This window comes from Pithys albifrons, chromosome 20, assembly GCF_047495875.1.
Source record: "Pithys albifrons albifrons isolate INPA30051 chromosome 20, PitAlb_v1, whole genome shotgun sequence".
NCBI lineage: Eukaryota > Metazoa > Chordata > Aves > Passeriformes > Thamnophilidae > Pithys > Pithys albifrons.
Window position 1 is genome coordinate 10,324,262 of NC_092477.1, and position 285,482 is coordinate 10,609,743.

At 47.0% G+C, this 285,482-nt stretch overlaps 2 protein-coding genes across 4 annotated transcripts; both read left to right on the forward strand.

Annotated features, from left to right (window-relative positions):
- Positions 1-22,562: 22,562 nt before the first annotated feature.
- COL5A1 (collagen type V alpha 1 chain) lies at positions 22,563-168,463 on the forward strand. Of its 2 annotated transcripts, none has more exons than XM_071574160.1 (66): positions 22,563-22,893; positions 56,289-56,456; positions 61,970-62,183; positions 62,769-62,931; positions 86,853-86,984; positions 88,698-88,844; positions 88,971-89,219; positions 93,640-93,792; positions 94,090-94,146; positions 98,074-98,115; positions 98,356-98,418; positions 105,071-105,145; positions 106,794-106,886; positions 109,570-109,626; positions 109,756-109,809; positions 110,366-110,419; positions 111,236-111,289; positions 112,898-112,951; positions 113,849-113,902; positions 115,305-115,349; positions 118,118-118,171; positions 119,716-119,760; positions 120,444-120,497; positions 121,120-121,164; positions 122,270-122,323; positions 124,623-124,667; positions 126,168-126,221; positions 127,437-127,481; positions 128,604-128,657; positions 130,237-130,344; positions 130,977-131,030; positions 132,222-132,275; positions 137,044-137,088; positions 137,388-137,441; positions 138,368-138,412; positions 139,039-139,092; positions 139,662-139,715; positions 142,762-142,815; positions 144,239-144,346; positions 144,511-144,600; positions 144,693-144,746; positions 145,385-145,492; positions 147,152-147,259; positions 147,602-147,655; positions 148,356-148,409; positions 148,617-148,724; positions 148,819-148,872; positions 148,955-149,062; positions 149,199-149,252; positions 149,576-149,683; positions 150,723-150,776; positions 151,131-151,184; positions 151,754-151,807; positions 152,239-152,292; positions 153,031-153,138; positions 153,559-153,612; positions 153,710-153,763; positions 153,881-153,988; positions 154,467-154,520; positions 155,202-155,237; positions 156,015-156,068; positions 156,440-156,698; positions 157,118-157,230; positions 159,211-159,279; positions 163,018-163,251; positions 165,562-168,463. In XM_071574160.1, the coding sequence occupies exons 1-66, from the start codon at positions 22,794-22,796 to the stop codon at positions 165,706-165,708; spliced, it is 5,514 nt and encodes a 1,837-aa protein (XP_071430261.1). In that variant the 5' UTR covers positions 22,563-22,793; the 3' UTR covers positions 165,709-168,463. The 2 variants fall into 2 exon arrangements, with proteins under 2 accessions (XP_071430261.1, XP_071430262.1); XM_071574161.1 differs by lacking the exon at positions 159,211-159,279 and adding an exon at positions 159,334-159,402.
- Positions 168,464-214,490: 46,027 nt separating this feature from the next.
- On the forward strand, positions 214,491-247,351 carry OLFM1 (olfactomedin 1). Of its 2 annotated transcripts, none has more exons than XM_071574111.1 (6): positions 214,491-215,065; positions 227,777-227,926; positions 233,217-233,372; positions 235,761-235,980; positions 242,376-242,482; positions 245,575-247,351. In XM_071574111.1, the coding sequence occupies exons 1-6, from the start codon at positions 215,000-215,002 to the stop codon at positions 246,247-246,249; spliced, it is 1,374 nt and encodes a 457-aa protein (XP_071430212.1). In that variant the 5' UTR covers positions 214,491-214,999; the 3' UTR covers positions 246,250-247,351. The 2 variants fall into 2 exon arrangements, with proteins under 2 accessions (XP_071430212.1, XP_071430211.1); XM_071574110.1 differs by lacking the exon at positions 214,491-215,065 and adding an exon at positions 224,602-225,782.
- Positions 247,352-285,482: the final 38,131 nt, after the last annotated feature.

The following is a 285,482-nucleotide window of genomic DNA, read 5'->3' on the forward strand; positions in this document are numbered from 1 at the left end:
ACACAGGGTTTGTGCCTGGGGTACAGATTTCTCCTGTTTCTTATCCTGTTTTGTCACTGAATCATTTCTGAACATCATCAAACACTCATGGATGGCAGACTGGCACCCAAGGACCTGGCACTTGGGTAGTTGCCCTAAATAATTTATTTTTTAGTGCACAAAATGTCAAGAGATGCTCTCTGGACACTGTACCTTGGACAAATGTTCAAATGCAATCCAAATTGCTAAAGGAGACCAGCATCCTTCCTCGTGTGCCAGCATCTCACTGGGACTACTTGGCCCAGGGAAACAGTCAGTGATCCCACTTTGGACTCCCACAGTCCCCAGTCCTGCATCAGAAATTCCTGCTCTGAGTGACCCTGGAAGAGGTTCAGCTGCATCCCAAGTTTTCACGCAGATCCACTGCAAACCACGTGCAGGGAATTTTTTTCCAATCACACCATTTCCGATGGGGCTTTCACCAGCTCAGGCTGCCTCTCTATTTACATCTCTCCAGGCTCAAAAGCAAACACACTTCCCACAGCAACCCAAACCAGGGAAGCTCGTGCTGCTTTGTCATATCTAATTTCAGGCAGCTCCTTTCCTTAAGCTGGTTACGAACAAGTGAAGATAATGCAGCACAGAACTCGTTTCCAGAGTGATTCTCCTGTGCTGAGCCCTGATCTAGTGCTGTCTGAGGCACTTTGCTGGCAGACAGCACAGAGCTGAAGCCACCAAACAGGATGGGATTTGCATTTGTCCCACTCAACCTGAGAGCTGTCACAGGGAAGGAGCAGCTCTCGAGCTGGCACTCGATATGTGCCGAGGAGTCCCACGTCAGCACTGCTGTCATCTCCCAAGCTGTGTGTTACACAGAGATTGCTGCCAAGTTGCTCCACAAGCCAGTAGGTATCCCTGGAGTCAAAACCCAAGCCTGGTCCCAAAGCTGTTGTCTGAACTTCACTTGGGTTTGGTTTCCTTGAGAAGGGACACTCCTCTCCCTCTGTCAGCTTGCAAAACTGCAGCTTGGTTCAGGACTTGGTTCACACTGAGGACCTGATCTGGAGGCCAGCAAGGCCAGAGGACCATTTCCCATTGGCACCAGTGTTTTCTGGATCAGGCCCTGAGGATGCTGCTCAGGAAATGCTCACTCCTGTCTCTGGAGCCCACGGCAGGAGTGTCAGTGCCTGGAGCCTCCCAGCCCTCAGCTCAGCCTTGCTTTGAAGTCAAGATGTGCTTGGACCTTCTGCTGGGGAAGTTTTCCCAAGGTTTTACAGGAAACACAGCTGAAAATGGAAAGTTCACATGGAATTGTCATATAATAACCATGAAGGGCTCAATTTCTAAATGCACTGTCTGCTGGAATAGTTCTGCCTCCTCTGTTTACCAGCCAGCAATTATCTTCACTTGAATTACTTCCTATTTAGCTGCTCCCAAATTGAAATGAACAGGAATGGTATTTCCTTGCTAAAGTACAAAATGGGAATCTTGTCTTCACTGAGGACAAGCCAGATGAGCACCAGCTCTGGCTGCATCCTCCACTTCCAGCAGTGACATGACCCGGGCACAGGATTCAGAAGAGGGGAGGTTTTTAGGGAGTGTCTTTTGGCCACCAGAGATGCAAAAATCCTGCTGAGCTAAACAAGCTGAGCTGCTCTAGTGAGGGCAGTTCTTCATCTGCAGGTGATCCATCTGTTCATCTCTTTTTGCTGAGGGATATTTGAAGATTCCTTGTGGAACCCACTGTCAGGGAGAGCTGCCAGACCAAAATTAGATGGGAGTTACACAAAGGAGATAAGCAGTGATAGAAAAAAGCCACTGGCTCGTTTGCAGCCAAACAGCCCAGGCATGGAGCAACTAAGGAGTTTCACAGAGGTCATGCGAAGAACATGTGGCAGAGCTGAGATGAAATCCAGACCTTTAACCACAAGGCTTCTCTCTCATGTGTGCTGCTACAGCACAGATCAGAATTGACCCTGAGCTTTGTCCCATTTCCAAATAAAAGTATAAAGTCTGATGAACAACTTTCACACCCCAGAACTGGAGAGGACACGTGTGTGCCCATGGGACAGTGGACAGCAGGGCTGCACCTTCACACTGGTCTCCTCTTCTGGGCTGACATCTGATATCCTGATGTACGACCTGGAGGGCTGAGCTCCAACAGAAAAGAGCCAGACATCTCTCCAATGGGATCCTCTGGGGTAGATGGGAGCTGGAGGGATGTGGAAGGGTGATCATGCAGAGCCAGAGGTGCAGCCTGAGGTGCCAGGGAGGCCCTGAACCCTTCTCTGAGGACATGCTCCACCTTCACATCTCACCTACGTCAGAATTACCTCATTTTCATAACTCCAGGAATTTCCAGCTGGTGCAGCCAAGCCCTTAGCTGCTAAATTAAAATTTCTACCTCTCCCCAGAGAGTTATTTTCCCTCCATTCTTTTTTATTAATAAATTAATAATAAAGTATTGTGCTGGAGAGACACGGTGGATTCGGCTCCAGGCGTGGCAGAGCAAAACAAGTATAAACATCAGTTGTTTATGAATACATCTGTCTACAGGGTTTGGGTACCACAAATCAAATCCTTCCTTCAGCGCTTGCCAGAGCAGCTGGAAGGTGTGATGGATGTTTTTACAGGAAAGAATCCTCCTTCTCTCTGCCCAAACCCTGGCACAGCTCATCCAGCCCAGCTCTGCTCCATGGGCAGGCCGGGCCATGGCACCCTCTCCCTGTGCATGCTGGTGGGTGCTCCCTTCATCTCCCAAAACTGGGATTTCTTTGGAAAACACTTAAAACCTGATGGACCCACAGCAGCAAAGCTCTGGGGCTCCTCACCACTCATCAGTGAGGCTTGTTTTGTGACACAGACCTGCTTTGTCCCTCTGCACTGCCCTAAGTCAAATGTCCAGAAGTAAATCCAGTCCATCCCCTCCTTGACTGGCAAACCTGTAAGGAGCAAAGGAAGGCTTGGACTCAGCTGTTTTCCTAAGGATGTAAGTCCACATAAACCATTTTGGAAACTAAGATCTCATCCCATTTCTCTCCGAGGGGAGACATAGAGTTGCTTCTTACACCTTTATTTTTGTAGTCACTGATGATCAAATTCAAGAACTGTTCCTGCAAGATTGCTTCAGGTTTTGACTTAAACAATTGTATTTGCTGCTAAATCAAAGTATTTTCTCTCTTATCTCATTTCTAGCCCTGGAGGGAGCAGCTGAACTGTGGTGGTGGAGGCAGGGAATTTTAGATGCAGTCACTGACCAGGACCTGGGCTTTGATTAGGCACCGATCAAAACCTGACAAGTACAAATGGGTTGGAGATTAAGAGAATGCCTGAACAAATGGAGCTCAAACTGGAGGCAGCCCAGAACTGGGATTTTTCCAGCTGGTTCCCATGTCTGTTTTCCCTGCTCCCACACACAGCTGGTGCTGCATGAAGGTCCTGCTTCCCACATGGAGGGGTGGGGAGTACCTGCCCCAAACAAACCCAGTGCTGAGGTGTCTTTAGGTACAGGATTATGTATCAAGAGGGCAAAATCAGGGACAGCAGGTGGGCTCTGTGCCGAGACTCATCTTTTCGTGACACTCTACAACAGGATATTGCTGTTGGTTTCCTAATCTTAAGCTAGGAAAACCAGCTGGGATTCAGAAAAACTTCTGCCTCCCATAAATAATCCCGGGCTCAATGGGCAGCTGTGTGCCAAGAGATGTGACTGCAGGAGAGCAAGGTGGGCTTGGGATGGTTAATAAATCCCTGTGTTTACTCTGTCCATGAGTTAAACACCACAGCACACAGGGGTGGCCCAAAACAGCAGATCCACACAGATGTTATCACCCTACACGTGGGCAGAGGTCCATTAGGGCAGGACATACATGAACCCATCTCTGGTTCCAGCTGTGATCTGAGCCCTGATGCCAAGGGACGTCACACAGTTGTAAACATAACCAGAAAACTGCCCAGTCTGCAATCTGCTGTTTCATTACAGCCTCTGTATATTTTTATCCATTAACCTGGGACCTGGTTTTGTAATCTCTGCACAAATCTCCAGCTGAACGTTGATTTATGGGGGTGCCTTTTCCCCTCAGCCTTTCAGGGCTTTACGAGAACCACGAGCCGAGTAGTCAGAGGGATTTTTTGGCACTGTGATGTGCAGCCATCTTTGGGCTGCAGTGTGGAAGGGTTTGATGATGCACAGTGAAATGGCTGAGCACTGAACATGGAAATGGGAAGGGAAAAGAACAGGAACAGGCCCTTCTTGAACCTGTGAAGCTGTGACATGGCAGCAGCCACGGAGCTGATGTTCCCTGAAATGTCACTCAGTGATGAATGATACATGTGATGTTAGGGAGGAAAAGTTGCCATCAGTTGGTTGGAAATAAAACACCATCCTGTGTTCATTCCCAGCGCGGTGGGAATTCGTGTCGGCAGAAGGCTCAGCCCTGATGTGGAAATTGGCTGGGAAAGCTGTGGCTGACACCTCCAACTCTCCCTCACAACACTGCAGGGCACTGCTGGGAGCAGAACTTTGATTTCCCAGCAAAAGAACTGCAGCAGAGCATCTGTTTGCCCACTCCGGGATAGATCCCATGGCGTGTTATCCTGACCTACTGGCAGAGGTCAGGGCTCAGCATGGGCTGCTCCTGCCTCTGGCAGGGGAGAAGGGCAGTAGGACAGGAGGGAAAGTTTTACAGGAAACACCCTGGAATAGCCAAGCTTAGGGGAAAAAAGCAGCAGGTGGATGTAGTTACACGATTGTCCTCAGCTGAGGCAGCAGCTGAGCTCAATTCTGTGTGGTTGGGCAGGGCAGGAGGGGGTTTTATTAGGAGTCCATCAGAAATGCTGTGTCTTCTGCTTCCTGAGGAGGTGCTGGGGCAGGCTGGGCTGAGCTGGAGGACAGACAGATGGCCACACCAGGTAACAGGTTTCTCTGGGTGCTGCCAAAGGGCATCAGATGTTTTTTTTTTTTAATGCCTGCTGCTCTTGAGAAGCATTTTGGCATGCTGGTTCCCCAGCAAGAGCTGAAGGTGGGGAATACTCCTCTGGAAAGTGTTTCCCTCTGTCTAGTGGTGTTTGGGAATCACTGGGACCAGCTCCTTATTCAGAGGATGCAGTATCTGAGGAGGGCCCTGCACCTGTGAATGAAAGAAAGAGGAGTATTTCTTTTTTCCTTTTAGTGGTTTTATTTCTTGTGCGTTAGTCCAAAAAAAAAAGGCCTGTATGCTTTTGTTGTGGGCCAGGTTGAATATTGTGTTAATGATGGGGTAAAATTCTTGAGTGGTCCTGTGGAAACTGCTGGTTGAATGTCAGAGGCTGAATCAGAGCAAGTCTGCTACTGGCTGGTCCAGAAATCACAGGCATGCAGCTTGTCAGACACAGCTCCCCTTATTCAGTCAGGCTCATCCACTCCCTGTGATATTCCTTTTTCTCTGTGCTTCATGGATTGTCTATATCCTCGTGGCTCCTGAGCTCCCACTTTCCTACTGAGCAGCTTCACAGTCAATCTTCATTAACCACCACCAACCCTGCAGAGCTTCTTACCCTGATTTCATGCTGAAATAATTCTTTAATCTTTTCCGGAGTTATATAAGCTCTCTCTAAGTTGTTTGGCATCTCCTTACTACAATTTCAGAAAGGAGGGAGGGATATGAACACAGAAAAAGATTATGTAGAAACTAGACTTTAATCTCTGTGCTGCCAGATCTCTTCTAAATGTACATTTGCTGTGCAGAAGAGCAGACTGGTGGAGTCATTTCAGAGCCAATATGGGGATGGTGCTGCATGTTATTCATTGTGCTGCTGAATTCAGTGGTGCAAAGAGGTCTCAAAGCTCCCACAAATAATTTCCTGCCTGGGACAAACCCTGTGCCATCACCCTGCTGTAAGGCAGGAGGCACATGGACCTCCTAATTTAAAAAAATAAAAGAAAAGGGAATAAACAGAGTTCTCAAAACCCATTCTTAATCTCCATTCCAGCTTGCAAAAGTGTCACCTTCTCATGTCTAGCCAAGAGAGACAAGGATGTCCTGGAGCTCTTTTCTCCCAGTGTCAGCTCTTTCCACCATGTGTGAGGGGCTTTTGGGATGTGTGTCCTCCCTCCTCAGCCAGAGGTACAAGTGGAAGCAGCAACAACAGTCACTCTCAGCCCCTGCCAGCTAAATGGAAGAATTAATCCATCTGTCTTGCTCTGCTTGTTTAATGTTCCTCTTTTGCAGAGAAGTGAGACACTTACTTACACTTTCCAATGTGTTGGGACAGTCTTTTGGCCTCAAAATGCTCCAGAATAATGAAAAGGTCTATTTACAGTAGCAAAAGCTCAGTCTGTTACCTCCTGGGATTAATTTACTACACTGGGATTTCTGGGAAGACTGTTTTCTGTCTCAAAATAAGTGTCTTGGCAGCCCCTTACTAATGCCAGGTATTAACTTTTTGCAAACTTACCATGTGATTTATTTTGTAAAGATTTGTGGGACTTTTTTTTCCTGTTTGAGGGGAAAGGGGAAAGCCTTTGTTCTGTGGAGATGGCAGGAGTGGCAGAGCTGCTCTTGGACTGTGGATGCATCTGGAGAGGTTGAGTTTTGTAGCCAGGGCTGTGAGAGTGTTTGCAGATGGGTCAGGCTGTGGCAGAGCTGTCCAATCCCTCCTTGCCCAAGGTATTCCCAGCCTAATGGGGAAGATTTTGACCCAGTTGCTTGCAGGAGGCAATGGCAGCTCCAGCCCTGGGCTTGAGCCAGCAGAGCCACAGCAATCCCCTCACTTGGCTTGTCTTGCTGTTGGCCAAAATTTCTGGGAGCTCCTGAGCCACTCTCCTTGGTTTGAATCACCATTTGGATTTACAGCTTTGGGAGCTGGTTTGCAGGATGCCCCTTGGAGCTGGCACCACTACAGTTTCTAGGGCTGGTTCCTCCTTCCACGTGTTCTGGTGTTCATGGCCCTGCACATCTGGGAAGGGGCCAGGGCAGCTGGTTTAGGAGCAGCAGTGCCCTGAGAGGTGCCCTTGTGCTGTGGGGGTGTTGGAAGTATCCTGGGAGGTCCTGGAGCACCTCTGGCTTGAAGTGGTTGGATACTTTGTGATACCAGATGTAATAGATAATGTAGGAATCAATACATATGCCTGTGCCCAGCACTCCTGCTATGGAGACAGGCTGGGACTGTTCAGCCTGGAGAAGAGAAGGATCCAGGGAGACTTTACAGCATTGTCCAGTGCCCAAAGGGATTCCAGAAGAGCTGGAGAGGGACTTTTGACAAGGGCCTGGAGTGACAGGACAAGAGGGAATGGCTTCATGCTGCCAGAGGGCAGAGTTAGATGGGATATTAAGAAAAAAGTTATTTCCTGTGAGGGTGCTGAGGCCCTGACACAGATTGCCCAGAGAAGCTGTGACTGTCCCATCCCTGAAGTGTTCCAGGCCAGGTTGGATGGGGTTTGGAGAAACCTGGGCTAGTGGAAGGTGTCCCTGTACATGGCAGGGTGTGAACAAGATGGGCTTTAAGGTCCCTTCCAACCCAAGCCAGTCTGTGATTCTCTAAGGGGTGGCTTTGCAGTGTTGTCCCTTTGTTTTGGTGGATAAGTGAGGAGAACAACACTGAGAGCACCAGGCACATCCTGTTATCCTGGGCTGGCTAAATCTGTTCCTTTTGGAAGCTGTTCTGTTTATTACAGTTATTGTTTTGCTTTGCTGTTATTTTGCTTTGGAGGAGAACTTGGGGAGGTTCTGGCTCTCAGTGCATGTAAATGCTCCTGTTGCATTGAACCATGATCTCTGCTGCCCTGATCTGTGTGATATGTTTGTTTATTCTGCAAGCTGGTGCCTGGAGCTGTGCTATAAGGGAGGGCTCTTCCCTGGCACAGGTGAAGAAAAGCTACCCTTGCTCATCCCCCACGATGCCATGGCCTTGGAAAGCTGTGCCAGAGCCCAAGCAGGGCAACTTTTCCTACTGTAGGTGCAATTTCGCTCATGGATTTACATTCTCTGAGTTGAGTTTGGTCTCAGAGCTCCTGCTGCAGCTTTGATTCATGAAACTCCAAGCTCGTGTTGCTGGAGGCAGTTAAGAAAACAAAAGCACAGAAGAAATGGAAAAGCCAGCTGTGTGGTGTAGTAGGAACGCTGGGAGTTTGCTATTCCAGGTCACAACTGGGATCTTGCTTCTGTCTCTTGATGCCAGTTGTGGTACATCAGTCCTTGGGCTACCCAAAGGGGTTACAGGATTCTTCCTTGCAGCCTATAGATCCTAGAGGGAGACAGCTGATTTTCCATCACTAGAAACCCTCTGCATCCCAGAGGGTCCCTGAATGCAATGATTCCTAAGGCTGACCAGCTCATAAATTTCACATTTCATTAAATTGATTGCTCTTGCTTAAAAACAACATCCGAGCTGTTCCCTGTGTCCATCTTGGGTCTGACAAAGGGAAAAAGCAAGGTTTGTCCAACAGCCTTGAGGGCTGTAACTTTTTCCATAGGATAACTTGAGGGGCTGGTAGACTCATTATGGTGTCTTGGAGCTGCAGGATGTGTTTGGCAAGAAGAAATCCCTTTTTCTCCTCTTGAGTCTGAAGCAAGCAGTGGTATGTAAGAGAAATGCAAATAGCTGGATAATTTGAGAAGTCAGGGAAGATGATGGCCTGTGTCCCACAGAGTGGGACTGAGCCCTGGCCCTGGTTCTTCACGTGATGTCCTGTCAACTGTAGCTGCTCTGTTGTCAAGACTCTGGACAGAAATATTTACATTGCTCACCCACATGTGCACATTCACTACATTCACTGTTCACTAAAAGTGATAATAAACTCAAATTTCCAAAGTTTTATGCAGGATTTTAACAGGCTCTAGAGGAAAGCTTTTTATTTTTGTTATGGCACTTTGCCTCTTCTTTCCACCTTTCCCTGAAGTGTAGCAGAAGTCTTGTCTGTCACTGAATTTGAAGATTTTTCCACACTAGTTCCAAGTTCTGCAGGTGAATGCACTGAGCTGGAAAGAGGGAATGGCAGTGCCATGAGGCAAAGCCATGACGTGGTGACAAGCTTTATTTATTTCAGGCTCTGTGACAGGAGTAGTTGGCGTGTTTGTACAACTGTCACAGATGTGTTTATGAACTGGGGGCTCCTCCAGAGCACATGTTGGACATAATTCCCTCAAAGGCCCCCAGAAGCTGTTGCAGTCTCTGTGACAGCTGGACTTGGGAAGGGGGGAACTTCTGGAGCAGTGCCTCTTGCTTTGGGGAAGAAACTAATGGTGAGCACCCCAGAAGGGACAGCATGTCTAGGAAGGGCCATTTGACAGTCTCTGAGCTGTGTTTTGGCAGAGACTCTCCCAGGATTATCAAAAGCCATAGTAAGTTGGAGTTTGCAGCCTCTCCTGTTTCTAACAAAGGCCACAGATTATCTCCTCTTCATATTACTGAGCTTTAAAAGGGATGGGAGTGATGCTACAGAGCTGCTCTTTTCCTCATCCCCAGGGCTATTGATGCCAAGACAGCATTCAGGGAAACAACAGAGCTCCTGTTTAAACTAATAATATTAACTCCATATCGTGGCAGAGCCTGTGAGGGGATGAATAACCCTGTACAGTTAATTGTCTTTTGGCTTGAGTGCAGTGATGAAAACATGCTGTCTATATTGTATGACCTTTACTGTGCAGGAGAAATGACACTCATGGTCGGTCCTGGGGTGGTGCAGGGATGGCTGGAGCCTGGGAAGGGAAGGGGAGACCTCCTTGCTGGGAGGAGAGCTGCAGGAGAGGGTTGTGAAGGCCAGGAGGGCTCAGGAAGTCTTGTTTGCACTCCTTGATTCTAACTGGGCTGTCTGTGAGGTGGTAAATCAGTGAGAGATAAGGGAGGCTCTTCTGAGCTGCTGATGTGCTCTGCATATCAATACTTCCAAATCCATGCAGTATTCCTGGAAGCAACGTTTTCAGGGTGCTGGATTCACCCCTCAGAGAGCTGCCCTCTTTAGCACCTTCTCTCATTGCACATCACTTTCTCAGAGCTGCTGTAACAAATCCTGGAAAATAATCTGCCCCGGGCCTTTGTGCAAATGGCCCAAACTTGCTCTTGATTCTTGATCCTTGATGCCAGTGCTGAAAATGCTGAGTGTGCATAACTCTTGGCAAAGCTTAGTTTTGTGCATGGGAGGATCTGCAGGTGAAATAACTTCAGTTACACCGAACTGACGTTTTTAACAGCAAATGTTGATCTCAATCCTGCTATTAAATACTTTGTGCTGTCACAAGCTGAACATCTGTAGTGATCTGAGATGCTCAGTGACCCTGAAGGCCATGCTGTATTGCAAGGTATTATTCCTTCTTTATTCATGGGACTTCAGTAAATGGAAATGATAAGGAAGACATGGATATGGCTTATCAGGCTGCACTGATCAGATGCTGCAGCACTCGGAGAAGTTGCAGCTGGCAGCAGATAAAACAACCACCAGGTACATTTCTGTTGTGTCCCATGGGGTAATGTGTGTGGTAGAATGAATCACAGGAAGGAATGAGCAAAGTGAGTCACTGCTGGGGTTGGGGGCTTGCTCTGGGATTCCAGAGGGTCCCTTTGGGAGACTGGCATCTCTTTCAGTGACAGTATTTGAACTGTAGCAAGGAGAGTGCAGAGCAGCAACTGGGCTTGTCTGGCTTTATTTACACCAAGGAGGTTTGTGGGGGATAATGATTTTTCAGGGGTCTGTAGACTGATATCTTCATAAATGTGTTTCCAACCTGTGTGAGGAATTTGCTCAATCGATGCTTAAACTACTGACTAGAGGTATTTAGTTATTCATTTGGGGATGCAAAAATGCAGGTGCTGAAGAGGTCAGCATACAGCTTTATTGGGAAAGGATGGAACCAGCATATCTGTCATGTTCCCAGCACTAAGACACAGTTCAGCTTCTACAGAATACACCAAACTTTCTAAACTTTATATGATGTGACTGTGCAACTTCCAGTACAACACTCCAGAATTAACACTGAATTAAAACACAGCCCTTCATACCTGAAAAAAAGGCATTTCTGAGTTTTTCCCTTCATCCTGCCTTGGAGTAGATCAAGTGAAAACTCACAGGTGAAAGATTAACAGGATATTTTTCAGAGCTGCCTGAGACTGATTTTTGACATGTTTGTTTCCTTTGGGGCTGGCAAGCTCTGCTTCTGTGGGACTAAACTTCGTGGAAACTTATCATTTATCTTCCCAAACTGGGAAGGAGCCCAGGTGTAAATCTGTGCTCTGAATCAGGTACACATCTCAAAATATCCAAAACTTGGTGGTTTTTTTTCCAAAACCAGCACAGGGACTGCTGTTTAACTTCAGTGACTGATTCACCAAGAGTCAGTAGAGGAGCTGGGAATTATTTCAGGTTTCTTCCCTGTGCCAGTGACTCAGTCAAAAGGCTCTTTGCTTTGGCTTTTAAGGCCAGCTCCCAATTCAGGCAGCAGCTTTGCACATCCTGCTGCTGGGAGTTCTCAGCCTGGTCCCTGCTGCTGTCTCTTGGTATCTCACAGGCTAGACGGCTTCCTGCAGTGCTAGGACAAATTAGCAGAGGAGGTGGGAGGGGACTGGTTGCTTAGAGTGCCTGTCTTTACTCCAAAGGCCTTTGCAATGGGCTTTGGTGGGACAGGTGCTGTTCCTGCTTCCTCTCCTTGTCTCCTGCAAACCCCATTTCCTCCACTCACACATCTGCTTTCCACATTTGCTGCCTCCTGCTCCAGCAAAGGGTCCGTTAGAGCTGCTGGGTGAGATCCCAGCTCCCCTTCAGCCATGGGGGCCCACCCAGCTGAGATCCTGCAGTGCTGGGAATGGGGAATGCATTGCCCACTGTTAACAGCCCCAAAGGTGCAGGGAGGGATGGGGGTGCCAGCAGGCAGGAATGCAGGTCTGGCTGCCCATGAATGACTGTCCTAATTCAGATCCCAGGCCCAGCACCTGGGCTTTCTTTGCAATAGGAAAAACCCTCAATGAAGTTGGAGAAGTTCATGGACAACAGGATTGCTGGAGCTGAATGAGTTCTATGGACATACTTGAGTGTGACTAAGCAGAGATCAGACATGGGGGCTTTAAGAGGATAGATTTTTTGAAATTATTTTTTGAGAGTTTATATTGGACACATTCTGCTTTCTAATCACATTTTTCCCTAAGATGTCCCTGGTGTATCAGATTTAGATGGTCCTGGAGAGCTCAGAGGGAAGGAAGCAGCTTGCAAATTCCCTATGGAGCTATTCTGTGGACATTGCAATATCCAGTGGTGTATAACAAATATCAGCTTAGAAAAGCAGGGAGTGTTTTGGGTGCTCAACCAAGCAGCAAAACTCCTGCAAGTCTCTTGTTGTTCATCAGAGGCAGGAGAAACTGTGGTGAGGAAAAGTGAAGTTAATTGAAAGTTGAGGGACCTTTGCAGTTGAATGGAACTTGGAAAGTGGCTTTTTAATAATTTTTCTTCAGGAACTGAGCATCTTTTCCAGGTGGAGAGAGCCTGTTTACATGTAACAGTGAGGCATTTGGAGTGAAAGCTGTTTTACTTCAGGGATGCAGTAGGGGTGTAATGAATGCAAGGATGGGCATGGCCCAGAGGGCTCTCTTAGTTATGAGTGTTGGAAGCACTGAGGGGGAAAAAGGAGAGTGGTATCTGAGACTCTGCATCCTGAGAATCCCAGATGGCACTGCTTGCCAAAAGCTGGTATCACCTGCAGTAACTCTTTGTGAGACCTTTTGTTCCAAGCAACTGGACTTTTGCAAGGCTGCCCCGAAATCAACAGGGCACAGGAGGATCTTAAAGACAAATTAGCTTTTGTATTTTTGGGCTTTACAACATTGTAGAACCTAAAACTTGAATGTTTCCTCCAAAAATCTTTACATGTCAAAGGAAATGGTCTTCTACTGAGTCTCTGCTCTCTTTTGAGGGAAAAGGCAATCCCAGAGGTGTAAGAAATACAAGAAAAAATCAAAAGGAACAAATGCTTTAATGACATAGTGCCATTGATAACTTGCCAGTCCAAACTTGGCTGGCATGTTGATGTTGTATCCACAGGGTAAGCCAATGGTGTCACCCTCTTCCCAGATCCCCAACAACCTCCTCAATGTGTAGGCAGCAGCTGCTGGTCCTCATGGAACAAACATGTCCCCTTCCAACAGGAGAGACAACACAAGGTCCTTTGATTCCTCCTAATTGCATTTCAGTGTCTGTGGCTGAATTGTAGAGTTTCTGCAGAAGTTCAGCAATTTTGGTTGCTGGCTTCCTCTCCTTGCTGACCTACAAATACCAGTTTTCAGGGGAAGATTTATGAGCAGCATGAAATTACCATCTTGTAAAAGCACAAATCACAGCTATAAATAGGGGGCTGGAATATGCACAGGAACCCCACGGGAATAGCTTTGTCTGTGCAGGACAGCCCTGCTAACCCAGGTTGAGGAGGAACCCAGGGCTTTGACTTCTCAAACTGGCAGGATGCCAGCCAACCTTCCCCTAATCCATATCCTCTCCAGGATGGGAATAACATCTGGCCAGACTGACAGTAGTCAGGCTTGAGAGTAACTGAGAGCTCTGAAAGCTGAACCTTCTCAAGCCTTGTATGCATTTATCTTCCTTTCCAGAACATTAGCAGGCAGAGTTTGTTTTCAGTGAGTTATTTAGCAGAAAGAGGGATTAGACCTTGGGCTAGCATTGATTAACCCCTGCATGTTGAGTTGTTTAACAGCATAATGGATTAGTCATGTTTGCTGGTGACCTTTGTCAATTGAATCCTTCATCTGAAGCCTCGTCTGTCTTTTTAAATACACAGATCCTTAAAAGTGGAATATATGCTACAATATCCCTCAAGTGAATAGCTGAGCACAAAACTGGGGCAAATAGTCCCCAAATTTCTGATTTTAGGTTTGACATTGCCTGGGTTGAATCATGGGAGCCCCACTTACACGACTGCCCATAGACTTGATCAGTAAGTGCTCAAGTTCTGCATGAGCTGGGAATAAATTGTTGTCTGAATGGAAAAGCACTTCTGGAAAGGGATTGATTTTTCTGTGGGTCTTAGAGAAGATTGTAAAATGAGGGTCCAGTTGGCAACAGGATTTAATGTCACCCTGGAAAATAAATCAGTCCTGTTTGGTGACAGAGTAGTTGACTTTTTGATTTAAAGGAAGGGGTGGGAGCAGAGGTGTGAGCAGAAATGTGTGAAGCCTCATTGCCTTTGGTGGAGCTGTGAGCATTTAATTCAGTTGGGCATCTTAGCTGGATAAAATATAGTAAAACATACATAAAATATACATACAATGCAGCTGAAGCCAGGGACTGAAGGGGAGAGAAACTGCTCAATGGGACCAAACATGACACCAAGAAAAGCATCTTAAACAGCAAGAAGACATCAATGGCAATTTAAGGGCTGCCAGGATTGGATAAAAGGCCCTCACATAGATGAGATTTGGACCCAGCAAATGTCTGAGCTGAGGGTGTCTCCTCAGACCTTCCACTCTCTCAGCAGTGCCATGAGGAAGCTGTTTTACTTGACTCCTTAAAGAAAATACCTTCCTGCTGCAGCCAGGAGTTCTTTCTGGGCTCCTTTTGCTGCAGTACAAGTCAGGTCAAGAAGTTTGTTTGGTTTACTAAAAAAGATACTCTAGTTCAAACAAAACTTAATTCATTGAAGCTCCTTGGCCTCTGTGAAACATGAACCCCTCTGGCCTCATGATTTATGAATACAAAGCCATGGGGAAGTCTTGGCAGAGGAAACCAAGCTGTATGACAGGTAAATAAAAAGCATTGAGGCAGGAAAAGGGGAAAAGGCACCCAAAAATGGGGAACCACACAGTTGGGAGGTGGAATGAGCTGCCAAGGGCTCTGCTGGCCCAGAGGGACTTTGCTGCTGTGGAGGGGAAGGTGCTGAGGATACTCTGGGGTTTGTGCCCTTCAGCAGAAGGTTTGAGACTGGTCTGCTGTTTCCTGGGCTTTTGATTTGTCTGCATTAATATGAATAGACTTGAAAGGAGAATAAATCCATAGCAGCATTTTGAGGCTGTATTTTGTGGTGTTCAGAAGGGGAAGGGACTGAGCCAGGTCAGAGCTGCTCAGGACTCAGCAGAAGGTTGTTTCCTTTGACTTGTAAAGATTTTTGGGAGGAAACTTCCCATCAGGATGGGTCCTGGGGAAGGGGCAGGACCCAGCTGAGTCTCCCAGCTCTCCTGTGGGAGCTGCACTGCCAAATTCCTATTGCTGTGATCACCAGCAATAAAAAACCCACACATCTGGTCCTCATCAGGACCACAGGAATCCCTATGCCAGCTTGGTAATGATGCAGATATCTTTCTTAATGTTTAGGAGTTGTCTGCAGGCATGAGATGTCTGGGGAATTCTCTGTACATCTGCAACCCCCTGAACAAGGCCAGTGCTGCTCCCCATGGCTAATTAAAGCACAAGGAGGGATGAAGCTGTGGCTGGGAGTGCACTGGGACACTCAGTTTGGTGATGCAGCAAATCCTTTTAACCCAAACCCCCAAAGTTATGCAGGGTGAGTGTAAGTGCTCCTAAAGATCTCCTCACCCTCTGGGGAGGGAGCTGCAGGTAAAAAGGAAAAGCAAACCAATGCTGTGTCTATCTGTCCCCTGATAATTAGCTCCTAGTGCTTCAGGAAAGAACAATTAGAGCTGGTTTTTTTACTGGATCAGATCCTCAAAGGGTTGTGAAATGCTGGTGGATATTTTGCATTGTTGGTCTGGAGGATATAGTATGTGGCCAAACCTCTGGACCTGTCAGTCTCTGAGAAATGTAATAAAAATAATTTAAAAAGCCCCAAATAAGTAAAAATGAGGTTTAGGATGCCATGCTGGTCTGGTACTGAACTGGTAACAAAATTACTATTTAAAAAATAATTGAGCAAGAGCTGATCAACCCAACTCTAATTTCAGATGACTGTAAAACCTGGGAACAATCTCAGCAGACTGTAGGTGCTTCAGAGAGACACCAGCACTGGGGGTAAAGTCCTCCAGCAGTATTTGAGTATTATAGAAATATAGTGGATATGTGGGTGCTGCATCCTGGAATCCTCCAACAGTATTTGAGTATTATAGAAATATAGTGGATATGTGGGTGCTGCATCCTGGAATCCTCCAACAGTATTTGAGTATTACAGATATATAGTGGATATGTGGGTGCTGCATCCTGGATTCCCAGCTGAAATAATGGACATGTGGGTGCTGCATCCTGGAAACCCAGTGGGAATAAGAGACTCAGGGACTGGAGGATGAGCCCAGGGTTAGCAGTTGGGTGAGTGACTTGAGGGCATATTTTGGTGCTGAATGTGGATGGATGAGCTTTGTGTCTCTGGGTGAAGATGGTACTGATGTGATACCTTGTTCTGGCTGAGGTTTGCACCTTTGGCCATGAATTTTAGACTTCCTGGAGCTCCCCAGGCTGGAAAATTCTTCTGTGTGGAGGGAAGGGGGTAAGTTACTGTGGGGAACTTGTGGCAAAGTGATGTGTTTGAAGGTGACTTACTGGAAAGACTGAACTGAGAAGTGAAAATAAGTCATGTTAGAGCCCACTCAGTAGCTGGATTGGATTCCTCGAGTGATTCATCCACAAAAATGACTGCTTTGCCTGACATTATTTCCATGTCTATTTAGACAGTAGCTTAGGCTCATAGGACTGTGTCCTGTTGTGTGGGTTGCTTTTTGGTAGCTGGGTGGTGCACAGAGTCCCTGCATTCTCATAATTTCTAAACCACTACTTGAACAAGGAGGGGAAAAGACAACAAAATGAAAGGGTTTGTCACTCCAGAAGCCCTGGGTGGAATGAACCTGTAATCTTGGGAAATCAAAGGGGAATCTACAGAATGTGCCTTTTTTTGGCATGGCCAATGCCACATAATTAAAAATGGAAAGAGCTGCCTGGAAATTGTGTTACGTGGTTAATTGACAGAAAAGAAATCTCAGAGGAGGGAAAAAGTGGAAGAGAATTGCTTGGTAAAATAAAATCTTTATCATTTGAGTTGCTCTAATTCTCTTTTAGAGGAGGGACCAGACTGAGAGGGTGATGAAATGAGGCAACCAAAATGTACTGGGATGCTTTCATCAGTTACTGGACCTGAGTAGAATAATCCATAAATGAGGCTAATTTGGGATATGCTTGAACATGAACATTTTCCTTAGTTTTTATTTTGTTAGTGATGTATTTGAAGAAGCTGCTTGTGCTGTCTTTGGCATCCTTGGCCAGATTTAAAACCAGAGTGGCCTTGGCCTTCTTAGTCTCATTTCTCCTTACTCTGATAACATCTCTTAGCAATGACAATGAACACCCCAGGGGTGTAGATGAAACCACTGATCAGGCACCCAGGCTGAGCCCCTGAGCCAAATGCTGCTGGATGATCTGGGGCCTGGACATAAACTCTGTGGCTTGGGCTCACCTTTAATCTTATGATGGACAAACTGGAACTAGTAAATGAAGTCTGTGGTATCAATCCAAACCTTCCCTGGGGTCAGGGAGAGTTTAGGAACTTCATTTCTTGACTCTTGTAGAGATCATAGGGGTAAGTCACAGGTCCCTGTTACTGAGCAGCCTCTTGGTTTAACATAACACTTTGTGTAGCCCCAGGGATTATCTCCTGAAGTCTAGACAGATTATACAGGGTTTAGGCTGAGCCATTGACCACAGATCATAGGGCCTGGGGAAATAAAACACAGGGATGTGAAGGGGGAATGGCAGCTCCTGCCAGTCCTCCAGCCTGGCATGGGCATGGAGAGCAATGGGATGAAAGGGGAAAAAGGTCAGCTGAGTTCATCCTTCTCAACAAGCACCATAGAGCAATTTATCCCTCTGCATTTAATGGATTGGGATGGTTCAAACACATACAAGGCTTGGACTCATTAACATGGAACTGAAGAGAAGGCAACAACACTGGAAAAAGAGGAGGAGTGGAAAGTCTGTTCTCTTTATAATGCTATTTCCTCTATTAAACAGAGACCTCTCTGACTGTGAAACATTTAAACATAGAAAAAAACAAGCCCCACCTTGTGTTGGCTGCTCTTTCCACTGATGGGGCTTGTCCTGGTGCCACCTCATGGCAAAAATCAGATTTGAATTTCCACTGGGATCTGGGAGAATTGGCTGTTTTGTAAAGAAATTGGCCTGCAAAGCCAAAACAGGTGCTTATCCCCAGGAGGGGTGGGATTTTTATTTCTGTGTTTTGTGATTTGGCTTTCTGGAAGAAAAAAATATTAACCCTGAAAGAGTTCTATGTTTTCTCCTGTTTGGGAGGTACCTGTTGGCTCCATGAATCACATCACCAGCCAGCCTGGATTCTAATTAGAGCATCATTGAGCTGTTCTTCATGGTATCACCTGAGAGCTCTCAGGATTCCACTATCAGTGCTGATGTTCTACCTGTCGTGTTCTTTAAATGCAGATTTGTGATGGCCTTTGTTCAAAACTGTTTTCAGAAAGGTTTTAGGGCACTGGGGAAGTTGCTGCTGCTCTGCAGCTCTTCACAGGATGGGAGTGGATATGAACAGTCCTGGATAGTGCAGTAAACACTTTGCTTAAATTAAAGACCACACAGAGCACTGAGTTTGGGACAGTGTTCAGCTCTGGGATACCAGATGTGAAACTTCCTCTGTGGATAAATGAGTAGCTTTATTTTTCAAGCTTCCCAATCCAAAATGTCTCAGTAGCATTAAATTCTCAATTTTTTTTTGAGCTGGGTTTGGGGAGCAATCATTTCCAGAGCAGCAGGTGGGAGAGCCTAAGTCAGGACAATTGATAAAAATTGAATTAAGGGTAGGGATGCCACTGTGTTTATCCATTTGCAAAGAGCAAAGGCAAACACTAAGGCTGTGGAGGAAATTTCCTTGGGTTTTGTGCATGCTCTTAATAAATAGTATTTGAAATCCTTCCTGAAAGCTGTTGCCTGTCCTAATTATTCATACAGCAGCTCATGCAACTCTCATACCTAATTTTCAATGTGTTCCCATCGGTTGGCCATGGCATGTAACTGGTCATCAATAACCCTGAGGGCCATTCTGATCCTCTCAATACCTTCAAACTACAGAACAATGTGGCCTTCTGGGGTTTTTGGCTGAATGTTAGTGATGATTTCATAGAATATAAATTATTTTTGAAAAAAAAAAATTACCTTTATTTCTTACGTTTTTTTCTTGTCTTGGAAAGCTCTCAAATGTCCTCCATCCCATAAACAACATCCAGCTGGGCTCAAGATGCATTTAGCCATGAAAATACTTCTATAAACTGCTGTTCCTTAAAGATGTTTGGCCACCTGCCACTGCTGCAGTGTGTTCCTGGTCAGATGTTACCCTGAGTGGCTGCTGGAGGGATTTGGAGTTGGAGTCAACCAACCCCAGCCCATGCAAACCTTCTTGGAGGTCACAGCACCAGAAGGTCTGGCCCACTCCAGCCCAGAGGTTGGCTCTTTACACTTGGCACGTGGCTGTTGGAATTTTCCAGTTGCCACTACAAGTTTATTTCTTTATTTCTCTGTTATTGTTGAGGAGGGGCAAACAGGTCTGTGCAAGCTTTGAAATCACCTGGAAAGCAACTGGAAATTCAGACTTACTGCTCAGGAAAAGCTCCCTGGATAAGGTTCTTGACTGGTTGAGTTGGTTTGCATCAGATGTGGGTCCAGGTTTGGGTAGTCTGGCTTGATTCTGGAGTAGAGAGCCCTTGGAAAATGGGTGGTGTGTGAGGGTACTGCTCTGAGCTGCTTTTATTTCCTGGTCTGCAGTGTTTTGGTGCTTTAGGTATCTCCCTCTCTACAGCTATTTCCCTTCCTATAGCTGTGCCTCTGGAAAGACAGGGAATGTCAACTCCTGGGTTAGTGTTCAGGTGATAGTGGGATTTTCATTTGCTGCTGGAGAGGACAAAATAGGGTCTCATTCCATTTGTATGGTCAGAAATTCCAGTCTGGGAGAAGCAGACCCAAGATCCTGGGGCTGAAATGGTTCCCCACATCTGGCAGTGCCTCTCAAGGGTGATTAAACAGAGAAATACTGTGGATCAAGTGATTCCTTTGGTATTATACTAACAAGGAATTACTGGGAATCATAAAAACATAGAATGATTTGGGTTGGAAGGGACCTTAAAAATCACTTAGTACTGATCCTTCTGCTATGGGCAGGGACAAGGGGAGGGTATTTGCCACCCACAGGGTCTGATGGTGCTTTAAGCTGTCCTGGTTTCATGTCCATGTGCTTGGGATACTTCATGGGCTGTACATGCAAGGGAGAGAAAGGATCTCTGTCATGCTGTGTTTGGGAACTGTGGAATAGCTTTTCTGCTCCACACCAGAGGCAGTTGGGAGTCTGTGGGAAGGACCAGCTGTGAGGAGAGGGCTATTTTAAAGCAGGAGGGAGGAGCAGTGATGCTGGGTGTTGTCACTGCTGGGCTGCACCCAGTGGGTGCTCAGCAGAGGTGCTTGCAGGGGTGCACAGGTGTGGGACTGGGAGAGTTTGCCCCCAGGCTCCTCCTGGATATCGAGCACCAGGTAATTTGTCTCAGCAGCCTCCAGTCATCTGGTTACTCATGAAAGGCAAGACCTGGAAGGGGTTTTCATGTGAAGGTTTGCCCAGGAGTGCCACTGGCACCGTACCCAGGCTACACGTGGCTGCAGGCAGCACATGTTGTGTTCCTCCTCCCAGCTCAGGGGCTTGCAGCCAATCTGCCTTTCACTTCTGCCTGGTGAAAGGCTCTTTCAGCAGAGAATCTCTTCCTGTGTGTGGCTCATGCTCAAGCCTTTCCAGTTTCACAGGGAGGCTGGTAGGAGGGGGCAGGTATCTCAACAGGTTCAGAGGTAAAGGGAGGGATTTCCTGCAGCTCTTCTCCATTGAACCATTAGGAACCTTCTTTACTTGGCTACATGCTGAGTGGACTGGGAGCAATCCCTTTTCCTTGACTTGATATGAGGGATTTGGCCCCCTGTGCTTGTAGGTTTTGATGTGTTTGATATCAATTATCCATCCAAGTAACTCTCCTTCCATCAGGTCAAAGATTTATGCTGAGTGAATGTCTAAAGCTCAACATAAACCCCTCTGGTGCTGAGTTCTTCCATCAAACAGGATGAGTGATCCCTAACTCCTTATTGCCCTCCTTGTGTGTCACAGAATGCCTGCTGAAATTCTTCCTGAGTGACCAAACCCATAGGAAGCTGGAGGTCCAGGGTGGGCAGAGTTTGGGAATTCAAGTCATGACAATATTTTTTTTGCCTGTGGATGATGGAGACATTAAGGATGATGCTGTGCAAGGAGTAGGGAGGGCTGGGATGCTTTGGTGAGGCTCAGGGTGTGAATCTATAGGTGAAATCACTGCTGCCTGAAAGATCAGTGCAACTCAACTCAAGGAACTGGGACTGTCAGCTGGGGGTGTGCCAGCAATGCTGTTCATTGGTCTTTATTGGCACTGAAAAAGCAACTATTGCTACCAGCAAAGTGTCTCTGAAGCATTTTAGTTAAGGGAGGGGACTGGATTTTGTTTTTCTTTCTTCTCTGGTCTCCCAATTACCTGATTTTGGTTTTGAGGGGTCTACAACACTGGGGGCCACCAATGTGATATCCATCCTCTTCTCCTGGGACCTGAGGGAAGGGACTGGTGGAGGGGAGTCATATCAGCTTTTTTTCAACAGAATCATAGAAAGGCTTGGGTTGAAAGGGACCTTAAAGATCATCCAGGTTTGACCCTCAGTACTGCTGTAATTTTGCTGCCATACAGTGCCAGAACAAGTGCAACCATTCAAAGCTGGTGTTCACCAATATGATGTATCAGTTGTCACTGGTGTGTGATGGGGCTGGGTGCTGAGTGACACAGAGGAGCAGAGCAGGGCTGGGGCTGGACTCAGGACCAGCCAGGTGTGCAGAGGGTGCTCAGCTCTCCATTCCTTCCCAGCCCCCTTTTTTGCCTGCCAGGGGTGTGTTTTGCCACCCCAGCACCCAAGAGATGCACTTTGCCTTTCCACTCTTTCCTGCTTGCACTTTTTGCATGTACTTTTTTTGCCAAATCCTTGCATTTTCCATGCTTCCACAAGGCTCTAGGCCTCATCTCATAGAACTGTAGAATGTCCTGAGTTGGAAGGGACCCACAAGGATCATCAAGTCTAACCCTTGGTCCTGCACAGATGCCCCAACATCCCTACCCTGTCCCTTAGAGTGTTGTCCAAAGGCTTTTTGAGGAGGAGGTTTGGGGCAGTGGTCAGCCTGTTCAGTGTCCAACCACCCTCTGGGGGAAGAAACTTTTAGTGATAACCAACTTAAACTTCCCCTGACACAACTTCAGGTCATTCCCTCGGGTCTCATCACTGGTCCCAGAGAAGAGATCGTTGCTACTCCTTCGCTTCTGTCTCCTTTTCCCTCGGGATCGGGAAGAGCTGGGAGGGGGGGAAAGAGAAGAAAAACTCTCTGCTCCTATTCCAGCGGGGGGGGAAAGGGAGGAAAAGGCTTTTTGGGGGGCCGGGACATCCCTTGCCCGGCGCGTTCGAAGTTGCCGCGGGGCCGGGGCGGGCGGGGGGGCCGGGCCGGTTCGGGGGGGGGCTGCTCCGCCCGGCCCTGATTTGCTGCGCGGCTCCGAGATTGACAATTGGGTTTAAAAGAAGGGAAGGAAAAAAAAAGAGGGGTGGGGGGAAGAGAAGGAAAAGTTTTTCCGCTGCAGGAGCAGGCAGGGCCGGAGAGAGCGCGGCGGAGCCCCCGCAGCCCTCCGCCCGCCCCATGGCTTTATAAAGCGGCTGCTCCCCGGGGGGGGCTGGCGGGGGGGTCTGAGCGCCTGTTCTTCTCTTGTGTGTATATATATTTTATTTTTTTCCCACCCTTTTTTCCCCCCCGAATTGTCCCGAGCTGGTGCCCCGTTTTTTGTGGACCATGGATACGCACACGCGGTGGAAAAGGCGCAGTTGGATACGGAGCTGGTCGGTGCCCGCTGCCCTGGTGCTGCTGGGTGCCCTGTCCCTCGGCCGGGCAGGTAAGGGGGGTCCCCGAGCCCCCCAACCCCGGGAGGAGGGTCCTGCGGGTTCGGGGAGTGGGTTCGGGGGCTTTTGTGCCTTGTCTTTCCTTGCTCAATGCATTCCGGCAAAAAAGAAAGAAGGGGGGGAGGAAGAAAAAAACCCGACAAAACCCACTCAACCTCCTTTAGCTGCCCGAGTCTCTGAATGCCATTTGTCAAGGGGCCCGTAAAAGGGGAAAAAACTTAAAACAATACTTTATTCGCCTTTCTTGGAGCAGAGCTGCCTGTTGCCGGGCTGCTTTTTCTGGAGGAAAAGTCAGGACGAGTTTCAGGAGGCTCTGGTTCTTTATATATCTGCGTGGATATATATGTGAATATATATTTAGTCAACTGAAAGCTCCGGGCTTGCGTAGTTCCTCCTCCTTGAGGAGAAGAAAGTTTTTGTCCCGCAGGAATCTGCTCTCCCTCTGCACATCAAAGCGCCAGAGTTCGGGACACAAAAGCTTTGGAGCCGCTCGGGACCCCAAAGCTTCTGCCCCCTGACCAGCCCCAATCCGCAGGGTTTTCCCCTAAAACTGGGACTGTTGAGCGTGGTGGGAGGAATCTCTGAAGTTCCAGATGTGCAACAGCACAGAAAACCCCTGGAATGTCATTTCTTTTCATAGTCGTGCAGAAGAGGGACTAAACACTTCTGTTCCCCTTTGGGGCTGTGGAACGTGTTTCCAGAGCTCTGCTTCCCAAATGTCTGCCTTCCCCGGGTGGGCTGGGAAACGCCAGAGAAGGGCAGATGGAGACTTGTGGGGCTGCTGGAGAAGTTTTCTGTGTGTTTGCAGAGCGTTCTCCGAGTTTGTAGCAGACACTTGGAGGCATCGGTGCTCTGAGGTCTGTTTGTGTTGGATTCCAAGGCAGTGACTGCGGAGGGGTTTGTTGGCAAAGTTGATTTTTGAAATTTGAAAAGTTAAACTGGAGAAACTGAGAAGTGCCCCGAAGAGCTGAGCTGTCTGGGATTCAGCTTTGGTGCCTGAGTTTTGTGTGCTCTGGGTGTTTTTCCTGGGAAGCCCTGGCAGAGGCATTTGCAGGGTTGAGAGTTACCAGGACAAATACCTGTGGGATTCTGTACTCAGCAGTGGGATCCTGTGTAGAAAGCAGAGTGATTGTGAATTATTGTCATTTCTGGGTTCTTAAAATGACATTAAGGAAAAGGTTGGGCGTAGGAGGAATTCTTTCATTAATAGTTTGCTTGGGAAGGCTGAGCAAGATGGAAAAGCAGTTGCTGGTCAATTAATAAAGTCTCTAGAACGTCCCTGGAGGGAAAGTTAAGGGCAGTGGGAGCTGCCACAGTTTGTACTGCAGGAGTGTTGGGCTCTTAGGGCAGTTTTCAGAGCAGCAGAGCACTGAGGTACCACCAGCTCCTCTGGAGCTCCCTGTTTTCCAGCCAGCTCGTCAGGTCCCTCAGTTATTTTGTATCAGTTGCAAATGTAATTATTTGCAGTTCCGTCAATTTCAAAGAAAAAAATAACAAACTTTTCCATTCCCTGTTGTCTGTGCTGCTGCTGTAACTGTTGCAGAGCATCTTTAGGTGGTTCCCTGTTTGTGTATATCCTCCAATCAGCTCTGACATAAACCCGAACTCCTTTTTAAAGTTACCTGGTAACTTTTCAAACCTCTGGGTGCAGCTGCTGGAGCAGAGGAATGGCTGGAAGCTTTTGTGGGGCCACTGTGCAGAGTAATGACTCTTGTGGTGAAAGGCTTTGAGTTTTCCTAATGAGCTGCCTAATAGGACATCAAATAATTTGGATGAGGGAGGAGTCAGCCTGGGACTGCTGATGGCACTGACTAAAGCTCTTTATGGCTTTTTAAAAGTTTTTTCAAGTTCTCTTTGGTTTATTTTGGCTCAGTTTGGTTCCATTTCTTTATAGTTGGTTTCTCAGTATGGAGGGTGGATCTTCTCTGTCATCTTCAGGAGCAGATCCACTGGTGTGGCCCTGAAGGAAAGAGGAGGGGGAGACACCTTGCAGAGAGGATTTCCAGAAAAATAGAGAAATAGCAATGTCAAAGGCAACGTGATCTGAACTGCCTCCAAACACAGCCCTTCCAGCTCAGATTTTCCCATATTTTACCAGATGATGTCACACTAAAGTCTAACCCACAGACAAAGTTGGAATCTGTCTCTGCCTTTACAAATCCCTATAAAATCAAATCAGGTTTCTGGGTGAAAATTTTTGGATGCAGCAGTTTCCTTTAGTGGCAAAGTGTAATAAGATTGCATGGTGTGCCCTTTAAAATAAAAATGCTGGAAATGATGAAGTGTCCTGTTACAATCTGTTGCTTCTTCCCTTGGCTCTTTCACAGTCACCTAAATGAGCTAAAAAATAATCTTTATCCAACTAGTTAGAAGTTGGTTTTTTTAATACTTTGCCAATCAAAAGTGTTGATATTGTTTTACGAGAAGAAATATGACTTTATAAGTCTGGAATTGATGGCAGATCTGATTTCCACTGTAAAACCTGGATTATGCTGTCAATGTATTGCCAGATTGGAATGAGAATTTGTAACTTAAAAGCACCCAGCTGTGGGACATGCCCTGGCCAGGGGCTGCAGCAGAGGCATTTGGCTGAGGTAATGTGTTATTTTTCCAAGGGAGCTGGGTCAGGATGGAGACTCTTTGCTGACCATTCCCTTCGAGCTGGTGTTTAAAGGCTGCTCCTGGACTGGCCTCCTGCAGGGCTGAGCTGGGCTGGAGGTGGGAGCTGGTTTAACACTTGATTTAGGGGTTGGAGGAATCCTGTTTCATCTCTTGTCTTCAGGGGTAGCTCTAAGGCAAAACCTGCTGAGGAGTTGCTGGTTTTTGCTGTACAAAGAGGGACAGCAGTGGGGACTCACCTGCTGGCATTGCTGGCTCTGACCTCTCTTGTTGAACCCTCAATTATAAAACCTCTTTTTAATGTCAAGTTAATTAGACAAAGCTGTCTTGGTGTTATTCCTGCTGCTTACAGGCACTGCCTGCCCTAAGACTAATCAGGAGGGCCTGGAAAAGGGGATGTTCATCCTTATTTTAAATGGACCCTGTCCCTGCCCCTTATGATTTGGAATTGGAGATGGACTTTTCAGGTTCATTCCTTTTTGAAATAGAGAGCAAATCTAACTAGCAGGCTTCAGTCTCCTGGTGACCTGCAGTCAGATTGGAGCATTGCAGGGGTTGTACTGATATCAGAATTCCTATGAGAACTGAGGGGGTGACTCTCAGTATTGTCTCCTGCCCTGATCTCCCAGCTCTGTGTGATGCAGGTGTGGAGGTGGGAGCCTGTTTTACCTGGGCATACCCTCCTGGGAGTGCCTGGGAAGATAATTGGGGTTCCTTTTCTCTGTATTTGGCTGCAGCAGCTGCACTGACTGTGCTATTCAGCACATTAAGGTTGGAAAAGACCTCCAAGACCAAGTTGAACCTTTGACCAAACACCACCTTGTCAACTAAACCATAGCAGATCACAGCTTCAATTCTGAAGTAGCTTTTCTTTTTCTCTCTTTTTTTCCCCTTTATTTCCCTACTGTCCCAGAGGCCCAGACCCTGAATGACACATAAATGTCCCCATTGCCCTTGGCAATAAACGCCTGGTTGCTTTTCTCCTAACACTGAAGATGTGGTCTGGTCCTGATGCTGTCTGTCCATCTGAGTCAACATTCCCTGTCTGTCCTGCAGCCTGGCTCCAGGCTCAGAGTCTGTGCTCTCACACCTGCTTTGAGTTACAGATAGAACCTTTAAGATGAGCCAAAGGTGGCAGCAGATGCTGAGCAGCAGAAGGCACTGCTGTGGAATATGCCACTAATGCTGAGGCATCAGTGGGAAGTGCCATTTATAGATGTGTTTTAGGTAGTCTGAGTTTTGTCTGTGCTTCAGACATAAATCTGTGGGAGGACTTTCGAGGAAACTTTACTCTCAGAGGTGTTTTTGTTGGTTTTTTTTTATTTTTATTGTAGAGGTAAAGCAATTTTGCCATTAATTCTTTCAATACTTTGTCTTATGTCCTGATTCTTTGACCTGCTCTCTGCTCTCCCTCTTGATCTGGATGCTCAGGATGCCCTTCCCAAAGTGGTGGTGGATTGGTGCCAATCCCTGTGTAAACGTGGAAGTCTACACTTGGAAAAACTGCAGGGAGCAACAAGCTGTGAATGTTTTTGCAGGAGCAGGTTGAGGATCAGGGTCTTTCTGGCCCAACCAACCTCCAAGGTGGGGGGGTGAAGGGAAAGGAGACAGGTGAGGTGGGCCCAGGGGTCCTGTGATGCAATAACAGGACTCCAATAAGGTGTCACCATGGTGATTCCTGTCTTTACTGTTTGCTTGTGTGGTTGCCTGAGGATATCTGGGGAATGATGGGACCTGGGAAAACTGGAGAGATGAGACACAAGAATTTTTGGATGAGGGCAAATGCTGCAGGTGCAGAGATGGGTCTGGGACCTTCTGCAAACAATCATAGCATGATTTGGGTTCAAAGGGACTTTAAAAATCGTCTTGTTTCACCCCCTGCCATGGGCAGGGAGAACTTCCACTATCCCAGGTTGCTCCAAGCCCCATCCAGCCTGGCCTTGGACACTTCCAGGGATGGGGCAGCCACAGCTTCTCTGGGCAACCAGTGCCAGGGCCCCACCACTCTCCCAGGGAAGACTTTCTTCACATTATCCAATCTAAGCATACTCCCTTTCAGTTTGAAGACATCCCCCCTTGTCTCAAGTCCCTCACCTGTTTTCTTGTAGCCATTTCAGATACTGGAAAGGGCTTTCAGTTCTTCCCAGACAATTTAGGAAGAGCAGTTCCATTTGGAGCTCATGCTCTGATGTTGTGTGTGTTGCCTTTGAAGTGTAACAACCCCAAGAGAGGGGAAATCCCTGCTGTGTTACAAGTATGAATTTGGCACTTCATCACCTATGTACATGCTCACCCACAGATCTCCTTGCCTGGTTTGTTTAGCAGCAGTTTTATCTTCAGGATGCAGCTATTGTTTCATAAAATGGATTATTTTATAGAGAAAGCTTTTCAATATTATTTGGGTTCTGTTGGAAACGTGGTTATAACCTTGTAATACTTCAGTTTTGGTGAATGGGAATTGCTGTTTAACATGAGAGAAGAGTTGTCTGGGAAATAAACCAGGAATGAACCACAAAACACACCTCAAAACACTTCCTCCTTTTGGATGTGGAGGAAGAATTCTTCCACTCTTCTGTGCTTTTATCCAGTGTGGACTTCTTATTTAGGGACACCCTGACTCTGCTGTGGGTCTCTGACATTGCTGATGTTAAGGATATTTTGGGAATGCTGAGGCCTTGAACAGCCATCTGCTGGAAATGAGTCAAATCTGATCTGCAGGATTCATCCTACAGAAAAGTCAGAATCAGTCATGTGCACACATGGGCTTCTGGAGCTCAGTTTGATCATCTCCCCTAGTCTTCCTGCACTGTCTGTGCAGGTCCTTGACTTTTGGCCTCTTTTTGGTGTGGGGTCTGACCTTTTATCATGGATTTATGGCAACTCTTTGATCCAAGCAGTGAGACCTGGGTCTGGCATCATGTGGGAGATGCTGTCCCCACAAAGGACCAGCTGGGGAACCCCAAGGGATCTCCTGTGCTTTATTCCAAGCTCTTCTTCTGATGAGATTTGAAGTCTCCTTGGTGCTTTATATTCTTCTGGATCAGGACTCCTCAGTGCCACTTGTTGCTCTTGTTATTTTTATTTGGGTTTCTCTCTGGCCCTGACCCCTTTGGAGTGCAGATCTTGAACTGAGATGTCAGAAGGTGTTGGTAGGTTTTTATTCCCTGCTAGGGCATGGTGGCTTTCTGGGGAGGCTTTAAGTGCTTTCCTGGAAGGAAAACACTTCAGGTGGTCACTGTTTTATTCTTTCTGGAGTGGGCAGAGCCTCCCATTTGTCTCAGGAGCCAGTTTGGTTGCTGGAATATGGCTGTCCCACTTTGAGCACCAGCAGAGCCCAGTGGAGTCCTGAGTTTGCAGCTTCATGGTTTGGCTGTGGGTGCAAATGTTTGACCAAGGCAGCAGAATTCAAATTTCAGACCCTTAATATATTTTGTTCTTCATCCTTGTGTTGCCTTTACCTACTTTTGCCTTCAGCTCTTGTTTTTTCCAGGCAGTGCATTCCCTCTCCTTTGCCCTCCTGGCTTGTCTGGGAGAAATTCCTACAACTCTCTTCAGTTCCAGCCTGGCCTTGCTGTGTATATTTTAAATATTTCACTCTTCCTACCTAGACCAGAGCTGATGTGATAGGTACTGAGTTTGCAAGCTGGAAGTTTTCCTTAAAAATATAAAAAAAACACCTTTGTGTGAAACAAATCAAACCCCAGTATGGGAAGAATGAGCAAAACCAGAAAAAAAGGTTAAGACATGAAAGAATGGAAACATTTTGTTGAAATCTAATGTTATATGGAAAAAACTTTGGTTGGCAACGTGGTATAATTAGCCACTGGGTTACTGTTGGCAAGTCTCAAGGCTCTTGACATGCAGCCTAGCACTGAAGGAACCATCCAAATGATGTCGTGGTTTCTCTGTGGACGTGTCTGGAAAATCTGTAGAACTAAAATAAATAAATGGAGGAGTTACACAAAAGGCATTTCTGAGCTTGGTTGCTCCAAGTCTGGGCTCTTTCTCTCTCCAGAAGCCAAGAGGGTTCTCAGCATCATCTGGAAGCTTTCACAGTGATATGTCATTTTTTTAGAAGTAGGAAAATGGTATTAATGTATTTATAACGTTGGAGTTTTTCTTCAAGTTGGTGTAATAAGCCTGAGAGAAAAAGGATTGGGGATTGAATGAGCGGAACAAGCTCCATCAGTGCTCATTTCCAACCTCTGCATGGGGTTTTCTCCCAGCCCTTGGGCAAGTCTCTGTGTTTCCCATGCCCTGGGGCCTGCTCGTGTCTCCCTGTGTGGAACCTGACACTGAGGTGCTGCTTTAGCACAATTTTACTGCTGATGTGCCAACAAGACACGTTTCCAAGCACTGAAGTGTTTTTGAGTCTCTTTCCACCCTTGAGCCTCAGGTTGTGTTAGTGATTGTGGTCTTTCTACTTTAAAAATGCTTTTCCTCCCTGGGATGGAGTTTTCCTGCTGAGCAACAGTTGTGCCACACTCTGCAAATCCAGAAGGTTATTTGGATTTTGTCTGCAGATTTGGGCAGATTTCTTGCAGATTATATCCTGGGGTACAAGAGCACCAAGATGTTACATTGACTGTTCTCAGAACTCTTTGAAGAGTTGGATCTATAGAAGAAATCTGAAGAGGAGGATTTCTTGGGCAGCCACACACTTCAGTTTACTGGGAAAAAAACTCTTTTGGGGGTGGAAGGATGCAAATGGAAGTGGAGTTTTGGATGTGAAGCCTTTGCTCTGGGCAGGAGCAGAGGCCAGACAAGTTGCTGTCAGGCTGTCACCTGCCCTGGGGTGGTGACATTCAGCAGTTTGGCTGATGTGAGAAGGTAATTCCTGTGTTTTACTGAGGGCTCTGCTATGGACTGAGTACGTTCATCCCTCTGGGTTAGGCTGGATTTCTTGAGAAGTCTCCCATGCCTGATGCTCTGGAGTCACTGGAAAAACATTTAATGGCCAACCCTTAGTCTTGCTGTGCTTGGGGACAGCTTTCCACACTGATCTGGATGTCACCCAAAGGAGCAAGACACCCTGTTTTCCTCATGAAGAATGTGATGTATGCTTGGGGGATCTCTAGTTCTCCTTCAGCGTGATGAAGACCTGAATTATCTTATCCTAAATTCAACTAAATCTCACTGTTAGCTTGGGATGACCCCGTGTGTCAGCCCTGCCTGGGTCAAGCTTTGCAATGTGCAGCCAGGGAGATGCTGATTCTTTCAGAGTAAATAAAGTGATAAGTGTTTTTCTGCCTCAGCTTTTCAGCAAACTGCTTAAAGCCCTTTTCTGTCCTTGCCTTTCTGCACTCCACTGCTCGAACTTGCAGAGCACAGGGGAGTTGCAAGGAGAGGATGGGGGAAGCTCCCAGGCAGAGCAGAGGTCACTGAAGGGTCTGCTGGAGCCCCTGCTTGGAGGGACCGTCAGTTTTAGTGACCAGATTTTGTGTTTCATTTGCTTGTCAGCTGAAGCTTCTATTTTTGAGTAAGGATACACAGGAAGGAGCTGTGCTTTGCCTGAGCTCGTGTCTTACACAGCCTCACTGGCCTCTCCTCCTCTGCTTTTCCTCCCTCCACCCCCTTTTTTGTTTCCAAGACAATACTTAAGTATGAATTCACTGCAGTTGAATTCCTAGAGATGACACTGCCAGTTTCCCAGGATCTCTTGTCCTCCTGCAGCGTTTTCCACAGTGATTTTGGTGTCTTGTTCCCTCAAATATGAATTAAGCAGTAAGTTTTTGTGATTTTTTTTTTTCTTTTTGGAGGCGATTTATCCTAGATGTGCTGGAATGAGATACCTACTCTGTGTGTGCTCTTGTCTGCTGCAGGGTAGAGATTTGGTCCGAGGGCTGCAGTTCACCAGTTGAATAATGAATGCATTGTTTGTATGCCCTTATTTCCAGCTTGCACCATTAAAAGTGAATAGAAAGGTCAAGGAGATGAGTCACTGTGAATACAAGTGTCATTCTGCTCAGGAGAAATGGAAAAAAAGGAGCTTCCAAGCGAGGTGTTTCAGCTGGTGCCAAACTGCTCTGTTTCACTGGACTTTCAGGGAGTTACAAGAGGAAATCTGGGCTCAGATGTGCTGGAGTGTTCAAGCACCTAAAGAGCCAGCAAGGGGCTGGAGCTGGGCATTGGCAGTTGTAGCTGAAGTGGGCCCTGCTTGGAAAATCAGGGTGATGCTCTGGAAGCCTTGGGCTCCTTGCTGCTGTTTTGGAAAACAAGCAGCTGGAGTGTGCAGGGTTGGCAGCTCTTGCTCTCAGCTTCATTGTACACCCAGTGGTACTTGGAAGAAAAGTCATCCTCCAAATCCATGTGGAGACTCCTAATGCTGAGCCAGGCCACCTTCCTCCACACTTAGAGCAAGGGTTAGTAATGGGGTGAAGGTGCTGTCTTGGGACTGTATGGAAGAGGCACAAGGGCTTAGGGACAGGGCAAGGGGGGGAATGACTTCAAACTGACAGAGGGGCAGGGTTAGATTAGGTAAGAGGAAAAAATGCTTCCCTGTGAGGGTGGGCAGGCCCTGGCACAGGTTGCCCAGAAAAGCTGTGGCTGCCCCATCCCTGGAAGTGTCCAAGGCCAAGTTGGATGGGACTTGGAGCAACCTGGGCTAGTGGAAAGTGTCCCTGCCTGTGGCAGGGAGTGAAACTACATCATCTGTAATGTCCCAACCCAAACCATTCTATGATTTTCTTCAAATTCTGGTGAAAAAATTGCGTGCACCTTGAGTGATGGGTGCCAGCAGGGTCCCACTCTGTCCCTGCACCATCCCAGGGGATGGAGCAGGGTGGTGACATCCATGGGCCTGCAGGGCACCTGGAGCTAAGCCTGGGCCCATCCTCTGCCGTGGCTTTAGTAAATGCCCATTTGTAAATTAAGCTTTTTTAATTTCCTGCCCAAAAGCTTGATTCAACAAGCCCCAGGCAGCTGGTTAACCAGGCTGGAAATAGAAGTAGAAACGTGGCTCGTGGGCTGCACGTGTGGAAGGGGGTGGTGAGCGGTGGGTGGGCGTGTGCCAAGTGGGTGGGATGGGAGGGGGACCTGGCCAGAGGTTCTGCCTTTAACTGACAGTGTAGTTTCAGTGACACAGCAGTGGTGGGTGGAACACACAAGCCAGGTCAGGAGTTGTTAATGCTTTTTTAATGGGGTGGAGTTTCTTTAAGTCTTGAGCTCCTGTACCTGTGGGTTTCCTTTTTCAAACACCCTCCCTGGGCTAATCAAACACCCTTATCTGGGCTTAGCATTTTGGCTAATTGCTTTTCACTGTCCTGGAAGGGAAACAGCCACAGTGCATTTGAGATCAAGGTGAGCTGTGACAGACACCCCTGCATGTTGCCTTGCACTGCTTTGCTATTTTGGCAGAATTTGAATCCTGAGAGAAAGCACATAGGAATATTTAAATTCTTGAGTTCTAGCCACTGGATTTTTCTGTTCTGATGTCACTCTTCTGGTGTAATACAGATATTTCTCTGAAAAATAGCTAAAGCTTTAGAATCTTGATTTATCCTCCTGCATCAAAATACACCTTCAGTAGAAAACTAAGCCAACTATTTCTCTTGCCCAACTAATCCAAGACCTTTTCCACAAACAACTTGCAAATGAATTTGCCAGTAGAGCTTTGATCCAAGGTGGCCAAAAATTCAACACAAATTCCAGCTGATATCAAATGACTGGGAGCTGGGACTCATTGGTTGGTGATGCAATAGAATCCTGGAATGGTTTGGGTTGGAGAGGACCTTACAGTGTGATAGTTGTGTGGTACTGACAGGGCTGCAGTGAGGCAGGAACTGATGCCTTGCAGCTCATGTGCTTGGGGCGACTGCGCCTGGTTGGGGGGTGTTTAATCTTTGTGTTGGCATTTCATGGAAGTTCAACATTTCTTGTGTTGGCATTTCATGGAAGTTCAACATTTCTGCAGATGGATGGGGTGGGTGTGTTTGGCTGCTGACACCGTGTGGGACCAGCAGAGCTGCTGTGTGTGACTCCATGGGACAGTCCTGCTGTGGGGCAGGAGCCTCTCTGGCAATACCCCTGGAAGGATTTTCCCTGGAAGATACGAGCCTGTCCATGCCCCGAGTGCAGCATCTGCTCCCTGCCCGCGGCTGCTCGGTGTGTCCCCTTGGAAAGCTTTGGATTCCTTAAAGGATCAGGTCTGTCTGCCTGGAGCCCTGAGCTATAAATGCTTGTCCTGCTGTTGTTTTTCTCCAGCTTTCCTGCTCCGTGTTGCAGGGAGGGCAGATCCCTGAGAATCCCCTCGCCGTGTGTGTGATCCAAACGCGTCGCGAGGGTGGGAGGAGTGAGGAGCGAGGAGCTTCTTTCATCCCATCCGCTGCCTTTGGCACTCTCTGGCCGCTCCGCGTCGGAAAACTGCTCGGAATGTTCTCTCGCGGGGGTTCGCGGGGATCGGCAGAGGCACATTATCACGTCTTGTGCACTTCGGGAGAAAGTCCCTCACTCTGCCTCTCTGAAATGTTTAAATTAAAACAATCTGTCTTTCTGCAACTCTTGGATGCTTTCCCTGCTGACCTCAGGAGTTGGGATGGGAGGAGGAGCAAACAGACCCCAACTGGCTCCAGCTTTTTTCTTCTTTTTATTTTTTTGCTTTGAAACTTCAGTCCTGATTCCTTGCAGGATGCAAAGCAGAAAAACAATAAGGGCTATATCTGCTCTGGAAACATCAGTTTTCCCAGTGCTCTGTAATTAAGGAGCTACATCAGGAAGCAGCGGAGTCTTTCTGCGCTGGAGGCTCTTGGCAGCTGCCAGAGCCTGCATGAGGGTTAAACCCTCTGCTGTGTCTCACCACCTTTCTTTTCCAGTCACAGACATTCCCCCAGCAGGGTCTGACTGTGAGATGCTCCCAGTGAGCAGAGAGAAGTGCTGGGTTGAATTGACTTGTGACTCTTAAAATGGGGGGGCAAAGCTGAGCTGCTTTGGAGCTCTGTCTGACAGCTGGAACCAGGGATGCTGGATGTGGCATTTTGTCCCGTGGTCCCTGTGCTGGGAATTCTTCTGCCCCAAGGAGTTGGATTTTATGGTCCTTAAGGTCTTTTCCAACCTTAACAATGCTGTAATTCTGTTAAAGTCATCCCTGTGCCTGGGCCAGGGATTTTGGTCTGACTCTTCCATGCTTACACTAAGTTTGCTCTTGGCCCAGGGCCCCGTGGCTGGGCAGGGATGGGATTTTGCTGCCTGTTGGATCTGAATCAGGCTCTTGCAGCACTGCCCTGTTGCAGGAGTTGGTCTACGTGGAGCTGTGGGTGGATACAGGGCTGGGACCAGGCTCCTGTTGACTTTGGGAATTTAGGCAGTGAAGTAGCACAGCATCATCAGGCCTGAGTCACAAAACCACCCTTCATCTCCTTCTACCACTGCTTTTGACTTGCTGCCTTCACTGCCCACAGGGCTGCATTTCTTTTGGCAGTTTAGGCAGCATTTTACAGTCATGGCTGGGATTCAGCATAGGAAAATGCAATGGGATTTCTTGGGGCACTGGGGAATAGCAGAGTTAACACCAAGCTGATTCAGATTTTTCCTATGAAATATGAACCAGAACCAAAACTGGAGCTTTTATTTTTCTGGGTGTGGAAAGACCCACAAAGCACTTTGGGTTGCTCGTTTCAAGGTTCTTAAAAATCCACACCACTAAACTTTGAGATGCTCTGAAACAGAGTCAGAACATGAGTTAAAGATGTTCTGCACATTCAGAGTCACTGAGCAGCCCAGTGTTTGCCTCCCTGCAGCTCCTTCTCCAGAGCCTTGGCCAGACAAGCCGGGGCCCTCCTTGCCCTGGGGACACTCATCCCAAATAACGAACAGCCGTGCTGCTAAAACAAGCACGATTCCTGCAGCCTGGAAATAGCTGAGTCTCTGCTGCTGGAGATGAGCTGCCCAATTTGTGGCCTGGGACTAAGCTTTTTATGGATGAAGCTGAAACATCTGCTTTTGGGGGAGGAAAATCTGCCACATCTTTGCTTTAGCTCAGTAACCCAGGTGGGATTTGGGGCCCTGTGTACCTGCCCCTGTTGGGACTTGTGGGGTCAGGTTGGTTATTTTTCTGATAATGGCAAAATGCCCAAACTCACAGGAAATTTTAGTCAGTGAAAAGGCTGAAAATAGATATGGGAGATGAGGGGGAGCTTCTATGAAGCTGAAATGGGTTCTTGAGTGTCAAAAGGTACAGAAGTGCCCTGAGAAATGTATTTGGGGGAACAGTTCTGCTTTAACCCTTTCCATCCCACTTTAGTGAGCCAGGAATGGCAGTGGCGGGGGGTTGTGCCTGTGCAATGTCAGTCGACACAGGATTAAATAAGGCATGTGGATAATTCTAAGTAAAGCCTAGTGAGAAATAATCATTGGGGAGCTCAGGAGGTGAAATAACCTGCTCTAGACAAGTCACAGTCCTCATCTGTGCCCCTGGAAGTGATGGATCAGCAGTTGGAAGGCAGTGGCAGGGGTGAGGTTGGTCTGAGAACATCCTGCAGTGCAGGGAGCAGCTCTGTTAATGTGCTCAAAGGTGTCCTGTCACCTGTAAAACCTTCCAGAGCAAGCAGATGGATGTGGGGCAGGAGCTGCTTTGAATTGATACAGTGATGAATTTGACCCATAATATCCTGGGGTTTATATTAAACTATTCCATTATCTGTGGATGGCAGTGATGAACTTGCAACTGGATCTTCTCTGTACATATCCTGATGGTTTTGAAATGGATGGACTAAAAGAGTCAGGGTGGTGCTGGACAAGGACAGATTTCTTTCCAAACTCAGGGGTTTGAGTCTTGCAGCTGATGGTGTCTTTCCTAGGATGTCTGTCTGAATGTCAAAGGGAATGTCTCCTCCCTTCTCCTTGCTCTGGGATAGACATCTCAGCATGTTAATGAAGGGGAAAGGAACATCCTGTAAGTGACCTCTTTGCACTTTAAGGACAACATTTGTTTTCCTGTAGCTCTGAAAAGCCTCTTCCCAGTGCATTAGAACTGAGGGAATAAAAACTGTACACAGTTTTTGGTATCCCCTAGCACGAAGTTCTCCATATATTGCTTAGCTTAGCGATGGAGTGAATATCAGACATGCTCCATGTATAAATCAGTTTGCCTAAAATACACTGATAACTCAGCAATTGTCTTGTCTCCAGCTTTCCAAGTATTTTCTTAACTCATTTGGCTCCTTTCACTGTTCCACATGCCTTTGGCTCATCTGTGTCGAGTGGTGCTGGGCTGGACTTGTCTGCAGGGTTTGATGCCTTGATGTGGCATTTACCTTCCCTCTCCATATGTAAAAATACCAAACATTACTTACACACATTCACGAGTGGATGCACAAATGATTGGAAGTGTCAGCATGCACTTTTCCAGATGGTGCAAGCATGTTCCTTCCTTCATTTATTTCAAATGTCAAACTCAATGAAATTAATTACTCCCAGACCTGAAGTGATGGAGTGATTCTTGTCTCAGTTTCACCACTGGAGCCACACAATCCAGAGCAGGAGCCTCCAGGAGTTGAAATACAACCACCAAACTGTGACCCCAAGCAGTGGAAAGAGCTGGGTTTGCAGCAGGATGACCAGTTTTTAATTGGATTTATGGGGTAAAATTGGGCTGCATAGAGAGGAATGTTGTGGTGGGGGAAAGATGAATTTTGTCTTTGATTTCTTCTCTGCTGTGCATGGCAGGAGTGCAGCAGCTTCCCTGAGAAGTGCCTTGATGTTGTCCTGTTTGTTCTTGCAGCTTTGGTGTCCTGGCATCTCATTGCACTCCACTGAGCTCTGTGTCTCCCCTTAATCTTTTGCCCTTCCTTATCTGTAAGAGAATGATGATGTGGGGGCTTTTTACTTGTACAAGTGTCTTGGGAAGTTCTCAGGCTCTTTGGTGATAGAAATAATCAAAAAAAGCTGGACCATATGATCCTTGAGGATCCCTTTCAACCTGTGATAATAATTCTGTAATTGTAGAGATTGGGCAGAGTTGTAGGGAAGTTGCTCTGGTCAGATCCTGGCAAAGCTCCAGGAATAAACATTGGATTTGGGTGCCCAAGCTGAGGCAGGGAAGGACTGAATTTCAGCTTAAACAGCTGTGAATGAAAGCTCTCAGTTCTCAGCACACTTTGAATTTGGGGTGGAGGAGTCTCGAGAAATTCTTGTTTGCTGCTGTTTCGTTCCTGGGCTCTGCATCGTGGCTGTCCTGGTTCTGGGAACTCTGCAGAGCTCCAGGGAGTTGCTTGGAATTTTGTGCAGCCCCTGGGTCAGAGGCAGAGCTGAGAGGCTTCCCAGGAACAACAACCCTGCCTGTATTTTAATGTGTTTATTTTTCACCCCGTGTTTTACTTCATGCAAAACAAGCATGTTCTTGTAAGAACTTTTCTAGATAATTCCTTCTAATAATCCTTTGTATTTCTGACATCCTTTTTCCTCCTTTCCAAAGACACCTTACAGCAATTATTTAAGTAGAGTTTGTTTGCCTTTTACTTCAGTGGAACTAGTTATCAGACAATCTCTAGTTGTGCCTAATTTAGGATTCCCCATTTTTATCCCCCCATTCCCAACATCCCTCAGAACGTTTTCTGGGCTGATACTTTCTCTTCTTCAGTGGCCATTTTTTCCAGTGTCTCTCCCGAGATTATCTGAGCCTTCCATACCCAGAAAAATAAACAGCCCCATCTCCTTTTGCCCTCTATTGTTCCTCTCTTTTGTGCTAAGTACAGTAATGCCTCTGAGCTACCCCAGGGCTCCCTGGTTCCCATGCTTCCCATCCCTCTCACAAAGGACCTCTTTTCTCCCTGCCTTCTGGGTGTTTGGGGCTCTGCAAATACATGCCAGTGACCCTTTGCTCTGTATGAAAATAGCCCCTGCCTTTTTGTAGCTGTCACTTATTCTTGCTCCTTTAATTAGACTTGATTCTGCTTGTAGTTTTTCTTCCCTTTGACCCTGCCTCTTACTGCAGGGAGTAAGTTTTTGGGAAGCATTTCAGCTCCTTTTCTACCTGTGCATACCCAGCTGTGCTGGCTCACACAAGTCTTCACTCTTTGGATTAAGCTGGAAGGAACTTTAATTGCAGGACTCCAGATTTTCCTGAATATTTCCTCCTTGTGTGCTGTAAGGCTCCCCTGGGATGGGATTGCACACTTGTAGTTCAGATTATCTTTCCATCTGCTTTGGCCTAATGCTGGCAGCTCTTTGTGTGACTCTCTCAAATTCTTGCCTCTCTGGGTATTTTAATACTGTTTTCATCACTGGATGTGGAACATTTGTACTCAGTGGCATCTTCATTCTTCCTGGCTGGCTGCTTTTCAAGGAGCACAGTCAAACAAAGGACCTGACAGCTTCTCATGCACTGACTGTCATGTGCTGAGACTGTTCTCCTTGTGAAGAATCTTTCCCTGCAATGAGTTGCCCATTCTGCTGGGATTTCAAGGGAGTGATGCTGATTTACACCATGGGAGGATCTGCTCTGTGGTACCTGGCTGTGCACAGCTGAGCTGCTTTCCAACCTCATCAATATCTCGTTACCCAAAAATCCCTCTTCTGCTGCTGATCAAAGCCTTGGTCTTGCCCAGGCACAGATTTAGGTGGGAAAGCATTTCCAGCTCTGTTTGCAGTGGCCAGGCTGGAGCAGCCTCTCTCAGCCACCTGACTACTTCATGATGCACAGCCATACAATGCTCATCCTGTCATCCAGCTGCTTTGGAGCATCTCTGCAGATCCAGCTTCATCCCCTGTCAAAATTAATGCTGCCTCCTCCCTGTGCCTTCACCTCCTCAGCTGCTGCTGCTGCCTTGGGTTGGTACTTGTGGTGGCTCCTGTGTGATGTGGACTGGCTGCATTTCCAAAGTCATCTTGGAGCCAGCTGTCATAGGATCAGTTAGCTTGGAAAAAACCTCTAAGATCATGGAGGTTAAGCCAGCCAAACCCACCACTAAGCCATGTCTCCAAGTGCTCTGTGCTTCCAGAGCATCCTTGTAAATCCCTGTGCATTGGGAAGGGCTTTTTCATTCTGGATTTGCCTGCATGATACCTTATTTGTGCCTGGAAGAGAACAGAGTTGTACCCTGTTTAACTGTGGTGCTTCTTAAAGTAAAAATCCACTTTAGATGCTGTACAGCTTCTCCAGGAGCAGACCTGAAAGGTTTCCCCCAGGCAGCTCTGGGCTGTGCACGGATGGAAGTGGCCAACAGCTGCTTTGTGTAGAGTGTGTGTGAGCAGATTCCTGCCCATGGACAGCTTGGAGTCATTTCAAAACAGTTGAAGGGTATTTGGTGAGTTGGTGCTCATGTTCAGGGAATGACTGACACGTCAGTACAGGGCTCTGCTGAAGGGCTTGGAAGCTGAGGCAGGTTCTGGTGCATGTGCTCAGAGGGAAGGTTATGGTGCATTTGGGACTGAGTAGCTGCTGCTGAAAAACTTCCAGTTTGAGGCTTATAAAACACATGCTTAATTAACACTTAATGTCTAACACAGGTGATTAAGGGGAATTTTATTGGCTGGTCAAGTCAGTCTGGCCTGATGGGCAGAGCTGCAGATGAACTGTCTCTTCATCTCTCGCTGACTCCTGTGCCCTTGCTCAAGGTGTTGTTATCCAACTTCTGATAAGGGAAGGAAATAAAATTAACAAAGGCTGTGAGCCTTTAAAACAAATAAAGGGATAATGTCAAGGCAAATGTCTTGTGCTATGGAGGGAACAGTTTAAGAAGTGGTTAATATGTCAGGGTATTGATTTCTTTGCTGCTTTTTACTCATCTGTTTTTTACTTGCTGCATTTTTGTCCCCCTTCAAAGGGTGGGAATGGTGTGGGCTCTGCTTGAGCTGTAGCTGAGACATGGGGAGAATGCACATCAATACCAGTCTCTGTTTAGTCCAGCTGGGTGGGATTGATCCTTTGAAGGCAAAAGGCTTTTGGGGGGTTGCAGAGTTCAGTGCAAGAGCAAAGTGTCTCCTCCTTGAACTCTGAGACACTGACTTTGCATTAGATCTTGTTTGTGTGTCTCTCTGTGCTGTGATTTCATTACTCAACATTACTTAAAGGAAAGCTTGTTGTGCTATGTCTTCATATAAATGTATTTTTTTTATTACCCATCTCTTAGGGACAGGTTCTGCAGCCTTGTCACCTTAAGGAAATTGCCACTGAACTTATTGGGATTGTTTGAAAGCAAAAGAATTTATTATTCCTCAATGGGAATAAGGTCTGGAAGAGTTATGTGGGGAGCATATGGCTGTGCTGAGCTTCTGCACAAAACCTCCCCTCTGCCAAGCAGTTTTATTTACAAAGCTGGAGTTTGTTTCCCTTTAGAGAATTCAGTTGTCTGATGGAAAATTGGTTCTTTAGCAAAAAAACCAAAACAAAATCAAAAATACCCAGTTTTTAGTGGCCAGTTTATCAAGGTGTTTCTCTTGTGCACTTCACTGGCTTTAAATGGATTATCTGTAGAACTCTGTGATTTGTGCTGAAGCACTTGGAGTGTATATGTATTTGGATACAAAAAGTATCATTATAATCCTATATTTGCTACAAACAGCTCTATATAGAGACTGCAAATATTACAGGCCTGGCTGATCAAAGTTCTGATTGAGCTCTTTAAACCTCCAGGAATGGTTATAAGAGGTCATGCCATGAACCAGTTCCAGGCAATGGAAAATGAGCTTGAGACTGGAATCAATGTTTCCCAGATACAAGTTTTTTTTTGCTTACAACCTGGGAGAAGATATCCTGGAGATACAGCTGCTGAAATACAAATTCCTTTTCTTACCTGCATAAAGAAATGGGACACTGGTCACCACCTGAGCTGAATATTGCATGAGCAAATCTGCACTTAATTCTGTGCATTAGCTGGAAAAGAATGAGTAGAAGAAAATACATTTTCATATATTTTATTGGTACTTTGGGCCTGGTTCATGGGAAGGTTACCTGATATTTATTATCTGCCTCTTTACTAAGAGGGAGTACTAATTGCTTTCTTCCTTGGGTTAAATGGGTTCGTAGTGATCAAGTTCTCCCTGGGAATGCAAATAGAGGGTCACCTTCCCATCAGCATCCCAGGAACTTATTGCACAGGGATTTGTTTGACCAAATGAGGTACCAGATCTTAGCACTGTCTCCTCTTTGGGAAGGCAGCAGCTTCCAACAGAGCTCCTGCTGTTGGCTTCCTCTCTCCAGATCTATCCTGGGGATGGAAAGATGAGCAGGAGGGGGGAGGAATTTCTTACTGTCCTAGCTCAGCTTGATGACCCTGGATAGCTCAATTTCTCATTCCCAGACATGCTCTGATGGACTGGGTTGTTTCCAGTTACTTGAATCCCACTCAAAAGCCCTCAGGAGTGCAATAAAACCTTGAGAAAAGAGAAGGAAAAAGATATTTAGCAAGTGATTATGTATTTCAGTCATTCATAGCTGGGCACAGACTCCTGACATAATGTGGGGGAGTGAGATGGACCATCCTTGGAGCTACATGTGCAAAATGAGGGTTGTGCCCAGGAGCAAACATGGTCACTGATCCCTCCCTGCACACTGTGAGCAAGGCAGGGATGGGATTGTGTTGTAGCTCTTTCTTAGAAGATTTGGCAAAGCTGGAAGGGATTAAGGAACCAGCAGCTGAAGCAGTGATGAGGCTTGGTGGTTGGACTTGGAGGGACTCAGTGAAACAAGTCAGTAGGAGAAGGTCTTCTCCAGAGGGCCAGGAGCATGAAGGAATTGTGTTGAACTGTTTGCTCAGATTGGTGAATTTGAGAGTTGAGTGTCTGAGTCAGGGAAGTCCTAAAGAACTTGTCTAGGGGACATTTACAGCTTCTGCACAAAGCACAGTGGGAAAAGTGTCCTGGCAGGAGATGGGCTGCAGAGCAGCAGATCTGTTGCTCTTGCAGCTTGTCCTCTGCTGTCACTGCCTCTGCTGAGCTCCATGCTGAACTGTGGTCACTGGGGAGAAGCTGGAGGTGGTGTCACCAGTTTGGGCCCTTTCCAACAGTGGAAAGAGGCAATTTTAATAATTGGATTGATGAGAGGAACCTGCATGTGCAGGGAGCCCTGGGGATCTCCATCAGGGGCACTGGAAGCTGCACAGAGGTGGCTCTGAACAAATCTCTGGGTTGTTTCTTACTGCAGGCCAGGACTGGGGTTTATCTTCCACTTCACCAGTGTACTTGAAACCTCATCTTAAAACTGGGCTGTGCACATTTTTATTCTCAGTGAAGAACTGCCTCAAGGCCCTTTTTGTGCATATATCTTGTTCTTTCTGAGTTTATTCCTTTTAGCCACAATGTGTTTATCTGCTACAGTAGGACTTGAGAGTTGAGATCCACCTTGGGTAGTCTGCCTGGATTCAGGGAAAGGCTCACTCCAAAAGCTGGTGTGTAAAGCAGAGGCATAAAAACTACTATTTCAGGGTCATAGCACAAAACCCAGGCACGAGTGGGCATTTCTGCCAGGAGACCTCTTCCCCTTTCCCCATCAATTTTCCATTTCCCAGCACGTGGTCAGCCAGAGGCAGAAGCCAAACCTTCTCCATCAGCTCAGCTGAGTTTGACAGTCCCCTCCCGATTTTCCCAGGGGAGCAGGAGGGCTGTGACAGCCCCAGTGCTGCCCATCAATCCAGTACCACTTCTCTCTCCCAGCAGCACTGACAAGGAGAACTCAGTGATTTTTTTTATAACTGTCATTGGCTTCTAATTAGATGCTTGATGCCAAAGTAATGATAATAAAAGGCCCTTTATTTAAAACAAACCCATGTGAATAATTATGTAAATATTTGTCTGGGCCAGTGTTGGTTTGAGTCCTGGGAAAGCTTTTTGGATGAGTATCTTGGATATTTCTTGTTAGCTTTTATAGTAGCATATTTCAATTCAGATGCTATCTTTGGGTTTGAGTTCTCCTTCGTGTATAATGGAAGACCTGAAATGACATCTCAGCTCTGAAGTGCAGCAGATATTTCCAAGAGCAGTCAATGGACAAGTCACCTTGTAACAAGTTTAATAGGAGATATGTGAAAGGGGGGAAAATGATTATGCAGCTGTGACCCAAATTATCTAAAATCAGTCCTTGTCCCTGTGTGACTCGTGGAACAACATTGTGACAGCTCTGGCTTTCAAGCAGATGAAGGCAGGATTTTATAGGAATATTGGTACATGATGAGGAGAAATCCCTCAGCTGCTGGAACTGTAGCGAGAGGGATTGTGGCTGTGGCTTTGCTGTCTCTGAGAGGGTTTGTGTCCCATCACAGGTGGGATAGTGCGGTGACTTTGCTGCCTCTGAGAGGGTTTGTGTCCCATCACAGGTGGGATAGCGCGGTGGCTTTGCTGCCTATTGAGAGGGTTTGTGTCCCATCACAGGTGGGATAGTGCGGTGGTTTTGCTGCCTATTGAGAGGGTTTGTATCCCATCACAGGTAGGATAGTGCGGGGAGGAGGGGCCGGTGATGGGTAATTAGCTCTGACTTGGTTCCCGATAGTTGTTTGTAATGGAGATGCTGCTTTGAGGGGGTTAATGGATTGGCTTTCTCCCCTAATGACCGAGGATCAGAGATCACAAAGGTCTGTCAAGGCTGAACAGGAGTTTCTTGACGTTGCCCTAATGCCTCTTGATGTGCTCAGTTAATGGTAACAAACCCCCTTCCACCGTTTGGTGCTGCCTGGACCAGGGGGTGGGTGGGGAGGAATCCTGTGCTTTTAAAGCAAAACCATTAAACCGCCTAAAGGTGCCATTTCTTAATTTGGGCAGAAAGGAAATACACTCTGTACTCGTGTTTTATTTATAATGGGACTGGAAATCGGGAAGGAATGGGAGCTGGAGTGTTGTGTTTGGATGAGCCTCTTCTGCATGTTTGAACCGCAACAGATTATATATTATTGTAGCTGGTCCATAAAAAAACCTCAGTTGGCCTAAAGTAAAATAACACTCATTCCCTGGTGATGTTAACAAAGAAATCCATTTAAACACCTAATTGGGAACAAGATCTGCTGAAAAAAGTGTGGATTAGAACTGAGAAAATCACCAGGAACTGGTAAATTAAGTGGTGAATTTCTCCCTGCTCGCAGATGTCCCTTGAGGCCATCACAGCTCCCCCTTGGGTTGTGGTGTTTGCTGAGAACGGATGGAACTCATGGCAGGGGGTGGTTAATTCAGGGCTGTGCCTTCCTCCTGCTCTTCTTACCTTGAAAGCAGCACTTGTGCAATGAGACCGTGGGTTATATAAACTCAGGAACTAATTCTCTTGAGAAAACTCGGGAAACAAGCTTTAGAAACACTTTTCATGTAGTCAAGCAGATATTAATTTGAAATTTGCCTTCTGGCTATATTTTTGAGGAAAATCAGATATGAAGGAAATGCGAAGAGTTGGTGTGTTTAAACATCTGAGAAAAGGATTGGTTTTATACTTCTCTCTCTGTCAAAATATTGAAGTACACAGTGCTGGAAATAATTGTGTTGGGCTTTTTAAAAATCATCCAATAAAATATTTAAAAATAAAAATTACTTATGCTTGGTTCCATTAACTTTATAGGCAACTGAAAACCCCACAGTGCATGAAAATGAGTCTTTAGCTTCTGAATTACTGTATTCTGGGTGTGGGGTAGTGCCCTGCAGTGAAGCCCTGGGTGGATTTGTTCCCTTTGAAGTGGGGCTGGGATGTGCCAGCCATGGGAAACTCATCTTCAGCCTGACTGGAGCTGAACTACCATGCTGGAAATGATTGTAATTATGCAGGTGCTTGTGTGAGAGTGTTTAATTAAGCTTATGGCTGGGCAATGCACTTGCAGCATCACAACAGAAATGAAAGGGCTGGGCATGGCTGTAGGAAGGCTGAATACAGGCTGTTATTCCAGAGTGGCTCATGTTCCCCAAAACTTGTACATTTTGGCTGCTTTTTTCAGATTTATTGGTATAGCTGATAAAAGATGCTGCCTGTCCCTCTAGTCCTCTGTGTCCTCCAGCTCCAGCCATGGTTGTTGGACACCTACTCCAAAGGTACCTTCAGCATCTCCCACTTTCCCTGAGTGCTGCTGGAAATGCCAAGAGGGAATACAATGCTTTGCACTGCATGGGTGAGGACAGTCCCATTTTCCTTGGCACAAACTTCCATTTAAAAAGGTGGCATTATGATTTTTTTTAATAACCCTGAAGTTTTAATAACCCTGAAGTCAAGAAGAGATGTGGCATTGGCCATCCTGTGTGGATGTGGGCTGGTGTGTCCTGGTGCATCCTGCTGTGCTTCTGCTGCAGGAAAGGAGGAGGAAAATCCCTGCTCATGGCTCATTCTGTTCCCAAACTGCTCTGATGTCCATGAAGACTCCTGGCTGCCTGTCAGCATCCCCTAGAGAAGGGCTGGGGTTTCCTGGTTTTCGTGTCTGTGTGGGGTGGCTCCAGCCTTGTCTGATGGCATTCCCATCCTGAGTCTGGGAGTGCTCAGTGATATCCTTGGGATGCAGGGGGAAGGTCACCCACACAAAACAACCCTGGGCTGCAGAGTGTTGCCTTTGCAGGAAAATCACAGTTGAGCTGTTTGAATTTTGTTTGTTCCTGAGGGGTTTCTCTTTGGGTGGTTTTGAGGTGCCACATGAATGAGGTGGCTGCCTCAATCCATAAATCCCTGGTTTCATCCAAAGGTGTTCTTGATTCAGTTCTAGGGAGATTTGGACATCCAAAGGAGGAAGAAAGATGCCCTCTGATGTGCTGCAGCAGGCTGGAGCAGATGGCAGCCCTGGCAGAGGAGGATGCCCACCCTTGCTCTGACAAGGAGGCTGTTAGGTCAGGTCTCCATGAATTGTTTCCCCTTCTCTGGGGGATGTTTGTGCCATCTTGGTGCTTCCTTGCAGGAACAACTATTCTGCACCCCATCAAAACTGGCTGCAAACCTTCTGCTGGCTGTAACGTGCTGCAAGTTCAGTCCCTAATTAATTCTTGCAGAGCTTTAAGAGGCTGATAATTACAAATTACTTTGAAAATGTAAGTGCTGTCCAAGTGGCAGATCATCTGGAAACACGTGCACTCTTTGTGGCAAAGACAAAAGGTTGGATTTTTCTCTTCTACCCTCAAATGCACCTGTGTGAGAGATGCAGGAGTCAGTGTGCTCCTGGATTAAAGAGTCCCATGGCAGTGGAAAGAAACTGGGAAAGGCCTCCCCATCTTCATAGGGAAGAATTTCTTCCTTATATCCCATCTAAACCTGCCCTCCTTCAGTTTAAAGCCCTTTCCTTTGTCCTATCACCACATGCCCTTGTCAAAAGTCCCTCTCAATGCTACACCTGCAGAGCTGCTTTCCAAAAAGGTGTGCCAAGGTTTTACTTGGGGAGAAAGACTGGATGTGATTTCCATCTCTTGCTGCCACATCTCCGTGTGCTCCCTTGGGGCTGAGGTAATTCAGGGGCCTTGCAAAGATTTTAAAGTGGATTTTTTGAGTAAAGGAACCAGAGCCTGGGGATGGGAGGGAGGGAGAGCAGAGTGTCTGTTCCTTTGCACAGAACTTGCATCCCTTTATGGATGGTTTTCAGAAACTTCTATAACTGAGCTCTCTTTAAGACCTCTCAGTCAGTCATTCCAAAGATGGAGTCATGCTCTGTCACTGTTTCCTTTTGTGGATCTGCTGAGTGTGTGAGTTTGGAGCTTTAATAGCTCTGAAAGTTTTAGCCTCCATTCAACCTTAGTTGTTTAAAGGGCAAGACTCTTGCCAGTAATGAAACTTCTGCTGGAATGCTTCCCAAAATGTCACAGTGACCCAGAAATACTTGTTCCAACTGGGAGAGGGACTGGAAAGCTCCCCTGGATCCCAGCTGGCTGAGGTGTGGGGGTGGCTGGGATGGGATGGCAGCAGTGCTGGGCTGTGGGCAGGGTGGTATGTGAGGCATGTGTGTGAGCAGAGGCAAGGACAACGAGTGTGGAGCTGGTGATTCACCTCATTCCTCTGATCCTGCTGTCGGGATGGGTCGATAAAATCCCCTTGGACACTGAACAGTCACACTGAGCGCTGACGTGGGTGGGGATTGACAGGGCTTGGCTTGGGTTGTGTTCTAAAGAGCTTTGTGTTTTCTGCTCAATGGATGGGGGTGGGAGGAAGGGGTTGGGTAATGGTCCCTGTCTTGGGGACAACTGGTGAAAGCCACTGGGAATCCCACTGATCCCAGCAGGAGGCTGCACACAAGCTGGGAAAGGGCTGGTCTGCACTGAGTTTGCATCTCAGACCTTTTAGGGACCCCGTCACCCCTTTCCCTGTGCCCTGGGTTTTGTTCATCTCTTTTTTTCCCGGGATTTGTGTTAAGGAGGATCAGCAGCTACTTGAAAGGGGCAGAACCACCATGGATCAACCAGTTGTCCCCAACTGCCTGGTGACAGATGTGTCACTTGGCTGCTCTCTGACCATGGAGGTACATGGAGGCTCCTGCACTGGCTGGGGCAGGGCTTGTCTTGGGCAGACCTGCTCCATCTTCAGGAGAAAGCCCATCCTATTCCCAACCTTTTGGCACCCCCTGTGAGTAATGCCCTGTTCACAGCCAGCCCTGCACTCATTAATTCTTCTTTCTCCATCCAGAGGAGAATTCAAATCCTCAGTTCTTTAAAATGCTCTTGAATGGGGCTGGGATTTCTCCCCATATCCTAAACTTTTACCTGTTTTCTGGGCATTGTATCTTTAAGTTTTGCAAAGCATTTGCAACAGACTGTGTGGTTTAACTGTAGTCCATGCTCACTGCTCTCTGCTCACATCATGGCTTTGTTAGAAACCCAAATGATTGATTATTTAAAAAAAATTATGGTCAAATGAACAAAGATTATCTGATTCCTTGAATTTGCTGGAGTCTCACAGAGCTGCTCCAGTATCAATTCTGGGTTTCTTTCTTTCCCTTTTTGGGATTATATGTATGATCTTTCGAATCTGACTCTGCATAATGGTTTCCTTTGTTCCCAGTCAGGACTATTTGGGCTTTAAAAAAAACTAAAAAAAACCCCATAAGGGGATGCCATGAGTCACTGGTGAAATATTCAGCTCTCTGGAGCAGTGTGAGCCGACACAGCTCTGTGGCAGCTTTTGGAAGGAGCAGATGAGTTCCGACCCCTTCTGTAGCTGGCCTGTTTTTCCTGTATTATACCCTTTTCTAGGGAACAAAATTTTATATCTTCAGTCCTACAGTTCATATTCCTCGATTCTCCTCCTTAAAATGCCTTTTCTCTTTGTTCAAATGAATTACTTTGTTTTATTGGGCTGTTGGGATGCTGAAGAATTTAAGAGGCTGTGTTAAGTCCATCCAAATAATGCTGGAGCAATGGCAACTGGAGCTTTATGTTCTTATTTTTGTGCATATTTTATTTTAGCCTCTGCCATCTTGTTTTAGTCAATTATCCAAGAGCTGCAGCCAGGTCAGCTGTGGTGAAAACTGTTTAGATAAGGAGTAGAATGGTTGAAATCCCCCAAGCATGATGTGGAGACTCATAGCTCCATAAAAATGTATCCCTGAGTGAAGCAGCTCTCACTTCTCATATGCCTTTATCTCTCATGGATCTTGGCACAGGAACTTTTACCCCATGTTTTTTAATTCCATAAGGCCAGATGTTCATCTCAGCCTCTGGGCAGCTGCCTGGGGAGTGAGAAACCCTGAGCCCAGGGAAAGGGCATTCTCCCTCCTGCACACTCTGCCCTGCCTTGAGCTGGGTCCTCCAAAGGCAATAATTGAGTGTTTATTTAGGGCTAAGAATAACCTATCTTGGAAAAGTACTGAAAGAAGGAAAAACTGGTGAAGATGGAAGGCAAAGGGTTTCTTTGGAGCAGTGTGTTTTGTTTCCTTGCTGGAGCAGCCAGCCCATTGCCCTGCCAGGAGCTCCATCATGTGGATTCTCAGCTCCCTCCTAGAGGGATGGGTTTCCCAGGCTTGGACTAAAGCTCTGTGCTGCTGTGGGGTCACAGATGGCCCCTCCTGTCCCCAGTCCCTGCAGTGCTGCTGTGTGAGTGCACCTGCTCTGATCTTAGTTTGGGCTTCTCTTGGAAAATGCCTTTTCCCTTGAAAATATGTAATAGCCTCTCTGTTGGACAGGGCTTGGAGCAGCCTGGTCTAGTGGAAGGTGTGGGACTGGATGGCTTTTAATGTCCCTTTTAACCCCCAAATTCTGTGATTTTATTCTGATTCTTTTCTCCATCCCCTTCTTCTCATTCAGGCAGCCCTGTGTTTCCTCTTCCCTTATTAACTTTATTTATATCATCACTTGCTGTGAGAAAAGATGACAATTAGGTTTTATGTTGCTTGTTCATATCGAAAGGCTTCACTTCCCAGCAAACTGTGGGAAATGACTCTGGGATACAAACACCCAGACTGGTGGGATAATGTATGAAATGATGAGAAAGTTCCAGAGGGCACCTGGAATAAGCTGGGAACATAAATGCTTACTCATTCTTCACCTTATGACCTCTAATCCCTGGCAATAATTGCACATAAACTGTAGCATGACTAAGTGCTGCATCACTAAGTCTTGAAGGTCTTTGGATGTCCTTTGGCTTTTCTGGAAGCAAACATGGAAGAATGGTTCTCCTGGAACAGGGTGGTGACCCCGTCTCCAGACACCCCAATGTCTGTTATTGCATTAACACAGCACCAGCTCAGCTGTGCACAATAAATTGGGGTCTCAGGATGCTAAGAAGGGAGTTTTTCCCCTTTGAAGGGGAGTGTAAGGCAAAAAGTTGGCTGATTCCAATGGGATGAAGTTCAATAAGGCCAAGTGCTGGGTCCTGCATTTTGGCCACAACAACCCCCTGCAGCGCTCCAGGCTGGGCACAGAGTGGCTGGAGAGCAGCCAGGCAGGAAGGGACCTTGGAGTACTAATTGACAGGAAACTCAACATGGGCCAACAGTGTGCCCAGGTGGCCAAGAAGGCCACTGGGATTCTGTCCAGTATCAAAAATAGCGTGGTCAGCAGGACCAGGACAGTGACCCTTCCCCTGGACTCTGCGTTGGTGAGGCCACACCTTGAGTGTTGTGTTCAGTTCTGGGCCCCTTAGGTCAGAAAGGATATTGAGGTGCTGGAGCGAGTCCAGAGAAGAGCAACGAGGCTGGTGAAGGGACTGGAGCACAAGCCCTATGGGGAGAGGCTGAGGGAGCTGAGGTTGTTTAGCCTGGAGAAGAGGAGGCTCAGAGGTGACCTCAGCACTGCCTGGAACTACCTGAAGGGAAGTTCTGGCCAGGTGGGGGCTGGTCTCTTCTCCCAGGCACTCAGCAATAGGACAAGGGGGCACGATGGGCTTGAGCTCTGCCAGGGGAAATTTAAGTTGGAGATCAGAAATTCTTTGCAGAGAGAGTGCTCAGGGATTGGAATGGGCTGCCCAGAGAGGGGGTGGATTCCCCATCCCTAGAGATTTTTAAACGCAGATTGGCCGTGGCACTGAGTGCCATGATCTGGTAAAGGGACTGGAGTTCGACCAAGGGTTGGACTTGATGATCTCGGAGGTCTTTTCCAACCAAATCCATTCTATGATTCTATGAAAGGGGATTTCCTTGAGTCTTGAGTTCTAGGAATGTGTTCAGTGATGATCATGGAATCACAGAATGCTTTGGGTTGGAAGGGACCTTAAAGCTCATCTCCAAGCCCCTGCCACGCTCAGGGATGCCTTTCAATAAACCTGGTTGCTCAGAGCTCAACTCCAGAGTAAACTGGATCCAGACTGGATCCTCTTTTTGAAGGGCTGCCTTTACCTTTTGGCCAGTCCACGTTGGTGCTGCCACTTCACCCTGATGGGCTCTGGGGGGTGAGTGGGAAGAGCAGGAAGAACACAGAGAAAATCTGTCCCCAGCACTGCAGGGCTTAAGTAGCTCCATCCTCCAGCTCAGTGGCAAGTTTAAATATTGTGGCTTTCCTTGGGGATAAGGATTTAATTAAAGAGCTTGAAAATGAGATTTGTATTGAGGTTTGTTTCTTGTAATTTGTTAATTTTTCAGACACATGGATACTCACAAGTAACACATAAGTGACTTATGGATCCTGAAGTGCTTTGGGGCCCAATCATGAGCTTTGCTTCAGGTGTTAAAAATTACAGGCATAAATATGGCTTAGATTAATGACTTTTGGCTACTGCTGTTTATTGGTGGGATTTTCAGGGTGGTCTACAGAAGCTGCAATTCTGTCTTGCATGGAATTTCAATACCAATATTTCCATTAGGTTCTTGGGTTGGTTTTGGTTTTTGTTCTGTTTTTGGGTTTTTTTTTACTGATTTGTTTGTTTTACTGTTTTGTTTAGGGTTTTTTTAGTTAGGTTTTTTTTTTGAGGGTCAAATAATGCCTTATTTTCCTGCTGATCCATCCTGCTTTTAAGAGCATCAAGCTGTGGAACAGGGAACTGGTGGTGTGTACCCTGTGAGCCCTCCCAGGAGTGCAGCAGGGACAGGATGGCTTTTCCTGGGAAATGCCTTGGCCAGGGAAGATAAAATTAAGAAGGGAAACCCAAAATTAGGATGGGGAAATCCAACTGTTTAATATTTGCACAATGGTCATGTGGTAGATGGTGTGTGGAGAAACTCTCTAACAGCCCTTTGCTGCAGTCAAACCCGGGCTGGTTGTCCCCTCTTCTGACTGGCAAGTGTAAGGGCATTTAAATAAAGTCCTTGTTTATTATTGCACATATCCTGAAGGATCGACAGGGCTTAAGATTTCTTTTGCTCTTGAAATTTGTCTTAAGGAACAGTCAGAGCAAGGAAAGGTGAGGATAAACAACCCAGTGATGTTGGGAAGGGGGGTTGCCCCCAGGCAGGGGCATCTGATGTGCTCTATTATTCAACGTCAGATGCTGCTGATGTTCTGGTTTCCTTTTGAGTTCTGAGGGGATATTTCTGCTTCTGCATCCCATGGCTGAGTCCAAGAGGGTGACTTGGCTGTAGTGGGTGTGGCAGGGTATGGCCACACCAACTCTGTGACAGTAGGAACCTCAATGAATCCTGCTTGATTTCCTCTAATATTGATGTGTGAGAAAAAAAAAGTGTTGGCCATTTCTGGGTCAGAGTAGAGTTGGAGGCTTAATGCCAGTTGCCCCTGTTCCAGGTTTTAACAGCTATTTAAATAATTAGAAATCTGATTATCACAGAAAGATTGGTCCCCTTCTTTCACCACTCTTGGTTCATCAGCAAGTCATTCCTACAATCACAGAATAGTTTGGGTTGGGCAGGGACACCTTCCACTGGATCTGGTTGCTCCAACCTGTCCTGAACATTTCCAGGAATGGGACAATCATTTTGTTCCACATTTCCTTGGAACTGAACAAATGTCAACCTTTTGACACTAATTCTTATCTGCCTGTTCCCTCTTCCAGTACTCAGCTCTGCTATTTTTTCTCTAGGCTTTATGCAGCATGTTTAGACCCTGATATCTCTGCTCTCTTAAAATGGGAAGTAAAGATCCCTTTTGGTGTTTTCAAGGCCTTTACAGACCCTGCTGGGTGCAGGGGTTTGGGGGCAGCCTCTGCTCTGATTTTGGTCTAATTTTGGTTATTTGGGGTTTGCCTCTCTATGTTCTGGCTGTATTGACAGAGCAGGGACTGAGCTGCAGGTCTCCTTGGGGAGCCTCTGCACCTCCAGTAAAGAACGTTCCTGTGTGTGATGCTGCATAGTGATGTTATTCATAAAACAGCAAGTGAAAAAAAAGCTTTCATAAAGCAACAGCTAATTCAAATGTGAGCCAAGCCTAGTGCAAACTTGCAAGAACTACCCTGTAGAGCCTGAATTTGGTCAGTCAGGTCTGTGTCCTGTGCATGAGGCTGTCCCAGCTCCTCCAGGAGATTGCTGAGTTTAGATTTGGCTGAAAAAAACCAGGGGAAATAAATAAACTGATTAGATTTCAGGAATGAGAGCTGCTGCTGTGTGCAGCTCATCTTTCTGGCAAGAGCTGGGGGATTTTATGCTGAATACCCACTCAAATGATTCAGCAAGAGTGGTCTGTGGGGCTTTAGCTGGCTCTTCATCTCCTCTTTGATGTCCAGGAGCAAGCAGAGGTGAGACACTCATGCACCTCTGTGAGCAGAGGGTTCCTCTCCTCCTGCTCATCTGTGAGGTTTGCAGTTTGTGCAACATCCAGACTGCTTTTCTCTTTTAATATCTTGCTTTGACTTAATTCCTGGTAGTTATGAAGGGATAGAGGCTCTTCCCTGGAAATTATTATGGACTGCAGGTTGTGTTTGGAGGCTGCCAGCGGTGCATGGAGGCACCAGGACCTTGGATCATCCTTTCCAAATGAGAAGTGCTGCACCAGGGCACAGATGATGAGCTGGGATTGCTCAGAAGGCTCCAAGCAGGGGCTGGAGCTCCAAACCTTCTGCCTGCTCATGGCTGATGGTTTCTAGAGGGGGCCCAGCTGCCCTGGACATCCATAAGCAGAGCGGGGCCAGAGAAGAGCAACGAGGCTGGAAAAGGGACTGGAGCACAAGTGCTGTGGGGAGAGGCTGAGGGAGCTGGGGGTGTTTAGCCTGGAGAAGAGGAGGCTCAGAGGTGACCTCAGCACTGTCTAGAACTCCCTGAAGGGAAGTTCTGGCCAGGTGGGGGTTGGTCTCTTCTCCCAGGCACTCAGCAATAGGACAAGGGGGCACGATGGGCTCAAGCTCTGCCAGGGGAAACTGAAGTTGGAGATCAGAAATTCTTTGCAGAGAGAGTGCTCAGGGATTGGAATGGGCTGCCCAGAGAGGGGGTGGATTCCCCATCCCTGGAGGTTTTTCAACTGAGTTTGGCCATGGCACTGAGTGCCATGATCTGGTAAAGGGACTGGAGCTGGACCAAGGGTTGGACTTGATGATCTCGGAGGTCTTTTCCAACCCAATCCATTCTATGATTCTATAACCACTGCAGGGGCGCTCCCTTGCCAAAGGAGAGGATGTGCACACAGTTTTTGTGGAAACAGCAGCTGAGCTTCCTGACTGTGGATTCATCTGCAGATGTTTCTGTTCCTGCAGACACCTCTGGCTGGCTGCTGTGCAGCATTGAGTGAGGCTCAAACCCCCTGCACCGGTGTGGGGACCCAGCTGACGTCAGGAGTCTGGAATTCACATCCCTCCCCCTGCCTTTGCCTTTTTCCCTAAATAAATGTTGGAGGCAGCTTAGGACCTGGCTGATCTGAATCTCTTGGAGCACAGGGATGTGACTGGAAGCAGACACAGAGTTTTATGGTTGTTTTAGTTGCTTAAACAGACCTTGGGCTGTATGTGTGCAGATATTTCTGTGTGAAATAACACACTGAGGAAGGCAGTGGGAAGATCCAAGTGGCAAGGACAGCTTAGACAAATGTGTCATCCATACACTGTCTAACAAGAATGAGAGATGAGGAAATATTACAGCTGTGTGCTGCTCAGGCCAGGCTCCCTCAGCTCCTTTATTATCTGCAGTGTTGACTTGGATTTGCCATATGTTTGTAATCTCTCACTGAGGGCCCAATTTCTCAGGATTGTGGAAACTTTTAAAAACTGCTTAACAATGTACATGAATTTTCCATGCAAATATTAGGCTGATCTTCTTGGTAACCAAAACTTTTGATATTGTAAAAGATGTGTTCATGCTGTTTCTTTCCATTGCTGGGGTGTTTGTGTTCAATGCTGATGGACATGGTGCAGCCCTTCCTCATGGATGCAGCCAGTTGGGATGGGGGAGAGAATCAGGAAAAATGGGAAAAAATAATTGGGAGTTGAAATAAAAGCAATTTAATAGGTAAAGTAAGGAATTCTTCCCTGTGGTATCAACACCTTCTAGCACAAATCCCAATGTAGCCTCCTATCAGCCACTAGGAAGACCTTTAACTCTAACCCAGCCAAACCCAGCACAGAACAATTTGCTCTGGGCAGTGCTGTGGTTTGAGTTGGATGACTCATATTTCTGACAGCATTTTGCTCTGACTATCAAATCCAAAATCAAAATAATTTCTTTTAAGGGTTTAAAGTCATATCTGGTTATTCCACTTCTGGAGACTCCATCTCTCCTGACATGAGCAAGACCAGATTAGGAAGTTAATGAGACATATCACTTGCATTACTTAATTGATATCCTGGAGTCCTGAACATCTGGAAGAGAATCAACCCTGACTGAGCTGGTGTGGGGAGCTCAGGGTGTCAGACAAGGTCTCTTCATTAACTAGAGCCTCAGGGTATGAACCTGATGGGATGTGATTGAGTAAAGGAGCCTTTGACTTCATGTCATCAGTCAAAATGCAGATTTTTTTCTTTTTCTCCTCTTCTATGGAGCCCATGTGGGGGTTTGGCCATCCAGCTGCACCCTTGTCTGCACTGGTGGTTGTGCAAAACTCCCAGTGCCATGGAGGAGAATACCTGGGGGATATTTTAATGGGAATTGCTGACTTGGGCTGGGTTAGGAGAGGCCTTGGGCTGCCCGAGGTGGAGTTGTGCTGCATCCCTGCACTGTCACCTTGTTTCACCCTGGGCAGGGCGAGACCTGCAGCAGCTTCAGGGTGACTTGTTGATTTAAAATCTTCCTCTCACATCACGCATTTCCTGTCTAATGCTTAATCTTCAGGATGCACTTGAATGATGGAGACTGGGTGAAGACATCCAGGGAAATAGAACTCCTGTAACTAATAAGACTGTACATTCTCCTTCCTGTCCTGGTGCAGACAGCTGATCAGCTGCTCCTCTCTGCATTGAATTAGTGTCTTTGACCAGCAGCACAGCATCCTGGCTTTGAAGCTGGTATTAACATGGTATTTGCAGATGTATTGAAAGCACATTTCATCTGTTTTTAAGGTTGTGATGATTGATTTGTGTGTTGCAGGCTGAGACTGCTTTGGATCTGAGGAAGTGCCAGTCCTGTTGCCTGCTAATTTTTGTTTTCTCCTTTTCTCTTTACAGCTGACCCTGCAGACCTCTTGAAGGTATTAGATTTTCATAATTTACCTGATGGTATAACAAAAACAACAGGGTTTTGCACAAGCAGAAGATCTTCAAAAGAGGCAGATGTTGCTTACAGAGTAACAAAAGATGCTCAGCTTAGTGCACCGACAAAGCAGCTGTATCCTGGTGAGTCCCCAGCTTTTCATTTGTCATATGGAAATGCCTGACTCTTTCCTCAGTTTCTGCAGGCACACACAAGGCACTCTGTAATTCCTTAATTTTCCATGTGTTTTTGCACACACCCCTTGGCAGGGAGCGATTCTCCTTCTTCAGGGGGCTGCAAACTTCCAACCATCAAAGAAAATTGCAGTAGTTGTCCTTTAATCCTTGCATTTGCACATGGTGCTGGGTTTGACTGCAGAAGACATGGCCAATGCCTCCATCTGCTCCCTCCTAGATTAGAATGTTTCTGCTCTCTCATCATCCCAGGGTGACATCCAGCTGGGCAGAGAGGCTTGGAGGATGCAGAGGAACACAGGCTGTGTTTTGTTCTGTGTTTATGGAGTGCCAAGCACAGTGGGGTCTTGTTCTGTGGCTGTGCTGTCTCTCATAACACAAATAATCACCATATAAAAATAATAGACTGTCCCACAAGAACACATGTCCCAAGAAAAGTTGTTTGAAGGAATGGGATGTTGATTAGAGGAAGCCACTAAGATGCAGGAGTTCACAAAGCCCTTGAAGAGCCCGTGGACCAATGACCATTTTATTTCTGCTGAGGCTGCACCAGAGTTTTATTTTTCAGGCCAAAGGATAATCACTACCATAGAGAAAAATGTGTTTGTAACAAGTCTGGACACGTGAACCCAAACTGCTCACTGCTTGAGAGCTTCAGCCTTCAGCATGTAGTCACCATCAGAAGTCTTCTTTCCCACCCACACAGGAGGACTGTGATATCCCTGTCCCACATGGGGATCAGGCATGGCAGGACTTTCTAAGTTTGGTGAGAAAAGTGCCTTTGCTGAGGAGGGTGCAGCAGTGAGGCAAATGCTGCCTGAAACTCATCTGGGAGGCAGTGGGTGATTTAAGCAGAGCAGACACACGTTCTCCCTCAGTGTTTGTGAGAGAATGAATGTATTGGCTGAATCAGAGGTAATGGACCATGGCACTATCAATGCTTTTTAATTAACAAGCTGGATCTATCAGCCCCAGCCTGTCAGTGGCCCAAATGAAGACCTTGAGGCTGGACTGCTGATGTGCTTCCATGCTCTGCTCCTGTGTTTCCTTTGTTGCTGCACTGCCTGTGTTATCACTGAGGTGCTTTTCAGGCTTCATTATTATCCTGCTGTGACAACAAGCAGGTGAATTATGGTTAATCTGTGGTGAGCAGGAGCACAGCCTGTGTCTGGCACACAAACAGCCTGACATGAAGATAGATGAGAGCAATGTTTGACAGGCTGGTAGCCCATCATCATCACACAGTCAGCCCTCAGTAAAGGAGCTGCCTAAAGCCCTGTTTGTGTGTGCAGAAAGGCAGAACCACCCCTATAGTTGTCTTTATTGCTGCCCAGGGCAAGACAGTCCTTTCTGACTGCAGATAATATTGTGTGCCCAACTGCACCTCTCTGCCAGGCTGGGCCTTCGTGTTCCAGCACATCCCTCCATGTCATGTATCTGAAATGACTCAAAGTTTTGGTCCAGCCAGTGTCTAAAAGCTCAAAAAGTGTTTAAAGGAAATGGTTTCCATTTGAAATACACAACTGCAGTGGATTTGAGAGCTTTCCAACTGCTTCTGTAGCAACTGTGAGATCTTATCATCCTTGTGTAAAGGAATACAGCAAACATTGGTGCTCCCAAGATATGAAACCAAGGATGGGATATTCTGGCTAATTAATGTAATAAGGAGGCTGGATCACCCCAGTTCTGACAAAGTTTAGCAAAAGGCAGCACAGAGAACTGAATTGTGGTCTCAGGAGCGAACTTGGTGTTGTAAGAGACTTTCCTGTTCTTGTCCCTCTTTACTTGTCCTCGAGTTTTTATTTCCATCTTCCTTGGGTGAGAAGATCTGGATGGTGTTTCCTTGATGTCATCAAGCAATTTTTCAATTATTTCATCATCTGGACAACCATGGAGTGATTGAAGCAGCTCAGTCCCTCTCCAGAGACTTCCAAAGTCATGGAGTGTTCTCTGCTGCTCACTAAGGAAATGGGGAAGAGCAAAGTGAAGAACTCCTGGTGTTTTCCATCAGAACAACAGAGGTTTTCTCTTTTTGTCTCCATAACTAGATTTGACTTCAGCTCACACCACCAAATGAATGAGAGAGGAGATGAAGATAACAAAGTAATTGCAGTGCAATGTACCAGGGAAAATGTGGTTTTAGTGATTTCCCGTTACCAGGCGGGTGGGTTGGAGCGTGACTGTCCCTCTCTGCTACAGAGCACCCCTGGCAAATGGGCTCTGTACATAATATTTTGTGCTAATTAGAAGTTGCTGCTTTTCTAAGATGGTAATTTAATGGGCTTTGCATTCTGCTGCCACAGCCTGCAAAGCAAGATGTGTGTGTGTGTATATATATATCAACTTTCTTGTTTTTTTCAAGCTCTCAAGAGTGAGAAAAATCTGCTGAGGTGCTTTTTGTCCTTTTCCCCTCAGTAAGTTCTGCTTTCCAGCAAAGCCCATGCTCTTCCAGTAGAGGGAAGGAAGGCAAAGCTTTCAGTGGGAGCCAGCAAAATGTCATTTATATTCTTCAATCAAAATTGCAATTGTCATTTGCAATCTCAAAAATCTGTTATAGCTTGAACAGCCATCTCTGAGGAAAACAAGTCATTTCACAATTGAGTCTTCTCAGGTGAAAGAAAAGGGCAGAAGTTTTCAAAGTTTTCCATTGGAAAGGAAAACTGGCAAGGCTTTGGAAATGACACCACCTTGCTTTGGGTTTGTGAGAGGAGCTGGTTAAGCAAATTGGTTTTGCTAATTTTTTGCTATTAAGCAGCTAAAACTTGATCCTCCCCTTCCCAGATGAGGAGCAGGACTCTTTGTGTCAGGCTGTGTCTGGATACACCTGGATTAGGAAGAAGGTTCCAGCTGTCTGTTTTGAAAACCATGAGGTGGTACAAAAGCCTTTAATCCCTGGTCAAGGTGCTCAAGAAAGGAGAGACTCAACCTGACTCCAGTGGTTTCTATACTGGGACGTTCCACAGATGCAACTTGCTCCAGTGAAGCTGATGGCACTGGGAAGCTCACCAGGTGGAGGGATCTGTGCCCACCCTGGACCTCCTTCAGCTTTTTCCATGGCCCCATCTGCAGAATTGGGGTCTTCACTCCTTGTTGCTGCTTTGCAGGAGGTTACAAGTTGTGAGTTTGAAAGGATTTGGCCATAGGGTGGAAGGAGGATGCCAAACCAAACTCATCATTGGTGCATCCATTAAGTGATGGATGTGCAACATCTCTCAGCGTGAGCTCATTTGAAGAGTGACTCAAATATGAGGACTTAATTCCAAAGCCTTTGTTGGAGGGATGTCCCCATTGTTTTTAAGGGGATTTGGGTCAATTTCTGTGTGCTTCATATATTTATTATGATCTATTTATTAGTATTGCTGTCTGTGTGGATGTGTTTTCATACACCATTTACTAGCCTGGGTCATTTCTAGCTATGACAGTGAAGGCATTGTTGTTTTGCCAGGACAGCAGAGCAGTAACAGAGTAATGTCAGCTATAATTCATCCATTATGATTATTTGGGTTGAGAAACTCACATCACCATGGAGACATTTTAATAATAATGAAAAAAAAATTAAAAGCAGCTTTTTAATGAGTTGGCAGCTTGGCCAAGTTGAAAGGTACTGTATTGTGGATTCATAATGAAATTTTGGACATGAACTATTTTACATAAAAGGCCCAAATCTGTAGCCTGTAATTGGAACCAGGAGGGCGTATGGTCTTGATTCAGTGCTACAGGAGGATTTGTGTACAGCAGGAGGGAGATAAAGCTCAGAGCATCCTATGGGAGGCACAAAAATCTCATGCAGCGTTTGCCAAATATCTGGGTCTGTGTCCTGGGGGGAAATCAGGCTATAATCATGGCATTTAATTACTGACTGCAGAATGCTGCTTTCTGCTGCTTCCCAAATATTATTGAACCAAGGTGAGGGCTGTTAACTGTGTGTGCCTCTGTAGGTATGCTCAGTGCTCCCTCTGTGTTCTCTCTCTGCACTGATTTTGATGCAGCCCAGCTTTCTCCTGCCTCCTCCCCTGCCCTGTGCCAGGCAGAGAAATGCATTTAAAGCACTGGTTGTTCATAAAAGTTAAAGCAACTCCCAGGCAGAAGAGAAGAGGTTGAGCTCATGGCCTCTGCATTTGAACTCTCTAACGTTGCTGTGGTTGGAAGAATTCCCCTCTGCCATGTTCCTCACCCCCTCCTTGGGTCAAAATCCCTCACACAGCCCTGGGATAACATCTAAGAAAAGCCTAAAGGGGTGAAAGAATCATGTTTGAAGCTTACAGGCACTGAGCTTGATGGGTTTTGTGGTTTATATGGCTACACTTGTGCAGCTCTAAAGTGATCTGTTGTGTTCCCTTCCCCAAGAGCCACAACTTGGTGGTCCCACTGGTGGGGCTGCCCCACTTTGCCCTGCCCTGCTGTGGTTTAAGATTTCTCAAGCAGATATCCAGGGCTACAATGCAATCCTTGTTTTGGGTAGCTTGAACCTTGAAGGAAAGATTCCTTGCAAACCCCATGTTGCTGAAATGCAGCATCTGAGGGGGGTTTTTTTGTGCCCTGGAGGTATCCCCTGGGTCAAGAGGTGCCCTCTTTGTTAATTGATCAAGAAATCTTTATTAATTCTTGTGGTGTTTTCTAAGATATCCTACTTAGGATGTGGATCCAGGCTCATTTCTTCAGTTTGAATGGCAGAGAAACCCTAACAGAGGAGTTTGGGTTTCTACAGCAGGGTGATGCCCAGATTGACTTGAAACTTTAAATGTGTTTGGCCTTGCATGGATTGACCCTTCCCTGAGCAGAGGATTTCCTTTGTACTGAAAAGACTTTAATCCTCCAAACCTTGCAAAAAGAAAGACAGAAATCACCTGTGATCAGACAAGGGATAAAAAAAAAATCTAGGAAATCAGATGCTTTTTAATACACAAACAAGTTCAAATTAACATCTCCTACTGATTTGCCAGATTTGTTTCTGTTTTCAGATTGGAGTTTTTTTGGTGTGTCTGCACCAACCCTGAAAGCCAAAGAATCTTCTGTTCTCATCTGGAATGGACAAACCCTGATGCAATTCCCTACTCCCTTAAACAAACCCCTTCAATATTGTGTGTGCCTGCCTGGCATGGGAGGCTTAATTTCCTCTGTTCCTCTGACATCTGAAGTTCATTTGGAGGCCTTATGATATATGAAACAAAGTTCTAGAGCACGCAAAGGAAGGGTCAGGTATCCCCTGGGGACACTGCTTGACACTGGCTTTGCTGGTCCAACCCACTTTGGGTTGCAGCCCTTCTCAACTCTGTATCTCAGTAAACTTTGGGTGAAAGCCAAATTTCACCTGGCCCTGTATAAATTTTCAGGGTTGCTGGTGTGCAAACATCTGGAGAGGGAAACCAGAGGCCTCCCATGGGTTATTAGACAACAGGACTGTTTCTGTAGGGATTAATTTTCAAGGAAACCTGACTAACCTCTTTGCTTTTCCACTCCAGCTTCCCCATTCCCAGAGGACTTCTCCATTCTAACCACTGTAAAAGCGAAGAAAGGAGGTCAGTCCTTCTTGATCTCAATTTACAATGAGCAAGGGATCCAGCAAATTGGTGTGGAGTTGGGTAGATCTCCTGTATTCCTGTATGAAGACCATACAGGAAAGCCAGGCCCAGAAGACTATCCTCTCTTTAGAGGCATTAACCTTGCAGATGGCAAGTAAGTGAAATTTTGTGCACAAAGGAAAAACAGTTCGTTGTTTTTATCCATGCCAGCATGTTGAACGTTGTGTAAAATAGGAGTCATGCCTATAGAAATGTATATACACACCTCTGACTGCTGCCAAGTGTCCCAGTATGTCATTTTGGCCTTGGGTGAATAAATATTACATATATAAGAAGTGTGAATGACCAGTCAGTGCCACAATCTGACACTGAGGGGGAGAGGAAAATGGAATTCTGCTGGAAAGGGCCTTAAGAACTGAGTTTGTCTTGCAAAACCCACACTGAGACTTTTGCAGGACATAAGGAGGGTGGAAAAGGGGGATAACCAGGGAGTCATTGTGTGGTTTTTCTCTCTGCCTCTTGTTGAAGACAGACCTCTCCTACCTGTCTAGGAGGGATGAAAAGGGAATGGTATCTCCTCAATCAGCCTTTCTCTTTCAAATGAAATCTTTAGGTGAAGAGAATTTCCACAAAGCTTTGCAGAACATCAGTTTGTGAAACTTCATTGTTATACAATCATTAGTTTGTTCTCCAAAGCCCAAGGCTCTGTTTAACACATTTGTGGGCTGTGTTCTTGTAGGTGGCACAGAATAGCTCTCAGTGTGCAGAAGAAAAATGTCACCTTGATTTTGGACTGTAAAAAGAAGATAACCAAGTTCCTGGACAGAAGTGACCATCCCATCATTGACGTCAATGGCATCATTGTGTTTGGAACACGGATACTGGATGAGGAAGTCTTTGAGGTAAGTCATGGCAAGGAACAGTTCTGGAGGTGTTCCACAGAGATGATGAACTGGGTTCTGGGTGTTGAGATATTGGCAGCTCATTTTGCAACTTGTATTGGGCTTTTACATAGAAGAATGGTGTGGGTTTTTTGTTTTATTTATTTTTTATTTTGACTAAGTAAATGATTCTTGTAGTAATGATTAAAACAGTGGGCCAGATGACCTGTTGGAATGAGTTCCTCTGGTTCTCTGGATTCGTGACTTTCCTGGGATTCTGGACCATCTTTGCACTGGGATTTTGTAGGTGTTGGCACCTTTACCATGGGAAGGACTCACAAGGTGTTCATTCATCCCTGTGCTGTGATTTAGGTAGAGCTGCAGGGGCAGTAAATGAAGGCCGAGGAAAGCAACTCCCTCACAAGTTACAGTTCACTCTGGGGGGTAGGAATTTGCTCCTTTTCCATGCATTGGCCATGGATTCTTGGCTTCTTGCACCATGACAAAAGGGGACTCTCCTTGACACTTGTTTGGCAGCCCTGTCACCTCCCACACAGCCTCTGCTTTCACAAGCAAAGCAAAACCCCAATGGGTGGAATGTTCCCATGAGCTCCTCAGATTCAAGCAGAGAGATAGAGGATTATTTATAGACAAGGTACATATGGTAGAAGTTTCTCCCATAGTTCAGCAACTAGTTTAACATATGCATTTCTCTGGCAATCTCAACTTTTGTGCTCTGCTGCACTTGTGAGGCTTCCATGTGGATAAGAATCTTGTTCCTGATCTTTTTTTGCAAGCTAGAATTGTTCCCTGAATTCAGCTCCAGTGCAGTGGAGTGTAAACCAAGACCAATTGATCTCTATCTCCTTACTTTTATTGAATTTATATGGAGGAAGAGCTGTATCTCCTGGGCCTCCCCTGCTTAGCAAAGGGATGGGGAATATCTCCTATCCATGGATAATTAAAACTGTAGCAAAACCAGCTCTTGTCTGTGTTTTGCTGTCACTCAGAAGGAAAGTTCCAGCCTGTTTAATATTACCAACATCTGGGAGCTGGTCTGGTGTAAACAGAGCAAGAATGCATGGACTGAACACTGCTGCCAAAATCCCAGTTACAGACTTAGAGCTGAATCTCTAAATTGTATTAAATTAAGAGACATTCCCTGGGAAGTTTAACAATTAAAATGGAAAGTAAAAACTGGGTTTAACGGGCACTGGAGTGTCTTTTGCAAGTGTTGGAGATTCTGCCAGATATTTCAGCAGTTGCACTGGATGCTGTGCTTTGAGTGGAGTTGTTATATAAAGTGTTGAGCTCTTCTGGGGGAGCTGATGGATCCAGGGATCTGGTAGATCCACTTAAAGAGCTTGGAACCACACCCTGAGTGGATGAGAAACCTGCACTTCAAATTCCTTCATTTTGCAAAGGGGTACATTTTTTCCATAAATGTCTCTGAAGCTTGAGATGCTCTCAGGGGGCTTTTAGGACTCACCTGGATTTAGGACAGCTGTTTGCTCTGCCAGGGTGGAATGACATGTTTATGGGTGGTGGAGCTCTCCCAGCTCCACTCTCAGACCTTTCCATGGGGTTGGCCATGGTTCCCTTGCTGGGAAAAGCTTATTTAGGGGTATAAGCTCAGAAGGGGCTGTGAAACCTCCTTGGTCTTGGGAGGTGGGATAGAATGGAGTGAGCTGTTCCCTGTTGTGGGTACAAGATGCAGCTACAAGACCTTGCAGGCATTTACTGAGAACTGGGTAGTTAGAAAATACTTTTCCTCCTCTGGCTTAAATGTATTGATATTATACAACATATATATAAAAACCTCTCCCTTTCTGATGTTTAACCTTTTTTTTGTCACCCCCATCACATACCACTCAAGATACCAACAGCTTTAAACAGAGTAATAGGTTTTCTGAAGGCAGTGGACTATAACCTAATTTCCTTCATATCTCAGTAACTTCATTTCCTTTGGCCCCTCCTTTCTTCTTTCTGCAAGACTAAACAGAAACTGTACAGGGAAAACTGTGGCTCAGAACAATGGGAAATGGGTGTAAACTGGGAAATTTATGTATTCCTGGAAAGCTGATAACTTCTGGACTGCACACAGAACAAAGAGATGAAGCTGCTGCTGTCCTGTAGGCAGCTGCTCTGCAAACCTCAGCTAACAAGATGTTCCCCAGTGTTTTCTGCATCTGGGGCTCTTGTATGTTTGTCACTTTTAATGGAAATTAAAATAACCCTGTTAGGTGGGAGTGGGGTTGAAGACAGTGTGAGTGGGGAGGGCTGGGATTGGTTTTATCTCAGCACAAGAGCTGTAAATAGAGGGAATTTCTATTCTCCTTGTCAGGACTGAAATCAAATCAAACCCCAGCCCCTTTTGTCTTGGAGGTTGCAGTTATTTAAGCTCCAGGTCTAGCTGGGGATGTGAGGGGAGAGCAGCACAACCGAGTGCTGGGATGGGAACTTCCTCACTCAAACTCTGCTGCAGAATTAGCCTGGCAGGAAAGGTTAGAGGAGTTTCAAAATATTTCTCTAGCACAACATTCTTCCAGTGGAAAAATGACTTCCTCTCATTAAAATTCAATTAGTTGGGAGGCTGTGTGGATCTCTGTACAGCTGGGGGAGCTCTGGGGAGGGTTGAAAAGGGGCCAAGCCCAGAGCCCAGGTTGGACAAGTTAAGTTTTGTGCTGAGTTGTTGTTCAAAACAGGAGTTTACAAATGTCAGGAGAGGCTCTTGCTCCAGGGTTGGGAAGTGGTGTCCAGCTCCAAGCTGTGAATGAGGGGATGATGTTGTGAGACAGCAAAGGGCTTTTTGCAGTGGGAGAGGGAAGGAGAAAAGAAGTAGCCTGTGGTGTAGGATAAACACTTTCTCTCTGCTTGCAGGCTGTAGTGAGAGGTGTTCCTGTGGCTACAGCAGCACTGGGGGAAGTCAGAAGACACGTGAATGTATCTCAGTTGTAGAGGGATGAACTGCTTCTTTTGATGGGCTTTTTTTTAAAATCAAAAATTAGAAGCCAAGTCCCAGCATGGTCCTGGTGGTTTAGCACAGGAATAGAGGGAGGATGAAGCTTGAGAAAGTTCCTTTCCCAGAAAGCAAAGGATCCTCTGCAAGAAACCCAGGGAGACTTTCCAAAACATCCCACTGATGTGATGGCCCCGCTCCTGTCCCTGCTCCTCAGAGATTCGCTGCAGGATCTGCCTGTGCAGTGCCTGTGGTTTGTTGCAGGAGTCACCTTTTTGTGCAGGATCCCAGCAGTTCTTGTTTGGATAACAAGAAACTGGAAGTGTTGATCCCTTCTTTGGCCAAGATGGGCTGGTGGAGAAGCAGTTCAGCTGGCTCTGGGCTGAAGTTGTTCTGCTTCAGCAGGTGTGAGTTGAGACAAAGTTCAGATCCTGGCTGAGGAGTGTCACTGGGACTGTGATTCAGTCCTGCAAGTGTCTGTGTTACAGTAGGGACCAGAGAAACCCCACAACCCACAGCTGGAGGATTTTTTCCCATAGGAATTGTTGCACAGTATTTGTGGCAGGTAAATGTTACGATTTCTGGGTTGGATTAGGTGAATTTAACCCCTTTGTGATGATGTTTGGAAGTATCTCATGTGAGAAACTTAGTTAGAAATTTGGTTTGTGCAGTAGTGAGTGGCCCAGTCTTGTTTTACTGCTCATGTTACTCTAGACCAGCATTTCAGTGATGGACTGATGAGCAAAATGAAGTTTGTTCAGACCTTGCTATGTCGTATTTCTGCTGGATGTCCCATTTTGTCTTCTGATCTGCCAGGAGGAGACTGTTGAGTGCTGATAGTGTGGTGGGGACATTGGTAAAAAAAAAAAAATCAGTAAGTTTTGGCAAAACTGCTGAGGACACCCTAGGAACAAGTGAGTACATTTGATGTAAATTATTTTGGATTCATCTGTTTAAAATTTTGTAGGATTGTCCCATAAGGTAACTGGTGTTTTGCCCCTCTGGAAATAACATTGGTTTGGCGTAGATGAAATGAGTCTTTCATAAGTGGAAAAGCTCAGGGGATGTGGATGCTGCTTTTTAAGGTTTCTGTCCTTCTCTGTTGGGTTCTCTAGAGATGAGAGGAGCTTATTTTGTCCAGCTGAGCACCATAAGTGTGTCTAGTTGGTGCTGTAAAACCAAGTGGTTTCCTCTGATCCTGCCAAACAAGGTGCAAAGTGAGAGGTTCTCAGACACCTGTGGACAGCTCTGCCAATGCTGCAAAACTGAGGGACTGACAAAGTATTTGCTGTGCCTTGTGGCAGAGCCTGTCCTGGGATGAGATGGGAACACTGGGAGGGGGTTGGATGATGCTGAAAAGATGCTGCTTTTTATTTTGTTTCCTCCTTTGTGTTTTTTTGACGACCATGAGTGAAATCAAGACATCGGACATGGAGGGAGAGCAGTTTGTGCTGGGCAGAGCCAGAAAGGCTGGGCAGGGAGCCAGAGGGGCTCTCAGGGCTCTGGAGTGTTTCAGGGCACAACAAGACAAAGCAGAATAGAAGCATCAGTGCTCTCAGCTGAGACATTGGGGCTGTTCAGGTGCTCTGTTGCTCTTGGGTTGAAATGCCAACTCTCTTTTCATCTTCAGCCTTGTTTACACTTAAAAACCAATTATCACCGTGGTTGATAATCCCAGATTTTATTTCACTGTTGTCAGGGCTTTCTTCTTCCCATCCTGTGCTTTTGGCTGTAGGATTTTCAGCTCTTATTTTTAAAGTTGCTGTAGGTTATTTTTCTCAGGCATCTCTGAGGTTGTAAGGTTGAATCAACAACTTTTGTTTCAGTGAAAGGTGTAGAAATGAAAATATGTTTCTATACACAGAGGTGCATTTTGATGGTATTTTTTGGTAAAGATGAAGAAGTTTGGAGCCTTCTCTCACATGCAGATCTGCTGTTAACATGTCAAACAGCCTCTGCCTGCTATAGGAAAATATCTATCTGTTCTCTCCCTGTTACAAGGACTGATGTGCTGCTGGTGCAATGAACTTGGAGACAGCCAGAGTGGTGGCAACTTAAGTTACAGCCTTTCTCAGCTCACAGGGACAAATGTACCATGGGAGCCTTGGGTCTGAATCCATGTCTGATTCTCATCTAGACCTGATCTTGTCTTGGCACAGCTGCCTTTGCTGTTCCTGTTGGCAGAGGGTCTTGTGCAGTGGCAATTTATTCACAGAAGAAACAAGAAGGTTCCCTATTCAAGAAGAATTTCCTCATGGAAAGGATGTTCAGGCATTGGAATGGGCTGACCAGGCAGGTGATGGAGTTACTGTCCCAGGAGGTGTTTGATAAAGAGCTGGATGTGGCACTCAGTGCTCTGGTCTAGTTGACAAGGTGGGAATCAGTCAAAGGTTGGACTTGATGATCTGGGAGGTCTTTCCCAACCTAAATGATCCTGTGATCTTTAAACCAGAGGCATCAGAAATGCTCCACAGAGCTCCATGAGGCTTTTCATGAGCTCAGCATTGCACCCATCATGTTCTGCAAGATCTGGGCATAGCCCAGAGGGTCATGAAGGACCTGGGCAAGGCTCAGAATTATTAAGTTTTTGTTAAACCTTCAAAAAGCATTTTTAAAGGTTCAGGGTTTTTGCTAACCTGGATTCCTCTGTCGGGATGCCCCACAGATACGTGTTCCTTTTTCTTTTCCCCACCTTGGCAATCTGCTGAAAAGAGGCTGATTTACAGGGCTGGCTGCCTGCTGTCCTGGCCCTGCCAAATCTGATTTCACCTCTTGTGCTGTAGGAGTCTTTCAGGGAGTGCAAAGAGTTGATGTTTTACACCACCAGCATATACCATGGTGTGAGATGATGGAAAATAAAATGCCCTGAGCCAGCATTTAGAGTTCTTTATTGAAGATGTCTGTAGCTTTCCCCAGTCTCCTAATAATTCTCTATTTGGTTGCTGGTTTTCTCGTCATTTCTTTTGCTTTTGTTTTTTCAAAGGATCCTCTTTAAGCAAAATGGTGCACTGGAGACATATGGATTAAATCACAGCACTCTGCTCTTCCAGGAGAGCAAAGCTGCCTAGAAAACGTCTACAATTATTGAAGATTATGCCTCTGGATGGGTTTGCAATTAATGGTGAGATTTTTGTGCCAGAGTCCAGGCAATGCAGTCAGTCTAATCAAAACCCAAACGTGATGTTTGGCCCCAGCTGGCAACGTCTCAGACGCAGCATCGTCTTACACAGGTGCCCAGGGACGTCATCTGGTTTTATCAGCGTGTCTGTATCGAAGGAGGGGCAGGACCTGATCCAGAATAAGAATTGCAAAACAGCTTGTAAAAGTTAGGCTGTGCTTCAGGTGGTTTCATTTCAACCCTAAACTGACACCATTTTATCTGACCTGTAACTGTCAGGTGCCAGCAAGGAAAGTGAGAGCTTGGGTGGAAACATCAGCTGAATTGTTTGCATACACTTTGCTGAAACTCTTGTTTTTCATTTAGATTTGCTGGGTAATTGGGGTTTAGCCATCTGGCCTGCAGTCAAGCTTGGTGACTGGGTCAGGGTTGCCTGTAATGATGGAGCCTTATTAGTCATGATTACAAAATACACATATTTAATGTTTCTAATTTTTTTTAGTTTTTGATTGCTGGGATTTTTTGGTCAGTGGTAAATTTAATTTCATAAACTGTAAAAGAAACTGCATTGGCCTGTGTGGATGATTAGTGCAGTTTGGGTATCAAATACCTTCAGGCCTCTGATACCTTACAAAGCACTTTATTGTTCAAACAGATCATAAAAGTGCTTTTATCAATGTTTAACAGTCATTCAGTCCATCATTTATCTTTTAATATTGCCAAGTTAAACCTCAGCCCAGGCAGCTGCAGGGTCCTACAGCTTCTTAGAGTTTGTCTAGAATTAAAGCCCAGCCTTACAGGAGGTCTCTGCTCTAGTGGAGGGTTTTTCTTAATTGATGCTTCAATGGTGGTGTCTGTGAATGGGAGAAAACACCCAAACCAGGACAGTTTCATGTTGAGAGTCTCTTCTCACAGTTTTGTTAGCAAAACATGGTGAATGCTGAGGATATGGGGCACTTGGCAGTCCTGAAATTCCAGGATTAATGCTCCCTGGGAGTGGTGGAGGACATGGAACCTCATCCCTGTCTGAGGGACCACTGCCTTCCCTGCCTGCTCCTGGACCATGGTCACAGTAGCTGTGATGTGCCATGACTCCAGCAGCTCCCCAAGGGGAAAATGAACACATTTTTCATTATTATGGTTCAAACAGACAGCTGGGAGCCTGATGGGTGCCTTAGCAGGGACTCCTGCAGGTGAGTTGGTTTGGAGGAGTGGTTTCCATTTTGGAGGACATGGGTAAGGGTGCTGAGGGAAACTGGGGGAACTGCCATGGGCAAGGCTGCTAACCTATACCCTGCAGGGCTCTCCATCCCTGCTGTGGCATGGAGGGGACAGGCAGGTTGTTGCCCAACTTTCCCTGGCCTGGGATACCTCCTGCAGAGTGGGGTAATCAGTTGAAACTGCTAATGAGGAAAACTGAGTGATCTCTGAAAGGCAAAGCTCATCCTTCAAAGCAATTTCCATCCACCACAGGAACTGTGGGGTTTTGGGGAGCAGGGTTGTGTCTGGTTGTTCTGACATTCAGCTGGCAGAGCTCTGGATTTAAATGCTGGCAGGCAGAGCCCCAGGCAGGCTCGTTAGAGGTGATGGATGCTCTTAGGTGTAGGGTCATTACTCTTCCAGCTGATGGCTTCGTTTGTAGTTTGCTTCCCCCCCCTCCTGGACAGTGGGAGGAAGAAGGAGGGGGTTGTTTCTTCCATGGAAACTCTGAGGAGCAGAAGGCTGATTGTTGAGCCCAGACAGGGTGATGTAATGCTGGAAACCTGCTCCTCTCTGGTGACATCATGCCAAGGTTTGCAGTACTGGTGTGGACAGGGGTGTCTGCAGGGAGAAGGACGAGGCTTCAGGAGCAGAAAAGGCACCATGAAGAGTCTTGGTGTGTGAAAGGCACTGAAAAGAGAGCAAATGAAAGGGTTTGGGAAAGATGATCTTCCTCAGCTTGAGCATGGAGGGAAAGCCAAATATTTGAGCTCTTGGGGAGAAGTTTCCAGCTGAACTTTACTAGCAACATGGCTGTGCAACATGGAAAAGTGATTACTGAGAGCAGAGCGTGATACTGTGTCCCCAGCCCAAACTGGGGCATGTTTCCCCTTCCCTGCTAATTTGGGAATCTTGTTCTATGTGGGAGGTGACTCATCAATTAGTCTTATTTGCATAAATGTGAATTTCTGGAATAGAAGCTCATGAATAGGAAAACCCTCTCTTCTATATGCAAAAAGCTTGATTGATTTGCATTGTTGAAGTGAACTTAGAGGAAGCAAAGGCTCATCTGGGCCAAACTCATGGGATTTTGATGGTGAGCACCAAGCCCAGTCAAGCTGGCCAGGCAGGGAGGTGGGTTTGTGTCCTTGTTGACTGGCAGTCCTCAAGCTGAAGTTTCTCTGAAATGTAGGTCTTTATTGCTGTTGTTTGCCATGTTTGCAGTCTGTCACTTCCCTGAGCAAAGTTTTTATTCACATAACCTCTCACTGCAGCAAGGACAGACTAAACCCAGCAAAAAAAAAAGACCATCCAAAGCTTGAAACCTCTTAGCTGACTTTGTGTCCAACTCATTCCCTTGTCACTTAGGTACGAACAAATGAAACACATGTTCCTCACACATGGTGAGGTCTCTCTATTTCTTCTTCTTTTTTTTTTAATTTTTTTGAGGCAGTCTGGGCCTCCTGCCAAAACCCAAAGGAAAATCCTACCCCACTCCAGACATCCCCAGTGTGCAGGTGTACTGCTCCCTTCGACAGGGCCGAGCGGGATCGAATGTGTATGTTCACAATAAATACATCACCCCGGGGATGGGAGCTGGAAGGATATTCCTAATGAGTTGTGCAGAAGATTGGATGGGGTTGGGGTGTTTGTGTGGATATGTGTTTTCTCTTCCCTGCAAGAACACGGAAAAAAGTCTCTAACCGTGGGCTCGTTGTTCTCCACACGTAGCCACACACTGGCTGGGGTTCAGCAGGTCAGGCCTGCTTGAACAAACAGTGCCTTGGCCACCGAGGAGAAATGTGTGGGGAGATGAGAGAATTGGTGGTGAATATTACTTTTGTGCACTGTTCTCTGCTCTGGAATGTCTGCAAACATAGCAAGGTTTTCCTGAGGCTTTGATGCCTTCATAAGCAAATTTATCTGCAAGTTGTGTTTACCCTCTTCCAGCCTTGCTGCTCAGAGCAGTGAAATCTGAGCTGTGATGCTCAGCTACCTCTGGCTGCACTGGTCATGCTGCATCCATTCTTATTCCTTAATGGATAACCCATTTCCAGGCTGAACTTCCCATCTGCTCTTCTGGCTGTAAGGTGTTCAAACCCACCTCCCTTTGTTGGGATGAAAAGTTTGGGCAGTGCCCAATTAGCTTTGTTATGGAACTGCAGAGATTTAGTGCTGCAAGAATGACAGAATATCCTGAATTGGAAGGGGACCCATCAAGGGATCAGTAAAGTCCAACTCCAAGGCAGGATTATTTTTGAATGCTGAATTTGAGATGGCAGATGTTGCATGGAGATTCTCTTGCAGGAAAAAAAAATAAAACCCAAGTAATTTTTCATGAACAATTAACATCATTGAAATGAAAAAATACTTGGGAGTAAGAAGGCAAGAGGTGTGTGAACATCATCAAAGGACACATTCTGGTTTCCTTGAGGAGGAGGGAGAAAGATGTATGGACCAGAGGTGTTACACACTAGCTCAGCTTTCCATTTTCAGCTCTTTCCTGAGCAGCCAAATTTCCAGCAATGGTGGGAATTAGCAACAGGAACCTGCACAAAGCTCCTCCTCGGGTGGTCCCAGCAGATGTGTCCTGCTTGGTGTTCCATGGCTTGGTGATTGTCGCCAGCCAAATGCAGGAAAATACTTTTCCAACCAAAATTTGGTGTTAAGTTAAATTCTGAGTGTGTCAGCAGATATCCCCACCCCTAAGCATGTAATCCCACTTATATCCTGAGATAACTTTGGCAGCCAGGTCTCTTTCCCCCCCCATTCCCTTTAATCCATAAAACCTGGATTCTGTATTCACCTCCTGGGGCAGAAAACATTCCAAGTCCTGATTAAAAGCCTCTGTGCATACAAACCCCTTGATCCTGAGCCACGTCGGTGTGCAGGGCTGAGGAGGAAACCTCAGGGTGGATCTTGGGGTTGTAAAGTCGGGGGTGGAAATCCTGTCTGTGGGGCAGAGAAAGCAGCAGCTCCACTTCCAGATTAATTGGCTAGGAAAAGAAAAATGGAGTAAAAGCAAGTTTTGAGGTAGCTCAGTGTTCAGAAGGGCTCCAGCTGCAGTGGGATGGGAGCAGGAAGCCCTGATGTGCTGTCAGAAGCAAAGACAGCCACCCTTTGGCAATGGAAGTGAGCCCAGACCAGGGGAGGCTGAAGAGCTCCAACAGGACCTGTGGGCTTTGGAGCTGTCTGGGGGCTCGCTTGGTGTTTCATATGGGAGTTTGGGAAGTGTTTAGGGAGCAAGAAAGGGAGAGGATGGGAAAACCCACAGGGAGACAGCATCAGGCTGCCCCTGGTTGCTCTTCCTGCCCTGTGGCAGTGATGTGAGCTGTCTGATGGAGCTGTGAAATGCATCTGCTCTTTGACCATTGGATGGTCCTGGCAATAAGTTTGATGGAGATCTGAGGTTCTTAGCACAGGAAGGACATTTTGCTTTGTATCTCCCACCTCCATTGTAGCCAGAGTCACAACACCTCCCAGGCAGACATGGAGACCCTGTTTACACAGGGCTGGGTAAGAACTGAGCAACTGCCTCCACTTGGGCTCAGTGCAGCTCCAACAGTGCCTTAAGCCAAGAGCTTTACTACATATTTTCCACTGTGAGAGAGTCCCCCTCACAATCCACAGGCATATCCCTACTCATGTGGGCAGCACAGCCAGCAGGAGCTGATCTGGTTCCTAATTTTCCATGTGTGAAAGGGGAAATAAATCAACATGAAACCAGAGCCAGGAACCGGCGTTGCTCAGCACAGAGGGGAAGACACAAAGGGTGATGTGCTCTGCCACAGCTTGTAATGAGGGAGAATCAGGTTTTAAACTATCCCTCATGGTTCACACATATGTCATTGAAAAGTAACTCCTGTAGGAAAAAGCCAGCCCTGTAGCTTGGTTATTAGTGGATTATTTGACTTGGAGGGAGAGGGGAAACTTGGAACAGCGTTATAGACCCTGGGTAAGGCGGTGACATCAGGAGGTGAAGTTGGATGGGGAGAAACACAGCACTAAATGGAATGGTAAAGAAAATAGGGAATTTGAGAATGTGGTCAGGTCTGCATGACCACAAGAAGAAAAGTGAAGGCTGGGCAAGCTTTGGCAGCCTTGCAGCCTCTAATTTGGGATTACGTGGAGTTTTTAGAGACTGCGTATTCCTCTCCAGGCTGCATCTCCTCCAAGGAAAACTACAATTTCCTCGTTTCCTATGGAAAAGGTAGCTTGGATAACAGGGCACTGCCCAGAGCTGATCCCTGCAGTGTGGAGGGGGACAGGCTCTGGGGCTGCTCAGGCCCTGCTGCAGTGGGAATGACCTTCAGGAGGTGACAATTGGGACCCGGAGAGTGGTGGCACTGGCGGGGGCCAGCCAGGCTATCCTGGGCTACCTGGTGCTCAGAGAGCAGGGGAGGACGAGGGGAAATGGGGCCTTGGGTTTCTTCCAGGGCTTCCTAATGAATGCAGCGAGGAAAATGGAGAAAATGTGGGTTTTCAGCGTGTCCTATGGAGCGCAGGGCATTGAGTGTGAGCTGCAGAAAGGCCACGTTATTTGGAATACATGGGAGGCAAAATGAGGGGATTATTTCAAAAGTGCTTATGGGTTCATCTTCTCACTCTCTCAGCATTATTAACTGCTAGTTAAAGGGCTGGCAGGGCAGGGCAGACAATGACATCCATTCATTTTGCCCCATTCATTTCTCAGAGGCCTGGGCTGGGCTTTTGTGGGATTTTTCTTCTTTTTTTTTTATTTCCATGCTGGACACTGAAGGTCAGGCTGACCCTCCCCTCCCCTTTATGTAAATGCCTCCCACAGTGTGCAAGCCATGAGTTTATGCAGCTTTCCAGAGAGTCTGAATGCGTTTTGTGGGATGCTGTCCTTGGCTCTTGCTGGCACACAGGACACACCATGTCACACTGTCCCATTGCTTTGTCCTCACATGAGGATTTCTTTTCTTCACTATCTAAATTGTAAAATCCCATTTCCAGGTGCCTCCCTAGTCACATCCAGGGAAAAAAATCTTTCTGAGCAAGCATAAAAGAGGGTTTTTTGTGAATAGTCTAATTTGCTGCTTGTGAGGTTTCAGAAGCATAATCTGACTTGATGCTTCAATTAGGGAACAAAACCACACCGTGTGAATGCACCTGAGCCAAAGCAGCTCCTATTGGAAAGCAATTGGGAAGAGTGCTGGAAAAACTTCTACTGTGGGGTTATTCATACTGGTGGTGTTGTGAATGCTTTGGAACAGAGAATTACTCAAAGAAAGGGCAAAAAGAGAACAGTGTTTGAACTCTGGAGGGCAAAAAGAGAACAGTGTTTGAACTCTGGAGAGATATCTGAGGGGTAGATTTGGGGGTTTTGAGTAATCTCTTGCTCTGCAATCACCCTCAGTGGGTGGTATTAATATGGTAAACAGATGGTGGGCACCTTGATTAAAAAATACCTGGGAACTCAGTGGTACAAGTTTTGTGCAGATTTTTAAAGCATTCCTTTCAAAGTTATCCCATAGATTTCCACTCAGCATTTATAATCTGGAAGGGGAGAAAAAGCCCAGCTGTTTAGTGACCAGTCTATAAAGGTTGTGTTTGGGCTGCATGTAAAAACAGTGACAACACAGCACATGGTGATTGTGGGGCCTCTATTCTTAGGGCTCAAGGCTGTAATTTGTGTGGAGTGTGACATAAATGCTGATTTTGTGCTACCAAATGAAGAGGTTGAAGGCAGAAATCACAGAGGGACAGGCTGCTGTGTGGTCATAGAGGAAAAAAATAACTCCAAGGGTTTGATCCTGGTGTGTTTGGAGAGCCAGTAACAATTACAAGTGTGTTGTGCAGATGGATGAGCTGCTGTCCTTGGGTGAAGGCTCGTCTGAGGTTGCCTGGGTGGCACTGCCAGTCTGGACAAGGCCAGCATCTGATGACAGGTATCAACAAACCCCTGGGCTCTGCTTCTCCCATGAAATTCCTCTGGGGGCTGCCAGGGATACCAGCTTAGCTGAGACCTGGAGCTGCTTTTCTGCTGGAAAATTGAGGAGAAGAGGGTGTTTTCCATGTATAGGCATAGATGCAAGAAAACCTGCTTATTTTGTGGTGTTTCAGCTCATCTTTTTTCAGTCACTGTGGGAATTGGGAATCTCAGGGATGCTTTGAGATTAGTCAGGTCTAGATTCCTTTTAATTTGTGCCTCGTGGTTGCTTAAACTTATGGTAGGAACATTAAAGAGATGGTAGGAACATTAAAGAGAGGAGTTCTGTGCATGCCTCTGTCTGATGAGATGGGAACTCGCTGCAGAGCCTCCCCAGACAATGCCCTGGGATGATGGATTTTACTGAGCTGTCTGTTTCCATGACATTTATAGCAGTTTAATTATCTTGAGCCTTTTCCCTCTGTCAAAAGTGATTGAAATCAGGTATCAGATTGCAGAGTTATAGAGGTAGACGGACACACCTGCGGCTGCACAAAGTGATCACACAGGGCTGGGGTTTGGGGGAAACCAGCCAAAAAATGCATTGCTGTCCTAATGAATTCATTAGAAGAGAATGTTCCCTCATGTGTGAGCTTAAGCCTTTAAATTAATAACTCTCAGTGTGGTTTCTGGTATCCATGAGGTCAATATTTAGGTACCAGCACTTGTAATCAGAGTTGTAAACCCAGAAGGCTGATTGTTCCTTTGGTGAAGATGTTTCCTTCTAGCATATCCTACAACTCCAAATATTTCCTCTGAGGAGGTTCCTTGTAGAGATAAATCCAGTTCCTTCTGCTTGCAGAAAATGCAAGAACTGGTTCTGACTGAAAGCCCCAGTTAAGATCCCCCACAGGAGCATCCACAGAGCAGGTTTTCTAAGGACCTACCAAGGTCTAACCTTAACATCTCACACATTCTCTGGGAGTTGGTGTCAGTGTGCCAAGTGCTCCTTGCCAAGCTGGTCCTGCATGCAGAGTCTCAACCTGCTTTTCTCTCATTCCAGCTCTTCTCAGAATTGAGTTTCCTATTTTTCCAGTCAAAACTGGAGAGGGGAAAAGAAAGTCAGACTATTTACAGTGTTCATGGGAGTTTTGGAGCAGCCAAAGAAAACTGACTCACCTTGGGAGGGTTCTCTGCAGTCAGGTGTTTTACCTTTTTCTTTTATAATTTTCCCCTGAAATAGAAGGAACACCTTTGCCTTGACAGCAACTCAGAAATAAGCCAGCAGAGGACTTATTTCTTCCAGTCAAGCCTGGTTAGTAGCATGTTCTAGATAGATCCATAGCAAGGTTTCCATCCCATGGCTATGAAACTCTCTGGTGACTCAGTCCCAGCAAGCCAAGGGACTCCTCCTCTTGTCCCCTTTCCTACTCTTGGGGAAGGTGTAACTGCAGGAGGTCTGTAAATGGTTTCTCAAGAGAAGAGTGTCAGCTGTAGCTGATGCAGTTCTGCAAAGAATCATGGAATGGTTTGAGTTGGAAGGGACCTTAATGCCCACCCCACTACCATGGACAGGGACACCTTCCTCTAGACCAGGTTGCTCCAAACCCCACCCAACCTGACCAGCAACCTGGGGCTTACCAGCTGAGGGTTTGGGCCTCTTGCACAGGTATGGGCAGCTGCATCTATATAAGTGCATGTGTACATATATAAAACATCTCTTATGGGCAACCTACTGTGCAGCTGCTGCTTTAGAGAGAAAATATTTACTCCAGTGTGATGAAATTTGAACTAAAAGTCGTGCAGTTTAATAAAAATGTGTGGTTCAGATTCCTTGTTCTTCACATATGGTTCTAATCTGCTGGGGGGGTTCAGACCATCTGCTCAGAACACACAATTAAAAGAAAAAGTTTAAAAATGCTCATTTTGCAAACCTAAAGACTCACTTTACAATAGGGTAATGAAATTTGAGAGAAATGTTCTCTCTTTATTGGGGTGGAGAGAGGTGGGACTGTCAAGGGGGTTCTTCTTTTCTTTCTCTCTTTTCTTTTTTTTCCTTTAAAAACCTGAACTCTGCTATTATTTTTCCCTCTTTGCAAAATAGCTGCAGAAACCTCTCATATTATTTTTGCCTGTGTTACCACAGTGTTTGGCCAGGCTGTAGAGAAGGAGGGAATATAAAGCAGCCTTTTGTCACACCAGTGTGTGCAGCCCCTCTCCCACTCTCTGTCCTTCCAGGCTGAGGCCACAGAGCAGGGGGAGCCATTCAGTCCCATCCCCCTTTTCATGTCCATAACTGATTGTTTTGCACCCAAAAATCCTGGTAGATGGATTGTGGTTTGTTTAGTAGACATAAATATATGAAAATAGCCAGCAGAGTGTCTGAGCGTGACGGTTGTTGATTTAAGGATATCTGTCTCTGGGTGTTTTTAGCAGGACTTTGTATTTGCTTTATTTTTCTAAGGCACCTTGGCTGCCTTTTCCCTTTCCTGCAGTTCCTCCTTCTTGGCTGCTTTGCCCTGGACATACCTCTCTGTCCCACAGAGGAGGTTATGGTGTTTGTGCTCGCTCCAAAGAGGAGGAATGCACACAAATCCATGGACAGCAGTGGGTCCAAGAGGGACCTGGCTGAGCAGGGAGCTTGAAGTGGAAGGGAAAGCCAAAGCTTGCAAATATTTTATTCCAAAGGACTCCAGTGTGTGACGCTGATGCCACCGTGCTCAGGGTGGCTGATGTCAGGCTGCTGCACGGAGCTGTGAGGATAAACAGGAGCTGGGAAGTCATTTCTCCTCTGGGTGGGTCCTGCTCCCTGGTGTAATCAGCTGCAGCAGATATTACAATCCTTGCCTGCTCTGCAGTGGAGCACACAGCCCGTGTCTGGGGGTTTGCAGCACCAGACATGAGTCAAGGAAAGCTGGACACATCCTGGAGTATGTGGGTGGGAGGGACACTGCCTGACCCAGGACACTCCTCATTGTAAAGACAGGAGACAAACCACAGGCCAACATTCCCTGGTTTCTTTTTTTTTTTCTTAGCTTAATTTTTCCCATTTTCTGGAAAAAATCCCCCTTGGTACCAGTAGCCATGGCTCTTGTGCAGGCTGGCACTGCCCCATCTGTGCCAGGGTGGAGTGGCAGCACGGGGCAGACCTGCCGAGGGATCTGTGCTCTTCCCACAATGCCTTTTCCAGCTTGGAAACAAAACCCCTGGAGAAATGCATTGCTGAGACGGCCTTGCAGTAAATACTTTGAAGGTTTGATGTTTTCTGTACTTCTGCCAACACCACCTGGTTTCTGAGCTGCCTCTGTCTTAAGGATTGTTTTCCTCTCTGCCCCATGTCCCTGAAGTTGCAGAATCTTAATTAAATGGCAGGTTGCTAATTTGCCTTAGCTGGTTTTTTCCACTCTCTTGGTAAGTTTTGGAACAAAAGCTGTCCCTCCAGGGTCTAGGCACTGGCATTTGGGTGGGAAAGATGGATTTCCCACTGGAAGCAAAGCTCATTTCTGGGTCATGGTGGGAGACACAGGGTGATGTTGTGTGATGTGCGTGTGATGCTTCATCTGAGCACTGCAGCTCCCTCAGTCAGGCAGGGGCAAGGTTGAGTAAGGTGAAATACAATTGTCTCAAAGCATAAAGCAGCCCCAGAGCCTTTGGGGATCTTTGAACTGGTGGTTAGATGGGTCTTCTGAAAGAATGGAGGCGTCAATTAGGCGAAGTGCCTGGGCATGAAGCAGTGTTGGCAGTGAAGGGATGGGGAGGATGTGTGGGCAATCTGGAGCTTGGCTTGGGCTCTTGCCCCATCATTAAATGTCCATTGGAGCTTGGTCAGGCTTTTGGTTCTTGTCTCTTTTCTGTTCTCTTCAGGGCATTGCTGGTCCTTGCATGAGACATTCCTGGTGAAGGATGTGAGATTAGGTGGAGCAGGGTAGAAGAGGGCTGAGGAATGGGTGGCTTCAGAGATGTTACAGGGGGCTGAAGAGAGAAAAGGGCTCTGGACTGTCAGGATTTCGTGAGGATTCCAGGGAAAGTTGCAGGAAGAAGTCAACCATGATTAATGAGTTTGACAAACTCAGCCATTCGGAAAGGCAAGAAAATCTTTCACCGTTGAGGAGGGGAAGCTTGAACAGAGGATGGATCCTGTAAAACACTGCAGTGTAAATAATCCACACTGCTGGTGAACACTGTGTGTGTTGTCCTTGGGAATTAGCTCTGTGTTCACCAGCAAAGAAGGCCTTTGGCATAAGCTCTGGCTTCACCCTTTCTCCAGCAGGCACAGAGGGTGCTCCGTGTCGTGCCGGTGGCTGTGGCTGCTGCTGGGGAATGTTTGCATTAGGGCAAGGGGTTATTTACACTGTGTGGTTATCAGGGCTGGGTGGGAAGTAGCCACCTGGAAACAAACCTCCTTGGAGTGTCTCCTGCTCTGCTAATGACTCAAGTCCTTGACTGGTATTTGGGTATTGGCAGAGAGACAGCTCCTTCAGGAGAGCTTCCAGAATTAGCAGAGCCATCTGGCTTTTGTTCTCCTCTCAGGGAATTGCCTGTCCTTCCCTTCCAATAAGGAGTCCTTGCTAAACTGCTCCACAATTGTGTTGTGACACCACATGGACAGACCTGCAGCGTGCTGTGGTCTCTGCAAGCACATACAAAATGCAGCCCTTTGCCCCAAAAAGCCCCTTAATTTTAAGGAACAGCCATGAGGCTGCTGACCTGAGGATCCAGCAGTTATGGATGGAGGAAGCATGAGGTGATGTTGCCTAACTATGTTTCCATCTGTTGGGGCAGGGCTGGGTGTTGGGGACAGCTTGGAGCAGAGAGTACCAGGATTCAAGGAAGGGGAAGAGCAGAGGAACAGCCCTTGCATGGGCCACTCCTTCAAATCCAACAGCTGGAACTAGCAACAATTTAATGGGTCCTCATGTGATAGGAAATTGGGTTTCTCCCTGGGATTGTAAAATAAAAAGGTTGAAAAATTACTGAGGAGGTTAATTACCGTTGAGCCAAAGGGCTTATTTTCTTCTTGTTGCTGTGGTCAGGGAAAAGAGGCTTGTGGGCTGTCCAATTAATTACTGTGTGTCATGAAAGTTTAATATCAGAATGCTCACGGCTCATCCAGGGGTAGGGATGCAGGACTGGGCTGACATATCATGAGAGGGGGTTTCTTGGGGTCCCCAGATGGAGATGCCACGAGAAAGAAACTATTAGCAGCCCTTGACAGTGTTTCCTTGAAGCCATATATAGTTCTAGTAAAACTTCTATCTCTATCCTGCTTAATTCAACCTGTTTTTTCTAAAGAAGGCTCAGAAGATGCTCCTCTCTGAGTGCCAAAACCCAGCAGGAGCCATTCTTGTGGTAACTGGAGCCCAAGAGGGGAAATAGCAGAGACCTCACAGCAAAGCTTCCCTGGCCCCTCTGTGCAGGATGGGGACACAAACATCCGGTTGGATTTATCCAAACCATCACACATTTGTAGCTGACTCATGACTGCATGTGAGTCAAGCCTTTTTTTGTTATTTAGCCTTCCCATTTCATAGTGCCAAAAGCTCACTGGTGTTTGTGGCTGGCCAGTGAAATGGGTTCAGGATGCAGGTACAGGGACTGGTGGGCACAAAGAAGCTTCATTTGCCCCCGTTGCTGCAGTTTGGCTTCTTTTTCTGGAGCGACTGTTTTGATGAGGAATTCTGGGATGATGCCAGTACAGTAAAGGATGCAGAGATGCTCTGAGCACTTGAAGTACTTCTGACTTTTGGGGTCTCATTATGACAGAACCAGGAGCATGGTGAGTCCTGAGTGCCCCCTTCCTTTTCTTCTCCAACACTACTCTTGCTCCAGCCTGCTTGGAGCCCTGAACAGGGCAGCTGCTGTGTCCATAGCATGAGCATCTCTGGGCAAGTGCTGATGACAGGCTTTTTCAGGTGGAATATCTGAGGGCTGGCAGGCTGTCTCTGAGACAGGGATTAGGCTTTTTGGAAGCTCTCTAAGCTTCCACTTCATCAGAGAGCTGCGTTGAACCTCTGCCACTCTTCAGTCTGGGTTTGGGTTTATGGAACCACTGAGTTTGTCATAATGTAACTCAGCAATATCTCAGTTACTTCCAATAATTTTGAACCACTGTTTTTATGATACAATTGTGGATCCCTGGCCTGTGTTTATCCAGTTTTAATGCAGGAGTTTAAAGAAGCACATCAAGCTGCCTTTATTCTTAGGGATGCTGTCTCTCAGACTTTTGGATTATGCACTAAATCAACAGTCCAGTTAATTATCAGTGCATTGCAGTGAGAGCCCTGAAGATTACCAGTATTTATGGAGCTTCTGCCAATGCCAGATGAAGTCACTTTGATTATCCTCGCCAGTTTTTTGGTGTTTTTTTTTTTGTTGAACCACAATGATTTCTCCAAGTTACTGAAGTTGATGTCATTGGAAGCGATGTGACATTTTTTGCACACATATAGGATAAGTGTTAAAAAATGCTCTAGAAAGAGCTTTTCCAGTCTTGTCTGGGAGCTGGCTGGGGAGCTGAATTAAACTGGCTTGATGGAACTTAATCCATAAAGCAACTGAGTCATCAGGCATAAATGGCTTTACCATAAATGTCAGACAGATTCTTACCAGTCCTGACAGTCAGCACTTACATCTGTTTGGTGGAGCAAAGAAAAGCCTCACCATTCACAATCGTTTTCATAAATGTGCTGTCCTGCCTCTTCCTCTTCGTAGAAGCTCTAGGAATAAAGGTCAAAATGTGATTTATCCCCCTTTTTAAAAACTAGCTCTTCTAATGGATGAAAAAGTGGTTATTTTCAGGCAAAAAGAAAAATCATCTTTTTATTCTGCATTTGAAATTTTTTGTTGAACCAACAAAGCACGATTGGGGTTTGTACACAGGTACAGGGACTGGTGGAGATGATGAGGCTTTGTGTGACCCCATTGCTGCTGCTTAGCTTCTTTTCTGGAACAGCTGAGTTCAAACAAGGGACTCTGGGATGATTCTCTGAGCGCTTATCCTATCTCTGATTTTGGGGTCTCACTGAGAGAGATTGGGGCACAAGCACCGGTGTGCTTTGCCTCTGTATGCTACAAACTCCCCCAGTTACCGGAGGACTTTCTTGAGCCTTCATGTGCCAAGACAGAACTTCACCCGTGGCGTTGCTGGAGGGACACCGTGCTGGTGACTTCTCCTTCAAAGCAACACCAGAGTGTTACTGACTTGCTCTCTGACTTAGACCCCTCTTTACTTGAAAATAAGTTTTACAGTGATTTGGCTGGTAAAGTCTTTAAGTGGCTTTATTGGTTCAACTGTAAGATCTCTCCCTCACAAAGGCTCCATGGAAAACCCGCGGCTCTGTGTCCGTGTGAATTAACGGGATCTTCGTTATCGCTGCAAAAAGCAGACGCTGACATGGGAAGGGGAGAGGCTTTGGGTGGTTTGTGTAACCACAACAGGGAAACAAACAGACACTTGAGAGAGGAAGTGGAGCGGGGCTGGCTGCCCCTTTGTCAGCTCAGCCTGGGGCAGCGATCTCCTGGGGCAATTTATTAGCGGCAACACACTTGAGAGGACACAAAAGGCTCGCGAACCTCCCAGCGCGGCTCGCTCCATTTAAAGTCGGCTTTTTAAATCAAAGAAATGGGGCTCTTGACAGCACAGCTTTGTGCATCTTTTGTGAAGTTCAGATAGTGGGGCTTTTTATTACGGGCTAAATTAGCCCATTTTATTGTTATGCGCCGAGGGATGAGGTCAATTGACTGGGAATCTTGCTAACAAGGTTTTTACTCCTGTCTGCTTTTTACAAGTGTTAACACGGGGTATCCACCAGTGCTGTGCACTTGCTGTTAATGAAACAAAGATGAATGGTCTGGCGACCCCCTGAGCTCTCCTCCTTCCCCCACCACTGAGCTGCTCAACCCATGTCACTGTGCTGGAGCCTGGATGCTCCCTGGGGCTCTCATTCCCCCAAAATCGGGTGCCTTGGTTTTCCTTGATTTTCACGCCGCTGCTGGAACAACAAGAAAAGGATGGACTTCAGGCAGGGTGATTGATTGGGTTTGAAAAGGAAATGGGAAAACAGTGGGGATGTGGAATGATGCTCGTGAAGCGTGGTGAGCTCTGAAGGAGCTGTCTGATGTGGCTCATGCTTTTTCCTGGCACTCTCTGCATACCAAATTTATTCAGTTATGCACTAATTCTCTCAGGTTCTTGACCCAAAACGAGCAGGAAGCTGCCCCTCTTCATCCTCCCCTGTTCACTCATCAGCAACTGCTGGACCAACACTGTCCTTTGTTGTGTTGAGTGAGTTTGGGGTTTCTGCCACAGCCCCAAGACTTGAGCCTGTGGCTCCTGGCACTTGCAGGTGGTTTTTTTTCATATACTCAAAGGCACTGCCAATGCCTTGGGCCATCAGAGCCAGAGGATGCTCAGCTCCGGCAGGGAATCAAGCCAGGATTTCTCCCCAGGAACTTCTCAGGAGCTGCCATCAGCTGAGACTAAAACCAAACTCAGCTTTAGCAAATTCTCTTCTGCTTAACCTTTTGCACTGTGTTTAGCCAAGATGCCTTTCCTTGCTTTATCTGTTCCTTGAGGAAACACAGTTATGGCCCTGGTCACTTGTATGATGCAGACTATCAGCTCTCCTGGAGGTGTAAATCCAACCTTATCAGGAAGAAAAAGCTTTTTCAGCTTTCCTTGCCTCTTGCAGACAAGTACCAGGTCTCCTTTGTGGCTGATTTATTTCAGCTTATCCTAACAGTGCCAGACACTTCCCATCATCCTATGGAAAATGGGGAGCTTTAACCACCTGAGTGAGAAAAGGGCATAAATGGCTTAACTTGGATGTCACTGAGGGGTGACTGAGGTTCCATGTGCAGAAATAGCAGCTGGAAGGGTCTTCACAACATCCACTTGAAACACAAATCCTTGGCCAGGTCGGGCTTCCCCCACAGGAGGGAGCTCCAAAGGATCAGCTCTGCACTGCCTTTGAACACAGGAATGGTGACATTCAGTGTGAGGGACTCCATGACACCCCCAGCTCCTTCCAGTCTCTGCTCAGGGCTCAGTGACGTCCTGTAGGTCACACCATGGCCAAGTGGTCCATGTGAGTCCTGTTGGCAGGTGGTGGTCAGAGCTGGTTGGAAATGGGAAATGTTCTACAAGAGCAAAACCTTTTTTTTTTCCATTTTGCCAATACTTATTTCTGGTTTTTGTAGTTACATTGAAAGAGAAAAAGCTGGAACAGTAATGACAGAACTGCTCTATGAATTAAAAAAAAAAAAAGGAAAGAGAAGGAAAGACTGTTTCTCTTTCTTAAAACGGAAAATTGAAAACTCCTATGCAGACATTTCTGTTAATTTTGTAAAGGTTATTCACTGGAAACAATGACTAATAAGCTTAAACCAATGCTCAGTTTTAGGGTGACTTGCGTAGTATCTGAGAGGTGCCCAGATGTTATGGTGAAGTGTTGCAGAGATGGATGTGATAGCCTGGAATTTGAGGAGGGAAGCTCCATGCAGTCCAAGATGTTCCTTCTCCTCAGAGCCAGGCAGGATGTGGCCAGGTCCACATTGTCCTTGCAACCTTTTTCCCAGTGGATCTCTGTCAAAAATGGGAACAGCACTTTTTTTAGGGAAGCCAGTGGTCCATGTTCCTGGGAGGCTGAACTTTCCATGGACCCACAACACTGGTGGCTGGACCGTGCAAAGCTTGTGTGTACCAGGGCAGATTTGGCCCATAATTTCAAAAATAGCCTTTGATTTTCCATGGTGATGTTTGCCTGTCTGGCCAGGCTGCATTTGGAGCTTCTGGTTCCTATTACATGCCCAAATCATCCTCCCACTTTTGCTGTAACACTCCTGATTTTTCCCCTGGTGCTTTAGCCGTGTTTTTCTATTATTAAATTAGATTTTTTTTCCTTCCCCTAATTAAAGTATCAGCTCTAACCATCCAAGTAGTAAAGTCTTATGTAACTCTGCTGACTAAACTGGATTTTGGAGTTATGGTTAAGCAGAGTGGTGGTTCTTTAGGAAACTAAAGAGCAGCTTCTGCTCTGACCTTCGGGCTGTGGCTGCGTCTGCAGCGAGTGCCCCATTAACCAGCCTCGGTGCCTAATGAGCTGCCTCTGCACCTGGTTTTTAATAAGCCCCTGCATCCCCCCCGTCCCTTTGGGCTCTTTTCTTAGATTTTCAGATACATTTTGAATCTCTTTCTCTGTTGTGGGTGTAAAATGGAAGTGAGGCAAGATGTAGGGGTGGGGGTGATCTCTTTTGTGAGAGCAGCTTTGGGGTGGGAGAAGCAGAGAAGTTTTGAGGCAAATAAACTTCTTTTTGTACTGGAAAGGGCAACCTTGAAGCCCTGCAGAGCTGCACAGGGCCAGGTGGGAAACTCTTGTTTTAGTGTCCTCAGGACACAGCTGACTAAGGGTGTGTAGAGCCCTTTTCTCTTATTTTTTCCACATCCACCTTGCCTGGGACTATTGGTGGTGTTGTGCTGTAGGCATGGGGGTGACCCCTCTGCAGATGTGGTTATTTTTTGGGATGGTGCTTTTGGGACTGGGATGAAGCACAGCAGTTCCACACCTCGTGGAGCAGCCTGAGATAAGTGGCCCTGGACATGGAGGGTTGTCTCCTGGCTCATCTCAGGCGACATACCCATGTCAGGGAGGTGGCCCTGCCAAATGTTTTGGTTTTGATTTCTTGGTGTATTTTATGCCCTAGACTGAAGCCTCAGGCTGGTGGGTCCCTGTGCACCATCTATTCCCTGACACTCTGTTCTCCCTTCCCTGCAGGGTGACATCCAGCAGCTCCTGATCGTGGCAGACCCCCGAGCAGCCCTGGATTACTGTGAACACTACAGCCCTGACTGTGACACCGCCATCCCCGACTCCCCCCAGTCCCAGGACCCCAACCAGGATGAATATGTAAGTGTCTCACAGGTTTGGGGGTGGTTTGGGGCAGCAGCATCTGGTTTCATCTTGTGGTCACAAAGACACTCAGCTTCTTCCTCAAGCTCAGCTTGTCTCATCTCTAACATCCAAGACAGAGCTTGTTTTTAGGATTTGCAGGTTCTGGTCTTGGCTGTTGCCTTTGGTAGTTTCCCTTCCTTCTGTGCTCCTCCTGTTTCCAGTGACTGCAATGAACATTCACTTGGAACTCAAAAAAACTTTGCAGAAGAGACACTGTGAGCTGAGTGTGAAACACTGACCTTCCCTGGCAGGTCGAGTCCTGTCTGGAACAGGCACCTGTTCCTAAATTTCCGATTATACTGTTGAACCTGTAAAAGGATTAAGCAGTTCTTTTCCATTATTCTTTGAAAAAAACAGGTGTTAAAGGAGGAGGAAATATTTCTGCCTATGCATTTGACATTTGAGTTTCATTTTGGCAGAAATGCTCCTGATTCATCCCCATGAGCTGCTGTGCTCAGTAGTTTTACTACGAAGAATTAGCCTCAGGTCATTTCTTTAAAAAAGAAAACAAATTAAAAAAGGCTGATGCAGGATACATTTTAATTTTTGCTGCCCAATTAGAAATGTCTGGGTGTGGCTGATTTCCAGAAGAGCATCACCCAAATTTTGACCTCCTAAAAGCTCCCAGCAGTTGGTGTCCGGCATCCTCAGCCACTTCTCAACAACTCTCTTGGTCTGATTTGCTTTCAGTTGGTCTCAGACCTGCAGGTTCCTGCTGAATCCCCACGAAACTGTAATACCCTCAGCCCTCTTAGTTTATCTTTGGGATTGAATTAATCCTTCACCTAAGCAGGGCTTTGGGGAGCAGAGCAATGCTCATGGTTGGGCACAGCCACCCAGCTTGGGGAAGTGCTGTAACCGCTCCACCAGCACTTCTGGAGAAACAATAAATAAGAAAAATAAAACAGACTTTGGTATGGTCCAAATATGTGGTAGTAGGAAAATAAAACTCTTCTTTTGGAGCCAGCAGTTCAACAAGAGCTGGCTTGTCTGAGGGCTCTGTTGCTCCATGTAAGAATAACTCTTCCACGCGCTGCCGGCGGCTGCCAGCGAGAGCGATGGGCTGGCGAAGAGATTTGCCATGCCCAGCTGGAACCAGCTGGCTTGTTTGGATTTCATTTTGAAGAATGACTGACGCCTTGTGGAACACACTGAAAATATCTGGTTTTCAAAGCCCTTCTGCCTGAGGGCTGTGGGTGGATGGGAAGTCACATGGATGCTGTTGGTGCAGTCGGATGAGTGGGAACAGTGTCGCTGCTTCTCGGAGAGGCTGCGCCATTCAGGTGCTTTGTTCTCCTCCCTCAGGAGGTTGGATGGATGACCTGAGAGATCTCAGAAATCTGAGGTTAAAAAAAACCCTCATAGAATTACTGGTTTATGTTGGAAGGACCTTAAAGCCCATCTCATTCCAGTGAGGCTGGGGCACCTTCCACTAGACCAGGTTGCTCCAAGCCTCATAAAACAGAGTCTTGAACACTTCTAGGGTTGGAGCAGCCACAGCTTCTCTGGGCAATGTGTGCCAGGGCCTCACCACCCTCACAGGGAGGAATTTCTCCCTAATATCTCATCTAACCCTACACACTATCAGTTTAAAGCTATAATCTCTCAAGGAGCTGGTAGGAACATGCTGGGGGTGTTTATTTTCTGCCTCTCCTCTTCTCTCTGCAGTACACAGATGGGGAGGGAGAAGGTGACACCTACTACTATGAGTACCCCTACTATGAAGATGTTGATGATTCTGTAAAACCAGAAGCCCCCACCTCCAAACCCAGCTCTCCTCAAGTGGCTGCTGGAGAGAGACCCGAAACTAAGCAGGTACCAAAGAGGGGGCCTGACAATGATGAGCTTGATAAATGGTGGCTTTATAGAAGGGGGAGGTGGAGAATGATGCAGAATTTTCCTTTTTGTTTCTCTGATTCTGGTGTTTTATTTGTGCCACAGGATTATCCTGCTCCCACAGCACCACCAGAGAGAGGGAACCCCGCGAAGCCTCCCAAGGAGGACGGCACAGTGGATGACCCCCTTGTCGATGAGTACAACTATGAAACCATCAACGAGGAGTACTTCACACCTATGCCCTACGAAGATGTCAACTACAACGAAGAAGTAGATCCCCAGGGTGGCCTCACTGAAAACGCCGTGGAAGCCGAACTCCCCACGAGCACTGTCATCACCTACAACGAGACCGATGTAATTTTAATGAATTTGGTTTATTATTTCTGGTGTTCCTTAGCCCTGAAAGCAAAGGAGATTTGAGCATCCAGATGGTAAACCCATAAGTGGTTTAGGCAGCTGCTGGAAGAGGAAGTTTCTTGTAAAATATTTTCACTCCAGATATTTCAGGGTGGGGAAGGCAGATACTTAGAGTTAAGGATTATTCCCCTGGAAAAATCTGTTCATGTTGACATCTGCATTTCCTTGTGTGAAGTGGTTTTCTGACAAAAAGAGAAATGAGGGTTGATGTTAAAATCTAACTAAAAGCATTTTACTTCCAAGTTATTAATATAAATCCCTACAATGTTGATTTGATGGGGAACATCAATATTTTTAATTTTGTCAGTCCTAGTGAATAGCATCTTTGTTTTTCAGTTTGTTATTTTTAAAAAAACCCAACATTTCAACACTGTGAGCAACCAGTGATTTCAAACTCCTGCATTCCCCCAGCAGGAGCTCTGCTGTTCTGTGCACAGATCAGCTCAGAGATGAGATCAGTGCAGATTCCACAGCTGATGTTTCTGTTGGAGCATTTACACTTCTATCTATCCATATTTTCATATGATTCAACTGAAATATGTTGCACTTGAGACTCTTTTATCCTTAAGACTTGCCCAGTTCTTGCCTTTTATTTTGATGCTCAAATAGATGAACGTTGGTCTGACCCTAAGATGAGACAGAGATAAATTGTTGGGGATCTGCAGTGCTGTAGAATTCACTGTGTAAGGAAATAACCACACTCAAAGAGGCAAATTCTTCATTATCCAGGAGTATCAGCCCAGAGAATTCATAAAGGGATAATGTGGAGGTTTTCAAGGCAAGGCTGGATGGGGCTCTGAGCCACTTGGTCTGGTGGAAGGTGTCCCTGCCCATGGAGTTGGAACTGGATGATCTTTGAGGTCCCTTCCAACCTACACAATTCCATAATTCTGCAATGCTGACAAGTCCCATCTTACCCCCCAGGAAGAGTTTGGTGGTGGTTTCCCAAGTGGAGAAGAATTACTTGGTTATGGAGATGTCAAAATTTCAGGATTTCCAGGAGGTGCTGGAAGGTGGCAAAAGAGACAGCAAAAGTTGGCCAAGACACTTGGAGTTGGACGTGGAAGTTTGAATGGAAAGGTGTCAGGGAAAGGGTCCAAGCAAAGAGCTGAGCAGCTGGAGCAAGACAGGCACAGATCCAGCTGCCCTGAGGGCTGGGGCGTGGGGAGACCCAGTCCAGCCAACTGGGGATGAAAAATGTGCTGCAGGAGGAGGCTGAGCAGCTAAAAAAGATACACAGAGAGAAACAGAAAAGGCTCCAGCGTATCGAGGCAGCGAGCGCCAACCTGAGGGAGCCCATGGATGGGAAAGCTTTTGGTTTCCTGACAAAAAGCCAGAAATTGTTGGCCAACCTTGAACTTTCCAATAGAGAGGAATTAAAAAGATTGGATAGTGTGACCTTAAAAAAAAATTAGAAGAGGAAGTAAGAGGCTCAAGGGCCACTTTACTTGTTAGGAAAAGGAAATAGAAGAGATGGGAAGTTCAGGCAGGGAAACACTTGGTGTGGCTTTCCAATGGGAAAGCTCAGCCAGCTCTTGGCAAAGCATTTGGCTGCCTCTGGCAGCTCCAGAGGAGCTGGTGTTTGGCTGGAAAGGGCTGTAGGAATGCTCCTGGGTGAGAGGTTGCTCCAGTGGATCCTGTAGCTGATGAGCAGAGAAAAGGACACAACCTGCCTGGCTGAAGGAGATTTCTGTGTGCTGAGGTGAAGGCTGACACAGCATGACATAGGAAAGACTTCCAGAAAGTGCCAGATACCCAAGAGCATATGGATTTCAGGTTTACACCTTAGAGTGGCAGCTACAGGTCCTGCTCACTGCCACAGACTCCTGGGGAAACTGAATCCTTTAGTCCAGCAGAAAACCAAGCTGCTTTGTGAGTGATATGGAAGTGAGGATTAGGATTGTACATGTAATTCTGTTCCAGATATCTCCTGTTAGGGACAGGGTTCCAGCAGGAACACAGCCTGCTAGAGTGGTTGGAGATGTTTGTGTGCTCTTCAAAATAATTACATGAAAACTCTTAAGGTTTTTGGTGAGTTTAGGAAACAAAATAGTGCTCGTGAGCATGAATAAATGTGGCATAATTTCAAGTTGTCCCAGGTTTCTTTTAGCAGTTGGAGACTTCAGAATGCTGCACAGGGATACAGAGGTGGGTTGGGACTCTGGGCATTCCCCACTGTGCTCAGTTTTAGTCTGGGATCCAACAGGATAACACTGATCTGATGCAGAATGATCCTTTTAGCATCCCTTGACAGACCTGTTGCAAGATCAGGATGTGTCTGTCACTACTGAAGTCACCTGTCTGTATTTTGGGAAGACTCTGATTCCTACCACAGGATTTACAAGGAGATTTGGTTCTACACAAGTGAAACTTTGTGGAGGCTGTGAAAGAGGTTTGGAGCAGGAGCAGTCACTGAGTCTCCTGGGCTTGGGTTTCCTTCTGGCTGATAACCCTGTGATAAATGCCAGGGAAGCAATTCCAGGATTTATAGGCAGCAATACTCCTGTGAGCAGGAGGAGCTGGGGACAGGTAGATTTTGTTCATGGCCTGTTGTTCTTCAAGCAGTTTTTCCTCATCCAGATGTGATCCCTGTGTTTCATACGGACATTGCTTCTCAAAGGAAGAACTAAAAGGTGGTTTAACTGAAGTCATTTCCAGCCAAGGAGAGTCACAGTATTCTCACTGATTTTTGGGCCTCCTCTTTTCCTTCTTGACTGTTTGCTCATTTAGATTGTAGAAGAGCATTGTTAAGGAAATGATTTTTAGGCTTTTGGTTTGTTTTTTCTCCAAAGCACCTGCAAATCTCAGCATGGGGAACTTTCCTCCTTCTCTGCCCAGTTATTCAAAATATCATCTTTCTATGCAAATAGACTCATGGACCTTAATTAAAATATCAAACCAGATATTTTTGATATTCACTTCAAGACATATAATTTCTATGTTATTCCAAACGTTTATAGCCAGATAAACAGGTCTGATAAAAAGGTTTCAAAGTGCAAAAGTAGAACATTCCAAACAGGATAAAAGACATGTGTGATAGCACTGGATTCATTTGAACAGCACAAAGGAAAAATAATGCTGACTTTTCCAAGTTTTCTAATTGAATAATTGCCAAATTATAATTTCTGTCAAGGCCAGTTGGTATTTGCAGAGATAAAAGAAGGTGGGGTGATGATTGCCTTAGCCTTAGGCTTATTCTTATTTTAAAGCCTCTTGAATTTAGATCCAGATGCTCATACTTACGGGTTCTGAGCAGTTTTGGCACAGAAAGAAAGGCTGGAAGTGGTGATGGCATTTAAGTGATTCTGAATTCATAGTAGTGAAGAGATAATTTCTCCAGGAAGCACTGGAAATGATTCAATTTATGGACTCTTTTGGTCATTACCTGGATAGGAAAGAAAGAAAATAAATATCATCAGCACATGTTGTTCTTTGCAGTGCTGCTCCAAGTAAAGGATGCCAAGGGACTGCCTGCCAGGCTGCTGGAAGCACAGGGACATGGAGAGAAGCAAGGAAATTCTGATACTTGTCTAGGTGTCCTTGCTTGTGGCCCATGGACTCTGTTGCTATAAGGATTGAGGAAGGATTCAGGGATTAAGGCATCAGCTTTGTAAAAAATTTTGCTTCTGCTCTTTGGACAAGCCCAGTCGCAAATTGGATCCCAGACTAAACAAACAGGAGGTTTGAATAGAAGCAAACTTGGATTTTTCCACATTTCCTCCTGTAATTGGATACTCACAGTGACACATTGTGGTTTTGATGTGCATTTTGAATATGGGAACGGATGTGTGACTTCTTGTGCTTGATAATCCAAGGTCTCAGATGTTGAGGCCGTGAGAGATGAGGAGGACTTGGAGTTTGAAACTTCCATTCCCTCTTTCTTTAGGCATCCAGAGTTTGCAGGATCCTCCTGGCAGGAGCTGTTGCTTTGTGCTGGGTTTTTTTTCCTCACTCAAACTGTTGTACTCACAGTGTTTTGTCAGAGATCAGCAAAGAAATGCCAGGGAAAGCCAGAGTGGACCTTTGACATAAAGATTCTCCCATCCTTTTTGCCTGCTATAGGAGAAGACTCTTGGAGATGCCTGGAGACCTTAAAACTCCAGAATTTAACTTGTCTTTGTTTTTTCAGTTGTAACTATTATTATAAAACACCCTCACTTTGCACAAATCACACCCTTTCACAGAATCACAGACTATTCTGAGTTGGAAGGGACCCACAAGGATCATCGAGTCCAACTCTTAAGTCAATGGCCCACACAGGGGATTGAACCCATGACCTTGGCATTATTATTAATATTATGCATGTGCAGCCAGGAGAGATGTGCAGCCTGACACATTGTGGCTCTTTACCATCCAGGCTGCTCAAGGAGGAGATGACCTGGATAAAGATTTCACCGAGGAAACAATAAAAGAATATGATGGGAATTATTATGAGAACTATTACGACCGGACGGCGTCTCCCGACATCGGGCCCGGCATGCCAGCAAACCAGGACACCATCTATGAAGGGGTAAGAGGGATCCTTCTCCATCCAGGAGAATCCTAGTTCATCATGTTTGCCCTTGCAGAATTTAAAGCATAATTAATAACACAAAAAATAATGTGAGAGCATCATCTTTCTTGAATTCACCCACCTGCAACAAGGCGAGGAGGAGCTGCCTTGTGTCTCTCCAGCATGAATCTCAGCAGTTCCTTTGGTTGCAGCTCTCCCAGGGTCTCCAGCTCCAGTTCCTACTTAGCCTGGGGATGCTGATGATGAAGGCAATGTCCTCTCTGACTCGTTTTGTGTTTCCCTTGTGTGCTGCAGATCGGTGGCCCACGGGGTGAGAAGGGACAGAAGGGGGAACCTGCCATTATTGAGCCGGTAAGGATGGTCTGGGCTTTTGGTGTTTTACCCAAGGAAAAAGGTACCAAGAATTTGTTCAGTGTGTCTTAGTGGTACTTGGTTGCTCAGTATTGTCTCAGTGGTACAGCTGGGAGGAAAACTTCCCATGAAAGAATTACTTGGTTCATTTAAAAACTTTTAGTATAAAATGCTGTAATTATATATATATTTTTTTAAAGTCAAGAAGTGACCTAGATTATGAAGGAAGTGCAGAATTTCCTGTGAAATCTCTCATTTAGCTAAATAAAAACTGGAACATTGGGCAGAGGGCATGTCCCACCCCACTGGGGGCTTCTCCCCAGTGAATCAGCTCCCTTGAGCACCCACAGCTGGTGACCAGGTTGTATCCTGACTTGAACTTGCAGCCTGGGCTTGGCTTTAATTGTGAAACTAATATGTTCATCCCTCTGGAAATAAAAGGGTTCTCCCTGCACACAGCTGTGGAGAGGAGAGGTTTGCTCCTGCACCAGCCCCAGGGTCCCACCAGATTTCACGTGCAGAGAAACCCAGGAGTGGGACCCAGCACACTCTTTCTTTATACCTCTGCCCTGGACTGTTTGAAAGGTTGTGTTTCTTTCTAAACACTGGTTATAAAATGCCTGTGCCCTTGGCACTCTGCAAAAAATGTGGATGCCCAACTGAGCACCCCTGAGGTAAGGATGGAGCCACTGCCCAGCTGCCTTATGATGGGAATGTCTGGGGTGAGCTCAGAGGCTCCAGTCAAGCAGAGCAAGAGGCAGTTGTGGTTGATGTCCATCTGTCTGTCCCTTGTTTTGTGCCAGGATACCAAGGGACCCCTATTCCTGCTCTTCCCCAGGCTGTACATGGGGCTGCAGGTCCCCAGCAGGCTGAGCACATGCTCTCTGCTCACCACCAGCTCAATTAACCCAATTTTCCTTGGCAGAGGGCCAGGGCAGTGCCCAGCATTGCAGCAACACTTCCCATCACTCCGAGACCACTATTTTGCTTTTAATTCTTCCTTCCTTTCCTCCTTTGCCCGAAACTCTTGCAGGCAGAGGGGAAAAGAGCCAGGGAGAAGCTGGGATGCAGCAGCAGGGCTTGAAAAGCCTAAATGAGTTCCTTATAAAAGTATTCCCGACCTCTCCTTCCTTCTCTTTTTTTCTGGATCTCACTCTCACTCTGCAAACAAAAGGAAGAGCAAGCGATTTCCTTATCAGAGAGGTGGGGAGGGAGTGGGAGCAGCCAAACCCCGCGAAGGCGATGGCAGAAACCCAGCCTGAAATGCTACAAAGCGAACAAAATAGTTAAGTTTAATCACCCAGAAAGAATTTGGCCGCCTTGACTATTTCCAAACACTGGAGCATGTACAGCTTTTGCCAGAAAGTAAACAAGCCCAAATGCTGCCTGGTCCCTCTCTGTGCAGTTCCTTTTCAGCAGGGATGTTCGGATTTGCTGCGCTTTTTAGCTCTAGGGTTTTTTTATTTTCTTTCTTTTTTTTTTTTTTTGTAAATTTTTGATGGGATCTGCAGGAGAATGGAAATAAAAACCAAACGCAAAGTTGGGTTCTGCTGGATTTTCTCTCCTCGTCGTTCAAACGGCCTGTCCTTCAATCCTTGCTCTGTGCTGACACTTGCTGGAGGCAGCAGGGCAGGACAGGGGCAGGGGGAGGAGGGATGGAGAGGAGGGATGCAGGGTCCCAAAACGTTCCAGATCTGGGGCCATCAGGCTGCTGTCACCTTCTCAGAGCCCTTTGTCCTTCTGGGGGGGAACTCTGGTGTTGACATCTACTTTTGGAGAGGGCTTGCTCAGCCTCTCTACAGCATTGCTGTGCATTGCAACCAGAGTTTGGGCTGTTTCTCTGACAGTGGCTTCACTTCTGGGTAGTGCCCGGGTGTTGACTGAATGGAAGCAACATCCTGTTTTCCCTTGGAACAGTCCCAAATCCATGGTTTGCCTGCTCTCCCCAGGGTCATTGCCCTTGGTGGCATCACCCCACGAGTCCTGTCCCCAAACCCTGCCACATTTCCATTGATGAGAAATCATGTAAACACTCGAGGTTTCTTGCCAAGGAGAGTCTCCAGATGTCTCTAAGGCTGGAGCTTGACATAAACCAAGAGAGAAATATGGGAAGATGCCAAGGATATTTGCATCCCAAATTAGCTAATTAGCCCAGACTCTTCCCCATGTGGAGGAGTGTCCCCAGGCTCTGAAGTGGCCATGGGAAGCAGAACCTCAGGGCTTTGTGTGCTCAGACCTGGGTAATGCTGGCACCCAGCAGCATAAAACTCTCTCCTGGGGAGTCCTTTGTGGGCTGTGATTCTCTGGACCAGCCCAGACACTGATAAGTTTTGATTTTAGAACCTGTCACATCAAAAAGTGCCATCATTGGTCTCGAGAGGGATTGATTTGGTGGTGTCCCTGCAATGTCCTTCACTGTGTGTCTGGAAAGGAATCAGGGCTTAGTGGGTGTCCTGGGGGCACTTCTTCTTGGATGTCTCCAACAACAATGGCTCATACTTAGTGCAGGTTGAAGGGACAGAGTGTGGAGTTCAGCCTGAATTCCCACCTGGAATTAGAGCAATGTCTCCATGGCCAACAGGGAACCTGCTGTCAAAATATGGGCACAGGGTGAAGTCCATGACCTAAATTCTTTCCTGGTGAAGAACGACTGCAGAGGCACTTCTGTGGTGGCAACAGCAAATTTCCCCTCACACATCCAGCTGAAGGGGAAGCCAGATTTGAAACGAGGTGGTAACGAGTAGTGTGGACACTGGGAAAGGCAGAAAATAGTGCTGGCCACGCATTAGTGGTGCAGAAATGCATATCCCACTGATGGAAGCAGGGATGGTCCATGGCAGTGTGTTTTATGCTATTTTTTGCTCTCAGGGCTTAGAGACTGTGACTTTTGGGGCAGGAATGCCTGGATTTTCCTCTAGACATTTCAGATTTGTTCAGCTCAGCCCTGTCTGCTGGAGTGGCTGCTGTGGGTCAGCCAAGGCTTTTGGCACCGGAGCCTGAGAACAGTTAAGGGTGACCCAAGACCAGTCCCTGCACTTGCTTCCTCCAGACTTTTCCCACATGAGCCAACTGTTTATCTACAGATTTTTAAAGGTGGATTTCATCCCATAGGAGGAATGTTGCTGTTTGGTACAGATGAGTTGGGAAGTGCTGGGACTGCTCTGGCTCTTGCTGGGGTCCAGAGATAGAAGGGGCAGTGCTCTCTGTGGAGCTCTTCCCAAAACATCATCCTGATGCCTTTTGGAAAACATTTGCCAGGTTTATTGGAAGGGAGTTTTTTGCCCCTTCCATACTCATAAGGAAAAAAACCAAATCACCTCAATTCTACTGAGTACATGATAGATCTGATACAAAGTTATGACAAAATATTTAGATTAAAAAGGATGAAATAACATTAATCTACCATTTTGCCCACACAGTGATTTCCTACATACCACAGAGTAAATCACAGTGTGCACTCTGCTGGAAAAAATAATTTTAAAAAACACCTTGCAATTTGGTTGCTCACTTCTTTTTAAGTTATTTGGGTCTAGAAACAGCTTTTTTCCTGAAGCCCCAGCACCAGCAAGGCTGGTTGTGTTTCAGGGTTTGCCTTTTGCCTGGCCATGAGCGAAGGGACAAGGGTTGTGGTTGGGAAGGTGACCCTGTGCTGGGGTGAGGGTGGGCCTGATGCTGAGGGTAAGGGCTGTTTGCCATGCCCTGAGTGATTAAATAGATGTTTTTTGGCTTTTCAATGGGCCTTTTGGCAACAGGAACACAAGAGATGTCATCCAAGAAGGTGGAAACCCTTCATGTCTCGGATGTCTCAACATAGCAACAAGATCTGCAATATTTAAACAGATAAAACATTGGGTTTTTTAGACTTGAAATTAAAGTAACTTTGAGGATGTGACTTGCTAATCACTTTTTTTCCTTCCCTTTACCCAGGGCATGCTGGTGGAAGGCCCACCTGGTCCCGAAGGCCCAGCAGTAAGTGGCACTTTCCCCCTTGCTCTGGGTTTGGGATGCACGAGGAGGGCTCAGCCCTTGGCTGTCCCCGGGCTCTATTGCTTCCATATGCCACACATGTGTACAGAGTGCTTTGGGGTGGATTTTCTGGTGCAAAAATAAACAGAAAGCTCTAAATCTTTTCCTGCTCATTGTATAAATCTGCTACAAATAATAACACATTTTAGTGGCTTATTTTTTCCCCTGTCTTTTCCATGCCAGGGCCTTCCAGGACCTCCAGGACCAACTGGGCCCGTGGGCTTAATGGGTGACCCAGGAGAGAGAGTGAGTATTCGTGTGTTTCTCCTCTTTGCTGAAGTTTTGGATGGGTTTGTGTGTGCACAGTTGGACTGTGGTGTAACCCTGGAGCCCTAAATTCCTGTTCATCTTGTAATAACAATTTCCTCTGAGTCAACCCTCAAAGGAGCTTATGGTGGGTACAGGGCTGACCTTGGCATCCAGGGGCAAAGGGCTGCCCAAACAGCTACATTAGTCAGATCTATTAAGCCATTTTGGAAGTTAAGTAAGGCTGAAAACCCTCTGTATCTGTACCCTTTGGCTGCCCCTTCCAGTGCCAGAGCTGGGCTGTGGCACTGGGTAAACAGGATGAACAAACATCAAAATAGTCACTAAGACACTAAAATGAAGTTCAGTGCCAATTCTGCATCCTTATGCCAGCTGGTGCTGTGAGTGCTGGCAGAGACTTTGGTTTTGGTTTGGTCCAGGATGGTCCTGGGGTCACGCCAGCACCACTTCTGTGGGGCTTTCCTTATGTTCATTTTGTGTCCCAGGCTGCTCCCAGTGGGAAAGGGGCTCTTGTTCAGCATTTCACCTTTTCTGAAGGTGGATTATTGGTCTGTACCAACGAGCACTAGAGACTGATTTATGTGCTTTAGCAATGCAATAACTTAAGTTTTGATGTTGCTGTAAATCAGTTTTGTCCCTGGCAGCCACTGCTTTGTAAACTGCTGTTGCAGAAGCCTTCAGGATGTCTCATCAAAGGCAGCTGCTCCTGAGTGCTTTTGTGGATTGTGACTCCAAATCCCATAATTTAACACCACACTTCAGTCAGAGCTGTGTATTTATTTGTTACTGCTGAGTCCCCACCCGGGATCAGGAGTGACCTGTGTTTTGGGAGCTGCTGAACAGAAGCCTTGGATCAGGGAGTGGTGCACGAGCACCATTCCAGCAGCAATACCAGTGCTTGGCAATGCCAAAAATTAAACCCCACTGTCCTCATGCCCTGAGCTGAGTCTCTGAAATGACCCCAGTACCAATACAATCCTTCCTTGCTTTTGTTCATACACAGTTCAAGCCTATTCCTCCTCCTCCTCCCTGGCAGGGGCAGCCAGGTGAGCACACCTGGGCAGATGTGGAGCAGGCTGTCCACTGCTTCCAGTCCTCCCCAGCAGGAATTTTGGCCTGACATCTAGTGGAAAACTCACCATAGCACAGACAGGCTCTGGCTTTGCACAGAGGTTGAGGTGGGATCAGCTTTGCCTGCCAGAGCAGCTCAGTTTGGTGCTGAGACAGGAGGAGCACACAAAGTGCCTTGAGCAATGCTGGTTTGGGTGATGAAACACCAAAATCAGGCTGTTCTGGCAGGATTAAAGCAGTTCTTGCCTTGCTACAGCAGAGCAGGGCATGGACCTGCAGGTGGGAGCAGCAGCAGTGCAGGGGACTTGTACCACCAGCAGCCATCTCACATGAGTAAAATCATCAGCTTCAGACCATTTGTGTGAACAAAACAAAGGGAATTTGGAGCTTTACACCCTTTTGGTGCCTTGGTTCATCTTGATGTTGAGGGCAGTCAAGTCTTCTTTAGAAATGACTTCTAATGAGCTGCTGTCTCATCTGGGAATGGAGCTCCCAGCAACCCCAACACCAGGCTCCACCTGTGGCTTGTGCTCTGGGGCATCCCAAAAGGGAAAAAAAAACATGCCTGCAGGTGGGTGTCTGAAGGCAGGCTTGGTTAGAAGTCTGTTTTCCCTGGAAAACACAGGGGGAAAGGGAGCAGCAGTGACATGGATCACAGGAGATGCTCTGGAACACTCAACATCCCACTGCTGTCACCCAGCAAATGCAAAACACCTCTCTGGGGAAGGGAGCACTTATCAGCAAACTCTTCCCTAATCTGATCCCTGAGGTCCTGAGCACATTTCCTGGCAGATAAGGCAGCTCTGTGTTTGTGGCAGGCTGGTGTGCACTGCAGCATCTCCACTGAGCCACAGCTGATTCCACATGGGGAACCACAACCCCTTTGCCTTGTGGGTGCCCAGGAAGGCTGAGCTGGGGTGACCGGATGCAGACTCTGCCTTTGTAGGGCTTCCTACTTCTCTGGCAGACTTTTTGTCTGGAAAAGGTGGAAAAAGACAATGAGAAGTCTGGCTGGATAAGGGGTTGTGCTGTTCTGATGTGTGTCTTACACATCTAATTGCTGCAAATGCTTTAAGTGTTTGTGTCATGGCCTTGATTATCTTTTTTTTTCCCTTTAACATTCTTTATTTTTGATCTTAACTGAGCAACCTAAGACCCAGAAAAAAATAGGAGGGAGAATTCACTTAATTACAGAAGATCAGAGAGACATTTCTGTGCTCCCAAGGGTCTCCCCTCAGCCTTGTGTTAACTGTTGCAGTGATGCCAGAGGTTTGCTGTGGTTGCCTCTGCACTGGCCCTTGTCTGTGTCCCCTTTTCTTTCCAATGCACCCACGTTGCAAAGTGCAGCCACTGAGAGAAGTTAAATCATTGCTGGCCTGCAATGGGAAGTGTCTGCTGTGGTTTTAAGGTGCCCTTGAGGAGATTTCTCAGTTGTTGGGGCATTCCTGTGACAACACCCCTAAACTGGACTCTCAGATTTTTCTAGTAAAGGTTATTTGTTGCCTTCTTGGTCCTTTGGGAATTAGCTGGAGTCCCTGGCTGTTGCATTCCCACTTTCCCCCCAGAGCACTGCTGTGGAGACCCTCACCTCATTTACACTCCTGGTGTATTTATTGTGTTTTTTGATGGAACAGTAATAACATTTCTTGTGGTTGTGACATGACTGAGAACGAGAGGCCCCGACTGTGCTCCATCGATCGGTGCCTGTGAGCTCAGAAAGTCAATACAGGCTGTGGGCTCAGCCTGTGCCTGGGAGCCAGGGCCACTGCTCATGGAGTGGGCTTAACCCTCCTGTCACCCTGGCTCCTCCTGAAGGCCCAAGGGTGGGCTCTGAGTCCTTGGTGTTGGGCTTCCCAGAGGATGGGTGAGCTGAGCAAGGCCCCAGCTGTGTTTTGTATCTTGCAATGGCCAGAATTACTCAGAAGAACTGTGTGGCTTCATCAGGTTCTTGGTAGGTCTTCATCCTGCTTGGATCCTGTGTGATGCCCAGCTTTCTCTTCTCCTCCCCTTGATGTGCTGTACCTACTCCTGCATTCCTGGCAGGCTGGATGCTGCCCCTGATGACAAGGGAGGCTGTTTCTGTCATTTGTCCAGGCAGATGCAGACATTTGCTGGCCAGCCCTGCAAAGCCAACCAGCAGCAGACACACTGTCCCTGACGCTGCTGCTCCACACCCTAAAATGAAAGGAATAATTTGCATTCTAGCACAGACAGCACATCCTGCTTTTCCAAGTGTCCAGAACAGAATGTAACACAACATACTGTGCATAGAGAAGTGATGAACTTGCAGAGCCAGAAACTGCAACTGTATTAAAATACTCCTTTTCAATTAGAGCAGCTCCTCTTTTAATTTGTTTATTATTAACCCTGTGCATGGCTTATGAATTTGTATGACTTCTCTGGGTACAGTGAGGAACATTCCCTCTGCCTGCATCTGATGGAAAGACTTTTTATTTGCAATCAAGCAGGTGCACTGAATTAATATACCAACAATATTCAGCTATGTTAATATTGGCCAACACTCATTTAGCTCTGGTTTATTCATCATGTCAGCTCGTTCCTTTTTCCCAGTTATTTTACAACATGCAGAGGAACTTGTGTCAATGGCAAAGCCGTGGAGCAGCCTGTTTGTGGGAGGATTCAGAGGGCTCAGCTGAGGGGAGGGAGGTTTGGGGATGACTTAGGCAGGTTTCTTTGAGCAGTGGGAAGAAGGAATTATGGCACTGAAGAGACCAGAGAGCTGTTTCATGGGTACTCCAGACTAGAATGAAGGAAGTGGGAAAACGTGTTGTTTTGAATGAGATGAGCTGCAGCATTAGAGCAAATTGCAGCTCTGTCCCCCACCCCACTGTGTGTTTGGAATTTTGGGGTGTCTGGGGGGGGTCAGCACACCTTGAGAGAAAGGGGTGCTCTGGGGGGGGGGGGGTGGCAGCACACCTTGAGGGAAGGCTGGTCACAAAGGAATAGCTGTATCTTCCAAGACCATATAGCCCTTGAGTCCCAGAGGACTTATTCCCCTGAGGACAGTTTTACACCTCAGAAGTGCAATAGGATCCTTAAAATCCCTATTTGGCTTCTGAAAGGCTTGGTATTTTCAGGATGCTTTTTTTTTCCCCCATCAGATGGCAAGTGCTGTCTTACCTAGGAGATCCCAAAAACTGCAAGAAAGACCTTCTATTATATAATTTTCTGACCAGGGCTGAAAATAGCACAAAAATAATTCGAGAGAGAGACACTGAGTGAATTTTGAGGCTCAATACCATTGACTGCTGGGGACCACTCCCACTGCCTGCAAATTGAGGAGCCCCAGCACTGAAACTGAGGTTTCAGTTTAACCATTCCCTTGAAATATTGCACCAGTGTTTGCACTCAGCATGGCATTTTAGAGCACTGCACCAAATGAAAGTTGAAGTCCCCATCCTTGGCTGCCATATATCAGCAAATCCCTATTTACATAACGAGAGTGACACAGATTTACACCCAGAGCCTGCCAGGCTGCATTTCTTCAAGGCATTCATGAATTTAAATTTACAAAGTGCTTTATGGGTTTGATTTTCTTCCCTTCCCTTGCCCCCCGCTGATCCACCCCACAAGGAAAAGACCTCCCACACCCAACCTGAAACAAAAGGAGGCATTTATGGATAAAAGCATTGCATCAACATTTGTCAGGCAGAGTACACATAGAGACATAAACAAGCTCATTCCTGATCCATCATATGCAGGACTGGAGTTAAGGGAGAAGAGGGAGAGAAAAGAAAGTTTATTATATAAAACAAGTCTGGCCTAAATTATTGATGGTTCTTCTGCTCCAACAGATGGGACTGGCCTCTGCACCTCATCAGCAGGGTCAGGGACTCCAGTGTTGGCCAGACTGAGTAAACAGTGTGAATGTAACACCGCGAGCTTGTCTTGAAAAATGGATGTGCTGGTGTGTTCTGCAGCCTCCCTTCAGTGCAGTGGGAGCTGCTGGGTTTTTTTTCCCCTGTATTTTTTTGCTGATAAATCACTGGCTGCAGCTCTGGCTGCTGCTGCAGCAGCACTGGGAGCAGTGTTGTTATTCCAGGCTGGTTGTGGTGCAGAGCAGGGCAGCTCTGCCCTGTCATTGTGGTGCAGGTCCCACCACAGCACTGGCCTGCCCGGGGCAGGGTGGAGAAGCCACAGCTCCTCACCCCCACCCTGGTGCTGGGCTCTAATTTAGTGCTTGGAACTCGGGCTTGAATGTTTTGGGTTCCTTTTTAAGCAAGAGACAATAAGGGAATTGTTAAGTTGAATATGGCATAGAGGGAGCAGAGAGGTGTGAGATGGAAAGAGAACTTTCTGCAAGACAGTGGGGCCAAGATAACACACCAAATGGTTTGGTTTGGTGGTGTGGTTGGTTTTAGTATTCTGATTTTTAGGAAATTTGTTATCTATTTCTCTTTCCCTCCTCCTTTTCCTGCTTTTATCCACCTCCCTTTGCCTTGTGGGGTGAACCTACAATTTTGGCAATTCAGTGTCCCTGTGGTGTGTCCATCTGTGTCTGAGGTTTGTGGCAGGTTTTTATATTTACTTTTTGGTGTCTAAACAGGCAGGTTGATGAGAGTGAGAACTGTTGATTGCCCTTCCAAGAGTGTCAGTTTTCTATAGATAAATTTATTATTTGTACTTATTAAATAAAGGAGTACTCAAGTCCTCAATGTTGAGCTGTCTGGCCAGGAAATGAGCAACAGAATTTCTCTTGGCCTCACTGGGATGTGGTCAAATCACTCCTGCCTTAAGCTGGTGTGAAAATTGCCATTAGATACCCACATTGAGCAGGTGGATGACATCCTCATTTGCATGTAAGATCACTGGATGGGTGTGTAAATTGAGGTTAACTTAAACTTTTTGTCAAGTCCACAGTTGGGAATACAGATAATCCATTGCCTGTCTTAGGATAATTGGCCATATTTGATTATTTATGGCTTCATCAATAGATCTTTTACTGCACACTCTTTAGTACAAGCTAAAGATACTCAGCTGATGTTAATCAGCTCAGCTCCTTGAGATCCACAGTTTGGCTGATTTACAGCTGCTGACAGGATCACTCCATTGGAGATGGAAGGAGCCTCATAGGACTTTAAAAAAATAAAAACCCCAAAGGCAGAAGAGAGAAAAATGGAATGACCCACATGACTGACCATGTACAGAAATGAATTTATCTTTCCCCATTTCTGTCCTGCAGACCGTGAGTTATGAAGTTTCATGTATTTTTTTAATAGGTTTTAACAGATCCAACTAAACATTGATTCCATTAACTTGGAGCATTGCAGAGACTTTAATTGCTCACTCAAAAATTGCACATGGCAGACCCTGGAAATGTGGGGGCCAGAACGGAGGATGAGAGAATTGCCAGGAAAAATCTTGTGGGTTTACAGATGAGTTTCCACAAAATTTGCCATGGCAAGGGAGTTACCTACAAGCTCAGTCCCAGTATCTCAAGACAATGATATGACATATCCCTGTACAGCCACAGCTCCTTATGTGTGGACATGACTAAAATGATGCTACAGAAGTTTACTTTTATTTCTTCTCATTGTAGGGACCACCAGGTCGCCCAGGTCTCCCAGGAGCAGATGGTTTACCAGGACCACCAGGGACAATGCTTATGCTGCCTGTAAGTACAAACATAACTAAAAAAAGCATTTAAATGAGTCAGGCTTCTTGGCTTTGTTACTGTTTAGTGCCTGTTCTCCCATTTCTTTCACACATGTCCTTGAGATAAAAGATGGATCTTGGTGGTTCTCCTTGTAAATATATTTTTTGCAGAGCACTGGAATTTCTTCACTGGTCAAAAGCACCAGGTTAGAATTTCCAGAAGTGATGAGTAATCATAGAATCCATAGAATTCATAGGATGTGGTGAGTTGGAAGGGACCCACGAGCATCCAACTCCTGACTCTGCACAGGACACTCCAAAGATCCCACCATGGCCTGAAAGAATTGTCCAAACACTTCCTGAAGTCTGAAAGAGCTTAAGTGTGTCTGACTGGGCGTGATGTTGGAGAGAAAAACCCAGGAAGAAGCAACTGAAGACACTTCCAAGGGCCAGATTTCCATGCAGACCCCTCTCTCCTATGATCAGAAACCTCTAACAGCTCCTCAAAGCAGGTGTCAAAATTTTAAGCACCTGAACAAATTGGTCTCTTTTGATGACTAGTGGTTAATTTACGTTGTTTTTCCTCCCTGCATGAAGTCAAAAAGTACCAAATTGGCCTTCTGGATGCTGGAGGAATGGTTATATTTTGAGTCTGCTTTGATGTGAGAAAACCCTACAGAATCCAGCTGCTGAAAATAAGTAGTTGGGTACCAAAGGGAAGGAGTTTTTAGTGACAAACCTCAGCACACTTATACAGGCTCCAAAGCACAGGGTGAGGCTTGGGAAGGGTCCTGGCAGGGTGCCTGGGACAGGCTGGGCCAAGAACTCAACGTGGAGCTCAGCTGGCCATTGCAATACATTTGTTGACCCCTCCAGAACCAACCATAGGCCCATAAATTGCATGTCTTTGAATCTCCTTGCCAAGTTCCTGTAGTCACACACACCTAAAGAAATCCAAACAAAAGGCCAGGGTGAAATGGAGGTGACAGAACCATCCAAGTGGGTTCTGCAGCCAGGAGTATCCTTCTTGCAAAACCCCAAAAACACAACTAAGGCAGGAGAAGGGTGTGCACCCCACCAGGAAAGTGGGGCTTTTGGGAGTGGAAGAGGCAGAAGGAAGCATTAAACTCCTTCTCTTTCAAGTTTGGAAATAAAACATTAATGCTTGGGGTTTTTAAAGCCTTTGAGTGCTGGAGGATCCTGACTTGAACAATAGTCCAAACTCTGTTCTTTGGGGCAAACTGCCACGCCTGAGAGGCACAGCCTTTGTCAGGGCAAATGGGCAGCTACAGCCAAATAACCTGATCCAACCCCATCTCCCCAGAGTCTCCTGACCAACAGCATCCACACAGGCCATCTCAGCCCTGGGAGAACTCTGCACTGAGGTTTGACTGGTGGTGTGTGAGGTCCTCACGTGCAGAGCCCACAATCCCCCTCATTGTGTCGCTCCGAGCTGGCAGAGTTTGCTGTGCGGGCACGGACGTGGGAAGCGCTTGGTTTGTGGCTCTGAGCTGGGTGACCCGAGTGTGGGGGGTTAATGGATGGTCTGGAAGGGCAGTGATGGATTTGGGTCAGTCATGCTGAACAGAATTGTTTAGGAGTCAGGCTACTGTGAAGGTGGGGGGACAGCAACCCAGTGACTGCTTTCACTGCCTTGTTCCCATCAGTTCCGCTTTAGTGGAGGAGGAGATGCTGGATCCAAAGGACCTCTTGTGTCAGCCCAGGAGGCCCAAGCCCAAGCCATCCTGCAGCAGGCCAGGGTAAGTGATGGGAGCTGGCATGTCTCCTACAGCAGGTTCTTGTGGAAGCAGATGAGAACCAGAATAAACGTGTCAGAGGAGATATCTTCATATTTACCCCATCCGTGGTGATGGCAACAACTTCTCAACTGAGATGGAATTAGTTGTGTGGCTTGAGGTGATGGCACCTCAATGATGATTTGATTTTTTGTTAATGACCAGCAGTGGTCCAGGTCCTAGAGAGATGCTTTTACATTGCCTACAGCCCTTGGACCAGACCTTTTGCTGGTTCCAGTAGACACACAGACCTGTTGGCTCCAGCTGTTTGTGCTGACAGTTTAGGGAGTCCGTACGAACAGTTGTAGATGTGCCCCGAGGATTTTCTTTCTTTTGTGTGTTTTTTTTCCAATAAATCATAGTAATTAAATGTACGTCACAGATGGAAGCTATTCCCAACTCCACAAATCTCAACAGGCAGATTTGTAACTTTCTTCAACGCTTTTATTTGGAAATACATGATGGCAACATTTTATTCTATGGATGATCTTGTTGATTGATGGTCAAATCATCCTTGGTTTGCTGGTGAAATAAGGTTTGCCATGCACATTTCCAGTACAGATCTTTTTCCCTGCCTGGATGAGTGACTTAGTGTATAAGGCTTTGTACTCATCTATTCAAAATAAAACTTAATTTTTAACCAGTCCAGCTTTGACATTTTTCTCCCATTAATACCTGAGTGAGGTCACATAGTCATTGCCACGTTAAAAGCAGAGATGCCAGAGGCCCAATTCCAGCAGAATGGAACACCTGTGGGAACCCCACAATTCTCCTCCTGCTGTGTTTGCCCTGATCTTGCCCAAGAGGGACCAAATTCTGGCTGGTTAGGGAGGCAGTTCCCAAAGGGACACAGCCTTGGAGACAGAACTGAGATGTGCTCCCCAGGTCCAAAGTCCACATCTGTCTGCAGCTGGAACGTGCTGCCTGTTATTCAGAGCTGTTTGCAAGTCACTTCAGCACAGACTTTTTGGGGTTGGGCTGAAATAGGCTAAAAAGCAATTTATTTCACCCTTGAATGAAATAAAATCCATCGGGATCTCCACCCAGCTGGGTGACACTTGCTCCTTTTGGATTTTTATCAAGGAATTTGGCTTAGCTGGGGCTCTTCTGGCTTCCATCCAACTCTTCTTTTACGAAGGAGTTTGATTTTATACTTATTCAGGTAGAGTACAAGGCCCTGATTCCACCAGTCACTGCATTTTCCTGTCCATTAACCTTGTTCTGAGAATAATATCAGTGGATTATGTTTCTGGTGTTGCCTTGTCAGTCTTAATTTCAAGCCTGCCTATGTTTTCTCCATCAGCATTTTATTTTGCTGGGAAATAGGCAGTTTGACCTGATAAAGGTTTCATGAGAAGCACCTGCTTTCTCAGACTCTGCTTTTGTTCTTTTTTTTTTCTTCTGCCTGTTGAAAATTGTGACTTCTGAAATAAAGAAGTTCCCTCCCCTCACTCAAAGTCCCTTTCTTTTTTTAATTTTCAGGTTTAGGGAAAAAAATTAAAACCCTAATAAGTCCTGGGTAACTTTTGGGCTCTGAATGAAAAGTTGGATATTTTTATAAAGGAAAAAATTCATTCCTTGGTTAAGTTCAGCATTTTTGGCTGAAAACCAGGATACCAAAGCAGAAAGGGAAATAGATGTAATATTTTTTTTTTGTGGTGAAGCTACAGGAGATGGCAGGAATGGAAAAGGAGTCCTGCAGTGGAGAGATCTTCTTGCCTTTTTTGGGTTTGTTTTTCTTGTTATCACTGCTGTTAATTGCATTATTAGGTTGATTTATTCCCTTAAAATTTGGCTTTCATCAGGCACCAAACGCTATCCCAGCCAGCAATGGTTCAGAGCATCTCCCTTTTAATGGGGTGTTGTAAAAAGATGCCACATCATCCAGCATTTGTGCAATATTTATGCCATTCCAAGTGCAATCACGGGTAGATTTTAATTACTGGAGTACACAGATAATTACAACTCTTTGAAAGTGTTGAATTGTCAGGAGGGAACAAATTGTCTGAGTGATGTTTTAAAGCATGGACTGGCTCCATTACCCACCATGGAAATTACTGACTTGATACATGGTTACATGACTCCTTAATTATTGAGCTAAAAGCCTCCTGTTGCAAATAGAATTGTAGTTCTGGTTGTAGGATATTAAGTAGTAATAAAAAAAAAGGAAAATATTCCTCCAAAATTAAACTTCTAGGATCATAGAGAAAAAATTCTCCTAAACCAATGTGGGATCATAAATATTTTAAGTTCTCTCAGCAGACTCGTGCACCATTTGGGGAGTTTCAGAGAATCATGGAATGGTTTGGGTTGGAAGGGACCTTAAGGATCATCCAGGAGGGTGGGCAGGGACACCTTCCACTATCTCAGGTTTCTCCAAGCCCTGTCCAACCTGGCCTTGGACACTCCCAGGGATGGAGCAGCCACAGCTTCTCTGGGCTAAGAGGAATCCTTTGCCCATTTGTGGATACAAAAAGATGCTGATGGGGCAGCACATTAAGGATCGTGAGGATATGGACATTGCTCCAAGGCTTTGTGGCCTCAGTGTGTGGGGAGAACGTGTGGTTGGTGTTGCAATGGTGGCTTTGTCCTACTGGAGCAGCAAAGCAGGGACACCAACTGAGCCCTGTCTCCCTTTGTGTTGCAGCTGGCGCTGAGGGGACCGGCGGGGCCGATGGGGCTGACGGGGCGACCCGGCCCCATGGTAAGTGAGGGGGCAGGAGGGGATGGACCCACACCCAGCTGGCTCTGGGACACCTCCACGAATGGCTCTTTTTAACATGGTGTGAATCTACTGTGGGAAAATAGAATTAATTGTGTTCTCTGTCCAAAGGGACCCCCGGGCAGTGGAGGACTAAAGGGAGAGGCTGGAGAAATGGGACCTCAGGTGAGTGTGGGAAAATGGGGGGAAACAAAGTGTGGAGCAGCCAGTCCTGCATTAGAGGCTGTTGGGAAGGAGGGATTCAGTAATCCAATGCCAGTGGAAAGTAGGAAGGTGTGGGAACACCTGTTTTGCACATTAAGGTCTCTTCAAGCATCTGAATGCAAGCTCTGTAATTTTAAGCCAACAGTAAAAGCCTACAGGTGGTATTCCCTGCAAAGACATCCTTGAAGGAGTCCTGTAAATACAAGATAGGTTGGAGTGTGGGAAGTTCACTAAAGCTCAGCAAGTTGTTCTTCCCAGCTGTAAATCCTGCATTAAGGAAAAGTTCCCATTTTCTTATAGTGGGGGGACATGTCCTTTGTGGAGCTGCTTGTGGATAAATGGCTGCAATTCCTGTCCAGAGATGCTCAGTCCTGAGCCTTCCCTGTGTGTTTGCAACCATGGGCTCTGCTTGAGGGTTCACTCCTGGTGGCCGCCAGCCCCAGCAGTGCCTGATGTGGGACTATTCATGGTGCCTTTGGGTGATACCATTTCATGTTCTGTCCTTGATGCCTTGCAGGGTCCACGAGGCATCCAGGGCCCTCCTGGTCCAGCAGGGAAGCCAGGCCGCAGGGTGAGTGTCCTGGCAGCTGCTCTGACGCCGCATTAGCTGCAATTCCTGCTCGAAACTGCTGCTGCTGCCAAACAATCCCCAAGCCCCGAGAGCGTTGCACAAGAGCGGGCTGGTGGCCAGGCAGGGGCTTGTCCAGGCCCTCTCCGGACATCTGGACACACAGGAATGGGGAGGAGAGTTGAAGGCTGGGCAGTGTAGGGAGAACTGCGAGGCCACACGTCCCACTCTTTTATCTTGGAGTTTGGGGGTTTTTTGGCTCTGTGTTGTTGAGGTTGGAACTGCCTGAATGCCTCCAACTGGCTGGACAGTCCCCAAGGCTGGTAGTGTGTGAGGAGGATCCAGTCCTTGGGGGTTTCTGAAACTGGTGTAAATTGTGCTCACTTGTTCTGTCAACATCCCTAATGCTGATTTTTATTTTACATCCTCCTCTGCTCCATCATGATTCAACCTGCCAGAGGAAGAAACGAGCAAGTGTTTTGTGTGTCCCACTTCTGGCTTCTTAAAACAGAAATTATCCCATTTCAATTTGCAGTCATCATCATTAGCATATCTTAAAGCGTGCTGGAAGATAATTATTTAAAATAAAAATCAATGACCATGTCCCAGCATCCCATGTAGCAAAGTAGCTTTGCTGCCATTTGTCTCCCACCCCTCATTAGCTCCAGACTGAGCCTGGATGTTGCTTCAAACACAAGGCAGTGTTTTTTACCCTCTTTAGCCTTTGAAATCCAACTTAAATAAACCCTCACTTGGCCACAGTTGTCCCTGTGGTTCTGCCCTACCCTCTGTGTTTGACCTTGCTTGTCTCTATTGCAGGGACGAGCTGGCAGCGACGGGGCCCGGGGAATGCCAGGCCAGACAGGACCAAAGGTAAGCACCACATATTGATGTTTTTTGGGAATCTACATCTGCTTTTTAGCAGGAATGAACAGAGGGATCCGTGGAGAGGGAGCCCACCTTGCTTGGAGGAGGTTTTTGAGGTGGTCCAGACTCCTGTGACACTATGGAAGTTAAAAGGGAGAGGTTAAACACACTCCTAGAAGGCAGAATAGCAATTTTTTTCTTTTCTTAGTTTTTTAATGCTATTCTTTTTAATTGCTGAATCCTCTTAAGGATGAAATATGCTCCCTTGTTTAAGAATGAAATATGCTGCAGTTGTAAAACAAATAATTTAGAGTTCCAATTACAAAACTCAAACATGTATGAGTGGTTGGAAGCATCCTAGAATATAACTGCAAAAAAACATACCTATTAACTGGGTGAGGAAATGCAGGAGGTGTGGTGAGGAATTCTAATCCCCTGTATTTTTATTGGAGACAAAAATCCCTTCTTTCTGCTGGTATTATCAAGCAAGGAAGAAGCTGCTCCACTGAAATTGAATGCAGAGAAAGTTTGCTCAGGGAATCATGTCTTAGAAGGTTTAAGTACTTTATTATGTAGATACTTAAGGCTGCAATAGATGGGGGGTTTTGATACAGAGACAGGAGACTGCAAATCATTTATCCAGTAAAGTGCTTTAATGAGCGTCAACTGCCCTCTGAGGAGGGGCTGCCAGGGAGGAAGGGAACCAGAATAACGAGCAGTGCTGGAAAGGAGAGGGAAATCTGCTGTGGGCAGAGGCAGAGAGATGCTCTAGGACCTGCCAAAAGGAGGGAGCTGGAAGTTACTCTGGGTGCATCCCTGGAGAGCCCAACCTGCCCTCCCGTCTGCCCAGCTGTGATGGAATTTCCTTCCTTTACTTTCCTTTCCTTTGTTAAAGGGAGGAATTGGTATTATTTTAGTAATTCAAATACCATGAATATGTGAAAACCCAAGTGCCTTCACCCCATTACAGACAAAAAGGGACTTCTCTGTGATCTTTGTTCACTGTCACCCATGATTTGCAAACACCCCTGTGCCTTCTCTCTTCTCCAAAGATTTGAGGTATTTGGGAAAAGGTTCTCTCTGTGCACTCCTGTCCTAGTTTCATTATGGCAGTTTGCAGAATTTATTTCTATATATTTATTTCCTTGGAGTGTCCAGGAAGATTTAAAAGGATGTGTGGGATGGATTGCAGTAAAGCTCAGGATGGTGTTTGGGCAGGTGTGGGAATTCCAGTGTCCAGTTTGCTCACCAGTGGATTGCAGTTTGTAATTCTATGGAATTAGAGCTAAATAAATAATTGGATTTGAAGATCCTGAAGAGAAGGGAGGTGCTTTAGATCATGGAGAAGTCACCCAGAGAAACTCTGAAATCCACAGGAAAAAAAAGCATTTAAACTGTAGGTGTTGGGAGGAGTTTAACTCCAAATTACTTTGAGGGTGGGGTTTTTTTCCCCTGTATTAATCTATAATTTTGAAATCATCACTGGCCTGATGGAAGGTTGAAGGCTGAGTATCTGAGAGAGAAAATTGATCCTTCCTTGACACAGAAAAGAAACAAGTTGGAAGGATATTCAACTGCAGGGAGAAATGTGCTCTAAACTGTTTTTTCTTGCAGGGTGACCGAGGGTTTGATGGCTTGGCTGGTTTGCCTGGTGAGAAGGGGAACAGAGTAAGTTTTTTCTTCCACTTGTCTTCTGAGAACTGACTGGAATAAAACCTTGCAGGAGGAGGTGGCTGAGGAGGACTGGGAGGAGGGCAGATATTGTTGGGGATGTGCCACAGTGGTGTAATTGAGAGAGACTGAGTGTCCCTAAGAGCCCGTGGGATGTCACAGCATCCCTCCCAGCATTCCCTTCCCAGGAAGCTGCAAGATCCTTCTGGGACTGCTCAAAATTGGAATAGGGGGAAAAACGCCTTAATAAAATGCAAACTGAAAAATAAAGCAAGAGGCAAAACCTGCTGTTAGACAGTGCAGTTGGGGATGGAAATTGCCAGAAATTACAATGGGTTTAATCTCTTTGCTTTATAATTAAACAGTGGGGGAGGGGGAAAATGGAAGAAGATGGTTCCTTTGGCAGGCTGTGAGTCCCTCCCCTCCCTGGAGAGTGCAGGAACTGCTTTATAAAGCAAGGGAGTGTTTGAGCAGCAGAGATTGAGTCGTGATTACAAGTTACACAGGGAAGGGGAGATGATGCCTGAGAGAGATGTTTAATCAGCCAGCACTGGAGTGGCATGGCCTGGGCACAGCAATAACTGTGTGCAGAGCACGAGTCCTGCTCCTGAAGGAGTTCCTCAGTTCCCAGCCTCCTGACAAAGTGCCATCAGTAAATCCCAGGAGCTCCAGCCCTGGGGGATGAGCGTGGGGGTGCTGGAGCCCATGAGTGGTAAAGAAGAGCTGTTGCTGCTTCAGAGAGCACAGACACAGCAACTGTGAGGGTACAAATTCCTTCAGCAAGTGCAGACAGAGAAGTCAAATCCATCACTTGCTTTATTACCATTCCCTGATGTTTTCCATTGCCAGAGTGTTTCTGCCTCCTCTGAACTATTCTCTGCCTTTCCTTTATAGGGTGAGCCAGGTCCCCATGGACCCCCAGGAGCACCTGGAGAGGATGGGGAGAGGGTAAGCGTGTCTGTGGATTCAGAAGCCCTTTGAATTCATAACGAACCCCTGTAAACCAGAAGCAGATGCACCATCAGCCAGAGACGTGGCAAGAGCAGCCAACACATGAGAGCTCCATCCCTGTGCCCTGGGGATGCTGCTCTGTGTGGCCATGGAGGGAGGGAAGCAGAGCAAGGAGATGGGAGTGAAGTGAAAAGAAGAATTTGGTTTTAAAGATCTGGTCAGAAAACTCAGGTTTTGTTAAAAGAAAAAAGTACAGCATGAGCAAAATATTTCTCCTCACGGTGAGCAAATATCTCTTCTGATTTTCTGAGATCCAGAGAATGGCAGCAAGACTTGGGGAACAGAAATTCCAGACAGACGTAGGAATCAAAGATTAAATTGTTCACTTCTCTTTCCACTCTGTTCAGTCAATAATCAAATACCTCTAGCAAAGCTCAAACTAAGTGATTACAGCTCTAGAGAGCTGGTTTAAGGGCAGAGATTGAAAATGCTGAACCTGTGGGGTGAGGAGCAGGTGGTTTAACCAGAGGAGCCACTGTGGATTTCCCAGCCTCTAATCCCCTTCCACGATGTTTTCTTTCCACCTTTGGCTATTTGTTTCTTCTGTAAAGCTCAGATAATAACACCTTCCTCACCACAGGGTTGGGAGGATTAATTAGTTGCAGCTCTAAAGTGCTTTGAAGTCGAACAGAGCAAACCTGTGTCTTGCGGGGGAAGAACGAGTGTCTGGAGAACTTTAATCCTAAAGAGGAAAAGAAACTATTTGAGCTGTGCAGGGAGCTCAGAGGGCATAACTGAGAAGAAGAGCATGAATTTTATCAGCAGAGGAGGAGGGTTTACAAGGCCTGGCTGCTGGGATTGATTTCCTAAGAGGGAGTCTTGGGTTTTGGGTGATTTAAAACAACTCAAAGGAGGCACTATCTAATAATTTTGGGAATTTTGGGGGACACCAGGAAGATATGGGAGTGGGAGGATGAACCCTCCACTGCCTCTGGTTTATCTGAGCAGCCCTAGTTTGGCTCAATCACATTCCCAGGGTGTTGCTCCCATACTGCCTTGCCATTCAGCTGGGTATTAAATCTTGTGGTTATTGTCTCACATGCCCTGAATTGTTTCTACAATGTCTTGTCTGGTTGCAAAATTCATCTTTATAAACATCAACATGAATTATGAAGTATCCTTGGAGCATTCCTAATCCCTGGTAAATTCTGCATACACAGCATTAGTCTCCAGGCTTACAAGGTTTTCCTCATGCACAGATACCCTTCCAGTCCTCCAGGGAAGCTGCTTTTTTTGGGGAATATTATTTAACAAGAATGAAACACCTGTGATGGGACCAAAATATAACTGGTTTATTCTGTCTCTTGCTGCTCCTCTCCTTTTCTCTGCTGCTGAACAGGGAGATGATGGAGAAGTTGGACCCAGAGGTCTTCCTGGAGAACCTGTGAGTATCTTCTCCACTGGCTTCATGTCCTGCGGCTTTGGTTCAAGGTTTTGATGTGATAATGATGTTTTTAGATGTCCCACTGGACAGTTTTCCTGGTGTTAAACAAGACCCTTGAGGTCCTGCAGGGACTGAGCTTCCCCTGCTTGAAGATCCACATGAACAGTTTAGGGAGTGTCTGTGCTGTGACAAGTCTGGTTTGCGTATTTTCACTAGGACACCCACCACAAAGAGAATATGCTCTGGGCCTTGTTTGGTTGACTTTTTATTATTTGTTTTGTTCTTAATTGATTTTGTTTGCTCACTTGGTGGTCATTGAAAAAAAATGTAACTGTAAATGTAAAGCTTAACTTAGATTGATCTTAAAATTTTCCTGCCTGTATCCTTCTTCCTGATTTAGGGTTGAGTTGAGTAGGTTGGAGTGGAAATTAGATATGATGGTGCCATGTGAAACACGGGTTTTGTGAGTGTTCATAGCAAATTCCAAAGAGAAAAGGCTTTGTCTGCTGTCCCAGGGCAGTGGCAGCTTCACCAGGTAGCTCCTGCACACTTTGCTCTGTGCAGCATCAGTAATACCTTATAAACCTCAGGATGAAATCCTGGTGAGATTGAATTCAAGGGGACTTTTATCCTTCATGTCAGTGGGGTCAATATTCTGCTCACAGTGCACAAAACTTGATAAATCTGCAGTTTGTCAGTGTTTGGGCTGAACCAGGAGGTGGGAAGTCCTGGTATCAATAAGGTTAAAGGAGATGTCAGTGCTGTTGGACAAAATCCTTTGGACCAACCCAAAGAAATGCTTTCACAGAGTATCCCACTGAAAAAAAACCCCAAACAATTGTATTGTCAGTTAAATACTCTGAAAAAGCATTTCTTCTCCTAATACTCAATATTTCTTAGTTTATTGGCAACAGCAAGCCCTGCTGCTGGCTGGCTGCAGATTTTTGTGTGTAGTACAGTTGCTGGCTGCTTATTTCCTCCAAAATGCATTTCCTTTGTTATGACAAGAACATTATCTATCATTTACCATCAGCTTTGCTTTCAGAATGTCTTATTTGGTTGTCCTGAGGCCCAGTGTGGTGGCCCGAGAGTAATTGATGGGAATTGTTGGACACAGTTCATGTGAGAAAGGGAAGGGTTGGCATTTACAGACTCACTGGAACTAAATTATAGACAAGATGTCTGATTAACTTGTTGGAAAGATTAATCAACTCAGCTATCTCCTTAGCACACATCTAAGCAATAACTTATGGGTTATTAACTTCTTAAGAGCGTTTATGTGCTCAGGTAACACAGCAACAAAAGAGGAACTTAAATGATGATACCACATGCAGGGAAGTTTATTTCTGTTTCAGCAACATGAATAGAAATCTCTGGGATGGCCAGAATCATGATTTCAACTGCATTACAGCAAACTTTGTCAGAAATATAAACTCCTAAATCTGGGTGTTTGTTGTCTTCTCTACCCTGAGCCAAAGGAGGGTCTTTCCAAATGTAACGGTGACTGAAACTGGTGGTGGGACTTCAAAATGGGTTTGCCTTTCTCCTGCTCCATTTCCTTCCATTCCCCATCACCCACTGATCTCACCAGAATTCCTGCTCCGCTGGAGTTACTGCAGGGGTTTAGCACATGGAGTTTTCAGTGCCTGGGACAGACCCCTTGGTCTATTCACCCTTTTTTTTTTTTCCTGCAAACAGCATTTTTGCACGATCAAAATCCCCACAGCCTCCAAGATGAGGCACTTTATTCATCTCCCCTATTTTTTCCTGTAACATTTCATTTTAATTCCTCAGTTCTCTCTGCATCATAAAAAAGAGGACATATAATATTTGGGCAGACAGATAAAACTGCTCATCAATCAAGAATGATTTTCACCCATGACAGTTCATGAGCACCATCCATACAAATCCCAGCATTGCCTTATGGGTCCCTCATTTCAGCAAGGGACTGTGTTTCAAAGATGAGCTCTCAGACCTGCAGTGGGTACACACAGACCCCACCCCTCTCCTTCACCTCAACCCCCCTGAAGGCTCAGGGTACAGGAGGTGCTGGCAGGGGGTGATTTGCAAAGCTTTCTATTGCAGCAATACAGTTCTCCTGTTCTGCCATGTTTGTTCTTATTCAATGTGATGCTCCATCCTACCAATTTCCCTGAAGATGACATGAGGTTAAATCTGGTGAGAAAGCTGGAAATGGAAAGAAAACACCAGGATACCAAGAGTCCTGACTGGTTAAAGTTGGAGAACCAAATGGCTTTGAAAAATGTACATTTGTGCTGCAGGCTGAAAAACCTTTCCCACCCTTGCTGAGTTGTATAGATTGCTGATGATAAAAGCTAAATCTGGAGAGATTTTGAAATGCTGACCCTAACAATCCATTAATGTTATCAGGTCACCCTTCATAATACTCTCCCTCTAAAATGACTTGGCTGCAAAGTGTTTTGCATCCTTGTGTGCATCACAGGGTAACCCAGGAATATGATTAAATTAATAACAATAAGTTGGTTCAAGTGGGTTTTCTTCCAATCCAAAGAATAAATGCCTGTGCCTGTATTATTTATCTTTACAATTCAAGGATTTGTGCACACAGGATTTCTTCTCCAGCAGTTTTTAAGTCAAGAAAGCTGCTGTTGCTGCAGACCCAGCGAGGTCACTGCCAGCCCTGCTGTGTCCCTGGGCAGTGCAATGCTCAGCCATGCACGAGCTCATCCCAATCCATGCTTGGGAGGGCACTGGGAATGCTTAACCCCATTTGTTTCCCCCCACAGGGACCCCGAGGACTGTTGGGACCGAAGGGGCCACCAGGACCCCCAGGGCCACCGGTGAGTTCCCAGGGCTGCTGCCCTGCCTGAGCCTTCCAGACAAAATACCCCATCCCCATTAGTCATTCAAGCAGATAATCCAGCTGCATAATTTTTGACATCTGTGCAATGAAAAGCAGTGGTATTATTAAAAAAAAAAAAAAAAAATGGCTTAAAGTCTCTTTTCTTCCCCATTTTCAGTGGCATCACGTCCATTTAGGGCAGCTGAAGATTTGGCCCACCTGAGTAAATATTAATGCCTCGCTCAGGCTGAGAGGGAAGAATGGGAGTTATTAACACAGTGGCTTTGCTATTAACTTTTGCCTGAGGGCTGGTGAGGCTTTAAAGCAGTTTGTTCATATTTTGGGCAAAAGCTGAGGAGGGAGCGTGTTGGTTTGTATTCAGGAGACAGTCACCTTCTCCCTGCAAGTGCCAGTGCAGGGGCTCTGTCCCTAAATCACTGCTGCTCACTGCAGTCCCAGAACTTACAAACCCAAACCCAGGCTGCTGCTGGAGCTGAGGGAGTCAGTGTTTAATGGGGAGTGTTGGGAAGCCCTTGACCCCTCCTGGGAAATGAAGACATCTTTGCTGTGAGCTCCCAAACCTGCTACAATTTAGTGATGGGAAATTTAGTGCATGATTTGCTTCAAAACTGTCTTATCTCCCACAAATGTGACATTACACCTGAATACCTTGTGCTGCCCCACAGCAAAGGATTAACCTTGAGAAAAGGAGGCTCAGGGAGACCTTCTTGCTCTCACAACTTCCTTGAAGTGAGGTGGGAGTCAATCTCCTTGGTTACAAGTGACAGGATGAGAGGAAATGGTCTCAAGTCATGCCAGGGGAGGTTTAGATTGGTTATTAGGAAAAATGTCCTCATGGGAGGGGTTGAAAAGCATTGAAATGGGCTGTCCATGGAAGTGGTGGAGTCACCATCCCTGGAAGTGTTCAGAAGGCACGTGGATGTGGCACTTGGGCACATGGTTTAGTGGTGAACATGGTGGTGGAGATGGGTTGGCAGTTGCACTTGATCTTAGAGGTCTTTAAACAATTCCCTGATTATGCAACAGGGACTGGGGGACATCTCCAGTTGACCACGGACCGTGTTATCCCCTCAGTGACAATGGTCAGGGAGTATTTGACTCCAGATGCCTTTTGTTTTGGCTCAAGGCAGCTCAGCCCTGTTGCCTTTCCCACCTGCCCTGTTGAGTGATGCCTTGCATCCCAAGGCAGGTGTTTTTTCCCATTTTCCTTTGTTCCTCTGTGCCTGTTTGCAGTTGGAGGCAATCCAGCTGTGGTACTTAGCCAGGATTTGCTCGACCTGGTGCTGATTCTGCCTCCCAGGCAGGTTAAACCGGTGGGAAAAACACTGAAATGACTTTTTAAAGTGTAAACAGGATCCGTGGAATTGGCTGCTTTACCAAACACCTTTAGAAAATTGTTCCCTTTCCATGTGGTCCAAAGGGCCTCTTGATGTTTTGCTATTTTTTATGGCAATTTCCCTTCTTTTCTCGTGCAGAATAACGAGAAATTTTCTTACTGCTGTTTTTTAAATCTTTTCTCAGGGTGTGGCTGGTATGGATGGACAAACAGGTCCCAAAGGGAATGTGGTAAGTTCTCATTGCAAATTTCTACAGGCAGCTCAAATATTATATGGAGCAAAATATAAAATGTACTCTATCAGATTAGATTTGCTAATTGCTTTTTAGCCTGGTCTCAATTCCTATCAGAGCCTGTGAAAAACACGGAGAGTATCTTCCTACAGCAAATGGCTGTTAATTTATTATAATTTCTGATGGAATTACACATTATTTCCCCATGAAAGATGAAACATTTTCATCGAGATGTGTGTTGGTCTAATGAATATCAAAATACAGCAATTTAACTGAGAGAAAAAAATCTTCCTGTGCCTCATGCTTTGCATGGATAGGATGGAAAAGATTCCCTGGAGAAGAGCAGATGCAGAGCCAAATAGTGCCAGAGTCTTGCTCAGCTCCTCTGGGCTGCAAATCCCTGCAGAGAAATGAGTGTGCCTGGAAGTAACTTCACCCCTCCCTATCCCAGAGGGACAGGAGCTGTTTCCAGGAGCTCTTGGTTGCTTGGAGAAGGTCAGAGAGGGTTCAGGGTGCTATGAGGGTTTGGATCCAGGAGCTCAGGTCTACGCAGGCAGTGGGAATACAGGGACAGGATGAGGAGGATCCACATGTCTGTGCAGGGCAGTTGTGGTGCCTGAGAACACACCAGCCCCGCTCTCACCTTTCTTACCTTCATCTCTGCCCTTGTCTCCTCACAGGGTCCTCAAGGTGAGCCAGGTCCCCCAGGACAGCAGGGTAACCCAGGTGCTCAGGTAAGACCACAACGCCTTTCCCATAGGTAGGAAAAAGGAATGATAATTAAACACAAGCTTTGCTCCCCTGCCAGAGACAGGCCCAGCAACACGGTGATTTGCTGGGATTGGCTTGATGACACATTGCTGGTACATAATCTTCCTGAAAACACCCCCAGTTTCAGAGCCCTCCAGTTCTCACCTGGCTTTTGCTGTGTGTTGCAAAGCCAAGCCCAGGTCTGAGCTGTCCTTTTGGTTGAGTCACATCTCATGGCTCACGTCTAATTTTCAGCATCCTACAGTCCAGTTGTTCTACAGCCAGATGGGTAATAGAGATGTCCAAGCTTTGCTGTCAGCCTTCTCCATGGCTCTCAGAGTCTTGTTCCTCAGAGCATCTCTGCTCCCACCCTGGGCCGAGCCTGGCTGCCCATGGCCGGGCAGTGCAGCTCTCCCTGCAGGAGCCACATCCTGCTAAAAGGAAATTTTATCATCCCTCCCAAGACATTTTGAGAATGAATGGAGCTGGGGATATCCCCAGCCATCACAGGCACTAGAATAATGCTCAGCTGAGCCCCTGCCAAGATGCATTTGGAAGGAATAACTTGTTCCTTAATGACCCTTTTTTTTTTTTTTCTTTTCACAGGGTCTTCCAGGTCCACAAGGCGCGATCGGTCCCCCAGGAGAGAAAGTACGTTTCAGTTTTGCAGCTCTGGCCTCAGACAACTGTTGCCATTGATATGCATTTGCTCCTTCAGCTGCTCCTTTGCCCCATATGTGACATCTGTTTGCAGCTGTGTCCATGAAAGTCTAATGCCTCTCATTCCAGACAGAGGAGAGATCAAGACAGCACGGTTTACCTCTAATTCATAATATTTGCATTCATTTCCCCTCTGAAGAGAAGCATTTTGAAGGCAGCCTATGGTAAAACATCAGGAGAGGATTGAAAATTGTCTTTTTCTGTGGGCTGGATGGTAATGGGAAGAGCCCATGCATTTGGCTCACTCAGATGAGTTCTCCTGCTTCCTGCCTCTTGGAGTTTCTGTGGCTGTTGGTGTGGGGTGGCTGCTGGCCTTGGCTCCCCACAACAGCCCTGGGACCATCAGGATTTAGAGAAGGGGAAGTTTTGCCTACAGAGGGGTCATTTTCCAGGGCTTTGCTCAGCTTCCATCAAGCAGAGACAGAGTGTGTGTCTGGTGTGTGCACTGGGAGAAGACTGCTTGTGTGGAGTGGACTCAAGTTATTGACAATTCTCCTGCAAAGGAGCACTTTAATAGTTCTGTCAGATAAGTGGCACTTCCCAGTGGAGTGAGAGGTCAAGGGTTGCTTAATTAAAAGGTGCTCACTGAGGAGTGTTAAACCAGCAAGTCCAATCAGCTGGAGCAGTTCCTCTCCTTTCTCACTTAATCACCTTGAGATTTGTCACCAAAGAAGGGGCATTTTTTGAACCTGTGACCCCGCAGTTCAACATCCTCCACCTTGTCCTTGTGCCCCTGAGCAGCATCGTGTCCTCTTGGCAGGACACAGTGTGGTGCCCCGTGCCCTGAGCTCTCAGTCCTGCCTCCTGTCTGTGTGTGTGAGGTGCCAGCACGGGCACTGCAGCATCCCAGGATGCTGGAACAACTCTGCCCACAGAAATAAACTGGCTCCCTATAAACTGTGGCAAGCTTTTCCAACAGGCTCATGTCTGTGCAGCCTTGTACAGATAGGAAAAGAAAGAAATGTGACTGAAAAGCCCCGTCCTCTGATGCTCTGGAGACTGACCATTGAACTGTTGTCTTTGTGTTTGTTTTCAGGGGCCACTGGGCAAACCTGGTCTCCCTGGCATGCCTGGTGCAGATGGGCCCCCGGTAAGTCATGCTCTTCTGGTACCCTGTCTGGCACTGGGGCTGATCCTGCCCCATCCACCCTGGGGTGGACCTTGGGCTTGTGAAGTGTTGTGAGCCCATGTCATGGTTTAACCCCAGGCAGCAGCCAAACCCCACATTGCTGATCCCTCACTCCCCCATCAGTGGGATCAGGGAGAGAATGGGAAGGGTAAAAGCTGGAAAACTTATGAGTTGATATACAAAAAGTTTAATAGTGAATAAAACAGCACAGCCCACAAGGTCAGGCTCACCCTTGCCCCTGTGTGGGCTGGTTTGGGAAGCCTCTCTGCTCCCAGCTTTGCTCACTCTGGGTCCTCCTCACCAACTCCTCAAGCCTCTCTTTCCTTTCCACCTGTTTCTCCTTTCGGTTCTCCAAACTTTGGCAGTTCCCAAGGCAGGGACAGGCTCCTGTGTGTTTATGCACATCACAGCACGTGCCTGGGGTGGTCCTCACCTCGCTGGGGGCTGCCAGGCACTGCTGCACAGCAGAGATAAGAGCAGGGGGAAATTACTTGTCAATGCTCTATTCTTGCAGCTTCCTCCTATAACCCTGCATTAAACATAATTTGCTCCTTGCTCTAGAAATTGGCCTTAAAAATCTCTGGGCTTTAAACCTGCTCTCATTTTTACCCATCTCAGTTTTCACCTTGTTTTAAGAATGAAAACTGTAAAGTAGTTGCATTCTATTAATGCAAATACAGAGCGTGGCAAAAAAAAAATTGCATTTCCCACCCTGGGATTATCATTCCTACAGAGGGCACTTGGAACATCCATACACTTGTTAGCTGAGTCAACAGAGCAGCTAAAGCAAAGCCCAGAACATCTCTAAATCTGTAGGTTTTGATGTGAAATTCCTGCAGCAGCCTCCAGGGAGGTTCTGCTGGAGAAGCCACGGGGTCTATTTTTGTGCAGACTGGAGGCTGTGTGAGTCCTGCAGGCTGAGCACGTGGGGGTGTGCATGGACACAGGTAGACATGGGGTGGGCAGGGTTTGAGGGCTTGTAAACACAGGGGTTGCTCTTTCCAAGCACAAACCCCTGCCCGTGTTCTATTTATAGAAATCAGTGTTGGAAGACACCTGAAAACCCCTGAGGGCCTGATGTGTCTCGCTGCAAAAGCCAACTCAGTTGCTCATCAATTTTTGATCTCAGCAGCATGTAATGGAGATGGGTTTGAAAACAGTGATGATTGAGTGCAGAGTGGACCAAGGCTTTTGAAATCCTTTGTGCCTCCCCTGGGGTGCACGGAGGTACCTGGGGCTGAAGGCAGATGTGGTTCTATGAGCCCCTTCTTGGTTCAATTTAAACTCACAGGAAAAATTGAGGTTGCATTTTCTCCCTCATTTCATTGATGTAAAAATGACAGCTGTCATTTTGTTTCTTGATTAAACTGGCTTATTTTATGAAATGCAGCTTATGTGACATTCCCATTCTGGATCTAATGGTGGAAAACATCATGTTCATAAAAGGAAGGTCCCTGGGTGTGCAGGGAGTGCCCTTGCAGGGGTTATTGCTGTTGTACAGACATTGCCAACCCAGGAGTCATCTTGGATCCATTCTGGATCCAACAGTAGGGAAACCACTAAAAACTACTTTCATGGATTTTCCTACTTTCTCCCTAATCCTCCAACCTGTGTCTGAGGCAATTCCCACTTTTGTTTTCTACTGCAAAAAGAATTCCAAAGGTTATCAATGAGAATGTGTTGGAAACTCTTGGATGTTGAGTTATTCAGCATCAAATCCCAAGAGGAATTCTGGCCAGTGTCCAGCCAGCCTCTGTCTACCAGGGATGCAAGTTAGTTGAGCATTTGTCATGAGATCTTGTACTGGGCTCCAGGAATTAGGAATTTAATGAGGGGCTCTGACCAGTCTGAGCATCTTGTGACCTTCACACTTTGCTAACACATGGACTGGATTTTATCTGTTTTCCTCTCTGCAAAATTCAGCAGCTGCTTTTGCTGCTGAACTCCCTGAGGTGTTCTAATAATGCAAAGAATAATGGAAAAGTGGTTTGTGCTTCTCTGCTCAAGGGTGGTAAAGAGCAAAAATATAAATAACCAGGTAAAAAAGCACCAAGGACCCAAATGCTGCTCTCTTTCTTTTGGGGAAAACTTACTCTTGCAAGATGGCTTCAAGGGGGCCACTTGTCTCAGTAGGAGCTTCCTGGGCAGCAACTGTTCTCTGACAAATAAATCTCAGCTGCCAGAGCTGCTTGTTGGCTTCTAAAGCTCGACATGTGCACTAAACCCCAAATCCTCTTCTCTTTTCTTCTTTTATTAACAGGGTCATCCTGGCAAGGAAGGTCCTCCTGGAGAGAAGGGGAGTCAGGTAGGTGTCAACAAGACCCTCATAGCTGCTAAGAGGGAGGTCATGGATCTGCATGGAGACAGATCTCCATGAGGCTCTGGGAATGGCTGGGTGGGCAGGGGGATGTGGCAAGAAGCAAACATGGTTGCAATTTGAAAGCTGAGCCCAGATTTCATCTGGTTGGTTGGGTGCCTCTTCTGGTGCTTGGGCTGGTCTTTTCTCAGCTCCTCCCAGCTCTCCTGGCAATAAGGCCCTACAGCACAATGGAGAGAAACACTGTGAAGTAGAAGGGAAGCTGCCTCTTGACAGACACAAATAAATATCCCTCATGGCACAGGGAATACAGAAAATTGCTTTTTTTCAATTTTTATTATTTTCTGGTCTCTCTTTTTCTTCCCTTCCCCCTCCAAGTCCCTCTTTAACGATACATTTGAGGTTATTGCTGGAGGCAAGAGTCTGTCTGTCCAAGAGATTTACCATCTGCATTCCTGCTGCATCCCATTCAGTCAGAAGACATTACATTGGTCAAAAGCCTTTGATTAGAGCTCTGGCTTGATGGACATCTGAGCGTGCCGGGTGCTGCCAGAACACAACCCACAGCCATTTTTCCGGCTGGTGTCACACAAGGCTGAAAATTCCAACCTCTGCAGAACACAGGAAATCAATAAATGGCTGTGGTGGTGATCCCTGTGCTGGAAGACATCTAGAAAATGTCAGAGAGATGATTTTGGAGCAGCATTGGTGCTGCAGGGCCCTCCAGCCAATGTTCATGCGAGGTCTGGGGTGCTGGAGAGCGTTTCAGCTTCATCAGGCTGGAAAAATGGTTTGTCTCAGGCTGGGAGACGTGGAAGAATGTTTAGTGAGGAAGTTGGGTAAAATGAAAGCCAACTGGGCTCAGTAAAGAACCTGAAATATCTGCAGGTGTGAGACAGAGAGGGTGGGAAGGAGATTTTGCAGGGTGTGAGTCGGGCACCAGGTCCAGCACAGTTTGTGGTGTCCAAGGGGATCTGACGTTCTCAGTGCCAGAAAGGAGCTTTGGAGCATCTCCTCTCCCACATGGCTGAGGCCAAAGGACATCACCCCAAGGCTTGTGCCTCAAGCAGCAACCTCTCTCTTTGGTCATTGTCATCACATTACAAAAACCAGGATGGTTGGGCAGCGGGGACACAGCAGGACATTTTCCTCCTCTCTCAGAGAACTGGTTCTTTTCTTTAATCCAAAACACAAATTGTCAGCCTTATGTAGAAATCCCCTAAAAAGTTGTTGCTGTCCTGACTCCTCTCATGCTCCTTTTCCTGTTGTGTGGATCTTTGCCAACAGCTCAGCCCAGCACACCTGCTCGGGGTGTTGCTCCTGCAGTTCTCGAGGATATATTGGGCTATTTTCAGGTGGCCCCTGCCATTCCTATCCAGCCTGAAGCAGCCAGATGGTTGGGAAATTTGTTTTCCACACACTCTCCTTGCCAGTGCACCTTGGTGTTTCTTTTGACATGTTTTTCTTTTTGCATTTTCTTCACCTCAGGGTCCCCCAGGTCCTCAGGGCCCCATCGGTTATCCAGGACCACGTGGAGTCAAGGTAAGGAGATGCAGGAACAGTGTCCATGGCATTGCTTGTTCAGCTGGAGTTCTCCAGCTTGTGCTGGTGGGCACAGATGTCCTACAAGGGCACTTAAGGCCACCTCAGTCACCAACAGCATTAATTGCTTGTGTGAGTCTTGGTCCATCATCTTCTCCCATCCATGAAGATGACAAATTCCCTCCTCCCCAACAACCTCTCCTGGTGTTGTTTGGAACTTTGCAGAGATTCCTCTTGTAATTCCTGGTGAGCCTGGCTCACTCCCATTCCAATTGCTTCTGGTTTACAACCAAAGTAAAATCTCAGCCAGAATGTGAAGATTTTAACAAGGCTTGTTAATAAAACAAACCAGCTAATTGCTAAAACAAAGCAAGCTATTCCTGCTCCTGATCCAAAGCCTCGTTCAACAGAGTTTGCACATCTCAGCAATGAGCTTTTTCACTAGACTGAATCCCAGCTTTCCCTTGCTCCTGCTGCCTCCAGCCCTGCATGCTGATGACAAGGCAGTGGGTGCTTTTCCCCACTCAGCTCTGGCTGTTACACCCCTCAAGATGTACTAGTTCAGGTGCAGATGCATCCTGCATCCCAAAGGTCCAATGAATCTGCAGGGATCTGCACTAGCACATACAAACACAGCTTGGGGACTGACTAGAGGTGAAGTTAAACCCTCTTAAATCCTCTTAAACCACCCCCTTCTGCATTTTTTTCAATAGCACAAACCCATTTGCTGTTCTGCCTTCAAAATGTAAGTGGGATGTATTTAGCCAAAGCAAACTTCCATCTCATTTCTTGCAAGGTTGCAGATTGAGATGTAGTGGTCCATTAGGGAATGGTTTGCTGTTGTGTTTACCACCAGAATGGAACAGTTCCACGTTAGTGTGAGCTGCAGAAAGTGTGTCATGCACCACAGACAAGGTCTGCCTTCCTACAAGCAGAGTTCTAATAACTGCATGAGCCTCCAGCCTGGAAAAAAATCTTTGAGTTTGTAGCTAAAAATAACTTCCAGACCTTGCCTCACTTACCAGAACTCTGTTCTGCTGCACAGATCTTGATTGGGCTTCTAATTATACTTTTTCTTGACATGTTAAAGGGAAGCAGAATATTATTCCTCAAAAAAGCCATTTGCAAAAATGACCATGATTAACAGTGATTTTTGGTTTCTCCACTCTAAGCTGTACTGATACCATTGTAACATTTTGTTTTATCTCCTGCAAGGGAGCAGATGGAGTTCGTGGACTGAAAGGCACCAAAGGTGAAAAGGTGAGTTAAGCTGCACATTTAGGCTGAATTTCTGCAGCCTCTGAGCTATTTGCAGATGGGTCCCACAGGATGCTCCCTGGGATAATTTCTCCTGTACAAGGGGTTTCTTTTGGACAAGAATTGGAACTGAACACCCAAAGGACCTATAAACTCTTTGTTTTTGAAGTGGGTGCAGGCTGGGAACCTGCCAGGATGTTCTGCCACATCTTGACAAGGACCTGGCAGTGACTGAGCCCCTGTGCTCAGGTTTCAAGTTGTTCCTGGGGCAAGGTGTTACTGACAGCCCAGAATCCAGTGGGATCAGTGGGATCCAGTGCTGGGATCATTTCCTTCTGGCAGAGTCTGTCACTGGAGTGATTCAAGGGAGCTGAAAAGTTTGTGAGTGTCACAGCTGGGCAACTGTGCACGGGATGTGCAGCCTGGAACCCAAATCAGTAAGAGTCAACAGAGTCTGTCTCTGCATGTCTCAAAGATGCAGGTGGTTTCTCTCAGAAGAAGAGCAGGAGGTGGAGAAAAATCTTGCTCAGTCCCATAAACAGATCCATGTTCCTCCATTCCTGCCCCCCTGCAGATATTCAGCAGCAAATCCAGCTGTTTTAGCAAGGGAATCCTTGTAGGGACCTTCCAAACTTTAAAAGTCTTTCTGGGAACTGTGTCTTCATTGCCTATCAGAGATTAGCTGGAGGATGAGATACATTATTGATTGGAGCTCTGCAATTAAATCTTCTTGGCTGAAAGAAATACTGCCAGTGTCCTAGAGGTTGCCTCTGAGCCGGTGTAAAACATCCTCCATGAAAATAAAACCAGTTGTACTTCAGAAATAATTGGTTCCCAGCACTGCCAAGGTGCTGTTATTCACATCAGGGCAGATTTGTGATCTTGGCTGGCAGCCAGAATGGGAGGGAGGGAACACTTGTTGGGATCCCTTGGGACCAGTCACAGCCTGGCTGGGTTTCCATGCCCGTTTGTGCACATCAAAGACTTAGAAGAGCCAATGTGATGGGCAGAGTGGGGATCTCATCTTGTCCTCCCTGTGCAGAGAGGCTGGAGAAGGTTTTATCTTTTTTTTTTCCCCTCTTTTATACACCTTGTCTGATTTCTTTCCCCCTCTCCATTATTTAGGGTGAAGATGGTTTCCCTGGCTTCAAAGGTGATATGGGCATCAAAGGAGACCGGGTAAGAGTCTGTGACCAGTGTGAGCTTCTTGTGCTTTGCTTTCCAAGTCTGGGTGTTATTCAAATGCAGTTCAGGGAGAGCAGAAAGGTGGACTCCTCTCAGAGCCTCTCTGGCACAAAAGATCTCGAGGCAGGAATGCAGGGATTTCATGTTCACCTCAAGCACAGCAGTTGTGAAGCTCTGAATTTTCTAATCTCACCTTGAAGGTAAAATAAACCTGAGTGCTAACAGAGAGCCCTGTCTTGCTGTTTTGGCTGCAAGGAATCCTGTGTGATCCAGCTCTATGACTTACTCATTTTCAGCATCTCTTTTCCCCCATAATATTCGATCTAGGGCCTGGTAGGCATCTTTATTTGCTGTGCTTAACATGTTTCCATACCATCAGTGGGAGGTATAAAATTACCAGGAACACACTTTATTGGACCCAGAGCAGTGCTGTGGAGTGTTCTGTGAGACCTGATCTTCAGCAGCAGCACAGGATGCCTGGCCACAAGATGTTTCCAAGGAGCACACAGACCCTCAGAATCCCCAAATCCCTTTTGGATGCAGCCAATGCCTGGAGCACGTGGCTTTACAACACCTGTGTCCATCCTCTGTGTTCAGTCCTTGGGGACAGGGGACTGTCCTTGTCCCCTCACTGAGTGATGTAGTGCCTGGGGCTTGGTGTTCCCTGTGCTCTGAAACCCTCTCAGGGATGCAGAGAGCTCTGCCTTCATTCACTGCCATATTTAAAGGAAAAATTAATGTCTTGTGCGAAGGCTTGTAAAAGTAGACATCAAATCCTTCATTTCTCCTGAATATTTAAACAATCAAAAGGTTCCTCAGCCCCCTCTTCTTGCCAAGGACTGAAGTGACATCTCGAGGACGTGACTCCTGTCCTCACCAAACACAGGCACAAGCTCTTTCAAACAAAGCTCATTCTCCAGTTTCCACCATTGAGCTCTTTGTGTTCCATGATGAGCAGTGAAAGGACAAGGGGGACTCATGAGCCTCATGGATAAATCTGTCCACCAGATCCTGGTGAGTGAGGAGAAGGACGTCCCTGTTCCCAGTGCGGAGGCATCTCCTGTTACCCTGAGTGACAAAGTGACAACTGTTGTCCTTTGAGCTGGAGCTGGCAGTGTCACAATCCCTGTTAATAGCTCAGTCCTCTCCACTCTCAGATTTCCTAATGATTTTCAGCACAAAGCCTCCAGTCCTCTCTTTATTCTCCAGTTGCCTGGTCCAACCCTCAATTAAACACTTCCCAGGGTTTGCTTGAACATCAAACCACAATTTGGGAAGCAGGAGGAGGGTAAAGGGTGTGTTACAATCAGAGCTAATGAAGGCTCTTTCAGTGGAAAGATTCTGTGTGCAGATGCTGCAGGGAAAGCTGGATGTGTGAGAGGTGATGTCCAGGCTGTGGGAATGAAAATGTTGATAACACTCCACAATTTTGTCCCTGAGTCTCCTGATGAAGACCAAGAATTGTTTTAGCAGCTCCAGGGACTATCTGATGGCAGCTGTGAGGGTATTGCTGGCAGCAAACACAAAATCTGGGACTCTCCAGCCTCATCAATGCTTGTCTTGTGATTAACAGGGGGAAATTGGACCTCCTGGCCCCCGGGGTGAGGATGGTCCTGAGGGTCCCAAAGGTCGCTCTGGCCCTAATGGAGATCCGGGTCCTCTTGGTCCTGCTGGAGAGAAGGTGAGTCTCAAGGATGGAATTGCCCAGGGGTGTTTTACACTAAAACTCACTTTTCTTGGTTGTTTTACACTAAAACTCACTTTTTTGGGGTGTTTTGGGTGGGTGGTCAGAGCAATGTCCAGCATGGGGGGCACAGTTTGAGGGCAGAGGGATGAAAAGGAGCTGTCAGAGCTTTGGGTGAAGAGAGGCCTAAATTGTTCAACACAAAGGCCAGAGGAGACCCAAGGGAAGAGGGTTTAGTGCAGCAGCATGACTTGAGTGTGTTGGCACATTGGTCTCTTTGTGCTTGGACACAATGTCTTGAAAAGAGTTTAAAATGGAGTAAATGAAAGTATCACAGACTCCAGTTTAATTTCTAGATACATCCAATTAAAAAAAAATAGATATAAACCCCAACCATTCCCGTGAAGTCCTCAGCACATTCACAGTGCTCACCCTCCATCCACCCCCTGGGTGTCCCTCAGGGAGGGCAGAGGATGATCTCAGTGCCCCAAGAGCTTTATTCCACCCACATCTCATCTGCTCTGCTCTTGACCTCTCTTCACTTGGCATCTCCCCTTCCTGCTGGTGCAGATCTGAAGCTGCTCTCGAGGTCTCTTGCCCAGGATAACACACTTCTCTTTGTGTTCCAGGGCAAACTCGGCGTGCCAGGACTGCCTGGGTACCCGGGCAGGCAGGGCCCAAAGGTAACTGGGGCTGGGGGTTCTCTGGGAGCTGTGGGATGTCCTGGGGAGCCCAGGGCCACTGCCATGCTCTGACAGTGGAGCTGTGCAGAAGGCTCAGCCCCCCACTCATGGGATGATGTCCCTCCTTCCCACCCATGCAGATGAAAATATAGATGGGTAAAAATAGCTCCCAGCCTTTGGCTGGTGGAATTCAAGGGCTGGTTCTGCATGGCTTGAGTCTCCTAAAGTGGTGGGAAGAGATGGAGAGGGATGGGGTGTGCGGGACTGCTTTGGTGATGGATACAAACAGGCTCTGTGTGAGCTCTATCAGGCATAATAGTCCTTCTCTCTGTACTATATTTTGTGTCTTCCAAGATCTGTGCTAGTGTTATCTAATTAATTAAGGAGAATAACTAATGAATCAGGGCCTCCCTGAACTGAAAATAAAACTGCCATTTGCAGATTTGCAAACATCTTTTGTAGCTTATCTACACGCCCACCTTCATTTGGACTATTTTCAAGTCATTTTTTTAAATTAAAGCTCTGAATTTCACTACATAAACTAAGGCTACAGCCCAGTTTTTAAATGCCCTGGAGGCTTTGGGAACTTCTGTTTTTGTTAACTTTGTTTAAGAACCATACTTTATTATTCATATCCATTGCTTAGAAAGAAAACCACCCAGGCTTAGACATAATTATCTGCAAGAGGTTGTTTCTTCAGTTTTGTGGTTGTGGTGTTGATGGTTTATTTTTTTGATTTGCATTTTATATGTGGGGTAGAGGTTGGGTTTTTTGCACTTCTTCAACTAATTCATATTTTAAAAGCAGCAGCAGCTATTCTCCAGGCACTCACATCAGAAAGGAGCAAGCCAGGAGTTAAATTTTTATGTGTAACACAGTGACTTAGGAGCTAAAATCCAAATTCCTGCCTGTTCCCTGGGCACCCGCCACAACCATGATCTTGGGTCTTTGCAGTGACTGCTAATGAGGCGTGGACCTCCTTCTTGGTGTTGTTATTTCTGGATGAAATTTCATTTCTGAGGTCATTTCAGGTCTGTCTGTGCTTCTGTTGTTATTAGGGTTTAAGAGAAGAGGGCTGGGAGCTGTAGATGTTGGCAGGTGCCCACTGGGGTCATCCCAGGCCTGGTGTGAATGGACAGAGCTGTCCCTTTGGGTGTCTTGAACCTCTTTCTCTTTGCTCTTCCCCCAAAGGGCTCAATCGGCTTCCCAGGATTCCCAGGAGCCAACGGAGAGAAGGGCACACGGGTAAGAGCTGCTTTGTCTCCTGTTTTGTTGCTTTGTTTCTCTCCAGAGCTCCTGGGGCAGGACATGGGGATCCCTCCACTGCTCTGGTGGCTTTTGCCCAAAGAGTCTCATCCCAGGATGAGGTTCCCAGCACAGGACCAGTGAGAGGCTCCCAAGGCCGGCTCTTGGGAGAGGAGGATGCTGGTGATGGCACAGTCAGCTCTGCAGCTTTTCAATTAAACCCTGGAAATATCCCCCTCAAGATATTTTAAGAGACTTCTCTGAACCTGAATCCTTCCTGCGCTGTCAGATTTTGCTCAGGGCACAAAGAGCTTTTTAATTAACAGTAATTATTAGAGATGGGAGAATCTGCACAGAAGCAGCCAGAACCATCTTGAACCTAACTTGAAATTCTAAATGCATAGCTGAAAACTCATACAAATTCCTCCTTTTAATAAGCTCTTCAAAATTCATAGACACCCTTAAAATATGGGGGCTCCATCCCCCAGACTTGTCTCTACCTCTCACCCCACCTCCACAGACTTTGCTCTGAATAGGGATTGTCTAAATATACAGATTTATTTTTTATCTTGTGAAAAACAGGCTTGAATTAAGGGATTCAGAGTACAAACAAAGTCATTTTCTGCACCAGCTCTGGTCACAGTGACAAGAAGGGGGAGTGAGGATAGCAAGTGGAATTAGTTTCCTTTTTACTCTCATTTAAATACAAATGACTTCTAACAGACGGGTTTGAGAAGAGCCCAGAAAATATAAATCACTTTGCACTGCATTAATATCATGCCACTGAAATTTGGTTTATATCCACCCCACCTTTTTTTTTTATTCCACTGAGTAATTTCATTTCATTCTGAGCTCCAAATGCACATCCTCATCCCTCCCTCTGCTCCGGCCAGGCAGGAGGAGGGAGGTCATGAATAAGGGAGCTGCCACCACAGCCTTGAATTCACTGTAGCCCTGTAATTACCACCCATCTTATCAAATATACAGCAATAAAATCCTTGGGCTGGGGTTTTGGGTGGTGTAAAACAGCAGGGAGGGGATGTGCTGCTTTGCATCCCTGAGCATCCACATCCCTCTGCATCCATCAGCTGGTTTTATTCTGGTGGGATGGAGAACCAGAGCTGGGATGGGAAACCTTTCTGGTACCAGGAGCTGATGGTTTGTGAGATTTGAACACACCCCAAGGATTGGGCTGCTTGAATTTTGGGATTATCCAGCCTTGAAAGGGGTTAAGGAGGGAACAGGCATGAGGGAAAAGGGCCCAACTTCAGAACCAAGCAATGAGAAGACAAAAGGCAAAAAAAGAGAACAGTTTGCTCACTTCTAAGTGAGCTTTGTACCCTTAAAGGTTGTAATGAGGACACTTAGTTACACCCCTTGGCCACACATTTCTTCAGGAATTAAAAAGGGCTTTCTTACATTTCATATATGGGTTTATTTTATGGTAATTCTGTTTTTTAAAATATTTTTCTCTTCAGTTTGTGTTTGGACCATTTCTCCCATTTTACAACCAATCCAGCAGCTTTCACTTGTTTTATTATTTGTGTACTTGTATGTTGGTGGAGAGAGAAGATTTTCCTGGACAAATCTTTCCTTTAGCAAAAGGAGCCCAGCTTGAAATTTTTTTAACAACAAAAATACTGATTTTCAGTAACAGTTTTGATATCTACAATTTTTTTTCTCCCAAGTATCCCATTTGAAAGAAGAGAAAAGCAATTATATACAGAATTACAGGCTGAGCTGGGATCACAGTGCTCCAATCCAAATGGAGACCATCTTAATTTAAGCCTCATTGAGTCAGACTTGATAAATCCCCCTCTGTTTTTCCTAAGACTACTAAATCTGCTGGTTTTCTAAGTATGTTCACATAGAGGCAAGAAAGAGAATTTCTAACATTTGCTTCTCCAGTGCGTTGTGGAATAACCCAATTTGCAGCTAAAACAACCCCAAATCATTTGTTTGTCTTTTCTTTAACACAGTGTTACAATTACACTGTTCAACGTGGTTTATGTGTCCAAAAGAATGTGAATCACACATTTCTCTTACAAAATGGAAATAAGCTTTGCAGCTTTTTATTTCAGCAATAGAAATAGTCTTCCCAACTCCTTAAAAAATTTAAAAAAAGGTGAAAATCCAAGGCAGAAGAGCAATACCAGCAGACCCTGCACAAACCAGAACAGGCAGCTGAAGTTTGTGTTGCAGTTCTCAACCTCCCCAGACCTGAAACCTCAACTTCTGGCTGTTCAGTTGCACAAAAAGAGCTGGAAAAATTAAAAATGGGAAGGGAAAAAAAGGATGAAGATGATTAGAGGGATGGAGCTCCTCTCCTTTGAGGAAAGGCTGAGGCTGGGGGTTGGTCTCTTCTCCCAGGCACTCAGCAATAGGACAAGGGGTCACGATGGGCTCAAGCTCTGCCAGCGGAAATTGAAGCTGGAGATCAGAAAAAAATTCTTTACAGAGAGAGTGCTCAGGCCTTGGAATGGGCTGCCCAGAGAGGGGGTGGATTCCCCATCCCTGGAGGTTTTTAAGCGCAGACTGGCCGTGGGACTGAGTGCCATGATCTGGTAAAGGGACTGGAGTTGGACCAAGGGTTGGACTCGATGATCTCGGAGGTCTTTTCCAACCAATCCATTCTATGATTCTATTCTATTCTATGAATTGGGTTTGTTCAGCCTGGAGAAGAGAAGCTGAGGGATGAACTGATTGAGGCCTTCCAGTACCTCAAGGGACCCAACAAGAAAGATGGAGAGAGATTATTTACAAGGGCCTGGAGGGACAGGACAACCAGGAATGGCTTCAAACTGCCAGAGGGCAGGGTTAGATGGGATACTGGGAGGAAACTCTTCCCTGTGAGGGTGGGCAGGCCCTGGCACAGGTTGCCCAGAGAAGCTGTGGCTGGCCCATCCCTGGAATTGTCCCAGGCCAGGTCACGCAGGGCTTGGAGCAACCTGGGATAGGGGAAGGTGTCCCTGCCCATGGCAGGAGGTGGAATGAGATGATCTTTAAAGTCCCTTTCAACCCAAACCATTCTGTGATTCTATGTTTGGTCTTTCTGAAGAATTATAACCCATTAAAAACCCCAGCAGTTGTGGTGAGCAGCTGCTCATCGCCCTGCCTGTCCTCAGCTCCAGGTGAGCTCTGGGGAACTCGCTGGGATATTTTCAAAACCAGATCATAAAATCAATAGTTAGACATGAATAAGTGATCTTATTTTTAGAGCTAATCGTGCCCTGCCATTAGCAGGGGGTAATAGATCTCCCTGCTCTCCGGGGCTGACAGAGCCTGAGGGGTTGTGGAGGCACCCAAATCCAACCATTTATTTGTGTGCCTAGAAAATAATCTGAATTTAGATGCCTTGATGTCAGAATCCCTGTTTGAAAAATATAGGTCTGTGTGCATTTACAGTGCTATATAAATTCTTTGCAACAGTACATGGGGTTGAAATGCATGATTAATGACAGCAATGAGAAGGGGGAAATTTGCTTAAAAATAGAATTGAGGAAGAAGGAGAGGAGTGTGGGGGCTACCTGGGGGGAGGCAGCACACACTCCTCTCCACCTGCTCCAAATTTAGCCTCCCAGAGCTAAAAGAAAAACCAGCTGGAGTACTTTAAAGTGATTTTTGTAATTAATTTTAAAAAAGTATGCCAGCAGGGTTTATTAAATGGAGCCACAGAGCAAGGAGGATTCAGCAGGACTAATTTTAGTAGCTCGAAGAAAGTTGATTGTAAAGTTTCCCAGCTCCTGCTTTATGTTCATCTGGTTAATGAGCACCAGACATGAGAAGGCAGGATAGGGAGATGATGGATTTGGGGCAGAAAATGGCAAGTGATATTTTAAGAATTCAGTGTTCCTTACACAGGAATCAAGGCTTCCTCAGCCTTCCCTTAACAGGTGATTGATACGATTAATGTGCTTCGGGTCCAAAGGAGGAAAGTTAAACCTCTCAGAACTTTTTTTTGGCAACTTGACACCGGCCCAAATAGTGTTTTCAGGCCATTAGTTTTCTTTGAGGCACGGGGTAATGGAGCTTAATGTAGTGCCAGATTTAGGCCCCTCTGTCTTTTCTCTGTCAGGATTAATCACGGGCTCCCATCCCGGGGAGCTGAGTGCATCTGTCACATCGCATGAGCCTCCTGCTCTGCTCTGCACAACAGAGGCTGCAATCACTTGTTTAGCACAAAGTTTGCAGAGAACTAAGAAAGATTTGTAAATATGTAGGGCAGCTTAATTGGCTTGTGTGGCATAAAATAACTGCTCTGAGCAGGAATCCTGCTCTGCTGCTGTCAGTCCTGAAATATGGGACAGCAAGAGGGTGAGTACCAGCCCTTCCCCCTGCTGGGAGCTGGGGGAAAGGATTAGCAGGGATCAGTGGGGGAAAAAGGGATTATAGGTGTTGGGGTGGCAGAGTTGAAGAGCTTTTTACTGGCTCTGGTGTGGGGTTTTAGGATACTGGATAATCTGAGTGGGTGGCCTCATCTTTGAAAGCCTTGGTGGTGTTTAAAAGGACTCAGGATACTGTTCCTGGGGAAAGTCATTCCCTCAGATAAGAGATGTTGTCTGGGCATTGGGATTACTGTCCAGACCTGCCCAAGCATTATAAACCAAAATAAATACAAGAATCAGAACAGAAAAGTAAACTTGCTGTTGACTTTTTCATCAAAAATGAGAACCAGAGAGGTTTTGAGGTACTTTGCAAAAGGCTCCATTGGGGGATCATCTGCTGTGCTGCTGGTTGTGAATTCCTTTTCCTTTCTTTTTCATTCCAGGGGACACCTGGCAAACCAGGTCCAAGGGGGCAGCGCGGTCCAACGGTAACCAGCCATTTCTTCCTTCTTGTGCATTTTGAAAGTTTGTCAAGGCCAGGGGAAACTGGGATCTGATCTCTGTCCTGCTGGGTGGGATCTGGCCTTCAGCACTGACAGCTAAGAGGGAGGACATGGTGATCTGGGGCTGGGTCTCACCAGTGAACATGATTTAATGTCACTGGACTCCAGTGGGAGGGATGACAGCTCCTGTCATCCCTTGCTGCTGGTGGGAGGACTTGTTGCCTGATCACAATGTAGCTGAGTAGGGGGGAAGGTTAAAATGTCACCTTCTGTGTCTTTTTCAGGGTCCACGTGGGGAAAGAGGACCAAGGGGAAGCACTGGAAAACCTGGCCCAAAGGTAAGATTTTTGGGAGCCTTCAGGTTAGGTGAGTCATAACAAGTGTTGGTGTTGAGACCATCTGTTCATTGTCCTCCTCTCCTTTCTCCATTGCATTTGGAGAGCTGAGCCCTTCTGAGCTTTAGTTATTTAGTAAAATACATGCACAGGTTCTAAAAATGTGTTGGCCCATGAATTCAGCAGGACATCAAGTGCCCAGATTAAGGGGTATTGCAGCCAGAAAGGGAGGGAGCACCCCCACATCAGCACAACCCACTGACACCTCCCCTAAACCGTCTCTATCAGTGTTTGGGCAGTGTTAGAACCACCTTAGAACCCTTAGGGTGTTCCATGGGCCAAGGGATGTGTTGCTGCTGGTCTCCAGAACCTTGCACCTTGCCAAGCCACTTTGTCTGCCCACTGTTGGCCCAGGATTAGTCACCAGGCAAAATTAGGTATTTTTCTCCCAGCCAACCTGGAGAGACACACTCAGCTTCAGAACCTGCTGCACAGAGCAATTAATTACCTGAACATCAATCTCTCTGGGCATGATGGAAGCAAAGCTTTCGTAGTGAGACATTGTCACCACCATGCTGCCAGATTTAAAAATAAATGTCTAGGCTTTGTGTTGGCATGAATTTTTGATAAATACCTCATCTTTGTGGTGGCATTTATCTCTCAGAGGGAGGCCATTGTGTAGTGGAAATATCCGAGCTCGCTGATGGTATCATTCCTGTATTTTTATTAAGCAATGTGAGGAGGGATGAGCAGCTGCTTATTTGTCACTGGATGCTGCTTCTGATACAGAATTATTATTAGAGAAGGACAGGGGAGTGGGTGGTGTGGTGTCACTGTGGGCTTGGTGCCATTTGAAGTCTTTGCACGCAGCAGCTTCAATGGTGATCGATGTATTTTTAATGGTCTCTTGTTTTGTTTATTCATAAAAGGGCAATTCTGGTGGTGATGGCCCTCCTGGTCCTCCTGGAGAAAGGGTAAGAAAACCTTGTGGGGTAAAACAGGACTCTCTCCTGTCAGTTTGCTCTGGCAGAGGAGGGATTGCAGGGTGGAGATGCTGCTGAGGGGTTTTGGCAGTGAACATCCTCCAAAGATGCAGCTCAGCACACCTTGGTCAGGAAAAGGAAAAATCTGGCTAGAAATTTGAGATGAAATGTGCTTGTGTGGAGAGAGGTCCCACAAGTGACCTCCAGTCCTTGGGTCCTTTCTGAGCTCTCCAGGGAAGACTCATGTGGGACCTTGGGTGTCCTGTGTAAGCATCACTTCGTGGGAAAGGGGAAAAGTCACCCATGGGTTTTATGCAGAAAGCCAGAGCCCTGGTTTTCTGGAGGATGTGGCTCTCTAGGACTTCATGCTGCTCTCCCCAGCCTGCAGCACACCAGGTGGAAACTACTGAAACAATGGGACTTTCATGGTTTTAGCTTCAATTTCTGCTTCTTTTATTTTCACTGAGTTTTGTTTTGTTTGTAAATTTTCTGCAAAATCACCCACTATTTGGCTTTCCAGTTCTTTGTGCTCATCAGCTGTTCACACAGAGCTGGTATTTCATAGTAAAGTGTTACAGGTCCCTTAACTCTGTTTTCTGCCTTGTCTTCCATCCCAGGGACCACCAGGACCTCAAGGACCAACTGGATTTCCTGGACCAAAAGGGCCCCCTGTAAGTAACTCACTTTCTAGAACATCCAAAGAAATCCCAAGCCTTTCCCACCCAGCTGTGACTGCCTGTGCCAGCTCAGCCTGAGCTGCTTCCCTGACAAGTCGTGACGTACCCAAGAAAAGGCATTTCTGAGATATCATGATAATAACCCGAGGGTTTAAGATTTTAAATAGCCAAGTAAACTGAAGCTGATTATAAATGTTCATTTCCTAATGACTCAGTATTGCTGGGATCTTTCATGGTTCCTTATTTCCCCCCTGTATATGGGGAGGACAGCCCAACACTAACACTGCTGTCTCTGCAATTATTATACACTGGTGGGGGACCTCAGAAACCTTCTTGGAGTGATTTCCTTCTCTGTGGTGAACAGCTTGCTCCTGCTCTGAACCTGTAAGAGATCTTTCCTTTGGGAGATCTGTGGGAAAGGGATGCAGCTTTTAGGGTTCTGAGTACCCCAATTTCACTGTAAAAGGTGGGAACAGAGGCAAGCAGGGTTGATTCAGCTTTTATCACAGTTTTATTACTGAGCTCCCAGTGATGTTCCTTCTCCCCCTGGTTTTCTGCCGTAGGGTCCTCCTGGGAAGGATGGATTGCCTGGTCACCCCGGACAGAGAGGAGAAACTGTAAGTAACCAAAAGCTCTTGGGAACATCATTACTCCTCAGCCTCATCTTGCCAGCTGGTTTCTCTAAACCCTTCCGTGCAGCTGGGGAGATGTGGCCACACATTTGGACTCCCTGAAGGTCCATGTCTCTCCAGCTGCATGGGATGGTCTATGGTAAGCAGCCCTGTTCTGAGCAGGATGGGCTGGCCTAATGAAGGGTTACCTGGAGGCTGTGACCAGCTCCTCTCTTCTGTCTCTTCAGGAGTTTGTGGAGGTCAATGTGTGTGTTTGGAAAGTGTGAGCAGAGATGTTGTGACACCAGTGACCAGCATTCAGGGCACTTGAGTTTCTTCTGTGATGGGTGTTGCAAGAGACAGCTCCTTGAGAGCTGGGAGGATGCTGGCTGGGCTTGAGTCTTGGTCAGCACCAGCATGAGCCAGTTCTTGGTGTGGTTTTTACTTCCATGAGGGGGAGAAGAAGCTGGGGAGTGATGTCTGAGTGGCCCCTCTGCCTGGGACTCTGTAGCCCAAGGACTCATTGAAGCCATTTGTCACTTGGCCTTCCCAAAGGAAGACTGTTCCTCTGCCCTTTGGAGCACTATGAGTAAACCCTGAGCTTCCTTTCCCCCTGTCCTTTGGAGATGTGCAGGTTTTACATCTCTATTTTTGGAGCCTTAACTCCAGGGCTGTGATAGCACAGGCTTGTCATGTGAGTCTGGCTCCATTCTCCAGCCCCTCAGCTTCCTGCACCCACGTGCCTTAGGCCAGGGGCAGTTTTATTTTCTCTGGAACCTGAAATAGGGAAAAATAATCAGTCCATCTGCAGAGGTTTTGTTGCACAGATGTAATCATTGTTTCTCACCAAGGGACAACCATGAGGCATGTGCAAGGTATGATCCTCTGGCCGTTCTGTGTCTCTGCTGCTCTGTTTTCTGCACCTCTTTTTGCTTTAAGGATGCCCTGAGCTAAAATGACCCTTCTGCCCTGTGCCCCTCTGCATGCAGTAATTGGTATCTTTCTGTTGGGCATTTTGGGAGGTGTTTATTGTTTTTCCTCAGCTGTTTACAGTCCAGCTCATTCACTGGGTTTGGTACATCCCTCTCCCAACACTGCATGTTCCATGTTAGCAGATAGACTCTTTGTTCTGTCTCTGTTTTACAGGGAAAAAAACCAGTTTCCTCTACTCAGCTTTGCATTATTCTCCACTGCAAATGAGCATAAAAAAGGCTTTGCACATTATGCATTTTTTCCCCTCAGCTTATCACACAATTTAATTAACTTGCCTGGCATTTGCTAAGCAAGGCAATGCAAATACTGCTCAGCAACACCAGATATTTATTGACACTCCAAAAGGCTGACTTGAAGGTGATGGTTGGGGTATTTCTGAGCAGAGTCCTCAGGTCAGGATTAACTTAAAGGGGAAGAATTTTCACCTGCTAGAGCCTTACTGACATTTAGTCTTCTTTCCCTGAATTATCCATAACATCCAGTACACTACATTCAAGCTGGAAGAAACAATAAAAACTTTGCTTGTGTCTGCTATTATCAGCTTTTGAGACTGGAACAAAGCATCAGACACCAAGTCTGCATGACTATGAATGGAGAACAGGCTTTCAATTATTTGGGATCTGAGAGTTCTCCCTAATAGCTTTCTTCAGTCATTGCAGAAGTAGTTTCCCTCTCACAGGCAAATCCTGCCAGAAAATAAAATCTCTGTTAATCTGTTCCATCAAGGTTGCAAAGATCACTTTTCCCTGCATCCCTTTGGGGTGGTAGAAGACCCCTTTTGTCCTTATTTCCCTACACAGTGCCTGAAAGCAAGAAGAGAAACTTAAGTACTATTTTTCCATCAGTAGCCTGGTCAATGCAATGAATCTCCATGCAAGAAAATCTAGGCTTGGAATCTCTGTGCCAAATGCTTCCCTCTATTTTCCTGCTCATTCAGGAGCAAATAGCCATGCTGAAATATTTGGCCATATTAGATTTACAAAGATTGCATCTAAAAAACCATGACAAATTCTAAAACCCTGTGCCCAAGGCTCGAGCAGGACAAAGGGAAAGCCCTTTCGTCAGGTTCATAAGAAAATGCACAGAAAGGATCTAAATATTTTTCTATGCTGAGAGTTTAAATTGTACATTCGTTTCACAAGGATGTTTGGCCACTTCCCCATCAATGACAGGATATTTTCTGTGATCTGCTAGAATAGCATGGAGGAGTTATTTTAGCATTAGCTTTGGCATGGGATTTATCTGATCCTCTTTTGTGGCAATGAGAAAATAGCCTGTGTGCCCTAAATGCCATTTCTCCAGCTTGTCAGCATGCTGTAGTAAGAACGATAATTAATGTGCTTTTAAAGAGTGGCTTAGGAGAGCTAAACAATTGCAGTGGTGATAGTTCGTTATTGTCACTCTTCAAAATGACATTATAAGGAGCTGTCACGGAGCCTTCACTGCTCATCAGTGTTTGGAGAGAAACACAGCTGGGATCTCTTTCAGCAGATGTTGGTGAAGGAAATAAAGCTTCACTCAGCCCCCATGGCTGGAGGGTTTGGGGCTCCAGAGGGGCTGGTGCTGCCCATGCCAAAGTGGCAGAGGGTCCCCCAGCCCCTGAGCTCCCGGGAGCTGAGCTAGAACAGAACTGAGCCTAAACCAGCACCAGAATGGGAAGCAGGGGAAGGGAAGTAGCTTTTAAGAATTGCTCAGCATGTAGAAACTCACATTGACTTTTTAATAGCCATTTAACAGCCATTTCCTCTACAGGCTTTATGAGCATAACAAATTTTTTAATATACATGGCCAGTTCTTCAGGCAAACCACAGTAGCCCCATCAAAATAACAGAGCTGAGCATTGAGAAGCTCTTCTTTGTCCTCTGTTTCACACTTGTAGAAATTAAAACACATATTTTCCACCTTTTGTTTAATTTCTCATCTCTTTTTTCTCTGGGTGTCCATCTGTTCCTGGTCAGTGATTTCACCAGAGGAGGGGCAATCAGGTGGCAGTTTGATCCTCACTGGAGTAGTCCTTGACAGAAGCGTCACCTCTTTCTCTTTTGCCTTTCTCTAACAGGGTTTCCAAGGCAAGACTGGACCTCCAGGACCCCCTGGTGTTGTAGGCCCTCAGGTAAGAAGCAAATACTCACATTCACACCAGCCCTCTGCAACTCCTCCTCCTCATCTGGACACTGGAAGCTCTCAGAGCTGCCATGGTTCAGCTGGAGGTGCTGAGACCACGGGTTGTACAGCAGAGACTCCTCTTCCAGGGAAGGCAAAGTCATGTCAGATAGCTTTGAAATTCCTGGCCAAGGTGTGAAATACCCCAATGGTCTTAGTCCACTTTGTGGAAAGATGGTGTTTAAACCATCGTGCCTGGAGGCTGCTGTAAATAAGGTGGTTCCTGTGAACTTAACACAACTACCCTGGTGTAAAATGGGAAAGACCAGCTCCACAAAATTCAGCTAAAAAACCTTAAGCAGGCAGTGAGTTAAACAGAATCTCCCAGGGCTTTCCAGCTGCTGGTGTTCAGGGCACTGCAGGCATGATGCAAGAGTGCTCTTACATGTCACTATGAAGAAAGTCATCCCTCTTTAATCTGAAGTGCTACCAGATTCTGTCAGAGTTGGACTGGGTGTTTTTCTGTCACAAAAAGCCCTGTGCAATCTGGAAATAGTCACTGCACAAGCAGAACTCAGACCCTCAAAGTACAGGCCAGTTCTAGGCAGAGTCCTGGGCTTTAGGTCGAGTTTTCTTTCCTGAACTGCTGGGGAGCTTGCTCTTTAATTAGAAAGTAATTAATTTGTCCTTTTTAATGACAGCATAAAGTCCCTGATTTGTAAATTCCCTGATTAGGGGCAATTCCCTGACGGCTGTGTCTGTCTTCTCAAGTGCAAATTAGGTTCTGTGGCAATTTTATTGGGCTCTGCTGTGTGTGCTTATTGTGATCTGTGGCTGCTGAGCGAGGCAGTGGAAGAGTTGTGCTGGCACTAAGTGGCACCCTGCAGCAGGACATGAATTACAGCCCCTGTCCCAGCAGACACCAGTGGGCAGGGGCATTCTACCCATGGCTTCTGTCCTCCTCCAAAATGGGCCACTGGGGAACCCTCTGTGCTGGGTCTTATGTCGTGTCAGTGCCCGTGGAGGGCACGGAGGCAGTTGGTAATTGCTGTGTAGTACAAGCCTAATGCATTATTTATGTCCCATATAAGGGAGAATCAGCAGGATTGCAGAGTGCTTAGGAAGTTTTCAATTAAAAAGAAAAACCTAAGCGTAATAGTTGTAGTAATGACATCTCATTTATGTGAATGCTTTCACTCCAGAGGTTCCCAGTGCCTCTGGTCTGCCAAGTTGCCCACTTCCAAAACAAGATTCCTTTAGATGCCAAAGGAGGCTTCTCTCCAGGGATTCCTAGTGGCACTGCAGGGAACACCTAAGGGAATAAGCATTTCTATCCCATTGCAACCCAAAGGATTAAACTGATATCCTGCACCTCTTCATTCCTCCATTGCTGTGCCAATCCCCACCCCGTTCTCCCTGATTGTTCTTTTCAGGGCCCAACTGGTGAGACGGGACCAATGGGTGAGCGAGGCCATCCAGGCCCTCCTGGTCCCCCAGGTGAACAAGGTCTGCCTGGCCTCACTGGAAAAGAAGGGACCAAGGTAGGGACTAAAATTCACCCACTTGGCAGCCTTGGCACCTACCTCTCACCAGAGGTGGAGAGGCTGATTCAGAGAAGAGATGAAGCTTCTGTCTCATCATGGAGAGACAAGTTGTGTCTCTGTGGCACCTGCAGAGCCTCAGCTGTTTATCCCTGTCCTTGCAGGGGGACCCTGGTCCCGCTGGCCTCCCAGGGAAGGACGGTCCCCCCGGCTTGCGAGGCTTCCCTGGAGAGAGAGGACTCCCTGGCCCCATTGTGAGTAGAGGCTGCTCGGTGCTTCCAGCACGAAGGATGCCCAACAGGTGCAGCACCCACCTCCCCAAATGACTTTGTTTTCTTCCCTCCAGGGTTCTCCAGGGCTGAAAGGCAATGAAGGTCCCCCTGGCCCTCCAGGCCCTGCAGTGAGTATCCTTGCCCCTTCCAGGCACCACCTAACCATTTACAAGCTTGGCAAGGCTAAGTGTGGGTTAGTCACAGCTCCAGGCTTTAGCCCTTACTTCCTTTGCACTAACAAACAACTCCCTGGATGTTGCTTTACTTTACAAGACACGCGTGTAACAAAATGATTCAGTCATTTCATGGTGTCAGCAGTGAACATACGTGACAAGCTGAGGGAACTGCAGAGGTTCAGAACATCCAGAATTTTGCTTCTAAGCCACCTCCTTTCCCTCTGGAAGTTGTCCCCACTTGAGATCCATGTTCAATGCTGCCCTCTTGGAAGAAAATATTCATCATCCAACCCTCCCTGCTGCGTTGGCTGTGAGGTGGCTCATGCTCTTGTTCCAAGATGTTAATGCATCCCCAGGAGTTAAGCAGTCTCCATCATCCAGAGGAGAATCCAGACTTTCCAGGGATTTTAATTAAAAAACAATCTACTGGACCTCTTAGGCTGGTGGTACCAGGTTCTCACATGGCAATTATCCCATCAAACATGCTCTCATACTGACAATGTGTTTGCAGCATCCTGCTGCTGGGTTTCTTTCTGCCTGTATGTAGATGAAGCTCAATACTGTAATTAATACTTTTCTTCTCCCAACAGGGCTCTCCTGGTGAGCGTGGTCCAGCAGGTTCAGCTGGCCCAATAGGCTTGCCAGGGCGACCTGGCCCCCAGGGACCTCCAGGACCTGCAGGTGAAAAGGGAGCTCCAGTAAGTACCAGTATAAAGAATAATAATTGTGTGTCAACTAGAAATGTGCACAGTATGAAGCTGAACATGGAACCAGTGCCTGGGGAGGTGTATGAAAGACTTAAATAAATAAAAAAGAAGGGAATTCAGTTAGAAATTCATTTTATCATCTTGAGCACATCAAATCACTAAATGTTAACAGCTCAACTGCCCCGTTTGGGACACCAGCGCTATCAAAAATGGATGTGGTGCCAGGGACCGACATGTCCTCAGGCAGGGCATGAACAGCGGAAATGACAGGCTGTGTGACCTCCCAGTGACAAACAGCTAAAGGCCAGGCCTCTGGGAAGAAAAGTGAGCCAGTCCCATCCCTGCTCACAAAGATGCAATGCCAGCAGCAGTTTCCACTGAGCCCACATAAATCCATCCCTCAGCCCCAGATGAGGGGCGGCACAGAAGGTGCTGCGGAGGTTTGGGACGCTGCAGGCTGGTGCAGCATCAATGCTCACATGGATCCCACTGGTGCCCGTGCCAGAGCTGCTCCCAGCAGGCTCCCGAGCCGAGCACGGCTCAGCCCTGCCATCTGGTCCCTCTCCGGAGCGTTCTCCAGGCAGCCCGCGCACACTCACACGTCTTGCGCTCCCCGGCACGCGTGAGATGGCACGTGCAGGCAGCAGGGAGTGGGCTGGGAGGTGGTTATTTCTGTTCCTGTGCCTCTGATTCCCACCCAAACAGTTTCGTAGGGATGTTTGGGTTCTCTGCCTCAAATTTAAGCTCAGCTTCAGGTCCAGAAAACGAGCAAATGGTGGCACTGGTGATGTGAGGCTCCATGGGCATACTTGTGGTGATTGATTGTTGTTATCAAAAGTGTGTTAAGAGCCACCATATTCCACATTTTCTGGCTTATTAGAAACTCCAGCAGCTAATCCAGAGGCAAGAATTTCCTGGTGAATCAGCTTTAGGAACATCTGTCCTGCAGAGTACCTATATGATGTATCAGTCAGTGGGTAGATGAATAGGCAATTTATGTGGCATGTAATTATTCAGAAGAAAGCACCCAGGATTCAGATGGAATTAAATTATGTACGAGGAAACTGGAAAATAGTCACTGTTCAGTTCCTGTAAACAAACAAATTTGATTGAAGGCTCCAGCTCAGAGGAGTGCAAGTAGTTGTTTAAGCAGGAGGCCAGCAGAGATTTCTTTATTCACTTCAGGTGTTTTTCTTTGTCCAGAAGCTCAGGGGGAAGCTCAGGGCCTCCTGAGAACCCCTCTTAGCTGGGGATCAGCCAGGGAAAGGAGCAGGCTGGGGCAGCCAGGACCACAATCAGCAAAAACTGGCTTGTGGGAGTAAAAATTAGTTGGGGTCTTGTTTGTCATCCAGGGGGAGATGGCAGAGGGTTCAGATTAAATCTGATTATATTGCTATAGCAGTGAAATTGCAGCTGGGATCTGGGTATTCACTCTTTAGATTTGTTTGTTCTTTCGTTATCTCTCAAGACAGGAATTTTGTCTTGTTTCAGACAGTGAGCCCAGAGTCTGATGAAATATCAGCTGGAACAGGTTTTGCTATTCATGCCCAGGGGTCATTAGGAGCTGAATAAAACATTAATGGGATGTAATGGCCTGATTGGAGGGTGCAGGAGAGCTCTGTGTGACCTGCCTGTTTCTTCTGTTTCCAGGGTGAGAAGGGTCCTCAAGGACCGGCTGGTCGGGATGGCATCCAGGGCCCCGTGGGACTGCCAGGTCCAGCAGGTCCTGTTGGCCCTCCTGGAGAGGATGGAGACAAGGTGGGTCACTCTGGGAAGGATGTGGGTAACGTGCCTTGTTGCCACCATGATGCTCTCACCATGTCAGGTGGGATGAGCTGGGACAAATCCCTCATTGCTGCTAAAAGGGTCTGCTAAATGATGCTTCTTGCATGGCATGGCAGCTGAGGACAGTTGGATGTAAAAGGGTTTGGTTATACCTGCAGGGGTCAAATCTCCGCCACTATTCAGCATACTCTGGGATGTTTCTATGAGAATTGGTAACTTTGGGATGAGAATGCAGACACACAGGACTATGGCTTGAATGGTGAGAAGGGGAGGTGGTCACCAAGTGAACTTACTGTGCCCCTTTGTTCCTGGCAGGGTGAGATCGGGGAGCCTGGACAGAAAGGCAGCAAGGGTGACAAAGGAGAGCAGGTGAGTGCAGTTGGCTTTGTAGCTGCTTCTCTTAAGGAGTGTTGTTTTGTTGTGTGACTTACTGGAAAGAGAAAACAATATAATTTTGATTTCTTTCTATCGTTGCTTCATCTTCTCCTCTGCTTCATCAAATATCTTCATGATGTAAAAAAGAGTGGAGTACCTGGGAGTCTCCAGCTCCCAGAAACACACTGAGATCTTTCCAGGTCACCCATGTACTATGTGAATATCTGTGAAATATTAGTAGCCCTTGACACTAAAGTTGGGTCTTCCATTTTGTGATCCAGTTGAAGATGTTCCTGCTCATGGCAGGGGAGTTGGACCAGCTGACCTTTAGAGGTCCCTTCCAACCCAAATTAACCTATAACTCTATGATAATTCTAGTTGCTTGCAACACACCCAAGCCCTATTTATGTGCTGTCCAGAACCTGAGGAACATGTTACACACAAGTATTCAGATAGAACTGAGTGATATGGCATCGCTTTGCTGGAGAAAAAATGTGATTAGATGTGTCTGCTGGGCCATTGGCACCAGAGCTGAGGAACAATGGTGTGTCCAGAGACATTTGACCCTGTTCTCCCTTCCTGGTTTGGGAATCAATGCAGGTTTAATGGAGACTGTGTTGAAGGGCATCAACTTTTCCAGGTGAATTTGTCAATCTCCTCCTAATGCTGACATGGCACTTCTGTTTTGTGACAGGGTCCACCAGGTCCTACTGGCCCACAGGGTCCCATTGGCCAGCCTGGCCCAGCTGTGAGTATTGTCCTCTATTAGCAGAAATCCCCCTTTTTTACCAGAAAAACACCTTGGAAGCACTGCAAGGATGGGCAGTTTCTGCCTGGCACTGCTGATGTGCAACACAAGCCGGGCATTGCCATGGGCTGCAGCAGGTGGTGGTGGGGATGGGGTTTGTGTCTACCTGGTGTCCTTGCTGAGCTGTGTCAGTCCTTTTCCTTTTAGGGAGCTGATGGAGAGCCAGGACCCAGAGGACAGCAAGGCCTCTTTGGGCAGAAGGGTGATGAAGGACCCCGAGGTTTCCCTGGTCCCCCCGGCCCCGTGGGCTTGCAGGTAGTTTGCAGCATCGAGGGAGGGCTTGGGGTAGTGAGAGCTGGGGCTCATCTGAGATGTTATCAGCTAAAATTCAACCCCTCCACCTTCACAGGGTTTGCCTGGACCACCTGGGGAGAAAGGAGAAACAGGTGATGTTGGGCAAATGGTAAGATGATTTCATACTTCTTTTTTCATCACTGACATTGCTCTGAGAAATGTGTTTTAAATTTGTCTCCCCTTTCTCTCAGGGTCCACCAGGCCCACCAGGCCCCAGAGGTCCATCTGGGCCACCAGGAGCAGATGGTCCACAAGGTCCTCCTGGGGGAATAGGAAATCCTGGTGCAGTAGGAGAGAAGGTAAAGCACCTGGACAAGCCTTACTGAAGCTCACAGGAGTCTGTCACGACACTCCTGTAGCAGCTTTGCTGTGTCAACGAAAACCTCATCACCCTGTGGAAATACAAGTATTTACATCCTCCTTTCCCTCCTGCAGGGTGAACCTGGTGAATCTGGTGAGCCTGGTCTTCCTGGTGAGGTTGGGCTGCCGGTAAGTACACTCTGGGAAGGCATGGATGTGGATGGAGAGGTGTGGATGGCGCAGTAGGGACCAAACCAGGCCTGTCCTTGGTTTGGGTATCAGATGACACACCACCATGTTCCTGGGTATTTATAGTTTCACATTTAGTCATCAAATATGGGCTACCCACGACTGAACACCATGAACACCATTTAATCTTTGTGGGAAGGGACTGTTAAATCATGTCCTTGTGTTTGGAGACACAAATAGAGCTTCTTTCTCTGATTAAAGGATAATTAGAGATCAGTAAGTTGTTTTCCTGGATAACAGAAACACCTTTTTTTCCTTTACAGGGTCCTAAAGGTGAAAGAGGTGAAAAGGGTGAAGCAGGTCCCTCAGGTGCTGCTGGTCCACCTGGCCCCAAAGGTCCACCAGGTGATGATGGTCCCAAAGGCAGCCCTGTAAGTACCTCTTCAGTGTTTCCTCAGCTTGCCCAGCAGGGATTTCTGCATGAAAATATGTTTTCCAGAGATATTTGTGAAAATTGGAGATAGTTTACCAGCTCCTCTAATGATACATGACATTAGTCCCCTTCTTTAGGGTGCTAATGAGGGGAAGACTCAGCTCTGCCATATTTTCCAGTAATAATGGAATCAGAAAACTCACCCCTATGGAGATGGCCTGCATTAGGTTTACTTTGTGCTTGAACTTATGGATTGCCAAGGTCTTCTGCACCAGAGCAAAGCTTCAAAATAGCACAGAGGAGATTTATGTAGATTTGGGAGCTGTTCTTCTGCGGTCAGATCCCTGCTGCTGCTAATTGCTGGAGCTCTGGTGAAGCCAGTGGAGCTCTACTGATTTATACCAGATGACAGTGGTACAGTATTTATCTTGCCTGCTCCTTTGATGCTTGCTGGCTGGAGAAATTTATTCTGAGATAAGCAAAGATGGCATAAAACAGCAGAGGAGGCAGGGGAGTTAGTCATCTCTCTTAACAGATGGAGTTTGGGATATCTCGTGATTGGGTGAAGTCTGGTTTTTGAGTGCTGCTCTTGGAATCATTTGAAGTACCTGATAGACAGTGTATGGAGAAGAATGGTGAAGTGTTTTAGTCATTAAATGCTTTGAGAGAATCTTCCTGGGGAAAAAAATGTTACACATCGTGTAGGAAGCAAAACCAAAATCTTCCAATCTGCACATTCCCCAAAGCTGTGAGGATTGTGCTGTCACCTGTCCAATGTATTTAGGAAAAACTAGATGAAACTCCCAGTGTTGCCTTTGCAGCTTTGCATAGTCTGGATGCAAAGCTGCACTGGCTATGATAGGATGAAAATACTGAAGCTGCAAAGATGGGGCTTGTTCTGGGACGGTCTGAGGGAATTGGGGTTTGCCCTGTAGGGTGACTCTCCATGTTGTCCCTGGAATAGCAGGCACTAGGGCTCTGCAGTTCTTCAGATACAACATCCCTAACTTGGGACTACTCTTGTTCTCTCTTTGCAGGGTCCGGTTGGTTTCCCTGGTGATCCTGGTCCTCCTGGAGAACCTGGCCCAGCTGTAAGTGTTTGTCTTACAGAAGGGCAGATCAAATCCTGGTGAAATGTGACTGTGCTGCGCCTTCCCCAGAAGCTCCTCTGTGATTTACTCTTCTCTTACTTGGGAAAGAGTAGGAAATCCCACCAAAAGTCTGGCTGACTGTGCTCCACTCTTTGGGGCAGCAGTGATACAAGTGCTGCTCTCCATATTTATGACACAGGACATTTGCTGTTGCCAACATTCCCAACAGGAGATGGGAAGTGACAGTGCTTAGTGATGTCAAGACCAGCTGAATCACCTGCTGCTGCCGACACTCTGCTCAACTCATCCCTACCTTAAATACACTTCCTTGTTTCTTTTTTTCTTCCTTTTTAGGGTCAAGATGGTCCCCCTGGTGACAAAGGTGATGATGGTGAACCTGGACAGACTGTGAGTAACTGGAGAGATGAGTTCTGTTCCACACAGTCCCTGTGTGCAGGTCCAAGGACACTGAGCATCAAATTCCCACCAGCACTGGTCCCCTGGTTCCTGTCCATCTTGTTTGTGGCAGCCTGGCTGCTGCCATCCATCCATCCATCCAGCCAGCCAGCCAGCCAGCCAGCCATCCCTCCAGCCATCCAGCCATCCCTCCAGCCATCCAGCCATCCCTCCACCCATCCATCCATCCCTCCACCCATCCATCCATCCCTCCACCCATCCATCCATCCCTCCACCCATCCAGGCTGCTTAGCAATACATCCCAAAAGCATAAATGATCTCATGGCAAAACAACTTCCAAGTCTTTCATGTCAGCTTTTCCGTGCCGTATGGCATTTCATGGTGGGAAGGGATAAAACAAGATACCACCTGCACCCCGAGGAGGTGTCGGGAGTTGTACTGGCCACCCACGCCTCGGCTTAGCACAAACTCGAGATCCTGACTCAAGTTCTACACATTTTCTGCTCTTTCACATGTCTCGTGGTGCATTTATGGCTTGTTCTCCTCCCCTCTCCATTTAGGGTTCCCCTGGTCCCACGGGAGAGCCAGGCCCCTCTGGGCCCCCAGGAAAAAGGGTAAGCTCATTGTTTAGGAGGATTTTTCCACATGTATCTGTGTTGACTTTTTAAAATTCATTTTATTGCTAGATCTCCAATATATGCTGTGTAAATACTGTGTAACGTGTAATAATTACAAAAAAAGAAATTATGCCCTATCCACAGCCATTGGAAATTGATGGGAAGCTGTCAGCCAGATCCCAGGGATTTTTTTAAGATGTCAACAGCCAAAAGAAAACACAAGTATGAGGTGCTCCTGCTCTTCCTGCTTTGCTGGCAGAGCCCAGGGATTCATTTAGCAAGAAGCTAATTTGAAAAGCTTTTCAGAGATATTTGTCTCCATTTTGCCTCCTTCCCTGGGGCTGTAGCATCATTTTGTTAATTCCAATGGACCATTTCAGATCAGTGTGATCTAATTGTGTTTTGCATCTATTTTGTGCTTTCTGTAGGGCCCTCCTGGTCCAGCTGGTCCTGAAGGAAGGCAAGGAGAGAAAGGAGCCAAGGTAAGAGCTGAGTGGGGTCTCACTTCTACTGTGTCCTTGATATGCCCAAAGGATCAGCCTTGGCAATGCCAGTGTTTGAAGGGTGGGAATTTGATTTTGCTGCGTGTTACAACAAATTAGTCTGGATTTGGGGCCATTGGCCTCATATCTGAGCTTATGTTTCATCCTTTAACAAACTCCGTGGAGATAATTAGGGCTTGGTAAGGTCATGGGAATGTTTTTCTTGTTTTGAAATGACCAAGTGCTATATTTGGCAATTTAATGTGTTGTAAATAATAGGGCATGCACAGCCCTGTGTCCTTTCTCAGGCCAAACATGGCATTACTGGGCCCTGATTGTTTTGGTAGGAGTGGTGGGGAAATGGAGAGAAGGATTGCAAATTATAGATCCAGTTGTTGTGGCAGCTGCAGGAACTCTGATGGTGGAGGATGTCCTGTGCTAGCTCATCTCCCAGGACTGAACCCAGGAAAGCTTCCTGCCCTGGAGAGCTCAGAGCCAAAGGGTGGTTCCTGCTGGAATTCAGCAGAGACAGACAAGGCTGAAAAGTGAAGGAGTTTGGAGACCTGTCCTCCGTGCATAAGGTGGAGGGAGCAGTAGGAAAAACAAGGAACAGAAAGTTTTATGTGCTTTGCATGGACCTGCATCCACTCTGTGACATCCTGGCAGCAGCCACAGTGTGTCTCAGAAAATCATTTGATGCCCCAAGGCAAATTAAACCATCCTGCCTCTTGCATCCAGGGTGAAGCTGGTTTGGAAGGACCTCCTGGGAAGACTGGCCCAATTGGTCCCCAAGGTGCTCCAGGGAAACCCGGCCCTGATGGCCTTCGAGGGATTCCTGGTCCAGTTGTGAGTATTCCCAGTCTGAGAAACCTTCTGGACAGGGCTGTTCCTGAGGCTTCACCATGTCCCATCTGCTTGGAAGGTGCCTTTCTCCCAGAGTGATGTTCTGTCTGTGCTTAAATATCTGAGAGCAGATAAAACATATTTAGTGGAAATAATGGAATGGTGAATATAATTTCCCAGCATGTTTTATTTGAGTCTTGGGTCTTCTCAGACACACTTTGTGGGTGAGAGTTTCCATGACCACCACAGTCCCTTTTCCAGTAGAGATTTAAGCATGAAATGAACATAAAAATTCTTTTGCCTTTGCCATCTGGGAGAAGCCAGGACAAACATTCCCTGGCACAGGTGAATAATCAGGATTCTCCCAGCTGGGAGCACTGCTGTCATGGATGATTGTTTTGAGGCAACTGCACTGTTTTACAGGGTGAACAAGGTCTCCCAGGATCCCCTGGCCCAGATGGTCCTCCAGGCCCAATGGTATGTCCAGAGCATCAAATTCCAGGAGTTTTTGGAATGGGTGAGTGTGTTTAACATGAATTGATTCTCTCTTCTGTTTTCCCCCTGTCTCCCAAAGGGCCCACCGGGTTTGCCTGGTCTGAAAGGAGACTCTGGTCCTAAAGGGGAGAAGGTAAGAATGGCACCCAGGATATATTTGGGTTTGTATCTAAAAATATCTGCTGTGTGGCTTTGGTGTTCAGTTGCCTCCAGTGAGGATTCCTAATTAACATCTGCTGTTTTCCCTTAGGGTCATCCAGGTTTAATTGGTCTTATTGGGCCACCGGGAGAGCAGGGAGAAAAGGGTGACAGAGGTCTCCCAGGCCCTCAGGGCTCAGCAGGACCCAAAGGAGAACAGGTAAAGATTCCATAAGACCTTCATGGAATGTGTTTTTGAGCTGTGGGTTTGCAGACTTTGAGGAGGCACAGCATAGCAGAGATGGTCGAGGAGACTCTTGGTAATTTTTTGAGGAATATTTTCTATATTAATGTGGTTTATTCTACATGTGAAATGTAGATATGCTGCAAAATGACCCATTTTAGGGGAAAGCATATTCTCAAGGGTTGTATGAAAAGAGTTGAATGGACTTAGAGGGATGGTAACATTAAATATTCATTTAGATGACAGATTTTTAAAACTCTGTGCCTAAATGAGATATGAGATTCCTTGTTCGTGCTCTTGTCTGGACCATGTACGTGCTTAAAAACCAGTTAAAGCTCCAGATTGGGATGGAATCCTCCAGAACTGGGTGGTCATCTGTGAGCAGGTGTTAGGTGTGTATTTATGCCAGCATTGCTGCATGTAAATCAACGTTGTTCTGCTCTTCTTTTTTCAGGGTATCACAGGTCCTTCTGGACCCATCGGACCTCCAGGACCACCAGGATTACCGGTATGTGACAACTAATTATCTTGGAATTCCTTGGGAGCTGTACAGTCTTTCAGGAGCCACTTTAGTGCCCTCAAATACCCAGCAAAGTCCTGGCCTGACTTTACCTTGTGAGAGGATTCTGGACACAACAGGTTTGCTCAGCTGAGCCCATTAAAAACACTTGAACGAGTTCCAGGAGTGCTGGGAGGTGACGTGTGAGATGGGCACGGTGGGATGGATCCAGGGAAATTATCCCACCCTGCTTCTCTCCCCCTTGCTTTTGCATGATCTATGATCACATGGTGATTTCTTGTACTTCTTACTATTTGTATTTTTTCTCCCTGGATACCCAAAGGCCACATCCTGCATCCTGGGATGACCAGGGTGTCCTTAGCAAAGAGTCAGGATCAAAGGCAAAGAGCCTTTGTCTAGACAAAAAACCTTATTACAGTGATGCCCCAGCAGCTTTTCCAGTCCCCATCAGGGCAGGACTGCAAAGCACTGACACAGATTGCTCTGACACAAATGCTTTTTGTGTGTTGGCAAATAAAAGCAACACCCAACTCAGGTGGATGTGGAAAGTGGAAACAGAAATGGAGTGAATTACAAAGAACCCACTTTATACAGCACTACTCTTTCTAAGGAGAGGATGACTTCTCTGCTTGGAAATGTACTGACTTCTCTCTACTCTTCTCTACACAGGGTCCACCTGGTCCCAAAGGTGCTAAAGGATCATCTGTGAGTATAGATACTGTTAAATGGAGAGGCTGAGGAGCTCTCATTAAGTGTAGAACCTGCTGTGACTCCTCCACATCAGTGGCATTAAAGCAATTAGCCAGAGACAACTTGTAGGAAACGCAGCCTTTTCAGGCTGTCTGAGCCCAGGAATGGTAATTGGGAAAGGTTTCTGTGCCACAACTGTACTTCACTGAACATCAGTGCAGCACAGATCGTAAGGAGGAACCCAGTGCACAGTCCTTAGGAGAAAACCTGCTGCTGTAGAATGGAGAGTATTAAAAATAGACAGTGAAAGCAGGAGGTGAGAAGCTGAAAAGCGAAGAACTCGGTGAGAAATATGACACTGAAACTTCGTGGTACAGCTCTCCTTTGCAGGCAGCTAAAAATTCCTCTTGAGCAACTTCCTAGTGTCTATTTTCCCATTCAGAATTCAATGTTTTATTAATTTTAAGATTTTATTTGACTTGTAAAACTGTTGGATTGATTTAGAGAGTTAAAGTTTTCATGCACTGGAAGATCCTTCCTTTTCTGTAGGGAGCCTAAGCAAAATTTGACTAAGCCCAAGTGTTTGACTGATCTTTTATTTTAAGTAAACATCAAAAATAACCAAAGTAAACATTTTCTTGGGAAGTGGATACAAGGAGACTCCTCTTGTGTGCCTGAAGAATAGCTTTTTCCATGGAAGATTGTTAAAAGGAATAAAGTTTTGGATGTGATGTAAGTAACAAGTGCTTTTTCCCTGAGTGACTCAGGTTTTTCTCTTGTTTTTCCACCCAGGGTCCAACAGGTCCAAAGGGTGAATCAGGTCTTCCTGGGCCCCCAGGGCCTCCTGTAAGTAGAACCCATAACATGAAACAATGCTCAGATTTAATTGATGTTGTAACATTGGGAACTAGAAGATTTCAGGACAAGGATTCATTGCCAGTCCTAGTAATGGAGAGGTGGCATCTCTTAGAGATGCTGAGGAAGAGAGCAGGATGTGAAGGGAGAAATTACTAATGGGAAGAGAACAAGGGAATATGGACCCAGTGTTTAAGGCTGGTGGCCAGGAGTTTGATCAGCACCATCACGGGTGTTTTACTTGTCTGATGTGTATCTTGTGGTGCTGTTTCTCAGTGCTGGTGGCTGCTTTGGCCATCTCTTCTGCCTCTTCTCCACTTCCAGTGCAATGAGAAGTTGTGTCTTCTTTCCCCACAAATCAGGGTCCTCCGGGAGAAGTCATCCAGCCACTGCCCATCCAGGCTTCCAAGAGGACCAGGAGAAATATCGATGCCAGCCAGCTGGTGGACGACGGGAATGCCGACAACTACATGGACTATGCCGATGGCATGGAGGAGATTTTTGGCTCTCTGAATTCCTTGAAACTGGAAATTGAGCAAATGAAGCATCCATTGGGCACTCAACATAACCCAGCACGTACCTGCAAGGACCTGCAGCTCTGTCACCCCGACTTCCCAGACGGTGTGTCCAGGGACAGAGGGGATGTGGGGAATCACTGGGGGGTTCCCAGCAACATGGGGTGAATCGAAGGGAGGGCTGGAAGAGCAGTAATTTAGGGAGTCCCTTGTCCTGGTGCTCCATGAGGAACTTGGCTGGCAGAGAAAGAGTGTTTAGAGTTGGACTGAATAATCATCGTACACCCCTTCCAACTGGAGTTTTCTATTCCAATAGTGGGGATATAGAATGAAAATATCTCTTGTGTAAGGTGCCACAGTGTTAACTGGAACCAGAACATGATCAGTTTTTCAAAAAAAATGCATATAAATATTAGCCTGTGACAGGGGTGAAACATCTGGTGAGATGGTTGCAGAAGTGCCCATTATCTTTCCTTCCCAGTGCTCATTCCTTCTTCCCTTCTCTTTTCTCTCGTGCATATCCAGGTGAATACTGGGTTGATCCTAACCAAGGATGTTCCAGGGACTCTTTCAAAGTTTACTGTAATTTCACAGCTGGTGGAGAGACTTGCATCTTCCCTGATAAGAAATCTGAAGGAGTAAGTCCACACAACCTTTGATTTCCCCCTGTATAATGGTGATAGATTGTTTCCTATTATGAATATTCATAGACAGCCAATTCAGGAGAATTGAAGTAAGGATCAAAGATCCAGAACATTCCTTCGTTACACAACATTGGCTTCTAAAATAATAAGAAACATGTTGACAAAGAGAATTTCTTTGAGTAAGTCAGATTTAAACTGTGATTTGGGACAAGCCTTTGATGATTTCCCAGGCATAATAAATGCTAAAACATTAATTTTTTTACCCTTGCTGTAGAAAGGCAGATGTGTGTGTTGGTGCAGGAATTGGGGCTCCCTGTGAGCTTTGTTTAACTCAGTCCTTGTCCCCCCTCCCACAGCTGGGCTGTCGCTCTGCTGCCTGCATGTCTAAGCACCACTGACTCCTCTACCCTTAGTGTGTCTCCAGGCAGAGCAGACAAATGTTTATCTCCTGTCATTTTTCCTGCTGTTTCCTGTGGGTAAATGATCCTAAATGATTGCAAGTATCCTCAGCTCTCTGCCTGGTGCCAATGAGCAAGGTTGATGAAGTTATTTCTGTAATGATGCTCTTAGCTCAACCATACTCATCATTTTTGTCCTGTATCCATGCACTCTGTTTTCCAAAGCTGCTCTTCCCACTGCCTGGGGACCAGCTCTTGCACTGGCCAAGCAGAAACTCTTTCAATTCGGCCTGGGGGAGCTCTGCCAGTATCTCAGTTGTGCTGCAGCTGAGCTGTTTGCTTGCTGAATGTCATCCACCAGAAATACGTGTCAGAGCAGGACAAGTAACGTGCAACATAAATATTCCTGGAGTTTTTCTTAGGGCTGTTGAAATAGGAGATGGATTTCTTCTCCTTTGCATCAACTTGTCATGTCTCTGCTCAAAACGTTGACAGCTAAAATTGGATTCTGGCTGTGATCTTACAGGATCTGAGTCTTGCCATGCTGGTCCTGTGAGGGGCTCCATGGCCCCGTCTTGTCCGCTGTGGAGCTGTGATGCTCCTCAAATACAAACTGTGTTACACTCCTGCAACACTTTATCCACAAGGAAAAGCTTCACCCTGCTCTTTATCCATCCAGGAGAACGCAAACAGCAACCACACCAGCACTGAGTATTGGCTGAGTGGGTTTATTGTAAGCCACAGCAGAGTTTGAGCCATATCCCCTCTCAGGTCATCCCTACCCAGCAGAAAGAGCTGGTTTGCTTTACAGTTCACATGGTGGAAAGGAAAAGACAATCCCAAGGCACCTGCATGGAGCTTGGCCATAGTTTTTGGAGAGATTTGGAGCACAAGTGAGGGTGTTTGTGGGAGGGTGAGGCAACAGATGGCGGGGGCTGAACTCAAGGGGGCCTCTACAGCTGGTTTCTTGTCACAGTCACCCCCTGCGTCGCTCTGGGTTGTTGGAGCTCCACCACGTGTGTCCAGCATGGTCTGTGGAGGATGCCCTGTCTGTTCTGCACCTTAAACACAGAAGGCAGGCAGAGGCTCTTCCTTAATCACATCCTTTGCCTTTCCCAGCCCACATCATCTGGATTTGGTGTTACAGTGGCAGTGGTTTCTCCACTACCAGCACTGCCTCTCCACCCCAGCCCTCCCATGAAGATCACTGCGCCTTGCACCATTCACGTTTCCTTTGCCCTTCTGTATCTTTCCTTTTCCTGTCACTAGACTGCACTGCTGGACTTGCATCCCAAGTGTCTAGGAGACAGAGATCATTATCCCTAAGCAAAGGAGGCTGGTGCCAGGGCAGCCTTGGGCACCTGAGTCAGTGCCACACCATCCTCCTCTGCTCTAGAGTCACCTTAGTGCTCTGCCTACCACTCATTACTGGTGTATAAGATTAAGAAATTATTTTAAAGGAAGTTGGACAGTTTCAATAAGACATGCAGACTCTTCTTGTGGAACTGAATGTACCTTTTTTAATTCCCTTTTTTTTTTTTCTTTCTCTCTTCCCTCCTTGCTGTGCCCAAACTAGGCTAGAATTACTTCTTGGCCAAAGGAAACCCCTGGCTCCTGGTTCAGTGAATTCAAGCGCGGTAAACTGGTAAGATGCATCTTGGTGCTTTCAGTTTTCTTTAACCCCTGTCATATTTTACAGAGTAAAATGGCTCGTTGGCCCAAAGAACAGCCTTCCACATGGTATAGTCAATACAAGCGGGGGTCTTTGGTAAGTGGCTCACCTTGGCCCTCGAGCCTGAATCAGAGCACCTCATCTGCTTTGGTATGGCCAGCCCTGCTGCACTCTGCATGCTGGACTAATCACCATCACCAGGCACAGCAAAACGTTTAAGGTGGAATGCTGAGAAAGAAACTAAACCCCATGGAGGCACTTTTTTCCCAGTCCACTTGTCTGGGAAACCAGGAACAGATGATGAGTTTTCCCCTGTGTTAGAAGGAGACACGGTGATGTGCCTGGGGACCCTGCAGAGCTGGAGCTGTTGTAGGTTTGTGTTTACAGAGCACTGTAGGATGTCTTCATCCCACAAGGAGGGATGTTCCTGTCTCCTCAGTTCCCATTACAAGGGCAAACTGGGTGTCCCCATGTTGCTGTTCCCCAGCAGTGGAGACTTATCCCAAGAGCTGAGAGATCCCCAAAGTGATGCTCCAGCCCAGAGCTGGCTATGGAGCTCTCACAGCCTGTGCTCCTTGGTATCCAGGTTTAGGGGGTGGATCTGCACTTCCCTGCTCTGGGGCAGGTTTACCCCAAAGGATGGATTTTTGTCTCCCATACTGGAAGACAATTCTTCCCCCAGACCTTGGGACACATGAGGACATTAAAGGAAGATTTCAAGCCATTTGCATTTCCTAAGTCTGGTGGACAGGGATTTGACTTAGTCACAATTAAGGATTTTTTCAAAGAAGAAGGGCTGTTGTAAAGTCAGACAACGTTTGATGTCAGTAAGACACCAACATGTAAAACAGAGAAAAAGCTCTGGTATATTGTCCTGTAATAGGACATTCCCACTTGGGATAGATCACTCCCACAGAGACCAAGTCTTGGTCAGGCATGTCAGAGCAGCAACTGATTAGTGTCAGCCAGGTCTCCTTAAGCAAGAGAAATCTCCCCCTTGTGTATCAGTTCTTGTAGGATTAGTGGGATGTAGATAATGAGCTCAGTCAAATGAGGAAAATTAGGGAAGAAGGAAATATTCAGCAGATAAAACCAACCTGCCCTTGAAGGCAGATGCTCTGCTGTATCACACTGGGCTGCTCTGTCCTCTTTCCAGGGCAGGAGGTTCTTGCAGTGCCCCAAACTTCCACCTTAAAAGGCAAAAAACCCAGAAAAGCACCGCGTTGTTTCCCTGCTCAGCTTTTCATCGCCACTAAACCCGTTTTGCTCTGATTCTGCCCACAAGAAGGACGTTGCTTCTGTAGCTTTTCTGCATTATCAAGTAAGACTGCAAAGCCAAGGCTTCAGCCTCGTGGCTCCTTGGAGGGCTGCTACTCATAGCTTAATTACAGAGCATTTCATCAGTTAATATTACAAGTAGCTCCACTTCTCCATCTTCTCTGCTTCCTTTTTTTCCCTATCAGCTACATTAGAGGCTCAATTGCCAACCTAGAGCTTAGGGCTTTTTTTTTTTTAATAGGAATTTCTGATGCTACTTGGAGCTCTTTGTTCCATCTTTTTGTGTTGTCATTTTCTTGCTTTTTTACCTGTCCTGCTTTTTCTATTTGGAAAAAAAAAAAAGCCACCAGCACGTAGAAGACCTACCTAAGCAATCCACAAAACAGTTAAACCCACAAGCCATGAAAGTAAAGTTTAATTTGTATGTTTGTGTTGAACACCTCTCATTTCACCCCAGTCTGCACTTGGAGCCATGAGATTGGTAAATTGAGACATTTGCCTGGGGGATCCTGGTGGAGTTAAAATCTCTGTGTAGATGGGGGGAATGAATGAGTTTGAGGTCCTCTCTGGGTGCATCTCTGCTCTCCATGGAGACTGTTCCTGGTGTTTTTCCATGCAGCTGTGCCTTAGTCTTTTAGAGGCTGAGGCCACAGGGAACCCCAAAGTCCAGGGAAAGGTTTTCCCCCGGATGCTCAGCACCTCTCAGTGTGAACCCTGGGGCTGCAGGAGGTGTGCAGCTGGGACATGTAAAGTAACTATGCAATGCAAAGAAAGTAGCTTGTTTTGATGCTTCCACACCATCATTAATCAATGACACAGAATACTTGGAGCCAGTTTCTTACCCATTCTCACACTGCAGCCAAGCTGTGTCTAGAAGCATGAGAAGGTTGCAGATGTTTTCTTCTGCTTTCCTTCTGTGTGTGTCACACACAATTCCCAGTAGCTCTAACAAGGGCTGCCACCCATCCCATCCCATTATCCTTCACAGCCATATGGCATCTGCCACAGGGAAATGCCAGCAAAGGGAAAAGAGGAAACGACTGTCTGTTGCAAAACTGTTCCCATGAGCAAGCCTTATGCACACAAGCAGTTCCCAGTGGCTCCAGATGCAAAGCTGAGATGGGGCTTCACTCAACCTACGGAGGCTGAGCAGCATCAGAGACCCCTTAACAAGCACTCAGGCTCCAAAGCAAGCACTGAATTGAAATAACACCAAATAAGAGCAGTAGGTCCTGCAGGTCAGTAGTGCCACATGGCATGGGCATGTGCCAAGTGCTTGGGATTTTGTGTCCCCTTCCTTCCACGTCCTGGTGGTTTCCTGGTAGCTCTCCTGGCATGCGTGGCTCTCTCACAGTCAGTCATATTTAACTCTCAGGAGGACAGTGCAACAGTATCCTGACAACCGGTTGGTATATTTGTTTATTTTTATTATATTTTTATTCATTATTTTATTGTCTGGTTATGAATCTCTTCTACTGTTTGCAGCTTGCACTCCAACTTGATGTCTCGTGGTACCTTGAAGAAAAATCCACTGGTTTTGTGCCTGTGTTTTACTCCTGGTTGTTTCTAAAGAAACCCACTGTGTATGGAGAGCAGTAGCTTGGCCATGGCTGGACATGCCACCTCAAGCACAGTCAGATCAAAAGTGCAAACTCATTTTGTGTTTGCTTCTTTGGTGGGTCACAAAAGCCCCAGAAAGTCCTAAATCCCTTAAGTGCTGGAATTGGGTTTCAATAAATTCTGTTTTGCAGAAATATATTTTAGAGGCCATTCTCCTGCTTGGGAGAAAAGGAGCCTGATGGGCATAATGGAGCAAGTCTCAGTGTGCAAGTGCAGCTCTGTGTTCCCAACATGCCCTAAGGGCAGCAAATCCATTTTCCCTTTACCCGAGTGTAGCTTTGTCAACCATGGCAGCCCTGAGTCCTTATCAGCAGGAAGAGGATTGCTGCAGATCAAATGCAAAGATTGCATGAAACCCCAGTGTTTAGTGCCCAGGAAAAATGAATGGGAAATACTCCAGTGTGTGCAGAACAAAAGATCCACAACAGCCAGAAAATCTTGTCAAACAGCACAGAAAAATAAAGCCTTGAACCCTTACAGGGATCTGCTTTCTCTCCTCTTCAAAAGCTGGGGAATTATGTTCAGTATTGGCCTAAACTTGAAACATATATCCCCAAATTTGCACCTTTTGAGGTTGAAATTCCCCTTCTGTTTGTCTCCTACCCTGAATTAGCTGTATTTTTTTGGCTCACATACAGCAAGAGAATAAAATGCCTGGTGGTGGCCATGCCCTGGTGGTGCCTCATGCCCATAGTGTGGCAGGAGCAGTGCCTGCACCCCAGTGGGATGGTGAGACTGGTGGTTCTCAGAGCCCCCCAGACACGTTGCATTCCCCCTCACTGCCCAGTGTTTCCCCTTCTTCACTCCTCACAGCTCTCCTACGTGGATTCAGATGGGAACCCCATTGGGGTGGTGCAGATGACCTTCCTCCGGCTCCTGAGCGCCTCAGCCCACCAGAACATCACGTACAACTGCTACCAGTCCGTGGCCTGGCACGATGCCACCACCAACAGCTACGACAAGGCCATCCGCTTCCTGGGCTCCAACGACGAGGAGATGTCCTACGACAACAACCCCTACATCCGAGCTGCCCTGGACGGCTGCGCGGTACGTGGGCAGTGCTGAAAGGGGACACCCCAGGGGGCTCTGTCCCCTTCCCTGAGTTGTCCAGCACACCTGCCTTGGAGCAAATCGCCTCCAAATTTCCTGTGCCCATTGGTGTGGTTGTTTTGAGGGTTGTCTTCAGCATGGGAGACATCAAGGTTGCTCTTCCATAAGCTGGGAATATGTGATTCCACTCAAGGTTATGGGGAGCTGCAGCACCTCTAGGAATCAAACAGATCTGATAATCAAATTAGTCTGCCTGAAAACTCCTTTTAAATTGCTTTTAAGCTGCTTTTAAATGGCCCTGCTTGCCTTTGCTCTCCCCTGTTTCCTCACACAGGGTGAGGTGAGTGAAAACACCCAGTTGCGTATGAGCTTTATGCTCTTAATGCTCTTATTTAACAAACTGTTTTCAGGACATCTTGGAGGCAAAGCATGAAGAGTTTGCCATTGGGTTGGATGGGGTTCTTCTCTGTGCAGCCCCAGTAAGACTCTGGGCTGTGCTGGTCCTGGGAGTGCCCCCAGGTCCAGCCATGCATCCCCTGAGCTGCAAGAGGAGCCCAGTCCAGAGCTGGTATTTGCTCCATGGGTTCCCCTGACCCTCACAGGAGCCACCAGGATTTCTTTCCAATATCCCATCTAACCCTGCTCTCCTTCACCTTAAAGCTGTTCTGCTTTAGGGAGAGGAATGATGACAGCTGAGCTAAATCACTTAAACCAAAAGGGTTTTCAGAAGGCACATCCACCTCAAAAGTGCAATGTGTGATCCCACAGCCTTCCTGAGACTTCAGAAGGGAAAAGGAGACACTTTTACCAAGGACTTGTTGCATTAGCAGGAGATACAAAGTACTTGAGGATAAACTTCTGAGTGTTTCCAGATGCCCTTTCCCTCTCCACGAACATGTTAAAAAAAGTGATTCTAATCTGATTTTCCTCCTTGCTCCTGCAGTAAAAAATGTGTTTGTGCCAGAACAGAACCATTTTAATCTGAAATTATGTGGGGAGCTTTTTCTGTCAAACATCTCAATCTTTCTGTCCCGTGGGCTTCAAGCACTGCAGTTCCAGAGGGTGGGAATTACGCATGTTTTTGCACTAACAAGATGGGTCTCAAAATAAAGGCAAGCAGCACCTACTTTGCCAAATTATCTCCTCAGGGCAGATTTTTAAAGAGTTTAAGCCCAAATCAGGCATCCAATAGAACAAGGCACAAGCAAAGGGAGGATGCTGGGCCTCTTTGGAAAATGTGGCTGTTGCTTGTGGCCAAAGGGAAGATGAGCAGCAGGATGGGCTTGAAGGGGAGGGAAGAGCTTCACTCTGGGCCAAAATCTCAGGGGGGGAATGAGCTAAAGAGAAAGACATTAAAAGTCACATTTGAAATATGAGCAGGGGTATGAACCTGTATCCTGTAGCATCATCTTGTCTACACAGTGGCTGGATTTGCTGATCTTAAAGGTCTTTTCCATACTAAATGATTCTATGATTGAGCCCTACTCTGTGGGAAATGAGGTTGAGCTGCCTGACACGGTGTTGCCACAGAGGCCCTGGTGGGACCCATGCTCTGGCCGTGCTGCAGTCGGTGGATGTCCAGGGCTTATGTTCAGGCTGTTATTTGAATGTGTTTTTCCTGATCTTACAGCCCTTTCTCAGTAGCTGTGATATGGCCAATTCTTCCGAGACACACAAATCAGAGGGAAAGGTAGAGCCAAAAGCTGCTCCATAAATTCACTTGTTTGTGCAGCCTTGTATGCCCTCGGGTGCACTTCTGCTCCTCTAATAATTATTTATATTTTGGAAATAACTGTATGGCTACCAGGCATGACAAAAAGACAACATCACCTTGTGAATTCCATCAAACTTTAAATGTGATCTTTTCAGGAGTGCTCGGGTAATAGTCAAACTAATATATTCAAATTAAATCGCTCCCATTTGCTCAACAACCCATGTGTGTCCTCGGGGAGGTAGAACAACTATTGCACAGCCACAATTTCAGCAGGCTCCTGTTCCAGCTTGGAAATGTACTGACAGCAGAGTTAGTGTGTCATGATCTGCATGGCAGCAAAGTCTGGGTTCAGGGTGAACATCTCCAAGGGGTTTGCTCAGTGGTCACCATCCTATTTGAGAGCAGGTCTGGTAAATCTGCAGGGTGAATAAATGTGTGTTTGGGTGTTGAGTGACTAACCAGGGTCAGAAAATCCCTGGGTAAGGTCATCACTGTATTCCCAGCTGAATGGTGAATGGTCAGTCATATCATCTTGCTGGTGTTGAGTTGGAGGCATCACCAGAGCTCCTTTGTCTCCCTCTTCTCCCCATCAGGCAAAGAAGGGCTATCAGAAGACTATCCTGGAAATCAACACGCCCAAAGTAGAGCAAGTACCTATAGTCGACATCATGTTCAATGACTTTGGAGAAGCATCACAGAAATTTGGATTCGAGGTGGGACCAGCTTGCTTCATGGGCTAAGAGCCACCTGAAAACTAGTCTCCAAATGAGCAACCTCGTAACCTCATTGCGCCATTAATTAAAACAAACAAAAAAAAAGAAAAAAAAAGAAAAAAAAAGAATTCCTTGTCACATGCACGTTGTGAAACTGGACAGCGATGGGTTATTTTGTTTTTTCCGTTTTGTTTCACCCCTGGTTTTGCCCGAGTTCCTCTGGGCCACCACACCCACAGTCTCTGACCGAGGGGATCGTTCCCACCACGGCCGCAGAGTTCCATGACCGACCGCCGCACACGTGGCCAGGAGACCTGTCCCTGCTGCTCCACGGCCACCCAGCAGACCCCACCGCCATCAGACTTCCTCTTGTGAGCAGTAGCAAGCACTTGCCTTTAGATTCTTGTTTTCTTTGTTCCTTTCTGAGAAAAAAAAATGGGAAAAAACTTGAAACTCCTGTGTTCAGCTTGATGTTGAAGTCCTGGCAGTCCTGGCTCCAATCCAAACCCTGCCAAAGCTCATCCAAGGCATTTTGTTTTCTTCCACGAGATTTGGATCAGCTCTAGCAAGGAGATGCCACGGCCAATTCCAGAATTTTTAGTCTCCACTGAGTTGCCTAATTTTACAAAATTTAACTAAAGGTCACAGTGGGCATCTCTTTCCCATGTATTAAAGGTGCTTATATTTTTGTATGTTTGTAAGTAAATATTTGTATTGTATATTATTTTAAATGTTTGAATGTTTCTGGCTTCAAAACATGCACGTGACCTTGTCTGTGTTAAACCCACCGCCCTTCCCACCACCATCCCAGCCAAGCATCCACCTGGGAATGAAGACAGTGGCTCATGTCCCCAATGCTCCTGCCTCTTCCCAGGCCTGAGCCAGGAGGCCTTGGAATAACATCCACGATGAGTCTTGGCAGGATGAGGTACAAACCAGCCCCCTGAGCCACAGTGGCCTTTTGGAATGATTCACTTCAAAATTAGGAAATTAAAGCCACTTTTTAACAACTTTTCTGCAAAACCCTGACCTAAAAGCCAGGATCAGCTTCAAATCTGTCTTTTTATACACTTGCTTAACATACATGTTTTAAATTAATTCTTCTTTTTTCCTTCAGCATTCTTCTAAAATAAAACTAATAATTAAAACCAAACCCATTCCCAGTGGCAGATTGCAGTGGCAGGGGAAATCCATTTGTCCTCTCTGAATATCATGTATTAAAAAAAAAAAGGAGAAAAAAAAAGGTGCTTTTTTATTTTTACATGTCTCTGTGGTGCTATCTGTTTGATAACTTTAATACAACACTGGTGATACCCTGCCACTGGCCAATCTCCCACCAGCCTCTGCTTTTTAGCCACTTGCAGACAGACTTTGGCAGACTGAGAAATGCATGTCACCTTCATATTTGTTATGTAGAAGACACCCCCTTGTATCACAGCAGCTTATATGTTCATGTAGAAAAGGTACTAAATATGCTTTATATCTTTTCTTACATCTCTTTTTCTCTTCTTTTTTTTCCCCCAAGCCCATGCACGTGTTTCCCCCGGTGGTAACCAGAGCAGAATGTTTGTGGTGCTAATTTATGGAGCTGTTGGGTGTCCTGACGCGGTGCCGGAGCCGTGTGGGTGCTGCCGGGAGTCTGCAATTCTCTTGCTCTTCCCACAGTGGCTTTTTTTCCACGGCTCACAACGTGCTGACACCATCTTCTTTTTCCATTTGTTTTTCTCTTAGTCCATTTTCCTTGTTTAGATTTCTCAGCTGGAAAATAGATGTTGCAGGGTGGGGGCTTTTTTTATTATTATTATTATTTGGCCTGGAGTGTTACAGCAACGCTTGAACCAAGGGGGATATTTCACCATAAAGGAAAAGACATCACATTTACTGTGAAGAAAAGCCTATATATGATGTCTTTTTCCCCCTCCTTCCCAAGCAGAGAGCAGCAGCAGCCGAGGAAGGGAGGCAAAGCCGTGCTGGAGGGAGCGGCGATGCCACGTGGTGCTTTTTGGCCTGGAAGAGCCATGTCCATCCATCTCCCTTCTTCTGTTGTGTTCTCTCATATTCTTTTTTCCATTTAGGGGCAATAAAAAAAAAAAAAGGTGCTACCCTAAAAACTGCAGACTCCAGCAGCAAAGCAGTGAAAAGGAATATATAATAATATATAAGGAATTCAGCTTCTCAGTCACCTTGGCAACAGCCTTGTTCAGGAACAGTGGGAAGGTCAGGAAAGGTTGCACGTTCCTGTCTGCAACAGCAAAGCCATATATTGATGTATGTCCACACGTGTGCCTCTGTCTAGGTCATGTAATTCTGTTATAAATTTTCATCAAGGGAGCTTTTTTCTTTTATTTTTTTTTCCTTTTATTTCTTTGCTTTAAGAAAAAAAAATAATTCCTCTGTTGAATTCCACAGTGTTGTAATTGTACTGAGCTCCAAACTGTTCCGATTTCCCCAGACCACTTAGCTACGGTATATTGCAATAAAATTACTACTTGTATTTGCAGACCTTCTTTTTGTGTAATTTTATTTCCCCTCTCCCTTAATATATATGACTTGAACAAATGTTGATAAGAAAAATAAAACCTATGGAAAAAAAAATTTTTAGTACATAAGGCCCTTTTTAAAATATAGTGTCGAATGACATATTGTACATTTCTTCAAAGTCCAATAAACATGTCGTAAAATTTAAGTGTAATGCCCATAAGAGCTATTTTTAAATATTTTAAACCTGTGTAATAAAGGAATAAATGTAATAGATTTTTTTCAATAAATCAAGTTTACTGTTTCCACCTAAACCAACGTGATGTGAATGTCTTGTTGAAGTTGATTGCAGCGGGATTTCCCCACGACCCCTCTGCTCTGTGGAGTCCAAAGAGTTCATCAGAGGAGCTGTGCAAGTGCTTAAAGGTAAGAGATGCTGTAAAATATAAGCCAAACCCAGCAGGGAGAGAATTTCCAGGCCTGGAATTCTATTTTTTTTTCCTTAGTGAGACTCTCCAGTTGACCCAACAGCGCAAAATTCCAGCCTGGGATCTGGATGAGATGAAGAGGTGACCACCAGCTCTCCACCTTCTCCACACCATCAGAAACATCACCTGAGGAGACTTTACTTGGCACTGCAGCCTTTGCTCTTGCTGATCTTCTCACCCTGAGACAAATTTGGAAATAAACGTTTTTCCAGCTTCTTGGTGAGCTCCTCAACCCCCCAACTCATCCTCAGGGCACTGTTGTGTGGAGGTGCTGGGGGTAGCAACATGAGGGGCACTTTGCTCACCCTCTCCTCCTTCCTCCATGGGTTTCACTCCAGGGATGTGCAAGAAGATGACGGATCCTCTGGAAAGCTCTGGGAATTGCAGGTGCCTGCCTGCCAACACCTGTCACTGGATTTGCATCACTCTGCTTCTCAGGGGCTTCTGGCAAAGAACATCTGGTTGGTGCTGCTGGTTTGCAGGTTCAAGAAGATGTTTGTTCCTTCCAAGAGTGACATTTGCAACAGTGCAGGTGCGTAAGGTGCAGCCACGGGCACGTACGTGATCTCACCATGATCTCACCTCTGTGCACGAAGCTTTGCAGTGACCAAGCCAGGCTGTGAGTCCCATCAGCCTTTCTCCTTCATGCTTTGACTGCAGCAGATATTTGATGACCTTCACTCTTTGCTGAGAGGTAGATCTTGGATTGAGAGAGATGTTTAGATAAGGAGTCAAAGTCACAGAATCACAGAATGGTTTGGATTGGAAGGGACCTTAAAGATCACCTTGTTCCAACCTCCTGCCATGGGTAGAGGCACCTTCACTAGACCAGGTTGCTCAGAGCCCCATTCTGCCTGGTCTTTAGTCTTAAGCCTTTAGTCTTAAGTATGTCATTAGTTTACAGGAATAGTTTTGGGAAATCTTGGGGTGTTATGGCTAAATCTTCATCCCAGTAGACCCCAGAAATGCAGAGGTACCACAGCTACAGGAATAAATTAGGGGAAAGTAACTTCAATAACTTAAACCTGGCTAGAAATGTTTAACTTCGATCTTGATCATGCCTCAAGGTGACACTAACCCCTTCTGTGCTGACTTGCCAGTTGTGATTTGCACTCAATAACTGCTGGTTGCAGCAAATGCCTCAGTCTCACTGCTGAGAGAAGCTTTGATCTGCTATTAGCAGAAAACAGAGATCTGAGACAGGAGCTGACTGTTTCTGGCAGTGCCAGACACAGAAGTCATGGCAGCTTTTTCACCTCTTTTCATATAACAAAGTCTGTGATTTAGTGCTGGAGCTACAAAGCTGTAACTCCACCAGGTGAAATACGGAGGGGAATTTTTAGAAGATCCACAAAAAGCACAGCAGATTATTGAGACAGAGTGTGAGCAGCAGAAACAGCTCAGTTTTGCTGCGAGGAAGGAGTGAGGATGGCACTGCTCATCCCAAACTCCCACAGCAGCTGCCCCCCCACCTCAGGGATGCTGCACAGGGGCAGGACCAGGAGCCCAAACCTCAGGATGCAGCAAAGGGAGCAAGAGGACCAAGCTCAGCCCCCAGGGCAGTTCTAGGGGGAGGAAAGCAACACCCACCCTTGGCACAGCTCAGGGAGTGGGAGTTTTGCAGGGGCAGCTGATCCCAATGGTGTTTTCAACAGCCTTTAAAGCAGCTGAGCCAGGCTGGGCAGGGGAGGGGTGTCTGCAGCACTCTGGGGCTGTTTGTCTGTTTGCTCTGCATGTGGTATTTTTTTCTAACAGGCAGAGAGAGTCTTAACTGGGCTGGGATTTATACACTTACATGTGTTAAGAAAGCAGGTGAAGCCTGAAGAATTTTCCCTGTCCAGTTGCCTGAGCTGACCCAGTCATGAGGACATGTGCATGTGCATCCTGGCTGCTTCCAAAGGTAAAATGGGAGGTGCTGTGGGCCTTGCTTTCTGCCTGTAAAATGGGAATTGTTCTTTGGTTGATTTTTCAGCCCTGCTGTGGAGGAAGAGGCCCTTGTGATAGTTGTGTATTTGTTGACTCTCTGTCTTTTATCTTGGACTCCCTTGGCTCACTTCACTGAGTGGTTGGACCGGATGATCCTAAAGGTCTTTTTCAACCCAAACAATTTTGTGATTTAGCTGGTACAGCACTGGCTGTCCCTAAAAAAAGTCACATTCCCACATGGTTTGTAAGAGTAGGCAATGGGGCAGAGAAAAGAACCTTTGGAGAAAAGAGCAAGGTGGCTGTTTGGAAACACAGTGCCCTCCTGTTGTGCCCCTCCTTGGGGCTGCACCCACAGTAACCAGCACATTCCTGTTTCCCCTGGGAGCTGGTGGGGAAGGGAACCAGGATCAGCAGCCCTGTACCACTCCCAGCCCAGCCTGGGCCATGCAGGGACATGCTGTGATCACACCATTTGCTCCCCACGAGACACAAAAGCTCTGGTTGGGTTGTGCCCTGTTGTTACCCCTCAAAGGGATGTTCCTTCCAGCTCCTTAAATATTGTGTTTATAAGAGACTGGTAAAAATAAAGCTGGCCAAAAGGAGGCATTGGCAATGATTAAATTTAGAGACCAGATCCTGGGCATCCCTTCCCTGGGGTCTAGGTGAGTTTGGGCAGAATTAAAACTGTGAATGGGTGTTTTATACAGATTATTGAGCATCCTTAGTGAGACTAAACCTCTCCTGGAAAGACAGAAACAGCAAGACCAAGTGGGAGGCTGTAAAGAGAAGGGGAGAGGATTGTGCATGAATTAGCATGAAGAGAATATGCAAATTGCTGGGTAGAGTGAGGCTTTTATTGCATGGAAGGGAACTGAAGCTATTCTTGTTGTTCAGCTGCTTTTTGTCCTGCATCTTCTCCCCAGCCAGTCTTGATTTGACTTGGGTATATCTTTATTAATGTCTCAGTCAAAAGACTAGAATTTATCTGACCCACAGCTCTGGGAAAAGGAAAAAAAACCCAAACCAAAACAAAACAAGAAAACCAACAAAAAACTGTCTCCATGACTTCCTATGAGAAAGAGCAAGTGAGCTGGAGGTGCCTGTGGCAGTTCCCCACCACCTGCAAATTAAGCTACAGAGTCCCCACAAAAAGCTAATACAGTGCAAGTCAAATGTGCCTCTTCTCTTAACACCTTGCACAGGAGCTGTGCCTCTGTAAACTCCCTGCTCTGGCTTTCCTGCAGCCCAGACAGACAATTTCCATGTATTTTATGCTTTTTTAACTTTAATGATGTGACAGGACAGATCACAGCTGCACCACTGAGAAGCATCAGCCTGATCCTTGTGTCACTTGATACTGAAAACTTGGTGTTCCTCAGCCATGAGTAGGTGGGAAGCAATGGTTTATATTAGTTATCCATAAATTATTGTATCTCTGCATATTCTGTGGTTTCCTGTCTTTCTGTTTGCTTTCCATGTACTTTCCCTTTAAGGCAAGAGCAACTTTTGAAGCCAACCTGGCCTGAAGTTTTCAACATCTGTCAGGGGCTGTTTAACCAGGGCTGCTCTCCTGCTGTTACACAAAGGCCCCAAAATGTTACATCCTTGGAAATAATTTACTCTTAACTCTTCCTTCCCTCAGTCCTTTCAGCTGTGGGGACTCCAATCCCCTCTCACATCAAGGAAAGTTTCAGTACCAGCCTCTTCCCTGGACCTGCTCTCACCAAAGTCCCAGCACTGGAAACCTGTTTTGCTTTTGATGAGTGTTAATGTGCTGTGGTTTTATTTATGGCACCTCTTGCCACTTCATTTATTCCTTGTAACTTCTCTGGTTGCAGATTTTTTTCCATCCTGGGGCATCATGGCAGCAAAGTGATTTTCTCCAGAGGCACAAACTCAATAGTTCAGACAGACCCTGCGTGTTCCTACCATTACAGCAAACAAAACTTAGCAATTTATGCTTGTATTTAATGGGTTTTCTCAAATAGCCCAGAGCAAAAACAAACACCCCAAAGAAATCAAACAGATGAAAACCCTGAAGAAGAAGCTGGTTCTCCTCCTTCAGAGAGAAGCCAACATGCTTGTTTTTCAAGAGCTGCAGAACGAAGGGAGCTCTGAAGCGCTGCAATTACATCTTGTAAGGCACAGACTGTCACGCTCAGAGGCACCCCTGGAACTGCTGCTCCACACAGCTGAACACTGAGAGCAAACGTGCCAGCGTTGGGCCCTGCATTGGGACTTAATGTTCTCATTCTGCCTAATTATTAATATGTTAATTTGACAATGAGATGTTGTTCTTTGCAGAAAATTTTCTGTGCTCTGCTTGGCTGCTTTTCTTTTTTTCAGCTGCTCCTCAGCTCAGCAAATTTTTCTTTTTCTCTGTTCTTGGCTCAGGCGAGGCAGAGTCAAGGGATGCACCTGGGGGACCCTTTTCCCCCATCCCTGGAAGTGTTCCAGGCCAGGTTGGATGGGATTTGGAGCAATCTAGTGGAAGGGGTCCCATGGCAGGGGGTTGGAACGAGGTGAGCTTAAGGTCCCTTCCAAACCAGACCATTCTGTGATTCCATGAACCCCTGAGCACCCCAAGATGCCTGGAGAGTCACCAAGTCAGGTGAGCATTGAGCTGGCACTGACTGCCCACCTGACCTTGGAGACATTCCCTTGTGTGCCATGCCATGGTCCCAGACCCGCCTAAGGTGGGTGCTGGGCTGAAGGACTGCCCTGCAGCCCCAGGGCTGGGGATTGTTGTGGTTGTTCCATTGCCTGAGGACTCAGAGAGAAAAGGTGCCCTGACTGTGCCTTTTTAAGGGCACAGCTTCACCTGGGCAGCTGAGCAGGGACCATGACCTGCTGGTGAGGGTCCCTCAGCCAAGGGTGGTCTTGTCCACATTCACAAGTGTGTGAAGACTTCAGTGCCTTTGGAATTGCAACAAAAATTCACATCCAAATATCTTCTGGGGTCTTCCAGACAAAACCTGGGTTGGAAAAGTGTCTTCCTTCAACCTCTATATCTCCCAGAGCTGAAGCATCTCTGCCACAGGCCAGACCCCAGCCTGGAGCTGCTCCTCACTGCTACCAGCACAATGTTGAATTTCAGGAGAAAGCAGGAGCCACCAGAAGAATAAAATAAAACTGTCCCTCTTTTAGGTTTTTCCTTCCAACAGGTTGATCTGAGACCCTGTTGAAATGAAAATCAAAAAGCTGCCAGACTTGAAACATTAATTAAGATACACAACAGGGAGAGAGGAGGAAAAGGAAGGAGGGGAGTTTCTATTCATGAATTATCTGCTCTACGAGGCAGTGGCTGTGGATTTGACATGCATCCATCATTTTGGTGGGAAAGGAAAGCAATTGAATCAAACTACCCAGGAAGTTTGTACACACCGTGGATTTAATTTTCAAACTTGCAGCAGGCAAAGATTAACCTTGCTGAAGGGCGTCAGCAGAGTGGGCAGAAATGTAAAAATTAATCCCTGCTATAGGTTTCTTCAGGAGGAAACACTAAGCAGTATTAAATATTTATTGTATATAAATACCTTCTTCCCCACCTCCCCCACTTTCTTGCCTGATTTGCATTTCAGTTGCTTCTTCCACCAAAGCCTCTTTGCCCAGCAAGGCAGCAAACCTGGTTCATGCTGTGAGAGTGCAAGGGTTTGTTTTTTCTCCTGGGTAAGGAGGAAGGTATGAGGAATAATTCATTTGCCACCTTGATTTTTCACTCCCTCCCCTCTGAAGATTGATACGGTTGCACTTAAAGGGGAGAAAATCAAGTTGTGCTGATCTATGACCAGACACAATTTATTCTCATAGAATCTCATCTGCAATTTTGTTCAGCATTTTCGGAATTAAAATCCCTTTGCAATCTCTTCAGCTGGCTGAAAATGTGTCATTTCCCTCCCTTTCCTTCTCAGATGTCTCTTCCCTCTCTCAGGGCACACCGTTATCCACGATGTGATTCTGCTTTACATTCAGATGGTTGTGGAAGTTTTGGACCATAAATAAAGCTCCTGTGCAGCTCGTGCAGAATGACTCTGAGAGGGTTTTTTTTTCCTTTTCTTATTTCTTTTCCTTCTCTCTTTCCCCTTCTATGTTTCTTTCTTCAGATCTTGGAATGGGTGATAAATTAATCATTTCTTCCCCCGTAGCAACCGCCAACGTACAATATGGAGCCGGTTCCTTCACACCTGTGATTGAGACTTGGAGGTGACCTTGCAAACAGAGCCTGTTTGGTGGATCCTGTGCTGCCTGGGAGGAACAAACCAGCCCAGGACAGAAATATGGCTCAGCACATTAGTCCTAGAAAGCAGCTTGTGCTCCTGGTGTCCCTCTGTTGTCCCCAGCACGCAGAGCAGGGACAGCCTGGCCAGCTGAGCTCCTGCCTGAGGCCATTTCTGGAGCAGATGAAGCTGTTGCTGCTTTTTGCAGGGATTCAGGTGGTTTGCATGGGTATTCCTACTTGGTGGGATGATGGCAGATCCTGCCACTACCTGGAGCAGAGAGGATGTGACCAGAAAGGCTGGCTCACTGCAAAGCATTTTTTTTTGTCTGATTAGAAATACAACAGCACCTGAGAGGAGATGGAGATGATCTATCCCACTGGGTAGCAGAGGCTCCTTGTGGCTACCAACCACCTTTGGCAGACCCAGCTGCCTGTTCCCCCCTCTATGACCTGGATAATCCCTGCTTGTTATCCAGGGCAACTGGTCAATAGTGGCAGGAGCACCTTCAGGTCACCTGTTACACCTGCCTGACCTCAATTTGCTGAAATAAGTGGACTCACTGAAAGGAAATGGCCTCAAGTTTTGCCAGGAGAGGTTTAGGCTGGATATTACAAAAGATTCCCTCACTGAGAGGGTTGCTCAGCACTAGAAAAGGCTGCCCAGGGAAGTGGTGGAGTCACCATCCCTGGTAGTATTTAGAAGACAGAGATGTGGCACATGAGGACACGGTTTAATGGTGGCCTTGGCAATGTCTGGACTTGATGATCTCAGAGGGTCTTTCCAGCATTACAGATTCTGTGTTTCTGTGACCTGAACTTTGGATTAGCCCATCCCATTGTGGAGGCTGCAGTGCATGACCTGATGGGACGGTGCAGGTTCCAGGGCAGAGCTCCAGGCTCTGCTTTGTGGTGGTGGTTTTTACTTCAGAGGCAGAGCCCAGTTGGCTCCAGCTGGGGGGCAGGAGGGGTGGGGATGGGGGATCAGGACCCCCTTAATCTGTTTGCAAGAGGTTGCCCAGCCTTGGCATTGCTCCAGAGCTGGCGGTGTGTGTGGTCATGGAGAAGACTCAATCCATCCTCCTCTCTCTGTTCCAGAGCTTTCCTTCTGCTACCCAGGGGAAGGGCTGGAAAGGCCTCACGGGTCCCACTGGGATACATTTTCCTACTGTTCAGTGGATTCCTCCCTTTGACTTCCAGTACAAATAACAATTTGTGACTAAAAGGAAATCCACCTGAAAATGTCTGTCCCATGGAGTCATTATCCACTTGAAAAGGCTTTTCTGAGGCTGCTCCAAGCCCTTTCTCATGGTTGAATTTCTATTTATTTTTTAAAAGCACAAGATTTCATGTTGTTTTGTTTCTAATTTTCTAGAGAGCTAATCGGATTGGCAAGCAGAGAAAGGAGCTTTCAAAGGAGGCAGCTGCTGAATAGCAGCGAGTGTATAAAGCTGGATGTGTAATCCAAGCTTTACCCACAGCCTTATTAAGATCTAGATGTTTTATTACAGGCATATATCCAGCTGGATTTCACATTAAGTTTTGTGATTTCTCCCTTTCCCTCCTCCCCTTTCCAACATTTTTTTTTCCTTTCATATAATTTGCTGCCTTTTGCTGGAGGAGTCTCATTTAACTGGTACACGTGTTGCACTGAGCAACATCCTCAATTTAAATGGAAATTCTATCAATAACAAATGCACTCTCTCTCCTCACCCTGAGAAGGCCTTGGAAACATTATTCAGAGATAAAAAATCCCCCACCAGAGCTCAAACCCATCTCTACAAGAGCAGACCCGGTCCTCTTGCAGAGGCCAATTGCAGATAATAAACTGCCCATTTGTTTGCAGCCAAGATAGTGTAAATGATCTGGAGGAAATATGAGCTCGGTAATCAAGCCTGAAAACTCAAATGAAGGTGAGGGGAAGTGGGAATCTCATTATGTGGTGACTATTATCGTTTATTGCAGCAGCCCTGAAAGGCTTGGGCTGAAAATAGGGGCCAATGTGTGGACAAGGAAGCGGAGCCAGAAGGTCCGGGAGCAGGAAGGAGCTGCAGCAGATGTGAGAGGAGCAGCTGGGGAGAGGAGGCTTTGAGTGACCCTGCCAAGGGCACAAGGAGTTGAAGGTGGATAAAGGGATTAAATGAATGGCTGGGTCCCAACCTGTTGCCTTCTCCAAGCCTGCAGCTTTTTCTTCTCTCATAATTAATTCATTATATTTCAAGCCTCACACTACGGTTCTTAGGGCAGAGATTTTTCTGTCTCAGGTACTGCTATAAATGCCCTCCAACACATCCCTAAGCCTGAACATAATAATGAAAAACTAAATGGGGTTAAAATACATTTATTCCTTTTCACGTGAGGAAGAGGGAGAAAACCTAAGAAAAAATATTCCATCATTCAAAAATTCCAGAAATCTTCAGAAATGGCTCTTTTCTGGTTGAGAAACTTTTCAAAATGAGAAACTTTGCCAGGTGTCCATATTGTTAAAAAGCCATTTGCTCCTAAAAGAGATGCTTTGAGGAAAATTTTTCAGGCGGCTGTAAAAATAAATCATGGAGTATTGCTCCGTCTGACTGATGGGATTTATGGGCTCTGGGTAGAAGATTTATGGACAATTGCATAAAGCTGTTTTTTGACTGCACTCAGTGAAGCACATCCTGGACTCCCCCCCAGCTGGTGCTCCATGGGATGCCAATGGCACCGTGTCCCTTTGCACCGGGTAAGGATCCAGATCCATGGATTTCCTTCCTGTGTGCAGGAGTTGCATTTTTATCAGGCTCTTTTGGGGAGGTTGGGGCGCAGGGAGAGCCCCCCAGGCACCCCCAGCCCCATGGCTGCAGCAGGGGTTGGGTGGGAGAAACATCTCTCTCCATTTTTATTGGTTTCACTTGTTAATTTATTCTCTGCTGTTCAACCAACAGGTCCTGGTAGTCCCCAACGCCCTTGGCTGTGACAGTGGAGAGCCCAAGCCCCATTCCCGTCGGTGACAGGCTCTGCACCTGCTGCAGGGCAGGCTTCTCATGTGATGTGGTGCACTGAGCATCCAGCTCCTCCAAAGATGGGAAAGAATTCCCACTCCTGTCCAGATTTGGGGTGTAGCTGAGTTTCTAAATCTGTCGTGCTTCATTTATCACTGTGATGGATCCGCTGCCCATATGGTTAAATACCACAGAAATGCAGCCTTGCAAATATCTGCTCACCCGGGATGAATAATTTGGGTTGACAGGCAATCAAGAAAAGATTAGTATTTTCATGTCATCAACAACTCTAAGACACTTTGGAGAAGTTTCCATGTCCTTTTCCCTGCAGAGCTCTGTGGCATCTCAGAATTTGCTGCTGATCGTGTCAGGGCAGTTTTTATTTTCCCTGTCCACTTCATCCCAAAGTGCAAAGCTGTTTGCAAAACCCATCAACTTCCTCCAAAATAACACAAGCAGGGCCTTCCACCTTGTGCCATAAATCATGGCAGGAAAAATGAAATTACAGGAGCTTACAAGACCCACTAAGCCAGGGACGATGGTGAATTCATCAATCCCGTGGCGTGGCCAGAGCACAGGTTTCAGCTCAGCCCTTTACAACTGGTGTTGCATGACAGAGATATTTCTGAGCCTGTGGCAATGACAGCAGTGAGGAAAAATAACACATAATCATCCACAGTGTCTGCCTGGACTGAGTTTCCTTCAGGAAAGGCTGGAGGAGCCACCTGTGTGAAACAAAAGGCTTTAAGGAGCAAAGGAATCAATTTTATCCAAAGCTATTTTTCTCTGAGACTGAGAGATAGATCTTCTTTGCCCCAGTGCACATCCTTGGTTAGTAACTGGAGTCTTCAGTATGAAATACTGTGTGAAAAAACTACATTTTCATTCAGCAGAGCTTTGGACACAGGGAAGGAACAGCACTTCCCAAGGAGCACGAGAGCTGTGAAAAGTCTTCGACACCTGTTCCTGTGTGGCATCTGCTGGTATTTCATTTTTGGCACCTATAAAGCCTCTGTTATCCCTGTTGAGTTTTAATGCAGTCATGTTTGCTTATGGAAAAATAAAATCCACCCCATGATAAATAAATGCTGACAATAAACTCAATAAAACAGCAGATTCTTCTGAGATGAGAGGTGGGCCTGGAGCTACAGAGGGCTGGATTGCCCTGCAGAGATTCAGGGGGACCCTCAGCCACCCAAAGTGGTTTTCAGAAGAACTTATTCCTTATGCTAAAACTAATGACTGGTAGAATCTCATCCCCCCAGGGCAGCCCTTTACACTGAACCAAAGAAGTGATGTGATTTTTCCAGGGTGGAGGAACGAGGAAAGGTTAACATGTTATTAAAAACTTCATTAATATGCTAATGATCAAGAAACTTCTGTTAAAAATCATGTCTAGCTGATTACCTCTTCCCCACACCTTTCCCTGGAATGGTGCTAAATGACTTCTCACAGGATCATAGAATAGGTTGGAAATGGCCTTAAAGATCATCTCAATCCCCCTACCATGGACAGGAACACCTTCCACCTGACCAGGTTGCTTCAAGCCCCATCCAACCTGGCCTTGAACAATTCCAGGGATGGAGCATCCACAATTTTTTGTCCTCTCCTCCTGCTTTCTGGGGCAATTTCCTCTGGTTGAAGCTCTGGGGATGGATCCAGCTCTGCAGGAGAGATCTGAGAGCAGCCCATCTTCCCACCACATGGAGAAGGATCACGCAAGGATCAGTCCTGACTTTCCTGAGCATCCTGATCTGGGGGAGCAGCCAGCGAGGAGAGAGGCAGCTTGTGGGGGCTGCTCCTGCCCAATTCACCCCTGTTTGCTGGCATGGATGGGCAGACAGGCACATTGCCACACCACTGAGCTGTTTTTCTCTCTCTCCTTCTGCCGTGAGGAGCCTCCAGCCGTGACTCACGGCCAGGTCCATCTGTCCCCACCGTTGAGCTTCCGCCCCGCGTTGGTGCTGGCAGGACCATCAGCACTTGCTTCTCTCCAAGAAAATCAGAAGAAATGTTCCTTTGGAGAGGGACCATCAGCACGGGGCTGATATTTCAGAGCTTAACTATGGTGTGTAGTTCTCACCGTGTTTTGCTCGAAGGAGTTATCTCATTACTGAGCTCAGAAGCTGCTGACTCATTTATTCCATTCCTTTTAGGCTGGCTATATATATTCCTGCACTAAGGAGTGCTTTGGGTTTCAGGAACAGGAGGGGGAAAGGAAAAGAAGCTGGAGGAGAGAGCATTACAGTGCTCAGTTTGATGCCCAGCCTGAGGTTTGCTGTAATGGCCTGAAATGAAATGATGTCCCGTAAGGATCAATATGTTTTAAGGGCTTCTCACACACTGTAACTTGTCGTTGCTCCAGGAAACTGAGGCACTGGCTGAAGTGTGTGTTGCCAGGGAATGGGTGTCTTGTCCATCATCACAGAGGGGAAGGGAAATAAGGGGGAGTTTGCCATCCCCTTCCTTCACATCCCCCAGATTTCCATCCCTCTGTCAGCCTTCAGAGAATCACAGGATGGTTTGAGTTGGAAGGGACATGACAGATCATGTAGTTCCACACCCTGCCATGGGCAGGGACACCTTCCATCACCCCAGGTTGCTCCAAGTCCCCTCCAACCTGTTCTTGGACACTTCCAGGGATGGGGCAGCCACAGCTTCCCTGGGCAATCTGTGCCAGGGCCTCACCACCCTCACAGGGAAGAATTTCTTCCTCATACCTAATCTATACCTCCCCTCTTCCAGTTCAAAGCTATTCCCCCTTGTTCTGTCACTCCATGCCCTTGTCAAAAGTTTCTTTCCACCTTCCTTGCAGCCTGTTTTTCCTCCCTGTTCATCTCCATCATCTCCCCATTGCTTTTCAATTCTTCACTGCAAACATTTCTGAGCTCTCATGCCTTGCACACTCAATTATTCTTTCCCTGTGCTATTATTTACCACTGTGACACTCCCAAATGTGGTCTCCTGTACAGCAAGGCTGGGGAAACATTGTGGAATAGATTAAAAAAGGGAACACAGCCTTTTTGGCATGTGCATCACGTACAGGGGGGTTGTTTGCATCTCCTCAGACAGGTGGGACCAAAGGCTTTCAGAAACTCTTCCTACTCCTGCTGAACTGAAGGTCTCCAGTTTCAGAGCACACCTGACACTACTTGCTTTACCTTTAAATAAATGAAGAGAGAAGAACTGAATCGAGTTTTGAGACTGGGGTTTTAGAAGGGATTCAGGCACCTGTGATCATAGAATCACAGAATCATAGAATCAATTGGGTTGGAAAAGACCTCCAAGATCATCGAGTCCAACCCTTGGTCGAACTCCAGTCCCTTTACCAGATCATGGCACTCAGTGCCACGGCCAATCTGCGTTTAAAAATCTCCACCCCCTCTCTGGGCAGCCCATTCCAATGCCTGAGCACTCTCGCTGTAAAGAATTTTTTTCTGATCTCCAACTTCAATTTCCCCTGGCAGAGCTTGAGCCCATCGTGCCCCCTTGTCCTATTGCTGAGTGCCTGGGAGAAGAGACCAACCCCCACCTGGCCAGAACTTCCCTTCAGGCAGTTCCAGACAGTGCTGAGGTCACCTCTGAGCCTCCTCTTCTCCAGGCGAAACACCCCCAGTTCCCTCAGCCTCTCCCCACAGCACTTGTGCTCCAGTCCCTTCTCCAGCCTTGTTGCTCTTCTCTGGACTCGCTCCAGCACCTCAATATCCTTTCTGAACTGAGGGGCCCAGAACTGAACACAGTACTCAAGCTGTGGCCTTCTGGCATCATCCACCAGCTCCCCATCTTCTGGTGGGTCTCAGGGCTGGAGCTGACATCTGTAGCCACAGAGGATTCACCCTGGGAAGATGAAGAAGCCAAAATAAAGACTTGGCTTTGATGGTTTTCATGCAGTTGGCCATGAAAACCATCCCAAAGCCATCAGCAGGAATCTGCAGGGATCTCTATGTCTGTGACCCCAGTGTGTCCTTACTAAGTTCTGATGGTAATGTGATTTTAAAAGGTAAATAAACATGCAAAAATTGTCTTTTATAGGTCTGTTCTGACCTCGTGGCTGGTGGTGATCACAGCCAGAGTTATTGACCTGATAATCTGCTGCTCTAAGAATTTCCAAAATGCCAGGTGGGTGTTCATAAATCAAAGAGTCCCACACATTTTTCTTGTGGAGTCAGAGCGCTGCTGTGGCTGCACAAATCACTGTGTACAGAGCCTTTATTGGGGGTGATAAATCTCAAAGCTCTCACCTTTTTACCTTTTTTTTTCTCTTTAATTATTAAATCCAAACTGAGAAGGAAAACAGCTAAAACCCTTTGTAAACTTCATGGGTTTGGGGGGTATTTCTGAAGTGCTCAGAGAATGGGAGATAGATGGGAGAGGTGGGTCAGATCTGCTGTGTTTGAATGAATTTATTCCTCTTTGAAGCTGAGTTTTTCATTTTAAAAAATGGCCTATCTTGATTTTAAAATCAAGAAGATATCACCACAAACATTGGAGCACTGTTGTTATTCATCTCCTGCCTTACAACTGTAGTTCTTACAATAAGGAATAAAGGAATTCCTTATAATAAGAGATAAAAAAAAATAAAGGATTAATTAGGGGGAGACCCCAAAGTCTTGCTGTCAGGAAATTCACATCATGTATTACATAATCCAAAAGAAACTCAGAGGGTTTTTTTGTTCTTTCATGGGGCCTCTTTCCAAATTAGAATGAATGAGATGATCATAAGGAGATAAGAAAAGGATATTGAAAGAACAGACCAAATTGTTTTAGAAATAGATCTCAGGGGGGACGCAGTTATAAAAATTAAGCCAATTAGGTTGAATATGGGTTGTTTTTCCCCTTCCTGAAGAAGCACTCAGAGGCAGATAATGAAGGCCAGCACAGATGTAAGGATTAGTATTCCTGGCTGTGAAGCCCAGAGTTTTAATTAGTCACTGGGTCTTTCTGCAGGGCCACGTTAATAGACAAGGGCGTGATGACCTTTTCTTTTCCTTTCCACCAGGTTCATTCCAGCCCTGCTCATTGCCACGTTACTTTAGAGCTCTGTGTCTGCAGCTGTTTTGAAGGCAAAGGGAAACCATCACTGGGGGTCAGCCCAAAGGCACATCAAACATCCTGCAGACGTGAGAAACCCTCAGCTGGTACTTTCACTGTGTGTTCCTCTGCATCCACAGCCCTTTGGAGACCCAGGGGAGCTGATGGGGGGCAGAGTCCAGAGAGGCAAAAGGGTGGATGTCCTGGGGCCTGCTGGGGTGTGTAACCCTTTCTGCCCATCTGCTCAATCTGGTGTGAAAAGCACTAGGACACCACAATGTGCTTGTGGAAGTGTTCCCTTCCTTACCTGCCTTCCCTTGTGCTCTGCCTACAGGCAAACATTGATTTCTCCATCCCCCTTTCTACCTTTCTACCATTCCCCTGTTATCTCCAACTCCTTTTGAGAAAACTACCGTGAGACTTCTTAAGGAAATCTTAAGAAAGCAAAGGAACCTTTAAAGTGCTGATGATTTCAACACCTTGTCTTGCACTGCTGGAGCAGATTCCCCATGAGCTCTTTGAAATACCAACAGTAGTCATGAAAAGTTAAACTCTGTGGATGTGCTGCAGTCCATGACTGGTGGCTGAGATGTATCTGCCATCACAGCATCTTCCCTGACACTGTCTGTGGGATAGAAACCTGAACACACAGGAGAAAACAGATTTACTATGCCCTGGGCACTGCTAGAGCTCTGGGGGATGGAAGTGAGAGGGATTTCCTTCTTAGTACAGGGGGGAAGCTCAAGATTCTTTTGTGGAGGTTTATTTTTAAAAGGTTGTCACAGCTGACAGCAGAGTAAGATCCAGCGAAGCTCTTGGTGTCTGATAAAACACAGAGAGAAAGTCCCCAACTTCAAGGCGTTGCTCCCCTTGACACAAAGAAACTCCCAGCCAAGTTTCATGCAGAGGGAAAACCACTCTTCTTTTTAAGTGATTCATTTAACAGCTGAGGGTTTGGGACTTCCTAGCTTGAGATTGCTCTGCTGCTGATTTGGGAATGGAGCTTGTTTTTTTTCAGAGGGAGATCAACTTAGTGCAGCAGGTCCAGCATTGCCCCCTCCTTGCCATCTATTGCCAGCATTGCCCCCTCCTTGCCATCTATTGCCAGCATTGCCCCCTCCTTGCCATCTATTTCTCAGGCTGCAGGGGCACATGAGGGGCATGCAGACAGTGCTTCCCTTCCTCTCAAATTTTCTGAGGGGGAAAGCTTTCCTGTCTCTAGGAGAAATGTGTTCCAACAGTTTCATATAGATCTGTGTGTGTGTGCAGAAGAACCTGGTTGTTTAGCAAACTGTTAATCTCTCGGGGTTATTGATGCACAAAGATTATTTGCAGGTCTTTGAAATGAAAGCATCTGTCTGTCCCCTTTGTAACCGTGTCTGTGTCTGTAAATCAGCCAGACCAACTTTGCCAAGTCTCTGCTGTTACATTGGGGTAAAACCCACATAAATGAGATCAGAATCGAGGCCAAAGCTGGCAGTCAATGAACTGCAGCAGCAAAAGGGAGTTTAATGGATGTGTACTGCAGTTTAATGGATATGTACAGCTCTTGTTTTATTGCTGGGTTTTAGAAGAGTAGCAACCCTTTAATTGACTTTGATAGAAGAGGGTCTCCTTAGCACTGCAGTCTAGGGCAAAACCGATCATTAATATAATTAAGGCATTTACTTCCAGCAGATATTTGTTCTTTCTTACTGTAACTCCTGCCCTGAGGAGTTTGCTGGCTGCAGAATGACCTCAGTGTTGGCCTGTTCCCCACTTTGCCATGGAGAAGAGGGGACCACTTTGCTTGTTCCCCCACAGCAACCCAAGGGTGCTACAGCCAAGGTGTTGAGGGCTTGGTGTTTTTATCTTGAGCACAATCAGCACTGAGAGTGGTGTGAGGGCTTGTGAGCACCACTGAGTGGTGGGGGAAGACTCACCAGTGGCTCCACATGCCTGTCCTCCTCTCCTGGGTGCCTCAGCACACAGACCCACAGAGCCTCACTCACCTGCCCAGGTCCTGAGTTGAACTCTGAGCTGCTCCTTCAGTAACAAAGGTGTGTCCCCTCTCTCTGTCCCTGAGATGTGGGTTGGTGCTTTCCTTTCATGTGTCCTCTGATGAGAGCTGGAGTTATGGGGGTGGGCACTGACTGGGTAGGCGGCTGCCAAGGGCTACTGGAAGAAAATCAAGGGCTCCATCTCCTCCTGCACAGCCCCAGGCTGACAGTCCCAGCCTGAGGACGCTGGATCTGCCTGGCTCAGCACCGTGGGCGGGTGGGAACAATGAGCATCCCACCAGGCTCCTCAGCATTCCAGTGTGGGAAGACCTGCCCAGGGGGGATCTGTTGAGCAGTGCAGGCAGGGGCTGCTGTCCCAAGCCTTTGCCAGGATTCACCAAGCTGCAGCCTCAAAAAGCCACCTCATTTTCCTCACTTCAGCACCTGGCCTGGGACATGGAGAGGAGATGGCACTCCACAGGCTCAGGCAATAGAAGAGAGGTGGCTCATCTCCCTCCAAGATATTTCATGACACTTTTCCCATTTTCTCCCTTTTCCAGATGGCTCCTGTCATTTATAATGGTCAGAGAAACTGTTCTGCTGTGGCTGGTTAAAAACACCCTGAATTTCACTTCTGAACGAGGCCATCCCTTTGGATTCCTCTCACAACAAAAACTGAAATAAAAACGAATGCATAAATGTAGGACAATTATCACTCAATTAATTCTGGTCCTGTCACCATAACACTCTGTTTGACCTTATTCATAGTTACTTGATCTTCAGCTCTTTAATATTTCAGTTGACCTTTTGGGCTAGAAAGATGCTGCTGTTTCTCACCAGCATTCATGAGTCAACTTGTGCATCAAGTCACAGCAGTGGCCCCAGCCTCATTTATCATTCCATTTAAGGTGTCAGCAGAGCCATTATTCAAATGACTGGCCACACATGTAATCAATCTTTAATGAAACAATAATTGCACCTTCCACACTGCAAGATCTCTGTCTTCCTTAAAGGTATCTTGTGTATTAATTATTGAAAACAAGTGTGTTTTACCAGCAATAAGTTATGTTTCATCAATTGCCATCTTTCAAGAGGATTTTAACTGGGAAATTTATGACCTTTGGTTTCACTAAGGGACAGGTAAACAGCAGCTTCTGTTGCTCTTTCCCTCACCTTATAATTTCTTGTGATTCCTGTAGGTTTTTGCATATTGCCAGAAACAGAAGCATGGGATCAACAGGCAATAAAGAGGTGACATGTTTACATGCCCAAGGTGACATTGATGAGTGTCCCTGCATGAAGTGCCCCTGTGGCAAAGTAAAGGAAAAGCCCCAGAAAGTGTTTCCACAGTGGGAGACCTCAGAGCTACCTGTGTCTTGTTTCCTTTCAAAAAGTATCCAGACTTGCCTTATTCCTCAAGATCAGGGAGGGTTCATTCAGAGGCACATGGTACTAAATCTGTTTTTCAGCAGCTCCTGATTGCTTTTTGCCCCTTATTTAGACTTTTAAATTTAGACTTAAAAAAAATTAATTATAGATATTTTTAATGAATATGAACCATTTCTGGGAAGTTACAGACCCCAAAGTACTTTCTGCCTAAAGAAAATTCATGAGAAAAATTTAACTGGCTGTAAAGCTGCTTGGTTTGGGGGTAAATTGCTTAGTGATGGAGCAGCATTTTTAAAAGTGAAAGCAGAGAGTGTGGCAAGTGCTGCTGTTGGTCCTGGTGCAGCCTCTGTGGATCCCAGAAATAGCAGCAGAGCCCTGATCCTGCTGTAGCAACAGAGGAGTTAATGCTAAAGTTGCTCTTATGAGCCTCTCTCTTTTCCTCAGTGCTGTATTATTTTCCTTGAGTATTTCTTTCACCTTGTTCACAACCTTCAGCAGCTGTTCCATTTAGAGGTTTTGTTTTCTTTTTCTTTCTTGCTGCAATTACCATCAGCCTTGTTGGAGGAAGGTATTACAGGCCTGGTACCCTGAGCTGTTTGCTCTGACATCCCAACGGAGGAGGGAGCTGGCTGGGAGAGGAAAATGAACCCTTCTATTTATGCAGCGAGTCTAATGATGGTGGAGCAAGGTAAATATGTGAACAAAGAGCCTCTGTTTGCCTCTGCTGTGACAAGGCTGTGTCTTGGGGAGCAATCTCTCCTGTTGTTAAGTTTCTCTCCCGTCATTATTGACTTTCTGTGCTGCACTGAGACAGCTCCCACGTTACACAACCAAATGGTGATGGATAAAACAACCCAGCGAGCAGGCAAAGCTTCGTGCACAAAGCTGAGACGTGTTTTGTGGTTTGTTTCTTTCCCACAAACTGTTTCCATGCAGTTCCATTCTTTCCTGCTCTCAGCTGCCCTAGTTCAAGGCTCTGCTGTGCTGAACCATAAGAGCTTTGTGTTCACTCTACAAAACAAACCAGCAACTGAGACAACTTCAGCAGGGCCACCACAGGCACATTCTCATTTCACTATCAGCCCCCTTCTCTTCAATCCCCCAAGGAGTTCCTCTCCACCCCACCTTTGGGTCTGGTTGGGGTGAATGAATTGTGGATGGTTCTTATTGTTCCTGCTTGGCATCATTCCCTCCTCCCATGGGCCTCCAGGTGCAGCTCTTTACCCCACAGGGATAGTTGTCATTTTAAGAAACCATGTCCTGTGGAACAGGAGAGCACCTGCTGCGTGGCCATGGGTGGATGTGAGGACAGCAGCAGGACCTCAGTCTGTTCCTGCCAAAACCAGGGCTCAGTAGGTCGTGGTGCTGCTGCTGATTGGGATTACCAGTGAGCACAGCACTGGCAAAGTCTCTTGGGGTCAAGGACAAGTGACCCATCTGCCTTGTGCCATCTTTCTGTCACCTCCCAGTGTAAACCCCTCACATATAAAGGTATTTTACTGCATTTAGTAACATAAAAAACCCTTTTGTTTGTCCATTCTTGAGGCTGGTTGGTTGAACTCTGCACTGGGGATGATGCACAGGGCTGAGGTATCTAAAGGACAAACTGAGGGCACGAACTTTGCTTCAACTTGAAGAGGGGACACTGCTCAGGTATCCCAGGAGAGATGCCAAGCTGGGCCACCTGCATTCCAAGGTGGTTGCAGTGGTGCCCCAGTCTCAGCTTCTGGGAACTACCTTGGAGCAAAGCTCCAGAGGGGAAGGGAAAAAAAAGTGACACAATTCTGGTGGCACAGGATTAGTTAGTGCAAGGTTAAGTCCCACTAATTTAAAAGACTGGATTACAGGGTGATAAATGATGTTGCTTTCCTGTATTGTTTGATAATGAATTGTTTGAATCCTGTTGTATTAAGGGGTGGAAAAAAACAGCAAGAGAAAAGAGGAATGCCCTTTTCGTTCTATGCACAATGAACTCCATTTGTTCGGGAAGGATTTATAGTTTTCATCATAATTTAATTCTAAAACATATCACTTAATTAAAGGGATTTATTAAAATCCTCTGGCAGTGCCTTTTTACGATTAGCCCAAGACTCAGCCCCTGAATGTCATGAAGAAAATTCATCAATTGATTTGTTTAACTGCACAGGTCTCACCCCCTCCCTGCTGTGGCTGACTCGGGCTGGAAGAAAGAAATCTATAGTCAAAAGCTTAAAAATCTCAGAGATGGATTGGTTTGCTGATTTCATCCCTTTTCCCCTTCCCCTCCCCCTATCCCTGGGACTGATTTCACAGGTCTCTGTTAATGAGCCGATTAATATTGATGATGGAGCACTGAGCTGTCAGGTTGTCTGCCAGAGCCTGACTCCAGCACTCGGTGAGCTCTGCTCTGATAGCAGCCACAGGGACACCAGTTTCCCAGGCTCTGAGGAGGCATCCAGGATGGATTCATGCTGGGATGCAAATGCCACCTGCCCTTCCATCAGTGGGGCATGTGGATGAGCATCCTGCCTCTCCCCCTTTCTCCAACTTCAAGGCCAGTCTGGGAGAGAAGGGACTCGTTCAAGTTGTGATGGGGACTCAGGAATGGGAGCACATCCAGCTGCAGGAGCAGCTCCCTTGTCACCAGCCCTGGCCACTGTCATTTGTCACCCATAGAGTTACTCTCCTCCTGTTCGAACTTCCGATAAGATGTATCAAGAACTGCTCTTCTCTGAGCCCATAAATCCTCCCATAACCCAACCAGGGCACTTGGGAGTCTTATTAAAACCCCCATGAATGAGTTCAAACCACCTCTGATGACATTGTGCCTGCAGCCTTTTAGAGTCTTCCATTGTGAAACCGGGAATTTCAGCCCCGCGTTTGGCATCGCTCCTCGAGCTCAGGGCTGGTGGGGAATACAAATCAGTGCTGAAGGGCTCTGGATCCTCGTGTCAGCCTGAAATGCTCTAAATCTCTGGATGTAGCTATCTATTAGCCTTGTTTATTAGAGCTGGAAGGACTAGGGGAGAAAGAAAAGAAGGGAAAGCTTTTCAGTTTTCTTAGTTCCCTTTCTGTGCTCTACGGTGATGTGGACCAAAGATGATGAAATGCTGCTTTGGGAGGCACATTTACAGTCTCACTGTGTGAATGTTTTAATCAGAATAGTCCAAACCCAGTGGTAGAGCCTTTTCTTTTGGCCTTTAACATCAAAGCTATTCAATTCAGTCCCAGCTGGGTGTAAAGGCTTGGTGTTTTGGGTAAAATTTATAAAGGTTCTGAAAGTGTTTGGAAGGAGATTTTATTTATCACTTTAATGAGTTTTTCTGAGGCTAAATGTTGCCTCCAAGCAGGAGAGGGTCACCAACAAAATACTTTGTCTGCATCTTGCTCAGACTGATGAAGGACAGCAAGCACTGGCTGCACTGTGGTGGGTGAGACCAACATGTGCTCATTGTCATGTGAACCCAATTCCTGATTAGACTCACCCAAAAGAAAGAGTTCATCTACTGAGGTGGAAAAATGAGACAAAATGCCCCTTTCCCTGATGCCTCCTCCCATAACCTGTAGTTTTCATCCATGGGAGCCCTTTCTCCTGGGGTGATTGAATTTCCCTGTGCTGCTCCAGGCAGCCCCCATGAAAATGCCACCTAAGTGGATTGGGCTTGGGGGGACACCCACAGCTCACAGGGCTTTGCTTTGGGAACCCAATCAAGCTGCTTACTGCAGCATTTTTCTCAAGAATAGCCCCTCAGAGGTGTTTTTCTGAAGCTTTCAACTCTCCCATCTCTCCTCTGGAGGAAGGGGTGAAGGTTGCCAGTGCAGCAGCTCATTTGCATTACAAAATGTGAGTAAGACGTTGTCCTCAGGCTTATGAAGTCCTGTCAGAAGACTGAATTGAAATACAGTGCCCCAAGTCCCTCTTGGTTTGTATTTAATTAAGGCCTTTCATTCATCATTTATTTCTGCATCCCACCATCTTTGGTAGTTCACGAAGAAAGAGGAAAATAAGGTTTCTGACAAAGATGCTGATAAGTGTTTTCTGAAGGCAACAGGCCCCTCTGCACTCTCTGTTGAAGAGTTCTTTAACCCATAGGTTCTTTTTTATGACAGGCACTTCTTTGCTTTTCACTAAATGGAGTCCTGCCAAGGTTATAAAAAATGAAGGAAGATTCCTTATCCCCTCATGCCAAAGTCTCCCTGCTGCTCCTGACATTGGTGCCCAGTTCTTTTGTGGCATAGAGAACTGGATTGTGTTAATTTTTGGATAAAAAATGAAAACTAGTGAGGAAGAGACTACTCTGGAGTCCCTGGGCTGGATCTGGAGTCTTTCAAGTCTGGCTATAAAAGGGCTGGTGCACACAAAGCTTGGCTTGGTTTCTGTAAGAATTCATTCTGAGAAGGGATTTATATTTATCCTCCCATCTTTCTTCTGGTTACCAAAACACGCTCTCAACGCAGATAATTAAAAATGCACACACCTCCCAAGAGCAGAGCTCTTCAGAAAGCAGCTCAGGTGCAGCCAGGCATGCCCACTTCTCTGTTTTACCCTTTGAACTTCCTAAGAATCCAAGGGAATCATCTTAAGACGGCGGCGAATCGTTTATCCGCCCCTTTGTGTGCTGTCTTCCTTTAAGAAAATATGAACATTTTGGCTGGCTGTGAAAGTGTGGGGGAGGCGCTCTCAGTCCTGCAGAGGTGTGAAGAGTCAAGTCTCTGCTGTCTCCATGCACTTTGCTGATGCAGGGGGTGTCTCATCCCTCCCGATCCCGATCCCAATCCCGCTCCCGCTCCCACCGGGACTGCGGCACCCGGAGCACTCCCGGCCCTGCTTTGTCTAATCCTTTCATTCCCATGTGCCCCTTTGCTTTATAAACCCCCATCCCCATCACTCCTGATCCGTGATCCTATTTGTCTCTCTGGCTCTGCCTTCCCCAGAGTGAAGGCTGGAGCTCCTCTCGCTCCCCGGGGAAAACTCAGGGATATTTATCACTGTCAGCAGGGAGGCGGAGGGGTTTTCATAACAACTCCCTACATGTGTTCTTGCACATGATCCTGTTTTTACACGGGCTTCAATCTGGATCGATGATCTGCCCTGTCCCCCGAAGAGCCGTATGGCAGCAGTGACATTTCAGAGCTGCCTTTGCTGTATCACGACAAGCCAGAGCACTTCTCCAGCTCTCATCCCTTCTGACAATCCATTATTTAAGAAATTAAATCTGAAGTGCATATGTGACCATCCTCCTGATTCGCAGGGTCGTGCGCCAGGGGCTCTGCAGGAATAAATAAAAGCCTCTAGTTAGGGCTGGTGGGTACTATTGCCTTCATCCAAACCTTTTCTGACAGCACTTATCAATTATTTGAGTCTACATGAGGAGGGAAAGGCTCTGTGCTGTGACACCAGTGGTTGCTGGTGACCAGCCTGCAGGCTCTGAGCCAAAATCCTGGATCTCCTTAACAGTCCCTGCTTTGCTGCTGGTGACAAGGAGGAATTTTCTCCTCTCCTTTGCTCTGCATGTGAGCACCAGAAAGTGTTTCTTATCAAGCCCCATCCAGGGCTTGTCCTCCTCCATAGTTATCCCAGCTGTGCCTCATTGTTAAGGGCACAATAATGGGAGTGAGTGGAGATGGGAGGAGAGCTCTCTTCCACAGGCACTGGGAACAGAAGATGCTCTTCCCTCTCTCTGTTTAACCTCCTGCTGATTTTGGCTCTGCCTGGACTCCCATTGTGCAGGAGAAACACAGCTGGGTAGGAAAAAAAAGGGGGAGGAGATCAGGGAGGCTTTTGGGTACTTGTGAAGTAATAACTTATTTATTTAAGAATTTGAAAGGTTTGGTAGCTCTGTGGTGTGTCTGAACACAGAATGGGTGATGAGAGCTAGAGAAGAGGGAAAACTGCAGGTTTTGGTTCAGTTTTAACTCTTTCATCTTTCAGAAACAAATCTGGAAACACAAACTCCTGTTTTCACTGCTTTGCTGCAAGCCAAACTCAAATTGAGAAGGAATTAACTAAAATCCATAACTTCTGGGGGCCCCTGCTCTGCCCAGCTGAGCTGCCTCTCCTGCTCTTCCCCAGGTTGGCAACTTGGATAATGGTCGAGAGAGAGAATCAATGAAAAAGGACTATTTCTGTTATTTATTATGAGTTCTATGGATTTGGTGGCAGGGCTGTGAGACTAAACTGTCTCTCTATCTCTGCATATTGTCCTCCAGGGCTGGGCTGGGAGAAGCACAGAGCTTTTATTGCTCTTTGCCTGAACGTACCTGCTCAGGAGATGAATAAAGGCCACTTTTCTCCAGTGCTGTCAGCCAGGCTCCTTTCACCAGCAAGTTTTGCCCATTTAGTTTTGCCACTTAATAAGAGCTTTAGCAGACAGAAACCTTGTACTGCATTTTCTGAAATAAGCTCCTGCCCAGTAAAGCCTGGTATTAAGAAAACACTTAAATCAAGACAGATGTTTACATGAATTTTGGAGCAGAAGCTGCAAAATGCTTAGAGAATGCACAGCCAAGCTCTGTTTCACAATAAGCACTGAAATTCTCCACTTTGGAGATGTGGTTACCTTTCAGTCTGTAATTCAGTTTTCAAATACACAAAGTGCCTGAAGTGGTGCTACAAAATTTTCCTCTTGCTGTTAATCTGCACCACAGTCTAACCACCTGATAGGCACGTTTGGGGGGAGGAAACGTCATTCATGTTGCCTTTTTGGGCTTTATTTTAATTGCTTTTCTCTTGTTCTTGGAGCATCCTTTGACTTCTCTGCTGGTGTTGATCAGAGCCAGGGCTTGCAGTGTGTGCTGGGAGGGAAGTGGGGTGAGCCAGGGCAGTCAGGGGGGTGGGTGGTCTGTGCAGCCTCTGTGAGCAGGGCTTGGCTTCCAGCAATGATGGAAATGCTCTGCTTGAGGACATGGAGGGAAAATATTGGGGGAAAAGTGGGCAGCGGAAATATTTGCTTTCCCTCAGTGCCTTGCCAAGGCACACCTGGCTGTTCCTTCACCTGTGGCAGCACCCACAGGAGTGGTTTAACCCTGCGAAAGGTGTGAGCCCCACCTTGTGTCACAAGGATGAAGGAGGTGTTGTGTGGAGCTCCTGGAGCAAGTCCAGTGCAGTGCCACAAAGATGATTAAGGGACTGGAGCATCTCTCTTACAAGAACAGGCTGAGAGAGCTGGGCCTATTCAACCTTGAGAAGAGATGGCTGAGAGGGGGGCTGAGATACTGTTTGACACTGTCTGCAGAGAGGGGTCAGAGGATTGACCAGGCTCTGCTTGGGGGTGCCCAGCAATGGACCCAAACTGATGCCCAGGAAGTTCCATCTGAACACCAGGAAGAACTTACCTGGGTTGTGACAGAGCACTGGAACAGGTTGCCCAGCAAGGGTGTGGAGTATCCCTCAATGGGGATATTCCAGAAGTGTCTGGACACAACTCTGTGCCATGTGATCTGGGATGACCCACTGTGGTCCCTTCTAATCATATCCATTCTGTGATTCAACGTGGGAGGAGGCTCAGCTGTGAGGTGAGCCCTGTGCCTCAGGGGCAGAGTGAGCACAGAGCAAGGCTCACTGAGTTTAATTGCACTGAGAGTCTGATTGATTCCTCTTCTTCTTTTTCTTCTCTTCTCTCTTTTTTCTTTTTTTTTTTTGTAGCTCATTACCCAGCGAGTCATTTTAATTAACACCATCTAATATGGGTTGAGATGTATTTTGCAAATGTCAGCACTCTTTTTTTTTTCCCTCTCCCCATAGACCAAATGTGGAAAGTTCCACGTTCCAAAGCTAAATGATTCCAGTTGATTTAGCAGTGCTAAAGCAAGTCGTTAGCAAAGTGCTTTATGAAGCCATAAATGTCCTTTCCAAGTCCTTTACAGGATTCTTGGAGGAAATCTCTTTGTCACAGAGGGTTTTCCATTGCACCTGGTGAGCAAATGGGTCAGAGTAAAGGTAGGGCTTGTGCATGTTACCTTTGTGGGGACACTCCTCCCCAAAGCAGGGGAAAGGCAGTGCAGCACCCAGTTCTGCTCAGCTTCCAGGTTCCAGTGTAGGGAACTCCTCCTGAGACCACCACGGACCCCTGAAGTGTGAGGTGGGGCCAAGGTGGGCTTAGTAACTAACAGGAGAAAGGGCAGCTCTTTTAGCTCCATTGGGAGTTGAATAAAATTCCTGGTAGGATCACCATCAAAGCTCTTAATGATTTCAGTTGTGTCTGGCAAAGCCCCAGGACCAACCCGAGTCAGCCTTACAATTAAATCCTCCTGTTAAGCTGCCCTGGTGCAGGTCAGCACCACAGTTTTGAGTGACAGGAGGCATTCACTGCTTGTCAACTCTTGGCTCAGCTCTCAGTGTGAACACCAGGAAAAACTATTTCCAGGCTGAAATTCTGATTAACCCCTTAAAACTCACAGCCAGTGTCCCCCATCACTGAGGAATGATGGAGAAAGGGTTGGGAGATCCAGCAGGAACCAGCTGTGAGTGTGTGAGTGTAGGAATAGGTGAGCAGCCCATGGAAATAGTTTCATTCCTCATATCACTGATACCATTTCACCTTCCTCTCTCCTGGTGTTCAGAGGGGGAAATGAAAAGTATCAAACTAGAATATCTCCATTAGAGAGCTGATATCCCTAAAAGTGAGACAGATGCTCCTGTAGCACCCCCCTAATACAACTTCAGATAAAAGCCTGTCAAGAGCAAAGAGCTTGATGGAAGCAGTGACCAAGGAGTGGCTTATTCCTTGGGGGTTTATTTAGTTCAGTTTTGGAGACAGTGTACTAAGTGATTTGCTGTTTCCAAAGCCCTCTCAGAGCTGCCAGATTTAGGCTGATAAGTAGCAATCAAGCTTAGTGTAGAAAGTCCACATCCATAAATTAGCAGCCTTGTGTGAAGGATCCTCCTCATTACAGTGGTTCAACAGGCCATGCCAAACCATTGAAGGATTGTGTTTAACAACATGTTCAGAGCTGTATTTCCCAATATATTTCTCTTAGATACTCCTCATCCTGGGCCTAGCCATGAAATACAGCAGGTGCTCCATTCAGCGTTGTTGCCTCTCATCACCCACGGGTGCGAAATGATCTGTAATATTTAATATCTATTCAGCAGGCAAGATTTAAAGCAGACTTAAAGCACAAGGCCTGGTGTTTTTCCCCCCCCCCTCTCCCTTACATTTGTACAACTACACTGGCTTCGGTTCAAGCTTCATTAGGAGCAGACTATTACACACAACAGCCGAGGATGGATGGCTTGTAATGAATGCCGGGGTTTGCAGGATTCCTCCTACTCTGTGCCAGGGAGCCAAGCCCATAAAGCTGATACTACATCATCATTTTTTTATTCATTGCTTGTAAATATTCTTTCCAAGGAAAGTGGTGTACAAATGCTCCTCTATGTTGCTGAGGGTTAAACTGGGATGCTGCTGAGTGCTGGTGCCAGCTGGGGAGCATGTCAAGCCTCAAGCTTGTGAGGACAAAGGTACCAAATTGTCTCTTATTCTCACTTCTAAAAAGTAGCTTTGCTGACAAAACATGTCTCTCATTCTTATCAAAAATTTCTTTCAAAGAATCACAGAATGGTTTGGGTTGGAAGGGACTTTAAACTCCTCTCATTCCACCCCTTTCCATGGGCAGGGACACCTTCCCCTATCCCAGGGTGCTCCAAGCCCTGTCCAACCTGGCCTTGGACACTTCCAGGGATGGGACAGCCACAACTGCTCTGGGCAACCTGTGCCAGGGCCTGCCCACCCTCACAGGGAAGAATTTCTTCCTAATATCTAAACTAAACCTGCCCTCCGTCAGTTTAAACCCATTGGGTGCGTCTTGCCCAGTTCTTCATTTTCAGGGAAGTGTTTCAGGTTCAGATGGTTCCATCTGTGCTTCAACCAAACATTTTAGTGGGAAAACCACAGTGGGCTCCAGAGTCTTTTGCCAGTTGGCTCTAATTAATTTAGACCTCATAAATCACAACCAAAGATCTCCTGACCATAAACCATGCTCAGTTTGGAAGTGGATAATAATATTGTCAGTGATCAGAATGAAATCTCAGAAATGTGGCTGCTTCAGGTCCCAGAGTATTTCAGTCCAAAGGGGTTACAATCTCCTCTCCAAGCAGGAGATTGAGCATCCTCCCTCCACCAGTCTCTTCTCTTTCCCCCCAAACCCAGCACCAGCTGCCTGGTACCTCATTGCCTGCCAGGGTTAAACCACGACAGCCTGGGAGAAAAAAAAGGAAAATCTGAGAAACTTTCTCCCAGCATCAGCAGTTTGAGAGTTGTGGGTGAGACGTGCAAATGAGATTGATTCATCTTTCTGAGGAGAGTCAGACGAGTTAATTTATTCTTCGGTGTTTCTGTAGCGCTCACACAAAGCTGAGCTGATGGACATGAGGATCCCTCCACCCTGAGACTCCAGCAAGGGCAGAGCACTGAGTTGTTCAGGGTCTCATTGCAGGGTCACAGCACTCACAGCCCTGGGGGCTGCAGAGCTCCTGCAGAGTCTGCCTGGTAATCCTGGGATTTGGGACAGGCTGTTTTGGGAAACAGGAGAGCAGAAAGAGCCCTGACATGTTGTTTCCCTGGCTTTGCAGGGCCCCATTTCCCCTGCACAGTCATGCAGGGTGTGATGCAGACCCTGAGGGTCCCACGATCTCAGGGACTTGTTGACAGGATTGCCGAGGGGGTTTTTGTGCTTTTGGGAAGAACAGTTTTCCCTTGTGCAGAATCCCAATCTTGACTCATTCTGCAAAGCTTCCTCCTGTTTCTTCCATCTGCTTTTCCTCAGGTAGTTGGAGTTGGCTGTTCTGCCTCCCTTTTGCTCCCCCCAGCCCGTGCAGCGTGAAGTGCTGAGCATTCTGTGCTGTAGGAGACATCCCTGTGTCTGCAGTGGCAAAAGAAGGTCCCTGCCACCTTCAGGGAGTTTAATTATTCCCCCACATGCACAGCCCTGCACGTATTTAACCTTCAAAGAAGCTTCTGCTGAGGAATACTCTGAAACAGGCAGAGGAAAAACTTGCAATTGTGTGGAAAAAATCAGATTTAGGACATTTTTCTTTGGTTCCTTTCTCTTTCCTTCCTTTCTGTGTTTCTGATCCATTAGCTGGTGCACAGATCATGTTTTTTCCACCCAAAAGGCTAACATGAAAGGCTTTTACAAAGTAGAACATGTGATTCCCAGGTAACTACCTAGCCTTGAAGCTGTGGGTTTAAGAAAACCACTGAATACCTTATAGCTCATGATTAAAATCTTGCCAGTGATCAAAGCAGCTCTGGGCAGACTATTTAACCTTGAAGAAAGGAAGGCTCAGGATAGTTATTAAGGAAAATTCCAGTTGTAAGAATGGGCACACACTGGGAGGGAGGAATGGAAGGCCAGGTCAGATACCACTTGCCCAGGACAGGGAAGAGAGTTCCCAACTCCTTTGCCTCCTACATCATCAGGTCTGGGATGGTCTTTTGCTCTGTGTGCAAGATGAGGGGTCAGAGTGGGTTTACAGGAAGACAATTAAAATAGACAGTTGGCTGTTCCCAAAGAAAAATCAAGCCAAGATCTCTGGTTGAAAAAACTGAGAACTCCAAGGCTTAGTTTTGGGGCATCACAAACTCTTTTCCTGCTCTCCATCCCGGACAAACGTGTGAGCTGCTCCCAGGAGGAGATGGTGGTGGCAGGGCTGGTCCTGACCCCAGGAGCTGGTTCTCCTCACATTCACCAGCAGAGCCCAGGCCTGGCTGTCTCTCTCCACCTGATGAGCAAAGCCAGCAGGAGCTCAGTGAACTGAGTAAACTCTTCCCTGGTGAAGCCTGACATCTCTGTGTGGTGGCTGGGTTGCCCTTTTCACACATTCAGCCTCAGAACCTGTTGTTTTTTTGCTGTAAAAACACTAGAAAAATTCAAAAGAGGAGACAATCCCCAAGGCCTGAGCTTGATTTAATACTAATCGCTGCAAACATCCAAACTCTGGCTGGGGCTGGCTTTAATTAAAATGACAAAATAGGGGAGCCATGGGGATGAATTACCGGAGGAAAATGTTATATTTCTCTATGGCTAGTTTAATTAAAATAAAAGTAATGCATCAGGCATGAAGGGCCTTCTCCCCTGTGCCAAAGCAGGAAGGGCAAGGCTGGCACAGGCACTGACAGTGATTGTGTCACCCAAACAGTTTCCTCTGTCATGAAACCCACATTGCCAGGTCCAGAAACCCCCCCAGTGAATCCACTTGGCTGGATTTGCTGCAGTTTTTCCCCTCACTGCCCTTTTAGTAGCATAAATTATCATACCCCCAGGCTCAGACATCTCAGCTGCTGCAAAAGGAGGAAAAAATGCAGGGAGTGATTCCTCTCTCCATGTGCTGTCCTGCTCATGGTGGCAGAGTCCAGGCTGCCAAGGCTGATGACAATGACCTCACCAGGAATGACCAACCCACATCCCTGCATCCCTGGCAATGCAGTTTGGTGCAGATGTTGGGAATATCCTCTGCCTTACAGGTACCAATGTTTGCCTGACCCAGCAGAAAAAAAATTTAGAAAGCAATGGGAGGATTTAAAAGCATTTTTCTCCATCCTGTTCAACATTTACTTGGCCTCTGTATCACCTGCAAGCTGCACAGCTGCCCTTTCAACATGAGAAGGTGCATTTCCAGACCCAAAACCATTGGGGTCTAGCAGAGCCTTTTTTTCCCCTACTTGATGGTAGAGCCCTATCACTTCTTTCCAAGGCTGTTTTCTGATTCCTTTTTAGAGTAGAAAAGTGTCTCTGGACAAATAATTCCTGACCTGCAGCTTGACACGTGCATTCAAGTGCACGAGCTCTCTAGCTCTCCAGAGACAGCTGCTTTTCTTCTCCTATTAAAAACCCCCCACTTTCATATCTACCATTTACTTCTTGCCCACCTCTGAACTCCCAGGATCTTCTGGGTCTGCATTAAACAAGCCCAAGTACAGCCCATCTTCTGATCTCCCTGGTTTGGCAGCCAGAGCCCTGCTCGTGGACGCTTCCTCACCAAGCCCTAATGATGTCTATTGATTACTAATTTCCATCCCCAGTGGTAGCCAAAGAGCTTTGTCCAGTGCTTTAGGTTAAAGAAAACCTTGGCATGAATCCCTCAGATGGAACAGGGTGTCTCATGTCTTTTGTACCATGCTCAAGAATTAACTCATCCTCTGAGTCAACACGTGTGTCTGTGCAGATTATCGTTCCTGCAGACAACTGTGCAACCATGGTTACAGCCTTTTAGGTGCTGGGATATTTGGGGCAGACTGTAATTTTGGCTCTGAACTTCGAAAGATGAAGGGGAATCTGCTAGAAAAGGCTCTGCTCCTCTGGGTCTTTGGAAGATGGAAAGTGTCGGGTTTTATGGTGGTTGTGGCGTAAAACCGTGAGACGGCACATTTGTGCTTCAGCATAATGTGCTTTTTTATTTATTACCCTTAAACAGGAAAGAAATTCCTGAGAGGGGACTTTCCCTCTTTGCTATTGGCTGTGGTGAAGAATTACACCCAAGTCACCCACTTGGGTCCATCAGACCATTCTCTGCCCCTCAGCTGGGCACGGTGTAGTCACATTAAATCCACCGGTGAGTGACACAAAGACCTGTGGGGCCCCTTTGGCACAGGGGGCAAAGCAAACTGCTCGTGGAGGTGGTTGGAGCTGTGAAGTCTGTGCCACCAGTTGATTTAAGACCAGAACAGCAACATTGAGCCAGGTCGATAAAGAGCCAGACTCCAAAAATGGAATTAAATAATTATTCTCACTTTCTTTGACTTCGGGAAGATCCTATTAGAGAAAAGAGCCTGGATTACTGCCTGGCTGACATTTTCCTCTGAGCCTGTCTCCAGATTGGATTTAGCTCTTTTATCTCCTAATCCCCAGAGCTTTTTTAATGTAGAAAGTAATGGCATCCAAAGGCAAATTTAATTTTGACAAGTAATCTGACTTCCCTTCCTTTTCTGGAGTCCGGTTTTAATCCTGTTTGCTGTCTGAAGCTGCATTCTATGGATGTATTTAAAATCTTTACCACTCTGAAATCTTTCAAAGAGGGAGAAAAAGAAGAGAAACTGCAAGCCTGGAAGCAAGGAATAGTTTCTTATCAAACATTTCAAAACACTTTATTGCTGCTGGTTTTATTAACCCTTACACTACCCTTCAAATAGGCTCTGTGCTTCCTTCTTTTGCTCCATTTTAAGTGTTAGAATCACTCAAGGAGTGGGAATTTCAGGTTTTTTCAGCTCTGCTGTTTGTGTCAGCAGGTTGGGCAGGACCATGAGTGCAAAGAGCTGTGACCCCCTCGGGGTGATGTCCCTCTGTCACCAACACACTCCAGTGTTTGGCATCAACCATTGTGGAAAAAAAAATCCTAAATCCAAATCACAGGGAAAGAGCAGGATAATGGAGTTTCAAAGCAACTAATCTCAGTAGAGAAAATAGAAATTTATGTTGTTATTCCATTTCTCAGCTCCAGGTCCCAGAGAAGCAGCAATCAATTGAACTGATCATTGGCTATTTCCGACAGGGTGACACCTCACCCTGTGCTGTTGCCCTGATTCATCCCAGCTCAGAGCTTACTGTTTCCTGGAAAATATCAATTGCAAATAGGGCCTTCTCCTCCTGAGAAAATCTGTGCTTATTGACTGGGACTGTTTCCACAAAGAGCCGTAAAATGCAGAATGTCCCTGTCACTCTGCAGCGACTCAGCTGATGGTTCATTATTCCAGCACATAAATACCTGACTCCTGCAGAAACCAAATGTGCGGCTTGAGGCGTCAATGGCATCTCACTATTAAACAAATAAAATGTATATCTTCTCTCATTCCAGCTTGGTTTCAAAAAAAACACCTCAGCAAAAGAAGGGATTTTGTATAAATACACAGATTTGCAAATGTCAGCCTCAAAATAGGGAGAAGAACTCGTGAGCCTGGCAGGGATGGAAATGCACTGGATTTCCACAGCGAGCTGCTGAGGTCAGAGGGAACTAAGTGAAACAAATGAGGGTTTGCTGCAGGTGTGTTGGGGATGGAGGGAGTTGGGGTAAGTCAAGTCACGTCCCATGTGCCAACATGCTCCATTAGACTTCAGGCTGGGACCACACGCTCTCAGCAGGGAACTGGTGTCCAACAGCATTAGTTAGCCAGGGGTGAAGCAGTACAACCACTTCCTGCCTTTTTTCCCCCCTTCATTCCTAAGTCACCAATCCACCTTGCTCGGAGATAGATGATGATGTAGAGGATTAGACCACTCTAGGGGTGCAGTAGCAAGTTAGGAGCAAGGGAAAAACATTTGGGCAGTATCTTTGTTTTTAGCTTGCCTGGCTCTGAGCTCTCTGAAGTAAACAGCATTTTTCCAACCTCTTTTTTTTGACTGTGGACAACCACACCTGGGCCATATTTTACCTGCAATCCCACCTCAAAATGTGCTGTATAACCCTGGCAGAAAGTGAAGGGTCGTCTTGTATGGACTTGACTGGAAGAGGGTGTTAAAGGACACACTGCTTGGAAGCTGCTGCCCTGGTGCAGCTGTAACCACCCAAAACCTGAGAGCCAGACATCTCCATCATGGACCAGTAAGGTTGAATCTATTGTTACTCTATTGCTCAGTCTCTTTGATCCCTCAGGAGAGGGTGGAAATGCAGATGCTGCAACAACAATCCAGAGATGTTCTGAACTGTCCTAGAGCGGGGAAAACACTGGGAATCACAGCCAGGTGAGCCAAAATCAGACTCAAGGTACTAATCCCCCAGCCACCCCCATCTACCAGCTTCCACCCTGGCTCCTCAAGGAGCAGCTCTGCTGTTAGAGCCAGGGAAATCGGATCCACTCAGGCTGAGGACGTTTCCCAGCAGCCGCCTGGTGCATACGGTGCTGCACATTTGTGTTAATGATGGTGACGAGCACTGGAAATGTGTCTGGTCGGGAAATACAGAGCAGATGAGCCCAAGCACCATGTAAGCTTCATTTCTCTCACAAGGCAGATTATTTGGGCATGAAATATTGTCAGGCTTTACCCCGTGGATGAGTGATTCCAGACTTGACCCAGTGCAAGCCAGTGTAAGTAAACACATCTCTTCTGTAGTGCTGGTAAATGATCTAAGAGATCTAATGCTGAGAGAAAGGAGAGGAGGGAAAATACTGTCCCAGTGTTGCTGGATGAGCCTGATGCAGTTTTCTCCTTGTGTTTAGCAGGGTGGTTTGTTTCTGGATGGTGAGGGGTGTGTCCATCAAAGCTCAGATGAGGTGCAACTCTGTAGTGGGTGTGATGTTACCGACGGGCTCATGTGCAGAGCGCCGGGATGATTCACCTCAACTCCGAGACCCTTCTATCACCACTCAGCCCAACCCTCAGCTCCTGGATGCTGTTTCTCCCAAGCTTTTAAACTGTCTTTCAGTACAGCAAACACAGATCTGAAGCCAAACTCTCCTCCTGTGTAGTGTGTTCATACCTGAGGGTCTAACAGAGGCTCCTGCTCCGTGTGTGAGTGGGATGGACACAGCTGATGTGTCACATATCTGCAAAAAAACCGATTCCTTCCTTTTTTTTTGTGACAGCTTTTAAAAAATTCAAAGCTAATTTAAGAAATAACCCATTTTTCAGTTGTAATGGAAGAGGATCATTATGAACTATTTATTTTTAATCTCATCTCTTTTATCAAAACACAAAGCTCCCAAAACCCCATGGTAACCCAAGCCAAATGACAGACACGAACATCATGATGATGTTCCCCTTCCCTGGGAGGGTGGGCAGGCCCTGGCACAGGTTGGGCAGAGAAGCTGTGGTTGCTCCATCCCTGGAAGTGTCCAAGGCCAGGTTGGACAGGGCTTGGAGCTACCTGGGCTAGTGGAAGCTGTCCCTGCCCATGGCAGGGGGTTGAACAAGACAGTCTTTAAGGTCCCTTCCAATCCAAACCATTCTATGACTGGACAAGACCCCCAGAAAGAGGTTTTGCCTGTGCTGGGAGGACAAATGAGGCGAGGCAGACAAAGGTCTCTCTTCAGCCAGACACTGACTGCACTGACTGGGGCAAGACAGGAAGATTCCTGGCAAGATCCAGTATCCTGCTCTAGTTATGGTGTCTGACACCTCCCCAGCTGTTAAATAATGTGTGTGTGGGATGGGAAGGGGTTTCTCCAGCCAACCAGGGATGAAATGGCAAACCGAGGTACCTTTCAATTCAGGGCTGTGAAACAGAGAGGAAGTTGCCTCTTGGGACAGATGGAGAGGAAAGGGAGACAGCAGGGAAAAAATACAATTCCAGCCAAGCAATATGTCCAGTTACTCAATTCCCCCCTCTATTTCCCTTTAATATTAAAGTAATAACAGTACATTCTATGGAATGGAGAAATCCCTCTCAGGACTGGGTTTTTATCAAGGTAAGTGACAAACCAAGACACGTCCCTGTGTATTTGGGAGCCAGTGACAGATGGCAGAGCCCGTTCCCTGCAGCCCAGCACTGCAGGGGATGTTACAGAAGAAGACAAGCAACCTGTCCCTCTCTCCCTTCTTATTTCCCTTTTTTTTTAATAACTAAAAATATTCACATGCTTATTAGCCTTCAGTAAGTGCCTCTAAAGGCAGGCTGGAGCTGGGCTTTACAAATTTCCCCGGAATCCCTTGGGAGCAGTGAGAGCCTCTGAAGAAGCAATATTTGGATGGGAAACTTATGTCCTCCGAGCTGGCAAGTCGCAGCACTGACACAGATTTCCTTGTAGCTGCAAAGCTCCCTGTATAAAGGGCAAGGAAGTCCCTTCTGCCTTCTCCTCCTTTCCCCCCCCGTGTTATTTAACAACTGGCTATGATTTACATGGTTCATTAATGCAATGGTAACACTGACACGCACATTCCCAAACAAGCCAGAAGGTTTATATTTGACCTGGGCCCTCTGTTCACTGCAGATGCCCCAGAGGATTTGAAAAACAGTGATTTGAAGTGATTGCATTGGATAAGGACATTTCTCAGTGCAAATACAATTGGATGCAAGCATTTAATTTTTAAAAAACAAGGCTATTGCAGTGCCTTTGAGCCAGAGAAAACAACGGTTTAGCTCCCTTCATGGTTTTGGCTTTTTATTCTCCCTGAGGACAGGAAAGAGAAGCAGGACCAGTTTCAAACTGGAGAGGTTTTGTCAGGTGGTGTGGCTGGGATTGCTCTGAACTGGCTTTCAGGACCTTTCAGGTCCCACCTAGGGGGGCTGGCACCCCAGGCAGGGTGTCAGCAGAGTTTTGGGGTGTCCCTGGGCTGTTCAGTCCCTCCTCAGGCAGCACAGACAAACCATCGTGCTCCCAACCATCTTTCCAACAGCAAAGAGATCAGGCCCAGGGACAAACTATAAAGGAAATTATTTGTCCTCCTTGGGTTGGATTTTTATTGCTCCATTTTGGTTATTGGGGACTGAGGGGAAGAAAAAGAGAGGGTTTAAAATGATGATTGCACAATAAATGGCAGCAGCTCTGCTAATGTGCTGAGTGCCTACAAACAGCTGCTAGTCAAACACCCATAAAGGTTTGCTTTGACGAGGTGTATAACCTTCCCCTGCCTGCAAATGGCTTAACTCCATCAGCTCCTTGCCCTTTCCCAGGCAGGTGATGAAAAATCAGCCAGCTGGAGCACTGGAAGTGAAAACCCTGGGAGAGAAAGTGGGGATGGAGGGATCTGTGGGGACCAGAGTGGTTCCCTGAGCTCCCTCCCTGCTGTGGAGCCCATCAGGCTTAAAGATGGGGATAGAGAGAAAAAAAAGCCTGTACAAACAACTGGAACAGGAGACAAGATTGCTGAACACACAAGGGAACAAAGCAGTGAGAACACTCCCAAATTCTCCTGTGCCAAAGATTCCCCAGAGCACCCCCGTGGACAGCTCTGAGAAAATGTTTCCCTCTGCAAAGTTTATTAAAGAGGCTCCCAAAAGCAACAGGAGAGGCACAGATGCTTTAGTAACATAAATAGGTCTGGCTCCACCTATTCTGATCTTTTCTATGCCTTTTTCACCCCAGGTGAGAGATGGAACCCAACAATTTGAACTCCCCAAAGCCAGCACGTGTTTCTGCTCATCCTATGGCCACTTTCACACCCTCTAAGGCCTCATGTGATCTGCACAGCTCTTCCCATCTGAACATCTCCCAACTATTTACATGCAGAACTAATTATTCCAATTTCTCTTTCTGGCTCCCCAGGCTGCAGGAACCAGCTCTGGCTGATTTGGCAAGAGGGAGAGTTTCCTGGGGGAGCAAGGAGAAGCAGCCACCTTGCCTCCGTGCCAGCTCCACCCCCAGGAACCCTGGCACCATCCAGATGGGAAAGGAGGAGAGGGATTTTAAGGATATATCCTTGGATTTGCAAAAAAACAGGGGCTAGAGGAAGAAAGATCGAAGTTAAAGGCTCCAGGCTTGCTGCCCATGAGCACCTACAGCTGCTGCCTGGTTATGTACAAAGGGACCTGCAGTCAGGCTTTGGGATGGCAAAAGGCTTCTCTGACTCAGTGTCTGTACAAGGAACTGAGATGGAAAGAGCAGAGACAGCTGTCCCTGTTTCCCCTTGCAACTCCCTGGGCTGTCAGCAGTCCTGGGAGGATTCTAACAGGAGGAGAAAGGCAGATCCTGCTGGGTTTCCATGGGGAACAGGCTTGGGAAGCGCAGGGATTATCCATAGCAGCTTTTGGCTTGGGCTGAAAGGCAGCACTGAAAACATTGCAAAGGGTTAGAGACACAGAAACACTCCTCAACCCCCCCGTGGGCCTATTAATTGCAATATTGGATCTTCCATCTTTTCCAGCAGGTTCCCAGCAATGGGCACACAGCCAGCTTGGCTGTGGGTTTGTTTATTTTCCAGCTAATGGAGCAGCAGGATCAGTTCCAGCTAACAAAACTGGGAATGTCAGGAAAGTGCTGTCCACTTCCCACAGATAATTTGTGGCATACACCTGGAAGACAGTCGTTAGCACCGTAATTAATCCAGCGCTCTGGAAGAGGAATGGGGATGTCTCGCAGAAGTGGATCATGGAAATCCTCACCATCAGAAAAGCAATAAAAGCACATTTGCCCCGTTGATTAGCACTGGCTAGATGGGAAAATTGCACTTGGAAACACGGCAGCACACAGAAAACTCTGCTGCAAACGCCTCTCTCCCCACAGGACTGGAAGTGGCATCTGAGTGGTGCTCGTTTGGCATCTGCTGCAGATGAGTTCAGAGTGTGACTGTCCAAACTGAACCACCAGCATTTGTTAGCGAGCCCATTAAGCTTTAAACAGCACTCAAGCCTTGCTCCTCTCTCATCCATGCTGGGCTGGGGTTGTTTAACACATGGGCTCTGCCACACACGGTCCAGACAGAGCACGAGCTGCCAGAAACCCCAACCCGCACCTGCTTCTCCTCCAGGAGGAAGAACAGCAAAGATTCAGGAAAAAAGCAGGCATAGGCCAAGAACAAACAAAAATTGATTAAAAAATTAATGTGTTTTGCCTTTTCCAGTAGCTTGGATGGGATTTCACCAGGTGCCTGACCACCAGGGCCCCGTGAGTGCCAAGCTGGCAGGTCAGTGCTTGCCTTGCACCAACTCTTCCCTTTTATCTCCTCGCCTCTCTCTTATTTTTAAATATGCAAATACATCAGAGGAGTGTTTCAAACTCCTGACTACAAATAGATCTGAAGGGCCTTTGAGCTTTTGAGAGGCTCCTGCCTCGCTCTAACAACATAAACAACCACAAAGGCATGGATGCTGTGCTCTGACTCCATAATGGATGTGCTGGGAGGTCCAGTCCTGGCTCCCAGAACCTCCTGCCTCTGTTCTCCCATCCCAGCAATGGCACCTGTTTGTGGGGAGGTTCCCGTGGTGCAGAGCCCCTTTTTCTCCTTGTCCAGGATGGGTTCAGCTCCATCTCCAGCAGATGTTCTGGGAGGAAAGCTCTGGGAAGATGAGCTGAGCGAGCCAAGGGAATGTGTGGCTTTAACTTGAAAACACCGAGCGTGAGTCATAATTCTCCAAAAAACGGAACAAATAACAAATCCGTGCCAGCTGGGTGGTTCTGAAAATCCCTGATTGGCTCTGATTGAAGCATTCAGTGGCAGCAGGTCTGCTAGAAAATCCTGAATGAAGGCGCCGAGGCCCTGATTTGGCTGAGCACACCCGGCTGTGTGTGACAGGGATTCAGCACCAGAGCAGAGCTGGCTGGTGGAAACCACAAAAACAAGTGATTCCTGTTATTCCCAATACTTCATTTTTCTCTGCATTTAACACCTTGGCCAACTTTTGTTAGTTTACCCCATTGCTTTTAGTCACTCTGCTGTAGATGCTGGAAAATTGAGGTGCACAGGGAATCCAGACTGTTCCCCAGGGGAAGGGAGTCTCAGCCCTGTGCTCACCCCTGCACTCCCTGACTGAAATCCCCACTTATTGCACTCTGTTTACCACTAGAAACTTTAAAAATGCTAAATGCTTAGAGGATTTCAGTTCAGATTTGATCCCCAGGCGACCTGTAGTATACAGTTAAATAAGGCTGCTTTATGTGTGCTGTACCCTAAATCTAAAGGTCAAGGGTTTGGTGGCCATAAATATTCAAACTGCACAGACTGGGTCTTTTAAACCTCCCTTTAAATATTTATGACTGTGCTTCCATGGCTGCAGGAGAGTGTTATAATAGTATTAAGAGAAAAAAATCCTTCTCCATCTAAAAGCTCAGCATGAGCCATTTTCATATATTATGCATCACTAAGTGCTGTTTATGTCCATTTTTGGCAGAGGTTGTACTGGATCACAGCAGAGTTCATGAATTTGGGGCCATGCCGAGCTCAGGGTGTTGGCTGTGCCATCCATCAGCTCAGGCATCGCCTCCACCGTGGTGGGCACAGCTGATGGGACAGCTGAGGTCCTCAGCCTGGTGTCAGGGCCATGGGGGTCCCTGCAAGGGGAGTTCTCGTCCTCCCACAGATCAGTTTGTGCTGACCCACTGTACAAAATGTTCCCTAAACACTTTGCCTCAAGCTCTGGAGATCCATGGAGGGGAGATGCCTCTTAAAGAGGGACTAAGCTCTTCCTTGTGCCAGCTGAAGGGTGGGCACAGCCATGCAGTTATTCTGCTGTTTATTCTCTCATGGTGTTTTGCTGGCAAGTGTCAGAGAAGCTCAGAGTACCATCAACCTCAGCTGCAGGAACACGTCCCCTGGTGTTCCCAGCACTGGTTGTTTCAGCCACAGCTGTGCCCTGTTGCCTCCTCAAAGAGCTCTGCTCATTCTGGGGGAAGCAGCTGCCAGCTGGAGAGGGTTTTTGGGTGGCATCACAGGGTGGGTCAGAGCTGTGGCCAACCTCCTCCCCTCCATCCTGGGGCTCAGGATTGCCTGGATGCACCACCATCACCCCTGGAACAGGGAGCCACAGGGTGAGCCAGCAGGGAGGGCAGCAAAGCTGAAAGCACTTGTAGGCTTTAATCAGCTTCTAATTAAAACTGAGATGGGCTTTTGTCCTTGGGTAGAGCAGCACAATTCAGCCTGACTGATGCCTCTTCCCTGGTGCTTGCTACCCTTATCTCTTTAATTTTCAGAAGTGCTTGTGGTTCAGGGGAAAGTGCTGTGTCAGCTCCGTTTCCCAGGACTCGTGAACTGTATCATGAACTTAATCTCCCACGTGAAGTGCTTTTGTCAGGGAAGCAAACTGGGTTTTCCCCTATTGCATTGAAACAGGTCCTCAAGCTCTGAAAAAAATAGGAGAATGATGGACAAACAAAAGGATGTACAACATCCACTGGTGTGCACACAGAGTGGGATGTCACAGGCTTCATTTCCTTAGGAAATCAGCTTTAAAATTAAGGCTAATCAGAGTTAAAAAACACTGCAGTTACCCTAGACCAAATGATACTATAATGTACTCAGTATATTCCATCCTCAATAGCAAAGCAGCATCTGCTACATAAAATGAAATGTGTGTGTCACCATATGTAGGCAGCATAATGTGGACTCAAATTAAATAAAAACATTTCAGGGTATATGGTCCAATATGCAATCTGGGCCCTGGGAAATGCTGAGATTTACTCCAAGGTTCTCAGCAGTTGGCTAAAATGTTGAACCCAAAACAGGGGGGTTTAGCAACATAAGCTGTTATCTGCGTTTTTCTCCCTTTGAGCCAATATTACTTCTGGAAAATTGAGAAATTATTTGGTTTATTTTTAATTTTTCCTCTTTTTTTTTCTTTTTTTTTTTCTCTGAGGCTTTTTGCATCTTTCCAAGAGCTGGAAAACCTTTGAGAGGGCAGAATCCTGAATGGTTGCAAATACTGCTTTTCACCTAAGAGCTCCCTCCAGAAATACCATGGAAATTCTTGGAGTGCACACCAAAGCCCCAGAAACAACTCAGCTTGTTATCTGTGTACCACAAATAAAGAGGTAAACTCTATAAAATTACTTGACTCTCACCTTTCCCAGCTGTTTTTCACACTGAAATCTCTTCCAAGCAAGGGACTCCTGAAGCATTTTTGTGCTATTTTAGAAGAGATCACAGGCTGCTAAACTGCCCAGGCAATCTTCCCTGTGTGACTGGGGCTCACTGTGGCTCTGATGTTAGTTTTTATCCTCCTTGACCCCATTTGTTGATAAGAAAATCTGGTATAAAGTGTGGATTCCCTCCAGGTGTCAGAAACACCAGGAATACACTGGTGGTTTTGCCTGGCTTGGGTAGCAGAGGACTTTGTTTTGATGAAGGATTGATCCTTGTGTGCACTCAAGGCTGCTGGGAAGCTGCAAACCCTTTCAATCTGCTAATGTGGAATCCATTTTCTTTCAAAATAAATATAACAAGTGCAAAAATAAAGTGCCAGTGAGGAAGGGGATGTTTACAGAGGAGCTTCTTCAGACAGTTCTGCCCTCCTGTGCCACGTTTCCTTGGTGAGGAGTTTCATCTCCTTTGCTCGGGTCCTTGAATCATTTGGATAATGAAAAGCCCAGCAAAGACAGTTCTACTCTTTAGAAGCAGCAAAACAAAATTTCCAACTGTGAGGCTTGGACTGAAGCATTTGATGAGGGAGAAAATACCAGAAAGCAAAGAAAAACACAAAGATGCCAATGGAACTGGCTGTGCCACCATCTGGAAATCCTGGATACACCTGTAAAGGTCCAGGAAGTCACAAGGACAAAAGGAAGAATGCCTGCTTGGGGTTTGCAAGGGAACTCAAGAGAAATGACAGGGAGAGGAGTGTAACAAATCTGTTCCTGCCTGGGGCACTGCTGCTGACAGCAGAGTTTGCCTTGGGGTCATCTGAGACTTCATGTGCCAATGGGGAAAGGACTCAGCAGCTCCCAGGAATCGGAGCCATGGAGCTGGCTGCAGTGGCAGGGCTGGATGCCACCAAGGCTGGATGCCACCAAGGCTGGATGCCACCAAACCTGAATGCCACCAAGGCTTCTGTCTCACACATCCATCCCCTCACCACTCCCAGCTGTGAGCTGCTTCAGTGCAGGGAACAAAGAAAGGAGCTGCAAACCTTGTAAAAAAATCAACCTGGCTGGCATTTTCTTTTTTCTTGCCATTACTTCTGTCTTTCCCAGTTCCCTTCCTGCTCTTTGTCTTCTGCACCTGCCCATTTCCTCCTCCTGTGTTATTCCTTCTCTCCACGGCCAAGGCTGGTTCTTACCATTCCTCGTGCACGCCGCTGGTTTCTGACCTGTTCTCACTCAGCCTCCCTGAAGCATTAGTGGATGAATTGAAGTCTGGCAGTGTCTGCTCCTCAACCCACTTCTGAGCAGGGAGGTGAAGAGCTGCAAAGAATGAAAGATGTTTGCTTTGAAAAAAACCCAAACCACATGCCATATTTTCAGGTCTGTGCATGCACCTTGTTTTTCATTCCCATCTCATTTGTCCTTTGGGTGCTGAGGCAGCAGGTGAAGATGCATGGAAGTGGCCTTGTCTCACTCCAAACCAACTGCTCGAGAGATCAGGTCATTAGAGAAGGTAATAAATCAATGAAATTTGCCTGAAATTTGTTGAAATTTGTCCTGAGCTGTTTTCAGCACTTCAGGATATGGGTAGACACAGAGGCAGCTTTCCAGTGTCCATGTGGACATTAATTGTGCAGCCACACTCCTTCCTTCCTTCCTTCCAAGTCTGTTTGGGACCAGGGGGTGTTGTCACCTTTCTGACTTGGCTAATCCATGAGTTTTCCACAATATCCTCATGATTGGTGAGCTCTGCATGTCCACAGAGTCTGTCCTGTGCGTGGTGAAGATGAGGAGGGACAATCTCAGGAGGGGCTGAGCCCCCAGAGGCTCTGACAGGAAGATGCTGTGGGCTGAAATCAGGAGCAGTGAGGCAGCTCAGCACAGAGAGCTCTGCAAGAAGCCACGTCCTGTGCTCATCACTAAGTCTGTCTGCATGAAATGGGCTGTTGAGGAGGATCACAGAGGTGTGATTTCCTCTGAGGATAGATTTCCTGTTCCCCCAGTATCAGATGCTGCTAACCCAGCAATGAGAGCTCCCACAGGGCTCCTTGCAGCGAGTCCTCCTGTCACACACTCTGAAGTCCCACGACAGGGATGCTCAGGCCTGGCATCTCTCCTCCTGACATTTTTCTGACAAAGGGATCAATAGTTTGGGTCTGTTTGGAAAATCAATTCAACACTGGGCAGCCCTTGAAGGAACACTATCAAAATGTTGGATGAGCCAGACGTCCCAGGAGGAGACAAGATCCATCTGACCTCACTGATGGTACAAGAGTGATGAACAGGGGGAGAGAGGGGAAGGCTCTGCAGATGCCTGTGGCTTCCAGCACAGAGGAAGGGGCTGCCTGCCAACCCCTGCCATCCCCCACCATGCCCTGCTGTCCAACTCTGTGTCCTCCTGCTCTGGAGGACAGCGTGATCTGGAACGCAAAGTGCTGGCCTAAATCACAGCCTATAAATCAAGAAGAGAAATCAGGTGTGTTTTTATCCCCTCTCCTGCATCACACAGCAAGATTTTGTGGAAGGCACCTCGCCTGTAGTTTCTGGAGGAACTGGGATGCATCCTTGGGAAAGGTTCTTGGCTCTGATTTAACTGTGTCAAGCGATGGAGAGAGAGGGCACTGTGCCTTCAGCTGAGTTGTTTCACAGTCTGATTATCTTCCCCTGAGGAAAAAAAACTAGGCCCTATTTCTGCTCCAAACTGTGGACTCTTGCTTTGACTTTTTTGGCAGATGAAAGAGCCCTCATATACAAAAACCTTCCCGTGGCAGCTTCCTCTCAGCCCTTCCTTTTGCTGGTGAAAGAGCTCGACCTTCTTTAGTCCCCCTCCAGACCCTGAACACTTTCCAAATTTCTAAGAGGTATTTTTCAAAGTCTGGGTAAAACACTGTGGGAGTCAAGAGATCTGAGTTGTGCTCCCACTGGGCAATTTTTTCCTTTTATTTCTCTTGGTTTCTTTGATTTATGCTCTGGGAGTGGAGCTCTGTGGGACAGGGTTCTTTCCCAGAGGAAGGAACATGGAGGGCCTCACACTCTGGAGCTCAAGTTCAATAATGAGGTTATTGATATTAATTCAGAAATACTTCAAAAGGGGAATAAATTGAAACAAATTGCAGAGCTGCTGCTTTTGCCATTTACCCAAGTGCCAGCCATGACTATTACCATGAAGGTCAATGAAATTGGATGTATATAAAGCCAAAGGAGGGGGAGAAAAGAGATTCCCCCTTAGGGACATGCTGTTGATGTCTTGGAAAATGTCCATTTCAAAGCCTTATCTGGTACCAATATGTAAACCAAGGGGGGAATCTCTTCTCTTCTGAGGTCTAAAACACACAAACCAAGTCGCCCTTCATGGCTGCAGCAACTTAAGGTGAAGTTCACCTCATGGTTGAAAATTTTTGTGTGAAATGAGCTCTCATTGCTGGGCTTCTGCATCTCTCCAATCTATTTTAAGCCCTGTGAGCTCCAGCTGCACCTGGGCCCTCACATGGAGCATCCTGAGCGGCACCAACCACGTGCTGCCTCATGTCACAGGGTTCATCAGAAGCTGCTCAGGTAGTTTTTGATGGCACTTTAAAGAGTGCACCCACAGAGAAATACAGCCACGTGTAACTCACTAGTCCTCCTCCTTCCTTTGAATTTTGGGATTTTTTTTATCCCACTGTGATCCCTGCCAGGAGAGAGGTGATGCCCACGGTAATGAAACACCTCCTGAGGTGCCAGGGGAGGATGTGTTCAAACCCCATCGTTCCACTGATGCTTTTGGCCTCCTTGTGCTGCTCTTGATAAAGTCAAGAGGAGCTTAATGCTTTTTAAAGGTCCTCAGCTTTTATGGGCTATAAAGCATCAACCTGAAAGGGAGGTGCTGATGGAAGTATCTTACAGATAGATCTCTGTGGGATCGTCAGACCTGCCAGCTTTTCCACAGCTGCTCCCTGGGCTGCTTTTCCTAAGCTCACTTTAAACGAATGTGATGATTTCCCTCCTAGAGAAGAGCTGCCTGAAGCTGCTCAAACACTCTCAGGAGGACTGGGACAACTTTCCGTTGGACATTTGCTGATTGAAACACACAGAAAGCTTTTTCCAGTTTGTTCTCAGCCCTTTGTCCCCACTGAGGCTCAGTCACAGTGCTGTAAATTTCCTGAATTCTGTGCTCCATGACCCCAGGACCTGGAAAAGGCCCTTCATCAGCTCATCCCTACAGAGATCCCACCCCTGCTCCAGTGGCATCCAGTAACAAGGACTCCAGAATAAAAAATCCCTTGCAATGAGCAGTTAAGGGGGAGAATCCTCTAGTGGGGTCTCTGCTAATTGTGGCCCTGTGGCAAGTGATTCCTATTAAATTATTCAATAATCACTAAGAGATGATCTGATTACATTCCTCACCTCTAGAACAGAGGGGTGATGTTATTCACCTGCACCATCAGATACTAAAATAATTAACAGTATTAATGAGGTCCTAGAGAAAACGGATTTGGAAAGCTTTCAGGGGGTGTGTGAGAGAGAAATGAGGGTGAAGCAGTGCCCACGGACCTCGGGGAGGGAAATGTGTGCACAGGCACTGCCTGCAGCCCCTGGGGCACCAGCAGGACCCTCGGAGGGTGCAGGGAATGGATGCAGGTGAGGACGCTCTGCAGAGCAAGAGGATTGGCACATCCTCCTACCACCTTGAATTAATTCAGATCTGAGCCTTGCAGAAGATGTAGCTCTGAGCCTGCCTGGGGGGCTTGGTGCTCTGGGGGAGGTGAGAGCCCTGTGCACACCCCCTGTACCCAAATACCCCTGGAGATCGGGGAGGGACAGGATTCAGAAGGGGATGAAGGAGTGGATAAAGGAGGGGGTTCACTCCCCTGCTCCCCGCGGGGCCGCCGCAGCATCACCCGGCGCTCCCGCTGCTGCTCTTTCCCCTCTCCCTTTGCCGTGTTTAGTTAAATTTCCCCCGCCTTACTTGATGTCACATCCTGTTCCACAGCCATCCCCTGCTAGTAGCCAGCCCTACCAATTCCTTTCTTTTTTTTTTTTTTTTAAATCCCTGTCCTCTCCCCATCACCCCCCTTTTCAAGGCAAACTTTTGGCAATAGCAGAGATAATCATTGCGTGCTCCGTTGAATTTCTCTTCGCAAATGTCTTTGGAGCAGGGGAGCCATTAAAAAAAAAAAATTTCCAGAGAGCCAGCACCGAGAGCAGAGGAGAGAAACTGGGATCCCAATAAATATGCAAAGTGAAGGCTCTGCTGAGCAGATTTCTGGCATCGCTTCCCGAGGGTGCTGAGAGCCGCCCGCAAAATCAGGCTGAATTTCTTTTTTTTTTTTTTAATTACATTTCGTTGACTATTTTTTTTCCTTTTTTTTTTTAAATTAAAATATTAATAAGAATAAAGGAGTGAGGAGGCAGCGAGGCTCGGGGACGGCGCAGGGAGGCTCGCCCGAAGGTGATCTGTATGCGAGGTGCCTAGAACGGGGTGCGAGAGATGCAACCGGCAAGCAAGCTCCTGACCCTCTGCTTCCTCATCCTGATGGGCACAGAACTCACCCAAGTAGGTCTATCTCTTCCTTTTCCCACACCCCCTCCTCCTCTCCCTTTCTCCCCAACGCCATTTTCTGTTAAACCTCGAGAGCACAAAAGAAAATTGGACTAGAATGCTGCACCTTCGTGCCACCCCCCTCCCCGGGCATCACCTGTGCCCAGCCCGCGCTGCTGGAGGAGGGGAGGACCCTGCGGGCTGGGGGGCACGGGGCGGGGGGCTCAGGATGGCGGACCCCCAGAGATGGGGAGAGAAGGGGCTGTCCCGGCGTGGCCACCCCGCGAGGGAAATGGGGGACCCTCCCGCCCCACCCACCCACCCGCAGGGAAAGTTGCCGTGGGGGGCTGCGGGACCCCCACACCGGGCTCGGGCTCGGCCAAGTTCAGAGCAGCCTGTCCCGGGTCCCCGCAGGGCGACACTCGAGTGCTGGGTGTCAGTCCCGCCTTGTCCCCCCCACCCGGTCCTCGTGTGGGGGCAGCTTTGCTGATTTTGGGTGACATTTAAATGTCCCTTGATGTTTCCATCTGTGACAGCCTTGTGGGAGAGAAAGGAGCAGCTTATTTATCCCCCTCTCCCCACTCTGCCTTTTTTTTCCCCATGGATTTGAATGCTTTTCTTTACTGTCCCGGCCCCTGGATGGAGTAGTGGGCCAGGGGAGAGAAAAGGAGGCACCCAATGCCAGTTCTTGCAAGTGGAATTAAAACTCCATTTGACTTCTTTAAGCTCACTGGGGAGAGGCAGGCAGGGTGATTGCCTTTTGTTATTTTCCCCAGTCACTGAGGAAAGGAAAAAAAGTAATTACAAGAGGATGCTCTAGATTGTGGGGTTAATTGTGGTGCTGCCTGGAAGCAAAAAAAGAAAGAAAAAGAAGCTATAAATAGGAGGGGAATGGAGGCTTCTTACTGTAGGAGCAATTAGCAGCTGGGCTCTCATCCTGGATGCTTTATGGAGATTATTTTTCTCTTTCTCCTGCTGACAATGCTCTCTCCTGTCACTGCCCTACTGCTGAAGTTTGAGTAGCTGAAGCCCTTTGGCTTTGCACCCTCAGGAGTATTTCTGCTGCCCCCAGGAAAGGCATGGCTAAAGCAAAGAGCTGCCTTAATTGCGTGGAGCCCTCCAGAGAAGGGATGAGAAGCTTGTAATTTGGGGGGTGGGGGGAGGAAGAAAAAGCAAAGAAATGCCAGGGCTGTGTGGATGAGGAGGGCTGGGAGAGCAGCAGAGCTGCAAGTGAGCGCCCAGGAGAAGCCCATTGTGTGTGAGATGCTCGGGCCGTGCGCATGCGCCGCGCTGGACAAAGCCAGGACCACCAGCATCGCCCGGGCACCAGCAGAGCGGGCTCCCCGCCACACTCCTGGCACAGCCGGGGGCACAGCCAGCCAGCAGCTACGGTGGCATTGTGGCAGAGTGGCAGCACTCTCCTTGCCTCACTGCCCCTCCAGCCTCCGCTCCTGCCCAGCCTCATGGGATGCACCCACCCGCGGCCTGGGCACTTGGGTGGTGCCCCCTCCCCAGGGGCTGTCACCCCCTTCTTGGCCTTGTCAGCCCCGTTGCTCTGGTGGGTTTTTTCAAGCCCCAAGGATGCTGTCATGCCTGGCTGATTTTTCCTTTTCCTGCTTTATTTGTGAATGCAGCACTTCAACTTTTTGACCAACTTTAAACTGGGGTGGGGATGGGGAGCCAATCCTGCCCTGACCTGTGGGGCTGAGTACTGGAGGTTACTTGGCAGAGTTACCTCCCAGCCCATGGTGGGAGGTTTCAGCCCCTGCTAAAGCCTGGCTTTGCTAAGCTGCCTTGCTGGGGCTGGTTTCTGCTCTGCAGTGCCTACCTGGGCAGGTATCCATGTCCTGCCAGGCCGTGCAGAGCCCTCCCACCCTGGTGCCTACTGACTCGCCTGGCACTGCAGAGCCCTCTCAGAGTTTCAGCATCTCATTTCTGTAGCACAGCTGCCAGATGCAATCCCCAAATATGCCTTTCAGCCCAGGCACCGCCCAGCTCAGTGTCTTCCATGGTTAATTTGGTGCTGGATTCACAGCTCCATCACACGTGTGGAGTCTCTCCCGTTCCTTGCTGGGGGAGGAAGGATGGAGGGTCAGGGGAGAGAGATTGCTGATTTAGGCAGCTTTCCCTGATGATGCAGAAGGTACTGCTGTCCCCTCCTGTCCCTCCCTGCAGTGACACTGACAGGTCAGTGCACAAGCAAGGAGGAAATGGAGAGAGGTCTGGGTCTTAAATGGGGCTGGAGGGGGTGAGCACGTGGCTGTCCTTCCAGTGGGGTGCTGGAAAAGCTTTTCTTGTGGAGGGAAGGGAGTTGTCATCAAGGTACTGGTGCTGCAGCATCCTCTGACAGTCCCCCCAGGTGGGAGGAAGGATGCTCGTGCCAGGCTGGGAGCACATGGGTGATGCACATGCTGTAGGCTGCACCCTCAGATTGGTAGGTGCTTGGAGACCTGCCTAGAGTGGATGGTAGTTTTCCTGCGTGAAACAAGGGAAGAACTGTCCCCCCACCCACCAGTCCCTTGTAGAAGCCCCTGCCTGCTCCTTGATCCCCCATGTACCCCCAGCACACAGGGCTGTGGGGGTGGCAGGAGCCTGCACGAGGCTCTTGGATTTCTTCCAGCTGCCAAAGGTCTCCTGAGTTGTTTTGTGCCTTGCATTAGCCCTCCACATGTCAGCATCAAAACCAGAAATGATCTATGTTGGCTGGGTTGAACAGCTGGATTTAGGGTGGGTGCAGGTGCTGGGATGGGGGGTAGAGGTGCTCTGGGCACCCTTGGGTGCAGCCTCTCCCTCTGGCCATGCACACGGCTCTGGGCAAAGCGTGGGACTTTTGTCTTCTTCTCTGTGAGACACAGGGCAGCTCTCCTGGTGTCCATGAAGGAGCTGAGCCAACTTATGCTCTCTAAGGATCTGCCTGTCCTAAGGATGCAGAGAGACGGCGCTGCCGTAAGGGCAGAGGTTTGGGATGCTGTGGTACAGCCAGGAATATCGACAGAGGGGGTCTGGGATGCCAACTGCTTGTCTGTCTGTCTGACCTGTCCTTTTGTTGTGCTCTGAGCTGGGATATTACAGTGAAAACCTCTTGGCATTTCCCAAAGTTTCTCAGGACCAAAGCAGCAGCCGGCGCTCCAACATCCGCTACCTCAGTAATCACTGGAACCACACAGGAAGAAAAGCCTTCCTGGAGCAGGCAGATATTAAATATTTAGGGTTTCTTCAACAGGAAAAAAAAACCTAAAAATAATAATTTTACCATTGATTTTCTGAAAAGCACATCAGGCCCCTCTTCTCTTGGGGGTGTTTTCAGGGGAAGGGAGAGGTGCCAGGGATGTGCTGCCCACGCTCAGCACTGCCCAGGCCAGCCATGCTGGCTCCCTTCTGTCCATGGAGAACTTTGCAGTGCCCAGTTTGATGCCCAGGCTCTTCCTCCCCCTGTCAGGGAGACACATGGAAACTAGTAGGATTAAGCTGCAAATCTGCAGCCTGTAACAGGAGGCAGCTGCCTCGTCTCATAAACCAATTTGTGTCTCATTTCACTAACTTCAGCTTCAACCAATAAAAAAGAAAGGTAATTTTCAGCCCTGGATTGTATTTATTACTCAGCTTATCAGTCCTTGTAATCAGTATTAGCATCATATGTAAAGTAATACAAAACTAATTACTCTCAGAGTGAATTAGGTGAAGGCTGCAAACTGTGCTGACAATGGAAGAACCTAATTCTGGAGTTATGAGTGATAAGTGTTGCCTTTGCTCTGCTGTGATGAAACACAAAAGGGAAAAGGCAGGGACAGGGACACCCAAGGAGTGTCCCTCTGGGGTTTCTTTCCTGAGGATGCCTCATCCAAGCTCTTTGGGAGACATGAGAGGTTGAGTCAGTCAAACAGGGGAGGATGCACTTGGAGAAACTGAGATACAGAGGCTGAGACATGTCTTAGCACCAGTAGATTGAAAACTGGGGGGAAGTGCGTCTAAAAATCCTGATTTTCTTTATTTTGTAGACTGTAGCTGTTGGTTGTTACTGCTGTCCTGGAGCTGAACCTGAGAGTCCTGGTGCCAGCCTCTGGACTGACTTTATCCTGGGTCTTGGCCCTGGGAAGCTTTTCCTCTGCTCAGGACCCAGGTCCTGGCTCCAAGCCCACCCTCCCCATCCTGGAAAGAAAACAGTGGGACAGCAGAAGCGAGCCAGCAGCAATGCTGTGTTTTTAGCAAGCAACATGCAGAACAAGTTCTCACTGAAAAGTCACTTTCTGACCTGAGGCGTGTGACTGACCCAGGGAAATGTGCCAAAAAAATCATCCTCCCAACCACAACATCCGAGTAACAGTAACCCGCGAAACCTGCGCTGGCTTGGACGGGCTCTGCTCTAGCCCAGAGGCTCTGACTTGGCTTGGCACCTGCTGGTAGATCAGAGGCTTAATGTCAAAAGCAGCTTTAGCTAAACACAGATTTAGCAATGTGAAGCCCTGGGAAGGGGTTTTTCACTTCCAGTGTGACACAAGGAGCGTGTTCTCTCGGCTGCAAAACGTTTCTCCGTGTGTGGGTAAGGACAGGAAAGGTTTGGAGTGTTCTGCACGCAGGAGCAGTCCCAGAGTCTCTAGCTGGGAGTTGACTTTCCAGAGCACATTGGGCTGCCTGATCCCAAAATGTGGCTGCTCCCAGAATAAGGTACAGGACCAGGCACAAGTTTCACACAAAGTCACACCAGGAACTGGCACAATCCACATCATCCTGGTCACTCTTTCCAAAGCACTTTGGGGTCTTAAACTATTTTCTTCCCTTCCTTCACTTTCTCTGTCTGTCTATTCATACCCTTTCCATGATGAGGGGAAGAGCTTGTTCTTTCTTGGTACAGTGCCCAGGACTGAGGCTTTTGTGAGTGACAGTAGCATGATAGTGGCCAAAAAAACAGGTAAAAAAGCAAGGGTGTTTAGAAGTGAGACCAAAAACCTGGGAAAACTGGTACCATTTATTGCTGTGGCAGTTGTGACCTGCTGAGGGACAGGTGCCCTGTGGCAAATGCAACAGAAGATTGTCATGTGCCCCAGAGGTGATGAGGATGCAAAGTGTATGTTCCCTAGGGAGGATGTGGCTGCCCACACTGCCTCCCAGAGCAGGTGGTGCCTCTCCTCAGGCTGCAAGGATTTGGGGTACCTCCTGCCATGACCCCAGGGAGTGGAGGTTTGCTGAGTTGAGAGGGGGCTGAGAAACATTATCCTTCTCTCCAGAGCAGAGTCCAGGGCTCCCCCTCAGTAGCTCTGTGGTGCTGAGCACAAAGCAGAGTAGCACAGTGAGCCCCCAGCACAGTGCTAGGCTGGGCTCAGAGCCCTGAGCATGCTGAGAAGGCAGGGCTAGGCTGGGACCATCTTGTCCTCAGCCCCACTGCAGGAACCCCACCCCAGAGCTGCTCCCCATCTTCACAACTTCAGCAGGCAGATGTGCTGTGTAGTGCCAGGGAGCATGGCCCCTCATCCTGGTTTTTGGGGTGCTCTCCCATCCGTACATGTCAGAGGAGGTCCTCTCCACCCCACAGCTCCCCTGCCTCCATTCATCCACACTTCTGTGGGTGCAGCAGCACCTGGCAGTGGGGCTGCCTGGCATCACTCAGGGCTCCATTTGGGATGCAAAGAGTCAGTGGAGGCAGCAAACCCTCCAAGAGGGTGGTTCAGAGCCCCTCCATAAACTGCAGGAGGGAGGAGAATCCTTAGTTCAATCGAAGTGTCTAAGAAGGATCCCTGAAGTTAACACAGCCAGGTCCTTCCAGAAAGGACAGACCTTTTCCCACATTCCCTGCCCAGAGTGCACAGCACATCTTGAAGGTTTCCAGTACAGCATTAGCAGGATTTGAGGCGGTAAAAATGCAGGTGAACATGTTTTAAAGCAACTTCCATCCTCTCACCATGCAGACAAGAGGAATTCTCAGGTTGGGGTCCATTGACACAATCCCCACCAAAACTTGGGAGCAACAGGAACTTCAGCACCTCTTCTCTGAACCAACCAGGAGAGGGAGACAGTGACCACCGTGTCCTGCACACACACACTCAGGAATTGTCCCTCTCTGCACACCTTGACCCTTGCAGGGCTCCTTTGGGCTGACAGGCACATTTTACATTATCACCTCCCAGCAGCAGAATTTTCCACTAAGTAGCTATTTTGGAAGACCCTGTTCTTTGCTTTCATCTATAACTTCTCCTCTTTCTCTGCTCAGAATATATGCATGCAAAAAGGATCTTTAGTTCTCTAAACAGTTCATCTTTTCCTGCTGTTTGCTCTCTGCTTACAGCAGGAGAGGCATGGAGGGGGCAGCCCTGGAACCCCTGATTTTTTGGGAAGCCCTGCACCCCCTGCTGTCATAGGGAGGGTGGCTGGAGCAAGTGCATCAGGACAAGAAAAACAGTGACAACACAAGGGCTTTTTTTCAAGGCAATGCCTTGTGCAAAACCCCAAAGTTATCAGGAGAAAGGTGAGCTCGAGCAGTTCAGCAGAACTGATACTGGAGAGATCTCTGCAGAAATTGCAATGGAAAGTTGCTTTTTAAGGAGCATATTCATCTTTGCTCTGGAAAGCCCCATCAGTAAATACCATCAGGTCAAAGAGTCACCTGAGTCTCCTCCTAGATTTCACTAGTGATTCTGCTGATGTGCTCTAGCAGGAGTAAAAGCAACATCAGGTCTCCCACATCAAGTTTACTGGACTTCTATTGGGATTTTTTGTCAGAATTTTTATTCTGTTGCCATGCTGGTCTTCTAAAGCAAGGGAAATCATTAGGGTAGGGAAGAGTTTCCATGTTTGCACATCACCTGCTTCAGGCACTGAGATGACAAAGGTCATTCTCCTCCTTGATGCTCGTGACCTGCAGCATCTTCACACACAGCAGTGGCCGCCACCTGTTCCCTCTGCATAACCCTTCGTCCCTCAAAAAGAAAAACAACAGCATTTCTGGAAGCTTCTTTTTTGTCAGTTCTCTGCTTTGGAGCAGCTGATGTGGAGTCAGCTTGCATGGCCATGACTTGGGGCAGGGTTGTGTCTCTCTTCACCCCAGGTTATACCCTACAGGCTCAGGACCATCCTGCTCCCAGCACAGGTTGTTAATGCATTAAGTCACTGAACTCTCTGAAAAGGTGTGGAAGAACAGCTTGATCTCCCTACCTTAACTCCCTTTATCTGACCAGCAACAAACAAATCTCCTCCAAAACTGCTGCTCTTGGCTCTTTCCTAAACACTGGAAGCAGGGAAAGAGAAAAACAGTCTGAATTTCTCTCTCCCCCCATTATTACATGCACAGCCTCTTTCAGCTGCTATGAAGGGGTTTGCTCCAGGGAAACAGAGCAGATCTGCCTCCCTCCACCTGTACAAACCCTGGGAAAAGATTCCCAGTAATGGGCCCCTCCTCAGCAGGGAGTTTTTTGTGGCTGCTGCTGTTCTCTCTGTGCTTTGCTGTCCCCATCTGACTAAGTTTTAATCATTGCAAAGCATTTGAAAGACATATGAATGAAATCACCTGTGTGCAGTGCTGGGAAATGAGGCTTTAGCCCAGGCAGAATCCAGGGCAAGGCAAAGGAGGGATTTTTACCCCACTGAATTGACAGCAAGGCAATGGAGTAATCCTTACTCCCCTGAATAGCATTTTAAATATTAAAGTACCTGCAGGTCTAATTCCCTTGTATATGCCTGGAGTAGACAGATATGAGGGATAAACTTTACTTACCAACTCAGTTCCAAAATGAACGTTAAGATGATTTAAGTGTAGCACTCAAGTGGTTTGTATGATATGAAATCAGATAAGCAATCAGGGCCTCAGCTGCCACAGTGCTGAGCACAGCAGAAGCACCTGTTAGAGCAGAGCTGGAGCAGATCAGGGAGCTGTGATTCCTTCTAAAAAGTGGAAGCCATCCAAGGGTTTTCCTAATGAACCTGTTCCTGTCACCACGGCCTGAAGCACCTCCTTGGTGCTGACTCCTCAGGTACCACCCCACACACCTGGCAGCAGGTTTGCCATGGAAGGGATGCTGATGCATCATCTGGGCAGGGTAGAAGTGGTTTAACTATTTTGGGAGCCTGAAGTGTGTAATTCAGAGGGCAGGAGTGTTTCCTTACTGGTTTCAGCAGCTGGCTGGCTTGGGCTAGAGCTGAGCAGGAGCAAGGTACAGGCTAACATGGATGGTGCTGGGAAGTGAGGGCAGGGAATGACATTCCTGTGACACTCAGCAGCTGCTGCCTCCCAGCTGCCAGTGCCTGGTTCTGCCCCTGTCTTGTTGGAGGAACAGAATCCAACCTGGCATCAGTGCTCCTGCTCTAACTCATCTCTTTTTCTCCACCTGGTGGACTTGCTAAATGTGCTTTATTTCAGTGTATTACAGGAGCTCCACAGCTCTCCCTGCAGAAACAGCTCCACTGGGCTGTCACTAGTCCTGCTCCCTTCACCCAGACCAGCAGTGCTGGGATGATTCCACACCAAGGGACAAGGTCCTGTTAAGGTGGGACAGGCCAGGTCAGTGGCAGTTGAATTTCAGGACACAGTTCCCTGCATTCCCAGTTGGGATGTTCTCTGCATACTGGCCTGGGTGCTGTATAGAGAGGAAATACTTCTGGGTCAAGGCTTTGGGGCACCAAAGTCCAGCCAGCTCCTGGGTGTGGAGGTGTCAGGTTTGAGGCTGGGCTGATCAGACTCCTGTGGGAATGTGGTGACTCCCTTGGGCCATCCAGGCTGGGGGTGGTGTGGCCAAGGGACAGTGCAGGGTCTCCTGGAGCAGGGTGGTGGTGGCTGCTCCAACATGCCAAGGGGTGTCACTTCTATGCTCTGGAGAGGAACAGGGGATTAATTTCCTAATTTTTATCTGCACAGAGTATTTTAAAGGTTCATTTAGGAAAGGATGTGCAAGGAACTGCAGAGCTCTCTTTGTTGGACACTTTGGTTCCGAGGTCACCAGGCCAGTTTTGCAAATGCCTTTGGGAAACCTGAGGTTGTGACCAAGCCCCATCTCTCTGCAGACAATATGCCAGGCTGGCCAAACAGGTTGTGTGGTGTTTGCCAGCCCGTGGGGTTCCTCGGCAGGGAATTCCTGCACTGGGGATGAGGCAGGAGTAGCATAGGGCAGGAATGGGGCAAGCAGGTCTACCAGGACATTTTGGTTTGTCCTTTGTGCTAATGGAGCGCTTTCATTAGAGAATGTGGCGAGGGGGTAAGCGGGGATGCGGGTGATGCTCTGACAGGGCTGGCGACCACCAGGTGCCCCGCAGGCGTCCCACAGCCTGCAGATTTGTACGGGAGTTCTCAAGGAGCGCCGCTCCGGCCGCCCTGGCTGGCAATAGCTGCCCTGTTTTCCCTGGCACGGCGCATCTTCGCTGCCATCCCCGCGACCACCGAGCGCCCCCGGCCCCGCAGCGCCGCCAGAAGCCGCCAGGGGGCGCTGCGGGGCCGCAGCGGGGGCGCCGCGTCCCCCCCCCCAACCCCTCCGCGCTCCGCTCCCTTTCCAAAGCTTTTCCACCTTCCCAATTCTTTCCCCCTCTCCCCCATCTTTTCCCCCACCAAATTTTTCCGTCTCCTCAAATCTTCTCCCATTTCCCCCAGTCTTTTATCCCCTTCCTCAACTCTTTTGCTCTCTCCCCAAATCTTTCTCTTCTCCAAGCCTTTCTGCTTCTCCTCACATCTCTCCCCCCTCCCAATTCTTTCTATTTTCCTAAATCTTTTCCCCCTGTATTTTTCTCCTCATATCTTTTCTCCCTATATATTTTCTCCCCATATCTTTTGTTCCCTCTATCTCTCCGCTCCTCTTTTCCCAAACCTTTTCTCACCAAACCTTCTCCCCAAACCTCTTCTCCCCAAACCCTTTCTTCCCTACTGCCTTCCGCTCCCCTTTCCCCAAATCTTTTTCCCCAAACCTCCCAAAACCTTTTTTCCCCTAAATCTTTTCTCCCCATATCTTTTCTTCCTTCTCTCCGCTCCCCCTTCCCAAATCTTCCCTCTCCAAATCGTTTCTCCTCAAACCTCTTTTTCCGATCTCTTCTCTACAAATCTTTTCTCCTCTCTATCCCTCCGCTCCCCTTTCCCCAAATTTTTTCTCCCCGAACCTCTTCTCCCAACCTCTTCTCCCCAAATCTTTTCACCTCTCCTTCCCTCCACTCCCCCTTCCCCAAACCTCCCTCCCAACAAAAATTCCTATCCCTCCCGCAAATCCCTGCTCCCTCCTCTCGCCAAATCGCTTCTCCCCTCCCTCTCCCCCTGTTCCCCACCTCCCACCGCAGTCTCTCCGGCTGGCTGGGCGCTCCCGCCCCGCGCCCCTCCCCGTCCCGTCCCACCCCCGACCCGCCTCCTGCAGCCGCTCGCTCCGGCTGGGGCGCGCCCGGCGGCGGCGGGCGCAGGGGAGGCAGCCCCGCTCCGCACCGGCACCGGCACCGCTCACACCGGCAGCGGCGCCGGCAGCACCATCGGCAGCGCCGGGCAGGGCGGCGGCGGGGCGGCGGCGGAGGATGGGCCGGCGGCGAGCGGCGGCGGCGGCCGGGCGGCTGGCGCAGCCCGAACCCAGCGGCATGGAGCCCGGCGCCGGTGCAGAATGAAGGGTGCCTGCCGCCCCCCCCCGCAGACATGTCTGTGCCTTTACTCAAGATTGGAGTCGTCCTCAGCACCATGGCCATGATCACCAACTGGATGTCGCAGACGCTGCCCTCCCTCGTGGGGCTCAACACCACCAAACTCACGGCGGCCACGGGCGGCACCTTGGACCGCAGCACGGGAGTAAGTGCGGGGGGCGGCGGGGAACGGGGAGGGCTGCCCGGAGCATCCCTGCCTTCCAGAGCATCCCAGGTGCCCGGAGCATCCCTGCCTCCCGGAGCATCCCAGGTGCCCGGAGCATCCCAGCCTTCCGGAGCATCTCTGCATCCCGGAGCATCCCTGCCTCCCGCGGCGGCAGCGCTCCGCTCCACGCCGCCTCCCAGTCGCTCCTCGGCTGGGTGTCCCCCCGGCTGCCACATCCCTCCTTGCATGGGTGCCCCCCTGGGGCACCTCAGGCTCCCTTTCTGCAGGAGATCCCCCACTGCAGAAAGCAGCGCCCCGGGAAGGAGCAGGATCGCCGCCCCTCGGGGTGATGGGGGACATCGCTGCAAGTGCCCCGCCAGTGTCGTGCAGGAGCGGGATTGGGGCATTGCAGGGACAGAGGGTGCTGCTGGAGATGAGGGTGGCACTGTGGGGAGCACCTCTCCCTCCTCTTCTCCCTCTCCTGTCCTCTCCACTGATTCAGCCATCCCTCGTTCCGGGCTGCGGTCGATCCGGGTGCTCGTCCCAGTCCCTGTAGCCAAAGGCATGCAAAGTTTCCCTCGTTGCCGCTGCAAAAGCAGCGGGACAACGGGTGCGAGTCCCGGAAGGCACCTTTCCTTCCCTCCTTTCCCAGTCAGTCCTTAGTGGGATGGAGATGCGGCAGAGAAGTTGCCGTGTGTCGCGATGGTACCGTTATGTCCCCTGTCCCTGTTCTACTGGAGCGCTGGTGCTGTGCCTGAGCTTCCCGCTTTGGGAATGGCTGGGAAAAACAATCCTGTCTACCTGTCTTTCATGAGCAGGGAAAACCGGGCATCTTTTGCCTCCAGGCTGCATGCTTGTGCCTTCTGACAGAGCTCCAGTTTTACGGCTCTGCTGTTCCAAGAGTATTTCGTGTAGTGGTTCTGCTGCTAGTGAATGAAGCTGGGATTTTTTGTCCATGTTATCAGGGTTTATGAGATCCGTTTATTCTTATTTTTTGCCATGGTTGCTTTAGCAAAAGAATCAAATTGTGCGTCTGCCTGGGCGTCTGTCTTAGGGCATGGCTGTCAACATGGGCATTTGGAAGGTTATTTGTTCTATAGTGAAACAGTAGAAAGAACATTTCCTCTCTGGTTAGGAACACAGTGACACCTGCAAAGTGATCGGAGGCTGGGTCATGATTAAATAATGGATTTTGCAAAGTGCTGTGAGATCAAAGGAAAATTAAGATCAGAGTGGTCTGGAGAGCACAGAGGGCATGAGGGGGCTGAGGAATGCACTGGGAATGTTTGTGGCTGGGTGTCCTGGAAGCTCAGACCCGGCTGGTACCCTCCAGACTGCATCCCATCTCTGCTGGCATTCTTCACAGGGCACTGCCCCGGGCTTTCCCTGCCTGGAACGTTGTGAACATTGGAGGGAAATGGTTGTCTGCTGAAGCTTCCCATCCCTGGGGGAGTCTGGCAGAGGAGGGAGAAACATAACTCCCGGTGTCCATTTACTCAGGAGAGCTGATTTTCCAGCTGACGGATCCGGGAGAGCTTTGCAGTGGCAAATCACTACTCTGCCTTCAGCAGGACACGGTGCCCTCACTGGTGGCTCAGGCACACCCTTCTCACGGTGTCAAGGAGAAGCCAAGTGCTCTGTCACGACAGCCGGGCAGCAGGTCCCCCCCGCGATGCGCTCAGTGACACGCAGTGCCCGGAGCCCTCGCTGCTGTGTGGCTTTCCTTGTGTCCATGCCTTCCCACATGCGATGCCTTCATGCTTTAGCTCTTGCTCTCCTTTTCAGACCCTTGTTTTGTTTGTCCCCAATCCATATTTTTGCATTACAAGTGAATTTTGCCAGCTGGGCCCTCAGAGGAGCCTCCCCTCCACTTCCAGCACAGCTCCACTATCTGCCACATCCATCCTGCTTCCTCCACTTGTTCCCCTTCATCTCCCACACCCCTGCCAGGCTTCCCCCCATTTAATTAACCCATCTTTCCCTGTGTTAATTAGGTGTTGCCTACCAATCCCGAGGAAAGCTGGCAGGTCTACAGCTCTGCCCAGGATAGCGAGGGACGTTGTATATGCACAGTGGTGGCACCTCAACAGACGATGTGCTCGCGTGATGCCAGGACAAAGCAGCTGAGACAACTATTAGAAAAGGTAATGGTCGAGTCCTTCTGGGAAAAGTGGTTTGGTTTGGTGTGACATTGGGCGTAAAAACCTGAGCAAGCTGGGCTGAGCCTTGTTTCCCAGTGAAGATGGACCCCTTGGACCAGCCCTCCTGTGCCACAGTTGTTCCCGTGTGTGTAGTGGCAAATAATGAGCTGCAGTCAGGAGGATAAATCTCTACATGTTTCTGAGGCACAGAGGAAACCCTGGCCTAAGGTCAGGTAAAACTGCTGAGATAAAAGCAGCCAGTATTGAACCATATCACTAAAAAAAAAAAAAATTACCCTTTTTTCATTACATTGACACAAGCAGTTTCAAAGGATGAGCCTCAACAAGATGAGAGGAGATAGAGTTAAAACCCCAAAGCCCATGCATTCCTAGCCAAGCTGATATTAAAGAGATCGAGGAAAACTGGACAAGCTGTCAACATCAAGTAGCACAGAGATGACAGTTAGTGGTTTTCTTTCTAATTTTGACATCCACTTGATTAGTTTTTAATAATCTGCTGCCCAAAAAGATCAAAGAATCTCATTAGGGAAACATTCCGGATAACAAGAAATTTTCCAGATAATAGATTTCACTGAAGAAATGCTGTTTCAGGTGAAATGGTGCTTTTCTCTTTAAAATATAAGCTGACTCCTGTGCTGGATATATAATTAAACCTCATGCCCTAATGCTATATTGGCATGGGTTGTGCATGACAAAAGAATTTTTATCCTGCTGCTTAGAGGAAGCCAGTGTATTAATTCACTATAACAATATTAAACCTACACTTAACTGATTTTCCTATGTGATAAGGACAATAAAGAGAACCAGGAAACATTTAGCCCTAAAACAATTCTTTGGTATGTCAGAGGCTTCTAAAAATAATCCCACTCAAGCTTTTATTTCTCTGAGCAATAACACAATGGGTCCATTTGCAGGCGTTATATTTATTAGCAGCTGACAGGGGTGTCCAGGAGCCATCGTGTTCCCAGAACTGCTCAGAGGCATTAAATGAGCAGGATTTGACCCAATGCCCTCTGCTAATGGACAGGAGTTGGGCGTCAGAGACCTGGGATAACATCAGGAGGGTGTAAGTGCTTGGTGATTTTTTTTCTGTGCAGCTTTCTGGCTGCCAATGGATAAAGTGAGGGAGGAGCAGTATTTCTAGGCATGTGTTCTGGGGATATGTTACCTGCCTGCTAATCTGTCTGCATCTCACTCCTACGCTAACCTATATGAAAAACCCCAAAATAAAGAACAGGCTCTTAGTGCCAGACATCTGATCTTGAGGAAGGCTGAAATGATAATCCCTGTAGGAAAAACCAACTGCAGAGAAAAGCTTCCAGCTTCCCAGGAAGGATTTCAAACCTGAAAATTCCTTCCCTCCTCTGATGGTTCAACTCTAGCTTTGTGATGGGAAAGCTCCCGGCTCCTGGTTTCTCTCTGCCAGCAGATGAAGCAGCATAATGTGTCAAAGAGGTAATTGTGTTTGGATTTTCAAAGGAGCAGACCTGGAAGTCACCTATGGAAATGATGAGGCGTTGCAAGAAATAAGCTGCATTTGTGTGTGGGTATGTGTGTGTGCACAAACCAATTACAGCAGCTTCGGTGGAAATCTCCACACAGAGGCTTCAGCAGCTGAATTTTGAGGTTCAAAGCTGCCAGGACTGCATCCACCTGCACTCAGCTCCTGGGGATGAGCATCTGTGTAGGAACTGCAGCTCCTGTGGCTTGGGAGTGAGTACTGGGCACCCTGTCAGGTTAAAGAGCAGCTCTGAGGGAGGGGAGGGCAGCCAGGGCCGGCCGCCACCACACAAACTGTTCAGCCCGTGTTTTGACACTTGAGGTGTCTGAGCTCATCCTTGGCTGGAGTACACAGAGTCCTTCCAGCCTTTTGTGTGTCAGGTGCTGAGTCCAGATCTTGGTCTGCATCCAAACCAAGACATCACCTAAGTCCTGTTCATAAACAGATTATGTTTTATCTTCAAACGGATTTATTTTTTTATTAATTTATTTTGGCCCCGTTGTCTAGGAGGACTTCCTCCTCTGATGGTTAAACCATTCTTGGTTTCCCCCCAGTTCTTCATCTTTGCCAGCAGATTAAACAGGTCTTTTTGTCACTCTGAGGTGTATATATGGAGGACAATGACATCTCTTCTTAACCTTCACTTTGCCTCTTACAGACCTTGTAAGATGAACTTTTCATGTTCTGGACAATCAGCTGAGTCCATTTCTTTGCTAATTTTTCCTGTAGACTGTGAAAATCTCCCTCAAGATGCCTCATGCTGTTGCTTCACCAGTTTGTCCAGCTTCACAAGGCTAAGGATTCATCCCAGTGCAAACCCCAAAGATGGCCTTAGAACTGGCCTTTTGGAGCTGGCATGAAAGGCTGATCCACAGGGAAGCTTGAGCAGGGCTTAAACTGTGGCTTTGACCTCATAGAGCTCACTGAGGTCATCAGGCCAATATTGACTCTCCATTACTGTGGTTTAATTCTGAAACAACTCATTGTCAAACAAGATGGCAAGAACAGCACTAGAAGTTTCATTTGTATTAATTTTCTATTTCAAATGCTAAAAATAACTCATTTCCCCAAGACAATCACAGGTATCTCTCTCACATTAGCTTGATGAAAATGAGGTTTCAGATTGAGAGTGGGGGCAAAAAGCACTTTAGACAATGTTTGAGGACAGCAGTTAATGGAGAAAGCTGAGGGAATTGGAGAGACAGGATCCTTGGGCCTCAGTTAGGGCACTTATGTACATGCTTAAGTTTAGGCTATGAACAGTCTCATTGAAACCTAATCATGTGCCAGAGTACTTTGCTGGATCAAGGACATGATATGCTAATGAGGGAAAACAAGCCAGTCTCCAGCTGCTGGAGCACACATACCCCTCAGGGGCCGGGAGTGAGCTGCAGGTCTGGCCACAAACCTGCCTGGTTGAAAACAATACAGGCAACAAATACTGAGGCTTGGCTTGTAAAATTCACCCCCCAAAATAGCTCAGCAGCTATTTTAGGTGTCTCCATTTAGAGACATGTGAGGAGGATATTTTTCTCCTGCAGTCAGGGAGAGGTAGAAATACTTCAGAGTTGTTTCAGAGCAGCAGCATGAGCGAGATGCTCTGACAGCATCTCTGCCTTCCCACCAAACAAGAGACAGTGGAAGGAGCCCTCCAGTCTTTCTCAGCCTCTGGGGACTCAGGTACTGGTCTGTCATTACAGAAATGCTCTTTTCTGTTCACTTGCAGCTTGGCCTTTAGTTGGGGTTAGGCATTAGTGGAATAAATTAGATCAATTTTGCATGTTCCCTACGAGTCATTCCCATCCCAGCCCATTGGAACAACTCTGCTGGGTAGATACAGTTTGACTCAAAGGAGGATAGACTGGATTACTAGAATAAAAATATCTGCAGAGCAGGCACGCTTGTCTAAGACTTCCCTTCTCCTGCCTCAGGGTAGAGAGAGGTCTTCAAACTCCTCCACATCCAGCCCAGGTGAATTAGCACCCAACTGTGTCTGCTGAAAGCTCGCTGGGGGAGGTACAGCTAACCAGGAGCTGAACAGGCTCAGCATGAGCTCAGGTTTGCTCTTTTCTTCTCCAAACCAAGAGAGTCTTGTTCTGCTCTTCCCTGCTCCTCATGCCTCTCTGAGCAGGTCCTTGGGGCTAGTCAGGATGGGTGCTGGTTCATCTCCAGGCCACTCAGAGAGTGAAAATAGCTTCACCTTTGCTGAGGAAGACCATTAGACCCCCAGAGCAGTTGTACAGAATGTTTCTTTGCTGTTGGCCTTTGAAATACAGGTCATCCATACATTTTTAATAGATCCCTGTAATAGTTTTCTTGTCGTCGTGCATGAGCAATGGGCATTTTGATGGGCTCCCAAGCTGCAGACACCACAGCTGGCATTTGACCTGTGCTGGTTTCAGCGAGGAGTCTCCGAGCCCCGGCTGCGTGCGGGTGTCCTGCCTTGCCCTCGCCCTGTCACTTGAGGTAAGTCGCAGCAGCCCAGTGTGACTTGCCTGAGGAGATATTGCACTTGCACCATTCCTTCCCCATCCCAGCCTGTCTGCACTTGGCTTTGGCGAGGACAGAGACAGGAGCGGATGTGGCAGCACACGGGCTCTGGGAAGTGTCTGGGAGAGGATCCGCGGAGACGGCGCTGGCTCACATTTGGGTTTTGCTCAGACGCCCACAGAGGAAGAGACTTGAGCCAGGATGGCTCTAATGGGAGGCCCTGACGCAGCAGCACGCTCGGATTCCTGATTCATTTTAGCCACGGACGTCATCCCGACGATGCCACAGTCACATTGCGGTGGGTGACGTGGCGGTGGCAGGAGCACCAGTCGTGGGCTGAGCCCCGTAATGTACCAGCCGGGGTACAAACACATCCGTCCCTGATGCAAAGACCTTAAATATGGCTCGTTGCTTTGGTGCCCACCGACGTCAGAGCTTTGTTCCCCCTCTCCTAAGCCTGAGAAACAAGAGGAGGGAATATCTTAATAAATCAGATGGCAGCCAACCTTCAAAATCAGGTCAGCCTAGCTGGCGTTTCCTTCCCCTCCTTACACCTTCAGCTCTTTTTCTCACAATGAGCCCAGCCAACCTCCTTTGCATCCTTCCTTCGGCGAGGCCAGATGGGCTCTGCACAGGGAGCTGAGGGGATGTGGCACCGCTCGGCTCCAAAAGCTGCCGACGTGGCACAACCGCCCGAGCGGGCAGGACCCAGTGGGGAGTGGGAGCTCCCACCGTACTTCCCAGCTTCAGGATGCCCTCACCTGCAGCTGAATTTCTTGTGGCAGATGCTGCGTAGGCAGTTGGGCTGTTTGGATAATGGAGTTTTACGAGCTGGGAGTAAAGTTTGTATTTAGGCAATCAGTGTCACTTATGCACACGAGGAAATGGAAATGTGCACCTGAGCAAAGCTTTCCTCATAACCAGGTGTGCTTCTGCTCAACCAAGAGCTCTTCTTATGCAACAGCAGGTGCCACTCCAGCTTCCCAAAGAGGCCATCATGAGTGACACATTTAAGCTTTGACTACAACCCTTTTTTGCATGTGAGATTGTTAAATTATTCTCTGCAGTGCAGCAGAAAAAAAACGTTTATGAAACAAATTTACTCTGTTTTAGAGCATGGGGTCATAATCTATGAGATGCTGTTGATTAACTAGTAAATAATGCATGGGCTGATTGCCCTTTAGCTCTGCTGACTGTGTAGAAAAGGTCAGTGTTGGGATGCAAGGGGGGCTGCCTTGCTGCTGGAAGCACCTTCTTAATGAGTCCCTTCTCGTTTGACAGGTGCAAAACATGTCCCAGTCGATAGAGGTGTTGGACAGGAGGACTCAGAGAGACCTACAGTACGTGGAGAAGATGGAAAATCAGATGAGGGGACTGGAATCAAAATTTAAGCAAGTGGAAGAGAGCCACAAACAACACCTGGCAAGGCAGTTTAAGGTATGTCTGCTTTCCAAACTCCTAATGGAGCTGTGGCCAGGGAATTCTCGGGGTGTGAATGGGACTGTGGCCCTGGTTCCCACCAGGAGGACCATCCATGGGCTTCCCCTTGTCCAAAGCACAGCCAGATCCAGGTTGTGGCATCACATTCTCAGCCACAGCACATTTTTCTGTAGGGTAGAAGCACAAATCTCCCTGTTCCCACACCCACAAACCTCCTTGGTGCCCCAAATAGGGCAGTGTAGGATGATTCCATAAGGGGGGTCTGCAGGGACACCCTGGGGCAGGTGAGGTCTGGGCAAGATGGGTTCCCCTCCATGGCCAGGCAGCCCTTCCCCATGCCATGCCCAGGACCCATTTCTTGGTAAAACCCAGGAATTGGGGCTCCATTTCTGCAGCATATGGAAAACAGCAATGGGCTGTCACCAAACCACATTCCCCCTTGGGGTGGCTGTAGCAATGGATTAATCACTCAAACATCAACCCCCCCAAAAAACCTTCCAAAACTACAACTGTTACAGCTGTCCTCAGGCTGGCAAACTGCACAGCTCCAGGATCTTGGCCAGTTTTGAAGGAATGGTGTTGGCAGCAAAGCCAGCACCTTCTGATGGACTCTCTGTGTTGTGTCCTGATGCTGCACAAATGAGTGAAGTGCCTTTGGCACTGAGAGCCATGACCAAACCTTCAAGACCTTGGTTGAGAGCAAATGAAATTGCTAAAAAGAGGCTGTTAGCCATACTTGGAATCTGAAATTTTAGTAATGCTTTGGGTCAATGCATTTAAAGACAAGTTGGGAAGATTTCTAGTGAAATTTGGGGATATTTCTCATCCGCCACCCAGCTGATTCCCACCCTCATTTTCAGGCAGCTGCCCAGCTGGCTGGTATTTTAAAGCAGAAATTTTAATGTTAAATACTTAAATACCAAGATTATGTCATAAAAAGCTGGGAAGAAGGTTCTTAAAACTTTTCACCAACTCCACCTCCTCCGCTTCCCATCTCCAGTTACTGCAGGGCCCTAAATTTAGCTCTGCAGTCTGGATGTAAGGACCATCTTTCTGATTTGAGCATGACTTTATTTTTTCTTTATTTCTTTAATTTATTATTATTACTTTTCCCCTCCATTCTGATGAGTTTAATCCTCCCCATTGCCTCCCAGGGAGCTTGCACAGGGAAGTGCAAGTAAATAAAATTAATATATTCCCCACATCCAAAGCACAGGAGGGAAAACCTCATGCTTTAAATAGGAGGGGATGGATGGGAAGGACAGGAATGAGGCTGAGGAGCAATTTCTGATCCTGTTCAGCCCTGAGCTGCTTCAGCAGACAGGCAGATGTCACAGCCTTGGGCACTGTGCACTTGGCCACTGTGCAGTAGTTTAAGCAGCACCAGGTATTCTCTGTGTACTAACATGCTTCATTAACGGGTAGGTGCATGCATATTTATGTCTACTCATTAGCTGCTGGAGCAAAGCATCTTCAACAAAATGCTGCATAGTGAGCCTTTAAAAGAGGCCTTCATTTAATTTAAAAAAAAGGGGGAAAAAATTCATTTCTGCAAAATATATTTGATAATGGCTTTGATTTTTATGGTCTATGCTTAAAAACAGTAAAGAATTTTTGTCTAATTTGCTGCCAAAGCACCATTTTAAAGAACAGCCACAGCATTTTGTTTCTGCTAATGCCAGCATTAAAATGTGAGTGGTTTGGAGCTCTTGTGTTGGTTTTTTTCTCTTTAGTTCCGTAAGAGTATTTGTCTATGAATGGCTATCTATATAAGGCAGGTTAGTGAGCTAGATCCTCAACAGTATTTCATTTTCTTGCTTACAGGGCTAACTTAAAAGCAAGTTTTTTCAATGCTGCAGTGACTGAAGAAGCAGTTCACTCCCATGTAACCATGAAAAGAGGGCCACAGAGCATTTTGCACCATGCATTGATTTTTTTGATTATTTTCCAAATTAGCACCATATCTCACTAAGGAACCTTGAACCACACAACCAAGATCTTCCTTTGCATGCAATTGTAGATGCATTTCATGAATAGTTTGAAACCCTTGTCAATGCATATATATATATATCATTTTCTTTTATTTTTTGGAAAGAAAAAAAAAAACAACTCTTTGTGTATGTGATCTGAAGCATGTAACCCTAAGATGTTGCATTCTAAAAATGACAAATAAAGGCCTTTCCCAAATATTTTGGTGTTCTGCAGCCTGTTTAATATGTTCTTTCCAATACATCATTTGGACCAAAAATAATAATTAAACTAATTTTAAGGCTAATAATTGTGGGATATGAACATTGCGCTCCCGTAGGAAGCAACCAGGTCAAGGCAGAGTGTTGCAGATTTTTGCACGCATAGCACTGAACCGAGCTTATTTTAACCTTGCAGGCAATAAAAGCGAAAATGGAGGAACTTAGGCCTTTGATACCAGTGTTGGAAGAGTACAAAGCCGATGCCAAATTGGTATTGCAGTTTAAAGAGGAGGTCCAGAATCTGACGTCAGTTCTAAACGAACTCCAGGAAGAGATTGGCGCCTATGACTACGAAGAGCTTCAGAACAGAGTGTCAAATCTTGAAGAAAGGCTTCGTGCATGCATGCAAAAATTAGGTAGGCTCAGAACAACATGGTGGCACTGGCTAAACACCATCGATGTTAAACCTCTCATCCCGGCCGGAGGCAGAGATGCCGCCCCGGACATCTTGTGCCGTGCCTGGCTGGAAGGGATGAGCTCGCACAGCCAGGTTGGATCCTGTAAAGAGCTATGCTATCGGTAACACTCGTCTTGGGAGTAGTCCTGCCCAGGATTACTCGCATGGGCGATGTTGCTCGTGGTGTAAGTGCTTCAGGATCGGGCCCGGAGTGGGCATGTGGCCTCGGGCAGCGTTTGCATAAGCGGCCCTGGCAGATCTCGCTTATGCAAAGCCAACACATGCCCCCCGTGTATTGCTTGTGCATCGATGTCCGACCTTTTTGCTAACTGGACCTGGCCCACCAGGAAAGGTCTGTGCCTGGGGGTGTGTGTGGGGGTGTGCAGGCTCGCTGCCTCGGTTTCCCTGGTTTTCCTTTCCTTTTGCATCTTGGAAATTCCCTCTGGAGAAGAGCATGGTGGAGCTGGTGTGGGGTTGCGGCCTGGTCCAGACTATGCCACTGGGCAGGATATAAATCTCCCTGTCTCTCCCATTCCCCCGAGGGAGCAGCGAGCCCCTTCCATTAGGCTGATGCTAAAACCAGAGATTCATCTCTAATCTCATTCAGAGAGTGTTATTTGGCTGTGGCCTCTGGGTCTGTTGTGGGGAGGCTCAGCTGTCACCAAACCCAGTGCCTGGCCCCAGACAGAGGGGGAAGGAGGTCACTGCCTCCCACAGCTTCAAGAACTCTCCCCACCATTTGTTGGGCCAGATTGGGCTTGATTTAATTTCTCCTTACATTATTGACTTTCTTGTTACGCAGTTTAGATAATATAAACACATTAACTGCTCTGCAGTCTATTTTGGTAGCACATACAAAATTATGCTCTCAGGTAACTTCATGGAAGATCAGATCTCTTCTGAGCACTTTATATCCTTGGCAAGGTAATGCTTTCCTTCTCTCTTGTCTCTGCTGGTGGGATTGCTTTTGCTTGTTTCTAGATGCCTCCACACCCCTGTAAGCAGCCACTGACCCTCTATTTCCCTCTGCATTTCCGTCCTGCCCTCCAGTGTCATGTCCATCCCTTACAGGTTCCATCTGACTTGAAATCTCAGAGAGGGAGGTGAATTCCCACCTAAGCCTGGCTGCTCAGAGCATTTGAACTATAACTCCCCTGGCCAAGCGAGAGGGCAGAGCCTGATTTCTCATTTACTAATGAGCGCTGGTGCACCCAGGTTTGGTTTGAGGGAGAGGGCAGGTCACACTGTTGCTTTCTGCCCCGTGTTTGTGATGGTCACAGGGAGGGCAGCAGGGTTGGGGGTGGCAGGGAAGCTCAGACCTTGTCCTCACCCTCTTGGATTTATTTCACCTTGAAAACTTAATGACAGAAATGATCAGGATTATACTGACTTGGTGCTTCCTGTGTTAGCAGTACCTAATTCCTGAAGCTTTTTCAGGTGGGGACCATGCGGACATCTCAGGAATGACAGTCCTGCAGTGGAGAAGATAAGAAAGGGTGAAGTGATAAAAAAGTGAGATAAGGAAGGAGAACAGGCCCAGGAGGATCTGGTTGACCAAGGGCACATTCAAACCCCATGGCAGCCCCACACCACCAGCACAGGGCAGCTCTGCCCTGCAGATGGCTTTTCTCACTCCTTCCCTGCTGAAGGCAGAGGTGGGTGGGGTGGAGCAGAAGATGCCCAAAGAGGGATCCCCTGGCTGCATCCATAGCCTCCAGCCCGTCTCTTGAAGGTGAGGAAGAGCTGTGTGTGATAGGAAGAGAGAACAGCAGCAGGACCAGGGATTTGAGTCAGGGCTGTAGAAGTACTTTCCCCGAGATTGTTCTTTGAACAAAACCATCCTGGACACCACAGCCCCTCTCTGGTCAGGGAACCTGTGACAATCCTCCCACAGACCCTGGGCAGCCTTTAACAAGTAGCTCCCAAACCATTCAGGCTCAAAAAAAATTAGAATATGCTCATGGACCATTAACTCTTCCTGCTCCAGGCCATGTCCTGGCTCATTCCATCCCACTCATTCTTGGGTCCAGCTGGGCCCAGCAGTTCAGGTAATACTGATTGAGGCATTCAGGGGTGGTGAGCTCTTGCAGGGAACTTTGTCTGGAAACTTTTACTTTGGTTTTTTTTATCTTTTTCAGTCTTTATTTGGTTTTTTTTTTTGCTCTGCCCCTTCTTCCTCCTCTTTCTCTTTGTGACCACAGGGTCATAGCAGCATTTCTGCCCTGGGATGTTTTCAGCATTCCAGGGTGCTTGCAGAGATGGATGTTGTGTCTCACAAAGGTTCATCCATGAGGATTTGCTGCTCACCCACGAGGGTGATTTATTTGGTCACTTAACAGTAAACAGCATGGATTGAATTTCCAATGTTGTTTATCACTTCAGCGTGTAAACCAGTGAAAATGGTAGTTAATTGAGTTAAATCCAAATAACAACCTTACAGACACTTTGCTGCCACACAGTGAGGCCCTGGTTGCTGAGGATTTCTGTTTGCTGCAGGTTATCTGCTCTGAGGGGTTCACTGATGTTTCAAGGAACATATTTTAGCTTAGATTTGCTCCTGCATGGCCCAGAAATGCTGCTCACTTGGAGAGTATTCACCTGCTACAGCTCAGGGTGCCCCAACCAGGGGCAGGGAGGTGCTGCAATAAGCACAGGACAAGGGAAGGGGAGGGATGTGCCATGTTCCCATCCAGGTCACCTCTCCCAGGAAGCACTGATGCTCCACAGTGCAGCAGCATTTTCCTTAGACAAGGTCCTGGTTTGCATTTTGGGTTTCCTAAGCATTATTGATGGATCAATAGTGAAAACACTTCCTGACCCTGGCATGTGTGTAAAGGGAAAAAAATAATCAATAATGGCAGGTTCAATCTGTGTTTCTGTTTACACTCTCAAAGATCACTATTTATACAGGGATTTTAAGGTTTCCATTAATGTTCCTAAGAGGAGCCTTGGAGGACTGGAGATGTTGTCACTCCTTGGTTCAAGGGGGAATTTAGCTCAGCTGTGCTCCTCAGGCTCAGGTTTGCCTGCCAGCCCAAGTTTTCCCTGAGTCTTGGAAAAAATCCTGCTCTGAGGATGGGAATAGAGCCCTGCCAGTCTGTCCCTGATGTTTTTTGGGATGGGATGCTCCCAGCCAGGCAACAGAGGTAAGGACAGCACTAGGGCTGGGATGGAGGGACCAGACCTTGGTTTCCTGGGAAGTCCCAGCAGGGAAGGATCCCATCTGTAGCAGCAGCAGTCCAGGTAGAACCACGGAGTCCAGAAGGAGCTGGTGGCTGCGTTGGTGGATAAATTGCTGCTGAGCTGCAAAACATCACTTGTGGGCTGGATCTGAGGAGAAATATGGAGCGGAGGTGTTGGCATCCTGGGAGGATGGTAGAGCTTGTTTTAGCTGGCAGGAGGAAAGCGTGTCTTTGTCCTGCTGGAAATTTCCTCGTGCGGTTAGAGGAAGGGGCTGTGGGGGGGATGTGCTTCATGGCTGCTCTGAGGAGCTGCAGGAGGGCAGGACAGAGGCACTTGCCTGGTCAGTCTGGAGGGCCACTTGGGAAGAGGTTGATTTGTGCTGTTTTCCAGGAAGAGGGACTTGAATAAGTGCCGGGGAAACAGGAGTGAAAACAGCTCACTCTCTGATGCCCCAAAAGTGCTCCTGGGCTTCCCCTGTATCCTGGATGAGCACCAGGACATGCTTTTCTGTTGCACAATTGTCCCTGAGTGACCTGAAATGCCCTCAGCATCCCATGCTCCTGCCATCCCAACAGGAGGGTGGGTTTGCTGTAAAGGGTTCAGCACCCATGGGGGGGAAATTGCTGATGGCATTCAGAGTGGGGTGTGGATCTCAGCAGGGATGGGTCAGTGAGGATCAGAGGCTGTGCTGTCCATCCCTGGGTGGTAAGCCCAGCAAAGCTGCAGTTACCTGGCTAAGTAGAGACCCTAAAGAAACTTCCCCCCAGCATCTGAGTGCCTGGGATAGATTTACACCATGAGAGAACACCTTGCCCTGTGTAAGAACAGCCCTCTTGCATTGCTGAAGAGTTATTGTGAATGTGCCTCCAGCTAAAAGTGTATGAGATGGTGCAAACAACACTAGTTTACCCTTATCAGCTGCTGCTGCTTTTTTAAAAACTATTTTTTTTAAATCAATGAGCTTTTATACAACACTTCTCTCCAGGGAAATGGAAGGAAGAGATAAAGTGACAGCATTGTAGGGCTGTGATAATGGCAGGCAGCACTGAGCAGATCTGTGATTAGAGGAAGGCTGGACCTCTGCAAAGGGAATTTGCAAGACATTAAAATTTCTTATTTTAACCCTTTGCATGCCTTTGCCAATACTTTGCTCTGTCCCTGAGCTGAGAGGTTTTGAGTGCATCAGGCAGGCAGGAGGGCAAGTTCCTGTATGTCGTGTCTCAGGGAGGCCAGGAAAGCTGCCTGCTTTTTGGTGGGACCTCTCTTTGTCTGCCTGGGTCTGAAGACTGTGGGGAGATTGATATCCCCTTGGTCATGCCATGCTGGTGCATATCAAGACTATCTTCATGTATTTTGTGCCCAGAGCTAAGGTGGCCCCTTTGGCTGCATCTCAGAGCTGAGGCAGGTGGATGTGTCCAGTGACTGTGATCAGGATAGAAAGGTGCAGGTGAGAACAGGCTAAAGAAGTTAAAGAGATTGCAGAGTGTATGTTCTGAAAGTGTTCAAGGTTTAAAATCTGTGATTCTATGAAGGTCAGGTTGGACAGGGCTCTGAGCAACCTAATCTAATGGAAGGCATCCCTGCTCATTGCAGGGGGTTGGACTAAGTAACCTCTAATGGTCCCTTATAACAAACTATTCTATGATTTTACTTGGTAATTTTGAGCAGAATGACCTTGTCCTGAGCTGGCAGAGCTCTGCCTGTGTTTCAACAGCACCTGCAAGGACTCCCACCTGCAGGCCCAGCCCTGGGTACCCTGCTGAGCAGGTACTGCAGTGCAGCTGCAGCTCTGCTGGGTCCTCAAACCCGAACCCAGAGCAGCTTTTCCATTCCAGCACTGCCACCTTTCCCTTCCCAACCTGACAGAGGTTTTCATGTCAAAAAGGAGAAGTCAGGAAACACTTTCTGAACTTCAGGTGATGCCTGTCCCCCTGGCACTGCTGTCCTGAGCTTGTCTTGCTCAGGGGATGCAGCTGCAGAACCAGCTCTGCACAGAATGTGTCCAGGTTTTAAATGAGTGCTCCTGTAGCAACAGAGCATCCAACACCAGCCCCTAGTCCCTCCTGAGGCATCTTTGTCTCTTCAGCTGTCATTCCTCACTGCACACGTTAAAATGTGGAAGATGCAGGAGACTGGAGTGGCAGCTTTGCTGAAACTTGGGGATATTGTTGGAGAAAGAAACTCAGTATGGCTTCACCTTCTGTGCTGAGGCTGCAGCATTCCATGGGAGGCATCTATCCATGGGCATCCCCAGAGGGATGCTGGGTTCAGTGTGGGGAACATGAAAGAGAAACAAGCTGCCATGGGCAGCTGGCATGACAAACTGGAGGAGAGGTGCTGCTGCTTCTCCTCATATTTAGAGTTTGAAAGCACAGCAAGGCACGGAGCTGGTCTTGCAAATGCACTGAATTTGATAGTTGTGGGACACCTGAGCATGCCTCAAACCTGCCTCACAGCACTGTGCAGGTGCCTGTCCCTGTTGTGGAGATCTGAGTCTGGGCACAATTCCCAGGGCAGCTCCTGGGGGATCCTTGGGACACTCCACCTCCTGCCTTCATCCTGCTGCGTTTGTGTTCTTCTCCTAGAGCTGGCTGGGAGGTGGCTGGTGAATTCATTAGTGTCTCCTAAGTGTGGTGACACGACAGGGATCAGAGAGGGTGACTGGTAGATGCTGGTAAATGGTCATTGCAGGGAACAGATTTATAGCGTGTATCATTTCCCAACTTCTTTTTTTCTCCTCTGCATAACCTGTAACAAATGCATGTTTCCAGCAGGGCTGGAATAGACACGTCTGTCTTTTTATCTTGGCTGCACCCACTGAATTAGGGCAGGAATGAGCAGCTATTCAGCTAATTCCTCCACCTGGCTGCTCGATCCTGGCTCACTCCTCTCATTCCCTATTCTGTGGCATTCGCAGCCCGGCTGGTTCAGCAAATCTTGTTTTCCTGGAGACACTGTGATAAGGACAAGTCTTATTAAGAGGCATGAAACAACCAAAAGCATCCGACAATTGCTCTTGACTTAATTCCCTCTAATTAAATGAAGTCAGAGCTGCCATCAGCGGGGCAGAGCAGTGGGCAGAGCGCTGTGGGTGGTGGCCGGCTCTGGTGCCCCTCACTGGGGCTTTGGGGCTGTCGTGGTGCTCACCAGCCTCCTTCCACTCTTTTGCAGCTTGTGGCAAGCTGACAGGAATAAGTGACCCGATCACAATTAAAACCTCGGGGTCCCGGTTTGGATCGTGGATGACGGACCCTCTCGCTCCCGAGGGAGAGAACAAGGTAAGACCACGACAGGTTCCTCTCTGTTCCCATCTCCACCAATGCAGCTGAGGTCATTGAACACCCATCACAGCCGAGCACTGAAGCCCCGAGTGCCCTATGAAACGTGGGGAAGGTCCTAATTCATCTCACAGGGCTCTGCTGGCCTCCTCTGCAGCAGGAGGGGCTGAGCATCCCACAAGGAGGGAGGATGAGGAGCGGGTGAGCAGCCCCGTGCAGTGGTCCCTTCCCTGGCAGGTGAAACTCATTGTGGTGATGAGCATTCATGGTCTCAAAAGTGTCACCACAAGGTCTGTGCCCCACCAACAGGGGGAGAGAAAAATCAAGTATAGGGTTTCTCCCCTGTGTCTGGCTGAGCAGAGGGTCCCTGCTGCTCTTCTGCTGCCAGTGCCTCTGATAATGTCATCTGACTGCATTTGTCCTCCATCCTCCGCTTTCATTGTTGTGAGGAATTAACTGACTGCAGCCGGAGAGAGAGATTTGTTTTGCTTTGTTTTGGTCTTTTTTTTTCCATTCAGACCATTCAATTTTGATCCCAAGGAGGTAGGAGGCCAATAACTGGCTGAAAATCAATCCAGGCTTCCCATGACTGATGGAATGGAAAATATCTCGAGTGTTTGCTGAGGATTTGCAGGCAGCAAAGCAAAACAAAAGGCACAGAGCTTGGCTGCATGTAATTTCCTCCTGCATGCAGCATCCTTCATCAAAGGATAAAGGCTCCAGCAAGGGCTCTATTGGGGCAGCTATTTTGGGAGCTCTGCCCTGTGATCGACTCTCTGTAGCTAAGAGAGGACGAGGGATGCTCTGGAGAAGCCACCCCTGGGTGGCTTCTTTGAAGGTGACTTGAGTTGTTGGGCTCTTTCCCTCCAGCAGCCAATTGGTTGGCACTCGTTCCCCAATTCAACACCTCCACATTTTACAGTAATTAAGCAAAACTTCACCTGCAGTCCCAATAAAATCCTGATTGGAGGTGAGATGGGAAGGCTTTTTCCCCATGACATCTCATTTTGCTCAAGAGACATGACAGAATTGTCCCCTTCAGGCTGTGTTTGCTGTGTCCCTTGGCACTTAACATCAGTTATAGGTGGAGCTGGTTGTTCAGACGCCACAAATCCTCCCATGTCTTCAGAGAGTTTTGTCTCAAAACACCCTTTTTAATATTTTTTTACCCATGCCTTTTGTGCCATGTATTTTTGTCATGCAAGTAGACTGTAAACTGTAGCTGAAGTTTCACCAGCATCTCTGTATATCTAATATAGAAACCTACTGGGAATTTTATTAGGAACACACTTTAAGGGAATTTCATTGGCTGCTCAGCAGAGTGGGAAAGTGGAGATGGGTAGAGATGGGCAGTTTATCATCCCTCTCTTCTCTCCCCAAGCCCCAGGAGGTGTTTGGTGGTTCATATGGTCATTTATTCAAGGTATGAAACCATGGAACACAACTGGGGAAGTCTGTGAGTCCCACAGGAGCAGCCTGGCACGAGGCAGCAGGTGGATGCTGAGTGCTGGGTTTGATGGGCATTGGCAGGAGGAGGTTGCTCAAAGCGAGCTGGTGTGATGAGATGTTGCTCATCCATCAATCTCTGCTTCTCTAAAGCATGGAATGCTCTTGGATCCTGCCACCTCGCAGCCCCAGTGTGATGACATGGGGTTCTGCTTGGCTTCTCTCTAAAAACTGAGCACAGTGCATTGGTGTGTTGAATTTTTAATACCAGATATTTGGGGGCTTTTTTCCTATAATTTCCCCAGTTGGTTTAGTTGAAAGAAGGCATTTCATTTCCAGCTCTCTCAGGTTGCAAATTCCTCTCTGCTGTGGGCTCAGGGACATGTGTGGGTGTTCTCTGGTGCTTTTGCAGACATCCTCAAGCCCAGCAAAGTGGAGGTGTGAGGAGCAGAGCCATTTGCCACATGTTCATTCTCCACCTCTGCAGTGTTTCCAGGGAGGTAACACTGGAGGGCTGAAGTTCCCTACAAAGTTTTTGGAAACCCCACTTGGCCTTTCAAAGGCAGCAGCCAAATGTTGGTTTGTTCTTCTCGAGGACCCTGGAGACAGTCACACTGCAGAGACAACACTGTCAGATTCTGCAAAATAAATTTGCACAACATCCCCCAAATCTGCAGCCTTAAAGGCTTCCCTTTTGCTAAATTTACCTTTTCTCCTTCCTAAATTTACCTTTTCTCCTTCCTAAACAGTTTTTACGAAAAGCAGCTCTCTTATTTTTAGGCAGTAACTGCATCCACAATGTCATCACTGGCTGGATATTTCTCCTGGATATTAACTGCACAGCCTGGTCATTTGCCTTGGAATTGGTTTCATATAACAAAAGCTTTTTTTTTTAAGGAGTCTAGACAGTGTCCCCAGTGAACTGGCACTTAAATGATGATCTAAAATCTCTCCCCAGTCTACCCAGCAAGATTTAGATGTCTCTCTTATATTTTAGCAGCCTTGGTTTAAGCTTTTGATGCAGAAGTGTGTGATTCTTAAGCCAATATGGACTTTGCCTGAATTTCCTTGACAATGAGTGATTGCATCCCTCACTCCTTCATGCCAAATTAATGGAGTTGTGCACAGCAGCTGGGATAATTTACTGAGTGCTACCACGGCGGGGCTTACGGGAAGCAAAATCAGCAGCCACATAAAATGCTGGGTTTAGCCAGAGAAAAGATGTTAATTGTCCTCTGGAAAGATGGTGCCAGTCAGTGTTCCCAGGGGAACACTTGAGCTCTCTTATTCCTGGGGAGATACCAGATTACCCCCCAGGAATGCTTTGCTATTCAGTTGATTGCTTGGCCGATTGGGGGTTTCAGAAATTGGGTTTATTTCTGGGCAGAGGCGGCAGATGTTGGACACATTGTAGGATTCAAGGCCAGGTTGGGTGAGGCTTAGAGCAACCTGGGCTAGTGGAGGGTGTCCTTGCCCATGGCAGAGGGGATGAGTTTTTAGGTTTCTTCCAACCCAAACCATTCTATGATGATTCCAGGATTCCTAGCTCAGGATTTCTCCCACAGCCCAGTTTTTAGGGTGATGTGAAAAGGCCTGAGTCAGTCTCTGCTGTTGCCTAACCACATGTGTTTCTCTTGCTTGCCCAGGTCTGGTACATGGACAGCTACCACAACAACCGCTTTGTCCGTGAGTACAAATCCATGGCAGATTTCATGAATACTGACAATTTTACCTCCCACCGCCTCCCTCACCCATGGTCAGGCACCGGTCAAGTGGTCTACAATGGCTCTATTTACTTCAATAAATACCAAAGCCACATAATTATCAGGTTTGACTTGAAAACAGAGACCATTCTCAAGACTCGCAGCCTGGATTATGCCGGCTACAACAACATGTACCACTACGCCTGGGGCGGCCACTCAGACATTGACCTCATGGTGGACGAGAACGGGCTGTGGGCCGTCTATGCCACCAACCAGAACGCGGGCAACATCGTCATCAGCAAGTTGGACCCCAACACCCTGCAGAGCCTCCAGACCTGGAACACCAGCTACCCGAAACGCAGCGCCGGGGAGGCCTTCATCATCTGCGGCACCCTCTACGTCACCAACGGCTACTCGGGGGGCACCAAGGTGCACTATGCCTACCAGACCAACGCCTCCACCTACGAGTACATCGACATCCCCTTCCAAAACAAGTACTCGCACATTTCCATGTTGGACTACAACCCCAAGGATCGGGCTCTCTACGCCTGGAACAACGGGCACCAAATACTTTACAATGTCACCCTCTTCCACGTCATCAGGTCCGACGAGTTGTAGTCCGTCCTTGTTTAGAAACTGATTTAGAAAAAGAAAATAATAATAATAATGATAAAAAGGAAAAAAAAGGGAGAAACTTAATTTAAAGAAAAATGCTAATAAGGAAACACACTTTAAATAAGTAAATATATAAACAGCTGCCAAAATTAAGATCAACGTCATGGAGGATAATTCAGCATAAACCTGACAGATCAGCATTACCTCTACATTTCTAGAAGTCTGGCCCTGTGTTATAGACTCACAAGTAACCATGTACTTGCAGCTGGAACTGCACTTAAAGAACCACTTATGTTTGGGGTTTTGTTTTGTTTCTGTTCTGATAGCAAACCTATAGTACATACTCAAGCAGTAAGGCAATGACTGTTGGAAGTTTATCCTTGGGAGACTCGCTCTCTTCTCTGTGTGTGGGTTGCATGGACATTTCCCCGACGTCACGGTCAGCTGTGATGGATGTGTGGTTTGTATTTTTGAGCAGAAAAAGCTGGCCCGTGAGGAGCTCTCGCTGTCTGAACAAGACCTATCACAGGTTAGTTTTCTTCGCCTTCCATTGCAGCTACTGTCTCTCTCAACTGTGTTCTTGTCACTTAGATTAACTGTGCTGAGACCCGAAGTAGCTCATGGATCTGTGTCTTAGTAACTATTAAACACGATGGTTTAAGTATGTATTATGAAAAAGTTGTTGTACCCATATTGTTTGAACTTATGTATTCAGCAAATATATTGTATAATGTATGTCTGTTATTTACCAGAGGTGGCAAAACTTTGTATGTCCAGTTTATGCAATGAATGTTGTAAATGCAATGATGTAGTTTGGGTTAATAAATGATGGTTTTTGTTTCTAAAAAGAAAAAAAAAGATCAGTGTTCACCCTTATACACAGATAACCAATTTCATGTTGATAATTACAAGAATATTCTCTTACTGTTATACTATCTACATAGCATTATGGTGGTTGGAAATTGCTTCTGTGGAAATTCTGTGGCAGCAGATTCCCATGGGAAGCTTTGTTTATGGAAGTGTGAAGGTAATTAATTTTTTTTAAGAGGAAAACTTTGTACTATCCACAGTTATCTAAGGAACAATAAAAATATTAGGAGACTTCCCTGCTTTGTTTATTGTCTTCTCTGTATGAGTGAGTGAGTGCAGGAGAGGGATAACAGAAATTACTGTGGGGGTTTTTGGGTAAAGTTGAACAGCCATCCTAACTTTCCTTCCAGGGAGTATTCCTGCTGCTGGGAGCGGGAGGGGTTGGGAGGATGGAGGATCTGGCTCTCTGCTCTTAGGGATTCCCTTCCTGTTTGCATTTGGAGCAGAGGCTGCTTCAGAAGATAAAATGCTGCCTCTGCTCCTGTGGCTGCTGTGGCTGTTGGTGCTGTGGGCAGGGGTCCACCCACCCCAGGACTGACAGTGTCTGGTACTGGTGCCTCAACAGGAGCAAATCTTGTCATCTGTCCCCTTCACCACTGAGGGCAACTGGATCATTTTCCTTCTCAGATGCTTAGAGTGGCTCTCATCCTCAATTTACCATGGGCTTATGCATGTAAGAATGTCCTTCCATTTAAAGTAGCCAACACTATTATAAAGAGTGACTGTCACTTCTGGGGTCTGGGCACCCAACCCAATCCTTCCTCTGGGTTTTGCCAAAGCAGGGAGGGCCCTTGCAGCGTTGCAGGATGCAGCAGTACAGCAGCACACACCTCCAAACGATCCGAGGCACTTTCCCACCTGAACGTTCCTAAATATCCTGATATTGTGAAGCTCAAGACACTGTATGTTAACATAACTCTCTCAACCACCTTTAATAAACACTTCCCTGCTCTCCTCTTACACACTTCCACAGGATGTTCTCCCCATGGCAGGGCTCATTTTACCAGGAACCCAGCACCACCAGCAGCTTCATTCTGCTGCCATTGTCAGGGGTGAGATGTGGGGTCCCATCTCCTTCTGGTGTGAGATGTGAGGTCTTATCTCTCCTCTCCATCCCAAGAAGAGCATTATTTAGCAATTCCCATGCCACAGCCAGCTCCTGGTGAAGGGACAGGACTTTTCCTCCCCTCACTGCCCACCCAGGGAGCCCACTGAGCTGGATCTTGGTGGCATCTGGGGTAACCGGTGCCCGTGCAAGCTGCAAAGGGCTCTCTAGTGCATCATTAGACCCTCCTTTCCTCCTTTCCACACAGAGAAGAAAGTGACCACATTTAACACCACCAGGGAATATGATTTTTGAGCCAAGTGGCCTGATGAGGTCCAGCCTTCAAACTCACAGATGGATGCACTAGGGCCCTGGGAAGGGGCACACATCACCAAGGTCAGAAAATTGAATATAAGCAATTGGTATTTGCTGCAAACTGCACATATGGATTTCAACCTCCTGGCCTTTGCAGCAGTTCCCTGCTGGACTTTTCAACAGGAGGAGGGATAGGAAAAAAAATGGTGTAATGTGGTTTCTCAGAGCTGGATTAAACCGCAAGCAATGAGTAATCCTCCACATGTGGATGTCTGAGGCAGTTACACAGGGCTGAGATGCTGCCCTGTGTCAGCACTGCTGCTCTCACTGAAGTGTTGGCTGAATGCAGAATGGGGACAGCTCTCTGAGGACTCATTTCTCTGCTACACACTGTATTTCCAGTCCTCTGGACTGCCAGGTTTGTGGAGAACTTCAGTATTTAGCAGTGGTTTTCTCTACAAGAAGCTAAAAAGCAGGCGTGGAGCCCCATGGTGTAATTGGCAATAATATTGATCTTCGATATGCAAGAGAAATCTGTTAAGCCAAAAAGCAGAAAGGCACCTGCAGTAATTTCTATTTAATTAATGTATTTCTACAGAACAGACTCATTGAAGGGCAGCATGCTGGTTTTATAAGATTTAGAACTGGATCCAGCGACGCTGCAAGCAACGGGATGGAAGCTGATGCTGACACCAGGATAGGGCTTTGCAGTCCACTGAGGCAGCTCCTGCCCAGCTCCTTGAGAGCTTGAGGGTGATTCCCATGCACAGCCTTGCCATGGATGTGAATCATGGTTGGCCCACACACTGAATTGCTTTTTGGCATAGACTGATGCCCCAGCAGCCGGGCTTTGTGTCCTCTGTCCTGGGAGATGTGCTAATGACCCTGAGCACCAGATGGCTCTTCTCTAAGACCCCTGCAGGTGCTCACAGAGTTTGTCCCAGCCAATATGTGCAGCCTGAGGGAGATGTTTCAGGTAGGCCACAGCACATGGCAGAGCACCACCTGAACCTGTCAGCAACCATCCAGGCACACTGCCACACACACACACTACCATGTGCCAAATTACCCAAAGTCAGCTTGGTCATTAGACAAGATTTGAGGACAAAAGAACACGTTTGTTTCAAAACATTGATCGGCAAAAATAAATCGAATTACAGAAAGGCAAAATAATGCTGTTTGCTTTAGGGCACAGCTACATTTAGATTCTAATTTTCCTAGTGCAATTCATTTAAGACAAGACTCCACAGCACGAAATGTCCTTGAACACAACAAAGACATAGCAGCTTCTCTGTAACATGCACCCAAAGTTAATGAGATGAGAAAAGTGCTTTGAGGGGTGTACCTTTGTCCTATTTGCCTGTAGTGCAATATTCTATAAATGGATGCCATATGGTCATATACTTAATGGTATGTATTACTTTGGAAGTGGATGAGCCACTCAAAGGCAAGTACATCCCAGAGGATTTCTTTCTATAGCCTATGACTTAATTATTTGATGCACGAGGCTTGTTGGTCCAAATTTAGTTCTGGGAGTCAGTGAGCTACTTCAGAGAAACATCTGACCATACTTCTGTCTGTGTGTTTAGGTGTTAATATTGAACAAGGCATTAACTTGAAAGCACTGTACTAGGGATGTGTGAGGGTTTGGTGCAGAACCCAGGCCCTGCTCCCAGCCCCACAGCTGAGACAGATCTGATTGAGAGAGAGTTTTTACAAGGCCAAGGAGTGATAGGACAAAGGGAAATGGATTTAAACTGAAATAGCAGCAATTTAGATCAAATATTAGGAAGAAATCCGTCCCTGTGAGGGTGGGGAGGCCCTGTGCCCAGAGAAGATGTGGTTGCCCCAGCCCTGGAAGTGTCCAAAGCCAGGATGGATGGGCCTTGGGGCAATATGGTCCTTCTCTATCCTTGGCTCTGACAGAACTCCCTTCCCTGGAGCCCTCATGGCCATCCCAGGGGAGGCCTGGCCAGCTTTGGGGCACAGTTGGACACAAATGCAGCACAGATGTTTGTCTGCCCAGCTCAGACACAACCAGCACAGCTCCCTGCACCTCATCACTGAGATACTTCTGCCATTCTCCAGGCTATGTCTATCAACAGGTGGAACTGGTTCTGTGTGCAGAGTAGAACCTGATATGTGGAAAGTGGAGGTCATCCTTCCTCCCACTGGTAGTGAAGTCCATGGGAGCAGGAGGGGGTTGTGAAATGCAGCTCTGGGCTGTGAAATTCAGCTTTGGGCTGCAAAATGCAGCTCAGAAGTTCAAGAGCACTTACACAGACTGTCCCATGAATTAAATGAAGCTCACTGAGCACCTGGCCTAAAACCCAGGCACAAATACTGGCTGTTGCTTAGCATCATCACAACACTGAGAGCTCAAAATTTTCCTTTCTTCCTTTGCTGTTGCTTCTCTGACCTTCATTAGTTCTGCAAGCACCAAGTACTGAGCCCATATGGAGACAGTTATCATAAAAAAATGAATCCTGGCCCCTTAATTAGCTCCTCATTATCGGAGAGCTCCATATTGAAGCATTAAGAACTTGCGAAGCAATTTGTTGAGTTTCCAATTAAAACTTTTTAGAATTGTTGAGCCTTTTAATACTTTGTGTTTACAAATTGCCTTGGACCTACACCAATACACACATTTCCTTCACTGGGGAAATATAACTGAGGAGCTGATAGTTATTAATATAAAATCCTTGGCTTTAATAAAGTCATAAACCATGTCAATGAAGCTGCTCTTTTTATACCTGATACAATAGAGATGGCTCTGAATGAGGGCAGAGGAGTTAGAATCATTAAGAGGGCAATTAAAGGCTGATTTCCTAGTAACTCCACTTTTACAGCACTGTAAAAACAAATTTACACATCCCTCTTTATATTAATTTATGCTGGATATGCTCCTGCCAGTTGACAGGTACCAAGACCCTCCATTTCAGCACGTTGCAGGATCAGGACCATCATGAACAAATAAAAGCCAGATGGGCATGGATTATTATATTCACAGTATTACACAGGCTGTGAGCTGGAGGAGTGCAGCTACCAGACACAAACTCAGAAGAAAAATGGGTCTCCTACAAAGCATGGAATTGCACAGGCTTCCCCTGGGTTCCTCAGGTGACTCCATGGCCTGATCTACTGTGGTGGCCAAAGAAACTGGGCAGGTGGGTGGCCTCTTAACAAGCCCAGGGATGAGCTGCTCCTACACTCTGCAGAGCCAACGTCAAGCAAGGGGAGCAGCAACGGCTTCACTGACCTGGACAGGGATTAAGTGAATTGTTTAAAACCTCTTAAACACTGGGAAAGGATGGTCACTTCCCACTGCATCCAAGGGGTATAAAGGAGGGATGCAGTTGTCTGCAGCAGAACAGGCACCAGCCCTCAGATCTTTAACCTCAAATGGCTTCTTCCTCCTGTAAAACAGTCCCAGGTCCACCAGGATGAGTAAGTTCATGGCTGTTAAGAGTCTGTTGTGTAACCACCACAGGAGGACAGGTACCTCAAAAGGAAGTGGCTTTGTTGTGTGGCCGATCTGTGCAAGCCAAGACAAACAGCCCTGCACTGACACGACCTGAGCTGGGCTTTTGTTCTCAGCCTGCGCCAAGGACTTGTGATAATGTGGTACTTATGTTCTTTGGGATGTTGTAAAGCCATGAGCTGATATCTATTGAACATGTCATTTGTATTCCCACGCTGGTTTTTAAGCAAATGTGTCAAATAAAACCAAAAAAAGAATGAGAAGAGGAATGCAAGGGAGTGATTACATAAAGAACTGGCTGCACTGGCAGCTGTGGTCACTCCGGGCACTGGTGGCTCTGTGGCTCTGGTGTCCTCTGAGAGGAGGTAGAAATTACTCTCAGAAACAGGTCTGGAACAGGGATCAGCATCCCAGATCACTGACTGGGAGCCCAGCAGGGGGTCAGGGCCATAGGTTTGTCCATAGTCTTCTTCTTCCTCAGCATCCTCCCAGCTTTGGGGCTGCTTTGCAGTGAATCAGCTCCCTCTTGACAGACAAGGGCTCTTTCTCTCCCTCCTTCTGGCTTTTTGATCTCTCTTTTAAAGACCTCATTACTTTCCAGGATAATTTTTTCATTTGTCCCATTTTGGCACTTTCTGAGCACCCAGCTACCAAAAAAGAGGATGCTTTCAGGCAGATCAGCAACGTGGGTCCTTCCTCAAACACGCACAGCGGGTCCCCAGCACCACAGGCAAGGGACCTTGGGGAGAGGAAACATAAATCTGCCATCTGTGGCAATTTAGCATTTACCAGTCATATTGCACCAGGGCACTGTCACTTTGAATGAATGTTAAAACACTTCCTCTGCATGGCCTGAACAGTCTCCCTTTCCCATCAAATTGGCCATGGCATGCTGTAATAAAATAGACATACTGTGGCTGCAAAGGGTCACTCGGGGGGGCCTGGCATTAACTCAGGGAGGTCCCTTTTTGAAGAAGGCATTCAATTAAAGTTTTATTGCAATTCTGCAATGTGAAGCCACGAGCAGGAGGCTCAATAGCTGTGCTGGGATTTTAAATTAGCAGCTGAGTAGGAATTTGCCAGTGATCCTGGGCATGAGCAGCAGTCCACTGTGCTCCACTGTGGGAACAAGGTCCAGGGAAAATACACTGGTGGAACTGGGCACTTGGCTTGGTTTTGCATGACTAGCAGGATGAGCAGGGAATAGCACGGGATGAACTGGGAGCAAACATTGTGGAAGGATGAAAGGATCTGCCAAGGTGAGAGGCAAATGGGGTGGGTCTGGGAGCTGGGGCTCTGCCAGCTTTGGGAAATGAGACTTGGGTGAATCCTGCAATCCAGGAGGAGTTTGTCTGAAGAAAAGGTGTTAGGTTAGGCCCACTGCCTTTGAGCACAAATATTTGTGCTCTCAAGCAAGATTTTCTCTTGCAAACACCACTTGAGAGCTGGCAGCCTTCAGCCAGCAGTGGAGAAACACTTCCAGACTTCCACATTTCTCACCATTCCTGTCATTTCCACTGAAACACCTGGAAGAGTCAGCATATATTATGGATGCAACAGTCCACAGGTATTTGGGATTTGCAGTGAATGGAGGCAAACAGGGATGTGATCTGATTCAGCGATGATGAAGATGATGATACCAGGCCAGGTGTGTGTGTGTGTCTTCTTGCTGGACACAGGGCTGGGTGCTGGCTCTCCTCTGCAGATTGGAGGATCCTTGGGAAGGAAACCAGCCTCGGGAAACACAAGGCATTCTGCAGGAGATCCCGAATTCCTGCCGAGCATCCCTGAGTCCCTGACACTTTAAGGACACGTGTTGTACGGATGCTCAGGTGCAGGTGTTTGGAGCGCTGCCCTCACCACGGCAGTGGCAGAGGAGGGTAAACTGCTGCAAACGAGCAGGGCTCTGTGCCCAGACTTCAGCCATAACACTTGCTTTCAAAAACTCAATAAAGCGGTGTTTTGCATAGGAAAAACTGTCAGCCCTTTAATTACCAGCCATCGTTACTGTGTTATCATAATGTGAGCGAATCGACGCTGCTCTGCCGCTGCCAGATGTTCACACTCGGGCTCGTTACTGCAGTGATGAGCTCGGTGCTTGATGAGCTCGGTGCTGCCCGGTCCCGACGGGTTGCCAGGGCCAGCAGCCCCAGGCTCGGGCACGCACAGAGCCGGCGTAAAGAGCTGCAAAGTGTTCCAGCCCTTGGCATAAAAATAGCCCGTGCAGTTAAAGCAGATGGGATAAAACCTGCGGAAGGGCAATCGGCCCTCGTGCACCAGGGCTCATGAGGGTTGTCAGCTAAGGGTCAGGAAGAAATTTGTCCTGGGGGTGATGGTGTCTAATGGACTGTGTCAGGAGCTGAAATGCTCTGCTGAAAACAGGCTGCTGGAAACAGGCTACCAGACCTGATAGTCCAAAGCTTTGCTCTGCTACATTTTTGTATGTTGAATATTAAATACAGAGTTAATGTTGTAATTGCCATCTGGTAAGTCAGTATCACAGGTACTCTGGCAGGTCAAACACCCACCTCGAGCCTCGCAGGAGTCCTCAAGCACTGCAGAAAGTGCTGGGGATCTGCGGGGTTTGGGCTGGTTTTGGTTTCATGGAATCACAGAAAGGTTTGGGTTGGAAGGGAGGTTGAAGACCCTCTCATTCCAATCCCCCTGGCATAGGCAGGGACAGCTTCTACTAGATCAGGTTGCTACAAGCCCCACCCAACCTGTCCTTCTGCCCAGTGGCAGCTCAGACTCCATGAGGGCATAAAACTGGTGGTGGCCCATTAATTGCCTCAATGTACTAATGAAGGAAATGGAAGGACATTCCTTGGGATTGAGCAGATGGGCCACCAGTGACTTGGGAACATGCCCAATGGTGTCCTTCAGCAAGAACAAGAACTACATGTAAGTGGAGAAAAGAAAAAGCACAAACCCAGGGAACTTGGATCACTTTATCCCATAGCAACAAGCCCATTCAACAGGAGGAGCGTGTTCACAGCAGAGCCCTAAAAAAGGAGCTGTTAAAATAAACATTGGCATATCTCACACCTCCCTCTTCCCTGAAGGATGCTCTCTGGAAGCACATGTGGACAAACTAGGGAAGGGAAGAGAAGGAAAATAGTGATGAAGGGGAAGATCAGAGGTATTCTAATTAAGTGCTGGAATTAATCTGTGTTTCTTTCACTATCTAATGTGTTTAATCATTCTGGTGTCTCTGTTGTTCACTGAAAAATCCAGCCATCTCTTTCAGAGCATCTGGTCATATTATTCCTTTGCTTAACCATAGCATAAAAAACCCCGGGAGTTTTCTGTGTAGCTCTTGGCCTACATATCACATGTGATATTTTAGGCAGGTAAAAAAGAGGCTCTGTAACCACCCCTCTAGCTTTGAGGTGGACAGCTGGTTTCAGGGGGTTTTCCCTACTTTATATATGTTGTCTTGCTGTGTGTGTGGGGATAAAACAGTCCTGTTTTTCTTTTATGAACTGTAATAAGATTTCTGGAGCCTTTGCAAGTCTGTGCTGCCCCTTCTCAGGACCTCCTGGCGTGGATGTTCTCAGCAGTGAAGGTCTCTGCTGTGGGTAATCCATGTCCCTTCACTCTGGTCACACACCCCCTTAAAGATAGAGCCTCTTACAAATCCCCAAATTTCCCAGTGCATGGAGATATATCACACATTGCCACCACATTCCCTCCAGAGACACCACAGAGCTGAGCAGAGTCACAAATGCATGTGCTGCTCTCCAAGGAAAAGCCAGGACAATGGTATTTTGGAATTAGCATCACATTGCCTTTCCATCCCTTCCCCTTTCCCCTCTTTTTCTTTTTATCTTTGCATCAGAGCAGGCCAGAACACCAGCATGTCACTGTCACTGCGGAGCAACTGGGAATGTGACATGATTAGAGATCAGGGCAATAATGAGACAGTTTATCTTCCCCACACATACAGCACTGGGTGAACCACTGGGAAATAAAAAAAGCTTCAATAAATCACATTGTCCCTGCCATGGAAGCAATAACAGCAGCAACCCCAGGTAGAGGGAGAAGTTTGCTCTGACACCCATTCCTGAGATGTCGTGGCTCTGAGCTTGGCACTGCAAAGGACTGGGGAGCCTCATTCCTACTGAATTCACTCCTGTGCTGGAGCATGGACTGTTCTTTTATTATTTTAGGAGCTTTTACCCTGGGGAGTTGTTTGACTCTGTAATGGGGTTGTTTGCTTGAGCAAGGGTGGTTTGTAAGGGGAGGCAATGTGTGCAGTGCAAGGCTGGCCAGGCTTTTCCTTGATAAATCACCATTTCTCACTGAAAATACAGATGCAAGAGACTTTCTCCAAGCCCTAAATCCAACTGCATGTGGAGGAGCACCAAGCTGGGCTTGAAAAGGAGATGGGAGCAGACTACAGTGCCAAGGGGAGCACTGTGGTTTGTAACCTCCACCCTTGGGCAGGACATCCCATCCCACCATACAATGCTGGGGGATGGCACAGCTCTCCCTGCCCCTCCAACAGATCCAACTCTGCAGGACTGACCTCCAGCCAAACACTGCAGGTTGGACACTCCACCTTCTCTTACATAATCACTGGGCTGAAGAAAAGAGAATCATCACGACCTCCCACTCACATGTCCAACCCCCTACAAATGGCTTCTTGCCCTGGTGGAACAGAATATTGTGAGACTGCCAGAAATAGGTAGCAATCAAATAATGCTGCAACCCACTCCCATCTGCCATCAGAGAAAAAATCCTGCCCAAGTGAACGCAGAAAAGAGCTGGGAGGAATCGCAGTGTCCTGCACTGTACCCTGGGCATCAGCACCTGCTTCATGTTCCACACTCTGCTGTTGGAATGGGGTGGGCAGCACTTTTCCTGAGCCAGGAGGAACTGCTGGTGGCAAATGAAAGTGCTGGAATGCAGACATCTGGCTGACAGAGCCAGGCCTTTTCTTTATAATATGATGTTGGCAATGTTACATGAAAACATTGATGAAAAATGAAGCCAGATACTGGGGGAAATGTGTAAAACTTTGTAATTCAGTCTTGCATCACTTTGAACATGACCGAGTGGGTTTGGTGTATAAAACACCAAGGGACCTTTTCTGCTGCTGGAAAAAAGCAGCAAAAATCGATGTACGAGTCAGGCCCCTTTGCAGCACCTCCAGTGACACATGTGGGGTCTCTGCCCTTGCACCAGCTGCTCCACTGAGTGATGGACCACCCTTGGAGTCCTGCTTGGGGGACATGGGACATCTACCCATGGCCTTGAGCAGATCAGCACCTCTCAGGACCAAAATGTCCCCAGGTTACATTTTTCCCAGTTCTTTAGAGTGGCTTTACAGGCTGTGACCTGCCCTGCTGTTCGGGGTGGGGTTGGATTGGATTGGGCTGAGCAAGGTGTTGATACCCCCACCATACCCCAGAGTTTCCAGGTGTTTGTCTTGGCATCTTAATGGGGCATTGGATAAATGGCTTCACCTATGCAAAGAGTAGATTTCCCACAGCTCTTCAGAGGACACCTTGTTTGCACAGAAAGGTGAGAGCAATCCCCTGGGGGCTGGAGGGCTTGGGATTTGGGGTGGCATGCAGGACTAGGGAGGGACCACTCTGTTCTGGGATAGCTGGCAAAGGCACAAAAAATATAGTTAATCACAAGAATTCTTTTCATCAGCTTTCCCTGACTCTTCTCCCTGATAAGTTGTAGCAACACAAGCTCCAGCTGATCTATGGTGGGTCCCTGAGGAGAGAGGGAGGGAGAGGCAGGACCAGTTCCACCCGTGCCCTGAGAGAGCCCATCATTTTTGGGAAGGTGTTAGGGCTTGGATTTCTTCAGCCTGATGACTGATAGGGATGGCCTTGCTTTTAATAACAATTGGTGTGTCATCAAAGGCACTTTTTGGAAATGCAGCACTGGAGGCTTTGGGCTGGGTCCTGGGCCAGGGGGAGTGGAGCCCCCATTCCCCTCCATGGGTTTTTGGAAGGATGGAGATGTGAGTTGCTGAGGAGCCAGTCCTGAGCAGAGACCTTGCATGGTACAGAGTGCTGATTCATCTCGCTGCCACTTGAGACTAAAGAACATCTAATTAACTCACCGGCATATAAATAAATGTACAAGATACAACCTCGGGAGCACAGAACAGCACTGGAAAATCTCAGCAATGCACAATATGCTTCTCCTTTCTCTGGCAAAGCTGCACCTCACCTCTGGGACTACCCCTTTGTTTAGGAATACCAAAGAATGGGATAATTTTATGTATTTTTGGCAGTATTAGTTTTTACATCAGAATTGTGTCATTTTCTCATTCCCTACAGTTCCTCTGTGTCTCAGGTACACCAAGGCTTTGATAACCCTCCAAATCTATTTCAGAGCAGGGTCCAGTTTCCAGCTCGATCAAAGGGTGCCTGGGGTCTCTATCCCTTTTTGGAAGAGAGTGAAAAACAACAGCAAGACCAAGAGAAACAGTAAGCAAGTAATTGCTGGTGCTGCTCTAATTACCAGCACCGCTGCACTAATGGCCAAGCTGCTGTTCCGGCAGCTGCGGGACACGGCCCCAGGCGCTACGTTTTAATTACCCTCATTAAAGGGGCTTTGCACTTTGCTCAGGAAGCGGTGAGGTCCTGGCTTAGTCCTGCGGTGGGAGTGAGGAGTGGGCTAACAAGAGCCCAGAGCTGGGAATTATTTGTCTGGTTTTTTCTGCAATCCACAGCTTTGGGATGTGGCTGTGGGAGTTCCCCCTGTACATCCCTCCGCCCTGTTCCCCACCATTTTCCCAGGATTTACTTGACATTTGGTGGTTGCTTGACATTTCTCCACTCTGAGCAAGCAGCTGAGTGTTCCTGGCTGCTGGACATGCACAACCATCACCTCTTCCCTGTGGAAGTCTTTACCATAAAACTACCGATTATTTTTATGGCTCTTCTCCTCTTCAAGCGCTTGCTGTTAATGCACCAAAAGAGGCCTTTGTTGTGTTTTGAGCCAATTTGTTTTGATGGCATAACGAGGTTGATAAATTACCACCTTGGCTTTGGGTGTTTGAGAGAGAAGAAATCCCTTGGTGTCTTCCTTGTGAACACTCAGCAGGGCTTTTACAGTGCCTTGAGTCAAACACAAGCCAAGTGTCCCCACCCATGGCAGGAGGGTTCAATCTTTAAGGTCCCTTCCAACTAAATTATCCTAAGAGTTCTTACCCACCCCTGGTCCCATCCTGCTGCTCTGTAGAAGCTCTTGGTGGCTGTGTCCCAGAAGAGGTGACTGTCCCTTGCTGGAGGCAATGAGCTGATGCAGGATGACCTTGCCTGCCAAGAACCACATTTTTCAGACAGCAAAGCACTAATAATCTCCAGTAGTTTGACTGATTAAAAGTGAGACGATCTGAAAGTTCTCATGAGTGAGTAATAATAATGTCTCCCTCCCTCTGCTCCAAACAGTGGGCTGGGAGATTATAATTAAATCCATAATCTATGCATACTCCCCACTGCTTTCCATTGCTTGCTGCTTTTTGGAGGTGATGCTGCTCCAGCCCACGCCACGGGCCCATGCTGGTTGTGCAGGAATTGTCACTGTCCTGGTCTCAGAGGCATCTGCCTAATTGCACCAGCAACATTTTTTTAACGTGCTTTCCTACATTGCCTCCATCTGATAAGGTCAAACCCACCTTGAGGACCTGCTCTGCTGTCTGTTTGGGCTTTTCCTCTTTGGGATCCACAGGGGACACAGTTGCTCTGACCTTTTACATAAACCTCATTAAAGGTGACCAAGAAATACACATAATACAGTTCCCAAAGAGGTTTGAAGGGAGTGCCTGGAGTGTATTTTATTTGTCATTCCAACCCACCCAAAGAATCACTCATAGAGTGGCAGAGCTCCTGACTGCTTTGCATGGAAAATCAAGAGAAGCAGAGAAAGGCTACCTCAGGAAGAACATTCCTGGCTAGAATTGGAATTTTATGGACAGAAATTGAAGGACAAAAAAAGCAACTAGCCTGCTCTGGGGTCTTCAGCAAGGCTGGTTTTCCTTCTATTTATTTTTTTTTTTTGTTATTGGGGCTGACACTGCTTAAGATATGAAAAGTTAAACCAGAATTTCTAATGGGTTCTTTTAAGGTCATTGCTGTGACACGGTGGAGATTTCCATGGGCTTGGCCATGGTACAGATGTGAGGTCAGGAGCTACAAAACACCTCTTTGAGGTCCCAGCTCAGCACTGACTTGGCTGCTGGTGCAAACCATGGCCAGCTGCAATGACACCAAGAGCTTGAACACAGGAGGAACCAGATTTGGGAAGTGGTGACTGCAGAGAGCTACACTGACCCATTTTCCTCTGGCTGATGGATACAGGGACTGGTAAAAGCTCCATAGCAACTGGATGTGCACAGTTTAATTATGAAATCCCCATGGTGCTCCCTTTCAAAGATAAATGGATCCAGGATATTTTCCCCTCTTGCAGCCATTTAAAAAGGCTCTATATTTAGAAGGTCCTGTTCCACTTTGCAGAGTGCCAAGCAGCAGCACAGCTTGAGGAAGGACAATGCTTTGGATGAGTATGTCTAGGTCAACACATGGCATGTCCTTCCAGGAAGGTTTGTGAGCCTGAGGAGTCTGGTTGTCCTCCCGTGGCATTTTGGGTGCTCACCTTCTCTCAGGCAAAGCCTCTGCCAGGCATTTTACACCCATTTGACCCCAGTGCAAATAGCAACGCAAGTCTAACAGATAACCCAATAACCCCATCCCAGGCTTTAATCCAAATGGGGGACAGATCCAGCAGCGGTATTGGATCAGTGAGCATCACTTGTGAAAGATTTCAGAAAGATAAGGCAATAGCAGAACTCTATTACTGAGACTATTTTGGGTTCTTTCCTAGTTGGCTTTTGTTTAAGCTCTCCACAACAGCTCAGGTCAGCTCTTATTACAGTCAGCTGTCCCTCCTGTCCCCTGGCACGGAGTATTGAGACACAGACAGTGAGAACTTTTAGATGGCACAATAAATAAAATAGATGCTATTATTGCAGCACTGTCCTGTTTTCTGCTGCCATGGTATCTCTTCTCTTGTCTGACTTATTGCTGATGTCTTCTGTCAGCCCAGCTTGCCTTTCTTGGTTATATGATTTATGGTCCAGGGAGACAGAGCAGAAACATGTGAAAATTGCAAATAAGGGTACTGGGAGGAGCACAGGAGAAAGACAAGGAGTGGTTGTGATGAGGGTATGCAAAGGGGTCCTTCTCCCACTACCATCTGACAGGAGATGGGGTTTGGGACAGTGTGCTCAGACAACCGAGCAGCTTCGCTCCAGGGCTCCAACTACAACCTCTGAGCTGGGAGGAGTAAAACCTGGAGCAGAGGCAGCAATCCCTGCTGCTTCCCAAGGTGAGCTTCCCAAGCCATGTGTGAATGCCTCCAGCACGGGTGATATCTGCTCCTAAAGGTCCAGCCACCAGGCACCCCTGCCCAGATCCAGCAAGAGCACGACACCAACAGGCAGAGCCTCAACTGCTGCAAATTGGTCTCGTTCCTTCTGTTTCAAGGAGTTTGTCCTCCTTATATCTGTTCCTCTGCAGCCAAGGTGGCTCGGGTGTGGGCAGGAGGGAAAGCACAGGCTGCTGCCTGCTCTGGGAAGCTGTCCTTGCTGCTGGTGGCTCCAGCTCGGCAGGATGATGCTATTTTCATTACCATGGCTGAGGCTCGTGATAATGGAAAGCTGTTCCACTCAGTCCTGCAGCCTCCTCAAACTCCAGGCGCCTCTCACGCATCCCTCTGGCTGCCAACCCAAAACCTGGGAGGAATGTTAAGTGTCAAACAAGCAGTCCCTGATTTTGGAGCCTGTCATTGCACCCTCCATGAGAGCAGGGCTGGGAAAGGGGGCTCAGTGTCTCTGGGGTGTGTGGGACCTTGTTTGCACCCCCACTGCAGGGCAAGTCCAGGTGTGTGAGTGAACACCTGCCTGCTGAGGTGGAGAGCAAGTCCGAAAGGTTCCCTGTAATCCTCCCCAAAATTCAGGGAGAAGATGAGAAATGAGGATTTGGGTTAGTTTGAAATGAAAATTAAACCAGTGCATCATTTCGTTTCCTTGCACTGAACAGCACAGGAACTGCAAAGGCTGTTTTGAGGCAGATGCTGCTCCTTTAATCTGGTCTTTTGGCCAGTTCTACACACATGTACTAGTCCTGCTTGGATTACACTTTTGCATCAAGGATTACAGTTCAAATCCAGCAGTGCTTTTAATGCCTGGGATTGGGCAGAGCAGCTGACGTTAATATATTTTGGGAGTGCAAACACAGCCAGAGGGTTAGTCATTATAAAGTATGATGTAGGATTATAATGCAGGTTGGAGAAATCAGACACACTGGTACATTTCCAGCTGTGTATTTTTCTTGGGCCGTGTCATCCACTCTTTGAGCAGTTCTAGATTCTAGATAATTACTCCAGGGGAAATTTGATGAGTGGAGCTGCTCTGGAATATTAATGCAGGGTGCTGTGCTTGCACAGGGGCTCTGCAATCCCTGCCAGATTGCTCTGCCATGCAGGGAATCCCAATCAGTGCCCTTGGGAGCTACCTGTTTGTGAGCCAAGTGGAAACTTCAGCACAGGAGACGTTGTAAATACACAAATAAACACCACGTTCAACAGGCACGTGGATGTGGCACTGGGGATGAGGTTCAGTGATGAACATGGTGGTGGGACTCAATAATCGTAGTAAATATTTTAACTCTTGCTCAGGACAGAGTATTAGGAGTTAGGTGGAGTGGATTGCTTTCTCTAAGGCTGCTGTTTTCCCAGTGATTCTTTGAGAGAATCCAAAGCAACTTGGAGTTCACTTACAAGTGAACCTGGACCGCTCATTTCTTCTGCTGGACTGTGGGATGCCACAAGGATCAGTATTTGCACCCAGAACATGGCAAAGCTTCAGCAGCCTCCACTGCTGGGGCCAGGCACTGCCAGAGATCAGCTGTGCTCAGCTGAACCCTCTGAGAGCACAATCCTTTCATTCCATCTCTACTGGCAGGTACAAAGAACTCAGGTTGGCTTTGCTGCTGGAAAGAGAGGTGAGTTCAGTTGAGGACTCTGTCTTGAGTCATCTTGGCTGAAAATCACTCTGGGTAAACTTTCCATTACAGTTGATTTAGGAAAGCAGAAATTAAGCCACCTGGGGAGTTTAGATGGTGGCAGAGGTTGCTAAAATATTGAAGAGCCCTGCCATCTGTAACTCCCAATGGAGCTGGGAGCACAAACACCAACTGGGCAGCTCCCCTGCATGCCAAGAGCAGGAGAGACTGCTGTCCTGCCTTGATGGACACCCATCCTGCAGGAAGGGTACACATCTGGTGAGCAGGATGACAGATGGCAGAGTTTGTAGGGAATCTGCATTCCTTTTTTTCCTGTTATTTATGAGAGCCACAGTCAGGTGAAGGCAGCCCTGGAAACACCCAGCACTGGCTGCAGACTTGCACAGCCATGGAGAGAGCTATGCTCTCTGGCTGTAGCTTTATTTAAATATATTGCTCTTACACACGTTAATTAAGGCAAACAACTAAAGGAAACTGTTTCCCTGTAGATTTGATGTTGGTGTGGGTCAAAAGAAGCTGTAATGAGACTTTACATTTTGGGATGATGTAATCATGTCTTCAAGGACTGCTCAGGGCTGTGTTGTGTAAAGACCTTTCCCAGGAGGGCACATGACACTGGGTCCATCTAGTGGAATAATTAGGCCCGAGTGATGTGAGAAGCCATACACAAATTAAGTCATTAATTGCAATTTCAATCTCGCAGTGAGATGCTTCTCCCCATTTTTGCCAAAGAAAGTACTAAAAGTTGAGTGTAGTGCAAACAGAATGCGAGGCACTTTCTGTTTTCACATGTGAGCTGGAGAATCCTTGGGAGAATTGGGCTCCTTGTTCCTGCTCAGCTTTAGCTACAGACAGAGTTAAAAGAGCAGCACTATTTGCAACACAAAGACAAATCTCTCTCAGTTTGTGTGTTTGCTTGATGTGGCCCATGGCTAAGAGATCCTGCCACGGCCACAGGAGCCTCTCAGATCCTCCTGGAGGAGGAGACTATAAATAGGCTGCTTTGGTGAGTAAAGAAGTTAAATGGATAACAAAGGAAGGAAAACAATAAACATTGAAAGCGTTTACAGCTCGGAGTTCCTAAGGGCAGGATTGAGTGGCAGAAGGGATGCTCCAGTGAAGTGGGGACCTGCCAGGGCAGGAGTGAATCCCCTCTGGTCCTCAGCTAGCTTTGCTGGGATGGGGCTGGACATGGGACAGAGGGAAGGTCAGCAGAGACATGGGAATTAGGTAAGGAAACTTACCTCTGGCTTGAAATCTTTACATGGCCAATAGGGTAAGGCTTTAGCAAAATAATTCGGGTTTCAAGTGAAATTTAAAAGAAATACAGGACTTTAAGGAGGCTCCTTTCTATCAAGAAAGCAAAGTGCTTCACCCAAAGTCCTACTTGCTGTTATGCACATGCAGATTGTGGAACCCAATCCAGGAGACACCAGGGCTTGGGAGACCCCAGCTGTCCCTGGGGAGATGAAAGCTGCTGTCCTGCCCTGGTCCTCCTGTGGGTTCTGGTGCCAGGCTTGGCAGTCTCCTTCCAGCTTGGGTGCAAGGACAAGCTCTCACAGGGCAGGTGTCTGTGGGAAGGAGCCCAGTAGAAGTTATAATCAAAAATTGAAAGGAATATTTCATTCTTTTTCTGGTTTTGTCATCTTATTTCCAGCTTGGCAAATAAAAGCATTGACTTCTGCTCTGCTGGGACTCCTGCACAGCCTTTCTCAGTCTAAATTTAGTCTGGGTCTAGAAGCAAGTCCAGCCTGAGCTGCTCTTGCACTCTTCCTGAGGAAACCAGTGCTAAATGTGGCAGGCAAACTGCCAGGATTTGGGGAGCTCTGAGGTGAGACTGTGCCTTAGTGACTTGCTGAGTTGGTGTTGGCAGCAGCCACATCTGGGACCTTCCATCCTGCCAAAATCTGGGACAGTGAGGGACTCCAAAGCTCTAAACCAAGACCAAACCCTGCCCACAGCCCTTCCCCTGTACCTCCCAGCTGCCCTGGCTTTGCAGAATGTTCCCCTGCCTTTCCTCTGCCTCCCTTTCCAGCAGGTGTGGGAATGCAGCAAATCTGTGAGAAATGATGAGCTTTTCCCATTCTTCTCCGTAAACGTTTTGTTTTGCTGCTGAGTCTGCCCCAGGTGAGGGGCTGTCTCTCCTCTGCTGCCTCCAAACAAGCCTGGCAGGCTGTGGAGCCCAGGTGGTGTTCTGGCTCTGCCTCGGAAATGATGCATTTTCCTTCCCATAGAAGTGGCCACATGTTTCCCAAATAGCTTTTAGACTTTCTTTAACCTTTTCAAACTCTTCACTAGCAGGGCCTGCACTGTTATTTCCAGATTGAGTTGGCATTTTAACAGGAAAATAGCCTTTCCCTAAAGATTGTAATTTTCGGCAGCAAAAATGGATTTATTGAACAAAAGCCTGGATTTTTTTCCATTGGGGGATTGGCAACGACAGCTCCCCAGTGCCTGCTGGGATGGCTGCTGTCTGCTTTGCTTTCTGCCTGCAGAACAACCAGCCAGGTGGGCAACATGCAGCTGAAAACTGGTTCCCTCAAAAGAGATTTAATTTTTATGGAATGATTTTTTTTGCCCTGTGAAATATTCCACCTTTTATTTTGTGTTCCAATTTAGAGAGAACAAATAGAAATAAATCAACTCCCAATTATTTCCCCCTCTGTTTCCCCCCAGGGCTGTGCCACGATTATGTGGAGATAAATAAATTAGGTTAAACAATGGTAAAGTGTCCTGAGCTGCCTTTTATTATCAGAAAGTTGCGTTGGCAACTGGATAATTTGCTGGTGTTATTTTACGTGATTTCAGTTCCTGCATCTATTCATGAGATTATTCCAAATGTTATATTGGTGCATTTAAATTAAGCATGAAAGTGTTTTAGGGCTTTTTGCAATGATTGCTTATTTATTTTATTATCAATAATAAATTTAAACCAAAGCTTGAAGCTTCCACTTTCAAGGACAGTAAAAGGCAGAGGAGAAGCAGCTGGTGGCACATAAACAGCAGCTCTTATGAAACAGAGCTGAGTTTGTGGAAAGGCTAAAAAGAAACTGAGCTGAGACTTCTGGGTTCTTCTCCCAGTTCTTTCTCTTTTGAAGTGAATTTTATCTTCTCTGGGCTTCACAGCCATTGCAACTGAAAGGAGAAGGATGAATTTTCTTGATGTTGCAATGATGTTGCTGTGCTATGTGGGGAAGTACTCAAAGGCTTTTGGTAGGACTGGTAGGACATTTGACTCCGTGGTTATATTTAAAGAAAAAAATTTTGGTTTTCATAGAATTTGAGAGTGGTTTGGGTTGGAAGTACCTGCTCATCTCATTCCAACCTCCTGCCATGGGCAGGGACACCTTCCACTAGACCAGGTTGCTCCAAACTCCACCCAGCTGCTTTGGAAAATTCCAGGGATGGGGCAGCTACAGCTTCTCTGGAAGGAGCTTGATGATCAGCACTGAAAATGCTCTTTTAAGCAGTACTATAAACCCCCCAAAATTCTATAGAAGGTCCTTTTCCTTGGGAGCCACCACCACTAAAAGGCAGCTCCAAGGTTCATGGTGCTGGAATCTCCATGCCAGGACCAGAGCAGCAGTGCAAGTCTAATTAAGACATACAGAGAGAAAGGCTGTTATCTCCTTGGTCAATTAATCAATTTCTCAATTAGGCAGCACACTGATGGGTGTGGAGAGAGCTGGGGAGTTGGGCAGCCCAGGGAAATGATAAGCTCAAGACCTGTTCATTAAGTGAGTCAATGGACCGTCCACCTCCTGAGCCAGACCTCAGCCACCTCTGGAGCTGCTCCCACAGCCACCACTTCCACAGGGAGCCTCTTTATGGAGGTTTTCCAGCTGTTCACTTGAATGCAAAGACAAAAAACATGCAAACAGAGCATTCTGTTGTTCTGTGGTTTTCCTTCATAAGATGGAATTAATGAAATGAGGGAAAAATCAGTGCATAAAATGAACTCGGGTGTGGATGGGGCTGATGCCATCAAGGATTTCAAGCTTTGTCAGCTGGGTGGGTGCTTTCCCAGACACCCAAAAAACCCAGCTCTCAAATTTCCAAACAGGAGATGAGGTCAGTCCTTCTGACACATGTTTTATTTTGAGCAGAACAACATTGACACAAACCTTATTTCCCTGGAATATGTTGGCCCTTTAGGTCTTGCCTTCCCATATCTGGCTTATCCTGTGATTGCAGCTCCAGCAGGATGTGTAATGAAACACCTAATATATTATGACAAGTAAAGGGCTTTGCAGCCTGGTAGTTAATGTTCTCTTTCTTTGGTGTGTGTGGTTGATAGATCCTCTGTCTGTTTGTTTTTCAATTACTAGGTACAGTTCTAGTGACAAGGATGCTGTTTCGAGCATTTGGTAGTAGAATCTTTATTATAATAATTATTTAAAATTAGAGAGTGAATAGAAATGCTCCTGACAGTGAGGGATTATTAGTGCTGATTAAAGCCAATGGCAGTACAGGCAGGTATTAATAGACTGTTCCCTGCACATTTTTCTCCCAGTCTCTCTCCAGGCTTGCATATTTTGTTCTCCACTGTGCTACTTTCCAGGGCATTTAACAGTGAAATGAGGACCCTGAACTCCCAAATGTGGGGTTATTCCAAGGGAGAAGACATCAAATTGGCCACTATTTTTCCTGCAAGAATTCCACCGTGTCCTGAGAGTGTCCAAACACTGGTTGAACTCTATCAAGCTTTCTCTAACTTGAACTAGAGAGAAAAGCTGTAACCTTTTCCTGCTCTGGGAATCCAGGCTGGATCAGAGCTGCAGGTTGGGGAGGATTCCCATCTATCTGGCTATTTCTTGCTCTCAGAGCTGAGCAAAATTTGACACAGAACCAAACTGATAACAAGAAATTATGAGGGCAGTGATGCTTAAGATAAACCCTGGGATCTCTCCAGCACCAGGAGCTGCTTCTCAACAACTCCAAAGGCTTTGCCTTAGAGATAAACTGAGTGTGCACACAAGTGTGTGTATATATGGCATCAGTAAAAGTCAGAAGATGGGTTAGGAATCACAACTATTAAGGCTCTGATAGAGACAGAACAAGAGTCCTTAAGTAGCACAATCACGCAGGGCTGTATCACTTGAACTGCCTTGCTCTCTATCACTTTAATGAGTCTATAAGCCAAACATCTTACTTGTGCTTGGATGGGGATTTGTTCTAAGCACAGATGCTGCCTGGTAAGAATAAACTCAGAAGTACAATTAATGAGGAACAGAAAATCCTTTTTATTTTCATTTTTCCTTTTATTTTTTTTTCCTCAGTCTGTGATCTTGAGGGTGAGCATGAAGGATGGTAACATGCCCTTCCCAGCCCAGCAAGCATTGCTTTCAGACCAGCTTTCGTTACCATTCCAGGCTCCTGGAGGTGAGATGTGATCCAGGCTGTGTTGCTTTCCCTGCCACAGATAGTGTGGGCAGGCAGGTGTAGAAACTGTGCTCTTATCCCTGCAGATTTCAGAAAAAAAGGGCCATTCTGTGCATTCCTGACAAGCTGATTCCAAGCTCAGCTGTTCCCTCTCCCACTGCTGTCTGGGTGACCCAGGGCTCAGACTGATTGGGGGCCAGTTGTTTGCTGCAATATAAGATCCTGAGTTTCTGCTCTTTGGTGGCTTTTGGGTACATTTCCAGGAGAATGCTCCCAGCCCCATCCAACCTGGCCTTGGACACTTCCAGGGATGGGAAATCTACAGCTGCTCTGGGCAACCTGTGCCAGGGCCTGCCCACCCTCACAGGGAAGGATTTCTCCCTAATATCTAATCCAAATTTACCCTCTTTCAGTCTGTACTCATGGGATGAGTTACAGCACTATGAAAACTCAAACTGGTTAATTATATGAAGTTACTGAAAGGAAAGAAAGACTTGATCCCCCAGAAAACCAAATTAAACTTCATAGCCCACAGAAGCCTTATAAAGAGAAGCTGTTCTGCTGCCTCCATCACACAGGAGAAGGGAAAAGAAGGGCAATGGGGAGGAGCAGGGGGAGCAGAAGGGACAGCTGCTTCCTCCTCTGTTGTCTTTGGAGGGTCCCAAAACTCTTTGGTATCTCCCGGAATGGGAAAACAGCCTTTCTGCTTCCAAAAAAACCTGGCATTTCAGCCTTGGGAAAGGTAAGTATCTGTGCTGGAGGAAAGCTGATATGATGCTCCTGGACTGAGGGTGACATTTCTCAGAGGTAGGATGCCTCCTTTTCCCAGTGTCAGGCTGATTTCTGCTCCTTGGAGACAAACCTGGGCTGAGTGCTCTTTGTATGGAAGGCACGTGAGCTTGCCCATCCCAAGCTGGCTGCCAAACTCTTCTTCATCTTGCAGGCTCTGTCCTCCTGCTGTGCCCTCGGGGCATTCCGAAATCTCCTTGGCTTGCCGAGTAGCTGGGAAAAAAAATAAATAAAAGCAGAGCTGACAACAGAGATCTTCCTTGAAGGCTTCCTGAAATCCAAATTAATGGTGTCATCTCTGGTAGTCCAGAGCCCAACATCCAACACCTGAGAAAGAGAAAAGGTTAAAAGAAGACCTAAAAATAAAAATGTTGGACTGTGTGTTCCCATTCTTTACTTTTTTTGACATTGGATAATCCCCAAATGCCTTCTTTTGTCCAGCTGTTTTCCACATAGAAATTCTTATGGAAGTTTTAGGGTATCTTGGCTGCCCTAAACCAAATTTTCAGCAGAGGGGTGATATTTGCTGTGGCTGAAGCCCAGATGCCCAGCTCAGGCACTGTGATCCTTGTAGGGAACTATGGGCTGAGCAGATTTGGGGGATGAAACCTCCCATATGAACAGCAAGTGATGAGCCTGTGGGCAAAGCAGAGATTACAGCAGTGCTTCTCATCCTAAACCTCCCCAAACTGGCCTGAATTCTGCTCTTCCTCTGCTTTGGCTGCAGCATTTGCTGTCCCAGGAACTGGGTGTCTCCTCAAGCTAGGATTAAAAATAAATTATTCAGCAAACAGCAAAGTTCCCCTTCCTCTCAGTTCCACCTACCAGTGTATATAATGAAACAGGATATTTTACACATATGTCCTACCACAGGAATCCACAACACCCTGGGCCTTCCCACTGACCTGCAAATATACCCACAAGAAACCCCCCAAGGCAGCAAGAGCCTGGAGGCTGCAGAAGGCTTGAACAGAAATGTCTCTCTCTTCCTCCTCTCAACCCTTTCTGTACGAAAAGAAGAACAGCTTTCCCTTCCCCCAGCCTGGGATATTAATAAAAACCTGGATCCTGGCCAAAAATCTGCCTCCATATCTTGCTGGAGTAGATTACTTTGAGCTCATCCTTCTGTGCATGAACACCCTGGCACCTCCTCCACGTGGCTGTATCCTTGGGGGAAAGGCTTTGGTGGGCAGAGGAGCATCCCTACCAGGGTCAGAGGTGGTCCAGGGGGGAAGGAAGAAGGATGGCTTGGGTGTAAAGGCCCCAGAGGGGGTCAGGGCACTGCTGTCCCCCTGCTCAGCTGAGCCTTGGAGTCAGTTGGGTTCGTGTTGCTCCTGCAGCACCACCCTCTCTCCTCGCGGAGTAAAACATTGCACAGCTCTGGTTGCCACTGCTAATGCCTCCCACCTGCAGGAGCAAAAGCAGAAGTCAGCTCCTTCACCCTTCCAGACTCACCAGTTATTTGCCACTAGGACTGGCAGAGAGATTACAAGCCATTAAGAGGAGGATTTTCTCCTTGTAAGGGGAAAAGCAAGGAGGAGAAATTCAGCTCCTGCATATTTTTAGCAGCTGAAATGAAGTTTTAGACGGATGCTCTCTACTGGTCTGCTCCAAGACCTCAGCCCTTCTTTTGGGGTGCACTTAAATGGACTGTAGAACTCGTGCTTATGTCCCTCCTGACTTCTCTCCCCCCACAGATCCATGTGCAGCAACTCCTTAACGAGGCTTTTCTATATTCAGGAACCAAAGAGGCCAAGCTTTCAGCTGCTGAGTGAGTATATTTTACCAGTCTGACACAGGCAGGCTGTGAGGGTTGTCTAAGATGAGATCAAGCCCAACTGATTCAAAGCAAAGGTTTTCCCCCTAAGAGACCACTTGGCAAGCAGCTGGCACATGTGGGATGAGGGATTGGTGCTCATGGACAGAGCAGAGTGAGTTGGTGGAAGAAGAAATATTTATCTTTAATCCTCACTCAGCAAAAGAAGGACCTGGAATGAGTTTAGAGATGCCTTTGGAAAGGTCCACCCATCCCACCAGCCTTCAGTGTTAGCAGCCCTTACCTGAGGCCAAACTCACTGCAAAGTTTTCCTTTAAAGGTGCTGGCCCTGGAGTGGCTCAGTTTCCCCTTGAAGGATGAGATCTGAGTGACATCCCATGTTCATGTCTTGTCTAGAACCACTTGAACCAGCACTTCTTTTCTGACCTCTGGGTGGCTGGGACAGAATTTGAGGTAACTCTTGAGGGAGTGTTGCTGCTGCCTTTCCAAACTGGTTGGAAGAAAGAGCAAGAAAAATGGGAACATCCCAACAATAGGTCAAGAGCACCCAAGGTGGAGAGCAGGCAGTAGGAATGGGAGAAAGCAGAGTAGGGAGAGGGCTCCAGAGACCACCTCAGCAGAAGAAAACTAAAGGAACCCTGTAGAAGAAAAGGCTGAAGACAAAGACAGTTGAGTGAGTATGTTCAAGTTTTCCACAGAGAGGGAAAGACTTCAATAATTTTTTTTCTTATTTTAGAAGTTCACTGCTCTCATGGCAAGGAATAATGGGATTAAAATAGCAGAAGAAATATTGGAGGAGAGATCAGACAAACATCTGTCAGGAGAGGTTTGGGTCGAGCTGATCTTGCCTGGAGACAGGGAAATGAACTCAATGATTTTTCAAGGTCCCTCCACCCTGTCTCCTGTGACTCAGAATAGCCCTCTGGAGCCACTTACTATTCTCTTGCCCCCCTGTTCTCTGTTTTGGAATGGTTAAGATCTCACTGAAGCTTTTTAGTTAGATGCCTACAGTAAGGAAGTCTGAAAGGTCCCCCAAAGACTTGGAAACTTCACTTTCCCCTTCATGAAAGCCCATCTGCCCTGGAGTAAGGTGAAGTCCTGCCTTTCACTCAAAGCAGAGAAGAAAGCTTGATTTTATAAACGTATACAGGGAGAGAGACACTCATATATATTGTATATGTTGCATCTCTGCCTTTCTCCAGGGTTATCTTTGTGGTGAGTGGGCAAAGATGAACATGCAGGATGGAGACTGGACTGCTTTAAAACTCAGGGCACAGGACAGTTAAAGAGCAGCTGGACTGAAACTTCAGGCTAAGTGGAATGTTGTTCATTTGTTTCGCTGTTTCATAAGCAAAATGCCCTGAAAGGTTAATGAAAGTGTTAGGCAGACTCAGCCAGAGTGAGCATTGTGAGGCCAGATGACAAAAACAGGAGCTGACACTTCCCAACAAGCTCAAGAGTGAGAATTTGTTTAAATGTAATTAGCTGGTAAAAAAAAAAAAAAAGGAACAAAAGAATCCCTCTGGAGCCAAGGCCCTGTGACTGTTTGCTGTTCCTCTAGATTGAACCAATACATCTTTCTGCATTCAGCTACCAGGGAGGGGTAAAAAAGAGCACTCTCATTTCCTGAGAGAGACAGATGGAGTGTGAGCTGGTGGCTCATGCTGAGGGTCACACCAATATCAACCACTGTCTCTGACCTCAAGCAAGTCCTCAAATTCCCACCACCTGAGGCTGCCCAAGTGTCAGGTGGGCAGTGTTAATATTCACAGGGTGAGTTGTGATGTTTGGGTGTCATTTACTGAGGGGAGCTTTGGTCCCAAGTACCAAGTGCTCCAGATACAAAGTGCCACTGTCACTAAGCCTGGCCCAGTAGGGACCTGCAGCTCCACTGGCAAGTCTTGCTCCAGCCTCACCCTGTGGAGGCTTTGCCTTGTGATTCCAAGTGAATCTTGGCCTGAATTTTTCCTGCCAAATCTTTCTTTTTCCCTTTTTTGTCTCCCCTATTTATTTCTAAACCAGCTCACTGAGAGAACAAAATCCTGATGAGTATTCTCAAGCCATTGCCTCCCTTCCCCATACCTCTTGTTCACTGGGTTGTTTTGGACAGTAAAATCTGCACATCCTTTTCTGGACACTCCAGAGATGTCATTAATGGCACCACCCTGGAGGACTGGCATGGCTTTGGGGGTACACAGCACTCCTGGTTGGTCTCCAGGCCATGAAGATGCTTTGATCCCCAGCTAGTCTTGTCTCCAGCTCAAAAGCAACTTCTCCATCCTTTACTCTGTCCCTCCAAGTGAAGGGATGCACCTTGATGCTTCTTTTTCCAAGTCTCCAACTTCTTGCACAGCTCCCTGTGCCAGAGAAAAGGCTCCTGGATTGCTGCTGCTGCCCAGGGGATGTGTCTGACAGAGTCACGGAAATAAATTGCCTTCCCAGCACAGGTGAAAAGCTTCAGGAGCAGATGGCACCATCATTCTTCTCATTACTTTTATTGCCTTCAGAATGGGAGAAAAGCAAGTTCTTCAGGGGCCAAAGCAATCACAGCTGACAAGGAGGTGCTGGGCTCTCTCTGGTACTTTGGCTGATGCCAGAACTTGGGAAGAAGGGATTGGGAGTGGCAGAACATGAAGAGATGGGTCATCAGCTGGTGGTGCTTTGGCCATGAAGGATGAGTTGGGCTGTCACTGGGAGAGCAGGAGATCACTCTGGAGAATGCTGTAAGCCCACTCAGGCAGTGGGGTGTGTCAGGAGTGGCACCCACCAAAGATCCTGAGGAAAATCTCAGTGGTTACACCTGTCATGAATTTAGAGGGGGCTGAGAAAAGCACTTCACATTCCCCACAGCACCACTGGCCCAGAAGTCCAGTGCCTTTCAGCAGTGCTATTAAACCATGTTTTGCTAAATATTGAATCTACCCCCTCTCTCCATTCCCTGCACTCTCCTCCCTTCCCTCCCCCAGCAAGCCTGAAAATTGTATGTTATGGCCAGAAATTAAAACAATCTCTTTCTGAAGCCTTTCATCATTAACTGTTCATCACTTTGGAGTGTCTCCTAAGGTCAAGAGCATTTCAGCAGAGCCATTCATCAGCCAAGCCTTTGGTGCATTGTCTGGGGCTGTCTCTCAGGAAGTCAAGGTCGGGCACTAATACACCAGTGAGGTGACCTGCTCATTACTTTTGGAAACACTTTTTTGTCAATGAATGGCCCTTAGTGAGCATTTAATTTAGATTTAATAAGGCATCTAATGTTTGCTTAAAAGGACACTGTACCTTAGAGGTGTTTGTCATAATTGGATGGAGGATATTTACCCACACTGTTTATTAATAAACCCCTTAGAAGATGGAAATTGAAATCAGCTCTTTTTATGTCTTTTCTGGTACCCACAGGGGTGGTGCTTGCAATTATGAGTCCCAACTCCCAGGCTATACCCAGAACTGGGAAAACTGGAGTCAGACCAGGACATTGGGTGCAGGTCTGATCTGCCTTGCCCTCACAGACATCAGTACCCACGAGGGTGCCCACACCCATGGGGTGTGAGTGAATCTCCCTGCCTCAGCCTGAGCTCCCTGCGTGCTGGGGAGCTGCCCTGCAAGAAAAAAAGGGAAAGCCCCGAAGTTATTTTAGGTCTCTCTCCCTCCACACCTCTTTGGAGTCATCTGCAGCAGGGAGCTGAGCTGCCTCTCTGCTCCCGTGCCAATGGCAGGCGGAAAATCGGGAGCTGGTGGTGACACCGCGAAGAAACCGAGTGATCTCTGCACGGGATGTGCCATTGCATATCAAAGCCTCGTCATCTCCTTGTTTCTCTCCCTATATGTAAAACTCGAGGAAAAAAAGGGGGAAAAAAATAAGGCTTTTATGTGTTCCCTCCACCCTGACAGATTTGTACGGCGGAGGAACACAGCGGTGTCAGCGCTGCAGTTAAAGTGGGACACGGCTGGCAGTGTGTGGTGCAGGCTGAGGTACTCAGGAATACCAGCTTGGGAGTGGCACAGCCTGCTGAAGGAGCAGCCCTGCCTGCCCTGCCACCCCTAGAAGAGCAAAAAAAGGTCTGTCTCCCAAACTGGAGCTTCGCTTTCCATCAAGACTCCAACAAGGGTGGGCTCTGCCCCACACCTGGGAGCAGGACAAGGGGCTGCTCGTGCCGTTTCTTTGCTGCCAGAGCAACAGAAACTCTGATTTCCCCCCAGTAATTCCCTTTTTTATCCCACGAGGCACCTCTGCCAAGCGTAGAACCCACAGTGTGCCATCAGTGCGTACAAAAAATAAATTAGCTGATATTTAACTCTAAAATTATGTTGCCAAAGAGCAGGAATTCATTCAGAGGATCATTAGGAAGAGTCTTAAAACAAGACAGACTAATTTCAGGCTGCGTCTTCGCGTTCTGTTGTTTGGGGAGCCCTGACAGTGAGATGGATGCTGGTGGGAAGCTGTTAAAAATGGCAATTCATTTTTAATCCCATTACCTTGACACACATCAGTTTTTAAATCAAGGGATGTACCTTTTCAGATGATCCCACTGCTATTAGGGGCTGCCTATTGCTCGGGGGTGGGGGGAGAATAGGTAGAATTAATTCTAAATATGTGCTATAATGTTAGATTGATTTCTTTATTAGCACCTTTTATAGTCAATTCTCTTCATTGAAGGGCTCTGTCATATCTCCTGCCTACATAAAAAGATGGCCATGATGTTTTAAAATGACGCCAATAAATGTAGAAATTTGTGAATGTGGGATATTTAATGGCAAATCGTTATAGATGGTCCACCAAATTGGGGAAGCAGAGACTGAATTAAGCCTCCTGAGATCTGACATCTTATTTGCAAGATAAAAAGCACGAGCAGCAGCCTGGGCTGGGGATTGATGAATAATTCGGAGGTTTTACGTTACCCTTCCTGGGTTTATAATAGTTCCTTCATGGTCTGCATTGTTCTAAGGTGATGAATCACCCCCGAGTTTCATCCTGTCTTCCCAGCACAGCCACTGTCCCCGATTTTAACCTTTCTCCTCCACCAGTTCCAGCAAAGCACAACAAAAATTATCCCTCAGATCAGCTTGTATCCATCCAAAATCCCAACGGGCACAAAAGCAGCTACAATTTATTAGCAGCATCAGTGTATTTTACTGCTCATCTAAGGATGTCATTAATATTCTTTCATCACCTCCTCTACAGCTTTAAAATCTGCTTCATAATATTGAGCTCACGGCTGACCAGGAGTGAGTAAAATTTAAATTCTTTTTTCTTCAGAAAATCCCTGTGTTTTCACATTTTGGCATTGTGTCATAACATCTCAAAGGATGGGATGTGAAAAAAACCAAACAAAACTGGGTTTCAGACTCTTGGGAACATTTCATTTGTGGTTTTTCCAATAGTGCATTTTCTTACTCCAAAGGTGAAATGATTTGGAGAGGTTGATTAAATTATCCCACTGTCACCGGATTCTGAGTCAGTCCAAGATTGGTTTAATATTGAAAAATAATATTTCCCTTCATCAGCAGGTTCCTGCTGAGGGTGGTACCCAAGACATCAATACATTTGTCATCCTTCTGCCAGGCTTAAATTCCTCTTCTCTCTTTTGTGTATGAAAATGGCAATTTCCATGGGAATATTGTTCCAGTACAGCATTGCCAGCCACGGTTGCTGCTGTCCGTGTCCTTATTCCAGCAATGGGAACACATCAGTGGGTTTCTGCCACAGCCTCACTGAGCTGCACCACAGAGGAAAGAGGGATGGAGGGATAGAGGGCAGGCAGCCCTTGGCCAGGGCTGTTGGGCACATCCCTGGGAGAGCAGGAATTTCACTTACCTCATCTGTTTATTCCTACTCTGCTGCACTTGGAGCGATCTTTCCTAATTGCTTTCCCTGTTGGTTTGGACTCAAGGGCTTTTTGGGACTGGATCTGTCCCTGTCCTTCAGGGATTGAGCTGCTGATCTCTGCAGGGTGAGTTTGGAGCTCAGAAATTATGACTCAGGATTGTCCATGGGGGAGACACCAGACCCCTCATCTTCCCCACAGGGATTTCTCTGGATCTTGTGGCCATCCCTGAGCTGTCTCTGATGAGCAAATCCTCCCTCTGCTCTGCTCACAGATACCCCATAGGACTCCCCCAGATGTACCCACATCCCCTGGGGGAAGATGAGCTCCAGCATTGCTCGTGGTCCATCACATGCCATCAAAGATTTGGGGTCGTTTGGTGGAATTCCTAATGATGGAGGCTGGAATGGGGCAAATTCTCCAGCGGCCTGACCAACTCTGCAATCCAGCAAAATACCAGTTTTTCAATCTGTGTACTTGTCATGTAAATAAGTGTCCTCACAGAGCTGCAACACAGGTCTGGGTTTTAATTCCAGCAACTAACAGCACCATAGCAGGAAAGGACATTCATCATCTTGAGTAATAGATTTTCTATGACTAATATACTTGCTCCTGCATTCTTCAAGGACAATGCCTTGACTCTCCCTCCTCTCTCTTCCTCCCCTTGAGGCACAGAGGAGCCCAGCTCTCCAGGTCTCCCAGCAGCAAAGCACTTTCCATGGAGAGGAGATGCAGTTGGGTGTCCTCCCAAGTGCAACAGTTGTAGCAAAGCTCCCAGTGCTGCTTGTGTTCCTCTGATTACCTGAGTGAAATGCAGAGCACATGGGGACAAAGGAATGGGGGAAGAGTTTCCCTGTGCTGTGTGGTTCTTGTCTGGTACCCAGAGGGGAGGATGGGAATCAGTGAGAGCTGGGTTGCTGTTGGCTCCATATCAGCAGTGAGCAAGGAGGTTGTTCCAGCAGGAGTGAAATTTAGGTCTGTGTGATTATTGCAGCAAAAACCTCCCCTCCTTTAAAGCTGGATACCTGCTCCAACAAAACCCATGGTGGTGGGAAGAAACTTGAAACATCCTCATTGGAATGGCAAGAGCAGAGAGGGCAGCAGTGGGTGGGAATTGCTGGGGGTCACAGCAGATTCCCTCCATCCCCTGCTGGAATCAGAGCCTGGTGTGTGAGCAGAGCGAGCTGGGACGAGGTTCCAGCACTGCCACGAGCAGCAGCAGCGCGTTGATGGATGATCCAGGCACTGAACTGGCAGTCAGGATCTCTGAGGCGCCGTCCCTGCCTCTGCCACGCTCGGCCAAACGGTTTAATTTATCCCTGACTCATTTTCATTCCTTGTAAAACCTGGGGATGTTGATACTCTTTGGCTTTGCAAGACACAGCGCAAATGAATTATTATTTGTAAAGCGCTGCAGGTGCTCTGGGTGAAAGGGAATGTTGTAATTGCAAAGCAATGCTATTAAGTGGCAAATTGGATGAAACCTTTTACTAAATGAACTGTGTTTCTAAACACTGCATTTGCAAAGGCTGTTGCTTTGTAAAATGGATCTACTTTTTAATGTTTCTTGCTTTAATCTCAGTTCCTAAAGAAGATTTACAGCCTCATCGAGTCCTGTGAGTCAATGTTAAATTATTGTAATTTATTCCACATTATGTTACGTTAGTTTTTGCCACATATGGTATGTTACATTAATTTAGCTAATGTATGCTAATTTTGTGCTAAATTTAAGTCACAGTACCCACATAGTATGGAGATTGATGTCTTAGAAATTAATGTAATAATAATAATAATTAATAGTAATAATACAATTGCTTTGGCATTGCTGCTTTGGAATCCCTGAATGTTCCAGTTGAGTTTATTGTATCTTTGTAGCATGACTCACTAACCACTCAAAGAGAAAAGAAAGAGATCTTGTCTCTTCTTTGTAGAGCCATATATCAACCCCATAAAACACAATCCCAATCCTTGATAGCCCCATTGCAGCAAAAATTGTTAGTCTCTGTGGCCTGGGACCTCCAAGCTCAATAATCCTTCATGCCTGTAAACTCCGCAACAGCTGGATATTAAATCTCTGGATTAATTCAACAAGTTTCTGTATTTCTCTTCACTCAGCCCTTTTTTTTTTCTTAAGGAAAGTAACATTTAATGGCAGGGCAGGACTCTGGCTCTCTCCATCCCTGCTCTGGCTCTGAGGGGTGTGATGCCAGTACATTGTTTTCCATCCTGCTTTGCATCAGGTCTAGCCCACCATGAAGTGTGGCAGCTCCCAAGGGGACTGAAGGTGGGGGAAGATACTCTCTCAGGCACCCTTTTCCCCCTCCTGCTTTTTTCCAGCATTCATCATTGCCCAAATCAGTTGGAATTTGCCTGTGAAGATTCGAACTGTGGTGTGAGGAAGGTGCGGCCCCTCCAGGGCAGAGGCAGGTTGGTGGCTCTTCAGAAAGCCTAAAACACCCTAAACTGCATTTTCTGGTTGAAATTCCTGTTGTGCAAACTCTTTGTATTAAATCTGTCCTGCATTTACTGAGTTATTAGTGTGTACATTAATTACAACAGGCTTTGATTAAAGGCATGGACCGGAAAAGCAGATTAACATTCTCCTGATTTTAAGCTTCTATGTGAAACTGGTTCAGTAAAAACCCCCCGTTGTTTCAGGAAAAACAAATCCTGTACCTTGCTGTGGGCAGAGCCTGACCCTTCCTGTAATCCCATGTCCCTTTGCTGCGCTGAATTAATGGAGCTCAGAAGAATTTCCTCCATAGCTCTAAGCCTTTTTGGTGTTATTATTTAAGAATATTTAATCTCAAGGACAACGAATAAATATGAAATCATCATTGAGCCATTTGTCCCACTTTAGTGGCTGAAAGGCTGTTGTTGTCTGGGAGGGAGGAGGAAAGCTGGTGCAGGGAATGGAAAGAACTGGTAAGAAGGGAGACCAAGAGCAGATCCGTGGCTGAGGGGAGCTGTGCTGAGCCCCCAGCCCTCCCCTGGAGAGGACACAGCCCCTCCTGGGCTTGATTGCAAGGAAGGGATGAGAAATTAGGGAGAGTTAGGCTGTTCAAGCATGTTGCCTGAACAAACTCAGCTCTGAACTGTGCCCTTGAGCTCTCTTTCCCATAAAAGGTTGTGGCATGGGAGGAAGAAGCAAGAGGTGCTCGCCCTGCCTTCTCTCCAGGAAAGTTGAGCTTCTCCATCACGAGCCATCCTGTCCCAGCCTGGGGAAGTTGTCACTTTAGGGTGACCACACATTGCTGCAGTGCTTCAGACCTGCTCTTTGCTGTTTATAATTGCAGGGCAGCCCATTGGGTGTTTTAGAGCAATTATTTTGTGGTTTAGAGCCATTTTTGGGCCCTATGCAGGCAGAGAAAGCTCTCACACCTCTGTGGTGAGACCACTGGAGCATCCAGTTCTTGCCTCCAGGGTCTCCACTGTGTCCTCTTCCTGTCACTGCCACATGGAAAACCCACAGAGCAGCAAACCCACTCTTTGCTCTCACAGCAGGGACCTGCTGAAGCCTCTAATACACATTCCTTTATTTTTTCTGCAGAAGGGAAATGGCTTTTGTTCCAAATATGATATTTGCAAACTATTGGAAATCTGTTCCCTCAAACCCCAAGCTGATGTGAATAATAGATTCTGAAAATTTGGTGCAGGCAACACAAGTGAGTGGGATGATGAAGCGAGCAATATAACTTGGCCTGAGGCCCATGTCTCAGTGGCCCTGCAGTAACTTGCCTAGTGACAATGACAGAGATTTTATAAATGAATCTATTTGTTATTGGCAGGGCAGGCACCAGCACAAGCAGGAAAATCAGACTCCCAGTAGGGCACAGCCCTCTCCATTCTACAGTGTTGGCTGACAAAATATTATGAGAAATATGTGTGTAGACATGGAGCATCTTTAGAGGATGGGGCTCATCTGCTCTGCCTTACTGGGGGCTCAGGCTAAAGGACGCCCTGAATGTCCAGGTGTGCCACTGGTCTCTCCTTTCCCCAGGTGCTGGATCTGCAGGCACTGCAGTGGGATGCTGGGATTTGGTCCTTGCATCAGACTCAAGTTATTCAAGAGAGTGACCCCTCAAGGAATTGTTTTTCAGAATGACAGACCAAAAGAAAGGACCCTTTAAACTCCCCACTCTCAGAGTTGCTGAATTTTCTGAGCCTTGGCCAGTTCCCCAGGCTGTGGAAAGACAAAGACCTCTCAGGGTTTGCTTTTGGCCACAGATTTAGGCAATAACAACATGGTCTCAAGTGAAAGGCTCCTGCCTGCCCAGGCACTGGGCTTGGAGGCTGCCAAGCAGTGGGAGCTCTGACGGAGCCTTTGCTTTTTGAGGAACCAGCTCCCACCTTCACTTTATTTCACTTGCTGGCAAAGCCTCTGATGGAAATGGATTTCAGCTCCTCCTGCCAGATGGTGATGTGAACCAAGGGCTGCAGACAGAGATCGCCTCCAGGCTGAATTTAAAATGCCTCAGTACATTTTATTTTTGTCCAGAAAGCCTTGTAAGAGCCACTCAGCTCCACGGCACTGAGCCATCCTGCCAGCACTCCCCGGGCTGCTCCAGGAGCTCTTCCAGCAGAGCCTTTTGCTGCAGCAGCCATCACTGGGGGCTTGTATTCACCAAAAATTACCTTCTTTTACCCAGATAGCTCGTATTGACCCAGCATGACCCACTGCAAAGGCTCCCTGTATAACAGGGCAGCTCTTTCCACAGCCACAGTGTTGTCCTGGGTAGCACCCTGGATTCTCACCCAGATCTCTGCTGTGCTGTGAATGCCAAAAAAAATCTAGAAAAATCCTTTATCTCATTGAAGTTATTTAGCAATCTTGTATCTTGTTCAGCCTAGACCTTCCCAAGGGAGAGCTGGGAAGGGGTTAGTGCCTGCAAAACCCCTTCTCCAAAGCTGTGTCTACATGGAGAGCCCTACACATCAGATGCCTCAGAAAAAGGGATGTTTGTCCTCAGTGGTGCTTGAGGTAAAAGGACATTTATGCAAAGCAATGATCTGCCATTTACCCAGTTTTCTCTATTCCCCACTCTACTGCAGGTGATATTTGCTCTTGAGTAAAAGTTCCTCCTGAGCTGGGGTCCTGCCATGAAGTCATGGTCCTGCATTTATGACATCAGTTGTTGCTATGACAGCGGTGTCAAAAATTCCTCTTTTATTATTGTTTAAAGGGAATTATTCAGTGCGTTCCAGATCAAAAGCATTGGGATCTTGGGATGTGCCTCTGAGCTGCAAAGAAACTCAAACAAAGCCAAAAATAGCAATATTTGGATAAGCTGGATGACAGCCAGATTGTCCTGTGCTCATTTTTCTGTCTACATTATTCAGTGCCTTTTTGAAGCTGCAGGGAGCCAATTCAGGATCTGAGATGCATCTTCCCAGGAGTTTTCCATGGGCAGCCTCAGCACTCAGCCAGCTCTGCATCCTCTGGGCTGGTCCAGCCTCCTGCCCTCACTCACTGAGCCATGTGCTCATCTGCATGAGTTTAACACCACTGGTTTTGATGAGAGTCTTTCTTCTTCCCAGTGTCTGCAGGGACAGATGAAAACTGTGCCCAAATACTGCTGATAGCAGCCCACTCCCCTAAAGGACCTGGGGTTTGATAGTGTACAGGAAACTTTTGGAAAACTCATCCCTGGAAGTGCTCAAGGCCAGGTTGGGTGGGGCTCGGAGCAACCTGGTCTAGTGGAAAGTGTCCCTGCCCATGGCAGGGACTTGCAAGTAGATAAGTTTTAAGGTTTCTTCCAACTCAAACAATTCCATGATTCTATGAAACCTTATCCATGGGTCCATGGCCATGGATGGGCTCAAGCATCCTCAGCAGCTGTCCCAAAATGCAGGTATGATGCTGCTGGATTCCTGGAGGTGAGGCTGAGTTTAACAGGTGCTGTTAAAGCAAGTCTTTTCTGGAAATACAAGAAGTCACAACTCCCAGCCCTTCCCTCCCACCTCTCTCCCATGGTTACTCCCAAGAGAGAGGTCACACTGGAGCCACCTGCCTCTAGGGACAAAAATGGAGACTATTTATTTTGCCAAAACATTTAGAATCTTAATAATTACATTCTCAGCCTTGACAGCATCAACTAATATTGGCCATTTGCTCAGATGTTGGGAGAGGGAAAGGAAAGGCAGGTAAGTGCCCACCTTCTCATGTCCATGCCCCTGTCATACAAATGTCCTTTCATTAGGATAAAAATATTGAAGTGCAGGACTTCAACTGCTCTCAAAGGACTCTGTTCCTACTGCCTCCTCCTCTTCCTGCATCCCACTATCCTTCAAACTGCAACTCAGGGTCAGTGCCTTGGCTCCCACAGCCTTTCCCTTCACCCCTGGCTGAGGGGCAGGTTTGAAGGCAGCAGTGACACTCTAAAGACCATCAATTTTCAATGGCAGTGAGACACCTAAAAATAAACAGATGAATGAATGAAATAAATGCTTTTGCTTTTGGCCCCATGTCCCTAAAGCTGGGGCCTTCAAAGAGCTGCCTGCAGGTGCAGAAGCATTTCAGTGACTTCCCTGGAGGTCTCTTCCAAGAAGGAGAGAGGACAAAACATGCCACTGATTATGAGGATAAATGCTCCTCTCAGCACTGTGATACTCAGCACCATTTATATTCATTGCTGACAGCCTGGGGTGGGTTGCCCTGGTGGTGTCCTGCTTCCAAACCATCTGGAAATCTGATTTTGCAAATGGCTTTGATCCCTGAACAGCTGGTTGGGAGTGCCACCCATGCCTCCCAACCCTCTCCCCGAGACAATCCACATGGCTGGGCTCACTTCTCACCCGTCTTACCATCTTCCCCCACTCCAAATTGTCATTCTGGACCACCTCTCAAAGCAATTGCATCTGATGTTTCCAGTCAATGCAGTTAAGGAAGACAGATGCCAATGGGATGGATATTTCACAGCTCTCCCAAGCTCCCTGACCATCGATATGTCTGACTCTTATATCAATATTAAAGAGATCCCAAAAAGAGCTGGGATATTTCAGCAATACAATACCACACATTGCTATGGCTCAGCCTGTGCAGTGATTTTTTTTTAAGCAATCAAAAGTTTTTTTTCATAAATGAAGGGTAATTTCTTACTAGAATAAACCCTTTCCATTAGGAAAATATAAAATGTGGAAGATTGGGTGGTTTTGTGTGCACAGTGGGGTTTTTTTTTAGGGCAAAATGTTGGAATTACTACTCATCATCAAAAATAGAGAGCTGTTTGGAGGCTGCATGTGAGAAAATTGCCAACTCTTATTGAATATCTTATTTTCTTGCGAAGTAAAGAAGAAAGTAAATAAGAAGCTCTGCAAAATATCTGCATCTCTGGCAATTTCCTTGTGGGCAATCACACACGCCGCCTACGGTCTCTGCAATAAATTGTAATCCCAGTCGTTGCTTCCTCTCCTTATGTACATACATTACATTTTTGCTCAGCAATTTTGACTTCCACCCACTTTTGTTGATGGGCAGAAAGAGGGGGAACAGAGAATGAAAAATGCTGCTGTATTTTCGCTGTGACAAATTACAGCTGATGCTTCATTTCCAGCTGGAATGTCCAATGATATATAAATGTTTGTGATGTTGTCTCCCCAAGGCAGCCAATGGGCATCTGGGTGTTTTATTTCAAATTTCCCTGTGTACAAGATCTGTGGTGTTTCTGAGGCGAGATGGAGCTGGGGGGAAGGAGTTGTCCTGTAGCACTGTTGGAGGAAACAAATAATAGGTTGTATTGAGCATTGATTTGGGTTGTTGTGCTCTTGTTGGCTTTTTCCCTATTCAACCAACCGTGTCTTATAGATTATTAAAGTGGTTTTCTGTCAGGGGAGTCTAAAGATGCTTCATCATTATCTGCTGAATTCAGGGCTGTTCTTTCCCAGGTGAGTAAGGCCAGTGGAAACAGAGGTGTTGAGGTTGGGGGTGTTCCTGGAGCAGAACCATCCCGGGCAACCCATGGTTGCACAACCATCACAGCATCAGTGAGCACCAGCCTCCTATTTTTGTGTAATCAACAGGACAGTCACTTTTTGAGCTGTTTTTTAGAAGCTCTTGGTGATGCTTCTGAGCTTCACTGCAACTTACTCAAATCCTGATTTTTGTGCTTAAAACCTCTGTCTTCCTTCTGTCCAAATCTCTCAGCTTTCTGCTGGTCCAGCCCCTGGGCCGTCTGTTTTCCTCCCTTCCACAACAGGGAAACACAATCCTGCTTCAGGTCTAGACCAGGCACTGGGCACGGTTTGAAGGTGACTGTTGGGTGTGTGATGGAGGCAGGAGCATGTCTGGACACCTCTGGCTGGAAACTTCAGCTAATTCAGCCTTGTATCCACTGCTTTCAAAGCATTAATTCCAGTCAAGATCAGTTTTCCCATATCTGCATATTTCTGGCCGGATCCTCAGTCCACACAGCTCAGGTTATTCCATCAGCCCATCATCTTTCAAATCAAACATGTCAGCAATGTCTCACACGTGCTGGAGCTTGCTGGGTCTAATTTGCAGATCTGCAGTAGCTAAAGTTTGTTAAAAAAATAATAAGTAGAAACTTCAAGGGATCGGAAGAAGTTTAAATTGAAATACTGTGTCTAACCTGTGCTAATCCTCCCCCACTGACAGTTTTAATTACTCAAAGATATTAAGAAAAAGTCGTGTTTTGTGCCTGCAGTCTTTAATTATGATTTTAGGCCTCCTTAAAGGGACAGCCCCAAG

Bases quoted from the DNA above. Each gene is read 5' to 3' on its own strand.
- COL5A1 (XM_071574160.1), top strand. From the start codon at position 22,794: ATGGATACGCACACGCGGTGGAAAAGGCGCAGTTGGATACGGAGCTGG. The intron at 121,165-122,269 runs GTACGTTTCAGT...GTTTGTTTTCAG, and splicing joins TCGGTCCCCCAGGAGAGAAA to GGGCCACTGGGCAAACCTGG. The intron at 149,063-149,198 runs GTAAAGCACCTG...TCCCTCCTGCAG, and splicing joins CTGGTGCAGTAGGAGAGAAG to GGTGAACCTGGTGAATCTGG.
- OLFM1 (XM_071574110.1), top strand. From the start codon at position 225,633: ATGTCTGTGCCTTTACTCAAGATTGGAGTCGTCCTCAGCACCATGGCC. The intron at 227,927-233,216 runs GTAATGGTCGAG...CTCGTTTGACAG, and splicing joins TGAGACAACTATTAGAAAAG to GTGCAAAACATGTCCCAGTC. The intron at 233,373-235,760 runs GTATGTCTGCTT...TTAACCTTGCAG, and splicing joins ACCTGGCAAGGCAGTTTAAG to GCAATAAAAGCGAAAATGGA.